General features: G+C 47.6%; 1 protein-coding gene, 2 non-coding genes and 1 pseudogene across 13 annotated transcripts; 1 reads left to right on the top strand and 3 right to left on the bottom strand.

The window, feature by feature from the left end:
* Positions 1–43,182: 43,182 nt before the first annotated feature.
* Positions 43,183–212,645, bottom strand: LOC119967347 (nuclear receptor coactivator 7-like). 11 transcript variants are annotated; one of them, XM_038799749.1, is made up of 17 exons: positions 175,581–175,723; positions 162,457–162,508; positions 161,515–161,721; positions 140,395–140,666; positions 118,585–118,658; positions 118,005–118,112; positions 117,801–117,905; positions 116,249–116,413; positions 111,543–111,727; positions 110,218–110,993; positions 107,944–108,112; positions 63,870–64,017; positions 48,290–48,415; positions 48,050–48,202; positions 47,812–47,907; positions 46,947–47,020; positions 43,183–44,912 (listed from the first exon to the last, which is right to left on the bottom strand). In XM_038799749.1, exons 4-17 carry the CDS (start codon positions 140,510–140,512, stop codon positions 44,777–44,779), a joined length of 2,433 nt encoding a protein of 810 aa, XP_038655677.1. In that variant the 5' UTR covers positions 140,513–140,666; positions 161,515–161,721; positions 162,457–162,508; positions 175,581–175,723; the 3' UTR covers positions 43,183–44,776. The 11 variants fall into 11 exon arrangements, with proteins under 11 accessions (XP_038655677.1, XP_038655672.1, XP_038655674.1 ...); XM_038799744.1 differs by lacking the exons at positions 161,515–161,721; positions 162,457–162,508 and adding an exon at positions 212,565–212,645; XM_038799746.1 differs by lacking the exons at positions 161,515–161,721; positions 162,457–162,508 and adding an exon at positions 212,565–212,645 and having other exon boundaries at positions 110,218–110,960.
* Positions 60,789–63,759, bottom strand: LOC119966890 (annotated as a pseudogene).
* On the bottom strand, positions 154,736–154,807 carry trnae-cuc. Its single transcript has one exon. It is a non-coding gene; the product is annotated as a tRNA-Glu (tRNA).
* On the top strand, positions 210,769–210,842 carry trnan-guu. Its single transcript has one exon. It is a non-coding gene; the product is annotated as a tRNA-Asn (tRNA).
* Positions 212,646–272,444: the final 59,799 nt, after the last annotated feature.

Here is a 272,444-nt window from a genome sequence, read left to right as displayed (position 1 = left end):
TGAAAGAGAACGTGCCTGTCACTGGTCAGCCCAAGTAGCAATCATAGAACATGGAACAGTACAGCACAGAACAGGCCCTTCGGCCTTCAGTGTTGTGCAGACAGACAATCGGTCAACTCAAGTTGTGGGTCCATTATCTGGACTGTTCTAGTGGCATTTTGTAATTTGACCCAGTGAGAGTTTCCAGGATCATTGTTGTCTTGCTTGTGCTGCACAACCTAACACAACTGAGGGCTGAGGCCTTTCAGCCAGAGGGCTTGGAGGAGATTCACTCCTGACCAGGAAGATGTGGAGAAGGGGACGGCCAGCAGGAAAGTGGGATGAGCTGCCTGCACCAGAGGCAAGAGCCTTGGAGAGACGTGTTCGGGAGGCTTGTGGCAACCTCATTCACAGCTGTTTCCAGCAGGCATGAGGTCGCTGAGCTGCCTGCTGAGTTAGACCACCAGGCCATGTCGCCATATCACCCCTGCACGTCATCCAGCTCCGTACTTAACACTGTTGAGCCTCTAAAGTGCATTGCCGCATCCATGGGGATGGCAAGACTGCATCTTCCCCCTACAAATAGGCAGATGGTTCACACTGCCATTGAGAAGACATCAGTCATTGAATGAAGAATGTAGGAATAAATGCCCCAACATAATTAATGATACATACAGACCAATTCATAACATTTAAAATTTAAACACTCGTACTATCCTGGTGTGTCTAGGTGCTTTTTAAAAATACATTTGCAGGTGCTCTGACAAGGTGCACCCTGGAGCTGAGGTGATGCCAGGCTGCAGATCGCAATGCCCCATAGTTTGAGACGAACATGGCGGCTAACTCCTCAGGGTGCCGTGGCAGGCCCCAACATGCTGAGGGTCTACTGTACATGTGTCACTGCCTCCTCTGTGGTCACAGCTACTGGAGATGGTCAGGTCACTGGCAGAGGGACTGAGGAGCACCTGTTAACCCTCAGAGCGCTTTGAGAGGAGCCCCAGATGTGGCAGGCTGCTGCTCCGCCCCTGCTGCAATGGGACTTCCCTGTCTACTAGAAATGGAAGGGCACCTAGAGAGCTGTCCAGCTGTCTCGTTGCCCTCTTGGTCCCCTCTGGCCAACTGCTGTACAGAACTCATGTTCGAAGTGATGGTTTGCCAGTCTACACACATAGTCAATAGCCATCGACTGGTCTCCCAACTTTTCCATGAACAAAACCATGTGCTCACAAACCTGAGACAGAGAAGAACCTGTGCTCTGGATGGACTCCTCTGTCTTTCGTGCACGGCTGTGCATAGTCTCTGGCAGCTCTGCCAGTTGTCTGTTGCTGCATTTTGAACAGGTTAGACTGATTATTTATTTTTTCTATACATTCAAAGTAGCCAATTAATTTATTCCAATTAAGGGCTAATTTAGCGTGCCCAATCCGCCTAGCCAGCATATCTTTGGGTTGTGGGGGTGAAACCCACGCAAACACAGGAAGAATTTACAAACTTCACACAAATGGTGACCCAGAGCCAGGATCGAACCTGGGACCTAGGCGCCATGAGGCAGCTGTGCTAACCACTGCGCCACCATGCCCCCGGTTAGACTGATTGTTGATAGGGGAGTCATGAAGGACAGGCAGACTTACGGTAATAGGGATGAGAAGTCGCGCATCAGGTGGCCCTTCTCCCACAAACCTGAAAAATAGGCTCTTTTTGCCCAAAAGAGCCCGCTGACACCATAAAAAACATCCACACATCACTACCAACAACACGACGAGGGAGAAAATGCCTCGAGTCTAGAGGACGTGTGGAAACCAGAAGAAGCCTGGACAAGCAAACGACTGAGCCGGCCGACGCACAAGGCGGTGAAACACAGGCCTCGCCAGAGCAAGAGGGACCGGCCCCCTGCACAAGGAGCCCCCCCCCCCCTCCCCACATCAGGGAATGGGTGGAAGATGTCTCTCTCTCAGGAGAATTGAGAGAACATCGAGAAGAGACAAAATCAGACATCCAAGCTGCGGTTAAGAATGCGGTTGCCGAAGCTCTGGCGACCATGCAGGTGGCCCTAGAACAGGCGGAGAGGCGACTGGAAGCCCCGGAGAATACAACCACGAATTGAAAAAAGCTGCAACAAACCGGATTATCGCCCTGGAGAAAGAGATGGCAAGGCTGGGAGCGACGCAGGGGAATTTGAAGGGGAAAATCGAAGTCCAGGAGATGCTGGTGACCTAAGATTCGTGGGCCTTCTGGGTGGGGGGGGGGGGGGGGGGGGGGGGGGGGGAGGAACACAACGGACTATGCGGCTCAAATGCTGCGCAACCTGGTGGGAAGGGATAGCTTCCCCAACCCACCTGAAATCCGAACAGGCGCCGGAATGTGGCGACTAGGGGCTTTTCACAGTAACTTCATTTGAAGCCTACTCGTGACAATAAGCGATTTTCAATTTCAATCAAAAGAACACAGCAGTCGCTTCGCCCAAAGCCAGGATACAGCTGAGGGAAATAATCTCCACAATGCACCGGTACCAGGACCGGGAACGAAACCTGCGCTGGGTGAGGCAAACTAAGAACTGTAACTATGAAAGCCACTGGATTTGGATATATCAGGACATTGGAGCTGACTTGGCCAAGCGTTCAGCCAAATTTTAAAAGGTGATGGCCGTGCTGTACAAAAACGTGTAAAATTTGGGATGCTGTACCCAGCCAAGCTGTGGGAACTAGAGAAGCAGCAGCAGGGACAGCGGTGAAGAGACTCATATTGTCTATTATTTACTTTCTAAATTGCCAACTGTGAACCACCATGTTGATCACTTTAAGCGGGATTGTACTGCCTTGTTCTGGGTACGAGAGAGAAAAAAGAGGAAGGTAGGAACGAGTGCAGCAAAGTGCAGAAGAGGGTGAGGCGGATGGCGGACAAGAAACGTAGGGAACGGGTGATGGGAGACCGCGCAACAAGCTCCGGGAGGGGGGTGCACCAGAATTGTGGCGTAGATAGCACTGGGAAGATAATAATAATAACTTTATTATTGTCACAAGTAGGCTTACATTTACACTGCAGGGAAGTTACTGTGAAAATCCCTAGTCACCACATTCCGGTGCATCTTTGGGTACACGGAGGGAGAATTCAGAATGTCCAATTCACCTTTCAAAATTTATGGGAGGAAACCGGAGCACCCGGAGGAAACCCACGCAGACATGGGGAAAACATGCAGACTTTACACAGACAGTGACCCAAGCCGGGAATCAAACCTGGGACCCTGGCGCTATGAAGCATCAATGGTAACAGCTGTACGACCATGCCGCAGAGACAGGCTGTGGCGCATCTCCCGCAATGGTGGGAAGCGCCTGGCAAAGGCGGGGTGGGGGGGGGGGAGGGGGGTAGTAGACCTCGGTAACAGGGGGCCGACTAGGAGAAGAAGTGAGAAGGGGGAGAAGACAACACCACAAACAACTATTTGGGAGGGTCCCTGAACAACGGGAAATCTCAAAGTGCAGGAGCTCACCCACATGGCATACACACAGTTGGCAGCCATGTTGGGTGCCCCCTGGACAAAGGGAAACCCCAGAGTGCAGAGACCCGACATTATGGGGAGAACAGTGCTGCAGTCATTTTGGACAGCCCCCCCAAACAAAGGGAAACCCTGGAGTGCAGGGGCAGGTCGACCAGGAAAGTATGGTTGATCCCTCAAGAGCAAGGGAGGGGGTAAGAAACCTCCCCCCCCAATCAGGTCAAATCCCAAAACAGGAAAGATCTCCAACATGGCGAAAGAACTCCACATTCATGGAGCAGATGGAGGCTGTGGACCCATGGCAGTTCACCCACCCAGGAGAGAAGTTCTCCTTCTCCCAAGTACACAAGGTATTTTCACAGATCAACTTCTTTATATTGGGGAAATCAAGGCTTCCAGGGCTAACAAGAGCAGAATATTCTGCAATTGTAATCTCCGACCACGTTCCACACTATATGGATGTGAGGTTGGAGAAGGGCCGTGCCCAACGCCCTCCATGGAGATTAGACATGGCCCTCCTGGCCAACAAGGCCTACTGTGAGAAAATATCACTGACCATAGACGAGTATACTACTAACAACCAGAATGGGGAGGTCTCACGCTCCATGTTCTGGGAGGCGCTGAAGGCTGTGATCAGGGGAGAAATTATCGTATACAAAGCACGGATAGGGAAGAGAGGGTGATTGGCAACAGCTAGTCGACCCCATACTAGATACTCCGAGGGCCCGACCGTAGAACACCTGGCAGAGAGTAAAAAGCTACAGATGGACTTTGATCTGCTCTCCACAATGAAAGCAGTACACCAACTCCGCAAGGCACAGGGGACCCCGTACGAGCACGGAGACAAGCCAGGCAGCCACGAGGGAAATAGCCCAGATTAGGGACAGCAGAAGGAACTTAGTAGTGGAGCCGGAAAAGGCTTTCGAGACCTTCTACCAGTGGCGGTACACCTCCGGGTCCTCAGCAGGGATCTTGAGGATGAAGCAGTTCCTCGATGGGCTGGACATGCCAGTTGTGGGGGAGGATAGGAGACGGGTACTGGAAGAAGTCACAGAGAACTGGGAGAAGTCACAAAGAATATTAGCTCCATGCAGGTGGGGAAGGTTCCGGGACCGGATGGATTCCCAGCGGACTTCTACAAAAGGTGTGTGACGGCATTAGCCCACAACCTACAGGAGATGTTCAGAGACTCACTGGCGAGGGGCACCCTGCCACCTACGCTGGCACAAACTTCAATCTCGCTGATACCCCAGAAAGACAAAGACCCAACAAAATGGGGTTCCTGTAGACCCATCTCGCTGGCCAAGATCGTGCCAATAGGCTGGAGGAATGTGTGTGGTGAATTATAAATACTAATAATCCACACTGTATTGTACAACATGTGTTGAGCCTGTACCTCGTATTAGATCACGTGTAGTTGCGCGGCTCTACCCATAGGGGGAGATGAGGAGCTTGTACTGGGCTCCACCCTTGGCTCCGCCCATGGCTCCACCCATGGCTCCTCCCCCTAACCAGAAGTATAAAGGTTGATGCCGAGAGCCTGCCTGCCAGTTCATCTGGAGTTCATCTCATCACAGGCAGGCTCTGTTGTAAGACGATTAAAACCACTGTTCACTTCTAACCACGTGTCGCATAAATTGATGGTCTCATCAATTTAATCGTCTTAAGAAACAGTAAGGAACGACTATGGAATCAGCCCTCAAGCCTAATCGACTGGAACTCGACCCGCAGGATGCAGAGGCAAAATAAATCTTTTCACACTGGCTCCGATATTTTAAGGCCTACCTGGCTGAAGCAAGCACCACGGAAACTACGGAGGAGCAGAAACTCAGCCTACTGCACGCAAGGGTGAGCCATCGTATATCTACTCAGCTTAATTGTACCGGCTCATATACAGAGGCCCTGGCCCTACTCAACAGAATGTACGTGAGGCCCGTCAATGAGGTCTACGTTTTTACTACTCGCCGCCAGTGCCCCACAGAATCGCTAGAAGAATTTCTAAGAGACTTACAAGCCTTGTCCCGGGACTGTAATTACCAGGCTGTAAATGCTGCAGAACATAGGGAACTTGCTGTCCGCGATGTCTTTGTTGCAAAACTCAGATCCAATTACGTGCGCCAGCGACTGCTTGAGAAGGGGGCCCAAAATTTAGAAGACACTGTTGAACTCGCTACTACTATGGAGGTCTCTTTTCGCAGCCTCACCTCGTTCCCTGTGGACTCCGCGACCCCGTCATGGGCCCCCGACCAGCGACTGCCCAAAGCCTGTGCCGCGCGGCCACCCAGCCACTATGCTGCCCCAGCCTGCCACTTTTGTGGCCAGCCCCAGCACCCACGGCAGCACTGCCCGGCCCGCAACACGACCTGCAGCAGCTGCGGTCGTAAAGGACACTTTGCCAGAGTGTGTCTGGCGAAGAAAGCCCCAGCCTCTAACCCTCCCGCAGCTCAGAGCACTCGTTCCCTGAATTTGCAGGCCCCTTACCGCTGCGGCCTATACCGCGACTCCGTCCCCCCACCCACCATGTGCGACCCATGGGGGCCGCCATCTTGGCGGACCACCACCACGCGGCCGACCACGTGCGACTCATGGGGGCCGCCATCTTGGACGCATCTTCCTCGCCGCCCGCCACGTGCGATCCACGGGGACGGCCATCTTGGGCTCCATCCTCTCCAAACTCAAAAACTCTGACCGACGACTGCGACCTCAGCGGGCATTCACCACGGGGCCACCCCAGCACAGCTGACCGAGCCGCCGACTACCCGCAACTCGGCACAATCACGTTGGACCAGTCACGTCCGAAACACCTCCACAGCTCAATGATAACCGTTCAAGTCAACGGGTACAGTACACCGTGCCTCTTCGACTCCGGGAGCACCAAGAGCTTCACACACCCAGATCTGGTAAGATGCTGTTCGCTCCCTGTTTTTCCTGCACGGCAAACTATCTCCCTCGCTTCGGGCTCCCACTCTGTTCACCTCCAAAGGCGCACCGTCACGACCCTGACGATCCAAGGCGCTAGTTACTCTAATTTTCAACTATACGTCCTGCCCGAACTCTGCGCCCCACTCTTACTGGGACTCGATTTCCAGTGCAACCTCAAGAGTCTCACCCTCAGCTTCGGCGGACCCCTACCCCCACTCACCATCTGCAGCCTAGCCACGCTGCGAATCTCACCCCCCTCCACTCTTTGCTAACCTCACTCCGGACGGCAAACCCGTAGCCACTCGCAGCAGGCGGTACAGCCTGCAGGACAGGGTGTTTATCAGAACCGAGGTCTGGAGGCTCCTACGTGAGGGGATCATAGAGGTCAGTAACAGCCCCTGGAGAGCTCAGGTGGTGGTCGTCAAGACCAGGGAAAAATTCTGCATCGTCGTAGATTACAGTCAGACCATTAATCAGTTTACGCTCCTCGACGCGTACCCCCCTCCCCAGGATTGCAGACATGGTGAATCAGATCGCCCAGTATCGGATTTTCTCCATGGTGGATCTGAAGTCTACATACCACCAGCTCCCAATCTGCCCGGAGGACCGCCACTACACGGCGTTCGAGGCCGATGGCCGCCTCTTCCATTTCCTCCGGGTCCCCTTTGGCATCACGAACGGGGTCTCGGTGTTCCAACGAGCAATGGACCGAATGGTGGACCAGTACGGACTGCGGGCCACGTTTCCGTACTTGGATAACGTCACCATCTGCGGCTATGACCAGCAGGACCACGATGCCAACCTCCATCAATTTCTCCAGACGGCCCAGAAACTCAACCTCACTTACAACAAGGAGAAATGCGTTTTCCGCACAACCAGGCTGGCCATACTCGGCTATGTCATGGAAAACGGAGTCCTGGGCCCCGACCCGGACCGTATGCTTACTCCTTCTCCCTCATTGTCCCAGGGCCCTCAAACGGTGCCTGGGATTCTTTTCATATTATGCCCAGTGGGTCCCTCAATATGCGGACAAAGCCCGCCCACTATTTAAGGCCACACTTTTTCCTCTGTCAGCTGAGGCTCGCCAGGCCTTCAACTGCATCAAGGAGGACATCGCCAAAGTGGCTATGCGGGCGGTGGATGAATCCGTCCCCAAGAGGTCGCTCTTGCAGCCACATTAAATCAGGCAGGGAGACCAGTCGCATTTTTCTCACGAACCCTCTCCGCTTCAGAACTTCGCCACTCCTCGGTCGAAAAGGAAGCACAAGCCATTGTGGAGGCTATACGTCACTGGAGACACTACCTCGCAGGTAGAAGGTTCACCCTCATCACCGACCAAAGATCGGTTGTGTGATGATCGGTATATACCTTTAATACCTTGTGTGATGATCGGAATACCTTGCACCTTTAAGAGGCTTGTGATGATCGGAATACATTGCCCCTTTAAGAGGCTTGGAACCCTGGGGGACTCGCCTCTGGCTACGCCCCCTGGGAAACAGTATTTAAGATGAGACTCCATTTTGCGAGCACACTTCTCATGGAGGCTGCCATTGTTCACTGTTTATTAAAGCCTTTGATTACTGACCTCGCTTTTGCGTCGTAATTGAGAGTGCCTCAATTTAATAAACAGAACACATCAAGATGGACAGCGCTCTAAAACCGGAGAAACTCAACCTGGACGGCAGGTCGCTGGAAACGCCGGAAATTTTAAAACATTGGCTCCGGTGCTTCGAGGACTATCTGGACTCCTCACCGTCTGATGTCGACAGCGCTCGCAAGCTGCGCCTACTACATGGCCGGGTGAGCCACCGACTCTCCGCCATGATCGAAACCGCTACGACCTATGAGGCGGCGATCGAAATATTGAAGAAACGCTTCATAAAACCTACTAGCGAGGCACACGCCAGACATTTGCTTTCAACCTGCAGCCAGCGTTCCGGGGAAACGCTGGACGAGTTCGTGGAAAGACTCACCGCGCTCGCGAAGAACTGCGACCACAAAGCAGTGACGGCTAAAGAACACGGGAACTTACATATCTGCGACGCCCTTGTGTCTGGCATCAGGTCCTCGTACATCCGGCAGCGGCTCCTAGAAGACGGGGCGAAGGATCTCCAAGGCACGGTAACGCTCGCCTCTTCTCTTGAAACGGCCCACCGTAACCTCCGTACGTACTCCGCGGACCTTACGAACCCCTCTCGATCCCCTCCAGACTCGGCCACGCTACAGGCCTGTGCCACGCGACGATCCGCTCACTCCGGGGGCTCCCCATGCTATTTCTGTGGGCAAGGCCAGCACCCACGCCAGCGTTGCTCGGCCCGATCCGCGATCTGCAACAACTGCGGGAAGAAAGGGCACTTCGCGAAAGTCTGCCTGGCTGGGCCCAAAGGCCACAAACGAAACCCTCATCTGGCCCAGAAATCAAACTCCCGGCCTCACAGACCCCGCAACGCGGCCGCGCTGAGGCCGGACACGCCCACTTCTGATGCGTCATCGACCACGTGCGAGTCATGGGAGCGGCCATCTTGGCGGTGGCCATCTTCAAAACCCGACACGTGTGACCGGCGGCGGCGGCCATCTTGTGACTCCGGGCGGCCATTTTGTGAGTTCGACTCTGACGGCCCACATCTAGGAGCGATCACACTAGATCAATCGCATCCGAAAAACCTGCAAAACTCGATGATGCGGGTGCGAATCAACGGCCACGATACTCCCTGCCTATTCGACTCCGGGAGCACGGAGAGCTTTATCCACCCAGACACGGTAAGGCGCTGCTCCCTGCGCATCCACCCCGCCTCCCAAACTATCGCCCTCGCCTCAGGGTCCCATTTGGTTCAAATCACGGGGTATTGTGTCGCTGACCTTGCAATTCAAGGCGCGAAATACTCCCGTTTTAAACTTTACATCTTTCCTCAACTCTGCTGCTCGGCCTCGACTTTCAGTGCAGCCACCGGAGCCTGACACTGCAGTTCGGCGGACCCCTGACCCCACTCACAGTATGCAGCCTGGCGACACTCAAAGTTGCGCCACCCCGCCTCTTCGCGAACCTCACTCCCGACTGTAAGCCCATCGCTACCAAGAGTCGCCGGTACAGTACCCAAGACTTGACTTTTATCAAGTCAGAGGTTCAGCGGCTACTAAAAGAGGGGGTCATAGAGGCCAGCAACAGCCCTTGGAAGGCCCAAGTATTGGTAGTCCGCTCCGGGGAAAAGCAACGAATGGTAGTGGATTATAGCCAGACAATAAACCGCTTCACACAACTCGATGCTTACCCACTTCCTCGCATAGCTGAAATGGTGACTCAATTCACCCAGTATCGGGTATTGTCCACGGTTGACCTCAAATCGGCCTACCATCAACTCCCTATTCGCTCAGAGGACCACCCCTACATGGCTTTTGAAGCAGCCGGTCGGCTGTTTCACTTCCTCAGGGTACCCTTTGGTGTTACAAACGGAGTCTCCGTTTTCCAGAGGGCGATGGATCAAATGGTGGACCAGTACGGCTTACGGGCGACCTTCCCGTACTTGCACAATGTCACCATCTGCGGCCATGACCAGCAGGACCATGACGCAAACCTGAGGAAGTTCCTCCAAACTGCCCGGGCCCTCAACCTCACCTACAACAAAGAGAAATGCGTGTTCCACACAACCCGGCTCGCCATCCTCGGCTACGTCGTGGAGAACGGGGTTCTAGGCCCGGACCCCGACCGCATGCGTCCCCTTAAGGAACACCCCCTCCCCCGTAGCCTCAAGGCACTCAAACGGTGCTTGGGGCTTTTCTCCTATTACGCCCATTAGGTCCCCAGATATGCGGACAAAGCCCGGCCACTCATTAAGACCACGGTTTTTCCCTTGACGGATGAGGCCCAGTCGGCTTTCAACCGTATCAAGGCCGGCATCATCAAGGCCGCCATGCACGCGATGGACGAAGCCATTCCCTTCCAAATAGAAAGCGATGCATCAGGCGTCGCCCTGGCTGCTACCCTCAACCAAGCGGGCAGACCGGCAGACCGGTAGCGTTGATGGTCTCATCAATGTGTACCAGAGGTGGATGCAGAAGACCAGGTGGGCTTTGTCAAGGGTAGACAGCTAACTTTGAAAATCAGATGCCTGCTGGATATAATCACAACCCCATCCGGGGAGAGAACATCTGAGTTGATCTTCTCCCATGACGCAAAAAAGGCCTTCAACAGAGTCGAATGGAAGTAGCTCATAGAGGTACTGGAGCGGTTTGGGTTTGGAATAGGGTTTACCGCCTGGGCAAAACTCTTGAACGACGCTCCTACGGCAAGCTATCAGACAAATACTACCAGCTCTAAGTATTTCCAGCTGCGCAGAGGCACAAGTCAGGGATGCCTGTTGTCCCCGCTGCTGTTTGCCCTAGCATTCGAACCACTGGCAATCGTGCTTAGGGCGACAAAGAATTAGAAGGGTATCTGGAGAGGAAGCAAAGAGCACAGAGTCTCACTCTATGCAAATTACCTGCTCTTCTACATCTCGGACCCGCGAAGCAGCATGGAAGGAATCATGGCGCTCTTGAAAGTGTTTGGAGTCTTCTCGGGCTACAAACTTAACCTAAGCAAAAGCGAGGTCTTCCGGTGAACCTGCAAGGGGGAGGGGCATAGCTGGAGGGGCTGCCTTTTAAACAAGCCCAACATAAATTCCATTACCTGGGGATCCAAATCGCTCATGACTGGATTGGACAAGTGGAACCTGACCAGCCTGATAGAGGAAGTAAAAAAGGACCTGCAGAGATAGGTAGCAGGGAGGCCTGGCTATAAATGATGGAGAAACTACTAAGTTTCTCTAAGTAATGATGGAAACTACTAAGGAGGGCTAACACCCAACTTGATGAGACAAGAGAAGTGAGAGGAGGACGTGGGGTTTGAAATAGGGTGCGGACTCTGGAGTAAAGCTCTGCACAGGGTCAACTCCACCTCCACATACGCAAGGGTAAGCCTAATGCAACTAAAAGCGGTACACAGAGCCCACTTAACCAGAACCCAAATGAGCAGGTTCTCCCTGGAGGTGGAGAGCAAATGTGAACGTGTCAAGGTGGCCTGGCCAACCACGGCCACATGTTCTGCTCTTGCCCCACACTCACTGGGTTTTGGACAGCCTTCTTTGAGGCAATGTCCAAGATGGTGGGGATAAGGGTGGAGTCGTGCCCAAAAGTGGCGGTCTTCAGGGTATCAGATCAGCCAGATCTCTTCATGGGAAGGACGGCGGATGCCCTTTCCTTTGCCTCCCTAATTGCCAGCTGTAGAATCCTGCTCAGCTGGCCGTCAGCAGCACCACCCAAAGCTGCAGATTGGCTGTCCGACATCAGAATTTCTCCAAATGGAGAAAATTAAGTTTGCCATCCGGGGGTCAGAAGACGGCTTCCACAGAACATGGGACCCATTCACCCAACTGTTCCAGGACCTGCTTGTAGTCAACAGCCAATAAGCCAAAGTACAGGAGAGGGTAGCCATGACACAGCAAGGAGTGGGAGGTGGGTGGGAGGGGTGGAGACATGGAACCTAACCATGCCCAACAATCAAAAAGCATGAGACACAGCATCACACTACGTAACTGGAGAAGGGTATAAGAACAGACGAGGGAAGAAGGCACGCTAGACGGCGGGGGGTGTGGAGGGGGGGCGAGAAGGAAAGTGGGAAGGGATACAGGGGAACCAGTCAGAATCGAAAAAGTACTGGAGAATGAACAACAGAAAATCGTAACCACTATTGTAAATAATGCAAGACAAATGCTGTAAATTATAGAAACAGACCGATGTGTAAATATTTTACTTTATCTTTTCTCTCCTAATATATGTTGATGCTTATCCTTGTTTAGTACACTACAAAAATCTCAATAAAAACATTTATTTAAAAAAATGAAGGACAGGCAGAAAAATGGAGTTAGAGCTATAGTCAGATCAGCTATAATTATTTGAATGGTAGAGCAGGTTTGAGAGGCCGAATGCTCTATTATTTCTTACATTATGTTTCATATGTAGTTCCATATGGCTAACACCAGAGGGCCATCACCAACCTGAAGCTTGGCATGGACCTTGCCTCCAACAACCTTCTCCATTGTCACAACCTTGGTGAGCTACTCCTGTGCATCTGGGAGGTGCTCCCCAGCTTGAATCAAGTTGCAAACTCATACCCAACTATTCTTAGGGCAATGGTGGAGGCTGCCCAGGGATGATGTGACAATCCATCCTCTGCGGGTTCAATGCCCTCTTCTTCAGAGGTAAACAGCAGTTTCCCTGTCGAGGATTCAGCCCACCCTTCCAGAATGTGGAACCTGCATGGAGAACACAATCAGGTCAAAGGCCTTCTCATTTCCACCTCCCACCAATGCCTGACATCTGCTTCCTTTCTGCCCAGTGGTGGACACTAAGCTCAAGACCTCCTCACTTTCTTTAAACATCACTCGATTTCTCCATCATTTATAGCCAGGCCTCCCCGCTACCTGTCCAGGTCAAGAGTCTCCTCCTCAGTAGGTGTCCAGATGTCCAGCACATCACCCTGGTTTCTGGGCACTTATCTTCTATGGACAGATGGGGAGAATGATCCACACAATTATCAACTGGACCCCCTACTGCTGGAGTTCCAGGAAGTTGCCTGACAGCGTCCTGCAGATCTAGTGTTGGAAATACAGGTCGATGAGGTATAACCTTTAGACGGTCTCGGCGATTGCGTCGAAACAGTGTTCCATCGTCGGACTTTACAACGTAGGATCATGGCGATATTTGGCGGAGAACCGTCGCCATGTTAGACCTACCCCTAGCCAGGTTTCGCAACCTCACCGTATCGTTGATTGCCAACGGATGCAGTACTTTTGCCTGCTGGTCATAGTGCTGCTTTTGCACTTGACGATGGTGACGCATCTTGTCCAGGACTGGCGAGTGATCGGGATTGGTGAATTGTAATGCCGGTAATGTTGTCCGCACATCTCTATTAAAGAGCATTTGAGCTGGTGATAGTCCAGAGCTCAAAGGCGACGAACGGTATGACAGGAGGGCTAAGTGTATGTCGGACTTTGAGTCCACAGCCTTGCTGATTAGTTGTTTGATAATGTGGACACCTTTCTCCACCCTGCCATTCGATTGCGGAAAGTGTGGACTCGACATCACATGCTTAAAATTGTACTGCTTGGCGAAGTCCATCCATTCTCAGCTGGCAAAGCAAGGACCATTGTCGGACATGACCGTCCGTGGGATGCCATGCCTGGAGAAGGTTTCTTCGCAGGCCTTGATGACTGACGCCGCTGTGAGATCCGGAAGTTTCAGTACTTCCGGAAAGTTGGAGTAGTAGTCGACGAGCAGAACATAGTTTCGGCCCATGGCGTGGAACAAGTCTATGCCAACTTTGTTCCAGGGTGACGTGGCCATCTCATGGTGCTGCAGTGGCTCCTTGCATTGTGCCGGTCGATGCCTTTGACACGTGTCACAGGTGACCACCATGTTCGTTATGTCCTCGTTTATCCCTGGCCAGTAAACGGATTGTCGTGCTCTCCTTTTGCACTTTTCGACACCAAGGTGCCCCTCGTGAATCCTGCGGAGCATGTCCGCCCGGAGCGCCAGTGGGATGACGATTCTGTCATTCCGCAGTATTATGCCATCCACCACAGACAGTTCAGTCCTGACGTTTTGGAACTGTGGGCACCGCCCTTTTGGCCAGCCATGCTGAAGGTTGTGCATGCATTGTTGGAGGGTGGCATCTTCCCGTGTCGCCTGCCGAATTTGCTGCAGCCTCTCGTCCATTGATGGGAGTGTCTCCCTGCACCACTGTGCATGAGCTTCCACATCGTTGATGGAAGCCGGCGGCGGATTGTCAGCGTCAATGGCTCGGGAGAATGTGTCAGCTATCACTAGGTCCTTACCAGGGGTATAGACCAGCGTGAAGTCGTACCTCCGCAACTTCATCATCATGCGTTGTAGAAGCGGCGTCATATCATTTAGATCTTTGTCGATGATGTTGACCAGCGGTCTGTGATCAGTTTCCACGAGAAACGTGGGGAGACCGTACACATAGTGGTGGAATTTGGTCATGCCTGTGATCAACCCCAGGCACTCCTTCTCAATCTGTGCGTACCTGCACTCTGTGGCGGTCATCGCTGGTGAAGCGTAAGCCACTGGGACCCAGTCCGACTGGTCATTCTGTTGCAGTAGCACCGCACCAATTCCATGTTGACTGGCATCGGTGGAGATCTTTGTAGGTTTTGCCGGGTCAAAAAATTCAGCGTTGGAGCTGCCATCAATTGGTGTCTCAGATCATCCCATTCATCTTGGCGATGTTGGGTCCAGGCAAATTCCGTGTCCTTCCTTATCACTTGCCTTAACGCCGTTGTCCTTGCTGCCAGGTTCGGTATGAACTTGCCTAGGAAGTTGATGAACCCCAGGAACCTGAGCACCGCTTTCTTGTCACGTGGCCACTGCATGCTCTGAATTGCTGTGATCTTCTCAGTGTGCGGCTTCACCCCGTGCTCTGATATTGTGTCGCCCAGGAAGGTCAGAGAGGACCGTGCAAAGGTGCACTTGGCCCAGTTGAGCTTCAGCCCAAAGTGGTGGATTCTTTGGAAGACTTCCTTAAACCTCGCAATGTGGTCTTCCTCTTACGTTGACCATATTATGATGTCATCAACATAGACACGGACGCCTTCAGTGCCTTCTATCATCTGCTCCATTATTCTGTGAAATATTTCGGATGCAGATATAATGCCGAAGGGCATCCGATTATAACAGTACCTCCCAAACGGCGTGTTGAAGGTGCACAGCAGGCGGCTGGAATCATCGAGCTGCATTTGCCAGAAGCCCTGTGAGGCATCACGTTTGGTAAATATGCGTGCTTGTGCCATTTTGCTCGTTATCTCCTCTCGCTTGGGGATAGGGTAATGTTCCCTGCAAATGTTCTTGTTCAAATCCTTGGGATCTAAACAGATTCTGAGTTCACCAGACAGCTTCTCAACACACACCAACAAGCTGACCCAGTCAGTCGGATGTGTGACTTGTGATATAATGCCTTGAGATTGGAGGCGTTGGAGTTCAGCTTTAACTTTTCCCACAATGGAGCCGGCACCCTCCTTGGGGCATGAACGACCGGTATGGCATCCTTTTTGAGCAGGATTTTGTATTTGTAGGGTAGCGTACCCATGCCCGAGAAGACATCGGGATACTCGCTGAGTAGCAGCTGCATGTTATCGGCCAGTCATGATGAGTCAGCCGTGTGCATGAAGATCCTTTGAATTAGCCGCAAATCCTTGCAGGCTTGAGCACCTAGCAGTGAGATTCTTTTGTCGTCCACAATTTCAAATCGTAGTCCTGCTGTGACTGTCTTGTTGGCTACTTGTTGGTGGCAGGACCCCTTTGAGGTGATCTGGTTTCCATTGTAATCAGTCAACTTGCATGCGGCAGGTAGCATTTTGTGCGTCCCTGGGATGGATGCGAGATCTTTGCTCGTCAAGTTTGCAGACGCGCCCGTATCCAGCTTGAAAGTGATGGGGAAGTTGTTGACTTGCATCGTGGCACTCCATTCGCTTGTGGACTCGATGGCATGCACGTGTCGAGGCTTCGTGGTCAGCTCCTGTGGTTCCGCTGTGGCGTTGATGATTCCAACGCCATACGTGTTCTCCCAGGAGTGGAACTCTTCGTGGTCGGAGAAATTTTCTTCGGGTGCCGGAGTGTCCATTACATCAACTGTGCGTACCTTAAAGTTTCCATGCCTTTGCATTGTAGAGTAATATTTGGCAGAGGACTGACATTGGGAGGCAAAATGGTTCATTTTGGAGCATTTGCTGCACCTTTTTCCTTGTGCAGGACATTGCCCTTTTAAATGGGTGGAGCCACAGCGATGACACGGCATGACGTCCGTGACGTCACACGTTTGTGACGTTCGCGCATGCGCCACGCGTCTTTCAGTCTGGGGCCAGTATTGCGTGAAGTGCGCATGCGCGTACCGGGTACTTCCGGGGTCACGTCGGTCGGGATTGTGCGCATGCGCAGATGCGCCATTATGGGCGCCAACGACCGGAAAAGAAGGCCTGTGAGGAGAGGCCACCATGCTTACATCTGCCTCGTGGTGAGGTTTCTCCATGTTCTGTTTGTCAAACAGCTCCAGTAACTACTGCTTTTTCTGCTCGTGTTGTAAGCATTTTGCGACAGTGCTTTTTAGTGTTAAGTCATTTTGCAGCAGTAATGATTCCCTTAGATTTCCATCGGCAAGACCATAGATTAATTGATCTCTGATGATTGAATCTGTTAGATCAGCATAATTGCAGCCTTGTGCTAGCAAGTGCAGATCTGTTACAAAATTGGAGATAGTCTCCCCGTTTTTTGGGAATCTGTTACGCAGGTTGAATCTTTCAATGATTTCATTGGATTGTGATTTACAGTGGTCATCACATTTTCCTACTATCACTTGATACTTAGTTTTATCTTCAGTATCACCATACGTAAAAGTGTTATAAATGTGTATCGCCTGCTGGCCTGCCATTGCGAGTAAAAGTCCAATTTTTCTGTTATCGGTGGCTGCATTTAAGTCCATAGCTGCCATGTATACCTGAAGCTGCTGTTTAAACACTTTCCAGTTACTATTTAAATTACCGGTAGTTCTCAGCATCCCTGGAAGTAGCGTGTGCTCCATCGCTTCAGTAGGTTGTCTGGAATCGAAAGGCTGCAAAGTCCTCCACAGTCGGGCGGCCGGCCTGTTGCTTTTGCTGGTTGCGTTGGTTCTTTCTGGTTAATAACTTGATCTATCTAGTGCTGTTCAAAGAAGCCACTCCTGTAACATGTTATGTTTCGTGAAAGAATGCTAGAAGTCGTTCAGCAGTTGAAGGAAGGTTTATTGTGCTACACAATAAATGACTGCTTTAGCTTTTTACTTACAGAACTGTACTTGTAAAGATAATGCTTCTCTATGCTCTGCAACTAGGCCTGACCACACTAACAGCCCTGAGCTTTAGTTCCGTCCCTGTCCTCCTCGCCGTCTCTCCACCAAGTGAGGGGGAGGGCCTTCGGCGTCACTCTTATATGTCCCCGTGCTGCCCCTGGTGGTGCTTCCCCTGGTGGTGCTTCCATTTCCCATCAACCCCTTATGTACATACTTAAGCGAGGATCACTACAGTGGGAAGGGGGTCTCTTCTTGCCATCAGTAGTGTGGTGAATGAGATTCACACGGTATTATAAGTTACCAATGTCACTCTGTTCCCATTGTATATACGTACCGATATTGTAAGTGCAGTTGCACTACCTGACCACCAGGGGGAGTAGCTCTGGGAGTACTCGAGAGTTTGTACTGGGCTCCCCCCTTGGCTCCACCCAGAATTCCTCCCCCTGGAGCTGCTGTATAAAGATCCGTGCCACAGAGCCAGCCAGCCAGTTCATCGAAAGTTCAACGGCGAACAGGCTGGCTCTGTTGTAAATATATTAAAACCGCTATTCTAATCCTACAAGCACGTGTCCGTAGAATTGATGGTTCCATTAAGTAGAGAACAGCACTTTGCAGCATGGAGAAGAACTTGTAGGATGCCATTGTAGGCCTGTCTTTTTCCTGCACTGTGACATTCTCCTGCCAACAGGCTCCAGTTTCATTCCATGGACTGAGTACTGCAAACACAGGAAATGAATGTTGTTAGGCTATGAGGTGAAAGTTATTGATCTGGGAGATGAAGATTGTTGTTCTGGGAGGTGAAGGTTGTCAATCTGGGGGATTAATGCTGTTGGTCTGAGAGCTGAAGACTGTTGGCCTGGAAGTTTAATATTGTCGGTCTGGTGATGAATTTTGTTGGTCTGGGAGGGGAACGTTGTTGGTCTAGGGGCTGGTTTAGCACAGTGGGCTAAACAGCTGGCTTGTAAAGCAGAACAAGGCAACAGCGCGGTTTCAATTCCCGTACAAAGCCTTCCCGAACAGGCACCGGAATGTGGCAACTAGGGGCTTTTCACAATAACTTCACTGAAGCCTAGTTGCAACAATAAGCAATTTTCATTTCATTTCAGATGAAGATTGTTGGTCTGGGAAATGAAGATTGTTGGGCTGGGTGGTGAAGATTATTGGGCTGGATGGTGAAGATTGTTGGTCTGGGTGGTGAAGATTGTTGGTCTGGGAGGGGAATGTTGTCGGTCTGGGGGGTGAGTGTTGTCGGTCTGGGAGGTGACGGTTGTTGGTCCGGGGGGTGAATGTTGTTGGTCCGGGGGTTGAATGTTGTTGGTCTGGGGGGTGAATGTTGTTGGTCTGGGGGGTGAATGTTGTTGGTCTGGGGGGTGAATGTTGTTGGTCTGGGGGGTGAATGTTGTTGGTCTGGGGGGTGAATGTTGTTGGTCTGGGAGGTGAATGTTCTCGGTCTGGGGATAAATGTTGTTGGTCTGGGGATAAATGTTGTTGGTCTGGGAGGTGAATGTTCTCGGTCTGGGAGGTGAGTGTTGTTGGTCTGGGAGGGGAATGTTGTTGGTCCGGGAGGGGAATGTTGTTGGTCTGGGGGTGAATGTTGTTGGTCTGGGGGGTGAATGTTTTTGGTCTGGGAGGTGAATGTTCTCGGTCTGGGAGGTGAATGTTGTTGGTCTGGGAGGGGAATGTTGTTGGTCCGGGAGGGGAATGTTGTTGGTCTGGGGATGAATGTTGTTGGTCTGGGAGGTGAATGTTGTTGGTCTGGGAGGGGAATGTTGTTGGTCTGGGGATGAATGTTGTTGGTCTGGGAGGTGAGTGTTGTTGGTCTGGGGGGTGAGTGTTGTTGGTCTGGGAGGTGAGTGTTGTTGGTCTGGGGGGTGAGTGTTGTTGGTCTGGGGATGAATGTTGTTGGTCTGGGGGTGAATGTTCTCGGTCTGGGAGGTGAGTGTTGTTGGTCTGGGGGGTGAGTGTTGTTGGTCCGGGAGGGGAATGTTGTTGGTCTGGGGGTGAATGTTCTCGGTCTGGGAGGTGAGTGTTGTTGGTCTGGGAGGTGAATGTTGTTGGTCTGGGGGGGTGAGTGTTGTTGGTCTGGGAGGGAAATGTTGTTGGTCTGGGAGGGGAATGTTGTTGGTCTGGGAGGTGAATGTTCTCAGTCTGGGAGGTGAGTATTGTTGGTCTGGGAGGTGAATGTTCTCGGTCTGGGAGGTGAGTGTTGTTGGTCTGGGAGGGGAATGTTGTTGGTCTGGGGGGTGAGTGTTGTTGGTCTGGGGGGTGAGTGTTGTTGGTCTGGGAGGTGAATGTTCCCGGTTGGGAGGTGAATGTTGGTCTCTCTGTTGTAATATGCTTTTAAGGGATAGCAATTACTTGAAGGGAAGTGTATCAAGTGATCCTCAGTTCCACTTCAGCCTGGAGCAGGACAGAGACACATTCCTCTGATGGCCTGAAGCTTTCCAGCCATGTACCTCCGCTCACATGGTTCTTAATAACCGAACCCCTTGCACAATCCCTTATGAGTGATTGGTGTCTTTATATCATTTATTGAACACATGACATGCTGTGCAGCAGTGTATCCTTCTAAATGACGTACTGGCAGAAAGCCTGGCAGCAAGATTAAGTACAGGTACAACCTGGTGAACAGTTTCAGATCACGCTATATGGAATTAGACAACATTCAAAGGTTTTGTCAGACCGCAATGAAGCCGCAGTGGGGGAGCGTGTGGAACCGCAAGATGGTGACTGCACAGAAAAACTTTGAAGACACAATGCAGATCTAGTGTTCCAATAAAATACTGGTCCGCAGACAGATCCCTTATGGGAGGAGGAAAACATGTAAAGAGGACCAGCATCAGGTTAGGTCAGTTGGGAAAGGTGAGTGATCAGGGTGTGGTCAAGAAAATAAACAAATCTCATAAAGTTCAGGACAGAGAAGGTTCCAGTTTTAACAGGCTGGGCTTCGGGAAAAGTGTGTGAAAGCGGCTACAGCAACTTCCAATCCAGTTACTGGAGAAGGAAGGTCAAAAGGGTATTGTCAAAAAGTCCATTGGTGACCTCATTTCCAAATTCAAAACGTTGACACAGCATACAGAGCTTTCTTGATTCAAGTGTATCTGAACCCAAAAAGAAAGCTAGAAAAATTCACTGAGGAATTGGAAATGTAGATCTACACAAGCTGAATACATCAGGATTAACAGCAGAAAAGCTAAAGGATCCCCAAAAGATCTGGGGCGGGATTCTCAGTCCCACCACACCCGCTTTCTGGAGCGGTGCATCCCTGCCGGTAGTGGGATCCTCCTTCCCGGCAGCCGGCCAATGGGGTTTCCCAATGTGGGCACCTCTATGTTGTCGGGAAATCCGCGGACGTGAGTGCGGTGCCAGCGAAGCGGAGGATCCCGCTGAAGGAGAATCCAGCCCATGGACTACATTGGAAAACTGGTTCAGAATTTAAGTTAAACTTCTGTATTAATCGACTGGTGTACATGATACTTTGACAACCGCCTACTGAATCTGTAGACCACTTCATTAACAGAAGCAGAGAACAGGGTATTTGCTGTGATTTTTCAGTTGCAGAGCCAGGAGACAGAATTGTTCAGTTGGTGATTACACCCACTCATTTATTGATATAATTATTTGCATGAAATAATTCCAGAAAGAAGGTTAAGTGTCCATGGTGTACAGTCTGTTTGGTAAGTGGGACAACCAACCAGCATCCCTTCAGAATGGTGATTGACAAAACAGCAAATTATGATGTGCACGACAGGGCAATGAATACATTTTTCACACCATCAATCTCATGGAAACTGTACATGCCATCACACCGTCGGAAGCATTTTCCAAGATTCAAATTATCTGCGTTAGAAAGTTGGTAACTATTTGTTACTGGTCAAGATTGACACAGCAGAAACCCCTGTGAATTTTTTAATTAATGTATTCACAGACATGGAGTGTCATGGTGAAACCTCCCACTGTAAACTGTTCAGTGTACAACAGTTCACCAATTCTGTGTGTAGGACTACAAGTACAAACAATCCTGGGTGTCAGATGTTCTATATCATGGAGACTAAAGGCCCGGACTAAAGATCTACCAGCATGTCCTGACCTCAAACGAGTGATCATCAGTGGAGTTAGTCGGACATCGCAAAGCTGATCAACCTCCATTGACGACCTAGCATCAGAACATCTACACTGTTTCTAAAATTTTGCAGGTTCAAGGGAGCTGCACATTATACTTGCAGGAGAGTGCAAATCTGTCAATTGACCGGATACATTTTCTGCAACAGTTGCAAGAAGAAATGATGAAAAATTCCACACAAGAGAAACTGTGGAAAGCCAACATTGAATGAGATGGCCTGCTTCAGTTCAGCATGTCTGCAATCACAAGACAATTTTGGCCTTACTGGCAAGAGCTATTGTATACCTAACAACAACAATTTATATTTATATATACCTTTAATGTAATAAAATGCCCCAACCCACTTCACACGAGCATTATTAAATAATGTATGGCACATAAACACATCAGAAAATATTAGGTCAGGTAGGGCGCTCTTTCCAAGGGCCGGTGCAGACTCGATGGGCCAAATGGCCTCCCTCTGCACTGTCGGGGTTCTATGAGAGGGATTCTATAAAAGGAGGAAAGTGAGGTAGAGCGGTGGGGTGGTAGAGGGAGGCTTGGTGCCTGGGCAACTGATGGCATGGTCACAAATTTAAAAAAAAATCAGGGATGCTCAAGAAATCGGAATTAGAGGAAAGCAGACATCTCAGTGAGTTGTGGGGCTGGGGAGATTGCAGACATAGTGAGGTCAGGAATGAATGTGAAAACATGGATGAGAATTTTAAAATCACAATTTTGCCTAACTGGGTAGATCAGCAAGCACGGGGATTATAAGTGAATAAGATCTGGTGCGCAATAAGACCTGATGCGCATTAAGACATGGGCAGCAGAGTTTTGACTGCTACAAAGTCAATAAAAAGGAAAGGATCCAAGCGGACCACCCAGCATCGATCAAGGCAGTGGAAACAACAACCACAAAGTCCGCCATACTAACATCTGGGGGCTTGTGCCAAAATTGGATGAAGTGCCAAGCAACAATCATACCTCTGCATGTTCTCCTAGTGTCTGCGTGGGTTTGCTCCGGATGCTCCGGTTTCCTCCCACAGTCCAAAGATGTGCGGGTTTGGTGGATTGGCTATGCTAAATTGCCCTTAGTGTCTAAAAAAGGTTAAGTGGGGGTTACTGAGTTACGGGGATAGGGTAGATACGTGGGTTTGAGTAGGGTGCTCTTTTTAAGGGCCGATGCAGACTCGATGGGCCGAATAGCCTCCTTCTGCACTGTAAATTCTATGATTCTTACAGACAACATCCCAGATACCACTATCATCATCCCCTCAGCAGGACAGACCCAGCAGAGGTGGCGGCACATCGGCATACAGTCAGGAGGGAGTTGCCCTGCGAGTTCTAAACATCGGCTTTGGACCCTGTGAAGTCTCATGGCTTCAGGTCAAACATGGGCAAGGAAACCTCCTGCTGATTACCACGTACCCTCAGCTGTCAGCTGATGAATGAGTACCCCTCCATGTTGAACACCACTTGGAGGAAGCACTGGGGGTGGCAAGAGCACAGAATAGGCTCTGGGTGGGGGACTTCAATGTCTATCACCAAGAATGACTCGGTAGCACCCTACTGACCGGGCTGGCTGAGACCTTTAAAATAATAAAAATAATATTTATTGTCACAAGTAGGCTGACATTAACACTGCAATGAAGTTACTGTGAAAAGCCCTAAAGGATATAACTGGGTCTGCGAAAGCTGATGAGGGAACCAACAAGAGGGAAAAACAAACCAATCACCAATCTTCCTGCCGCAAATGCATCTGGCTATGATATTATCAGTAGGAATCACCACCGTCAGTCCTTGAGGAGACAAGTTCAGTCTTCACATTGAGGATACCCTCCATCGTACTAAATGGGATAGACTTCAAACAGATCTAACAAGTCAAGACTGCATCTCTATGAGGGACTGTGGGCCATCAGCAGCTGCAGAATTGTCCCAGCCAGTCAGTAACTTCATAGCCTGGCATATCCCCCGGGAAAGCATGTCAGGAGCAACACCAGGCACGCTGAAAAATGAGGTGTCAACCTGGTGAAGCTATAACACAGGACTACTTGCATACCAAACAACATAAGACGTAATAGACAGAGTTAAGCGATCCCACAACCAACTAATCAGTTCTAACCTCTCCAGTGCTGCCACATCCAGCCGTGAATGGTGGTGGACAATTGAAAACAATTCACTGGAGGCGGAGGTGCTCAGAATTACAGATGTCAGCCTTCAGCCAATTCGATTCACTCCACGTGATATCAAGAAACGGTTCATCGCACTTGATACTGCAAAGGCTATGGGTCCTGACAATATTCCGACAATAGTACTGACGACTTGAGCTCCAGAAATTGCTGTGCCCCTAGCCAAACTGTTCCAGTGCAACAACAACACAGGTATCTACCCAGCAATGTGGAAAATTTCCCATGTTTGTCCGGTACACTAAAAGCAGGACAAATCCAACTCTCCATCATCAGCAAAGTGATGGAGGGAGTCATCAACAGTGCTATCAAGCAGCACTTACTCAGCAATAACCTGTTCATGGATGCTCAGTTTGAGTTCCGCCAGGGTCACTCAGCTGCTGACCTCATTACAGCCTTGGTTCAAACATTGGCAAAAGAGATGAACTCCTGAGGTAAGGTGAGAGTGACTGCCCTTGACATCAAGGCATTTGACCAAGTATGGCATCAAGGAGCCCCGGAAAAAACGGTGTCAATGGGAATCAGGGGGAAATCAAGAGTGGATGGTTGGAGTCATACACAGTGCAAAGGAAGATCATAGAAACCCTACACATAAGGAGGCCATTTGGCCCATCGGGTCTGCACCAACCCTCTGAAAGAGCACCCTACCTAGGCCCAATCCCCTACCCAGTCCTGTACTCCCACTTAACCTTTAGATACTAAGGGGTAATTTAGCATGGCCAATCCATCTAACCACACATCTTTGGACTGGGAGGAAACCGGAGCATCCGGAGGAAATCCATACAGACACAGGGTTACGGGGATAGGGTGGAGGCGTGGGCTTGAGTAGGATGCTCTTTACAAGGGCTGGTGAAGACTTGATGAGCCAAATGTCCTCCTTCTGCACTGTAAATTCTATGATCTAATGCGCAAACTCCACATAGACAATCGCTCGAGGTCTGATTTGAACTTGGGCCCCTAGTGCTGTGAGACAGTAGTGTTAACCACTGTGCCACTGTGCCGCCCCTTATGGGTTACAGTTGTTGAAGGTCAGTCATCTCAGTCCTGGCACATCATTGCCGGAGTTCCTTCGGATGGCGTCCTAGGCCCAATCTTTAGCTGCTTCATCAATGGCCTTCCTTCCAACATGAGGTCAGATATGGGGATGTTCGCTGATGATTGCACTCTATTTGCAACTCCTCAGATATTGAAGCAGTCTACATGCAAATGCAGAAAGAACTGGACAATATCCAGGCTTGGACTGAAAAGTAGCAAGTAACATTTGCCCCAGACAGGTCCCAGGCAATAACCATCTGCAATAAGGGAGAATCAAACAATCCACTCTTGACATTCAATGGCATTACTATCACTGAATCCCCCACATCCTGGGGTTTATCATTGACCAGAAACTGAACTGGACTAGCCATATAAATACTGTGGCCAGAAGAACAAGTCAGAGGCTAGGAATCCTGCGATGAGTAACTCACCTCCTGACTCCCCAAATCCTGTCCACCACCTACAAGGCACAAGTCAGGAGTGTGATGGAATACTCCCCACTTGCCTGGATGAGTGCAGCCACAACATCCTGACTTGGAAATATCGCCATTCCTTCACTGTCGCTGGGTCAAAATCTTTGAACTCTCTTCCCAACAGCATAGTGGGTGTATCTACACCACATGGACTTCAGTGGTTCAGAAAGGCAGCTCACCACCACCTTCTCAAGGGCAATTAGGGATGGGCAACAAATGTTGACCTAGCCAACGAAACCCACATCCATAAAAAGAAAGTTGGTTCATCCCACAGCTGGTTACATTTTAACACTAATATAAAGGTAATACAGATTAAAAAGAAACAAAGTAAGATCTTACAGCACAACATAAATAGGCAAAATATAAAAATGCCTTACAACAGGAGGTCAGAAGCTCATCTCGGTGTCAAATAGGACACCAAGGTTGCGAACAGACTGGCTTATCTCAGACTGCTGTCAGGCAGAGGAATGGAATCAGTAGCCAGGGAACGGAGTTCATCGTGAGGATCAAAAACAATGCTTTCAACCCTAATGTTTAATTGGAGGAACTTTCAGTTCATCCAGTGCTGGCTGTCAGGTAAGCACTCTGCCAATTTAACAACAGTGATTGGGTCGAGAGAGGTAGTGATGATGTAAAGCTGGGTTTTGTCAGCATATATGTAAAAACTAATACTGTGCTTTTGGATGCTGTCACCAAGGGACAGCATGGACATGAGAAATAAAAAGGGGGCGGGGGGTGGGGGGGGGGGGGGGGGGAGTATAGATCCTTGGAGAATAGCAGAGGTAATAGTGCAGAACTTGGAAGAGAAGCCATTGCAAGTGATTATCTATGATTAGATAGCTCAGAATGGAGCCGAGTGACAGCAGTTCCATGGAATTCCAGAAAATCCGGGAACAAATAACACGTTCAAGCTCTTTGGAGGGAAACGGGATATTAGATCAATAAACACTAATAATACCCTACAATTAAAACAATATTAAAAGTTAGATACGTAGCTAATAGATAAACAATTATAACAATCTTATGATTTTAATATTATCAATGCAAAATTATTGAATAGATGAATTATTCCATATCGGTGCATTAATTTTTTTTACACCTCTTTATTTTGAGCAACAATGCCCAATTCATCAAACACAATTCATAGCATTCCAATACCTTAATGCTGTAGTTCCCAACCTGCAATGGTCCGCAAGAGTATTGCAGGTGGTCTGCGCAAAAAACAATTATGTGTACCTCATATGTATCATAACCGATGTTGCATTATTATTCACAATGTCATTTGCTTTACAAATATACCTGTGTACAATAATGTATTTGTGCACATCATAAACTATTAGAAATAGTTGCGTTCTTAATACCCATTGATATATAAGTTTGACTCCCATCAGTCATAGGCTGTATAAAAAATGTTTAAAAAGGTTTGCATATGTCGTGGTTCTCCATAGCTTTTATTGATGATTAATTGTCTGCATAAAGGAAAAGGTTGGGAATGGCTGCCTTAATGTTCACATTGTGCCTGTGCTAGTTGTAACTAACCCTATATAGTGCATTCCTGTTCTTGATGTGTTCATATTATTTTCCACTAGGTGTCCCACTTAAACATGAATCTGTTCATCTCTGTTGTTTGCTCTCTCACAATTGTAGTGGTGCTGGGGAAGAAGGGTGGTGGTATTTCCCACATTTGGGAGATTAACTTAGTTACTGATATTTATTTTTATTAATTTACAAAATGTGGATGTCACTGGAAAGGCCAGCATTTATTGCCCACATTAAGGGCAATTAGGGATGGGCAATAAAGTCACGGCTCGCCTGAAACACTGGACAGGACTGCTCTGAGTGCTGTCCTACAGGGGTCAACTATTGGTCATAAACAGTTAGATAAATAGCTGATCACCTCCATCTTGTGGTACCAGCTGTTCACTTTGACCCCTCCCTCAGAGTCTGTCACAAAATTTCAGAAGATGCTCATCGACATCTTCCCGGGAGAAAAGTCTGTACTAAGTCACAGCTGAGGTTCTGAATCTCTTGCTTTATTGGTCAGGTGCTGCTGTATGTCTACACCTAGATAGGGACCTTCCACCTTCAGACCTTCACTTGATCCCTTTATTTTGATCCCCCTCCAAGATGGCAAACTATTTCTTTCACCAGATGCATAGCCGGAATTACGTGTAGCTCCTGTTTATAGCCCTGAGGGATCTGTGTAAATCCTTACAGGCATTGCCCGTGCCCATCTTTTACCAGGACCCGATCAAAGTCTGGAGTGTGGTCGCTTCATGTCGCAGTTCTACCCTGTCAGGAGTAGTGGCTGTCATCAGGGAACCACTGCTCAGGAATCCACACCTTCATTGCTATAACTTGAGGTGGCTGGCGAATAGAAGGGCTGTGGTTGCTAGGTTGACAAGAATCGGGGATATGCTGGGTGGCAGAGGAGTGGGATAGATTACCCCTTTTGAACTTGCACATCAGGCACATCAATGGATATCCAGCTCACGACCAATGCCATCCCAAGCCTCAAAATCATGGTGCTTTGGGCAGCACGATGGTTAGCATTGCTGCCTCACGGCGCCGAGGTCCCAGGTTCGATCCCGGCTCTGGGTCACTGTACATGTGCAGTTTGCATTCTCCCCGTGTCCGTGTGGGTTTCACCCCCACAACCCAAAGATGTGCAGGGTAGGTGGATTGGCCATGTTAAATTGCCCCTTAATTGGAAAAAAATGAATTGGGTACTCTAAATTTATTTTTTTTAAATCGTGGTGCTTGGCCCTGATGTACGAGGTCTTGAGGATGGCCTGCCGTCTGAGTACCCCTGCTTGGATGAAATTCCACCTCGCCCCAAGCCCTGAATCCTTCCTCGGGTGCCAGTGCTCCACAATCTGAGTCGTCTCACAGAATTGCCTTCCATGTCCTTTAGCACAATGCGGAGGGGTTTCCTGTTTAGGCTGCTCTCCACCTTTCATCTTGCCATCGCAAACCGTGCAGACATGCCTTTTCGACGATCAGCAGTGGAGGTCCTTGGTGGAGGGCTCTCTATGCGGCAGTCCTCCCCCTTACCATTGGGGACTTGGAGGAGAGGGTGTTACATGTAGCCATCCCATATAATCACAGGTGCGTTGGTTCGTGGACTCCCAAGATGCATGTCTTTTGCTCCTTTGTGGGACCACCACTATGTAAGTTATCCTAGGCAGCACTCATTTTTTAGTTTTCTGAAAATGTTGTTACTTTTTTTTTTGGTTGGACTTCAGCCCCATGTTCATAATCTTTGGGCACTTCAGGCAGGGAGGGAGGAGGACCTCCTTGTGGGCCTGCTACCGGGCTTAGCCAAGCTGACTATTAATAGGTCCAGGCAGCAGGGAATGGAAGGCATCATCTATCCGACTATGCCCCTCAACTGCAGTTGGGTATCAGATCAAAGGATGAAAATTTTAAGTCAAGGCATTACTGAACTGGGAGACAATGTAAATCAGTCAGTAGAGGGGGGGATTAGTGAAAGACATTTTGTGCTAGTTAGGATACTGGCAGCAGCATTTTGGATCAGCATAAAGTTATGAAGATTGTACGATGGGAGTCTTGACTAGGAGTGCATTTGGTCAAGTGCAGAGGTAACCATCGTCGATTGCCTACTAAAGAATCAACTAACAATGACATTTCCCTGCATAATAATAATAATCTTTATTGTCACAAGTAGACTTACATTAACACAGCAGTGAAGTTACTGTAAAAATCCCCTAGTCGCCGCATTCCGATGCCTGTTCGGGTACATAGAGGAATTCAAAATGCCCAAATCATCTAACAAGCATGTATTTCGGGAGTTGTGGGAGGAAACTGGAGGAAACCCACACAGACACGGGGAAAATGTGCAGACTCCGTACAGACAGTGAGCCAAGCCAGGAATCGAACCTGGGACCCTGGCGTTGTGAAGCAACAGTGCTAACCACTGTGCTACCATGCCGCCCTAAGGTATTACTTGACAAAACCACTGGGGTCGACAGGATTTCTCAGGCCAGACATCGCTGGAATTTTCCAAGGCCAACAGTTTTGGCAACAGAGGCTGTTGGGAAAATTTAGAACACAACAGTTTGCAAAGCTCCCCGACTTGTTCCTGCCTCTGATTTCGCAAGAACAGGTAACGAGGGGAATCGAGTACCCACCCATGGGACATGAGAAGGCAGTTAAGGCCTCAACTAGGGGGAGGGAGGCTGGTTTTCCAATGGAATTCAGAAATGCATCAAAGATGACTTCACAGCAGCTATAACAATCGAGGCCTTTTAATAATTTGCCATCTGTAATTTTCGCAGCTCACATTTCGTCAAGCAGGTGGTTTTGACCATTAAGTGCCACTCTGAGTGAAGTATCCTGGTAGGTGAATTTTTAAAACAATTTGGGAGAAGTATTCCTATTAATGAATTGTTGAACAACGTATCAGTCACCTGGTCTACGCAGAGATGGTCTACAGGTTGACGATGTTGCTAATATCCCCTAATATTCACTGGAAGGATCACAAAGCAACTATTTGCATGGCAATTATCACCTTGACCACTCAATTTCTAAGCTCCGTCAAAACCACAAATAAGTGCAATTGGGAATAACGGATGTGTGATATGATTGGAGCAGGGACCAAAAACTAGTTTTAAAAAATCTGACTTTCCAGTGATCAGACTTAAAGTATCATACAAGATTTCAGTTTTTAAAACTTTTGCTGAAACAAACTAAAAGCAAGTGTCTAAACACTATTCAGTAGGAAACCTATGCTCTAAACTTCAGAAAAGAAATTCCCCATTTAACTTGTAATGTAACCGAAATTGCCAGCCAGCTATATGTTACTCCACATTGTCCCTTAAATGGACACTTTATTCTCCCGGAACTAGTCCAGGTATTTTCAGCTCCCAAGGGCATGCTTCCTTTCTTTTCCTTTCCTAGCCAGGTGACTTCTAATCCCAGAACCAGCTTTCACAGAAAGTTACACTGGAGATTCTGTCCCTCTGGCCCAAGCAAGGAAACTCCTCCCAAGCTTGGTCTTTTAAATCTGAGTGTAAGCTCCGGGCACATTCTGTGTGGTGAACAACGGAGTCAGCATTTTCTTTGCTTCAGGTGCAGGTTTCCTGCCTCTCAGATGGATACAGACTGACATGTATCTGAGAGGTTTTTTTTATTTTTAAAATTTGTTATTTAAAACAAATTTGTAACATTTACAGAAAAAAGGCAATAAGCAAAGAACCTTAACATGGTAAAAACAAACAGTGGGGAAAAAACAAACATAATTAGGCACTTCCCCTGTCAGCTCTGTTTGCACAGCCCACATATGGTCATCTAAACTAAAGTGGTTACCACTGTGGCGCTAACAATTGCTCTCAAAGACTCGATTCGGTACAAGAGAGGCTTTATTACAGTGAGATGCAATTCCTTCGGCTGCAGCTGTAGAATGGCATCTCAGGGAAACTTATGAATATTTGGGCAGCACGGTAGCATGGTGGTTAGCATAAATGCTTCACAGCTCCAGGGTCCCAGGTTCGATTCCCGGCTGGGTCACTATCTGTGCGGAGTCTGCACGTCCTCCCCGTGTGTGCCTGGGTTTCCTCCGGGTGCTCCGGTTTCCTCCCACAGTCCAAAGATGTGCGGGTTAGGTGGATTGGCCATGCTAAATTGCCCGTAGTGTCCTAAAAAAGTAAGGTTAAGGGGGGGTTGTTGGGTTACGGGTATAGGGTGGATACGTGGGTTTGAGTAGGGTGATCATTGCTCGGCACAACATCGAGGGCTGAAGGGCCTGTTCTGTGCTGTACTGTTCTATGTTCTATTTATACTGCTCCCTGTGGGCGGAGCTAGCCAGCAGGGGCTTACCGGAAAACCTGTAATACAGGTACTATCATACATCCCCTAAAGCAAGCACACACATATATAAACAGTGGTAGATCACCACATTCACCCCCTGTAAAAAATGAGTCCGGCGGGGGTGACGTGAAACTATAATACATAAACGTGATCTATTTACAGAGTGGGGGGGGGAACCAAGTGTCCATCGGGCAACCCGGTGCCCATCACAGGTTGAATTGGACTGGCGGTCGGACGTTCCGTTGTGAGCGATGCAGCAGTGGTGGCGACGTCTGCACAGGCGGTGTCGGCGTTGACGGCGTAGGTGTTGGCGGTGTTGGTGCTGGCCAATGGCGGGATGACTCTGGGAGCGAGCCGAAATCTTCCATGTCCTCTAGTGTGGGCAGGGGAACGAGGGATGGACCTGGTGGGGCTGAAGTCGGGGGCGCTGGGGAAAAGGAGGGTGGCGCGTGGGTAGGGAGGAGTGTGGGCAGGGGATCGGCACCCAAGGGAGCCAGGTCCCTGAGCGAGACTGTATCCTGGCAGCCGTCGGGGAACTCCACGTAGGCATATTGGGGGTTCGCATGGAGCAGGCGTACCTTGTCCACCAGAGGGTCTGCCTTGTGGAGCCTGACATGCCTACGAAATAGGACCGGCCCTGGAGCTGCGAGCCAAATCGGGAGCGACATCCCGGATATAGACTTCCTAGGGAAGGCAAAAACACGTTCATGGGGTGTGTTGTTAGTTGCGGTGCACAGCAGTGACCGAATGGAATGGAGCGCGTCAGGGAGGACCTGCTGCCAGCGAGCAGCTGGGAGGCTCCTGGACCGTAGGGCCAGCTGGACGGCCCTCCATACCGTCCCGTTCTCCCTCTCTACCTGCCCATTTCCCCGGGGGTTGTAGCTGGTTGTCCTGCTGGATGCGATACCCCTGCTGAGCAGGAATTGACGCAGCTCATCACTCATGAACGAGGATCCCCTGTCACTGTGGATATAGTCGGGGAAACCGAACACAGCGAATATGGAATCAAGGGCCTTGATGACGGTGGCAGACGTCATATCCGGGCATGGGATGGCGAAGGGGAACCTAGAGAATTCATCGACCACACTAAGGATGTAGGTGTTGCGGTCGGTGGAGGGGAGGGGCCCTTTGAAATACACACTGAGGCGTTCAAAGGGGCGGGACGCTTTCACCAGGCGCGTACGGTCTGGCCGGTAGAAGTGCGGCTTACACTCCGCACAAACCTGGCAGTCCCTGGTGACTGCCTGTACTTCCTGGACGGAGTAGGGCAGATTGCGGGCTTTGACCAGATGGCACAACCGAGTGATCCCCGGATGGCAAAGGCTCTCGTGCAAGGCACGGAGCTGGTTCACTTGTGCGCTGGCACATGTACCTCGGGAGAGGGCGTCTGGGGGCTCGTTGAGCTTGCCGGGGTGATATAAGATCTCTTAATTATGGGTGGAGAGCTCGATTCTCCACCGCAAGATTTTGTCGTTTTTGATCTTGCCCCGCTGCGTGTTGTTAAACATGAAGGCTACCGACCGTTGGTCAGTGAGGAGAGTGAATCTCCTGCCGGCCAAGTAATGCCTCCAGTGTCGCACCGCTTCAACGATTGCCTGGGCCTCCTTTTCAACAGAGGAATGTCAGATTTCGGAGGCATGGAGGGTGCGGGAAAAGAATGCCACGGGTCTGCCAGCCTGATTTAGAGAGCGGCAAGGGCGACATCTGAAGCGTCGTTCTCTACTTGGAAGGGCAGTGTCTCGTCTACTGCGTGCATCCCGGCCTTGGCTATGTCCGAGCGAATACGAACGAAGGCCTGTTGTGCTTCGGCCGTTAGGGGAAATTGTGTGGACTGGATCAGTGGGCGGGCCTTGTCCGCATATTCTGGGACCCACTGGGCGTAGTAAGAAAAGAACCCCAGGCATCGTTTGAGAGCCTTGGGGCAGTGGGGGAGGGGAAGCTCAATGAGGGGGCGCATGCAGTCGGGATCGGGCCCCAGTAGTCCGTTTTGGACCACATAGCCGAGGATGGCTATGCGGCCTGTGCTGAACACACACTTCTCCTTGTTATAAGTGAGGTTGAGGAGAGATGCGGTGTGGAGAAATTTAGCAAGGTTGGCGTCATGGTCTTGCTGGTCGTGGTCGCAGATGGTGACATTGTCTAAGTACGGAAACATGGCCCGCAGTCCGTACCGGTCAACCATCCGGTCCATTTCGCGCTGAAATACCGAGACCCCGTTAGTGACGCCGAAATTGATACAGTTGACCGTCCGCCTCGAAGGCAGTGTAGGGACGGTCCGATTTACGGATGGGGAGCTGGTGGTAGGCGGATTTCAGGTCAATCGTTGAGAAGACCCGGTACTGTGCAATCTGATTGACCATATCAGATATGCGAGGGAGGGGGTACGCGTCGAGCTGTGTGTACCGGTTGATGGTCTGGCTGTAGTCCACGACCATCCTGTGTTTCTCCCCAGTTTTAACCACCACCACTTGGGCTCTCCAGGGACTGTTGCTCTCCTCGATAATACCTTCCTGAAGCAGCCGCTGGACTTTGGACCTGATGAAGGTCTTGTCCTGGGTCTGCTCCTGGTGGCGACGGGCTTCCAATCTGCAGTCAGATTGGCAAAGAGGGAGGGAGGGTCAACCTTGAGGGTCGAGAGGCCGCAAACGGTGAGTGGGGGTAGGGGTCCGCCGAATTTGAGGGTGAGGCTCTGGAGGTTACATTGGAAGTCCAGGCTCAGTAAAAGTGTCGCACAGAGGTTGGTGAGAACGTACAGGCAGAAACGGTTGAATTCAACACCCTGTACGGTGAGTTTGACCAGACAGAAGCCCCGGATCGGGACAGAGTGGGATCTGGATGCCAGGGAGATCTGCTGATTGGCGGGATGGACCGCGAGGGAGCAGCACCTTACCATGTCCGGATGGATGAAACTGGCCGTGCTCCCGGAGTCGATGAGACAGGAGGTCGCGTGGTCGTTGATAAACACCGTCGTAGAAGCGGTGGCCAGGTTGCGAGGACGGGATTGGTCGAGTGTCATGGAGGCGAGTAGCGGGCGATCGACCGAAGAATCCGACGAGTCCGATGAGTAGCGGCAGCGACCCGGGTCCCATGGTCCAGTTCCTAGGGGAGGACAAAATGGCAGCATCTGGAGTACCTGTGGAGAAGAAGATTGTGGCGCCCATGCAGCACACGTTGCGGGGGCAGGACAAGATGGCGGCGACCATGGAACGCACATGGAGTCGGAGGATGAAAGTGGCGGCGCCCATGGTGCGTACATGGCGGGGGGTGGTGAAAGATGGCGGCGGCCACTGATCACACGTGGAGTCAGGGAAGGAAGATGGCAGCGCCCACTGATCGCACGTGGCCCCGTGGACAGCGGACGGCAGGGCCCATTGCGCGATCGGCTGAGGCGAGGGGGGGAGTTCAGGCGTGATAGTGGCAACTGCGCTGGACTGACACACTGCTGCAAAGTGGCCTTTCTTGCCACAGGATTTGCAGGTCGTGGTGCGGGCCGGGCAGTGCTGGCGGGGGTGCTTCTGCTGACCGCAGAAGTAGCAGCGGGGACCCCCAGGGTGCGCGGTGCGGCGAGCTGCGCAGGCATCGGTTGCGGGGTCCACGAGGGGTAGGATGGGTGGGCCGCGCGGCTGGCGGGGTAGGATTGCACATCACGGGAAGCGGCCGTCATTGAGAGCGCTAAGGTCCTTGTTGCCGCAAGATCGAGAGCGGCCCCTTCCAGCAGTCGTTGCCGGATGGGGTCCGATGCAATACCCGTTACAAATGCATCCCGCATGAGTAGATTGGAATGTTCCATGGCCGAGATGGCCTGGCAGTCGCAGTCCCGTACTAGAGGGATAAGGGCCCGCCAGAAGTCCTCAATCGACTCACCCGGTTGCTGAACGCAAGTGGCAAGTACATTTCTCGCAAACAGAGTGTTTGTCGCCTGAGCGTAATTCTCTTTGAGAAGTTCGATGGCCCGGGCGTAGGTAGGCGCGCCCTGAATCAGCGGAAACACGCTGGAGCTCAACCTTGAGTACAGGAGTTGTAGGTGTAGGGTCCGATGGTGTAGGGTCCACTGAGGTGATGTAGGCCTCGAAAACAGCCAGCCAGTGGTTAAAGTCTTTCCTGGTGTGTGGCGACTGCGGATCCAGCTGCAGGCAATCAGGCTTAATTCTGATGTCCATGATATTGGAAAATCTCACTGTAATAAATTACGGCGCTAACAATTGCATATAAAGACTCGATTCGGTACAAGAGAGGCTTTATTACAGTGAGATGCTATTCCTTTGGCTGCAGCTGTAGAATGGCATCTCAGGGAAACTTATGAATGTTTATACTGCTCCCTGTGGGCGGAGCTAGCCGGCAGGGGCTTACTGGAAAACCTGTAATACAGGTACTGTCATACATCCCATAATGCAAGCACACACATATATAAACAGTGGTAGATCACCACAATCACCACCACCCCCAGGACATTGCTGCTGCTGGTATCCTAGACTTTCCCCTCCGGGGTATCCCTGGTCCCCACCATTGGCCCACTTGTGCCTCCCCTACCCTATCTCACAGCAGCCCCCCACCCTCCCAGACTTTCCCAGCCCCAAAAGCCTGAACCCCCAGATCAGCCATCTGCTTGGCCCTCGCTCGCCCCTCCTCCTACGATCCCTAGTGCCTCCTGAACTACGCTAGCCTCACTGACCCCTACCCTTGGCGCCTGTCTGACTATCACCCGACCACTTGGGCCCTCCCCCCACACAGAAAAGACCCATTAACCTGATTGCATTCCTTAGTGAGTAAACAGCTACTCTCTAAAGGACATTTACATAGCCCTTAACCAGCCCAGAGCCAGTCCCCCAGAACAGAGGCATCACTGTCCCGCCGAAAGATACTGACTGCAGGGCCCCTCTTGCAGGGCCCCTCTCCTCCCCCCCCCCCCCCCCCCCCCCCCCCCCATGCAAACTCCCGAAATAATGCGCCCTCCAACTGTCCCTCCAGGCCATATTCTCTGCCAAGTCGAGGTACCTTCTTGAATGGAGCAGTACAGTACAGATTAAATTAACAAACCGCCACCACATTACATCTCTGTAAGCCAAAAGTCCTTTAGTTCAAGTCCAGTTTCTTCTCTTTAATAAAAGTCCAAACCTGATCTGGCGACTCAAAGTAGTAATGCTGCTCTCCGAACATTACCCAAAGCTTCGCAGGAAACTGCATTCCAAACCTCACCTCCTTTTTAAAGAGGACCGCCTTTACCTCGATGAACCCCGCACGTCTCTTGGCCAGCTCTGCTCCCATGTCCTGGTATATGCGCATCTCACAGTTCTCCCACCTGCTGCTCCATTCCATCTTGGCCCACCGCAGCACAAATTCCTTGTCTGAAAGCCGGTGGAAACGAACCACCAGGGCCCTCGTTCGGTTGCCCGCCTCGGGCTTCCTTGTGGGGGCTCTATGCGCCCCATCCAACTCTAGGGGTCGACGGAAGGCCCCAGGCCCCATCAATGCCTCCAGCATACTTGACGCATATGCTCCTGCGTCCGATCCCTCACTGCCTTTGGGAAGTTCAATGATCCTTGGGTTCTGTCTTCTGGCTCTGTTTCCCAGCTCCTCAAGCTGCTCCTGTATCCTCTTTTGGCGGGTGTTCAGTTCCTCCACCTCGTGCTCCAGCACCGTTATCGTGTCTTCCTGGCTGGAAAGCTTCGACTCAACCTCCTTGATTGCCTTCTCCTGGACCTCCTGTGTCCCGAAAAATCTGGTCGAAAAAGGTCCGTTAGCCCATCACAGGCAGGAGCAATCGGATCTGCGACCTACTTCATCCTTGCCACCACCGGAAGTTCGTATCTGATTTTTAAGGATGTCTTAGTGAGTTTACAAGTCAATACCACAATGGTATTGACTTTTCCTACTCAAAGTGCTTCTCAACCGTGATGTGGGCCCTGTAGCCAGGTAGAAATGCTGCTTAGCTATCTTCTAGACTACCAACTCTTAAGTATTTAGGTTCCCGTACCAGCCTCCCCGGACAGGCGCCGGAATGTGGCGACTAGGGGCTTTTCACAGTAACTTCATTGAAGCCTACTCGTGACAATAAGCGATTTTCATTTCATTTTATTCCAAGATACATAAGAACATAAGAACTAGGAGCAGGAGTAGGCCATCTGGCCCCTCGAGCCTGTTCCACTATTCAATGAGATCATGGGTGATCTCATGGCTGTTACATTGAAGTATAACTGTTCAGAAATTCTGACGGTCATAACACCGCTCTGTTACACGTGGAGACTAACAATCTACCCACTAAGTCAATCTGGACTTTAACCTTTAGTAACCAAATCACCCAGGCTTGCTGTTCGGCAGAATTCAGAGCAAGTCACATGAGCCTCTTCATTATACAATTATACTTTAAAGAGACAGTCCAAAAACATAACAGTCCAAAAAATTAGATCAGTTGGGCCTGATCTCCTCTGACAATGTGCATTATATTACATGACTATGAGGAAAGATAAGGAGGGTAAGACTAAGTGAATAGCTCTACCAATGTGCCAGCATGGACACCTAGGGCTAAATGACCTCCTGCTGTATTGAATCATTCTACGAACAAAGGCATGAGAGGATTTCATCAGCAGCCTAGATTTTCACCTGTAATATAGTTAAGAACTGTGGATGATTTTCAGTTGTTGATGACCTAAATTCTAATATTCCCTCCCTAAATATCTCTTTACCTTTATAAGATGCTCCTTAATATACTCAAAACAGAGAACGTTGGAAATATTTATTGATGTGTTGGGTAAGCTGTGTCTATGTGGACTGCGTTTGATGCAGTGTAGAGAGAGACAGGCTTCCAACACTTGAAGAAATGCAACACGATTTTATTGAACAACTATAATACATGCTTAACTGTGGGTTGACACTATGCTGAGTTGACTGGAGACCTGAGGCTAACCTGACCAGACTATCTTACTACCACATGGTGTTTGTTCTAGTTGCTGCTCACGAGCTCTGGCTGTCTCAGAGGCTGGATCCTGAGAGCGGGAAAACTGGTGCCCTCTGGCTTTATAGTGGTCGTGTCCGGTCTGATGATTGGCTGCTGTGTTCTGTGTGCTCACTGGTCATCCTGTGTGTCAACCACTGCCTGTCTGCACACCATCATATACCTGGATGTATATTATGACATTTATCAGATGTAATAGCAGCAGATAAATTGCCCTATATTGTGCCCTGTTCATTCATCATTCTTGTGAAAATTAAAGCACTCAATGGCTTAAAATCTTAGTCTCGGCACAGGCAGCACGGTAGCATTGTGGATAGCACAATTGCTTCACAGCTCCAGGGTCCCAGGTTCGATTCCGGCTTGGGTCACTGTCTGTGCGGAGTCTGCACATCCTCCCAGTGTGTGCGTGGGTTTCCTCCGGGTGCTCCGGTTTCCTCCCACAGTCCAAAGATGTGCAGGTTAGGTGGATTGGCCATGCTAAATTGCCCTTAGTGTCCAAAATTGCCCTTAGTGTTGGGTGGGGTTACTAGGTTATGGGGATAGGGTGGAGGTGTTGACCTTGGCTAGGGTGCTCTTTCCAGGAGCCGGTGCAGACTCGATGGGCCGAATGGCCTCCTTCTGCACTGTAAATTCTATGATGATAAAGAACTTTGAACATTTTACTATGTTAGAGGCCACATTAAATGCAATTTGTTACTTACTCTTCAAGTTTTAAGTTCTTTCAGCATGATAAAATTATTAAGGGTGATCTGCAAACTGTGGGCGCAATTTAATGGAAATGAAAGAGTCCTGTGTCGGGCGTGTTTAGCTGGGTTTTTCCCAGTGCTGGCAGTGTAGAGACCGACCCCAACTATTAAATGGGATTCTGCTTCATTTCTGGGCCTCAGCTCGGAACACCCCACCGAATAAAAAACCCGCTAAACAAAGAAAAGATCAAGCGAGAGATCCAGCATCTAAACAAATACACCTCCATCCCCCAACAGTGCAAATGTAAACTTTAACTCACTCAGCTCTGCAACTGGCCCCAAATCAATACAGAAGGCATTACAAATAGCGTCCACAACTTGAAAAACGAGAAACTTTTAAAAAACATGAACGTTGCAGCAAAGTTCAAAAGTTCTCAGTCCGCCACCAGTCCTTTCCTTTTCGCGAAGTCCAGCGCTTCCTCAGGCGACTCAAAATAAAAATGTTGCTCCTCGTACGTGACCCACTCGGGATCCAGCATAGACATTTTGAAGTTAGACTAACTGCTCACTTGAATACGCAAATCTGGACCCCCAACCTCAACGGGCAGGATCCAGATTGCAATGCCTTGATAGCTCTCGTCTTATGAGGCGTGACAAAGCCGATCAATCATTTTGTGAGGTTTACTGGCCTCACTGCGTCCCGAGCCAGTCGCGACGAGGCCGATAGATCGGGCCCAATGTTTTAAAATAGAGCTGGGTCAGTTCTAAGAATGTGATAGTACAAGAGTGTTTGTTTTAAAATTAAAGTTGTCACAGAAAATGAGTAATGTATTTATTTGATGCAGAGAATAACGTGCAACTCAGTTTTATATTGTGCCCTGTTTAGTCATCATTCTTGTGAAAATTAAAGCACTCAATGGTTTAAAGTCTTAGCCTCAGCCTTGTAAAATGCACATTGGCTCTCCTTCTGGTGCTCCAGTTTCCTCCCACAGTGAAAAGATGTGTAGGTTAGGTGGACTGGCCATGATCAATGCTTGGGGTTATGGGGGCAGTGGGCCAGGTAGAGTGCTCTTTCAGAGGGTTGGTGCAAAACCTATTTTTTATATGAATTTAGAATATCCAATTAATTTTTTCCAATTCTGGGCCAATCCACCAACCCTGCACATCTTTGGGTTGTGGGGGCGAAACCCACCAAACACGGGGAGAATGTGCAAACTCCACACGGGTAGTGACCCAGAGCTGGTATTGAACCTGGGACCATGGCGCCGAGAAGTGCTAACCACTGCGCTACGATGCTGCCCACAGGGGTTGGCCCAAATGGCCTCCTTCTGCACAGTACAGATTCTACTTTTTTGTACAGGATAATCAAATGGCTCTATGGGATTCATTAAAGTCACTGATTTTCAGTTACGAGTTCTGTGTTCTTTAATCCCTGGGTCTTGTGGCTGGTTGCCCAGATATTAAGACAGGATGATGTAATCTCCGATTTTATCAGACCTGAAATTTGTATTCAGGAGAGCTTCGAGGCTGAAGTAGAGAAAATACAAATTTTGAGTTATATTACTTATTGAAAACTACCTACCAGGTACAATATTGGAAGGACAAAAACAAATGTAGGGCAGAATGCTGTTTAGGAGACTTTCTCGCCAGAGTAGAAGCACTCCTGGTCTGCACTGCTTGCTAGCATTGCCCAGGAAGGAGTGATTCTCTCTCCCTTGCCATGCAACTTTATGAATGGCGGGGAACCTGAGGGATTCCATTGGAATCCAGTTATAGAGCCGACATTTAAAGCGGGCAGCCCAATATCGAGGTCTGGCTGCGGGTGCCCCACCCCCACAGTACAAATCCTGCCTTCCCACCGCCCCCTTCAAAAAGCAAACCCTGCCTCCCCACCATCCTCCTCCCCCCGCTGACAAATAGGGGCATCCGCCCCCCAATGTCATGGGAATTACGGGTCAGGCCCCCACAGCACGCACACATGAGGGTAACCAGACCCCCTTCACCATACCCCCCCCCCCCCTCCCCAAGACATCCTTGTCCGGAAGCTAAACAGCAGTCGAGGCAGAAACAGTATACAATCACTGCTTTTTCACTTACAAGTCCCTGATACCTGCTGCCTCAGAATAGAAGTGTTGAAAGCAGCAGCTGTTACAGGTGTCCTAGGCTTCATAGAAAGCCAAAACACATCACAGGGCTTTAAACCCCCTCAGATCTGTTGATCTGCAAAGCATCTATTCACTTTCAAAATTAAATAACTTTTAGTAGGCTGCAATTGACAAGGTAATAGCTTGCGGACAGCCAGGTGTCTGGATTGTTTATTTCCACTTACCTTCATGCTTGAATGCTTCCCAAGTACCCTGCTTTAAAGCTAGCTGCAATGTTTATGAACATCAAGGAGTTAAGTGCTTAAACGTTCCCTTTTTCTCAGCAAAAAGCACTTATTTTGATGTGGTCAGGAGCTGTCAACCATAGCTAGATGTATGCAAGTGTGAAGCCTACCCCAAATAGAGCCACTAAAGGACAGCGTTTCAGCTCAATCTTAAGAATCACCAACATGACTATACAGACCCAGAAACCCACAAGCTTGGGACAAAACCAGAATATGTGCACATGACAGTGCTCCCACCTGTCCTCCACCCCTGCAAAGAAACGACTCATTCTGGACTTGGTCAGGTGTGCCCTAAAAACTATCTTAAATTGGATCAAACCAAGCTCGAAGATGTGGAGTTCATCCTGCATAGGATCTCACTCAACACCTTGGTTGACCAATATGGGCCCCAACTCTTCCTCCCACTGATATCAAATCCTCCACCAAAATCCGTCCATAAATACCAAGTGCCCTCTTTGTCCCAACCTGCAAGCGAAAGAACCCTCTCTATTAAATATGCTGGCAGCACCACGGAACGTGGGGAACATGTATTTTGCAAAGTGGCGAGCTTGGAAGAATCTGAACCAGAGAGCTCAAACTTTACTGTCAGTTACTCTGGACTGGCAAACAGCTCCTCCAGAAATATATTGCCCCCTCTCTAGCCCCTTTCCTTTTCTTCCCACCCCATGAACATGGCATCTGATCTCGCCGGCTCGAACAAATGGTTAGCACAGATTGGAGCAAGCTCTGACACTGACCCCAATTTAAAATGTTGCTGAAACTGTCTCCATATCTTCAATGTGGAAACATGGATTTGATGAATATTTTGATGAGAATGGGAGCGAGGCTGTCACTAATGTCCTCAACTAGACCCCCTACATGACATCCACTCTATTTTTACCCATGTAACTCTGAGATCACCACACCAAATTAACACCTTCTTTACATTAGCTGCCCAGTAATAAAATATCAGGTTCAGCAATGCCTGGCCCCCGACTGTCTATCCCTTTGAAGTACTGCCTTACAGATCCTTGAGATCTTGCCCGCCCATATAAAGGATGATATCAACCTCTCAACCCTCCCCAAAACAATTTAGAAAAGAAAATCGGAAGACACAAACAGAAATAAAAATTGTGACAAAATGTTCATCGTGATCGACTGAACCCTTCCTTCCAAGGACAGGGGAAGGTTATCCCACTTATTTAGTCCGATAGGTAGAGTCAAGACCAACCTTTTGCAGGTTTGACTTGACGCTACCTACCAGACTAGTATAATACAGTTTACAAAGCCGGACCCAATCTCAAGCTACATAGACCGCCCCCCCCCCAACCCCAGATATCTAAAGCTGGAGCCATGTTAACACCCCCAGGTTGGCTCCCCTCCCCGGAAACACTCACTCTTTCCAAGTTGAACTTATATCCTGAAAAGGAGCCAAAGCACATAAATTATTCCATTATATCACCCATCGATTACCGGGTCGATTGCATAAAGTAAAAATTCATCAGCACACGGGGACACCCTTCCCCTGATTATCCCTCTCCACTTATTCAAAGCCCTCAAAAGTGATGACCAAAGGCTCTATCGCCAATACAAACAAGAGAGCACCAATTGAAAGTATTCTGAGCTCATGGTATTGGTCCAGACACTAGCCGAGGGAGCTTGGTACAACAGGCGTATCCAAGACATAAACTTGGGCCCCAACCCAAACCTCTCCAAAACTGCAAAAAGATACTACCATTCTACCCTATCAGATGCCTTTTTGGCATCTAACAAGATGATTATCTCTCGAACCATCCCCTCAGATTGAGAAAGAACCATATTTAACAATTGCCGCACATTGGACAATCCCAACTGATCTTCTCCAATCACCTGAAGACATGGTTCCAACCTCAGAACTAGTACCTTAGCCAATATCTTGACGTCCATGTTAGGTAATAAATTGGGTAGTACAACCCACACTCCATGGGGTCCTTATCATTCTACAATAGAAGGGAAATCGATGCCTGCATCAGCGTCACAGGGAGGAAGGCCCGTGTTATAGTCTTCAAACATCCCTACCAATAACAGAACTAACTATCCAACAAACCTCTTGTAAAATTCCACCGGGAACCCATCTGGTCCCGGGACCTTACCTATTTGCATCCGCTCTATCGCTGTTAAGACCTCTTCTGGACCTAGCAGCTAAGATAGCACTTTTTAAATCAATGTCTGAGCTTATACCAATAAATAGACATGATCAGCTTATTTCCTCTGAATATTAAACATCCGTTCTCTGATGCTCTTTTAAGTACATAGATTTATTGGATTTACTGCAACAATGTTACAGTATATATGTTCTTAATGACATTCACAGGTACAGAATTCAGATACAATTGTGATTGCTTGGATAACACTATGTATATAGTGCATTAAATACAATATGATTTGTAAGCTATTGTTTAACATATCAAATGCTAAACCTGAAAAAAAAATAAACTGGTGAAACATTTAGTGCTGTTCAGATATTCTTAACGAGCACCGCAACAGCCAAATATGCAAAAATATTGTTGAAAACTTGTGACTTTAAATAGTATTGAAATGCTCTTTCGATCTTATTTCTGGATTTGTGATCAGAAGTAGAAACGGCACCTTCTGGAAACAGCATTATTTTTCTAACAATGTGTCAATATCTAATCCAGAAGGGAAAAAAAATCAAACTTACACAACATGTATTTTAAGTATTTAAAGCTTGAAAAGCTTTATGTTGTTTCTTTAAAATTTGTTCAAACACTTAACATCAGAAGAATCCAGAAATAATCAAAAACATATTTTTTGCACTGTATTTTGTTACACAAAATGCCCTTTAATTGACAAAAATGAAGGGAGGATGATGTATGTGTAGACTTGATTCCTCATAATTCAATCTGTATATGGTGCCAAAAAATGCTTCTATCATTTTTTTCAAAGTGCTATGATATTCCTCGTGTGAGCTTAACAGTTCCCTTTCTACCCTTAAGACACCGGAATGTTCAAATGAATGCAAAAATACATACACAAGAAACAAGTATTTTACATAATCGTTTTGCTAACTATAAACAAAGATTTGAAACATGGCGTTCAGTGCCTGCACTGATACAAAACCAACCCTAAATACAGGGTATAAAACATTTAATGTAACCAAAAACAAATATAAGAGTTACATTAAATTACTGTACTATAATATATAAATGATCCTGGCATAATTGAAACTTTTTTCTCCCAGGATTGTCACTTTTTCAACAAATTTACTTCCACTTACTGGAAAACAAACGAGCATTTCTAGAGAATATTAAACATTCCAGAGGACTTTAAGCAATGTACTAAAACAATTAAAAAGACCAGGCTAACATACTAGTATTGAATAATATGTCTTCAACATGCATTATGTGGTCATAAAATGCTTTTATATTTAATGTCCCCTTAAATTGAAAAGCACCGCCTTGCACCATGGCTTTGACCATACTAGCACTTTATAGCCAGCCACTCTGGCCAGCACACAGCCCTTGAAAGGAACTACAACTGCCATGACAAAGCTTTTGCTCTTCCTTTGCACCAAAAAACTGTCAAAAAGATTTTGTCAACTTAACTGGCTTCCTTTATCAAGTGGTGCGATGCAGATGTAAGGGTCCCAAGCAAGTTGATAGAATGCAAAGCAATCATCGACTTACTGGAAAGCTGCGGCCTATGATCTTTGTAGTTCAGCTTTAAAATTGTAGCTTATGCATTCAGAAACATGCTCCTTTAGATTATGCTGTGAGCACTGAACACAATATAAGGCAGCTAGCAGTGGAATCGTGTCATCCAATGGAGTGAACAGCAGAATTAAGGTGGGACTGGTAAAATATCAGGTAAATTTATGCAAAAGTCCACACTTCCAGATCTTGCACAATGAAGTCTTCTTTTTTTGACAGTGTTTCATTGTTAAATGTGCTACATGGTTTGCTTCGTCCATGATATAAATCTGCATCAAGCCATAAGCCAAAATGGCCACTGAAATACAAAATGAGATGTTAGAAAACCAAGATCATAAAATTTGTCAGCAATAAATTCACTACCTATTGTGTGTGTTTATTCAAAGTTGGTTTTGCGGTCAGCAGCAAGACAACATTGCTTACTTCTGATTTCAAAGAAAGCTACTCGCACATATAAAGTGATGTCTGTGCAATGACAATTTAAATCAGTCTCCAAGTTAAGGGGATCTCCAGATGTACAGCAGCCTTTATGTTTGCAAGTAAGGCAAGCAGCAAATCATGCGGACGTATCCTCACTGACTGCAAACCATGGAGTTAAAACCACTGAATCCCTTACCATTCAATTAAAATTTTTAGTCAGCGAAATAAAGATTAATTAAGATAGAGGGTAAAATATTACAAGCAACACTTTAAATAGAAATTTTAAACTGTGAATTCATCATAATAATTAATTTGCCATGGCACAAATACAAAATTAGCTTTTTGGGGCCAGTGAGGAGCTTAGCAGTAATTATGAACTTAGTACACATTAAGTATCCAATTCACATTCTCCCAGGGGCTGTTTAGCACAGGGTAAATCGCTAGCTTTGAAAGCAGACCAAGGCAGGCCAGCAGCATGATTCAATTCCTGTAACAGCCTCCCTGAACAGGTGCCGGAATGTGGTGACTAGGTGCTTTTCACAGTAACTTCATTTGAAGCCGACTTGTGACAATAAGCGATTTTCATTTTCAGTGTTTGTGTGGGTCTCACCCCCACAACCCAAAAGGTGTGCAGGGTAGGTGGATTAGCCACGTTAAAATTGCCCCTTAATTAAGAAAGAAAAGAATTGTGTACTCTAAATTAATTTTTTTAAAGTATCCAGTTCCACCTTATTCAACAAAGTGCAACATTTTCCAAGGATTCTCAGTAAAAGGAACGGTGTATAAGAGTGGAAGCTTTTGTCAATGTACAGGTTGCTTGGGATATGTAGCTTGGGAAAACATCAAGAATCATTGACAGCAACGTCTGGATTTCTGTGTTATTCTGAATCTTTGTGGGCTTTCAAAGTTGTCAGTTTCAGCAGATTAATGGTGGCAAACACTGACAGCTTCGCCATCATTAGCAGTGTAAATCCTGGGCCATTTATAAACCTAATAGACGACCTCTGAGACCCAGAAGGTGCTTCCTCTCATTTCTGGGGCCCAGACACAAATGTAAGGAGACACCAATAGAAATATTTCCTCTTTTCAAAGTTCAAGTCAAGTTATTCTCAATGTCGTTCAAGTTCTCAATGTTAGATGCAAGTCTACAGTCAAAAAAGATTTTCGGGGGGGAAGGGAGGGAAGGGGGAGGAACCATAGACCGATCCAGAGGGCAACAAAATGTCCATAGAGTCAGTTAAACGAAGGACAAACTAAACCTCTCTGTATAATAAAGGAACTTAGCGCGGGCGAGAAAAATGTGATGTGTATATATACACAACTGTCTATAAATGAGAAATGCCAATAAATAGATTAAAAAACAGATTTTCTACCTATTGAACCATTTTGGCAAAATGTGCAGGGCTTTTTGGGTCTTTGTGTGCCTTATTCACACTACATTTGAACATGGGAGAAATTCAGTTCCAAAATCAAACGTCTTTAGAAAGTAGAAAGCTATTCCACTACAAAATGCAAAAATCTCCCGATTCTATCACCCGTAGAAATCCTTATAAAATGTCAGCAACACTTTCTCCCCTTTAAGAGTCTCCTTACAAATGATCTTCCCAACAAATTGAAATACTGCACTTATATAATCCTCCAACATATCATGCAGCTAAGCAAAGTCGCGTAAATAAGTTAATATAATGAACTAGTTGGGGCTCTTTAGAACTCCATTAAGCCTACATACTTTGCAAGTACAGATGTTTTAATGTTGTTCCATCACATGGTGTGATTCTTTTTGGTTAAACCATCAAATTCAATATTGTGTTTGCATTATTCAATATAAATGCATTCTACATTAAGTTTCAGGCTGATATAAAATTAAAAGCAAATCATAAGCTGTAGTTCATCAAATGTGGTTGATACATACCTGCCTCCACCTAGTTCTAAAGAGTCTCTGTCTCCTTTAATGAAGTACGAGTTTTCTCCACTCCACCTGAATATCTATTGAATTAAAATATATTAAATTGTTATTAATGTTACAAAATATAACATTACATATAAAATAAGGCTGTGTGTTTCCATAACACAGAAATTTACTTGCATCAATTATACATTAATTAAAATTGTTCGCTGTCTCATGGCACAGAGGACCCAGCCCCAGGGCACTGTCCATGTGGAATTTGCACATTCTCCCAGTGTCTGCGTGGGTCTCACCCCCACAACCCAAAACAATGTGCAGGTTGGTGAATTGGCCATGCTTAATTGGGAAAGAAAAGAATTGGGTACTCTTTAAAAAAAAAAAAACATTTTTTAAATTAAAATTGTTCAAATATTTCCAAAATGTGGACCTATTGCATAAGGTTTGGCGGAAATATGTTGAACTGGGGAATTTTTGTAAAAAGTGTTTGTTCTCGAAATGTAGATGACACTGACAAGACTGCATTTATAGTCCACCCTTAGCTACCCAGCTAAATGTTGTTCTGTTCTTGCATAATACATGCTATACGGTATTAGCATTGTAAGAATCCAATAAACCAAACAAAATGTACAGTTCAACTGACATACTTGAAATGAATAATCCTAACAAGGCACTAACACCAACAAACTTTGATCCAGAAATTTTGAGATACATAGATGGCATTTAACACTGCTTGATGTAAATCTATTCAGTAAATCATTTACTAACTCTAAAACTTAAAAAGTGCAAGTGGATGATTTTTAAAAAATGATTTTACCAGCCAACTTCTCCCAACTACTCAAACTTCCTAAAAACCTCACATGTAAGAACTTGCCTTGAACTGTGGATTGAATGTGTAGAGAAAGGTTTCTCCTGTACCAAAGCAATGGTCACTTAATCGAAATGGATGTGATGCCAATGCTCCAAATGTCTGCAAGGAGAACAAAGATTTTAGGTTTACAAACGTATTTATTCCAATACTAAATTCTTAGACTTGTCAAATTCTGATTTCTTCCGCCAATTACGGTTACATACTTATTTTATTAACTAGCTTAAATAGCAATTTTATTTACCTGATTATCCATGTCTTTGACAACAAGAAGAACAGGAGTATCAACAACAGCCAAACTGCGGTAAAGGGTTCTTAAGCTTGTTCCGTGAACTGCTGTACTGTACATAAGTCGCCAAGCATAGCCCTGTGTTCTTGCAGGAAGGTGTTGTGTTAGCTATGGGGAAAGTAATTAATGAGTGGATTTCTCTTCTCTAAAACACAAAACATTGCAGCCACTAGAATGTGTTTCAGAGATTTTTACCTTTTCAATATGGAAACCCTCCAGCAGTACACTAGGATCTGTAAGAACAGGTTGTAGATCTTCTGCCTCTTCTTCATAAAAACTACCAACGCTTTGCCGTCGTTTTGCCTCTTCAACGGTGATGATCTATAAAATAATATGATTACAAAAGTTGATTTTGCAAAGCTCCTTCCCCTCCCAAACAACCTCAAAGAAAAACAGGTTTTCTGTTCTGGCTGTTGTCCAAAAACTCTGTTGCAGCCTGCTTTGAATTGATGTTGGGTAATATGTTTTAGGCTTGACATGATGTGCCCTTATCATTGAACAGCTTGCTACACAGCCTCTTCAAGCTCAGAGGGAACAGCAGTTGGATAACAGGGTCTAAAAAGCCAGCATTAATCACCACTCTCAGACAAGAAGGGAAGAAAATTGGAGAACATTTATTTAATAAACTATCGTAGACCTCTAAGAAGATTTATACATTTTTCAGATAGTTTCTAGGATTGAAATTATGCAATTATGCCAAAATGTACTTCTTCCTCAAAACTCGCAAATAATTGCTAAACTCAAATGCTTGCAAGTAAAATTACAGCAGGGTTTTGAAGTATATGAAAATATGTTTCAAATCTCTTCATTTGTTTTTATTCCATCAAAGTAAATACAAATGATTCAATGCTGAAAACAAAATTTTACATGCTTCAATTTCTTTTTGTAAAAAAACATGAAAAAGCATAACCTTCCTAATTTGCCCCCTTTAGGTGAATGCTGGAGGGACAATTACAGAAACCTTGGCAAATAAAAAAAAACTTTTAATTATACATTAAGATAATAAAGTGATTCAAATTAGAATTTTTGTAAGGAGGGTAATGGTGCTTTAAATAAAGGATTAAATAGTTCATTTTATTAAACTTTCCCTGCGTATTAATGTTTATTTCATCCTCATTTTAAGCCCATTAATAAAATACTGCAAGAACTGCTCAGAGAGAACAGTTAGAATCTATTGAGCATACAATTATTGAACAATTTTAAACATATATGTAACAGCTGGAAAACAAAAACTATTGTTTAAAATTTTAATTTAAAAAAAAAGAAAGATTTTGGTCATTTTAAAATGAGTAATTTCTCAGTAAATCTTGCACCTAAAACTATTTTGCTTTAAAAAAAAGATCCTAAACTGATATATGCTAAAGAAAAATGTACAACTGACCTGCACAAAGGATCCATCATCTCCCTTTGCTTTGAATACAATTCTAATATTATTTGGTATTCTGGGGCTCCTCATCTTTGCAACTGGATTTCCAGAAAACTCTGGCTGATCACTTGGAAATAACAATGCTTTAACTTCCCTCAACTGCTTTGGGGCGTTTGCTTCTACATTCCATTATACTTGATTGGCTGTTGCTGCAGGATAGACTACTTTCCATTCAACATAGTAACTTTCGTTTCGCTTAGAAACCAAACATGCTCGAGCAGAAAGCAAAACTGGAAACTTGCCAAAAATCCCCGCCTGAACACCCATTATAAAGTATTAAGTAAACTGGAGTGCACTGCCATGCTTTTATTTTACTATAAAACGGTAAGACACACACCTCAAGTTTGATCATTTATATTAAACTTTATATTCAGTAAATTAATAAAATGAGAATATAAAATAATTATATTGAAACAAATATGCCCCATCAGTTTGATTTTACATTTTCCAAATCCATCTTCTATGCCCATCTATCAAAATCAATTTACAATTTGAATAATAAACCAACACGAGCCAAATAAAGCCAATCATTTTGACAAAACCAATGTTGTATTTAAATCGGAACTTGTTTAATAGTGGCTAAGACTATTACAACATTTGGCGGTGTTGGTTTCGGAGAAAAATGGCACTTTATGTTGCTTCCAATCGCAGAATAGTTAAGATTGTGACACTAGTCAACATTCAATGCTGATTTAATGCTCCATCTGCCAGTTTTATCTTGCCACTCTCGGTAACACCTTCTGTTAAACTCATACCAGTAGGGCATAATCTACCAGCACTATTCAAAGGCATCAACATCTAATTTGAATGTTAGTTTCTTATTGCTTTCTACTGGCACTTGTTCAGTTTGCTTTCATAAAAGTTGGTGAAGTTTGCTTGACTTTCAGAGCGAGTGTTCTGCCCTATAATTAATAGTTATATGAAGAGTCTACTTTGGGTACCCTTGTAGTACATCCAAAATAATTGTTATTGACCAATTTGTTTCAATATGTAAATAGTCCATTTAGGGAAGGATCTGGTACTGGAGAAGGAGCCCGGCCAGGTGATCAAAGTTTCAGTACGGGGGCATTTTAGGAAAAGTGACCATAATTCAGTAAGTTTTAAAGTACTCAGGGATAAGGATTCGAGTAGATCTCGCGTGAAGGTGCTAATTACATCAATTAGACAATAACTGAGAATTTAGATTGGGGACGACTGAGGATAAATCAAGTGAAATCATCTTCTATGCCCATCTATCAAAATCAATTTGAATAATAAACCAAAACGAGCCAAGTAAAGCCATTAATTTTAACCAAACCAATGTTGTAATTAAATCTGAACTTGTTTAATCTGAACTTGTTTAATAGTGGTTACAACATTTGGCAGTGTTGGTTTAAGAGAAAAATGGCACCTAATGTTGCTTCCAATCACAGAATAGTTAAGATTGGGACATCGGTCACACGGCATTTGATTAGAATTCAGGTTAGCACTGCTGTCTCATGGCGCCGAGGTCCCAGGATCGATCCGGCTCTGGGTCACTGTCTGTGTGGAGTTTGCACATTCTCCCAGTGTTTGCGTGGGTTTCGCCCCCACAACCTAAAGATGTGCAGGGTAGGTGAATTGGCCATGCTAAAGTTGCCCCTTAATTGGAAATAATGGAGTGGGTACTCTAAATTTTTTTAAAAATTCAGGACAGACTGTTCCTGTGAAGATGAATGATAAGTATGGCAAGTTTTGGAAACCTTGGATAACGAAGTGTATTGTGAGCCTAGTCAAAAGAAAAAGGAAACATTCTTACGGTCTAGAAGGATGAGAACAGACAAAATTCCTTGAAGAATATAAAGAAAGTAGGGACAGGGAGTTAGAAGGACTAAAGGGAGGGCAGCACGGTGGCGCAGTGGGTTAGCCCTGCAGCCTCACGGCACTGAGGTCCCAGGTTCGATCCCAGCTCTAGGTCACTGTACGTGTGGAGTTTGCACATTCTCCCCGTGTTTGCATGGGTTTCGCCCCCACAACCCAAAGATGTGCAGGCTAGGTAGATTGGCCACACTAAATTGCCCCTTAATTGGAAAAAATGAATTGGATACACTAAATTTTTTAAAAAGGGCTAAAGAGGGTCATGAAAAGTCCTTGGCAAACAGGATCAAGGAGAATCTCAAGGCACTTTATATGTATACAAAGGGCAAGAGGGTAGCCAGGGAAAGGGTTGGCCCACTCAAGGGCAGAGGAGAGAATCTTATGCGTGGAGCCAGAAGAAATGGGCCAGATACTGGATGAGTACTTTGCAGCAAAGAGAAGGACTTGATGGATAATGAACTAGGGAAGGGTGTAGATATTCTGGGTCATATAGATAACAAAAAGGTGGTGGTGTTGGGCATCTTAAAAAGCATTATGTGGATAACTCTCCAGGGCCTAATGGGATCTACTCCAAAATGCTGAGGGAGGCAAGGGAGGAAATTGCTGAGCCCATAACAGAAATGAGTCTCATTGGCTGCAGGTGAGGTCCCAGAGGACTGGAGAATAGCCAATGGAAGGGATACTCCAGGAAATTATAGGCCGGTGAGCCTTGCATCAATGGTAGGGAAATTATTGGAAAAGATTCTTAGGGACACGATTGACTCACATTTGAAAACAAATGGACTTACTAGCGATAAGGGGAGGTTGTGTCTCACTACCTTGATTGAGTTTTTTGAGGAAGTGACGAAGATGATTGATGAAAGAGGGGGAGTGGATGTTATCTACATGGATTTCAGTAAAGGCTTTGATAAGATCGCTCATGGCAGACTTGTATAAAAGGTGAAGGGACACAGGATCAGAGGTGAGCTGGCAACATGGATACCGAATCTACTCGGTCATAGAAGACAGAGAGCAGCAGTGGAAGGTTGCTTTCTGAATGGAAGGCTGTGACTAGTGGTATTCCGCTGGGACCTTTGTGGCAGAACCCTTGGGAGTATTGACAGGCAGGGAGATCTGGCCAAACAGGCCCACAGATTACTGAAAATGGCAACACAGGTGGATAAGGTAGTCAAGAAGGCATAGGGCATACTTGCCTTCATCGGTTGGGGCACGGAGTTTAAAAACTTGCAAGTCATGCTACAGCTGTACAGAACTTTAGTTAGGCTACATTTGGAATATTGTGTACAATATTGGTCACCACAATACCAGAAGGATGTGGATGCTTCGGAGAAGGTATAGAAGAGGTTTATCAGGATGTTGCCTGGTCTGGTAATTAACTATGTTGGATAAACTCAGATTGCTTTTACTGGAACAGCAGAGTATGAGAGATGATCTGATATAGGCTTATAAAATTATGAATGGCATGGACACAGTCAGACTTTTTCCCAGGGTGGAAAAGTCACTTACATGGGGACATAGGTTTACGGTGCAAGGGGGAAAGTTTAGAGGAGATGTGCAAGGCAAGTTTGTTTCCCCCACAGAGGGTGGCGAGTATCTGGAATGCACTGCCGGGGGAGGTGATGGAAGCAGATACGATAGCAGCATTTAAGTGGCATCTTGACAAACACATGAATAGGATGGGAATAGAGGGATATGGACCACAAAGTGCAGACAGTTTTAGTTTGGACAGGCATCATGACCAGTGCAGGGCTTGTTCTTGTGCTGTACTGTTCTTGGCTCTTCATGTGGTGATAACTTTGAGGAAAAAAAAATGCACAATGGTGGTTAAGCCAGATCGTCTCAGCTTGAATGATTTAACTAAGAATGATGCACAGCACTTTATGCCAAGTATTCCTTTTTTAAAAATCCTCACGATTTTGCAAATGTACGACAGCAACCATAAGCAAATTTAGTTCTCTAGAAAGTAAATTCTTACTACTGAGTTAAAACAGAACTGGAAAGTAGCCAGTTTCTGCACATCATTTCCTTGCATATTTCAAAAATTGAAACATGTATCATTTAAGCTACTCCTACAGCTTTCAACTTTGAAGTCCCATGTCTGAAATCCTGCCATAAAGGAAGAAACTATGTTTGAGGACTTTCTACATCCTCTTGATTCCCTAAAGTACTTCACGGCCAGCTTGGTTTAGTAACCATTATGCAAGCATTGAAGCCAATTTGCAGACACAAATAAATTAAATGATCAATTAGTATTATGTTTGTGGCATTGATTACTGGGTAAATTTTGATCAGGGCACCAAAAAAACTCCCTGGTGTTCCACCAATGATGAAATTGAATACTTTTCATCCTGTAAAAAGGTAAATCCAACAATATGCAACTAACACTAATTTTAAAAAAAAGTCCCCTGCTAGTTTTCACTAAACAAAACTAATTTGAGACATTTAGAAATATCCTTGGCATTTACAGTCTAACTGCAGGAAACAAAAGCAGAAAAATGCTGACTGGTTTGTGGCTGTGATGGAACCTGTCATTGAAGCTAAGCGATCACTCCAATAAATTACAAGAGAAATCTGAACAAGAAGTTTCTGAATGCATTAAGCCACTCGAATTAAGTCCAACAAACGATAAAATGCACCAATGACTACTGGTTACAAATTTGCCAGAATATCCATTATGTCCTTTGACACAAGGACATGTCAGGGGTATGAATGAAGGGATAAAAAAGGCAACAGGTGCATCAGGGAACAACTCCACTGAACAAAGGCAGAGGAGTCATTATTGACTGCAGTTGGAGTGATTGGTGAAACACTATCTCGAGTTGAGAGAACACGGACACCAAGAAAGCTCTAGACACTATAGAAAGCCTAATTTATATGGCAGAACTTGACAGCAAATGATGGAGGAGCTCAGCAAAAACATCGACTCTCTTGCCATGGGCAAAGCTCTAGGTGCTAAAGTTATATCACTTGAACTTATCAATTGCGGGTAACCAGCAATCTGCAAACACATCACCAAATCTGCTGGAGGGAGGGGGCAGAGCCCCAGGATGTGTGTGATGTAGATTGTGACCCTGTAAATGAATAAGGGCAACCACAGCAATTGCAATAGCTATTAAGGCATCTCCTGCTAAACATCATTGGGGGAAGCTTTTTCCCGCATTGCCCTCATCAGCAAATCCTGGCATAATGAATCTACACAAAATCTCATTTGAATTTCGGAATTTAAAGATTTACAACTGACATGATCTTCTCAGTTCGGCAGCTGCAGACAAATGGTGAGAAGAAAGGAGACCATTATATTTTGGCTTCATTGATCACACCAAGGCATTTGACCATGTCAGCAAAGGCGGTCCAATGAGAAAATTGGCTGCTCACCAAAATTGCTCAATGTGACCTCCTCTTCCCATGACAACATGGCAACATAGAAAAAAAAATAGGAGGAGGTCATTCAGCCCTTCAAGCCCGCTCCACCATTCATTGTGATCATGGCTGATCATTCATCCAACTCAATAGCCTAATCCTACTTTCCCCCATATCCTTTGATCTCCTTTGCTGTAAGTGCTATATCTAACTGTTTCTTGACACCATACAATGTTTTGGACTCAACTACTTCCTTTTGTAATGAATTCCCCGGGCTCACTGCTCTCTGGGCGAAGACATTTCTCCTCATCTCTGTCCTAAATGGTCCACCCCGTATCCTGTCATGTGAGAGTACCTTTAAGAAATGGATGTTTATCAGTGATGTCAGATTGTGGGTGGAGCTAGGCTGTGCCAGCTTTTTACTTTCGTTTTAGGCTGTTTGCTGCAGGGTGTTTTACTTTCGTTTTCAATGTTGGAGCTGAAGCCAGACAGAGCAGGTGTACTGTTGATCTCTCTGCCATGAAAAGACTATATCTTGATCATTTGGTGAATTCATAATTATAAATGTTCTCAATAGTGAATGTAAACCGAATGTGCTTCTGTTAAAAGGTGCTTCTTTTGTCTTCTGGATGTTGTTTGGGAAGTTATTAAGGATTAATTAGTGTTGTATACTTTGGGGGTTGTATTTGAATTGATGGTTGTTAAGATGTTCACTGTATGTTTTAAAAAGGTTAACTTGAGTTCATAGAATGTACCATAACTGTAGAGTGGGCCGTGTGCTCACCATACCACAATCTATTACAATTTGTGGGTCAGGTGAACCCTATGATACACTTTGGGGTTCTCTAAACCCTGGCCCATAACAATCATCAGACTGTGACCTCCGATTCTGGATACACCCACCATTGGGAACATCCTTCTTGCATCTATCCTGTTCAGTCCTATTATAATTTTATAGATCTCTATGAGATCCCTTCTCAGTCCTCTGAACTCCAGCGAATACAATCCTAACCAATTCAATCTCTCCTCGTATGTCAGTCCTGCCATCCCAGGAGTCAGTCTGGTAATCCTTCGCTGCACTCCCTCTTTGGCTACAACATCTTTCCTCAGATAAGAATACCAAAACTGCACACAATATTCCAGGTGTGGCATCACCTAGGCCCTGGATAATTGCAGAAAGACACCCCTGCTCCCGTACTCGAATCCTCTCGCAATGAAGGCCAGCATACCATTTGCTTTCTTTACCATCTGCTGCATCTGCATGGTTACCTTCAGTGACTGGTGTACGGGCACCAAGGTCTCATTGTACGTTCCCATCTCCTAATTTATAGCCATTCAGATCACAGTCTGCCTTCTTTTATGTTACCAAAGTGGATAACCTCGCATTTATCCAGATTACTCTGCATCTGCCATTCCTTTGTTCATTCACTCAATTTGTCCAAATCACACTGAAGGATCTCTGCATCCTCCTCACAGCTCACACTCTCATCCAACTTGGTGTCATCTGCAATTCTGGAGATATGGTATTTTGTTCCCTCATCTAAATCATTAATATATAGCTGGGGTCATCTAAATGATTAATATATAGCTAGTGCAGATCCCTGTGGTACTGCCTGCCAATTTGAAAAAGACCTGTTAATTCCTACTCTTTGTTTCCTGTCTGCCCACCAGTTTTCTATCCATCTCAATACACTACCTGGAATCCCATGTGCTTTAATTTTACACGCTAATCTTTTATGCGTGACTGTCAAAAACCTTCTAAAGTCCAAATACACCACATCCACTGGCTCCCCTTCACCAATTCTACTAGTTACATGCTCGAAGAATTCCAGTAGATTTGTCAAGCATGATTTCCCCTTCATAAATCCATGCTGACTCTGTTCCATCCTGCCACTGTTTTCTAAGTACTCTGCTATAAAATCTTTGATAATGGGTTCTGGATATGATACGGAAACCTCAGACCATTTGAGATTCGCAGTGGATCAAACATGGTTCTTTGCAACAAATGCAGCACAGGCTGCAATGCAGAAGAGGGCTCTTGAGCCACAACAGGTGAAACACAGCGTTGACCAGTATGGTGCACACCATGGTTTCACAAGATAGAAGGCTGCCAATTCCATGCAAGACGTTTACCACTGTTATGAATACAGGAATTTCAGATGTATTGTATTACATGTATTTGGTGCAGTAAGAGTTAAAAGCCTGGGTTCGTTTTCATATGACTGCTGCAGTAGTGCTTTTAAAAATCCTGGTTTGCAAGACAGTTATGCTTTTTGGAAGCCAGATGTGCAATTAAAGCATCATAAAAGTTTGAGCTAATGGATTTTTCTTTGTATTAAGAGGGTTCCCTGCGGAGTAGTTAATTAGAGACATTGTGTTCAGTTCAGTGAGATTATTGACTTAATGGGAGGATCCAAGCAGTCAGATGTTAAGTGTTTTCAGATAGTTTGTGTGTGGAAGGGGTGCAGAGAAGGTTTTCTGAAGAAATACAGCCAGAGATTCTGCATTGTTCTGACAGGGTGTCAGGTCTCTTTCTTTAAAGCAGGCGCAAAAGATCTCTCTTTCTCAAAGGAGAGTATTCCAGACATCTGTACAGCAAGTATTCCTGAGTGCTAACTATATTTAAAAGTGGATTGGGATCGGAGATGGTTTTGTTGTTTAAGTGAAAATAAAGATAGCAGTGAAGGGTTATTGTGTCACTGTATTGATTATCATTGTTTAAGGAATAATTGTAAGCTATTTTCGGGTGTGATGTTAAATATATTTTAATACTGTGTTAGTAATTTTTAAGAGTACCCAATTCATTTTTTCCAGTTAAGGGGCAATTTAGTGTGACCAATCCACCTATCCTGCACATCTTTGGGTTGTGGAGGCGAAACCCACGCAGACACGGGGAGAGTGTGAAAACGCCACACGAACAATGACCCAGGGGCAGGATCAGCAGTGCTAACCACTGCACCATCGTGCTAGCCTTACTGTGTTAGCAGTAAAGTTTGTTTCAATATATCATATCCTTAATATGTGTGAAATCACTTCTGGAGCAAGGTCTCCTTTCCTCAAAGTCTTACAAAATTAAATAATATATTGGGCTTTCTGTCCAGTATCCTAGCCATTGTTAAGGTCTGATCCAGGATTGTAATACCACACATCAGTGGTATGGAACAGAATAACCTAATTTCCACTGGAAATAGCGGGCGTGATTTAATGGAAATAAAACAAGAACCACCCCACTATTAAATGGGGCCTCAGCAAGGAACGCTCCACTGAGGCTGCACTTAGTACCATTCTCTGCTCGCTAGTGCAGCCGAGCGCTATTTAAAAAATAAAAGATTTCCATACTGCAAAACAAAAATCCAAAGCAACATTAGGTCAGTGTTGTCAAACCAGACACAAAATGTGTGATGAAATGTGTGATGTGTGTTGCTTCAGTGGTAAATCAATATCTTGCAACTCATTTGGAGAATTTTTCTTAAAGACTAGACATTAAAGAATAAAATACAAGGCAGAAGTGCAAGAAAATAAATCAGGAACAAGGTGATAAATCGAAGAGCGTCTCTTGTTCTTTAATTATCATATCTAACTGCATTTATCGTTAATGTTTTTAGATCTGTTTTCTGACAGGGTGGCACAAGCACTACTGCCTCACAGCATCAGGGACCCAGGTTCGATTCTGGCCTTGGATGACTGTGCAGAGTTTGCATATTCCCCTCGTGCCTGCGTGGGTTTTCTTCCACAGTCCAACGATGTGCAAGTTAGTTGGATTGGCCATGTTAAATTGTCCTTAGTGTCCAGGGATGTACAGATTAGGTGGATTGGTCATGATCAATGCGTGGGGTTACAGGGATCGAGCAGGGGAGTGTGCCTCGACAGAGTGTTCTTTCAGAGGATTGGGTGCAGACTTGATGGGCAGAATGGCCTCCTTCTCCACTGTAGGGATTTTATGGATTCTGGGGAATTAACACCAAAATTGTTTGTACTATGTGCAAAAACATAGTTCAAGAGCAAAAAGTGTTAGCTAGGTTCAGCAGTAGCAACTTCATCTTGGGAGACAGATAGTCTTGGGTTCAAATTCCACTATTAAACTTGACCAGATAATCTAGGCCAATTGAGAAAATTCTTCATACACAGAACATACATAGAAAATAGAAGCAGGAGGACATTTGGCCCTTCGAGCCTGCTCCCGCATTCATGACCATCAAGTTCAATACTCTGATACCGCCTCCCCTCCCCCCCCCCCCCCCCCCACCATATCCATTGATCCCTTTAGCCCAAAGAGCAATATCTAATTCATAGAACATAGAACAGTACAGCACAGAACAGGCCCTTCGGCCCTCAATGTTGTGCCGAGCCATGATCACCCTACTCAAACCCACGTATCCACCCTATACCCGTAACCCAACAACCCCCCCTTAACCTTACTTTTATTAGGACACTACGGGCAATTTAGCATGGCCAATCCACCTAACCCGCACATCTTTGGACTGTGGGAGGAAACCGGAGCACCCGGAGGAAACCCACGCACACAGGGGGAGGACGTGCAGACTCCACACAGACAGTGACCCAGCCGGGAATCGAACCTGGGACCCTGGAGCTGTGAAGCATTTATGCTAACCACCATGCTATCCTGCTGCCCCTAATTCCTTCTCAAAATTTTCCAACACTTGGATTGGATTGGGTTGGATTTGTTTATTGTCACGTGTACCGAGGTACAGTGAAAAGTATTTTTCTGCAAGCAGCTCAACAGATCATTCAGTACATGGGAAGAAAAGGGAATTAAACAAAATTCAAGAAAATACATAATAGGGCAACACAAGATATACAATGTAACTACATAAGCATTGGCATCGGATGAAGCATACAGGGAGTAGTGTTAATGAGGTCAGTCAGTAAGAGGATCATTTAGGAGTCTGGTGACAGTGGGAAAGAAGCTGTTTTTGAGTCTGTTCGTGCGTGTTCTCATACCGATCTCCTGCCCGATGGAAGAAGTTGGAAAAGTGAGTAAGCTGGGTGGGGGGGATCCTTGATTATGCTGCCCGCTTTCCCCAGGCAGCGGGAGGTGTAGATGGAGTCCATGGATGGGAGGCAGGTTTGTGTGATGGACTGGGCGGTATTCACGACTCTCTGAAATTCCTGGCGGTTCTGGGCCGAGCAGTTGCCATACCAGGCTGTGATGCAGCCCGATAGGATGCTTTCTATGGTGCATCTGTAAAAGTTGGTAAGGGTTAATGTGGACATGCTGAATTTCCTTAGTTTCCTGAGGAAGTATAGGCGCTGTTATGCTTTCTTGGTGATAGCATCGACGTGAGTGGACCAGGACAGATTTTTGGTGATGTGCACCCCTAGGAATTTGAAACTGCTAACCATCTCCACCTTGGCCCCGTTGATGCTGACAGGGGTGTACTTTGTTGCCTGAAGTCAACGACCAGCTCTTTAGTTTTGCTGGCATTGAGGGAGAGATTAATGTCGCTACACCACTCCACCAGGTTCTCTATCTCCCTCCTGTATTCTGACTCGTCGTTATTCGAGATCCGGCCCACTATGGTCGTATCGTCAGCAAACTTGTAGATGGAGTTGGAACCAAGTTTTGCCACGCAGTCGTGTGTGTACAGGGAGTAGAGTAGGGGGCTAAGTACGCAGCCTTGCGGGGCACCGGTATTGAGGACTATCGTGGAGGAGGTGTTGGTGTTCATTCTTACTGCCTGTGGTCTGTTGGTCAGAAAATCGAGGATCCAGTTGCAGAGTGGGGAGCCAAGTCCTAGGTTTTGGAGCTTTGATATGAGCTTGGCTGGGATTATGATGTTGAAGGCGGAGCTGTAGTCAATAAATAGGAGTCTGATGTAGGAGTCCTTGTTTTCGAGATGCTCTAGGGATGAGTGTAGGGCCAAGTGTCAAGGTATTCCGGGAGTATGGAGGTGATGCGCTTCATGATCAGCCTCTCGAACTACTTCATTACAACTGACGTCAGGGCCACCGGGCGGTAGTCATTGAGGCATGTTGCCTGGTTCTTCTTTGGTACCGGTATGATGGTGGTCTTCTTGAAGCAGGTGGGGACCTCGGAGTGGAGTAGGGACAGGTTAAAGATGTCTGTGAATACCTCGGTCAGCTGGTCTCAACTACTTTCTGTGATAGTGAATTCCACATAGTGAAGAAGTACGATCTTTAAGATGGGTTAATAATCCTGTCCTATTCAGCTAGTGTAAAACATGTCATGGCACCATTTGATGAGTAGCAAGGAAGTTCTTTCAATGTCTTGTTAAGCATTCGTTTCCCCCCAGAGATTAATTTTAATAACATCTATACAGATTGGACTAGAACCAACATGATTTGCCAAATAAAGCAATGTAATTTACATCAAGTTTAAAGTGGTCATTGCCATTGATTGTGATAGGCTTCTTCTATTAATGGCTCCCAAAGTTTCCACTTGGTCATTTTTAATGCCACAGAAATTTCAGTCTCAGCCTGTGAAATGACTTCCTCCATCTGTCCACAGTTGATTTTGTCTTTTATGTTTTGAACATCACGTTCCGATTTTACCTAGTTAAACCTTTCATTGAAGGTCTGCTCGGTGTACTTCCTATAGGCTGCATCCTGAGGGATGGATTGCAAGACAGTAAGAATTTGGAACACAAAATTCTCAACGTCTCATGAGGATTCTGGGCCACAGCAAGGCCCAATAAGCCAGTTGTGTTCCTCAGGATTCCAGTCAGCTTAATTGCAAGTCACAAGCTTCTGATGATTTGCATCACTCCTTCAACTTTTTGAAAGCAGGATAATTAAATTAACCTTCTCATCAATTTCATGAAGTTTCAGCATTTGTACATTAATTTTCCATTAAACTTAAAGAAGGTTAAGTCTACTAATTCACAGCATAAGTACCCTTTTAACAGTGTGATTATTGTTAATAACTACCAGTATGACTGACAATCAGACTTTCTTGACCAGAAAGTGAACAATTTAAAAGAATTATGGCATCTCATTCTGTCTGGATTTTTTTTTTGATAATCATAATAATATTTATTATTGTCACAAGTAGGCTTACATTAACACTGCAATGAAGTTACTGTGAAAGTCCCCTCGTCACCACACTCAGGCGCCTGAGGGAGAATTCTGAATGTCCAATTCACCTAACAGCACATCTTTGGGGACTTGTGGGAAACCGAAGCACCCGGAGGAACTCCACGCAGACACGGGGAGAACGTGCAGACTCCGCACGCTCCTTGATAAGATTGGACAAAGAGTCACCCAGATTCAAAGTGTTAGCTCCCGTCTCTCGCCACAGATGCGGTCAGACCTGCTGAGATTGTCCAGTATTTCCTGTTTTTGTTTCTTTCTTTCCATTTATCTTTTTGTACCTGATTTGGCATTGAATTCACCCATTATAACTCACTCTCCTTCTTTGTTGTCTCTTTTCTCTCCTCAATCCTTAAATCTAATTGGTTATAGAGATACATTGCTGATCCCACTGCTCATTAGGTTCCCAGGATGCCCTGTTAACACCATCAGCAATTTGAGATAGCACAGTTGCTAACATTTTATGGACATTTAGCTATTATAGAACATTTAGCTTTTATAGAACACTGCTACAGACAATTTTCCATGTTCTGTTTACAAATACAAGTGCTTTCTTCATTAAAAAGAGGGAGATAGTGTTGGGAGAGAAACTTGCAATTTGTTCCACCGGAGCCATAGTGCCACAACCGCAACTGCACTGACGGCTGATATAACAAATTGGGGATATTAACATAATTTGCTATAGTAACAGTCAATAGAAAAATGTAGTAAAACTTTGTGATAACAGTCTAGGGCTTGGATTTTTTTTGTTTTGACATTCTGTTCCTTCCCTTGACCACCCTCTAAGCTCTGCTTACCCATAGTCAAACCCAAATTCCTTACCCTACCCTAACTCAAGCCTTTAATAACTTCCTCTACTTTAATTGCTAATCTATTTAATTCTATTATGTTTCATTTAGCTCTCAAGTGATATTTATCAGATTTATCTCGACAACAGCTGAATTATGTTTCTGCCAAACCACTCTCTCCAGTTTCAGCTCAAAATTGAACCACAACTCCTGTCAAAACTACTGCTGCTTTCAAATCCATGAACATAATTCTCTGTGATTAATACTGTAAAATGATCAGTAATTAAGTGAAGACATTTCACTAGTTTGATATTATCTGCATTATTGTACTGGGTATAATATCTACTACGAAATCTTCTGCTTTATTAGAGATGTGTGATTCTTAGATATAACGATGAATGTTGGTTAGAAGTTTCAAAAAATAAATCAGCACAGCTGTTGGTGCTACTTAAAAAATACACCATTTTACAATCTGCAGGTCATGCCAGGTGTATGTGAATATTCATTTGAAATTCTACATCCCGTAGTGGAGAAGCTGATAGCTAGATGGCCAAGAGAATGAAAACCTGCATTTGCATCGGTAACATGATCTTGATATCTTTCTCAGATATCTGGAATTATTGTATTTCTGCTAGGGACGTAACTTCTTAAATATGACATTTTCAGTAGCACAACTCATTAAAAACAGCTCTACCACCTAACAGCAAGAAGCTTTAGAGGATTCCAAAATACACAGATTTTCATATAAACCGTCAAAGGTCCAGGATTAGGATGCTGTTAATAAACCTGTGCTTCATTTCTCAATATTAGTTAAGAGATGGCAATGATGGACTCAACATGGTCACTGCTAAAATCTGCACAAAATGAAAAATCACTACTTTTTCCTTATCTGTGACTTGTCCAACTAGGTCAATTAAGTTACACCTCTTTCAGTAATTTTCTGACTGTTTATCAAAAGCCAGTTTCAGCAGCCCACGTTCAACTGCTTAAGGAAATTTCTATTCATTCTCTGCTTTCTGTTCTTACTATCTCAACCACAATAAGTTGCAAATGGAAGCTTGTTTGGGAGAGGGCAACCACAAAAGCTTTACATGCAAGTTCGCAGCTTTAGAAACCTACAGAGTGGAAATTTATTTGATATTGTTTCAATGTACATCCCAGAAGTAGTTACCAGTGCACAGCATAGCTCAGATTTCAAGTGGTAAGGATTCTGTTTAAAATTATGAATTAAAGAGAAAAACTTTCAAGGATTAAGATCTAGAAATCTGAAATACAATTACCCAATAGAACCCACCTCCCAACTTTTAGGAATTGGGTCGCTGAAGAAATTGTCAATCACTTCCAGCTCATCCTTCTCCACCACCACAAATCCCTGGTCCTTGGCATCTTTCCCATAAATATCTGGTGAGCACTGAACAAAGAATGCATACAGATGATCTACCCTGGATCAGAGAAGGAAAAGGGAAATGCTGTTAACATAGGTTACAGTAGCAATCTAGAGTTTGGGTTTACATGCCATTTAATTATCTGCTATTTCAGTGAAGCCTTTTAAAAAAAAATACAATTTGTGAGAAACTGAACATTTGCATGAACTTAATCCTTTTAATAGAAAACAATAGAATTACAGTAATTATGAGCCCAACAACTGCAACATTAACTATATGCACAGGAGAGTTTAATTTTATACTGTAAAGCAGACAGGAGGCTCAGGGCTCCCAAGAACATGAAAGATCAGGCAATAATTTACGTAGATATAATACAATTAATGGGCAGCATTCCATTTTAAAACTGAGAAATAATATCTGGCATAGGTGTAGTGAAAATAGTCAAAATAGTGAAAAATACAATCTGGAAACAAAATTAAGCTTTTAAAACCAAATTAAAATTCTGACCCCCATGCACAATTAGTCACACTAAATATGATTGCCCACATCCCTTTTATTTTTCCCTCCAACCTAAGCTTCCAAAAGCTCACTACATTTCCCTGCATTTCTATACCCGACATCCCTCCGAGATCTCTCTGTCACTAATGTATAGAACTCAAGAGTCCACTTTCTTCGAACACATGACAGTCCGTTCATGCACATTTAATAAAAGTTACCTTTAAAAGTCAACATTCTGATATCAAAGGAAATAGAGCACAGGCAAGTCAGAGGTGACAATGAAACAGGGAACAGAAATCTAATGCATTTTCCATCCATCTCACTCAAATATTATTTCTCAGGTACAGTGTGCCAACCATTTAGATGTAGTAGTTTCCAGCTTTTTGCATAGGGGGATATGGTCTTCTTTAGCCAAATTGCCGTATATTGTCAGTTCAGTGTAAAACAGGAAACAAAATCAAATTGGCCAGTTTATTAGAAGTCTTGGCACTTTCTAAACTAATCACCAAGCCATTTTGGTGTTACGAGAAATGAGAATCTTCCATCTACTTTCTCACAAAAGTAAAAGCTCTGAGAAGGGGAGTTCCCCACAAGGTTGCAAATCAATTCAGTGCAGAAAAAAAATCCGATTTTGGCAGTTCCACTTCATGACTATTCATCTAAGACCAGCAATATGATGAATTTCATTTACATAAAATGATTCAATTTCAGAGCCAATCTTCAACAAATTAAAAATAAAAGCATTCAAAATATAAAGCCGAGTGCTTTAAGTTTCACTTGCCGAACTCCCAATTTATCTATGTAATTTTGCAGGGAGGATAAAAATATTACTTACTCTCTAACACTGTAACCAAGGCCCATTTTAAAGTTGCAGCAAAGTTATGTAGAGCAATGGAAAGTATCTGCTGTTTTGGTGCAGCTGTATGGAGTTCAAGTTCTGCACTAAGCTACAGCTGAGTTCAGAATTTACTTTAATGAAAGCTAAACCATTTAGTTAATGCTTGAATCATTGCCAGTACAATCATCTGGGAAGTACGTGGACCCTAAAAGTTGCTTATTAATCACAGCAGACTGCCAATGTTCTGAACATCGCATAACCTTGACAAAAGTGAATTGGTCTGATTTCGATTACGTATTTTGGCAAAGTATATGCTTGTACACTAGTCTGACATGACAATTGCCCACAATATAATTAAGGCAAATCTTTTCAAGTTTTTAATAATAATAATCTTTTTATTGTCACAAGTATGAAGTTACTGTGAAAAGCCCCTAGTCGCCACATTACAGCGCCTGTTCGGGTAAACTGGTACGCGAATTGGAACCTGCACTACTGGTCTTGTTCTGCATTACAAACCAGCTGTATAGCCCACTGAGCTAAACCAACCAGCTATTCAACTCAATTTAACATTATACATTTTGAAGAAAAATACACTTTTTTTTATTAAAAATGTATTTTATTACAAACATGTATCAAAACAGGTTACAGCGAATAAATACCCCAGGAAACATGCTTCCCAACAATCAACTATACAGTCTGTACAGATTTTCCCCTTTTCCACCCCCCCCCCCTCCCCCCCCAGCGACGAACAGCCCCTCAAACACGGTCACAAACATCCCCCAATTTTCCTCAAATCCCCCTGAAGAGCCCCTTAACTCGAATTTTAACTTCTCTAATCGCAGGTTACCCAACCAAGCCACTACCCCCGGTGGCGATGCTGACCGCCGCTCCAGTACAATTCGCTGCTGTGCAATCAGAGAGGCGAAGACCACGACATTGGCTTTCCTCGTCGCCATGAGCTCCGGCTTCTCTGAAGCCCCAAATATCACCACCAACGGGTCCGGATCCACCTCCTCCTCCACTATCCTACCTAAGACCACGAACCCACCCTGAATCTTCCCAATTTTTTGCAACCCCAAAGCATGTGCGCATGATTCGCTGGCCCCCGCCCATACCTCTCACACTCATGTGCTAACCCCTGAAAGAACCCACTCATTCTGGCCCAAGTCAGATGCACCCTGTGCACCCCCTTAAACTGTATCAGGCTCATCCTTGCACAAGAGGAGGTTCCGTTTAGCCTACGCAGTTTCATAACAGTGAACATAATGTTTACCCTATGCAGATTCATAACGGGGAACAAAGAAATGGCTGAGATACTAAATTCTTACCTTGCTTCTGTTTTCACAAAGGAAGACATGAATAATGTACCGGAAGTTCTGAGAAACAAGTTTTAGTAAGGAGCCAAAGGAAATCAGTCTTAGTAGAGAAACGGTTTGGGATTGAATGGGATTGAAGGCGGAAAAACTCCAAGGCCTGATAATCGTCATCCCAGAGTTCTTAAGGAAGTGGTTCCACAAATAATAGGTCCACTGGTGGTCATTTTCCAAATTTCTTTGGACTCTGAAAAGTTTCCTACCAATTGGGGGGTAGCTAATGTAAGCCTGCTATTCAAAAAGAGAGAAGACAACTATAAACCAGTGAGCCTAACGTTGGTAGTGGGGAAGTTGCTAGAATTCATTATAAAAGATTACATAGCACAGCATTTGAAAAGCAGTGGTGTAATCAGACAAAGTAAGCAAAATTTACAAAATGGAAATCATGCTTGACAAATCTACTGGAATTTTTTAATGATGCGACTAATAGAATTGACCAGGGAGAACCCTGGATGTGGTTTATTTAGACTTTCAGAAGGCTTTCGAAAAGGTTTCATATCGTAGATTACTATGTAAAGTTCAAGTGCATGGGATTGTGGGTAGTGTCATGAGATGGATAGAAAGCTGGTTAGCAGATAGGACGCAAAAGTTGGAATAAATGGGTCTTTTTCTAATTACCAGGCAGTGATTAGTGGGATACCGCAGGAATCTATGCTAGGACTTCAACTGTTCACAGTATATATTAATGGACAAGGGAACTAAATGTTTCATCTCCAAAATTGCATGTGATACAAAGTTGGGTAGGGAGGGTGAACTGTAAGAAGGATGCAGAGATGCTTCAGCGTGATTTGGACAGGCTGAGTGAGTGGGCTCATGCATGGCAGATGCACTGCAATGTGGATAAATGTGAGGTTATCCACTTCGGTAGCAAAAAATAAGAAGGCAGATTATTATTTGAATGGGTGTAAACTGAGAGAGGTAAATACTCAGTGAGATCTTGGTGTTCTCGTGCATCAGTCGCTGAAAGTAAGCATGCAGATACAGCAGGCAGTAAAGAAGGCAAATGGTATGTTGGCCTTTATAGCGAGACGTTTTGAGTATAGAATAGAGATGTTTTACTACAAATGCATAGGACATTGGTGAGGTCATATCTGGTGCATTGTGCAGTTTTGGTGTCCTTATCTGAGGAAGGATGTTCTTTCTAGGGAAGGAGTGCAGCAAAGATTTACCAGGCTGTATCCTGGGATGACGGGACTGTCATATGAGGAGATATTAAATCAGTTGGAAATATATTCATTGGAGTTTAGAAGAGCGAGGGGAGATCTCCGAGAAACTTCTAAAATTCCAACAGGATCAGAAAGAATGTTCTCGATCGTGGGGGAGTCCAGAGCTAGGGGTCATATTTTGAGATAATGAGTAAACCTTTTAGAACTGAAGTGAGGAGAAATTTCTTCATCCAGAAAGTGGTGAATCTGTGGAATTCACTACCACAGAAAGTAGTTGAGGCCAAAGCATTGTGTGATTTCAAGAAGGAATTAGATATAGCTCTCGGGGCTAAAGGGATCAAGGGATATGGGGGGGGGGGGGGGGGGGGGGGTGGCTCACGAGATCAGCCATGATCATAATGAATGGCAGAGCAGGCTCAATGGGCCAAATGGCCTCCTCCTGCTTCTATTTTCTATGTATGTTTCTCCTTATTGTTTTGTAATTATATGATGGTTGTCTGCTCTGTCCTGGGGCTGGGAGTTGATTGCGTTGTGGGTGTCAGTGTGATTCCCACATAATTCTGGGGGCCTCGAGGTTTTTTATTCCTCTTATTTCTGTTCTAAAGCCAAGAGTATGATGCAATACTGCGTTGTTGACTGTATCCTGCTTGGTGCAGACAGATCTCGTATTCATGTGAGGAACACATGGGGATTTTCCCCCCGGCTCATCCAGTTTTATTTGTTCTTATGTTGGCAATGGCTTTTGTTATGTGCTGTACCTATGACTTTTTTCTCTTTCTTTTTGTTTTGCAACTACTGTAAAAAAAACTCGAAAACTTCAATAAAGATTTTTTTAAATCCATGTATAATTGGGAATATGGTGGCATTCTGTAAAGAAGGCTGCATTCATGATAATTTATCTGGGGGAAATTTAATAGAGACAGCTTGACTGTGGGAGCTGAGAGATAAACAGATAAAGATGTGTGGTTCAAGCATTTGTAGTGAGACACTATGGTGAGGTTGGACATACAAGTAAATAGGTTGCATTTAAAATCTGCAATAAGCCAAGTAGGAATTTGACTTTTCAGCTATTGAATTTCAAACGGGAAGTTCCAAAGTCACATGGAATCTTTACAGCTTACAAAGGTATATTAAATTTTATTGATCAAAAGTGTATGCAAAATAAGAAAACGTGAAAGATTTTTATATTTGGATAAGTTGAGTTCAAAGAGGGTTCAAGGACAACTGAATCAGAGATGACAGAGAAAAGATATTTAAGGGAAGAGGTTTAGCGGAGTTGCGTGGTTGTGTGAATGAGATACATTGAGACCAGGGACAGGATTCTCCGACCCCCCCCGCCGGGTTGGAGAATCGCCGGGGGCCGGGGCAATCCCGCCCCCACCGTGTCCTGAATTCTCCACCACCGGAGATTCGGCGGGGGCGGGGATCGCGCCGCACCGGTCTTCCCCCTCCCCTCGGCGATTCTCCGGCCCGCGATGGGCCAAAGACCTGCCGCTGTCAAGCCTCTCCCGCCGGCGGGAATCAAAACACCTACCTGACCGGCGGGATTGGGGGCTCGGGCGGGCGCTGGGGTCCTGGGGGGAGCGCGGGGCGATCTGACCCCGGGGGGTGCCCCCATGGTGGCCTGGCACGCGATCGGGGCCCACCGATCAGCGGGCGGGCCTGTGCTTGTGGGCAGTCTTTTTCTTCCACCTTCGCCATGGTCTTCACCATGGCGGAGGCGGAAGAGACCCCCTCCCCTGCGCATGCACCGGGATGACGTCAGCAGCCGCTGACGCTCCAGCTCATGCGCGGACATACGCTGCCGTGGGCCAAAGGCCGTTCACGCCAGCCGGTGGAGCGCCAACCACTCCGGTGCGGGCCTAGCCCCTCAATGTGAGGGCTTGGCCCCTAAAGGTGTGGAGACTTCCGCACCTTTGGGGCGGCCCAAGGCCGGAGAGGTTCACGCCACTCCAACACGCCGGGACCCCCCGCCCCGCCGGGTAGGGGAGAATCCCAGCCCAGATCTGTGATGTGAGGAGGCATAAAGTTGTGAATTTGAATCAGCCATCCAGTCAAGCCAGAAAGGTCTTTGGTTTGAGAAATTAGTCAGCTTCTGAAACTTTATTTCGGATTTCCACAAGAGTGAAAATGGTTGAGAAGTTGTGGGCATACCTCTATTCAAGCAAGAGCAGTTATTGACTTGGGTTATATTACTAAATTTTTATAGTTAAAAACTGTTGAGTTGCCAAGAAGGTAGTTCTGACCAAGTGGGTTTTTGGGGGGTTGCTTTCTAAGAAAGTTTTGATTGCGTAACGCCAATGTTAAGTGCTGATGTTTTATTTCTTGTTAATAAATATTTTAATTTTTATAAATCCTTAAAAGGTATTACTGGAGGTTTATGTTTTTGGGATTAGTAGCTTTCCCACTTTTCGAAATGCAAATAAAAGAGTTATGATCAGTGTGACAGGTTTCCCTTGGGGACCTGGCTTTCTCAGCAAATAATACCTGGGGCGAAATTCTCCGACTCCCAGCAGGGTCGGAGAATCGCCTGGGGCCGCCGAAAATCCCGCACCCGCCGTGGCAGAGATTGGCGGGAATCTCGCCACTCCAGATGGGCCGAAGTCCCGCCGCTGGGAGGCCTCTCCCGCCGCCGAGGTTTGAACCATCTCTGGAACGGCGGGATCAGCGGCGCGAGCGGGCCCCGGGGGGGGCGGGGGGCGATCGAACCCCGGGGGGTGCCCCCACGGTGGCCTTGGCCGCGATCGGGGCCCCCCGCTCAGACTCCGGGCCAGGGCCCTGGGTGCACTATTTTCCTCCGCGGCCGCCACGGCGAAGGCCGTGGCGGAAGCGGCAGTGAACCCCACATCGCGCATGCGCCGACCGGCGAAAGCCTTTCGGCCAGCCCTGCTGCCGGGGCGCCGGTGTTTTGCGCCAGTCTTCTGGTGCAAACCGCTCCAGCGCGGGGTTGGCCCCCAAAGGTGGGGAGAATACCCCTGAGTGGTTGGCGCTACTCCCCTACGCCGGCACCCTCCGTCATGCCGGGTAGGGGAGAATGCCGCCCCTGTAGTGGGAACAAAATGCAATTTCTAATTCAGCACACTGGAAAAAAATGTGTACATTTACACCTCCTGTTCACCAGCATTGAAGTTGTGGTTTAAATTTGAGATAGTCATCAACGCTCCAACTCTATATTTCTCTCACACACACTTTAGGTGCCCGAATTGCCCATCATGCTAAATATTGTTGTGGACTCATGAAGGTTGAGAGCAGAGATGTGCACTGTCAATGAACTACCTGCCTGTAGTTAGTCAGTATTTTGTCATGGAGAATAAAGTTTATGATAACTGGGATAATATACGTTGAAAACATGAAGCCTTGAATGACAGACGCCTATTTTACCTATCGAGACTTCTCCATCCATCGTCCATGTATGATAACACAAGATACCGCACACAACTCAGCTGAGCCTTACTGTAAGACAATAGTGCTCTTTCACTTCATGAAGTCAACGTTTACTGTACAGGCTAGACAGTTAGTTGGATTTCACAAGTAAGCATGAGCAGACATTGAAGATTTGTGTCCCAGAACTTCCCACGCACCTGGCTTTGTTATTCCAGTAGCTACAACACTGGCATCTAGCTGGCAATGTGGAAAATTGCCCATTTATGACTCGTTAACGAGAAACAGGATAAATCCGATGGGGTCATTTAGGTCTCTCATTACTCCCGTCTAATCTTGATTATTAGTAAAGAGATGGAAGGCATCATCAACAGTGTGTCAAGCGGCACCTACTCAGCAATAACCTGCTCATTGATGCTCAGTTTGGATTCCGCCAGGATCACTCAGCTCCTGACATCATTGCAACCTTGGTTCAAACATGATCAAAAGATCTGAATTCCAGTGGGGAGGTGAGTGACTGCCCTTGACCAAGCATGGCATCAAAGAGCCCGAGCAAAATGGAATCAATGGGAATCAGGGGAAAATCCTCCGGTTGGAGTCATACCTGGCAAAAAGGAAGATGGTTGTGGTGGTTGGAGGGCAATCATCTCAGTTCTCAGACTGCACGAGTTCCTCAAGGTAGTGTCCCAAGCCCAACTATCTTCAGCTAAATTTGAATAAGATTTGTTACGTGTACCGAGGTATAGGGCAAAGTATTGTTCTGCGTACAGTCCTGACATTATTCCATGCATGAAAAAACATAGGACATACGTAAATGCACAATGTTAATACATAGACACAGACATCGGAGTGAAGCATACTGAGTGCAGTACTACTCAGTAGAGAAGATGTGTGAAAATATCAGTTCAGTCACTCAGGAGTCTGGTAACAGCGGGGAAGAAACTGATTTTGAATGTGTTAGTGCATGTTCACAGACTCTTGTATCTCCTGCTCGATGGAAGAGGCTGGAAGAGAGAATAACCCGGGTAGGAAGGGTCTTTGATTATGCTGCCCCCTTTTCCAAGGCAACAGGACGTGCAGCAAAGTCAAATAGATGGGAGGCGATTTTGCGTGATGGACTGGACTGTGTTCACCACTCTCTGTAGTTTAATACGGTCTTGGGCCGAGCAGTTGCCATGCCAGGCTGTGATGCAGCCAGATAGGATGCTTTCTATGGTGCATCTGTAAAAGTTTGTTAGAGTTAATGTGGACATGCTGAATTTCCTTAGTTTCCTGAGAAGGTTATAGGCGTTGTTGTCCTTTCTTGGTGGTAGCGTCGACATGGGTAGGCCAGGACTGATTCTTGGTGATGTGCACACCGAGGAATTTGAAACAATCAACCATCTCCACCTCGGCACCACTGATGCAGATAGGGGTGTGTACGATATTTCGCTTCCTTAAGTCAATGACCAGCTCCTTAGTTTTGCCAACGTTGAGGGAGAGATCGTTGTCATTGCACCATGCTACTTGGTTCTCTATCTCCCTCCTGTATTCTGACTCATCGTTGTTCGAGATCCGACCCACTATGGTCATGTCATCAGCAAACTTGTAGATGGAGTTGGGACTCAAATTTTGCCACACAGTTGTGTGTGTATAGGGACTATAGTAGGGGGCAAAGTACGCGGCCTGGCGGACCCTGGTATTGAGGTCTAGCGTGGAGGAGGTGTTGTTGTTCATCCTTACAGATTGTGGTCTATGGGCCAGGAAGACGAGATCCAATTTCAGAGGGAGGAGCCAAGTCTTCGGTATTGGAGTTTTGATATGAGTTTGGCTGAGATTATGGAGTTGAAGGCGGAGCTCTAGTCAATGAATAGGAGTCTAACGTAGGAGTCAATGTTGTCAAGATACTCCAGGGATGAGTGTAGGGCCAGGGAGATGGTGTCTGTTCTGGACTGGTTGTGGCCGTATGCGAATTGCAGTGGATCAAGGTATTCTGGGAGTATGTAGTTGATGTGTCTCATGACCAACCCCTCAAAGCAATTCATAGATAGATGTCAAAGCCACCGAACAGTAGTCATTGAGGCACGTTGCCAGGTTCTTCTTTGGTACCAGTACGTTGGTGGTCTTCTTGAAGCAGGTGGGAACCTTGGAATGGGGTGCGAAGAGGTTGAAAATGCCGCTACACACCCGTCAGTTGGTCCACACATGACCTGAGTATATGACTAGGGACTCCGATATGACCCGTTGCTTTCTGAGGGTACACTTTCAAGTAGGCCGATCTGACTTCGGAAGCTGTGACAGTAGGCATGGGTGTGTCCAAAGCTGCTGGGGCAGTTGACAATGTTTTGTTGGTTTCCTGCTCGAAACAAGCGTAGAATTCATTGAGTTTATCGGAGAGGGGTGCACTGTTGCCGGAGATTCTATTCGGCTTTGCTTTGTAGTCTGTTTTGCTATTTAAGTCTTGCCACAACTAACGAAAGTCTGCAACATTAGTCTGTCACTTTAGCTGAGTCTGGTATTGTCTCTTGGCATCCCTGATGGCTTTGCGAAGGTCGTACTTGGATTTCTTGCATAAGTTAGGGCCGCCTGTTTTGGAATGCCTCAGACCTGGCCTTCAGTAGGGAGTGAATCTCCCGATTAAACCATGGTTTCCAGTGGGGAACGTACATTCTACCTTCCTTGGCACACACTCTTCTACACACTTGCTGATGAAGTCTGTGACGGTGATGGCATACTCGTTTAGGTTGGACTAGTCCACTGACTCCAAGAAGTAGCATAGAAGCTCTTCTGATGCCTCGGACCAGTATTCTACGATCCTCTCAACCCAGTCCTCCAGCTTAGGTTTCTGCTTGTGTGCTGGGAGAAGAAGCACTGTCTTATGGTCTGATTTTCCAAGTGCGGCCGGGGGATGGATCGGTAGGTGCCCTTGATGTTTGTGTAGCAGTGGGTCAGGGATGTTGGTGCCCCTGGTGGACAGGAAATGTGTTGGTGGAATTCTGGCAGTACACTCTTGGGATTGGCCTAGTTGAAGCTGTTTCATCAATGATCTTCCTTCCATCATAAAGTCAGAAATGTGGATGTTCAATGATGATCGTCAATGTTCAGCGCCTTTAGCGGCTCCTCTGATTCTGAAGAATCAAGTGCCCCATGAATGCCCCAAAGAAGCAAGTCTTGGAGAATATCCAGGCTTGTGTTGAAAAGTGGCAAGTAACATTCATGCTATCCAAGTGCCAGGCAATGACCATCTCCAACAAGAGAGATCTAACCATTGCCTCTTCAACAGCATTACCATTGCTGAACCCCGCTATTGACATCCTGGGCGTTTCCAGTGATCTGAAACTGGACTAGCCATATAAATACTGTGGCTACAAGAGCAAGTCAGAGGTGAGGAACCCTGCTGCAAGTAACTTGCCTCCTGACTCTCCAAAGCCTGTTCCACCACATACAAGGCACAAGTCAGGAGTTTGATGGAAAACTTCCCACTTGCCTGGATGAGTGCAGCTCCAGCATCACTTACGAAGCTCAACATCATCCAGGACAAAACATCCCGCTTGATTGGTACCACTTCTATAAACAGTCAAACCCTCGACCACTGAGAAACAGTAGCAGCAGTGTGTACCATCTACAGGATGCACTGCAGGAACTCTCCAAGGGACCTCAGGCAGCCCCTTCCAAACCTGCGACCATTACCATCTAGGACAGAAGGTATCTGGGAACACCATCACCTGGAGGTTCCCCTCTAAGTCACTCAACATCCTGGCTTGGAAATATATCGCCGATCCGTCATTGTCGCTGGGTCAAATCTTGGAATGCCCTCCCTGACAGAATTGTGGGTATATCTACACCTCAGGACTGCAGTGGTTCAAGAAGGCAGCTCACGTCCACCTTCTCAACGGCAACTAGGGGTGGGGAAATAAATGCTGGTCTCAGCGATGCCCTCATCCTGTGAACAAATTTTTTAAAAATATCAGATATTGTGGGAAGCGCAATACTCTCAGAGATCTGCTTAGCTGGAAATATGCCCCAATGGCCACTGTTGAAAAAAAGAGATGGAGGCACAGCAGCTTCTTCACAGTTTACTACTATACATTTTTCAGGGGAATTAATTTAGAGCAAAGGATAAGAGGGAAAGGAATTTCTCAAATACCTTCAGGATTGCTGTTGCAGAGCGAACGGCAGACAGGGCGGTTGGGTCTCCCAAATGTTTTGTATTATTACTGGGCAACGAATACTGAGAAGGTGATGGGCTGGGTTAGAGGGAGGGGGGACTCTCAGTGGGTTAGATTGGAGGAGAGTCTATGCAGGGGGTCGGGGTTAAGAGTGTTGGCAACAGCACAGCTCCCCATGGCCCTGTGTAAATATTCAGGGAGCCTGGTGGTACTGGCGACACTGAAGATCGGGCAGTTGCACCAGCACTTTAGGTTGGGGCGGGGTCAAGGGAAATGCCGATTCGAGGGAATCATAGATTCGAGCCAGGAATGTGGGATGGGAATTTTTGGAGATGGGAGGAGAGGGGAGTTAAGGTATTAAAGGATTTGTTTCTGGCAGGCCGGTTTACAAAGTTGGAGGAGCTGGGGGAAAAATATGAATTGGGGCAGGGGGAGATGTTTAGGTATATACAGGTCCGAAATTTTGCCAGGAAGGAGGTACTGAGCTTTCCGATGCCGCCGGCTCCCATACTGTTGGAAGAGATGTGGACGACAGGGGGAATGGAGAAGGGGGTGGTGTCAGCGATTTATGGGGTGATTCTGGGGGAAGATAAGGTATCGCTCAAGAGGATTATGGTGAAGTGGGAGGAAGAGTTGGGGGAGAATATTGAAGAGGGGTCATGGTGTGAGGTGCTCCGGAGGATGAATGCGTCAACTTTGTGCGCGAGGCTGGGGCTGATACAGTTGAAGGTGGTGTTTGGGGCGCACCTCACAAGGGCGAGGATGAGCTGACTTTTTGAGGGGGTGTAGGATGTTTGTGAACGGTGTGGGGGGGAGCCCACTAATCACGTTCATATGGTTTGGTGCATGTGAGACCCGAACCGGGTCCCCCTAGAAGCCATATTCGGGATGTCTGATCGGCCGGGGTTGGAAGCGGATACGCAGGCAGATGTCTTGACCTTCACCTCACTCATCGGCCGAAGGTTTGAGTTGAGGGGGACGATGGAAGGGTTCTACAACTCATGGGCCTTGTTCAACATGCATTTTCATGAATTGGATGACACTGAACATGGGACGGGGGTTTGGAATGTATAAGTTATCGATGATTCGTTTTCATTGGTGTTGTGTATTGGGAGCTGTTTGAGGATGGGTGTGATAAGGGATTGTTGGCTGGGGGATTGCCATTGTATTTGTTATTGTTCATTATCTGTTGTTGTAAAATGTGATGAAAATGTGAAAAGGAGAATAAAAATATATTTTTAAAAACCTTCAGGATAATTTTGTTGACCAGTATGTCTTGGTTCAACTAGAAATGAGGCATTTCTGGGTCTGGTGCTGGTGAATGAGACAGGCCAAGTGAATCAAGCATCAGTGCAAATCTCGGGGGGGGGGGGGGGGGGGGGGGGGAAAGAGTGTTATAAATCAACAGCATTTGGCGACGTTCCAGTTCATTAATGCTTAACTAATCACAGAATCCCTACAGTGCAGAAGGAGGCCATTCGGCCCATCGAATCTAGACAGACCAATTCTGCTCATTTAAGAGTGTCCACCCCGTAATCCCATAACCTAACCTGCACATCCCTGGACACTAAGGGGCAATTTAGCATGGCCAATCCACCTAACTCGCACATCTTTGGACTGTGGGATGAAACCGGAGCACCGAGAGGAAACCCATGCAGACATAAGTAAGAATGTACAAACCCCACACAGTCACCCAAGGTCGGAAATGTACCCGGATCCCTGGCGCTGTGAGGCAGCAGTGCCAACCACTGTGCCACCCCTCAAATTTTTTTTGATGAGGTAAAGAACATTGATGAGTGGAATGCAATGGATGCTGTCTTTTATGACCACGGAGATCTGTACTGGTTTGAAATAGATGTCCAGTGCCTAGCTTCACTGAGTAACTGATCTTCCACATGGTAAGAATGTTATGGCATTTACTTAGGAAAGGGATGATGGCAAAAGGAGAAATGGGAATGAAAACGCCAGTCAAAATGCTTATAATTTAGGCACCAACCCCTCCCCAAAGCCAGTACTTCACAGGCTTGTCTTTCAGTGGCGAGTGTGTCCATGTATTGGCGAAGGTGGAGCAGCTTTTGTTGGGCTTTAGTAACTGAACTTCAGAGGCTCCAAAATCCAGGAGGTCAGAAGTAACTTAGCAGTCAAACAAGGAATTTCAGCAGGCTGCCTCTCCTTCTGCTAAAACCGCACAGTATTCACCATAAAAGCAGAAGGAGGTGCAATAAAAATGATTATAAATCACTATGGCTTGGACAAAAGTGTTTGACAAAATGATTTTTTAAAATAACACTGAGCACCACTTTCATAAGTTCCCCATTATTGCACCCCTAATGCCAGGGGCTGCAGAGTGGTTAGCACAGTTGCTCCACAGTTCCAGGTTCCATTCCCGGCTTAGGCAAGTGTTTGTGCATAGTCTGCATGTTCTCCCAGTATCTGTGTGGGTTTCCTCCGGGTGCTCCGGTTTCCTCCCACAGTCCAAAGATGTGTAGGTTAGGTGGATTGGCCATGCTAAATTACCCTTAGTGTCCAAAAAAGTTAAATGGGGTTACTGGGTTACGGGGATAGGGTGGAGGTGTGGGCTTGAGTGGGGTTCTCTTTCCAAAGGCCGGTGCAGACTCGATGGGCCAAATCGCCTCCTTCAGCACTGTAAATTCTATGATTCTATGAACTCACCCTTTCACTTGCATCATGCTTAAAGCTGGCACAAGACCCGACCCACTGGATGTGTAATGGGTTCACTCCTGAAGAGCGGCTTTGTGCAAAGAGAGGTTCTGGTAGTGGCGGGAGTGGGTCTGATGGTTTCCCTTTATTTTGTGCAAGCCACCACTAGCTGAACCTTTCTAGTTAATAGGGCATCCCAAGCAACAGTGTACATGGCTGGTCTGGCAACAGGAGCCCTATTATTTTATGACTATCCTCAATGTTCTCAGAGGAAGACAAATTGCAGACCCTTGGTCATCCACCTCCAATCCGTCTCGACTGTGCAACGTAGTGCTGAAAACAGCACTCCACCATGATTCCGGACATCCTGGCCAGTGAGCACTGAACAGCACAGCCTATCTCGACATCTGAGAACCACCTTCAACATCATCAAAGATTTACTCAGTTACACAAATGGCGGTCAAATTGCACTCATATAGTATACTCGATCCCTGTGGGGAATGTTGTGTTATGTACTCTGGGATAACATAGGCTGCAACTCGATGCAGCTTTGACCAAAAGATACTCGAGACTTTGAAGTAAGTTCAATGTGATTTATTGAACTATTAGCACAGTTCTCTATGATTTTGACTCTCCTGCTAATCTTGCTATCATAGAATTTACAGTACAGGAGGCCATTCGGCCCATCGAGTCTGCACTGCTCTTGGAGAGAGCACCCTACCCAAGGTCAACACCTCCACCCTATCCCCATAACCCAGTAACCCCACCCAACACTAAGGGAAGGGCAATTTTGGACACTAAGGGCAATTTATCATGGCCAATCCACCTAACCTGCACATCTTTGGACTGTGGGAGGAAACCGGAGCACCCGGAGAAAACCCACGCACACACGGGGAGGATGTGCAGACTCCACACAGACAGTTACCCAAGCCGGAATCGAACCTGGGACCCTGTGCTATCCACAATGCTACCGTGCTGCCCATATAACTCAGTCTAACTAACCAGTCTGCGCTAAGCCACGTGGGGGGTGTGATACTTCTGATTTGCCCCTGTTCTACTCTCTAAGTGTCGCCTGTGGAAAGAGATAGAGCATGTGTGCCCTGTCCTTATATATGGGTTGTGTAATGCCCCCTTGTGGTAGTGTCACCTCTGGGTGTCTTGACTGCCCATTGGTCGTGTCCTATTCTATGTGTTCATTAGCTGTATGTCTGCAGGTCATGATGTCTCTGGTGCTCCCTCCAGTGTTTACTTAGTTGTAGTGTATTTACATTAACCCCTTGTGTATTTACAGTGATGCACATCACTACAGGGAACTCACAGGTAGACACTTGAGGCAAATTTGAAGGGGATACACATCCCCCTCATGCTATTTTCTGGCACAAAGAGAATTGAAATCTTGGACTGCCATACTATAAAGGTATTTATGCTGAGGGAATCTGGCATGGACCTGCACAAGCTTTTTCTTGTGTTTGCACAATGATGAATGAAATCCCTTAAGGTTGACAATGATAAGAAATATGAGCGGTAGGACATTTGACCCATTGAGCTTGCTCCACCATGGCTATCTGATTCTGGTCTCAACTCCACTTTCCTGCATGTCCCCCATACCTCTCAAGTCCCTTGTTTATCAAACATCTGACCAACTCAGCCTTGAATGTATTCAATGACTCAGCCTCCACTGCTCTCTGTGGAAGAGAATTCAGAGAAGAAATTTGTTATCATCTTAAATAGGAGACCGCTTATTTTTAAACCATGTCTCCTAGATCTCAATTCCTTCACGAAATGAAACACCTTCCCAGCATCTACCCTTTCAAGTCCCTCAGAATTTAATACGCTTTAATAAGGTATTCTAAATTCCAATTAGTCTCGACCTAACCTGCTCAACCTTTCCTCATAAGCCAACCTCTTCACCCAGGAATCAGGCTGGTGAAATGTCCATGAACTGCTTCCAATGAAAGTGTATCCCTTAAGTGAGGAGAACAAAACCATACACAGTATTCTGGTGTAGCAAGGCTTCTCTATTTTTATGCACCACTCTCCTCTTGCATTAAAAGCCAATATATAATTTCCCTTTTTAGTTATTTACTGTAGTACCAGCATGCTAAGTTGTGATTCATGTGCAGGACACCCAGGCCTGTGTATGTCACTAATACTTAGCCTTGCACTAATTAAATAATATTCTGCCTTTCTATTCGTCCTGCCAAAATGACGAACATCACATTTACCCACATTATACTCCATCTGCCAATGTTTTGCCCACTCACTTAACCCATCTATATCTCTTTGAAGACTCTGTATCCACCTCAACTTATTTTCCTACTTATCTTATCACATTTGGCTACAATACAGTTTGCCCCTTTATCAAAGTCAATATTTTTTTTATTTAAAAAAAAATATTTTTATTCTCCTTTTTCACATTTTCTTCCAAATTTACACCCACCAACAGACAATAAGCCATAACAAATACAATGTCAATCCCCTTATCGACAACAACAATCCCATCCTCCCACTAAACCCCCAAACAACAGCCTGCATGTTAACATAAACAAAAAGGAATCAGGAATCATCCATAGCCACCATTAACATATACAGCACCCCCCTCCCTCCCACACCCCCTCTAATGTTAGATGTAATCCAATTCTTGAAAGTGCATAATGAATAACGGCCAGGAATTGTAGAACCTCTCCATCCTTCCCCTCAATTCAAACTTATTCTTCTCCAGAGTTTTCAAACAGGTCCTCCCACCGCCACCCCAGGGCACAGGGTGGAGAGATTGATCTCCATCCCAATAGGATCCGCCTTCGGGCGATCAACGAGGCAACATCTGCCTCCACACCTGTTTCCAACCCCGGATGGTCCGATACCCCGAATATGGCCTCCCAAGGGCCAGGGTCCAGTTTCATGTGCACCATTTTATATATTACCCTAAAAACTTCCTTCCAGTAATCCTCCCCCCCCGCAACGTTCACACACATCTTCTACCCCTCAAAGAGCCGGCTCACCTTCGCCCTTGTGAGGTGCGCTCTAGACAGCACCTTCAGTTGTATCAGCCTAACCTCACGCACAAAGTGGAGGCATTCACTCTCCAGAGCACCTCACACCAGAACCCGTGTTGTCATCTCTGGTTTGCTGCCAGTGCCACTGGCCAGCGAGGTGAGGAACAGGGAGAGAGTGCACGTGGCTACAGGGATGGTGTAGGAGGGAGGGTTTCAGTTACTTAGATAATTGGAGCACATTCTGGGGAAGGTGGGACCTGTACAAACTGGACAGGTTACATCTGAACCAGAGGGGCGCCAATATCCTGGGAGGGAAATTTGCTGCAGCTCTTCGGGAGTGGGGGGGGTTAAACTAATTTGGCAGAGGGATGGAAAACTGATTTGTAGTCCAGGAGATAGCGTTGCTGGAGTTCAGGAAGTTGAGGGCAGTGCAGTACTGAGGAAGGTACCAAGGTCACAAAAGTGGACCTGCAGGCATGAAGGTGGTTTGATGTGTGTCTACTTCAATGCGAGGAGCATCAGGAATAAGGTTGGTAGGGTAGCACGGTGGCCTAGTGGTTAGCACAGCTGCCTCACGGCGCTGAGGTCCGAGGTTCGATCCCGGCTCTGGGTCACTGTCCGTGTGGAGTTTGCACATTCTCCCCGTGTCTGCGTGAGTTTCGCCCCCACAACCCAAAAAATGTGCAGAGTAGGTGGATTGGCCACACTAAATTGCCCCTTAATTGGAAAAAAAAAAAATTGGGTAATCTAGGAATAAGGTTGGTGAGCTTGAAGCATGGATTGGTACCTGGGACTACGATGTTGTGGCCATTACGGCGACGTGGATAGAAAAGGGGCAGGAATGGTTATTGGAGGCTCCGGGGTTTAGATGTTTCACTAAGATTAGGGAAGGTGGTACAAGAGGTGGAGGAGTAGCATTGTTAATCAAGGATAGTATAATGGCTGCAGAAAGGCAGTTTGAGGAGGATCTGTCTACTGAGGTAGTGCGGGCTGAAGTTAGAAATAGGAAAGGAGCGATCACTTTGTTAGGAGTTTTCTATAGGCCCCCAAACAGTAACAGAGATGTGGAGGAAAAGATTGCAATGCAGATTTTGGATAGGTGCTGTAGTCACAGGGTAGTTGTCATGGGTGACTTTAACTTTCCAAATATTGATTGGAACCACTATAATTCAAATAGTTTGGATGGGGTTGTTTTTATCCAGTGTGTGTGCAGGAGGGTTTCCTCACACAACATGTGGATAGACTGACAAGAGGCGGGGCCACATTGTATTTGGTACTGGGTAATGAACTGGGCCAAGAGTTAGATTTAGTTGTGGGAGAGCACTTTGGAGATAGTGACCACAATTTTGTGACTTTCACTATAGCAATGGAGAGGGATAGGAACATACAGCAGGGCAAGGTTTATAACTGGGGGAAGGGTAATTACAATGCAATTAGGCAAGAATTGGGGAGCATAAGATGGAAACAGGAACTGTCAGGGATAGGCACAAATGAGATGTGGAGCTTGTTGAAGGAGCAAATATTGCGTGTCCTTGATATACATGTCCCTGTCAGGCAAGGAGGAAATGGTCGAGTGAGGGAACCATGGTTTACAAAAGAGGTTGAATGTCTTGTCAAGAGGAAGAAGGGGGCTAATGTAAGGACGAGAAAACAAGGTTCAGTTAGGGCACTTGAGTGATGCAAGATAGCTAGGAAGGAGCTCAAGAAAAGGGGTTAGGAGAGCAAGGAGGCGGCATGAAAAGTCCTTGGCGGGTAGGATCAAGGAAAACCCCAAGGCTTTTTACACTTATGTGAGGAATAAAAGAATGATCAAGGTGAAGTTAGGGCCGGTCAAGGACAGTAGTGGGAACGTGTGCATGGAGTCTGAAGATATAGGATATAGGAGAGGCCCTAAATGAATACTTTTCTTGAGTGTTCACAAAGGAGATGGGCCACATTGTTGAGGAGGATAGTGCGATACAGGCTGGTAGGCTGGAGGAGGTAGATATTCGGAAGGAAGATGCGTTAGAAATTCTGAGAAGACTGAGGATAGATAAGTCCCCTGGCCTGATGGGATATATCCTAGAATTCTTTGGGAGGCGAGGGATGAGATTGCAGAGCCTTTGGCTTCGATCTTTAGGTCCTCACTGTCTACAGGAATAGTGCCAGAAGACTGGAGAGAGGTGAATGTTGTCCCCTTGTTCAAGAAAGGGAATAGGTCCAACCCTGGGAATTATAGGCCGGTTAGTCTCACTTCGGTCATAGGTAAATTATTGGAAAGGGTCCTGAGGGATAGGATTTATGATCATTTGGAAAGATACAGCTTAATCCAGGATAGTCAGCACGGATTTGTGAGGGGTAAATCTTGCCTCACAAGTTTGATTGTATTCTTTCAGGAGGTAACCAAGTACATAGATGAAGGTAGAGCAGTTGATGTCATATACATGGATTTTAGTATGGCGTTTGATAAGGTGCCCCATGGTCGGCTCATGCAGAAAGTAAGGAGGCATGGCACAGAGGGAAATTTGGCCGATTGGATCAGTAACTGGCTATCACATAGAAGACAGTGTGGTGGTGGGAGATGGTAAATTTTCATCCTGGAGCCCAGTCACCAGCGGTGTACCACAGGGATCAATGCTGGGTCCTCTGCTATTTGCGATTTTTATCAATGATTTGGATGATGGAGTTGAAGGTTGGGTTAGTAAATTTGCTGATGACACCAAGATTGGTGCAGTAGTGGGTAACGTGGAGGGCTGTTGTAGGCAGCAAAGAGACATTGATAGGATGCAGAGCTGGGCTGAAAAGTGGCAGATGGAGTTTAACCCTGATAAGTTCATTTTGGTCGGACAAATCTGAATGCGGATTACAGGGTCAACGGCAGGGTTCTGAAGAATGTGGAGGAGCAGAGAGCTCTCAGGAGTTCATGTCCATAGATCTCTGAAAGTTACCACCCAAGTGGATAGAGCTGTGAAGCATAGTGTGTGAGCATTTATTAACAGGGGGATTGAGTTTAAGAGCCGTGAGGGTATGCTGCAACTGTACAAGACCTTGGTTAGAACACATTTGGAGTATTGTGTGCAGTTCTGGTACCTCATTTTAGGAAGGATGTGGAAGCATTGGAAAGGGTTCAAAGGAGATTTGCCAGGATGCTGCCTGGATTGGTGGGTAGGTCTTATGAGGATAGGTTGAGGGAGCTAAGGCGTTTCTCATTGGAGCGAAGGAGGTTGAGAGGTGACTTAATTGAGGTGTAGAAGATGATGAGAGGGATAGACAGAGTGGACGTTCAACCACTTTTTCCTCAGGTGCATGTAGCTGTTACAAGGGGGCATAATTATAAGGTTCATGGTGGGAGATATAGGAGGGATGTCAGAGGTAGGTTCTTTACTTAGAGAGTGGTTGGGGCTTGGAACGCACTCCCAGCTGTGGTAGTGGAGTCGGACACTTTAGGAACTTTCAAGCGGTTATTGGATAGGTATATGGAGTGCACTAGAATGACTGGGAGTAGGTTGATTTGATCTTAGTTTCAGACTAGTTCGGCACAACATCGTGGGCTGAAGGGCCTGTACTGTGCTGTACAGTTCTATGTAACCCCTCCTCCATACCCTCTCCCAACTCTTCGTCCCACTTTGCTTTGATCCCTTCCAGCAGTGCTTTCTCCTATTCCAAAATAGCCTCATAAACCACCGACACTACCCCCTTCTCCAGCCACCCTGTTGTCAGCATCTCCTCCAGCAATGCGGAGGCCGGCTCCACCGGGAAGCTCTGTATCTCCTTCCTGGCAAAGTCTCAAACCTGCATGTATCTAAACATTTCCCTCTGCCCCAGCCCATAATTTGATTCCAGTTCCTTCAATCCTGCAAACCGACCCCAAAGAAACAAATCTTTTAGTGTCTTAATTCCCTTGTCTTTCCATCTCTGAAAATTTCCATCCCACTTCCCTGGCTCAAATTTGTGGCTCCCCTGAATCAGCATTTCCCTTGACCCTGCCCCTAACCCGAAGTGCTGGCGAAACTGTCTCCAAATTCTCAACGAAGCTATTACTACTGGACTCCCTGAGTATTTCCCCGGGGCCATCAGGAGCGGCGCTGTTGCCGAGACACCACAAAATAATGACTCTTGTCTAGATTTAATTTGTACCCTGAGAAAGGTCCAAACACACGAAGCAGCTCCAATATTCTCTCTATTGACACACTCGGTTCCGACATGCATAACAACAAGTCATCGGCATATAAGGACACCCTATGCTCTACCAAACCCCCCCCCCCCCCTCAAAGTGATATGGGCCTGTACGACCCACACTCCGTCGGATCTTTATCTTTTTTAAGCAACAGGGAAATCGATGCCTGCCCCAAAGTTTGTGGTAACACCCCCTTCCTTATCGCCCCCTCAAACATCCCCACCATCAGGGGTGCCAGCTTATCCTTGAATTTTTAAAATAATATTCCATGGAAACCCATCCGGCCCTGCCACCTTCCCCGACTGTATCTTCCCAATCGCATCTTTTATCTCCTGCTCCACTATCGCTCCTTCTAATGTAGCCCTGTCCCTCCATCCTTAACCTCGGGTACTCCAGCCCATCTCGAAATTCCTCCATCTCCCGGTCTCCCCCAGGTGGCTCTGACCTTACAACTTCACATAGAATTCCTTAAAGACATTGTTGATCTGATTCGGAGCCATCACCAACTTCCTTGCCCTGTCTAGCACCTGAACAATTTCCCTTGCCACGGCCTCCCTCCGAAGCTGACCCGTTAACATACCTTCTCGCCATGTTCGTAAACTGCACCCCTTGCTCACCTCAATTGCATACTGCCTTCCTGGTAGATAGTCGGTCAAAGCTTGCATGTAGTTCCTTCCTCTTTTCCAACTTCATTGGGTCCCCATCTTCTGCATAACTCTTATCTACCTCCAGCATCTCATTTATTACCCTCTGACAGTCCAACCTCTCCTCTTTGTCCACCCTCGCTTTAAACAAGATCACCTCACCCTTCACCACCGCCTGTAGAGCCTCCCAGACAACCGCCTTCAACACCTCCCCCGTACAGTTGAAATCTACATATTCCTCAGTTACCTTTTCTACCCCCCGATCTGCAACCACATTCTCCATTTTGCTGACCATTACCGCTATCCTCAAGCCCTTTCGTCAAATCCAGAGTGAAACACCAGGTTAACCCAGCCCTTTTTAAGTCTCACCTGGTCCTCCACCCTCAAGTGAATCTCCTGCAGCATTGCTACATCAGCCTTCAAGCTTTTAAAATGCGCAAGCACCCATGACCTCTTGACTGGGCCCCCAACCCCCTCATGTTCCACATAACCATCCTAACTGGGGGTCTCTCACCCCACTCCCCACTTCTTATCCACTATCACCATACCACCGGGCCCTGCCCCATGAGCCTGACCCACTCTATCCATTGTTAACATCGAACACCCTCCCCCCCCCTCCACTGCCTCTCGTGAAAACCTCACCTGGTATCGATCCCCCCCCATTATTACTTTCCTAATAATGGATTCTAGCATTTTCCTCATGCTACACTAACTGGCTTCTAGTTTCCCGCTTTGTCTCCCTCCTTTCTGGAAGTTACATTTATGTTTTCCGATCCACTGTATCTTACCAGAATCTTTGGAATTTTGGTGATACATTTCTGCAACCACCTCCTTTCAGACTCCAGTTCCAGCGGACATGTCAGCCTCAAGTCCCATTAATTATTTCTACAACTTATTCCCTAGAGTTTCTTCCATCCTTTTGTCTCTTGATGTTCTACTATTCTTGGGATGCTTTAAATGTCTTCTACTGTGAAGACAAATGTAAAATACTTGTTCCAAGTTTCTGCCATTTCCTTGTTTGCTATTATGAATTTTCATCCTCAAAGGAACCAATGACTACTTTAGCTACTGCCTTCTGTTCTCATAACAACCTTTATTAGGGTCACAAGTAGACCTACATTAACACTGCATATTCGGCTCTGAGTTAAGGACATTTGCTGTTTGAAAATGGCACCTCAGTTGAAGGTTGGCATGTACTTCAGCACATTTTGAAAGAGGCAACTATAATCTTAGAACACTGCATTAGAATAAATGGTAATTGAGGCTTCTCCTACATTGGCCGATTTAGTACAGTAATTGGATTTTATTTTTGGCACAGCTTCCGGGTTTGAAATGTTTATGGTACTAGAATTCATATTTTTTAGCCACTACCCACCCTGCCAAACTACATCCCCATTCCCCCAGTCTTTTTCTCCATTGTGCTGAAAAGCAAGTCAAACATTACATCATTTTTACATAGAGAATAATCAGGCCATTTTGCCCAACAGTACACATTGTCTAATTTCCTAATTCCCTCTGTTCCATACCTTTACCCTTCTCTATCAAATTAACTATCTAACATGTACAAGATAGAGGGCAGGTTTCTCCATCCAACCACACCAGATTTCTGTTGCGGCACGCCATCGGGACTCTCCGTTTCGCTGGCTGGGCAATGGGGTATCCCATTGAGGTGCAGTCCAACGCCGTCGGAAAACCTCCAGGCTGCCGGCAAAATGGAGAATCCCGACGGCGGAGAATTCAGCCCATGGTCTCTACTTCAACCATTAATACTGGTAGTCTAGTCCACATCTTCATAAAGATATGAGTGAAAAATAAATCTAATGCCCTCTGCCTTACATTTCATTCTGAGCCATTCAATCACTGCAAATAGTCTGTCTCTATCTCATCCATTAACAGATATTGAACCTGAGTATTTGCTCGGGTCACTGCACTACAGATCAGGTTAGTTTGACCTATGTACTTACTTCCAGTCAGGCTTATAAATCGGTCAGAAAATTTATAAGAGTTTGTCAGCAGAACTGAGTTGGTTTAGTGAACTAACATATCACATTAATTGTGCAATTTGTTTTACAAAATCGAACTGGATTGTCTACTAACTGGAGGCTGCTGAAAACCCCAATAAATTCTTACCACCAAAACTCCCAAAAGGAATGTGTAATGCTGGAGACACACTACTGGTTTACAACACCTGGTTAAATTTTAAAAAGCACTCATATAAAAATGAAGTTTTGCAGTATCCAGCTCAACTAATCCATCTGCGAAATAATTTATATTTACCTTGAAATGAAATTGACGAATTTTTAAAGAGGCAGGATATACACCTGCCTTTTGATTTGCATTTTGCATACTATTTTTTCAAAATTACTACCAAATGTATCTCTGCATGCACAAACCATGTGTCAATTAAAACTTATTGCACTTGAAATAAAGGACTCATTTAGTTATCTGGAACATAGACAAATCCAATTCTCAAAAATATTCTTGGGCCTCTATGTTCTTCCACCCCGTCTAAGTGTCACCCTGAGGCCGATCAGCATTTTTTGAGAGGAGTGAAGATGGCTAGAGCAGGTACCAAATATTGCTGAATTAGAGGGTTGAAAGAAAAGTGGGAGCAAGAAATAGCAAGAAAGACAAAATACTTTACAACTCTATTAAATCCTTTATGGAGCACCTTTGGCTTGCCTTACAGAAACCAGAACAAGGGGAGCACGGTAGCACACGTGGCTAGCATTGTGGCTTCACAACGCAGGGTCCCAGGTTCGATTCCCTGCTGGGTCACTGTCTGTGCGGAGTCTGCACGTTCTCCCCACGTCTGCCTGGGTTTCCTCCGGGTGCTCCGGTTTCCTCCCACAGTCCAAAGACGTGCAGGTTAGGTGGATTGGCCATGCTAAATTGTCTTTAAATGTCCAAAAAAAGGTGAGGAGGGGTTATTGGGTTATGGGGATCGGGTGGAAGTGAGGGCTTAAGTGGGCCAGTGTAGACTCGATGGGCCGAATGGCCTCCTTCTGCACTGTATGTTCTTGTTCTAAGTGTCCAACTGACAAAGACATTCAGGGCTATAAGTAAAAGTGCTAGGGGCGACGCAGTAGTTAGCACTGCTGCCTCACGCTGCCGAAGACCCGTGTTCGAACCCAGACCAACATCACTGTCTGTGTGGAGTTTGCACATTCTCCCCGTGCCTGCGTGTGTCTCGCCCCCACAACCCAAAGATGTGCAGGCTAGGTGGATTGGCCACAATAAATTGCCCCTTAATTGGAAAAAAAGAATTGGATATTTAAAAAAATTTTTTAGAGTACCCAATTATTTCTTCCAATTAAGGGGTAATTTAAAGTGGCCAATCTACCTATCCTGCACATCTTTGGGTTGTGGGGGCAAAACCCACGCAGACACGGGGAGAATGTGCAAACTCCACACGGACAGTGACCCAGAGCCGGGATCGAATCTGGGACCTCGGCGCCGTGAGGCAGCAATGCTAACCACTGTGCCACCATGCTGCCCCAAGAATTGGATATTCTAAATTTATTTTTAAAAATAAGTAAAAAGTGTTCATTCCTCCTCATATCCTCCAACCACATCCCCATGTGGGGAGGGAGACACTCACAGACAAGTGCAAGTGGTATGTCAACAAAGTGAAATCCTGATGTACCTCTTCTAAGTATGTTTTTTTTATTCGTTCATGGGATGTGAACGTCGCAGGCTGTGCCAGCCCTAATTGCCCTTGAGGGGCAGTTAAGAGAAAACCGTATTGCTGTGGGTCTGGAGTCACATGTAGGCCAGACCAGGTAAGGGTAGCAGATTTCCTTCCCTAAAGGACATTAGTGAGCCAGATGGTTTTTTTTAAATGACAATCAACAATGGTTTCATGGTTGGCTTCATGGTCATCATTAGACATTTAATTCCAGATTTTAATTTTAATTCAAATTTCACCATCTGCAGTGGCGAGATTTGAACCTAGGTCCCTGAGCATTGAGCATTACTCTGGGTCTGGGACCTCAGAGAGAACCCTAGCGTAGACCCTCTGAAGGCAAACTTTATTTTCTCGAGGCTGAGAAACCCAGCCATGTCGTTAACCCAAGTCGAGGGCTTCGAGTCCCTCCATATTAATAAAATCCGTCTCTGGGCTACTATGGAGGGAAGGCCGAGATATCGGCCTCCTTCGCCCCCTGAACTCCCGGCTCTTCTGACACTCCAAAGATCGCTATCTCTGGACTCGGCACCACCTGTGTGTTAAGCATTTTGGACATTGCCCTCATGAGCCCTTGCCAGAACACTCTAAGCTCCGGGCGTGCCCAGAACATGTGGACATGGTTTGCAGGGCTGCCCTTGCACCGCATACAACTGTCTTCTACCCCAAAAAACTTGCTCATTCTCGCTGCCATTATGTGTGCCCGGTGGACCACCTTAAATTGAATTAGACTGAGCCTCGCACTTGATGAGGAGGAATTAACTCTGCCCAGGACCTCTGCCCACAGACGCGCTTCCAACTCCTCACATAGCTCCTCCTCCCACTTGCCCTTGAGTTCCGCCACCGGGGTTTCCTCTGCCTCCTGTAGTTCCTGGTAGATATCTGACACCCTCCCCTCCCCCACCCAGGTGCCGGAGACCGCCCTGTCCTGTATCCTCAGTGGCGGCAGCGTTGGAAAGGCCACTCCCTGTTTTTTCAGGAAGGCTCGTACTTGCAGATATATAAAGGAGTTTCCTGGCGGCAGAATAAATTTGTCCTCTAGCACCTTCAAACTGGGAAAACTTCAGTCTATGAACAGATCTCCCATCCTTCTGATGCCTGCCCTCTGCCAGCTCTGGAACCCACCATCCATTCTACCTGGGACAAACCTGTGGTTGTTGCATATCGGGGTCCAGACCGACGCTCCCTCCACCTTCTTGCATCTCCTCCACTGTCCCCAGATCCATAGTGTCGCCACCATCACCGGACTTATGGAGTAACGGGTCGGTGAGAACAGCAAAGTAACCGTTATCAAAGCTCCCAGACTAGTACCTTTACATTACTCCGCCTCCAGCTGCTGCCACGCCCCCCCCCCCCCCCCCCCCCAACCCCACTGCACTCCAACAGCGATCTCCTTACTCGCGGGGTCTTATTCGCCCACACAAAGCCTGTAATGATCTTACTCACCCGCTTAAAAAAGGCCTTAGGGATGAAGATGGGGAGGCACTAAAAGACAAAAAAAAAATCTGGGAGGGACAGTCATCTTTACGGTCTGCACCCTCCCTGCCAGTGACAGCGGGAGCATGTCCCACCTTTTAAAGTCCCCTTCCATTTGCTCAACCAACCGGGTCAAGTTGAGCCTGTGCAGGGCATCCCATTTCCTGGCCACCTGTATACCCAGGTAACGAAAACTTTTCTCTACCATCCTGAGCGGCAGTTCTTTCAGTCTCTCCTCCTGCCCCTTGGCATGGATCACAAACAACAGGGACATAGCTTTAAATTGAGGGGAGATAGATATAGGACAGATGTCAGAGGTAGGTTCTTTACTCAGAGAGTAGTAAGGGCGTGGAATGCCCTGCCTGCAACAGTAGTGGACTCGCCAACACTAAACGCATTCAAATGGTCATTGGATAGGCATATGGACGATAAGGGAATAGTGTAGAGGGACTTTAGAGGGGTTTCACAGGACGGCGCAACATCGTGGGCCGAAGGGCCTGTACTGCGCTGTAATGTTCTATGTTCTAACTCGCTCTTTCCTATGTTCAGTTTGTACCCTGAAAAACTACCAAAATCCCTCAGGATCCACAGAACCTCCCCTATCCCCTCCACAGGGTCCGAAATGTACAGGAGCAAATCATCCACGTATAGCGAGACCCGATGTTGCACCACCACCACCTCCCCCCCGCCCGAACCAGTCCCCGCCAGGTCCTCGAGGCTCTCAGCGCCACAGCTAGTGACTTTATAGCTAGGGCAAATAGTAACGGGGAGAGGGGACACCCCTGCCTCGTTCCCCGGTGAAGCTCGAAGTACCCCGACCTCAGCCGGTTTGTAGATACACTTGCTATAGGCGCCTGGTACAGCAATTTCACTCAGCCAATAAAGCCCTCACCAAACCCAAACCTCCCCAGCATTTCCCACAGGCACTCCCACTCCACCCGGTCAAAGGCTTTCTCTGCGTCCATCGCTGTTACCACCTCCGCCTCCCCTCCTTCTGAGGGCATCATAATAATATTCAAAAGTCACCAGTCAGTGGTATTGAGTTGTCTGCCTTTAACAAACCCAGTCTGGTCTTCCTCTATCACCCCTGGGATGCAATCCTCAATTCTTGTGGCCAGAATCTTCACTAGCAATTTAGCATCCACGTTTAGAAGCAAAATCGGCATTTATGACCCGCAAGGTTCCGGGTCCTTCCTTCGTTTAAGAATGAGTGAGATCAAAGCCTGTGACATTTTTGGCGGGAGGGTTCCTTTCTCTCTAGCCTCATTGAAGATCCTCATCAGGAGTGGACTCAATATTTCCAAAAATCTCTTACAGAATTCTACTTGGTAACCGTCCGGCCCCGGGGCTTTATCCGATTGCATGCCGTCTATACCCTTGACAATCTCCTCCAATTCAATCGGGGCCCCCAGCCCCTCCACCAGGTCCTCTGTCACCTTTGGAAACCTCAACTTCTCCAAACATTGGCTCATCCCTTCCGCTCCTGTCGGGGGCTCCGACTCGTATAGCTTACTATAGAACTCCTTAAAGACTCCGTTCACCCCCCCGGATCCAAGACCGTGTTACCCTCCTTATTCTTTACTCCCCCGATTTCCCTGGCCGCCTCTCCCTTTTGCAGTTGGTGTGCCAGCATTCTACTCGCTTTCTCCCCATACTCATAGACTGCCCTCCTTGCCTTCCTCAGCTGTGCTACCCGCTTTCCCTGTGGTCAGCAGTTCAAACTCCGCCTGCAGACTCCGGCGCTCCCTCAGTAGCCACTCCTCGAGCGCCTCCGCATATCTCCTGTCCACTCGGAGTATCTCCTCCACCAGTCTCTCCCTCTCCGCTCTTTCTCTCTTTCCCCTACGGGATCGAATTGAGATGAGTTCCCCTCTGACAACTGCCTTCAGAGCCTCCCAGACCGTTGCCGCTGCTACCTCACCCGTATCGTTTGTTTCCAGGTAATCCTGGATGTTCCTGCTAATCAACCCGCAAACGGCTTCGTCCGCCAGCAGCCCCACATCCAGTCTCCAGAGTGGGCGCTGCCCTCTCTCCTCACTAAGCCGCAGGTCCACCCAGTGCGGGGCATGGTCAGAGACTGTGATTGCTGAGTATTCTGTCCCCGCCACCTTTGGGATTAACGCATTGCGCAAGACAGAGGTTTACGCGGGAATAAATCTTATGAGCGTGGGAGAAAAAAAAGAGAACTCCTTCACTCTCGGCCGCACGAACCTCCAGGGATCCACCCCCCCCCCCCCCATCTGCTCCATAAAACCCTTCAGTTCCTTAGCCACTGCCGGTCGCTCCCCTGTCCTGGACTTCAACCGGTCCAGCTCGGGGTCAGTGACTGTGTTAAAGTCTCCCCCCATGATCAGGTTGTGTGACTCTAAGTCCGGGATTTTGCCTAGCATGCGTCTCATAAATTCCACATCATCCTAATTCGGGGCAGAGACGTTCACAAACACCACCTGGACCCCCTCCCACTTACCATTATATACCTGTCCCCCTTATCTGCCACAATTCTCCCAGCCTCGAATGCCACACCCTTACAGATCAGAATTGCTGCCCCCCTGGTCTTTGAATGCAGCCCTGAATGGAACACCTGGCCCTTTCTCAACCTTGTGTGATCTGCGAGCTTTAAATGCGTCTCCTGAAGCATTGCTACGTCTGCCTTTAACCCCTTTAGATGCGTGAACACGCGCGCTCTTTTGACCGGCCCATTCAAACCCCTCATATTCCATGTGATCAGCCTGGACAGGGGTCTCCCCCCCCCCCCCCCCCCCCCCCCCCCCCCCCCCCCCCCCCCAAAATCGCCCTTTCTTGGCCAACCTCGAGCCCGCGCCCTTCGCTTCCTCGAGCGCCCCCACAGGAAGCTGCTGCCCCCAACCCTCAATTAGTACCCTGAAATTGATACCTCCTCTGTCAGCAAAGCAGCATTCAACCCCCACCAACAGCCCCACGACCGAAAACCCCCCGCCAAGCAGCAGCTGGGCACTTGCTCACCTCCCACTTTGCTGCAGAGTCAGCTGATCCATGCTGTCCCTGGCAGCTCCCGCCCCTGGCGCCGATCGGACTGTCGCCTCATTGTCCGGACCCCTCTCCCCACATGAATAAACTAATTAAACTACCTCTCCAGCCCCAGTGAGTAAATAGTAATATGAAACGTAAAATAAGCAGAAGTCACTAACATTGCTCCGTGAGGAGACACTTGTTGAACCAAGGCTCCAACTTCCCGAAAAATCGCACTGTGTACAGGGCCCCCTCCCCCCTCCGTATCTCAACTTTGCTGAAAACACTGCACCCTCCAACACCACCACAGCCCTTACACGCACCCAACATTGTATACAATCTTATATTAGAAACAGTACCGTGTTTCCCAGCCCCACCGCCGCATTCCGCCTAGGCTTAACTGTCCTTTAATTCGAGTCCAGCTTTTCTTGTTTGACGAATGACCACATCTCATCCGGCGTCTCAAAATAGTGATGCCATTCCTTGTACGTGACCCATAGCCTCGCTGGGTGTAGCATCCCAAATTTCACGCACTTGCTGAAGAGGGTCGCCTTCACCTGGTTGAATCCAGCACGCCTCTTGGCCAGCTCCGCACCCAGGTCCTGGTAGATGCGTCTCATGCTGTTCTCCCACCTGCTGCTCCATTCTTTTTTTGTCCACCGCAAGACAAGTTCCTTGTCCGAGAAGCGATGAAATCTCACCACCATGGCCCTCGGTGGTTCATTCGCCTTGGGCTTCCTTGCGAGGGCTCTGTGGCTCCGTCCAGCTCCAGGGGTCGAGGGAATACCCCCGTCCCTATCAGCATCTCCAGCATCTTGGACACAAATGCTCCCGCATCCGACCCTCCACACCTTTGGGGAGGCCCACAATTCTCAAGTTCTGTCTCCTGGACCTGTTTTCTGGTCCTCCCACCTCTCCTGCCACTTCTTGTGGAGGTCATCCTGCGTCTCCACCTTAAGGGCCAATACAACCAACTCGTCCTGATGGTCGGATAGCTTTTTCTCCATCTTATTAATCGCTTTCCCTTGTGTCGCCTGAGTTGTGATCATTTGGCCTATTGATGCCTTCATCAGGGCCAGCATCTCCTTTTTAAGGTCAGCAAAGCAGCCCCTAAGGAACTCCTGTTGCTCCTGTGCCCATGCACCTGGTCTGTACCGGCCCCCATGCCGTGCCTTGACGCCCACTCCACATGCTTCTGTCTGTTGGGACTTAAACACTTCACCCGGCCACTCCTAGTCCAGCCATCCATACAACAGAGTGAATCCTTTTGGCAGTGTTCGCTTCACCAATCTGCCCCAAAAAGTACCTGAAAACTCCTGAAAAAGGTACGAGAGTCCGTTCCAGACGGGAGCTGCCAAATGCGTGACGTACTCCTTCATGGCCGCCACCGGAAGTCTCGTTACCGCTTCTTCAATGGCCTTGGCGAGATCTTTTCACAGTTGTTCCCTCTGCTGCTGGAAATCAGCTTTAATAAAGGTCCTCAAGTCCTCAAATCAGCTTGAAGCCTTTAAGCTTGCCCTTCCCCCGCCTGCATGCTGGAAGAGGCAAGCATGCAGCTCCAGCCAAATCTTTCACTGTTTCTGCCGGGTCTGGTAACCAAGAGACATACCATTCCTGGGGGAAAATACTCCTCCAACATTCACCTACATCTTTTCATCAAAATTCCACCCCATATTGATTAAAAAACAGCTCTTTTCTGTAACCTTGTGCAGGAGCTGCCTTGTGTGTGATCACTTACTCCATAGTCCACACCGGAAGTCCCTCCATAGTCCACACCGCAAGTCCCTCCATGGTCCACACCAGAAGTCCATAAGCAGGGAATGCTTGACCAAACATACAGGCCATCTCAGAAGTCCAACAAACTGTTCACTAGAATTGCGAGGTGCCATCCCATTGAAGTGGTAGTGGCACACTGGAACACAAACAGAGGCAGGTCTTCATGAATAACCTCAGCCGGTACAGTATTTGAACCCGCGTTGTTGGCCTTGCTCTGCATCATAAATCAGTTGTCCAGCCAACGGAGCTAAATCCGTCCCCAGCTTAGCAATATTCCACCTCCCACCACTGCGACACTGCCAGTTGCGCCTCAGTTAGCCAACCCAGACTATTGCCACCCATTCTGAGGTGGTGCAGTCCCAAGATGGGCCCTCAAAACGCAGAGTCTCCCTCAAAGAAAATCAGCAGCTCCCGGCCAGGCATATTGCAGTGACTGCAGCAGCACTATGTAGGAACACTAGGCCAGGTAAACGTACTCACAAGACATGCATCAAGGGGATAGGCAACGGTGACCATTAAAATATTGCTGGATAGTCGTTGAGTCAAGGTTGTTGCTGTTGGCTTTTGTTGATTGGTGTTGGTCAAGGAATCTTTGTCATGAGAATATGAAATGAACATACTGTAAGGGAATGCTGAATCCATTCTGAGGGTGGGGAAGTCCTTTTAACCAATCGTGTGATGGATATGATGTCCTTCATTCTTCTCCTTCAAGTTGGACTCCAGATTCCAGGTGGTTGTGGCTGGATCTTCCTAACTGCGAAGTTGTGAAGGACACAGCCCACCACCACTCAAGATACATACTGCGGAGGCCCCAATAGGTCTAAGCAGCGAGATCCCTGCTCAAGACCGACAGCTTGCTACATGTCGCTCCATGTCTTTCTTTGAAGGCCCTGTAACCATGGTGAGATGGCTGAAGAGATTTGCCCTCATCACTGAACATTCATCTTGGCCTCTGTCTAGGAAGGGTGGAGATGGTGGGAATTTCTGCCTGTTGCAGGATAAAAGCATAATTGGAGCTATTAGGATAACAGGTGATTTCTCGAAGTTGCATACAAACTGCACATTAATTCAGTGGAAGCCCTGGCCTTTCACTCCCCGTTGACGTGGTGGTGGGTGGAGGGGTACACAGAACCATTCATGTGGAGCCCTGTATCATCAAGAAGCCTGTTATCCTGTGAACTCATATGCTCTTCCAGTCTGGTCTCTTCTCCTCAGATAGAAAAGAATGAAGTCTCCTCCCCTCCTGCAGAATCCTGATCACCTTTATGATGTTTCTGTTGACAGCAAACAGTGATATGCTGCTGATTTTGCCAGCTTCCACCTGGAGTGATCAATTGCATCGAAAGTAAAAGATGATGGTGATCTTCACTGCCACTAGAAGATTTGTTCCTTACCTTGGTCTGAGAGTCTAGATTTCATGAAGGAGGTCACCCAACCCTGTCTCTACCTCCTTTCAGGAAACCTCCTCCTGAGGCATCATTCCTGGATCATTGCAGTGTAGGACTAGTGCTCCCAGAAAATCCTTTCCGGGTAGGGCCTCCTTATCCTGCCACTCACGGAGGTTCCAGTCTCTGAAAGTTATGCTCATGTTGCAGAGTGAGTTGCACTGCATCTACTGGCTCCATTTTTAAAAAAAAATAATTTTTATTCAAATTTTTCAACAACAAATTTTCTCCCAACAGTTAAAGTAAACAAGGTGCAAAACGAAACAGAAACAGAAAAAGAAATCCCCCCAATACAAAGTAATAAATTAATAACTAATAACAATACAAGAAAGAAAATAGTAAACACACCGTCGCAAAAACAAACCCCCTTAACAAACCCCGAACTCCACCCCATCCCCGGGTTGCTGCTGAGACTGACCACCCTCTACCCCTCTGCCAGGAAATCGAGAAAAGGCTGCCACCGCCGGAAGAACCATTGTACCGACCCCCTCAGGGCAAACTTAACCTTTTCCAGCCTGTTGAACCCGGCCATGTCATTGATCCAGGCCTTCGGGCTCGGGGGCTTCGAGTTCCTCCACTGTAAGAGAATCCTACGCCGGGCTGCTAGAGACGCAAAGGCCAGGGTACCGGCCTCTCTCGCCTCCTGCACTCCCGGCTCCCAAGCTACCCCAAAGATCACAAGCCCCGGGCCCGGCTCCACCCTGAAACCGACCACCCTGGACAAAGTCCCCACCACCCCCTCCCAAAACCCCTCCAACGCCGGACATGCCCAAAACATGTGGGTGTGGTTCGCCGGACCTCCCGAACACCTCCTGCACATGTCCTCCCCCCCAAAGAACCGGCTCATCCTGGCCCCAGTCATGTGCGCCCTATGCAACACCTTCAGCTGAATTAAGCTGAGCCGTGCGCAAGAAGAGGACGCGTTCACCCTCCCCAGGGCGTCCGCCCACGTCCCATCGTCAATCTCCTCCCCTAGCTCCTCCTCCCACTTCGCTTTCAGCTCCTCCACCGAGGCCTCCTCCTCTTCCTGCATCATCTGATAAATCGCCGAGATCCTCCCCTCACCGACCCACGTCCCCGAGAGCACCCTATCCTGCACCCCACTAGGCGGCAGCAGAGGGAACTCCGCCACCTGTCGCTTAACAAACACCCTAATCTGCATATACCTGAAAGCATTCCCAGGGGGGAGGCCCCACTTTCCCTCCAGCTCCTCTAAAGTCGCAAACTTACCATCAAGGAAAAGGTCCCCCATCTGCCTGATGCCTGCCCTATGCCAACTCAAAAACCCACCATCCATTCTCCCTGGTGCAAATCGGTGATTGCCCCGTATCGGGGCACACACTGAGGCCTTCACTTCCCCTGTGCCGCCTCCACTGCCCCCAAATTTTGAGGGACGCCACCACTACCGGACTCGTGGAATATCTTGCCGGGGGGAGTGGAAGCGAGGCCGTCACCAATGCCTCCAGACTCTCACCCACACAGGACGCCACCTCCAACCTCTTCCATGCAGCACCCTCCCCCTCCATCACCCACCTGCGAATCATTGCCACATTCGCAGCCCAGTAATACCCACACAGGTTGGGCAGCGCCAAACCGCCTGCCTCCCTTCTTCGCTCCAGGAATACCCTCCTCACTCTCGGGGTCTTCCGCGCCCACACGAACCCCAGAATCCTCTTATTCACTCTCTTGAAAAAAGCCTTCGGAATCAATATGGGGAGGCACTGGAAAAGAAACAAAAACCTCGGGAGCACCGTCACCTTAACCGACTGGACCCTGCCCACCAAAGAGAGTGGCAGCGCGTCCCACCTCCTGAACTCCTCCTCCATCTGTTCCACCAGCCTCGAAAAGTTTAGCCTGTGCAGGGCCCCCCAGCTCCTAGCTATCTGGACCCCAAGATATCTAAAGCTCCTCTCCGACCTCTTCAACTGGAGCTCTCCTATCTCCCTCTCCTTGTCCCCCAGCTGCAGCACAAACAGCTCACTTTTCCCCACGTTGAGCTTGTAGCCCGAAAAGTCCCCAAACTCCCCAAGTATCTTCAACACCTCTGGCATCCCCCCCGCCGGATCCGCGATGTACAACAAGTAAATCATCTGCGTACAACGACAACCAGTGCTCCTCCCCTCCCCCCCCTCCCCCCCCCTCTCCCCCCCCCCCTCCCCGCACAATCCCCCTCCAGTTCTTCGAATCCCTCAGCGCCATGGCCAAGGGCTTGATCGCTAACGCGAAGAGCAGGGGAGACAAGGGGCACCCCTGCCTCGTCCCCTGGGAAAGCCGAAAGTCCTCCTCCCATTCGTCACCACACTCGCCACCGGGGACCTGTACAGCAGCCTCACCCAGCTAATGAATCCTTCACCAAACCCAAACATCCTCAGCACTTCCCACAGGTAGCTCCACTCCACCCTGTCAAAAGCTTTCTCCGCATCCATCGATGCTACTATCTCCGCATCCATCGATGCTACTATTTCCGCCTCCCCAGCCGCCGACACCATCATCATAACATTAAGAAGCCGCCGTACATTGACATTCAGCTGCCTCCCCTTCACAAACCCCGTTTGGTCCTCATGGATAACCATCGGGACTACATCTTCCACCCTTCTGGACAGTACCTTCGCCAACAACTTTGCATCCACGTTGAGGAGCGAAATCGGCCTGTAAGACCCACACTGGAGGGGGTCCTTATCCCGCTTCAGGATCAGTGAAATTATTGCTCTAGACATCGTCGGGGGGCAGAGCCCCCCCTTCCCTCACCTCATTCAGGGTCCTCACAAGCAGCGGGCCCAGCAGATCTGAAAACTTCTTGTAAAACTCCACCGGGTCCTGGTGCTTTCCCTGTCTGCATACTCCCCAGCGCCTCCATCAGCTCCTCCAACTCGATTGGGGCCCCCAGTCCCTCCACCCGCTCATCCTCTACTCTTGGGAACTCCAGCTATCCAGAAAGCGGTCCATCCTGCCCACCTCCCTAGGGGGCACCGCCCGATACAGCCCCTCGTAAAAGGATCTGAACACCCCATTATTGTCCCTGCCACCCCACACCAAGTTCCCTCCCGCATCAGTGACACCCCCTATCTCTCTCGCTGCCTCCCGCTTCCGGAGCTGGTGGGCCAGCATCCGACTTGCCTTCTCCCCATACTCATATACTGCTCCCTGTGCCCTCCTCCACTGCGCCTCCGCCTTCCGGGTGGTCAGTATATCAAACTCCGCTTGGAGACTGCGACGCTTCCTCAAAAGCCCCTACTCCGGGACATCCGCATACCTCCTGTCCACCCTGACCATTTCTTCCACCAGCCTCTCCCTCTCAACCCTCTCCCCCCTCTCCCTGTGCGCCCGAATGGATATCAGCTCCCCTCTAACCACTGCCTTCAGCGCTTCCCAAACCACCCCAACTTGCACCTCCCCGTTCTCGTTGGCTTCCAAATACCCCTCTATACCCCCTACGGACCCGCCCACATACTTCCTCCTCTGCCAGAAGCCCCACATCTAACCTCCACAGCGGGCGCTGATCCTTCCCCTCCCCCAGCTCCAGGTCCACCGAATGCGGAGCATGGTCAGATATGGCTATCGCCGAATACTCCGCCCCCACCACTCTCGGGATTAGCGCCCTGCTGAGAACAAAAAAGTCAATCCGGGAATAAGCCTTGTGGACATGGGAGAAAAAGGAGAACTCCCTACCCCCCGGCTTCAAAAACCTCCAAGGGTCTACCCCTCCCATCGGATCCATGACCCCCTCAGCACCGAGGCCGCCGCCGGCCTCTTACCCGTCCTAGACTTCGAACGATCCAGAACCGGATCCAACACCGTATTAAAGTCCCCTCCCAAGATCAAACCCCCCCCCCGTCTCCAGGTCCGGGACCCGTCTCAACATTCGCCGCATCGTCCCAGTTGGGGGCGTACACATTGACCAGAACCACCCGCTCCCCCTGAAGTCTACCACTCACCATTACGTATCTACCTGCACTGTCCGCCACCACATTCGACGCAACAAACAACAAGCTCTTGCCAACTAAGATCGCCACCCCTCGATTCTTCACATCTAGCCCCGAGTGAAACACCTTCCCCACCCAGCCTCTTCTCAGCCTCACCTGATCCACCACCTTAAGGTGCGACTCCTGGAGCATAGCTATGTCCACTCCCAGCCCCTTCAGGTGTGCCAAGACCTGGGACCGCTTCACCGGTCCATTCAGGCCCCTCACGTTCCATGTGACCAGCCGAACCTGGGGGGTCTTCCACCTCCCTCTGCGCCGGTCAGCCATAGCTCTCCCCCGGCTCACTCCGTGCCCAGAGAACCCCCCAGGCCCGTTCCCCACGGTGGCAGACCACCCCCCCCGCCTCCCCCTTCACCAGCCGTTTCACTACGGCCCCTGCCACCCCCCCCCCCCCCCCCCCCCCCCCCGATGCAACACAAGCACCAATGCCCCCTCCCAGTGCCGGCCCAGCCCCCTCCAGCGCGGGAAGAAAGCCCGCGCTTCCATCCCAAACCACCCCCCCCCCCCCCCCCCCCCCCCCCCCCGACCCGACATGCGGGGAAAAAGACGGGCACCTGACCCAGCGGGACCACGAACAGCTCCCCAACCCTCCACCAGTGAAAAAACTAAAAAGCACCCCAATAAATAAATAGCAGCCCCAAAAAGCGAAAAAGCAGAATAGCGAAAAGGCAACATTAAACACAGCCAATAAAAACGAATGGATACCAAGGAGGACAGAGCCTCCGGACTATGTACATCATTCCCCAGCCCCCCAGTCCTCAGTTCGAGTCCAACTTCTCTGCCTGGACAAAGGCTCAAGCCTCCTCCGGAGAGTCGAAGTATTGCTGGCGGTCCTTGTAAGTGACCCAGAGGTGAGCCGGTTGTAAAAGGCCAAACTTCACCCACTTCCTGTGAAGCACTGCCTTCGCCCGATTGAAACAAGCCCTTCTCTTTGCCACCTCCGCGCTCCAGTCCTGATAGATCCTGATCTCTGCATTCTCCCACTTGCTGCTCCTTTCCTTCTTCGCCCATCTCAGCACACACTCACGGTCAACGAAGCGGTGAAAACGGACCAGCACCGCCCTAGGTTGCTCGTTCGGCCTGGGCTTCCTCAACAGCACTCGGTGGGCCCCCTCCAGCTCCAAGGGTCCTTGGAACGACCCCGCACCCATTAACGAATTCAGCATCACAACCACGTAGGCCCCCAAATCCGAACCTTCCATCCCTCCGGGAGGCCCAAAATCCGCAGGTTCTTCCGACGGGAGCGGTTCTCCATCTCCTCCATCCTTGCCAGCCATTTCTCGTGAAGCACCTCGTGCGACTCCACCTTCACTGCCAGGCCCAGGAGTTCGTCCTCGCTCTCCGAGGCCTTTTGCTGTAGCTCCCGGATCTCCGCACCCTGAGCCGGCATGAGCTTGTCCAGCGAGGCCTTAAAACGGCTCCAGAATCTCAGCTTTCAGCTCTCTGAAGCAGCGATGGAGCAGCTCCTGCTGCTCCTGCGCCCACTGCTGCCACGCTGCCGGTTCCCCGCCCACCGCCATCTTGTTTTTTCTGCCTCGCACCTTTCTCTGCTCCAAAGCCGATTTTTTGACCACCCCGCTCCTGGTCCAGTCCATCCACCGGCAGATGAGCACAGTGGATGTGTTCCCACCAGGGGAAAAGTCCAACCAGCACCACTGCGGGCCCTTAAAAGAGCCCGAAAGTCCAAAAATAGCAGGAGCTACCGAACGTGCGGCTTAGCTCCACACCGCCGCAACTGGACATAAACCATGTACTGGCCCCATACCTATACAAGGCAATGTTGCCTTCTGTCTGTCTGGAGTCAGCACAAACCATCAAATTCCTCAAGCAACTCACGACAGTTCTTCCACCAACGTTGCCTGAGCACAATTAAGCCAAAAGCACATTAGTTACAACTTGTGTGGCCCTTTATAGACTCTAGGAGAGGGACCATCTTTCTTCCTGAGGCTTGTTCTCCCAGAAGTGAATAAGTAAACCATTGCCTGCACATTCATTGCCAATTATGGTATCCTGGGACATCATCAGCCTATTGAACTCAATGACTTTGGCCACACACAGGGGATGCAACTCTGTGTCACTCTAGGTGATTTACCACGTGGAAAGCAGCCAGCGGTGCCTCCTGCTCTACAGATATTCAGAAAGGCCTGCATAAAGCAGCACTTTGTGAATGAATTGTGAATCCTGGGAGTTTGAAGTATCAGAACATGATTACTGGACCCATCCCCACAAATTGATAAATTTTTATTTTTAGTTCAAATATGATAATTAACTGATATACTAAACTTTATTAGCAACATGCAGAATCATAATTCTCTACTGAATATGAATTGGACTGTTATGAAAATTGGTATGACATGGGTATGCAAGACAATGCATGCACTATTCCCGTACCAAGATATGAATGCAGTGCATGCAAACAAGAAAATTGTTAATCAAAACCAAGTTGCGTGTTGAGAAATAATTCAGATATTTGGATAGCACTGACTACTGCCTCTTTCATAATTTTAAACATACAAAAAGCCAGTACACGAAGTGCCCAATGATTCTCATCTGCAAAATGCCTATTCAATGTGGAGAAATCTGAACGCTTGTAATACTGTAGTCAATGTTTTACACAGAAAATCAATCAAATGTCAAACGGTTTATGTACTTAGACTACTTATTTTTACTCTTGTCCAAAGGTTGGTTTGGATTGTCAGAATAGCATACAGGTAGAGGTCAGCTTCATGAACAGATTGCACACTGCTGAATTCCACAAGAAAATTGTATATCTTTAGAATGGTGCTGAACTAATAAATGTTGAATCTGAAAGGCACCTCCAAGCCTTTGACAAGGCGCCACACAAAAGGTTGCTGCATAAGATAAAGATGCATGGCATTAAGGGTAAAGTAGTAGCATGGATAGAGGATTGGTTAATTAATAGAAAGCAAAGAGTGGGGATTAATGGGTGTTTTTCTGGTTGGCAATCAGTAGCTAGTGGTGTCCCTCAGGGATCCGTGTTGGGCCCACAATTGTTCACAATATACATAGATGATTTGGAGTTGGGGACCAAGGGCAATGTGTCCAAGTTTGCAGATGACACTAAGATGAGTGGTAAAGCGAAAAGTGCAGAGGATACTGGAAGTCTGCAGAGGGTAGGTTTGGATAGGTTAAGTGAATGGGCTAGGGTCTGGCAGATGGAATACAATGTTGACAAATGTGAGGTTATCCATTTTGGTAGGAATAACAGCAAACGGGATTATTATTTAAACGATAAAATATTAAAGCATGCCGCTGTGCAGAGAGACTTGGGTGTGCTAGTGCATGAATCACAGAAGGTTGGTTTACAGGTGCAACAGGTGATTAAGAAGGCAAATGGAATTTTGTCCTTCATTGCTAGAGGGATGGAGTTTAAGACTAGGGAGGTTATGTTGCAATTGTATAAGGTGTTAGTGAGGCCACACCTGGAGTATTGTGTTCAGTTTTGGTCTCCTTACTTGAGAAAGGACGTACTGGCACTGGAGGGTGTGCAGAGGAGATTCACTAGGTTAATCCCAGAGCTGAAGGGGTTGGATTATGAGGAGAGGTTGAGTAGACTGGGACTGTACTCGTTGGAATTTAGAAGGATGAGGGGGGATCTTATAGAAACATTTAAAATTATGAAGGGAATAGATAGGATAGATGCGGGCAGGTTGTTTCCACTGGCGGGTGAAAGCAGAACTAGGGGACATAGCCTCAAAATAAGGGGAAGTAGATTTAGGACTGAGTTTAGGAGGAACTCCTTCACCCAAAGGGTTGTGAATCTATGGAATTCCTTGCCCATGTGAAGCAGTTGAGGCTCCTTCATTACATGTTTTTAAGGTAAAGATAGATAGTTTTTTGAAGAATAAAGGGATTAAGGGTGTTCGGGCCGGAAAGTGGAGCTGAGTCCACAAAAGATCAGCCATGATCTCACTGAATGGCGGAGCAGGCTCGAGGGGCCAGATGGCATACTCCTGCTCCTAGTTCTTATGTTCTTATAAGCCTTCATAGCCGCGACATTAAACACGTTCAACCAATGCACAGCAGCAATCAACAAAGCCTAAATAACGCTCAACTACATAGCCAAAGCAGTTGAGTATAAATTAATTAAACTTGTGAAACAAGCTGTATAGTTTTCTGGTCAGAGTGTTTTCTGAGTACTGCACAGAGTTATTATTCAGAAATTCAAGTGCCACAAGACTAATATCTAATGCCAAAAGTCTGAGTTATAAGAAATGACTTAAGAAAGTTCAGTTTTTTGGTCTGGAAAGGAGGTGCTCAAAAAATTATCTTATAAAGAACATTCAATGGTGTGGGGAAGAATCTGGAATTTAAATTCCGCTGGGATGGGTTCAAATTAATACAAAGGAGGAAGAATATCACAAAATAATTCTTCACACACAAAAATGATCAATATATGATGGACTGCAGTTTTCAAGGCGAAAACCCTGGGATCATTTAAGAGACAATTGGAACCTGTAATTGGACATCTTTGGGCTTTTCTGGATGGTTCCACCAAGACCTTCCAATGGCCACCATCATCCATCTACAATTTTCTGTCCTGATGACTTTAATATCTAAATAACTACCGTATATACTCGCGTATCATGCGACTTTTGAAGACCTAAATTGTAACCTAAATTTGGGGGGTCGCATGATACGCGAGATACAAAATTCGCGGGTGTTTTACTTGCCATTTTTTCTGTCCCGTAAGTGAATGAATTACTTCCTCCTCCAGATTGGAGTGTGCCTTTCCACTGTCCAGTTGTGAATGTGTCAGATCCCCATCCAGAGTTGAGTGTGTCATTCCCCTGTCCAGTTGTGGCTGGATCAGTACCGAAACAGCTTTGATTGTGTTTTTCTTGTCTCCAGAAAGCGAATGGTCAATTCACATTCCAGATTTGAGTGTTTTCCTCTGTCCAGTTGTGAATGGGTCAGTTCCCTGTCGAGATATCAGTGTGTCTTTCCCCTCTCCTGTTGTGAGGGAGTATTTCCCCTCTCCATTAGTGAATGGGTTAGTTCACTCTTCCAGATTTGAGTGTCTCTGACCCCTGCTCAATTATGAATAGGTTCTGTCTGTATCCAGATTTGAGTGTACCTTGCGCCTGTTCACTTGTGGAAAGGTCAATTTGCTGCCCAGATTGGTGTGTGACTTTCCCCTGTCCAGATTTGAATGCGTCTTTCACCTGTCCAGAAAGTGAATGAGTTACTTCCTTCTCCAGATTAGAGTGTGCCGTGCCATTGTACAGATATGAATGGGTCAGTTCCCTATTCCAGATTTTATTGTGCCGTTCCCCTGTCCACATATGAATGATTAGGACCCAACCCATTTTGAGGGAACCTTTTCCCTGTCCAGCTATGAGTGGGTCAGTTTCCTCTCTAGATTTGAGTGTGTCCTTCACAGAATTCACGGGTGTTTTACTTGCCGTTTTTTCTGATGGGAAGATGTTCAGCCACTTGACGTTTCCATTCATAAAAGCATGAATGGAAACGTCAAGTGACTGAACATCTTCCCATCAGAATGCTGTGGTCAAAATCTGAAGAGTAGTATTCACAGAATTTGCGGGTGTTTTACTTGCTGTTTTTTCTGATGGGAAGATGTTCAGCCACTTGACGTTTCCATTCATAAAAACATGAATGGAAACATCAAGTGGCTGAACATCTTCCCATCAGAATGCTGTGGTCAAAATCTGAAGAGTAGTATTCACAGAATTCACGGGTGTTTTACTTGCCGTTTTTTCTGATGGGATGATGTTCAGCCACTTGACGTTTCCATTCATGTTTTTATGAATGGAAACGTCAAGTGGCTGAACATCTTCCCATCAGAATGCTGTGGTCAAAATCTGAAGAGTAGTATTCACAGAATTTGCGGGTGTTTTACTTGCTGTTTTTTCTGATGGGAAGATGTTCAGCCACTTGACGTTTCCATTCATAAAAACATGAATGGAAACATCAAGTGGCTGAACATCTTCCCATCAGAATGCTGTGGTCAAAATCTGAAGAGTAGTATTCACAGAATTCACGGGTGTTTTACTTGCCGTTTTTTCTGATGGGATGATGTTCAGCCACTTGACGTTTCCATTCATGTTTTTATGAATGGAAACGTCAAGTGGCTGAACATCTTCCCATCAGAATGCTGTGGTCAAAATCTGAAGAGTAGTATTCACAGAATTCGCGGGTGTTTTACTTGCCATTTTTATGAATGGAAACGTCAAGTGGCAGAACGACGCTAGTAAAGCCAGCTGGAAAGCTATTCGATTCGCGAACAGCTTTCACAACAGAATCCACAGACAATGATACCATTTGGAAGTTTTAGTTTGGGCATTAATTTCCAAAAAAGTGACTCGCATGATACACGAGATATAGCATAAAACCATGTTTTGGGGATGAAAATTTAGGGGTCGCATGATACGCGAGATCGCATGATACGCGAGTATATACGGTAAATTATTTCTAGCCTTCTCTTCCTAAATCCCTTTGCAGCCCCCCACATTTTGCTCCTCCCTTAAGACCCCACCGAAACCCAACTCTGTATCCTTTAGCTCAGCATCAATTTTACTGTTTACACTCTCATGAAATACTTTACACTTTGCCCTACATTCAAGGTGCTGTTGTCCCTAATCCCTACATAATGAATGAAAATACACAAACAATTTCGAAATGTTGCAAACATTTGTTTTATTAAACTAAGACTAAGTATTTGTTTCTTAGAAAATGGGCAGCTACTGAACCTTTGACTTATATAATATCTAAACATTCAAGGACTCACCTTTCTTGTGGAATAGCAAACCAATACTCAGGCTGTTTCCCCCTCTTCACATATTGATGCATAGTAGTCACGCTATGTGACACAAATGACTTTCGCATAGGTTTCCCAACCTTAATGCAGAGGAACATGGGTGGTTTCTTACTCTTCTCCTCTTTTGATGGAAGCATATCTGGAAATAATATTTTTTAAATGTGCAAATGGAAGATCTTATTTCTTTTTATATAATTGTAATTAAAATCGGCTATTGAAATGAGAATCGGCAAATCAGATAACTCTGGCTTCTAATCACCATTTCCCTCTTTTCACTAGATTCCCCAAACTAATCCCACTGCCCCATTCTCTGCTATCTACTTATTCTTAAAATACAGTGAACTCTGCCTCAGCTTCTTCTTGCAACAAAGCTCCAACCTCTATGCAAATATAAATAAACATTTAGTGGCAACTTCACCATAGAGACCCCAGCCAAATAGTCTTTCCATGTTCACCTCCTCAATGCATTCTGATAATTATGATGGGTGTTGAATATACCCTTAGCTCCAGTAGTTATTGATACAATATGTCAAGTCTTTCCTCAGAAGTATACTTTCTTACTCTTGGTAAATCTAAGCTGTATTCTTTCTGAGGTTTCCTTGTCCTTTGTATAGGATAAGGCCGAAAACGACCGCATCCTAACCATTGCCTTGTGCAAATTTGCTTTTGTTCTTGTACTGTACTCCCCAATTATAAAACCCAAAACACTGTTGACTTTCTTTGTGTGATTATAGCATTTACAGCAGCATCATTTCAACCCATCACTGCATCACCTTTTTAAATGTCTTTTTAAAAATATTTTCCAACTTCCTTTTTAAAAGATGGTGATGGATCGGTTTTCATAAATATTTCTGGTTGGACATTATATGTTCCAACAACATACTGTGCAAAAGTTTCTCTTAACCTTCATTTAGTGTTCATAAATTTATATTCCTCTTTACCAATGTACCGACCAACAGGAATAATCTTCCCAATTTACTTTACCAAAACGCTTCATAAATTGTATACTTAAGAGTGCGATTTAAGGCCCACAAATTAGAGCCCCGTTTTGGGCACATACAACGAGCTCTTTCTTGGCATGGGAAGTGGCAAGAACGACTCCGCTATCAAACTGGGCTCTTTTGGCCTTGGCGAGGCATGTCCCGCCAAGGCCGCACTAACCTCAGCTCATCACTGCAGGAAGAGATCGGGACGTCATTTTTAAATGCCACCCCGATCTCTCAACCCCTATCGGACACCACACCGTGGCCTCTGACCAGCCCCACTGCCCCAACTTACCTCTTAGGAGGTCTTCGAGCACCTACCCAACTCTCCCACCTCTTACAGGCAGGGTACCCCCAGGCCCAATCCCTGCCACGGGCAACATGGCACGCAGGCACTGCCAGCCTGAGACCCAGACAGTGGCCCTGCCAGTGCTACGCAGCCATCCTACTGGGTGCCCAGGTGACAGTGCCAAAGTGCCAGATTGGCAGTGTCAAGGTGCCCAGGTGTCAGCAGCAGTGCCAGGGTACCACCTTGCCCATAATCTGACTACTTAGAGGCCTCTGATGGCCTGGGAGACCCCACAGATGTTGCTATGTCTGATCCACATTTGTGTGGACGAGTGTTAAACAGCGCTATGGAGAGGTCACCCAGACGCGGGCGTTCGTTCCCGGGCCTCGGGTAATTGGGTACAGATATATTTAAATTAACTTAATGGCACACTTAAATAAATTAAACAGGATCTTGCACTCTAGGCGAGATCCAGATTGTGTTGTCTTGCAAGAATGAGATCTCGCAGGGCGTTCTGAATGTTGCAAATCTCACCTAGTTGGCCGTGACAAAGCCATTCGATCGTGCCCTTAATCCCTTCTAAACCTTTATATAACTGCATTCACTTTCAAAGAATGATGCTTTTGTACCTCCTAGTGTCTCAGTTCCTCCACACCCTTGCGCACATTCCATGTTTTGTATTTTCCCATACTTTCTCGCCCCTCCCAAAATGCGTCTTGCTCTTACCCATTTTACCGAACTAAGAATCTTCAACAATTGGCCCCCAGAAACAGTGAAAGAAACATAATCCAATTAGTAGCTTTTAAAAGAGAAGCAACAAATATTTAAAGGAAAATTTTAGTAGCATGTAAGGAAAAGCCAGGATTGGAATCAAGTGTAACGCTCTTCAGATAGGTGCAAGTATGATAGGTAAGCTGCTGTAAAATTTTGAGATTTTGTAATTGCATGAAAAGTGAAATATTTGCTGTTTACCTTCGATTGGTCCTTTAAGTTTGTTGAAGAAAGCTTGTACTTCTGACTGACAACCAGTTTCAAAATTATCTTTTTCAATTATTTTTTTCAGAGAAGATTTTGCCGTTTCATTGTTTTGACCAACACTAGATGAATAAATCTGCATTGAGGGAACTTTGTTCTCTTTACTCAAGTCATTATCCAGGTGGGCGCCTTTGCTTTTAGCAGTTGAAATGTTACTGTTACAGGTAATGTCACTGTTCACAGAATTACCCTCATCTAAAGGAAGACCCACCATTCTCGATGGACTTTCGAAAGAATGAATGCACATTTTTGACAACTGTCCAGTCAAAGTTTTTTGAAGCATGGTTTGTTGGTCAGTGCAATCTCTAATTTTCACAAGTATGTCATGTTTCTTACTTTCCACTGGATCAGATATATCGGTTGGTTTCTCTTTAGTTGAATAATTTTGGTAACATTCATTGCTTTGCAGATCAGACTCCATTGTCCTGGATTTTGCCTGCATATTTTCAACAGCACATCTGTAAATAACTTTAGAAGAAGCTGCAGCACTTTCCTCTTTAACTGGGGATGACGCAAGTTCTGTAAAAACTTCATCAGGTGCATCATCCATACTTCTTTGGACTGGACAACAGTTCTCCAAAGAATCATGCTTCCTCAACTGGTGATTTTTACTCATGCCCTTGAAACGATTAAATGGATTTAGGTCCTTCTCAGCAGACAAATCATCCCAATCTCCAGGCCTATACAGAGGAGAGAGATCCTTTGGTATATCACTGTCAGGATAAATGATGTATGCAAATGGGATGTTAAACCAAAAATTAACAAATGAACACAAAAATGTCAAACGAAAGTTAAAATTTTTCAAAGAAAACAAAAGTAATCAGGAAAATAATTTAAATTTATTCACACATACAATGATGTACAAGAGATTACAAGGTGAGTCATATCAATTATGTTAATCTACAAATCCCAGAACTTTTAGCATGATTTAAATGATTGAAACTGTAGCAACATGCAAAGCAAATTCTGAACTGTTTTATTTTGTACTATAAAGCCTACAAAGTAAATACTGCAGATGCAATGAATAGATGCTTTTCTCAATTTTATTATTTTTTAAAGAATGTAATTATCCTTTTAGATCCAAAACTTCTTGTTTCAGCCAGTGTCTTTTTCACTTTCTATCAGCTAGTCTTCTATGTGCTACTTTTACCAATTATACTGCAATTTTACTATTAAGGGCATGTAATCGTTCACATAAAAAGCAGTGATTTTCCAAAGCAGAAATAATTTTTAAACAAATTTGCTATTAAAAAATTACTTACGAAGGAAGTGCATCTTTAATCTTCATGTGTGAGATATCAGGGTATAAGGCAATGGATATGACTTCTTCCATGGGACAAATTAGCCCATACTCCTCACAACCATTCTCTATGACAAGGGAATCGGACTTGTGCGGGTCAAACATTATATTGTTTGGAGTGACAATCATAACCCCTCCTACTACACCCTGAAAATGATAAAACAACAGGAAATTGTACAATGTACAGAATACAAAATGAAATTAAAATAGCAGCTACAGATCCAGTTATGCTCTCTACTACAACTTATTACACACTGTACTGATTGGAAGACATCTCAATTTTAATGTCCCTAAATTCCAAAGTTGATGAGAAAGAAAATTTTGCATTTATATAGCATCTGTCCTCTGAATATTTCAAGTACTTGGAACAAAAATAAATACATTGACCCAAATCTTCCGGTCTCCAGATTGTCCAGAGACTGGACTTACAAATAAAGATGCACATCAGTTCCCTGTGGAAGTCCTGATATGTGGACTTCTGTGGGAATTACCCAGGAAGTTTCAACTGTCACCTCATCCACATTCATCCTGGTTCTCTAAATTTACCATTCAGCAGTTAGTGCTGTAATAAAGGAGAGCGTCTTGTCTTTCCCTTACTATACACCACTTCAACGGGGTTCCTTGAGGCTGCTGGGCCGTACATTTCTATGGAAACCAGGCTTGAAGGGTCCCAGTAGAACGTGCAGCAGCACAGAAATGGGGGAACACAGTGGCAATCCGACGATCAATGCTACTTCTCAGAAGACCAGGGCCGTTGTATTGCAAGGACCGTTTTGTAAACAGTGCAATATCCTACAAACAGCAAAGGCATGAATGACCAGCTTTTGATTTTTGTGGTCATGACAAGAGAACAAAATGCTGGTCTAGACATAAAGAAGAATGATTTCTTCAAATAGTATCACTGCTTCATTCAATATTCACTGGGCAGGCAATAAAGGGCCATCTCAAGCAAAACATAGTGCGGGAGAACATTCCGTTTCAGAGAATAAATGTTGATGCCAACGCAGAATTTGTGGACTTTCACGACAGCAAAACTGGTGCCACACCTGGACCAATTCCGCTACTGTGGAGGGGCTAGCACCAGTGACATGTGGAACACAATTGATTCCAATGAGAAATGGTGTGGGATTCGCCGGGTCATGATTGAAGGCTGACAAGCTGCATCCGCATATACACATTACAATCCCCACACACACTTGTCCCAGCCAAAAAGATGGCACTGGTTGTGTTGGAGGGCGCTCATTCAGGGTCGGCTGTAGCCAGAGGGCACCTAGAGGGACATCTATAGGCCAGTGGTCCTAGGTTCACAGTGGGCTGACAAGCTGCATCCGCATGTACACATTATAATCCCCACACACACTTGTCCCAGCCAAAAAGACGGCACTGGTTGTGTTGGAGGGCGCTCATTCAGGGTCGGGGGTGCCCTAGGGGGACATCTATACGACCAGTGGTCCTAGTTCACAGTGGGCTGGCATAGCCGCCTTGCCAGCTGCAGCAATGGTGTGCCATGCCCGTCCACCCCAGCCCCACAGCCCAGCTCCTGGCCAACCCCCCCCCCCCCCCCCCCCCCCAACCTGGCCCCCGCAGAAGCCCCCCGGCCAGCGGCACAACTGTCAGCAAACTATGGCGATGTGAGGCCCCAGAGAATACTGGGTTGGGCCCGCTTATGATATGCAAATGGTGTTTAATGTACGTTCGTTCTAGACCGCACTGACGCCGCTGTCAAGTTGGAGAATCGCGATTTGGCGTCAAACGGGCACCTGCCCAGCTAGCCAGGGAGAACGAGCTAAGGTATCTACAACTCAAAAACTTCTTACGAATGGAGACAGGGATGTACCCACAACCGCCACAACAGGAATTACTGGACGAGCTACTGGATGCAGGCATACTAGATATAGGAAACTGTAGCGACATGTATGACCTACTGGTAGAAAGGGCCGACACCGTACTGGACGCAACAAGAAAGAAATGGGAGGACCACCTGGGGATTGAAATAGGGTGGGGACTCTGGAGCGAAGCACTGCATAGGGTCAACTTCATCTCCATGTGTGCAAGGCTCAGCCTGATAGAGCCCACTTAACAAGTACCCGTATGAGTAGGTTCTTCCTGGAGGTGGAGGATAGATGTGAATGGTGCCAAGAAGGCCCGGCCAAACAAGCCCACATGTTCCGGTCTTGCCCCAGATTTGCGGGATACTAGACAGCCTTCTTCGAGGCAATGTCCAAAGTGGTGGGGATGAGGATGGAGCCACGCCCAAAAGTGGCGGTCTTCGGGGTTTCAGACCAGCCAGAAATGATAGCCGGAAGGAGGGCACGGGAAACGATAACAAACTTGGCAGTTACAGGAACAGAGAACAAGGAGAATACAGGCGAAAGACGGGAAGAACGGCTGAAGCAGAGGTGAGCGCGAGACGACAACGGCAGTGAGATCCGTCCGGGAGAAGCAAGTGACAACACCAACACCAGACCCATTTGAGTATTGCCCTCTGTAATTGTTTCTCCGGCACCCAAATATATATCTACCTCCCCAGTCTCCTCCACTCCCCCCCCCCCCCCCCCCCCCCCCACCCAACAGTTGCTACTTATGTATTGCAAATAATTTTGCCAGTTGTACAGAGTTGCTGCTGTTGAGCTGGTGCATAATACCCTACCAGTTATTTTAGTTTATTTTTTATTACTACTTTTTTTTGGAATGTTTGTGTGTGCCCTTCTCTTCTACATATATATATATATATATATATATATCTTATTCTGTGTACATAACGGTAAATATACTTTGCTCAAAAACCCAATAAAAAACATGGAAAAAAATGGGCACCCGCCGTGATTTTGGCATCGGAACTTATTCTCCGCCCAATCGCGGATGGAGAATCCCAGCCATGGTGTTTCCCCCTACCGAAAAAATTTCCATACGTCTGCACTGCACTGTCGATATAATTATGAGCTGAAGCCTGAAAGACGGGAAAAACTGAGCCAAAATTACACTGTTCAATGGGGTAATCATAGGTGCAATATCTTGAGCGGCATGGTAGCATACTGGTTAGCATTTGTTGCTTCACAGCGCTAGGGACCCGGTTTTGATTCCTGGCTTGGGTCACTGTCTGTGTGGAGTCTGCACGTCCTTCCCACGTCTGCATGGGTTTCCTCTGGGCGCTCCGGTTTCCTCCCACATGTCCTGAAAGAGGAGCTTGTTACATGAATTGGACATTCTAAATTCTCCCTCAGTGTACCCGAACAGGCAGTGATTTTCGCAGTCACTTAATTGCAGTGTTAATGTAAGCCTATTTACATAGAATTTACAGTGCAGAAGGAGGCCATTTGGCCCATCGAGTCTGCACCGGCTCTTGGAAAGAGCATCCTACCCAAGGTCAACACCTCCACCATATCCCCATAACCCAGTAACCCCACCCAACACTAAGGGCAATTTTGGACACTAAGGGCAATTTATCATGGCCAATCCACCTAACCTGCACATCTTTGGACTGTGGGAGGAAACCAGAGTACCCGGAGGAAACCCACGCACACACGGGGAGGATATGCAGACTCCGCACAGACGGTGACCCAAGCCGGAATCGAACCTGGGACCCTGGAGCTGTGAAGCGATTGTGCTATCCACAATGCTACCGTGCTGCCCACTAATGTGTGACACTAATAAAAATTATTATAAACATTCAGCCTTCAATAGTGATATGTGGAACCAGGTATAATTCAGAGACAGGGGGGATGAAGATAAAGCTAAAGACTCACAGTTAGAGAATATAATTCAGCTAAGGTGGAGCAAGGTCCTAGATGGTTCTGGGACCGAGGTAGCCAATAAAGATAGACAAGGATGATGGGTGTTCATTTAATTCCCCGTCTGTAGTTCATATTCTCTTAACCAAAATGCATTTTTCTTTTTTTGTCATGTTCAGCCTCGTATCCACACAAGAGCGATGCATGACCATATCTTAAGCTGATACTTTGAATGAAGTATATATCTAACTCTGATTATAGAAACAAATTGATTTTCTCTGCAAAACATTGACTAAAAATTAACGGAACTAGAAATTCCTTTTTCCACTCCCATCTCAAGTGAAAGGGCAGTTTTTATACCTTGAAAACAAAAAAGGATTCTTGTTCTGGGATTCTCTTTTTTTGTACTTTTCAAATTTAAAAAGGAATTTATACCATTGCTAGGAAATCTTGTCACAATTTTCTGTACTAAATTCACAGATGTGCAGAACATGTGAAAATGTTTGGGAAAGGCAAGGAAAAAGTTGAAATGATCTTAGAGATATGGTGCTTTCTTGGTGGAAACAGTATATTACACCAGTTGTCAACAGTAGGGCAGTTACTACACTTGGACTTCAGGTATTCAAGCTACATGGTTAGATTCTCAGTTCGCCCCAAAAACAAAGATAACAATAATCCTTATTAGTGTCACCAGTAGGCTTACATGAAGTTACTATGAAAATCCCCTAGTTGCCACACTCCAGCACCTGTTCGGGTACACAGAGGGAGAATTCACAATGTCCAATTCTCCTATTGGAATCCAATTGACTCTGCACAGACAGTGACCCAAGCAGAAATCGAACCTGGGACCTGGCGCTGTGAAATAACAGTGCTACCGTGCTGCCCAGACTTAAGAGTGACAAAGATTCAAATGTATCAAGCTAATCACTCTGGTTACCTCGCCATCTGTTATGTATCTGCAGTTCATTTTCAAAAACTTTTCAGTAAGTGGTTCATCATCTTCTGAACCTGATGACGTTATTCTCACAATAGATTGTGAATGCACTGGTGAGGACAGGAAATTCCTTGCAGTTACTTTTCTTGCAAGATCAGCATCCTGTAACGGTTAGATCAATATATTAAGTTTACAACATACTAACATGCGTTTAGGAGCAGAAATAGGCCGTTCGGCCATTCAAACCTACTCTGCCATTTTTTCCTAGCTTCGTGGCCTTCAGAAATATCACAAACTCTGGAATATTCAAGTCCCAGTCTTTGTCAGCTTAGAATCATAGAATTTACAGTGCAGGAGGCATTTTGGCACATCTACACCAGCCCTTGGAAAGAGCACCCTACTTAAGCACACACCTCCACCCTATCCCCATAACCAAGTAACCCCACCTAACCTTTGTATGGCCAATCCACCTAGCCTGCACATCTTTGGATTATGGAAGGAAACCGGAGCGTCCAGAGGAAGCCCACGCAGACATGGGGAGAAAGTGAAAACTCCACATAGTCACCCGAGGCTGGAATTGAAATGGCTTGTGGCCTTGAATCTATAATGGGTATCAAAACAACTTTATTTCTATTTGTGGTGTCAATTCATCTGTTTTGTTACGAATGCTATCTGCATTCAGATAGCAGCCTTATAGATCATAGAATTTACAGTGCAGGAGGCCATTCGACCCATCGAGTCTGCACCGGCCCTTGGAAAGAGCACTCTATTTAAGACCACACCTCCACCTTATCCCTTTAACCCAGTAAACCCACCGAAACATTTTTGGACACTAAGGGCAATTTAGCATGGCCAATCCATTTAACCTGCACATCTTTGGACTGTGGGAGGAAACCGGAGCACCGGGAGGAAACCCACGCAGACACGGGGAGAACGTGCAGACTCTACCCAGATAGTGACCCAAGCCAGGAATCGAAGCAGAGACCCCAGAGCTATGAAGCAACAGTGCTACCCACTGTGCTATGGCACTGCCCTAAGTTCTGCCTTTTTCCTAATTTTGCAACTTCAAGCCTTATTTGTTGGTGCACCATTAGGTTTGTATACTCCATCCCTTCCTGTCATGCTCTTATCACCATTTCCCTATTGCTACTGTCCTCTCTTGCCATGTCTTCTGTATTTTATTTAAAACATCTTCCAAACTCGATCTCTTTGCTCACCATTATTTAGTTGAAAGCTCTCTCTACCACCCGAGTTATATGACTCACCAAAACACTCACCAGCATGGTTCAGGTGAACACAGTCCCATCGGATAGCTCCCACTTTCCCCATGACTACTGCCAGTGCCCCACGAATCGGCACGCATTTCCCCCACACCAATCTTTGAGCTGCGCATTTTACCTCAATGAAGGTACTTTAAGAACAGAGAACTACATTTCAACAGTTCACCTGATGCTTTTTAAAATATTTAAATTTCAAAATCCTCTGGTCTAACAGGATGTACAAATAATTTATTATTTCTAGAACAAAAAGATTAATTAACAACTTGAATACTTACTGGAAGTTTATCATATTCGGCATCAGATGATGGTGGAGTTAGAGGGCTACGGTCTGAGGAATTGGCTGCACCAGATGAAGAATGCGTATCTGGTACGAATAAAATCTGAAAGGTGCATAGAACACATTAAACTTAAGCAACCTCCAAAAATATGTCAAACATTAAATTATTTCAGAAGTTTTTACAAAGTTACAAAAGCCATACCTGACCAGGAACAATAACACGACTGAAAAGCCTGTTAATCTGCACAAGTTCATTTGGAGTAACATCATATTTCAATGCGATGGTATTAAGTGTATCTTGAGACTCAGCCTACAAAATATTATTAAAATTTGAACTGCATCTCTTATACTATATTTGCCAACTTATGCAAGAATATCTCTTTCTCATTGCCTCTTACATATTTCTTGACAATTATCGTACAATTTTGCTTGCCATACCCAACTTTTCAGCCAAATTTACCATAAGAGAATTAGGCCATTCGGCCCATCGAGTATGCTTTGCCATTCGATCATGGTTTAGATATTTCTCATCTTCATTCTCCTGCCTTCTCCCCATAACCCTGATTCGCTTATTAGTCAGGAAACTCCCTTATTAATCAAGGACACCTGATTTGTGCTTGGAGGTGCTGTTACCTATTGGGCTACAGACCAAGAGCTGGAAGGTGGAATTAGACAGAATAGTTCTTTCTTAGAACATGAGAATTAGGAGCAAGAGTAGGCAATTTACCTAAATAACCATTAAAGTAATTATACATCTTATAAATCAGTAATTGCATTTTTACCATGTATTCAGTGGTTCCCTTTGGCTTCTTGGAAACTATTTTCCTTTCCTTCTCATTGTTTATCTGACTGTCACCTTTAAAAAAGGTAGAAAATATCAAACAAAACTCATCTTTTAAACATCAATTAAATATTACTAATTATATATTAACACTCAACAATTGTTCAAAAAAAGTTGAGAAATTATCCACAACGGCTTTCAAAACACGGTACCCTACAGCTCAAGATCTTTTAAAAATACATTTAACGTTGCTTTCTTGGAAAATACATTTAACGTTGCTTTCTTCGAAAATACATTTAACGTTGCTTTCTTGGAACCAACTGCTATTTATCTGGATTTTATACCCAAGTTTATAAATCCAAAGGATAAATTGAAAACCCATCCAATGTGTATATAAATGAAATAAATTATACATGAGCAAGATTTACAGCCAATATGTTCATTTTGTAGCCATCTGGGATGGTCACTTACAAAAGAAACATGGACGTTCGCAAAGCCTAAAGGGGAATGTGGACAATATAAGATTCAGGCAGGCACAGAGCCTGAATGTATATTTGTGAGCAAAGAATCCAGACAGCATCGAAACCCCTAACCAATTAGCACTTTGATGGCTCATCTCCGTAAGACAAACTATTGATACTCAGGTAACCGATACAAGTCCAGACATTTCGGCGCCATTCCCTTTAGGCAGGAAGCATAAACAACAGGGTCAATGACCGCTTAGGACATGCCCAGCCATCAAGGCACCTGCCCCTTTATTGGCTCAGATCGAAGACAGTGATCGAGAACTGCCCAATTAATTGGGTCCAAACCGAAGGACCATCCAAAAGAGCGCAAAACTCCCCAAGGATAAAGAGAGACACTGCCATGTGTTCGACCTCTTTTGGACCTGGCGCTCCGGCAACATCCATCTCCAATCGTGGCACCACCAGAAGCAAGTTCAAGTTCAACACTCGCTACCAGACGAATGGGCCCAGCTGAACAGCAGTTACTTCTCCAGACCCAGTAGAACCAGATTCAAACAAAGGCCACTGTTCCTCTGACCTAAGCCGGGTGTCTGAAGTTAAGTACAGGTTGTCATAGTTGTTGGGTGTAGTTTAACTAGTAGTGTTTATGTTGCATGTTAATCTTGTGTGTAAATAAAGTACCATTGATCTTGAACTAATTGGTGTTTGGCTCTTTGATCGATACCCGATTGAACCTTGTGGCAGTATCATTTGATACCTGGTGACTCTGAAAGCAATATAGTATTGATATCGAAAGGAAGAAGGGCAACCTTATCGACTGCCATATTTATAGCAGGTAAAAAAGGCAACGATTTCAATGCCAGTATCAAATTAAGATTACATGTATGATTACCAAGTTATAATCACTTAGTATCTATTTTAAAAAAAAACTAAATTTAGAGCAACCCAATTATTTTTCCAATTAAGGGGCAATTTTGTGTGGCCAAACCACCTACCCTACATATCTTTGGGTTGTGGGGGTGAAACCCATGAAGGCGTGGGGGAGATCCATTATATTTATATGCTACTTTCATATATTAAAATTCTTCCATGTAATACACTTCTTGAAAATGTAACGATTACTTTGTGCAATAAGTTAACCATATGGTATTTCTGACACAAAATTTGTAATCCATTACTGCTATTTGATATAGTTTGCTACGGAGATGAAAAATTAAGAAGCAAATTGGTAAAGAGAAAGCTAATTGCAGCGCTATTGGGTTTCAGTAGATCATTGTTTCCCATGGCAGGTTGATGGAAAACGTGAAGTATGGGGTTCAGGGTGTACTAGCTAGATGGATAAAGAACTGGCTGGGCAACAGGAGACAGAGAGTAGTGTGGAAGGGAGTGTCTCAAAATGGAGAAGGGTGACTAGTGGTGTTCCACAGGGATCCGTGCTCGGACCACTGTTGTTTGTGATATACATAAACGATCTGGACGAATGTATAAGTGGTCTGATGAGCAAGTTTGCAGATGATACTAAGATTGGTGGAGTTGCAGATAGCGAGGCGGACTGTCAGAGAATACAGCAAAATATAGATAGATTGGAGAGTTGGGCAGAGAAATGGCAGATGGAGTTCAATCCAGGCAAATGCGAGGTGATGCATTTTGGAAGATCTAATTCAAGAGCGGACTATACGGTCAATGGAAGAGTCCTGGGAAAAATTGATGTACAGAGAGATCTGGGAATTCAGGTCCATTGTACCCTGAAGGTGGCAACGAAGGTTGATAGAGTGGTCAAGAAGGCATACAGCATGCTTGCCTTCATTGGACGGGGTATTGAGTACAAGAGTCAGCAGGTCATGTTACAGTTGTATCGGACTTTGGTTAGGCCACATTTGGAATACTGCGTGCAGTTCTGGTCGCCACATTACCAGAAGGATGTGGATGCTTTAGAGAGGGTGCAGAGGAGGTTCACCAGGATGTTGCCTGGTATGGAGGGTGCTAGCTATGAAGAAAGGTTGAGTTGATTAGGATTGTTTTCATTGGAAAGACGGAGGTTGAGGGGAGACCTGATTGAGGTTTACAAAATTATGAGAGGTATGGACAGGGTGGATAGCAACAAGCTTTTTCCAAGAGTGGGGGTGTCAATTACAAGGGGTCACGATTTCAAGGTGAGAGGGGGAAAGTTTAAGGGAGATGTGCGTGGAAAGTTTTTTAAGCAGAGGGTGGTGGGTGCCTGGAATGCTTTGCCAGCAGAGGTGGTAGAGGCGGGCACGATAGCATCATTTAAGATGCATCTGGGCAGATATATGAATGGGAGGGGAACAGAGGGAAGTAGATCCTTGGAAAATAGGCAACAGGTTTAGATAAAGGATCTGGATAGGCGCAGGCTCGGAGGGCCGAAGGGCCTGTTCCTGTGCTGTAATTTTCTTTGTTCTTTGTTCATTGTAGCAGACAATTCAAAACACAGAATTTGAGAGAGTGGAAGCAAGTAAGGTTCTCCATGAATAGGTCAGTTTGGCAGTTCAGAACAAATTCTGGTGTTGATGCCAGTCTCATCCATAGCAGAGCTTGTGTCATTATGTATGGTATATAGTTGGATAGGACAGAGAGCTAACGACAGGAAGAGCAAGGGATTGCAGATCGGACAAATTCTTTATGGCTGTTTCAGTCTTACCAGTGTAAGTCAGACTGTTTAAAGCGGTAGGAGAAGGGACTCGCTGGGGATTCTGTGCCATCATAACTGTCAGGACCAGTGTGAGGGGATTCGTCGACCTGTGCCTTGTCGGTGTTAACCATGTCCAGGTACGAAGGATGGAATACGACTGACAGTGAGTGCGAAGCCCAGTATTCGCAAATCCTCTTGCTCCATAATATTTCCACATTCTCCCTCCCTCTCCAGATATCCTACATCCTCAGAATTGCAACTCAAGAGTTGAAAGGGAAGCAAGAGATCCTATATAACAGGCTGACCTGGGAAGACAGAGATTGCACGACAGAAACTTGTCAAGGCTGGTTTAATAACACCTTCCAAACAAATGATTTTTACCACCTAGAAAGAAAAGGGCAGCATACCCTTGGGAAGTCAGCAAACTGCATGTTTCCCTCCAAGACACACACCTTCCTGACTTGGAATTATGTCATCATTCCTCGACTGTTGCGGTGTCGAAATCCTGGAACTCCTTCCCTATCAGCAGTGTAGGTGTACCTTCACCACATGAACTGCTGAGGTTAAAGAAAGTGGCTAACAACCATCTTATCAAGGGCAATTGGGGATGGGCAACAAAGCTGACCTTGCCAGCAATGCTCACATTCTATGAAAGATTAAACAAACTCCAGCTCTGATCCTCCTAGCGAATAAGCTACATCAGCTTCCAACCCATCCTACCCCAAGAGTCTGTAAACTGCTAACCACCCCTGGTTACCACTCCCACAACTCCTGTTACCACCACGATGCAGTGTCTCCCCATGCCACTTGCCAGGTATTGAGCTGCAACTAACTGCCATTTTTTCAAAATGCTTAATGTGTTTAAATTGCAGTTGTCGACATTTTTGGTGTCGGCGCATTAGAGCTTAAAAAAAACGTAAAAGCACACTCCCAGCTTTTGCAAAATATTCCTCAAGTGGAAGGGACATGGATCAAAGCTACCCGTCTCCATTCTCCTGCATCCCCTCCAGCTACCCAGCAATACTAGTAAAACCCAACCCACCTACTCCCAAAAAGAACAATGCCAGATTCTGGATGTTTAACAGCAGAACTAGATCAGACACCTATGCTCTTAGAAACAGATGATTCTTTCCAAAGCTCTCAAATACAGCAGTCCCCGTATTCAGAATTACCATACACCAGGATCACCCTCCCAACACAGCTATTCCACTAATCAAGACTCCTAATGAACAAGTAAACACCTTCTCATATTCACCAGTATTTCTCCAAACTCTGCCTATAACCTGCCAACAGCCAAAGTCCATCATTCACCATATTTTAGCCATTCACCAACACTTACAGAATCTTAACACATCAGGTCCAGCAGTGCTGAAATCCAGTATTCACAAATTCTCTTGCTCCATTATATTTCCACATTCTATCTACCTCTCCAGGTATCCTCCATCCTCAGAACTGCCATTCCTACAGTGGCGTCTAACCAATGTCCACCTCAACTCAGCAGTATTATATGCCAAACTACCAACAACCTGGGCTATCTTCACGTAGTTCACATTAAGAGATAGGCAAACATATGAAAATAAAAGCCATTGTTTTACAATCTCATGAAAATAGGCAATCATATAATTATGTCAAAAATATAAACACTCCCATTATATTTTGTAATAAAAATCTGCTGCTCTTATTCTGTGTAAATTAATTAATCCCATACATTATAAGACATAATTTCCAACTCATATGAGCAGTGATAGAAAAAATTCCGTACATATCTAGAACAAGCTTTCCTAATTGTATTTGCCAGAAATTCAGTTTGTGTAAACTACAGAGATGTGAACATGCAAGTTTACACTCGTGTATCCAAGTCCTTTTCCATCAAAACATATTAGTCAGTGTAAAATAAGCCTGTCTCTGCACCATAAATATATCAGAAAGTAATTTTCAAAGTAGTGAACAACAGATGCACAACAAATTACTTAAGACTTCTGAAGAATAATTTACAGTGAGAATGTATTCAGTCTCTCCTTATACCTCCAACTTACCCAGAAAGAAGTCCAGGAAAGGTAGAGTCAGAAAGGTAAGTGATGTGTATAAATCTGAAACAAATTAATGACATTCTGAAAAGAATGCTCCAAGAGTGATACTTTATCTGGAGGAAGCAAGTGGATTTAACGGAAAAGTTATTGAATGCACCAGTAAGTCCTGCCAAGCAGAGACTGGTGATGGTGGATGGGAACTAGTTGGGCCATTGGTTGATGAAGTGGTTCAGCGTCCACAAGCTGTCTTGATGAAAGATGTGGAGTAGATCCAGGGAAAAGGAAACGGTTGGGGCCAGAATTGGACTTCCTTAAAAGTGTCAGAGATTAAAAGTCACAAATGCAGGTGGCTAGAGATAGAAATCAGGTAGGATTGGAGGAGCAGTGGGGAAGAGACAATGCTGTGGTGAAATAAGAGCAGTCTGAAATGATTGGTCTACAGCATGCAATTTGCTAAGATCCTGCCTCCCCACCCCCCTTCCAGTAGCCACCACACAACACTTTTAAAATTAAAATCAAATAAATGTCACAAAGTACAAACAAAAGCTGTGGTGCACTCAAATGTCCATAGCCAGGCACCTTCAGGGTGAGATACGAGTTAAAAGGAGAGGGGAATGAAAAACAATACAACAGAGGAAAACCTCAGTTCAAAAATTAATGGTTTGCAAAGTTCTCAGACATTTGATGTGCATTTGCTCTCATTTGCAAAATTCTTACCATGATCAGTTGACATGAGAGTCAAGATAACAATATTTATAATTTCTATAAACAATACTTGCAGCTGATTTATCCCCACAACTTCGGTGAGCTGCTTATTTTTTTTTAGAAAATATTTTATTGAACCATTTGTAATTTTTAGTTTAACAAATTAACATTCTAAACAACCTAGCGGCCCGATGCACGCAACCACATCACAATAACAAACCTAACTACCCTCCCGCCCTCACTCCTAACTACCCGTATATTAGATTCACTGTCCTTATTTTACACTGTCATGCCTCCCATTTTCTCCCCCCTTTTCCCTTCCCCCCTCTCTGCTGACCTTCTGTTTTCCTTAAAGAAGTGGTTGAACGGCTGCCACCTCCAAGCAAACCCCCGAGTTGAACTTCTCAAGGCGAACTTAATATTTTCCAGCCTGAAAAACCCTGCTATGTTGCTAACCCACACTGCTGACTTTGGGGGTTCCAAGTCCTTCCATCCTAGCAAAATCCGTCTCTGGGCAACCAGGGAGAAGGACAGAACATCGGCCTCCCACCCCCCCAGGGCCCCCGAATCTCTCACTACCCCAAATATTGCCATTTCTGGATTCGGAGTCCCCCTCCATTTCAGGACTTCTGACATTGGGGGCGCGATTCTCCGCTGCCCACGACGGGTCGGAGAATAGCGGGAGGGCCTTCCCAACATTTTTCCCGCCCTCCCGCAATTCTCCCCCCCCCCCCCCCCGCTATTCTCTCCCCCCCCCCCCCCCCCCCCCCACGGCCGCCCCACGACACGAATCGCTGCTCGCCGTTTCTTACGGCGAACAGCGATTCTCCCCAGGCCGATGGACCGAGTTCCCAGGCCTTTACGGCAGTTTTCACGAACGCAATCACAACTGCTCTCACCGTTCGTGAAAACGGCCGCAAAGTGACGTCCCGGACAACCATGGCACCGATTGGCACGGCCGCACCACGGCCGGCATGGGCCTGCGATCGGTGGGCACCGATCGCGGGCAGCGGGTCCGATACCCGCGCACTATTTGTTCCTCCGCCGCCCCGCAGGATCAGTCCGCGGGACGGCTGAGGGGCATGACAGCCTGCGCATGCGCCGGTTTGACGCGTCTGTGTGATGACGTCATCCGCGCATGCGCGAGTTGGAGCCGTCCAAACCGCGCATGCGCGGCTGACGTCATCATGCGTGTCAGCCGCCGTGACGCTTGGCGCGCGGACTTAGCGATGGTCGCTAAGCCCGCGATGCCGTGCTTCACGGGGCCACGCTGCTAGCCCCGCCCAGGGGGGAGAATCGGGTCCCGGGAGGGGGCGGGGAGGTTGCCGTGAAACACGGCCAGTTTCACGGCAGCCTTTACGACTCGCCACATTTGCGGAGAATCGCGCCCGACGTCCGCAAATCCCTGGCAGAATCCCCTCAACTTCGGACACACCCAGAACATATGCACATGATTCGCCAGGCTTCCACCACAGCGTCCACACCTATCCTCCACTTCATCGAAAAACCTACCCATCCGGGCTACCGTCATGTGGGCCCTATGAACCACCTTGAACTGGATCAGGCTAAGACTTGGACACGACGAGAATGAATTGACTCTCTTCAAGGCCTTTTCCCATAGTCCGACCTCCAGCTCCTCTCCCAACTCTTCCTCCCACTTCCCTCCACGAGTCCCAATCCCTCACACCCCACTTCTCCCAGCCCCAACTCTTGCCGTGTGTTCACCATACCCTCCGAGGCTGAATGTGCTGTTCTTAGCAAAGGACGCAGCTTTGTACCCTTATGTCCCCACCTCAATTAATTCCAGGCTCGACATGATGTTGAACTCTTCTTTTGTCGCCTTCGTCTCCGTGCCCACTTCTTTGGGCAAGAATCCTCCCCCCATTCCACTGATCCTTTCATGTGCCTCCAACATTCTTTATCCAAGTGGACCCACCCGCCGGGACAATTACCTGCACCTTGATCTTTTAATTGAGAACTGTCGACGGGACATAGCTCTTTTCTCTCCCTACAGATGCTGACAGACCTGCTGAGATTTTCCAGCATTTTCTCTTTTGTTTCTTCCTCCCACTTCCTCTTTACCTACCCAATTGGGACCCCTTCCCCTCCATCAATTCCTTGTATATCTCCGAGACCCACCCCTCCCCAATCCCCATTTTAGACATTACCTTATCTTGTAGTCCCCTTAGGAGAGGCGAGGAAAGTTTTCTCTCTTAAATGTCTCAGGGGCTGGTTTGGCTCACTGAGTTAAATCGCTGGCTTTGAAAGCAGACCAAGCAGGCCAGCAGCACGGTTCGATTCCCGTACCAGCCTCCCCGGACAGGCGCCGGAATGTGGCGACTAGGGGCTTTTCACAATAACTTCATTGAAGCCTACTTGTGACAATAAGCGATTTTCATTTCATTTCATTTTCAAATTGTATTCCTCAAGTAACTTTTGTCATAGCTGCAAGTCAAAATCCTCCACATTTCAATAGGATCATGCATAAAAAATTCCCATGGAAACATGCTTAATATCTACCTCAGAGAACTGTATTGATAAAAATAACGGCGAGTGCTTCCAATTCATTGCCAAACCAGTTTGATTAATACTAAACAAACATTGCAGAATTCTGATGTAATTTGGATTCAAAGTTGAATGTCATTGCACAGCAGCCAACCCATGGCTCTGAAATAGATGAGCGCATATATGCTTTGCTCAATGTTTGCTCCTCCAGGAGCACAGCGATCTCCTGCGTTGTGGTAAGCACCCATGACATGTCCGACAATGTCGATAAACAAGCAGCACTGACTATAAATTCAGAGAACAATACAAGTAGAAGACAGTATTTTGAGTTCATTTTTCTTACTGTTTCTGCCACAGAAACATGCAGACATTATTGATTTTAGGGTTGCAGTACTTGTGGGAGTTCCTCATTATCACCAAAGCAAAAATCCATCCTGGATCCTAACTAGGAACAGAGTATTTAAGCTTCTTGTTCCACAGCTCAACTAAACAAAGAATCCTCTGAAAAATATACCTAAAGATGAATGCAAAGCTGTACTATATGGTTATGTTTCTATAAAAAACTACATTTAAAAAGGCCTTGAAATGAAATGAAATTAAATTAAATGAAAAATCGCTTATTGTCACGAGTAGGCTTCAAATGAAGTTACTGTGTTCGGGGAGGTTGTTACAGCAATCAAACCATGCTGCTGGCCTGCTTGGTCTGCTTTCAAAGCCAGCGATTTAGCCCAGTGTGCTAAACAGCTCCTGTGGTTGTATCCGATTTACACACAGCAGTTAAAACTGGGGATACTTTGAGGTAGGTTTCCAACTTTCATATTTTGAATTCAATTCTATCGGAATGGGTGATTGGTCTCCTGCTGGCAACTTGGGAGAAACGGCCCTTTCACGTGCCGTTCGTGCATTTGCAGTACCCTGGCTATTGTGGCTTGCAAGACGTGTTATGTGAACATTGCTGGTCCTTTTTAAGTTCATTTGTGGTGGGTTTTTCAGGGGGTTTCCCGCTGGCTGTGCTGGCGGGTTCCCCACTGCTATACAATAACACTCCGTCACTTTTTTGGGCCATGGGGTGTTTCTCATGTTTAGCCCACACGTAGAATTTGTTTCAGCGCTAGGGAGCTGAACTCAGAGATCTGACCGCCATTTTGAAAGGGTGTCCTGATTTTTAAGTGAGCTTATGGGTCCCCCACCCATGGGAAATGTCATCCTGACACACATGGACACTACCCCCCAAAGGTGAAACACCACACTATGGAGTCCCTGCCCCCCCCCCCCCCCCCCCAACCAAACCTCCTGGTGGCCCCTACTTACCTGCCCTGCACTCCACTCTCTTTAAACCACCCCTCCGTCCGCCTTTCATGGACATGTCCCCCCCCTCGGCCCCTGACCCTTGGCCCTAGCACCCAGGCAGTGCTCCTGTTAGCTTCACAGTGTCACCAGTGCACCTTCCGGGGGTGAGCCGGGGCCATCCAGATCTGACACTGAACACCCAGGAGTCAGGGGTGAGCTGGCAAGGTGGATACAGAACTGGCTAGGTCATAGAGGCAGAGAGTAGCAATGGAAGGGTGCTTTTCTAATTGAAGTGCTGTGACTAGTGGTGTTCTGCAGGGATCAGTGCTGGGACCTTTGCTGTTCGTAGTATATATAAATGATTTGGAGGAAAATGTAACTGGTCGGATTAGTAAGTTTGCAGACGATACAAAGGTTGGTGGAATTACAGATAGTGATGAGGACTGCCAGAGGATACAGCAGGATTTAGATCGTTTGGAGACTTGGGCGGAGAGATGGCAGATGGAGTTTAATCCGGACAAATGTGAGGTAATGCATTTTGGATCGTCTAATGAAGGTAGGGAATATACAGTGAATGGTAGAACCTTCAAGAGTATTGAAAGTGAGAGAGATCAAGGTGTACAGGTCCACAGGTCACTGAAAGGGGCAACATAGGTGGAGAAGGTAGTCAAGAAGGAATACAGCATGCTTGCCTTCATTGGCCGGGGCATTGAGTATAAGAATTGGCAAGTCATATTGCAGCTGTATAGAACCTTAGTTAGGCCACACTTGGAGTATAGTGTTCAATTCTGGTCGCTACACTACCAGAAGGATGTGGAGGCTTTAGAGAGGGTGCAGAAGAGATTTACCAGGATGTTGCCTGGTATGGAGGGCATTAGCTATGAGGAGCGGTTGAATAAACTCGGGCTGTTCTCACTGGAACGACGGAGGTTGAGGGGGGACATGATAGAGATCTACAAAATTATGAGGGGCATAGACAGAGTGGATAGACAGAGGCTTTTCCCCAGGGTAGAAGGATCAATTACTAAGGGGCATAGGTTTAAGGTGCGAGGAGCGTTTAAGGTGCGAGGAGCAAGGTTTAGAGGAGATGTACGAGGCAAGTTTTTTTTACACAGAGGGTAGTGGGTGCCTGGAACTCGCTGCCGGAGGAGGTGATGGAAGCAGGGACATTAGTGACATTTAAGGGGCATCTTGGCAAATACATGAATAGGATAGGAATAGAGGGATATGGACCCAGGAAGTGTAGAAGATTGTAGTTTAGTCGGGCAGCATGGTCGGCACGGGCTTGGAGGGCTGAAGGGCCTGTTCCTGTGCTGCACTGTTCTTTGTTCTTTGTCTCCGATGGCCTGGGAGAGCCCCCCTCCCGGGTGCCGTTCCACCTGGTCCACGTTTTTGTGGGCCAGTACTGATTGGTGCATGGCTGCAGCCTCCTGGAGAGGCAGGTGAATTGAGGGAAGCCGGTGTATCCCAGGTTAAGTAGGCTTCAAGTAGGTTTACTTCCATGAATGCCATTTGATCCCGCCCCTTTTGAACAGAATTCCGATTGCGACGCCTCGTAGTACTTGGGTGAACGCTGTGAGGTGCGTAGGCTGCCGGGAGGCCTGTGGGAGGGCTCTCCTGGGATTCTCCAGCCATGTTGTGCTCTGACACGAGTACAATGCAGCCAGAGAATCGTGTCCTTGGTATTCGGCCTGTCCAATTACATTATATGACACTTAACTAAAATAGAGATCAGTTGCCAAATACAGGTCCATTTCCCCAATGCATGCAGTGCACTTCCACACTATACAATCTAACAATTGCACACAGGTTTGTATCGTTCCCTCATTTGTTAAATATTACTAATATCTGCATCCAAGTCATTAAACTAAACAAGTAAAAAAGAACAATCCTAACTGAACATGTGGGATACTAGTGGTGACAGGTCTCCAAAAGCATTCAAATCCAATAAGGGATTCCATGAATCCTTAATCCACCACAGATTACTTCTAATTTCCACAAGACTTTATTCTGTAGCTTTGAGGTACTTTATCAGAAAATTCCTAATGGTTGAGTTAACAATGTCTATTGCCGAGGGTGGGGAGGACCCTGCTACACAGGCCGGGGGGGGGACTTGCTTCATTATCATTGGGCGGCAAACGTGGACAAGGTGCGGCGGTGGTGTGAAGGAGAAGGGGTAGAGTGGGTTAGGATGGAGGAGGAATCTTGTAAGGAGTCTAGTTTGAGGGCTATGGTGATGGCAGCATTGCCAATGGCTCCGAGTAGGTATTCAGGGAGCCCAGTGGTGCAGTCCACGGTGAAGATATGGAATCAGCTGAGGAGGCATTTTAGGATGGAAGGGATGTTGGTGCTAACACGCTGTGCGAGAATCATGAGTTTGAGTCGGGGGAGATGGATAGTGTATACAGGAGGTGGAGGGAAGTGGGATTGGTCAAGGTGAGGGATTTGTATGTGCAGGAAGGACTCGCTAGTCTGGAAGAGCTCAGGGAGAGGGTAGAGCTGCCGAGGGTAAGTGAGTTCAGGTATCTGCAGGTTAGGGACTTTGCGCAAAAGGTTTGGAGGGGGTTTCTTAGGTTCCCAGGAAACACCCTGTTGGAACAACTGCTGCTTCCAAATGTGGAAGGGGAGGGAAGAATTGGGGATATATACACAAGTGGCTGGGGGAGCAGGGAGGTGAGCGGGCGGTGAAGATCAGGGAGAAATAGGAAGCGGAGTTGGGATGGGAGATCAATTGGGGAGTGAGGCACTGCGAAGGGTAAACGGGACCTCCTCTTGAGCAAGGATGAGCCTGATACAGTTTAAGGTGGTGCACAGGGTGCATATGACTTGGCCGAGAATGAGTGAGTTCTTTCAGGGGTTAGCACATGAGTGTGAGAGGTGTGGGCGGGGACCAGCGAATCATGCGCACATGTTTTGGGGTTCCAAAAAATTGGGAAAATTCTGGGAGGTCTTAGCCAGCGTAGTGGAGGAAGAGGTGGGCCCCGACCCTTTGGTGGCAATATTTGGTGTCGGAGCTCATGGAGAGGAGGAAGGTCGATATTGTGGCCTTTCCCGCTCTGATTATGCTGGAGTGGCAGTCGGCATCGCCACCAAGGGGTAGCAACACGGTTGGTTGACCTGTACGACTTCCTGCGGTTTGAGAAGGTAAAGTATAAGTCATTATAAAATGTTTTTTATTGAGTTTTCATATTTTATATCCAACAAATTACAAATTATTAGAGAGAAAAAAAAACACGCAAAAATTAACATGTATATTTACAGGTAAGCATCTTCATAATAACTGTGGCCGCCCCCTTTAGCCGGCATACATATTTTACATTCCCCAATATGGCCGAGGCACATGTTTATAGGCATTTATTTACAGTTTGGTTTTGGGCCTTAGCTAGCCATCAAACCCCCATAATGAACCCGTAGCCCCCCCCCCCCCCCCCCCCCCCCCCCCCGGCTACCTTCCCCCGATTCACGTCCATTTTCCCCTGATTCTTGGACACCCGACTATTCTTCCTCTTGTACGTTGGCCACAAACAGGTCCCGGAACAATTGCATGAATGGCTCTCACGTTCTGTGGAAGCCGTCGTCTGACCCTCGGATGGCGAATTTGATTTTCTCTATTTGGAGAGATTCCGAGAGGTCGGACAGCCAGTCTGCAGCTCTGGGCGGTGCTGCTGACCGCCAGCCAAACAGGATTCTACGGCGGGCGATCAGGGAGGCAAAGGCAAGGGCGTCCGCCCTCCTCCCCAGGAATAGATCTGGCTGGTCTGAAACCCCGAAGACCGCCACTATCGGGCATGGCTCCACCCTCACCCCCACCACTTTGGACATAGCCTCGAAGAAGGCTGTCCAGTACTCTACAAGTCTGGGGCAAGACCAGAATATGTGGGCGTGGTTGGCCGGGCCTCTTTCGCACCGTTCACATCTGTCCTCCACCTCCGGGAAGAACTTACTCATACGGTTTCTTGTTAAGTGGGCTATATGTACCACTTTTAGTTGCGTCAGGCTGAGCCTTGCGCACGTGGAGGTGGAGTTAACCCTATGCAGTGCTTCACTCCAGAGTCCCCACCCTATCTCAATCCCCAGGTCGTCCTCCCATTTCATTCTTGTTGCGTCCAGTACGGTGTCGTCCCTTTCTACCAGTCGGTCATGCATGTCGCTACAGTTCCCTTTCTCTAGGATACTTGCGTCCAGTAGGTCTTCCAGTAGTGTCTGTCGTGGCGGTTGTGGGTACGTTCTTGTCTCCTTTCGTGGGCAGTTTTTGAGCTGCAGGTACCGTAGCTCGTTCCCCCCCCCCGCTAGCCGAAATTTCTCTGTCAGTTCGTCCAGTGTTGCAATCCTGTCGTCCGTGTATAGGTCCCTGTCAGTGTCCCCCCCGTCCTGCCTCCACCTTTTGAAGGTGGCGTCAGTCAGTGCTGGTGTGAACCTATGGTTGTTGCAGATGGGAGCCTTGTCCGACATTTTGGTCAGGCCAAATTGCTACCGCAGTTGGTTCCAGGATTGGAGGGTGGCTGTCACCACTGGGCTGCTGGAGTGTTTTTTGGGTGGGGATGGGAGTGCTGCCGTGGCTAGGGCCCGGAGGGAGGTCCCCATTCAGGAGGCCTCCTCCGCACGCACCCACTCGGCTTCTGGCTCCTGGATCCATCCCCTTACCCGCTCGGCTGTTGCCGCCTAGTGGTAGAATTGAAGATTCGGGAGGACTAGCCCCACCCTGGATTTAGTTCTTGCTTTTGCTCATGTTGAGTTTGTAGCCCGAGAAGGCTCCAAACTCTTTCAGGAGCGTGATGATTCCTTCCAAACTGCTTTGTGGGTCCGAGATGTAGAGGAGCAGATCATCTGCATAGAGTGAGACTCTGTGCTCTCTGCCTCCCCTTCAGATCCCTCTCCAATTTTTTGCTGCCCTGAGCGTGATTGCTAGCGGTTCAATTGCTAGTGCGAACAGCAGCGGGGACAGTGGGCATCCTTGTCTGGTGCCCCTGTGCAGCTGGAAGTATTGGGAGTTGGTATTGTTGGTCCGTACACTTGCCATGGGAGCGTTGTATAGGAACTTTACCCAAGCGGTGAACCCTGTTCCAAGCCCGAACCGCTCCAGTACCTCTATGAGGTATTTCCATTCGACTCTGTCGAAGGCCTTTTCTGCGTCCAGGGAGACGATCACCTCTTGTATTCTCTCCCCGGAAGGGGTCATTATCATGTTCAGCAGGCGCCTGATGTTCGAGGTAAGCTGTCTACCTTTGACGAAGCCCGTCTGGTCGTCTGTGACCACCTCAGGTACACAGTCTTCTAGCCTTTTGGCTAGGATTTTGGCGTCTGCGTTCAGCAGAGATATGGGTCTGTATGACCCACATTCCGTTGGGTCTTTGTCTTTCTTAGGTACCAGCGAGATTGAGGCCTGTGCTAACGTGGGTGGCAGTGTGCCTCTAGCTAGCGAGTCTGTGAACATCTCCCGCAGGTGTGGGGCCAGCGCTGTCGCGAATTTTTTGTAGAAGTCCGCCGGGAATCCGTCCGGTCCCGGCGCCTTCCCCGTCTGCATGGAGCTAATGCTGTCCATGATCTCTCCCAGTGCTAGTGGTGCTTCCAGGTCCCGTTTTCTGCCCTCTCCCACGACTGGTATGTCCAGTCCATCAAGGAACCGGTTCATCTCAGCCTTCCCCGTTGGGGGCTCTGAGGTGTACAGTTCCTGGTAGAAGGCCTTGAAGGTTTTGTTAATCCTCTCTGGTTCGGTTTCCAACGTGCCTCTGGTACCCCTGATTTGCGCAATTTCTCTGGTGGCTGCCTGCTTTCTCAGCTGGTGTGCCAACAGGCGGCTGGCTTTGTCTCCGTGTTCGTACAGGGTCCCGCGTGCCTGGCGGAGTTGGTGCACTGCTTTCCTGGTGGAGAGCAGGTCAAAGTTCCTTTGTAGTTCTTTTCCCTCCGCCAGGAGCTCTACGGTCGGGGCCGCGGAGTATTTACGGTCTACCTCCAGTATTGAGTCGACCAGCTTCTGCTTAGCCACCCTTTCCTGCCTATCTCTTTGCACTTTGAAGGCAATGATTTCCCCTCTTAGTACGGCCTTAAGCGCTTCCCAGAATGTGGAGGATGAGACCTCCCCGTTTTGGTTGTTCTCCATGTACTCCGCTATGGCTTATCCTTTCGCTGAAGGCCTTGTCAGCTAGTAAGGCACCGTCCAACCTCCATGTGGGGTGCTGGGCCCTTCCCGTCTCCAGCCGCACGTCCATGTAGTGTGGAGCGTGGTCTGATATCACAATTGCGGAGTATTCCACTTTGTCTATCCCTGGAAGCACCGTTTTCCCCACCACAAAGAAGTCAATTCTGGTGTACACGTTGTGTACTGGGGAGAAGAAGGAGAATTCTTTCTCCCCCGGGTGGGCGAATCTCCAGGGGTCCACTGCTCCCATCTGCTCCATAAAGTGACTGAGTTCCCTTGCCATGCTTGAGGTTTTCCCCGTTTTGGGGTTTGATCTGTCCGTCTTTGGATCCTGTACACAGTTGAAGCCCCCCCCCCCCATGATTAATCGATGCGTCGCTATGTCCGGGATTTCTGCCATGGTCTTTTTGATGAAACTCGTGTCGTCCCAGTTGGGCGCGTACACGTTGACTAGAACTACCGGCGCCCCATCCAGGGCCCCGCTGACCATTGTCCTCTTGCCGATCAGGATCGCCACCCCCCTGGCCCATGTCCCATAGCAGGAATGGTAGGTTTGTCCCACCCAGCCCTTTCTTACCCGCAGTTGGTCCTGCTCCCTCAGGTGCGTCTCTTGGAGGAAGACTATGTTGGCCCTCATGTTTCTGAGGTGGGTGAGGACTCTAGATCTCTTCACTGGGCCACTGGCTTTGCCTCGCCCCTCCCCACCCCCCCCCCCCCCCCCCCCCCCCCCCCGTCTGCATGTCGTTGCCCCTTGCCAGGGGTCCCTACCCCCCTGGTGTTTTTCCAGCCCGTGCTCCTCGACGAACCTATTCGCCTCAGCAGGGGCTGTAAAGAAATATTCCTTGTTTTGGTATGTGACCCAGAGTTTCGCTGGGTACAGCATACCAAAATGCACTTTGCTCCTGTAGAGAGCTGCTTTCGCTCTGTTGAACTCAGCCCGTCTCTTAGTTATGTCTGCTCCAAGATCCTCATAGATTCGGATGGCGTGCCCTTCCCATTTGCAGGCTCTATTTTCCTTAGCCCAGCGCAGGATTGTCTCCCTATCCCGGTACCGGTGCAGTTTGGCTATGACTGCTCTCGGTTGTTCCCCTGCCTTGGGCTTCGGGCGCAGCGACCGATGTGCTCTGTCCATTTCCGGTGGGGTGGGGAAAGTGTTCCTCCCCACTAAGTTGCCCAGCATCGCAGCCACGTATGCTGTGGGGTTTCTACCCTCGGTCCCCTCTGGCAGGCCCACTATCCTAACATTTTGCCTTCTCGAGCTGTTTTCCTGGTCATCTACCCTGCCCTTCAGGCTCCTGTGTTGCGCCCAGTCTCGCCACTTCCCTCTCCAGGGCCGTGACCCGGTCGCTCATGTCGGTCGCTGCTTTCTCCAGTTTTTTAATGGTTGCCTCATGGGCTTCCAGTTTCTCCCCTTGGGCTTCCAGTTTCTCCCCTTGGGCATCCACTTTCTCCTCCAATCTGGTCAGAGCCTGCTGCACCCCTGACATGGCCCTGGTCACTGCTGCCTGTACTGCGGCCTCTGCGTCTGCTTTCCCCTCTGCCTTGATTGCCTGCAGCTGCTCCCTCAGCACCTCGGTAAAGGCTGCCTTCCAATTCCAGCCCCCCTCTAGCCCCAGGGGAGAGGGCACCTGTCTGTCCAGCTCTTTTTGATGCGGCGATACATCCGTCCTGCCGCTTCGTGTGCTGATTCGCTCGCCTGAGCTGGCTTGCCCTTTGTCTCGTCTGCTTCTGGTGCCCCCTCTCCCTTGGCTCCCTTTTGGCGTTTTTTTCTCCCTCTTCCCTTTCATCTTTTCTTCTCCCCTTGTTTTTCTTATCCCCCCTTTTCTGCACCCTATTTTAATTTTATTTATTTATTTATTTATTATATTTTTTATTTATTTTTTGTCTCTTCCTTTTTTCCCCCTCTCCTCCCTTCTTTCCTTTACCATTTTATTTATTTATTTATTAATTATTTTCTCCCCCCCGCTTTTATGCAACTCCTCTCAGGTGGGCTTACTTTTGATGGGAGTGAGTGTGAAAAGAGAGAAAATTGTACATATACCCCTCCCCCCTCTTTCTTTAAGTTTTCTTTTGGTTTTTAAAAAAATAAAAGTCCTTTTTTTTCTTCTCCCCCTTCCTTTCTCCTCACTCACCCAGGAGAGAGAGAGAGAGGCTTTTTCCCAGTCCCTTTGTCCTTGCCTCGTGGTGGTCGCTGCCGGTTTTTGGGGGGGGGGGGGTTGGGCCGGTCCCCGCTGCTCGGTCACTGCTGCCGCACTTCGCACCCCGCGTCCTCCCGGTGGGGGTTGTTAGGTTGCTGGTCGCTGCCGCCGGCTGGGCCCCCCTTCGGTCCCGGCCGCTGCCGCACCGCTCCTGCGTTGGGGGGGGGGGGGGGGACCTGCCGCTGCCGCACCGCTCCGCTCCTGGCCTGCGTTGGGGGGGGGGGGGGGGGGGGGTGGACCTGCCACCACCGCACCGCTCCTGCTGCCGCCGCCGAGAATCCTCCGCCGACAGGTTTGTTTGGGGGGGGGGGGCGTCCCTTTCCTTCCCTTCCCTGCTCTTTGCCGCTACGGAGAGAAAGGCCCCGACTTCGTTACCTTGCGGGAGCCCCTCTCCGTGCGACCGCTCCGCTTGCCGACCGGAAGTGCTCTCGGTAAAGTATAAGTTAATGGGCTCAGCAGGGAAGTTTGAGAAAATATGGGGGATGTTTGTGACAGTGTTTGAGGAGCTGTTCGTCGCGCCGGGGGGGTGAAAAAAGGGGAAAATCTGTACAGACTGCATAGTTGATTGTTGGGAAGTATGTTTCCCAGGGTGTTTATTGGGTGTAACCTGCTTTGATACATGTTTGTAATAAAAATACATTTAAAGAAAAAACAATGTCTATCGGAGTGCTTCTATCAAATAACTTAGCATTGATCAACTCTGTAAGATTTCAACTTTTCCAGAAACTGTTCCGCATGTCTCTGATGATGCCTTGCTCCAAGTGATTATACCTGTATTATGATCTTCTGATACTGTCAAGCATTTGGCCTATTACTGAAGTGAAACTAACAGGCCTGAAATTACCTGGCTCTGCCTATCCCAGTGCATACTAAGTTAAACGTCTGTCCAGACTTGTCCCCAACCTCGATGCAAACACTCAACTCGCTAGATTTTCCCCTCAACCCTCCTTGCCCTCTCCAAATTAATTTCCTCCACAAGATCGACATCTTGGCCCCATGATCCATTTCCCTGCAAACCCCTGATCACCCAAATTTCCTCCCTCGCTCCCATTTTAACAGATATTGTAAATAATTACCAACAATCAAGAACAACTTGTATTTATACAGCCCCTTAAATTTAGTGAAATGCCCCAAGGCACGTCAAAGGAGCATTGCCAATTAAGATTTTCTACCAAGCTATGAGGAAATATTAGGGTCAATTGATCAAAGAGATTGATTTTACATAGTATCTGAGAGGAGGAAAGAGAGGGGAAAAGGTAGAAAGGTTTGGGAACTCCACATCACAAGGCTTTGGCAGCTGACAGCATGACCGCGGTGAAGTGATTAAAATTGAGAATGGTCAAGTAGCCAGAATGGAGGTTAAAGGGCTGTAAGACATTACAGAAATAGGGAGGTACAACACCAGGAAAGGATTCAAAAGCACAGAAGAGAATTTTAATAGAGGCATTGTTTAACCTGGAGTCAACGTAGGTAGACGAGCACATGGTTCATGGGCGAATGAGAGTTGTTTAGAGTTAGGAAATGGACAGAGTTTGACGACCTGAGGTTTAGGAAGAGCAGGTGTGGAAGGCCAGCGAGCATTGGTAAAAAGGCATGGATGAGGGTTTCAACAGATGAGCTGAGGCAGGGACAGAGTGAGGCAACATAACACAAAATATGCTTATTTTCACTTCTGTTAAGAATGAATATATGGCCGAAAGCTCATCTGGGGATCAAATATGATAAAGTGTAATTTGTTGATAAGAGCCATGCCACCATAAGTGGCAAGTAATGGAAAGTATAGCCAGACAAGAGACTTCACTTAGGGGGAAGGTGCTATCATCCTTCAACCAGGTTTAAGACCATGATAGTAATGCTATCATCCCAATGCAATCATGGATGGCAAGGACTTTGTTCACAAGTGAACAGACATACTGCTGGGTAATTGGAGAAGGGCTTTGATAGCTGATCGCTAGCAGATGCCACAGGACCAGCACTGAGAAGGGCAAGCTGAACAGATAGGGGATTGGTAAGATTAGCCTCCATCCCTATTAGATATTCTGCATGAGAAGGCTGTAGGGAGAGTAGAATGAGACAGCTGGGGTTGCTGCTCGAAACGGGGCAATGGCAAATTCCTCAATGGCCCTTTGGAGGATTATATAGGGAAGCTGAAGATCTATCTCAGACAGAGTCAAGTCGGGAGAGTTGAAAAATGGAGGACCATTGATTACGAAACATGAATGGAAATAGAGAAAACTAAAGTTACAAAGTTCTGGAGCATATAGCAATATCTTGGTAGTATACAGGGAATTGTTGCCTCTCCTCAAGTACTGTCCTCTGACTTAACTATTGTCACCATCTTCTACCTCGGATATCGTTAAATTCTGACCCATTATAACCTCTCTTATCTCTCCCAACGGCCATTAATATATGCTGTTGACTGGGTCTGTGACCGCCTCTCCCACAGGTCTTGGCCTGAATTTTCCCCAAACCAGGTTTCTATCCATCTAACAGCATCAAAAAGAGCCTAAACAAATGGCTGAACAACAGTGTTTATGACCATAGTGCATTATTGCCTCGATCTTCTCTGCAGTTTTCTCAGTTCATCTCACAAATGTTCCTTCAATGCAACTATTTCACTTTTCCGTTAGTGAGATTGCCCTTTCTTGGTTTCACTCTTGCAATTCTACTGACTGGCCCCTTCCTCATTATCTGTTAATAGTGAACAACATCATCCAAAGCAAGAGTGCCAACTTCCATAATGCTGACAACACCCAACTCTATCTCTCCATAACTACAATTGGATGAATCGCATCACTCCACAAGGTATTCAGTCCCCAACAGAAACTCTAACCTCAATGTGAGTTTCCTGTCCCTCCCCAAGAGCTGTCTCAGGCTGAACCAGATTGCTCACAAACAGAATTTCAAACTGAACTTCTGCCCTATCATCCCCATCACAAAACAATGGCAACTCCCACCTCTGCTATCTCAGTCCACCTGTCACTGCACTCTTAAAAAAACATCAAAAGAAACCCTAAAAACTAAAATGGTGAAACAACTCTCCTTCATCCCATTTCTTGGCAATTAGTCATTTATGTAATTTATATATGTACTGAAGAGATATATAATAATTTTAAATCTCAGTGCGATGTTTACAGGATGTAGATAAGCATCAGTGTATGGACCATCACATCAGTTAGTGCTTTCACAGTAGACTTTGAAGATAGTGATGGTTGTGTGCTGGAACCAACCTGTAATGCTATTTCTATTAGTTGATCACTTAAAATTTTGAACTAGTAAAATGTCAATCAGTTGTTACCATTGAGAGAGAAGTACACAGAAACATGGGGCCTCACGGTAGCATGGTGGTTAGCATCAATGCTTCACAGCTCCAGGGTCCCAGGTTCGATTCCCGGCTGGGTCACTGTCTGTGTGGAGTCTGCACGTCCTCCCCGTGTGCGCGTGGGTTTCCTCCGGGTGCTCCGGTTTCCTCCCACAGTCCAAAGATGTGCGGGTTAGGTGGATTGGCCATGCTAAATTGCCCGTAGTGTAAAGTTAATGGGGGGATTGTTGGGTTACGGGTATACGGGTTACGTGGGTTTAAGTGGGGTGATCATTGTTCGGCACAACATCGAGGGCCGAAGGGCCTGTTCTGTGCTGTACTGTTCTATGTTCTATGTTCTATGTTCTATCTACTTGCAAACCTTTGTACCTCTGTATATCAAGCTCACAAAAATGGTAACTTTATAATACCACCATGAGTGGTTTTCCACCATGCAACTTCAATTTAGATAAATAGAGAGATTTTGGCTGTCAAATATGAGCCAAGATCCTCTTCAGTTACTTACCAGATAGGTAAAAACTCTTTAGCTCTGCACGTCGGATTTCTTTCCTTTCAGCAGTTTTCCTTTTATTGTTTTCTGCAGTATTGTCCCCTGTTCTCAAATAGCTTTTTGAATTATCCATAACCTTTTCATGGTCAACCAAATGTAGTGAAGTTACATTGAAGTTTTCTTTGGAAACATCTTGACCAGCTTGTATTTTGTGCAATGGTTTATCAGCCTTGCAACCCGAAGGTTCCTCTTCCTTCTGTTTCAGTTGCTTTGTTTTTCTCTTCAGCCTTAAAATAAAAGACTTTTATGAAGATTTGTTTTAAAATTTTAATGAATATTTGTTAAAATGTTACGTGGAAATTGGACATTCAGAAATTATACCAATTATGAAAGCTACGAGTTTGATTACTCATAGTATGTGACGGCCAGAATGGATTCTAAATTTTAAAAATAGGCATAGCGTGAATATGCTTTCATATACTTGTTTAACAAAAATCTATCAATCTCAGGTTTGAAACTGGCCTACACAATATCTTTTTAGGTTCTAGATTTCACCTGACATTTGCTGACATCACCCCCAAAATGGCCTTAGCTATAATTTTCAGTTTATACCTCCTTATTCTGAACTCAGCATGGCAGAGGAAATAATTTCCCTCTACCTACCCTATCAAATCCTTTAACAAACTTAAACACCTCAATTATATTATCCCTTAATTTTTTATACTTGAAGGGATGCAAGTCCAGTCCATGCACCTCATCCTCAGAATTTAATCTTTTTAGTTGCAATATCATTCCAGTGAACCTGTGCTTCACTCCCTCTGGGACTAATATATCCTTCCTAAGGTTCAGTACCAGAACAGTACACAAGGCTCCAGATTTGGTCTAACCAGAGCTTTACACAACTGTAGCATAACTACCAATGCTTTGCATTCCAGCCCTCTTGAAATCCAACATTTTATTAATCAATTTCATTACTTTTGTACTCATCCACTCATTTGGGATTCTGTAATGGACCTCTAAATCTCCCTGGTCTTCCACAGTTCTTAGCTCTTCACCATTTAGAAAATAGTATGACCAATGTTTCTTCAGTGCAAAGGGAATGACATTGCACTTCCCCCAATTGAACAGCCGTCAAAATAGCTTCACCCACTACTGACCTCATTGTAACTATTTGCTCCCATCTATACTATTTGCTGTGTCACCTTAACTTGGTGTTATCAGTAAAATTAGGCATTCAACTCTATTCCTCCATACAAGTCATTAATAAATAAGGAAAAGTTGAGGGCCCACTACAGTTTCCAAGAGACACCACTAGTCACATTCTTCCAAATGGAGTATTCTTCTCTTTGTCCAACCATTTAGTCAGGACACTGGGAGAATTCAACTACTTTTTTTCAAACTGTGCACAGAATCTTTTACACGATAGTGGGGTCAAGTTTAGAGATGTACGAGGCAGGTTTTGTTACACAGATGGTGGTCAGTACCTGGAGCGCGTTGCCAGGGGAAGTTGTGGAAGCAGATACATTAACGGCGTTCAAAAGGCATCTCGACAAACACATGGATAGATTGGGCATAGAGGGATAAGGCACTAGGAAGTACTGAGGGTTTTGGCCAAGAGTGGTATCATGACCGATACAGACTTGGAAGGCCAAAGGGCCTGTTCCTGTGCTGTATTGTTCTTTGATAGAATACAATTTAATATCTAATTTGAAAGACATCATCTCCAACAATATAGTATTCCCAATCAAAAAGTATCAACCCAGATTTTGTGCACATGTCCTCAGGTAGGAGCTCAAACCCACAGGCTTCTGACTCAGGAGACTTGTGGCAAACAAACATCAAGTTGCAGCATTATTCAGTTCCACTCTTACAAATATACTCAGTGCAGTTTTCTTTCTCAAATTTTACATGAGGCATATAGAAGTCATTATTCAAGATCTATTCCAGAGTTTTCACCCATGCTCCAATACTAAACATTCCTCCAGTAAGCAACACAAATGATTAACATTAAAAACATTAAAATAATTCGCACCTATTCACACTTGATTAAGACATGTCCTCCATTTCATACTTGACACACAAGAGAAATGTCCAGTTTTTCAGTTTCAAATTGGAGATTTTAGTTTAGACATACACCAAGAAACTCGACATTACAGTGCCTCTTCCTTTACAGCAAAGACAAAAGCAATCCTGCAATGTCTGGCAAATTCATACTGCCCCTTAATGCTTCAGCCTCCTGTGCGTAATGAGAGTGACCGCACATTTTAAATTATTGTTGTTGGCTGTGATATATGGAAGAGTTAGTCTACTATAGGATGAGTTTCAATGAAGTGAATCTGGAATCTCCTACTGCACATACTGGCGACAGTTAACAATTCAGTTTTCCAAACTGAGGTGACTTAAAATTGGCATGTCTAAAAACCTACAGGCCCAATTCCAGAATTTTTATTTTACTCTTGCTCTCAGCAATGCCAAACTTGAGTAAAGTGAAAATTAATGAAAACCACTCGTCTCTAAATAGTCCCCCAGAGGAAACAATTTGGCTGTTAACAGGACGCATACGTTTACAGAAACCTTCAACTGCGAGCAGTGCTTCTCTCCTGATCTACTTCAAGTATCTTCAACACTTTTGGTTCAAACCCAAACACAAGAATATCCCTTCTGCCTCCACCATTCGCTCTTATCCCATCCCCTCCACCTCACCTACAACAAAAAGAAGCAAACAAAAAACAGAAGAGGCGATGAGAGGGGGAAACTAAAATAAAAATGTTTTCTGGTTAGTAGTCTCCCGATTAAGGTCATAAAGGAATTTCCATGCAGCAAGTGGTTAGGATCTGGAATGCACTACCTTGCCTGGTACAATTGAGGCTTTCAATGGGAATTGCATTGTTATCTGAAAAGGAAAACTTTGGACAGGGCAACAGGACATCTGAAAGGCAGCAATCATTTGAAAAGCATGGCACATTCAGGATATTTGACAAAGAGTGCCAGCTGATTTATTGGGAATAGACTGTACATTTAATTATTTTAATGAAACAATTTAGTGTGGCTTTAAAAAAAAGTATTTGTCTGAAATAGTAAAGCATAAATGTATCATAGAATGGCTGCAGCATAGGAAGTCATCTGGCCTGTGCAGGCCCTCTGAAGGAGCACTTCACCATGTGCTACTCCTCTGCCATTTCCCCATAGCCCTGCAAAGTTTTGCTTCTTAGATAATGAGCCATTTCCTATTTGAAAGCCTCAACTGAACCTGCTTCTACCACACTCTCAGATCGTTCATTCCAGATCCTAACCGCTCGATACATGAAAATAATTTTTCCTCATGACTCCAATGCTTCTTTACCAATTATATTAAATCTGAGTCCTATGGTTCTCGATCCTTCCACCAACGGGAGGTTTTTCCCAAACCCCTCATAGTTTGGAATACCTCTATCAAATCTCCGCTCAACCTTCTCTTCCTCAAGGAGAACACTTGCAACATCTCCGATCTATCCACATAACTGAAGTTGCTCATTCCTCGAACTATTCCTATTATATTTTCTAATTCTCTCTAATACCTTCACTTCCTTCTTAAAGTGTGGTGGAGAGAATACTCCAGTTGAGGTTAACCAGCGTTTTATACAGTTTTAACAGAAACCTTTTGCTTCTATTGATAAATCCCAGGATGCCGTATGCTTTAACTACTCTCTCAACCTGCCTTCCACCTTAAGTAATTGTCTATATATATATATATATATATATATGCAAGTCCTTCTGCTATGCAGCCCCATTATAAACTTGTGCCCTTCATTTTACATTTTGTTCTCTGATACACTATGACGGAAGGTCGGAAGTGAAGGAGTTGCAATCCAAAGTAGAAAGTTGCTCTGGATTTTTAAAATTATATACCACACTAGAATAGGTGCTGAGAGCTCAGAAGATAGTAATGACACCAAGTCTGGTTTCTTTTTCAATCACCGGTTTTTTGGCAGTGTCGTGATCAGAAGACGAGAAGAAAACATTTATAATATATGCCAGCTCATCCTGGGTACTACACTTTTTAAAAATTGACAAATGGCTGGGCTGATACAATGGCCACCGTTGACCACATTATGGTAGTTTTGGAACAGTTAAAAAAGAAAACAGTGGCTAACACATTAAACCCCTGGAATGTAACGTTCCTTGCATTGTGTAAACATTCCAAACAAACTAACACAAAGGATAGTAGACGAGGCACCTGCACCAGCTAACTTATGGACAGTGACTCCTGATCAACAGCATTATGTTAATGGTTCTACAGTTACCTGCTCAAAACACTATGGGCGCGATTCTCCGACCGTGTTGTGCTCTGGCTTGAGCACAACGCTGCCAGTGAATGCCAGGAGAGGCTTGCAGCAAGCCTCCCAATAGGCCCAACACCTCGTGAGATTCTCCGGAGACCCATGAGACGTTGGGAGTCTGAACCCCACACCAAATGGCGGAACCGAATGACGTTCGTGGAAGTAGGTCATAAACCTACTTAAGACCTACCTACGCGGGATCCACTGGCGTCTCTCGGCTCTCCGGGATCCCTGGGAGGCTGCAGCTGGGTGCCGGTCAGTGCTGGTCCACACAAACGTGGACCAGGTGGAATGGCACCTGGGGGTCTCCCGGGCCATCGGAGACCCCAGGATGGTCAGGGTAAGTGCAGGATGGCTCCCTGCCCCTCCCCCTGGAACATGGCACCTTGGCACTCCCCAGCTGGCACCTTGGCACTGCCACCCTGACACTGCCAAGGTACCCAGATGGCACTGCCAAGCCAGAAAGAGCACAGTGCCAGGGTGGCAATGCAAGGGGGCCCAGGTATCTGCCAAGGGTCATGCCCAAGAAATGAGGGTGGAGGGACGGTTTGAAGAGAGTGCAGGAAGGTAATTAGGGGCCTCCGGGAGGTTTGGGGATGGGGGGGGGGGTTGGTGGGTTGGAGTCCTAGAAGGGAGGGGTTGCTGTAAGGAGGGTAGGGGGGACCGGTTTAACCTTAGAAGGAAACAGGACTCCAAGATAGCAGTCTACCATTTACCAACTAACAGATTGCAACAGAAAGAGTTTCCCAGGCCTAAATTGCATGCCCCTCTCCTCCCCCTCCCCACAAATCTACAATATGTATCAGTGGAACATCAATACGTATAGCAGTAATTCATCCCTACATGTCTTCCCCATTGTGAACAACAGTGCTTCTGGAAAAGTGGATAACAATTTCAGCCTGTTAACCTCTGAAGGAGTACATCACTGGACTTTTTTACTTCTGGCCAATGTTTCAAAAGGATTCATGCCCAGCTTGCTTGTACACCCTTGTAACCAACAGCAGAACTGACCTGAACCCTTATGTAGATGGTTCATCACCAGCCAACAGGAAGCATATGACAGGTCAGATATGAATCATTCAGCTGCTTTCTTTCAAATGGACAGCCAAGATGCTACTCTAATTTTGCTCAAATGGTCCTGTCTCAGCGCCTTAGTGTCAAAGAACTACAGGTTTAAAACCATTAACACATTTGGTTGGTGAACAGTTACCCACCATTTAATTAGTTTGAATCATAGAATAGAATCTCTATAGTGCAGAAGGATGCGATTCAGCCCATTGAGTCTGCAACAACCCTTCGTAAATGCACCCCATCTAGACCCAATCCCCCACCCTATCCCGATACCCCCAACCAACCTTTGGATACTTGGGAGCAATTTAGCATGGGCAATCTACCTATCCTGTACGTCTTTGGACTGGAGGAAACCGAAGTACCCGGAGGAAACCCAAGCAGACATGGGGAGAAAGTGCAAACTCCACACAGTCACCCGAGGTCAGAATTGAACCCAGGATTGAACGCCACTGTTTCTAACTCCTATTCAGATTTATTGCATGGTGGCCCAATTCTGGTTTATTTCTGGATATTTTAACATTTGAAATTACGTGGTGAGGTTTCACATTTCAGCACATGCTCACAAGAGGGGTCACAATATGCCAAGTGACAAGATCAGTAAGAGTCAGAAACCTAGTATAGTAACAGAATTAGCTGCAATTAAAGGACAAACGTCAAGTAAATGAGAAAAAAGGGATGAGTAGTTCAAATGAAAATACATTTGTTGGCTGTGCTGCAATCTTAACAAGATTGTGTGACTAACGTAGCTTAAACTGATGAAAAGTGTTGGGTTATTTTGTGTTGCCTTAGTATAATGGATACAAAAAAGGGCTTGACATACCAAATTTTTTTAATTTTCAGGAAATAGCAAAATTTCCAATGAGATTATTCAAAAATTAAATGTATATGTTTCTCTAACATTAAAACATTGGTTCAAAATAGTCTGCTAATTCCAAAATAAAACAGGGCTAAACAGTATTTATTTGTCTAAACAGATGTTGAGTATGAATTTTAGTGTCCGGTGCGATGTTAGGTACGTAGGCTATCCATCCAAACAAAAGGCTGATCAAAACAAACAACATGTTCCTCCGACAACAGTGCTGACTGTACTCAAATAGCATATTCTTGCAAAACCCAAAACTTCTACTGTTAGATATACTTTCACAATTAGGCAGAACTTGTCAAACAATTGTGAATGTGCGAAAAGCTGCACTAACAACCAATTTAAGATACATGGGCAAGCTCTGGCTAATTTACAGTTGAAAGAAATGATATTCACCTGCAAACAAAAGGAATATGTTCAAGCTTTGTATTATTTCTGAATTACCCCCCAGAAGCATGGGAGCCTTTTGTTTCCCATTGCTTTCTCCTTGGCAACTCCTTGGCCAGAGCCAAGTTGTCAACCAATCTGCACACCTTTCTCCTATAGTATAAATTGTGCTCATTTGAAAATTGGCATTCTTGTATTTGTTTTGTTGAGTGCAAGATGAAAAGCTTCCGCAAAATATCTCTTTTTAGGATTAAACAGAAGTTTGTGACACATGGCAGATATGTAAGCTTTTACACAGATACAGTTGGCACCACTTATACTGTCCTTAATAATCAGGTGATGCATTTAATTTGGCATTAACATATGCGTCAGTTAGGAAAGTGCTGCATAAATCATATTAAGTATTTGACTGATGGTGAGGAGGCTACTCCGAGTCAGATCCTTCATGCAAGCCCAAAAGGGGGCTGGGAAAGAGAGAGGTGAGATGGCTTCACACCTGCTTGTGGTATGTGCATTTGCAAATAAGATCTGGCGAGAGTGCAATGGTATTTGTCAGGTTTCATCCCAAGCAGCTCTGTGATGCAGGACTGTGCTCTACGGGATGTTCCCGGACACACACACCGAGACAAATATCAACTGCTGCTGGAGGATCATGAACATGGTGAACGACACCCTTTGGCCTGGCCAAAGCTTGTTCATCTTCCAGTGCAAAGAATTGCCCTTGACCAAGCGTTGCAGACATTCCAAGGTCCATGACTACGTGCTGAGGGGCGCACTCAATCTTGGAGCAGCCGCCACCAAGACACAACAAAGAAAGGCCACTGTGTAAGGTCTTTCCGCAAATGTAGGGGCTGGTAACAGCGTAAAATCCCTCGGACTGTGGGCTTAATCACAACTATGTAACTGATACATGATTGATGTATATAGTTTGAACAGAATTGTACACTCTGGAATTAAAGAGTGCATCTTGACTTCTGGAGAATATTAATTTCATTGCACTTTACTGTTATGACAATTTAAAATGTTTTTGTAATATATCTTTCAGATTTTTATGAATTTCTTTTTTAAGTTTTCTGTTTGTTTTGGGCAGTTGAAGCAGTTGCTTCCTCTTGTTAAAGTACAATGATCTATGATTAGGTCCTTTCAGGCAACTTCACCATCACAGAGAGCAAACAAAACTTCTTCAATTGCTGCTTGCATTTACCTGCAACAGTTATGAAACCAACTGGATCGCTGTATGCTCCAGCCTTGAACTTCAGTATAATATTCCTGTGTCCCCACTGTTACCAAGAGCAAACTTTCGCCAATGAGCAATCAATGTTACCTATTAATTAGCTACTTTAAAAAGAGGCTTGACAGTTATTTAAGTTATCATCAAGATGTAATTATAAACTCATTGCAGGTGACTGGACGGTTGAGTAAGCAGTTAGTAAGGCATACAGTATCCTAGGCTTTATTAATAGGGGCAAAAAGTACAAAAACAAGGTGGTCATGTTAAATACACTAGTTCAGGCTGAGCTGGAGTACTGCATCAAGTTCTGGGCGGCACATTTTAGGATTGCAAGTAAGATTCACACAAATGGCTCCAGCAATGAGGAAGTTCAGTTACAGAGCTAGATAACCCGAACTGAGGCTGAGAGGAGATTTGAGAGCTAATCAAAATCATGAGGGTAAATAAACTGCTTCCACTGTTGGAAGGATTAAAAGAATGAGGGCACAGATTTGAAATAACACAAGGAAAAACATCTTCATACAGCAAGTTGTTAGGATCTGGAATGCACTGTGTGAGAGTGTGGTGAAAGCAGGTTCAATCAAGGCACTGAAAAGGGGATTGGATTGTTATCTGAAAAGGAAGAAGATGCAGAGTTATGGGAAGAAGGCGGAGGAAATGGCACTAGATTTTCATTTCATTTCATTTTCATTTCATTTCATTTTCAGGTGAATGGCTAAGAGAGCTGGTACAGACATGACGGGCTGACTTGTCTCTTAACTTCGCTGTAACAATTGTGATTCTGTATACATTGATGCACAGTCACATTCTTAGTTCAATGCCTTACTGCAATGGCAAGTCCAAGATAGCACTGTCCTGCATCACATTGCTCACTTTGAATTTTCACCTTGAATCAGTGACCCCAGTTCTCGATTCATCCACCCATGGAACAGTTACTCCCCATCTACTCTGTCCAGGCCATTCAAGATTTTGAGTGCCTTTATCAAACCTCCTCAATCTTCTCGGGTTGTTACAGCTCAATCAATGAATGTGTTCCCACAATGCTGTTAAGTAGGGAGTTAAATAGATTATGGCCCAACAAAACCTAAAGACGGTATTTGGCTTGAAGGTGGTGTTCTCATGCATCTGTTATGTTTTTAAATAGTGTAGATTGTGCATTTGAAGCCTTGGCAGATTGCTTGACAGCGCATCGTGCAGCCAGGGTATATCAGAGGAGGCAGATATTCTGAGGGGGTATTGATTAAGCAGAATGCTTTATCCTGGATGGTGTTGAGTTTCTAAAGCATTGTTGCAGCAGAACCTATCAGACAAGTGACAATTATTCCTTCACTTTCGATTAGAATCATAGAATTTACAGTGCAGAAGGAGGCCATTCAGCCCATCGGCTCTGCACCGGCCCTTGGAAAGAGCACCCCACTCAAGTACACACCTCCTCCATCCCATCCCCTTAACTCAGAATCCCAATTAAACTTTTTGGACATCAAGGGCAATTTAGTATAGCCAGTCTACCTAACCCGCACATCTTTGGACTGTGGGAGGAAACCGGAGCACCCGGAGGAAACCCACGCACACACGAGGAGAACGTGCAGACTCCACACAGGCAGTGACCCAAACTGGGAATCGAACCAGTGACTCTGGAGCGGTGAAGCAACTGTGCTAACCATTATGCTACCATGCTGCCCCCTGGTGCTGGTCCCTTAGTGCTGGGCACTGGTGAGGAAGCAGATTTGAGAGTGAGTCAGCAAGTTGGCTACTCGCCACAGAATACAAAACCTCTGGCCTTCTCGTATCAGCAGCTGATTCTTTGGATGACCTTATTGCACTTTTAGGTCAATGGTGATCCCCATGGTGTTGATAATGGGAACCTGGCAACGCCGTAGAATGTCATGAGGAGGTGGCTAGATTCACTCTTGGACACAGCCATCATCAGTTACTTATGTAGCATTGAGGGTTACTTGGCACTTATTAGCCCAAGATTGAATATTGTCCAGGTATTGCTGCATGAAGCATAGAACCGTAGAATTCCTACAGCGCCGAAGGAGGCCATTCAGCTCATCGAGACTGCACCAATCCTCTGAAAGGGCACTCTACCTAAGCCCACCCCGCACACTGTACGCCTCCTCCCCAAACCCGTTACCTCACATAACCTACACATCCTTGGACGCTATGGGCCAATCGATCTACCCTGCATATGGTTGGACTGTGGGAGGAAACCAGAGTGTCTGGAGGAAACGCACACAGACACGGAGAGAAAATGAAAATTCCAGTCACCCAAGGCCAGAATTAAACCTGGGCCCCTGCCGCTGATGCAGCACTGCTAACCAGTGTCACTATGCTGCCCTACCTTCTTACCTTAGGAACTACAAACTGAGAAGAACGCTGTGCAAGCTGTTAACTAACAGCCCCACTTCTGCCTTTATGATGGTGTGCCATTAAAGAAGTAGCTGAAGGCAGTTGAGCATAGAACGCTATAATATGAAACTCCTGCAGTAATGTTCAGAGACTGAAATAACTGGCTCTAACAATCACAAAATGCAAACACCATGCCAGATCCTTCGGAGTGGAAATCAGATTATATCCCTATTTGGGCCAAGGCTCACATGAAATCTGGGGCTGAATGATCCTGGTAGAACACAAAATGAGAATTAGTGAACACTTGGGCTGGGATTCTCCCTTCCGGGGACTAAGTCCCCACGCCAGCAGGAAAACCGGCAGCAACGACTCCGACGTCAACAGGCCCCCAAGGTGAGGAATTCTCACCTGTCTCGGGGACTACGTGGACACCGGAGGGGTTCGCGACGCTCCAGCTGGCGCCGAAGGGACGTCCTAAGTTCACGCACGCGCCAAAAGGCCAGCGTGATCCTGCGCATGCGCGGAACCGCCTGCATGGTTCCGCGCACGCGCAGACCGGCCGGCATATTTTGCCTCTTCTCCGCGCCGGCCATGGTGAAGCCCTACAGGGGCCGCCGCGGAAGGAAGCAGTGCCCCCACGGCACACGCCCACCCGCAGATCGAAGGGCCCCGATCGCGGGCCAGGCCACCGTTTGTTTTAATGTACAATATCCCTATTTTGCGTGAAATCGTTCTTGAAGCAAGGTCTCCTTTCCTCACAGTCTTACAAAATTAATATAAAATATTGGGAGTTTCTGTCCAGTATACTGTTGGGGTCTGGTCTTGGGCCATAATAGGTAGCAATATTGATTTACGCCTATCGCTTTCCTGATGTTTGGGAACAGACTAACTGGTGGTACAATAACCACCAGGTTGGATTTATGCTGTTTTCTTTGTGGACAAGACACACCTGAGCAAATACAGTCAGGTATAGGCCATGTTGCCAATGTACTGAAATTGTTTAGCTAAGGACATGGCTCATTCTATAGCTTAGGTCTGCATGGTCATGCCACAGGGACATCATTGGAGTGTGTAGCCTTTCTATGGTTTTGGCTGATATGTTTCTCATCCATATTCTCCTGCCTTCTGTCCATAACCCCTCATCACCTTATTAATCAAGAACCTATCTATTTTTGTCTTAAAGACACTCAGTGATTTGGCCTCTACAATCTTCTGCCGCAACAATGAGTTCCACAGATTCAGCACCCTCTGGCAGAAGAAATTAATAAGATCACCTCTCATCCTTCCAAACTCCAATGAGTACTGACCCAGAGTCCTCAATCATTCCTTATATGACAAGCTCTTCATTCCAGGGATCATTCTTGTGAACCTCCTCTGGACCCTTTCCAAGGCCTGCACACCTTCTTTAGATACGGGGCCCAGAACTGCTCACAATGCTCCAAATTGGGTCTGACCAGAGCTTTTAAAGCCTCAACAGTACATCCTTGCTCTTGTATTCTCGCCCTCTCGACATGAATGCTAAAATTACATTTGCCTTCCGAACTGCCGTCTGAACCTGCATGTTGACCTTAAGAGAATTTTTTTTATTCTTTATTAAATATTAATAATCTTTATTGTCACAAGTAGGCTTACATTAACACTGCAATGAAGAAGTTACTGTGTAAAGCACTTAGTCGCCACATTCCAGCACCTGTTCGGGTACAGAGAGGGAAAATTCAGATGTCCAAATTACCCAAAAGCACGTCTTTCGGGACTTGTGGAAGGAAACCAGAGCATCCGGAGAAGCACCCGGAGGAAACCCACACAGACACAGGCAGTGACCCCCAAGCCAGGAATCGAACCTGGGACCCTGATGCTGTGAAGAGAAGCAGCAGTGCTAACCACTGTGCTACCGTGCCGCTAAGAATGTGGGCGTCGAAGGCTGGGCCAGCATTTATTGCCCATCCCTGAGGGCACTTAAGAGCAACCACATTGCTGTGGGTCTGGAGTCACATGTAGGCCAGGCCAGGTAAGGATGGCAGATTTCCTTCCCTGAAGGACATTAGCGAACCAGATGGGTTTTTAACGACAATCGATAATGGTTTCATGATCGGCATAATACTTTTAATTTCAGATTTTTATTGATCTTTACCAGCCTAACTCTGCATATGGGCCAGGAAAACAGACAATTCGGAAACCATTTACATATTTCAACACTCGGTGACATATTGAGTGCATGTATAGAAGCTAGCAACAGACAGTTTTTTTGCGGGTTGGCCATTTGTATTGTGAACTAAACAATGCCCTTTATGTGGCTTGATGTCAGAAAAACGGTGGGATAGTGCCTCAATGGTGTGAATCAGATAAAAACATTCCTGGAAAGACTACAATGCAACTAGAAGACTTGGGAGAAAAAGTTATTTTATTCTCAAAAGGAACTCTTTATTCCCATGTGAAGAAAACTTGCAATTTTCACAAAGTCTTCTCAAAGTACTGCTTGCTGCCTTTTCAAGGCTACTTTACTTAGCTTCACAACGGGGCTGATTTTTACGAATTCACTTGCAAAGCTGAAAAAAAAATGTATCATTCAACGCAACACAATATGATGGAAGCCCTCCATCAGACAGAAAACCATAGTGAGAGGAGCGCAAACCTGCCCATGCGTGTTCTCTCCCTCGCTCCTGTACCCAAGCCAAGTTGGAAGGTTGACATAAATAAAAACTGGAAATAATGGAAATACTCAGCATGTTAGGCAGCATCTGTCAAAAGCCCGTGGCTTGAAATGTTAACTCTGCTCACTCGTCACATCTGCTGCTTGAATTGAAGATTTCCAACATTTTCTGTTTTTATTTCAGATTTAGAGCATCCGCAGTATTCTGCTTTCCGATTAGAAGGTTAACAGTCCAGCCAAAAACTAAAACAAAGTCATAACATGGAAGTAGATGAGTCACCAAGGATTTAATTGATCCTTGAACAAGCTTTTATTCAGGATTATTTGAGCAGTCAGCATTGTTGGAATTACATTAGCCTTTTCGAAATTAATTCCGGTTTTTTGAATTGCACGGGTTAGCACATATGATAATTTGATACACAGCATAATCAAATTTGTTACTTGAAACATCTTTTCCCAAAAGGTAGGGGAATCTAAAACCAGAGGGCATAGGTTTAAGGTGAGAGGGGAGAGATACAAAAGAGTCCAGAGGGGCAATTTGTTCACGCAGAGGGCGGTGAGTGTCTGGAACGGGCTGTCAGAGGCAATAGTAGAGGCGGGTACGGTTTTGACTTTTAAAAAGCATTCAGACAGTTATATGGGAAAGCTGAGTATAGAGTTCTATGGGCCATATGCGGGCAATTGCCTCCTTGGTGCCAAGGTCCAGGGTAATATTGACCGGCTGAAGAAGACGTTGAACTGTTACAGGTCATGGGCACAGTCTCAAAATAAAGGGTAGGCAATTTAGGACTGAGATGAGGACAAATTTCACTCAGAGGGCGGTCAATCTTTGGAATTCTCTGACTCAAGAGGGCTGTGAAGGTTCAGTCGTTGAGTGTGTTCAAGACCGAGATCAAAACATTTCTACATATAAAAACATTAATGCAAATGGGGATAGTGCAGGAAAATGGTGTTGTATTAGGTCAACCATGATCTTATTCAATGGTGAAGGGAGCTCCAATTTCTCATGCTCTTATGTTTAATGACCTTTCATCAGAACAATGCTTTTCAAAAGAAGTAGGCAAGCAGCTGAAGGGGGAAAAAAAATGCAGAGCTACAGTGAAAAGGGCCAAATCGGACTGGTCAACTTGCTCTTGCAGAGAGTCAGCTTGGATATAGAACATAGAACAGTACAGCACAGAACAGGCCCTTCAGCCCTCAATGTTGTGCCGAACAATGATCACCCTACTTAACCCGTAGACCCATAACCCAACAATCTCCCCATTAACCTTGCACTACGGGCAATTTAGCACGGCCAATCCACCTAACCCGCACATCTTTGGACTGTGGGAGGAAACCGGAGCACCCGGAGGAAACCCACGCACACACGGGGAGGACGTGCAGACTCCACACAGACAGTGACCCAGCCGGGAATCGAACCTGGGACCCTGGAGCTGTGAAGCATTGATGCTAACCACCATGCTACCGTGAGGCCCCAAATGTAATTCCCTGACCGGGAATCGAACCCGGGCCGCGGCGGTGAGAGCGCCGAATCCTAACCACTAGACCACCAGGGAACTTGGGAATATGACAGGCTGGATGACCCCCTTCTGCACTGTAGACACTCTATAATGATATTCCTACTCTGTAGAACAACAGCATAAAGGAATAACAGATCATGACATGATGGGATATGCCCAGACTGCGAGTAAACACAAAGGGTGCTATTCCCCAGTCTCGTTGTGCTCTCGCTCAAGCGTAACTGTGAATAACAGAAGGGGCCAAAAACGAGATCCGCATCAGACACCAAACGGTTGGCGATGCAACCGGCCCACTCCCATCGGCGAAATCAGGATCTTGACTTAACGTGTCGAGAAACCAATTATCACCACTTAAGCCCTATTTCCATTAATGAGAGCGACCCCATATCCACTGGCCTCCCATAATTCAGCGGCCTTCCCAGCATGTGCTCACGCTGGTGCCGATTAGTACTCCTTTTGAAAAACGTGAACCTGGCGAAAGGGCTTCTGCAGGGTTCAGAGGAGGCGAGTAGCCATCTTTACTCACAAAGAGCCCAGGGGTACTGGGCTTGCCACCCCAGTGTATTTAGAAATTCTTCCGTGGAAACGCACTAAAAACTTAGATAATAAAATCTGCTAAGTTTTTATTTTATTACAAAAGTTTACATATCACAGCAGAATCTCATTTGTATTTAGATGTACCCCTTTTCTTTTCATCAACGATCTGTATTGACTTTTGCCCTAGCAACATCCCTGAAAGAACTTGGGCAATTGAATGTGACCCGTGAATGTAATAAAATTTTAAAAAATTTTTAAACTTAGCAGGTTTTATTATGTAATTTTTAGTGCGTTTTTACGGAAGAATTTCGAAATGCACTAGGGTGGCAAGCCCAGTACCCCTGGGCTCTTTGTCTGTGAGTAAAGATGGCTACTTTACTTTGGGCAAGGTGAGACAATCAAGGTGAGACAATCAAAGCTGCCAATCAAACGAGAAATTGAAAACCGTTTCAATTAATTGTTCCACACAGCTAAATATATTGTTGAGTTTTTAGATAGCATCTTACTATAGAAATTTTAAAGCCAAACCTTGTAAAACTTTTACATGCAGTAATAGCAATGTAATTGTATTCAGTAAATATTGCCTTTCAAAATTTATAAAGCAACCATAGCTGAACCACTGAATTACAAATTAGGTAATTACCAAACAGCATTAGTTGGAAAAATAACTGGATTTACAAACATCTCAAACAGGGAAAGAACTAGGTCTACTGAAGTTATGTATGTTGGTAAATATTATTACAGTACAACTCTCAACTTTGCAACCTGCGCTTTTCATTTGTGCTCACTTGTGGTTACTGTTTCTACACAGATTGGTTAACTAATGTGTTAAGTCTACTATGAATACTATAATAAAAATGTCATGTCAATTTATAGTATCACAGTGTACATCAGACATCTAACTCGTTCCCTTAATTCCAATTGTAAACACCAGGAGGCGAGTCCCAGAACAGCAGAATTCTTTTTCAGCTGTGGTTGCCTTACCATTCCTTGTTTTCAGTGTGGCTGCTACTAAATTGATCCAAATTATTTAGGTGTAAATTCAGAAACATTTATACATTGTGGCAACTAAGAATTAGTACGGAGTCAAAGCATTTTGTAAGCATTTCAGCAAATCATTTATTTAAAAACTGAAATAGATCATTGAAAAAGAAAAGAAAAATGAGTTAATAATTACCATTTTTGCACAGCTGGAGGATGGGCCAGTGACTTGCACAACACAAAGCCAACAGCAATGATTGCTGAACAGTTGATGTGATTGTGACATAGGTGATTTTACATCACCCTGGCTTCCTGTCCAGATATGTAACAACATAATCTTCCCAATGCTTAGTTTTTCCACCAATTTTCTGCAAACTTATCAGTGCAGTTTTAGTGAGAGGCTGCAGAGTGAGACATATGGGGACGACATGTGAAGCAGCCCGAAAAGTCAAAACAAAATTTAAACTAAAGCTTTTTCATCCGCAAGTAGCATGTACAATATTGGGAATACGGCAGTTTTTAAAAAACAAATCAACCAGACTGATGCTTTGAGAAGCGTTCCAGTGACAGTTGAGGATACAACACATGCATTCACATTATTCGCTCAATCAGGTCTCTATATTCACATGGAAAGTTTCTATCCTACATCGCTGAAATAAAGCCAGATTCTGGTGGCAAAAATAAAATCCAATGACACTTAAAGCACTTGAACAAGAAGATATCATGGGACTATCCTGCAACTCCCTCTCCCATGACATACGGCAAGTAGTAATCCTTAAATCATTCAACAAATGTTCTAAATTATAAATATATAACAAGAGCACATAGATGAACAATAATCAGCATATCTCATTCACTTACTTTACTCCCCTTTATGCTTTAGCACTGCTAGATGAGAGGCATTGGTAGCAGAAACTGTGTATAAACCCACTCATAGAATCATAGAATTTACAGTGCAGAAGGAGGCCATTCGGCCCATCGAGTCTGCACCTTGGAAAGAGCACCCTACCCAACACCTCCACCATGTCCCCTCAACCCTGTAACCCCACCTAACCTTTTTTGGACACTAAGGGCAATTTAGCATAGCCAATTCACCCGGGCTGCACATTTTTGGATTGTGGGAGGAAACCGGAGCACCCGGAAGAATCCCCTGCAGACACAGGGAGAACGTGCAGACTCCGCACAGGCAGTGACCCAAGCCGGAAATCGAACCTGCGAGTCTGGAACTGTGAAGCAATAGTGCTAACCACTATGCTACCATGCCGCCCCTCCTCTGACATCATAATTATGTCTACGATTCCAAGATGAAATGAAATGAAAATCGCTTATTGTCACGAGTAGGCTTCAAATGAAGTTACTGTGAAAAGACCCTAGTCGCCACATTCCGGCGCCTGTTCGGGGAGGCTGTTACGAGATGAGGATAATGATTTCAAGTAAAGTTATCTTCTCATTACCTTATGAGGCAACTCAATAAAAATCACACACAAGTCACCTTATTTGCTTACAGTTTATATTGCTCATGCATGCTCCACAATCAATTCCCTCCAACCACTCCTACTGTAGATTTGCCCTCTATTTCCTGCAGCCCATAGCAGTGAAACACAAATCCGTACCCTACCCAAACATACCTCTTCGGGGTTCCTCAAGCCACCCCTCGCACCACCTCTTCTGGGCACACCCCAGGCACAATCCGTGGCACAGGCAACCTAGTAACTGGATATCTTGGCACTACCAGCCTGGCAGTGCCACCCAGGCACCAGCGAGGGTGAGATCCAGATCACAACGTCTCACAAGATGTTAGATCTTGCAAACATTGCAAATCTCGCACGGCCTTGTAGCATCACGAGGCCGCTTGATTGCACCCGTGATGTTGTTATGAGAGGAGCAGGAAAGTTTAAATTTTATTTTAGGATGACAAGCAAGGGAGACAGAAATCAATGTGACTTCTTACTACTGGTTTCTATCCCCTGGTGAAATGCATGTGCATAGGCAGTATTAATTTTGACTGCAATGCTCTGCCCCCAAATGAATATCTTGCAAAAACTCACTGCCTAATCTTACATTAAGAACGGCTAGTTGGATAAGCGACAAGTGGCGAGTGAAATTCACTGACTGTGGAACTGTATCTAACACAATGTATTCTTGAGAAAAGAGAACAAAATTTGGTCGGAGGAGAAACTGTGGATAGGCACTGCTTGGATAATTTGTTGAACGGTGCACAGAAAAATATTCTCCTGTCAGCTGATGGAGCGAGGAAGGGTACAAAATCACAACATTGCCAATTGTCTCATGAGATCCACATAAAATGGGTGTCAAATATCTGGATATGCCCATCCCATGGATTGCTCTGCTAAAACTAGAGGCTATGACAATGATATGTGCGGCGATTCTTTTTGCTGAGCCCTTGGTGGCTTCCTGATCTGAAGGAAATCCTTATTTTCTGGTACAAAAAGACAGACTCAGTCTCTGTATTGGTCATTTGGATTATAATTTTCCTGCTGAGATGCACCCGTAATGAGCAGGTGTTGCCATTCTAATTGGATTCTTGATTAAGGCCCTGGGGACTGAGCAAAACAAGTCAGGCTCAGCATCAGTATCTCAATTAATATGAAGATGAATACAAAGAAACTAGTGAAGGGAAGGTAGACTGAAGAAACAAGATAGTAATGATAAGGAAATTAAACATTGGAGGAATATGTGCTTGGGAGATGATGTGTCTAGAAGAAGGGGATGGAAAAGAAGACAGAAGAAATTATGGGCTAGTTAGAATATGAAAATCAGTTTGGAGGGGAAGAGCTTGACAGTGTTAAGATGCTGGAATCAAGAGCAAGTTGTATGGTAACGTAAACATGATCTTATTGATGGCACAAAAGCAAAACCGAGGGTGTTTTTCGAATATGATGTAAAAGGATAGCAGAGTATTAGCTAGAAGCAATGAGGTACAATCCGTAAGCAGCAAAAGCATGCTGTAGCATTGAAACCACTTTAGACATTACACATGCCCTGCATACCAAATTTGGTACCTTCAGCAGATGGTGAAATGGATCCCAAGTGGGGGAAACAACAATTTGGAAATCCAAAGCTGATATGATGTCAACTCCCTCAAATTATTCTCCGAACAGGATTTTGTTTAGCAGGAAACCCAGGTCATTTATGCATATCAAGCAGAAGTGTAGAATTATTTTCATTGCAACTGATCTCCAGTTAGTCTGTTACCATACATCATTGTTTGGCATTTTCCTCCATCCTCTTGCTATAAATTTCCACTTCTCCCATAGGCAAACCGACACCCTGTTATAAGAATTATAGATGCCCTTTAATAACAACTGTCCATTCTTCACATGCTAAGTCAGAGTAGAGTATCGGCCAACTACCTAACTCAAAAAGGTACAATGCTAATAGTCATTTGGTAGTACAGAACTTGAATATTGCTGAAATAAAAAAGAGAAATGTTGAATGAAGCTTGCAAGATGTCTTGCACTCATTAAGACATCTTGCAAGAATACCAATAAGGGGAAAAAAACAATTTATACTTTATGAGAAGAAAGTGCTGATTGGTTGGCAAGCAGATTCTGATCAGTAGAGACATTGCCATGGAAAATGCACCAGATACTGACAGTTACCTGCCAAGCATTGTTAAAATTCAAACCAGGTAACTTGCCCTGGATTAGTCAAGACATTTGAAAGACTGGCGGAACGCATAAAATAGCATGTCCCAGCTTCTGGTCGCAACTGGCAAGGTACAGACAGTACCCAGCTAGCCTGTGCATTCCAAACTGAAAGTGTCCAACATTAGATGTGATTCTGTGAACAAAATTTGCTTAATAATCTTCAGTGTACCAAGAATGACACTAACAACCAATTTAAGATGGTCAGTCGGGCTTGAAGTGTGGTGCATTGAGTGTACTAGAAACTACATATATTAATACATAGGGCTCTATTCTTTGCTGACAGAAAGAACATGTACACACGTGTCTATTTCAGCTAAACAAAATAAGTGAGAGCCATTCGCTGACTCATTCACCAGGGCAATGCCTTGACCAATCAGGGACAAACTGCCTTGTTTAAATTTTAACAATGCTTGGCAGTTAATGGACAGTCATCTCATAGAATCCCTAAAATGCAAAGGAGGCCATTCGGCCCGTTGAGTCTGCACCTACCCTTCGAAAGACCACTCTATCTAGGCCCAAATCCCCGCCTTATTCCTGCAGCCTGACCCCAAGGAGAAATTTAGCATAGCCAATCCACCTAACCTGCATATCATTGGATGAGGGGACGAAACCAGATCCGGCACCCAGAGAAAACCCACGCAGACACGGGGAGAATGTGCAAACTCCACACAGACAGTCACCCGAGGTCAGAATTGAAACCGGGTCCCTGGCGCTATGAGGCAGCAGTGTTAATCACTGTGCCACTGCCGCCTTATCCATGGCAACACCTCTACCAGAGTCTACTTGCCAACCAATTAGCGCTTTATTCTCATAGTATAAATTGTTGCTTTCTCCTTCTGTCAGTATTCTTACGACGTGTCATGATCAGTGCAAGACAAAAAGCTTTGACACATCTCATTTTCAGCAATGCTCAGATACAATACAGTTGAATTCAACTATGCCCTTACCAAACAACTTTCACACAGATAAGCTACTGAAATCACTGGCTGAAAGCTACTGGACATTACTGGCTGAAAGGGCAGTGGAAGTATTCTGCAGAGTTCATGGGAAAGCTCCTTCAAAGAGCTGGTACATGCATAATGGGCCAAATGGTGACCCTCTGCGCCAGATCCTTCTTTGATTGTACAAAATGTCAGAAGAACCTTCATGGTGCTACTTGTATACTTCTGAAAGTAATATTATGTTCAAGCAAATAGTAATTAATGGATATGTGGTTTGAATTTCCACACTGGGGAAATGGTGCACTTTTTACCCCAAATCTATATTCAAGGTGGCCTTTCAAGAGGCAATGTTACCAATGATGCAGTCATACATGACAGACCAGGCAAAATGGTCCAACATTAGGAGAGGAGATTGTGGCAATGTCACTGGACAAGTAATTCAAAGGCCCAGGCTAATGCTCTGGGTACATGGGTTCAAATCTCACCATGGCAGCTGATGAAACGGAAATGTAATAAATAAACATGGAATTGAAAGCTAGTCTCAGCAATAAACCTTGAAAACTGTAATTAATTGTTGCAAAACCTAATGCTCTTGAGGGAAGGAAATCCTTACCTGCTCTGGCCTATATGCGAGTCCAGACATACAGCAATGTGGTTGACTCTTAATTTCCCTCTGAAATAGCCGAGAAAGCCACTCAATTCAATACCAACAAATGCTGGCCTTGCCAGCGACGCTCACATCCCACGAACGAACAAAGAGGAGGAAAATGAAATGCTCTTGATCCCACCTCAGTGAATCACATATAAATAAGGGTCTTTCCTGTCATAAATAGATAATGTTGATTTTTGAGATACAATCAGCAGGACATTTAGACAGCTGTCTTGGCAGAGACATAGCAACCTCCCTGGCACAGGCTTCCCTTCCCCAACCAGCCGCTTCAATATATTAATAATAATAATAATGCAAAAGTAAGCCTGAGAAGAACATTGATTTCAGTCACTTAAATTCACACAGCATAGAAGATTTCAAAAACCAATAGCAGTAAGGTACATTACATGGCCACCAAAATGTAAACCTTTATTTCTCAAAATACTTTCCATCAACTATTTCCCTGTTCCTGATGTGGAAATTACATTACGCATGTGCAAATATCTCAACTAAAAGTTCCAGATTTTCAAGGCTTTCTACAACAGATTTTCTACAATAGATTGACTTTTGTAGCATTTGCAAATCACAAACTATATCTTTAATTCTAATGACGTGAATAGCTTTGCGTTTTATATTGTTAATCAGAAATGGCAGACAATGTACTATTCTAACACAGTTGAAATGTTTTTGTTAGTAAAAGATCTACAGCAAAAGCTCAATTTTTATCATAAGGCAGCAACAGCACAACTTCGATGTTAATTTTTATCCAGGATTTGCGCAAAAACAAAGTTTAGTGATTACAATCCACAAACAATAGTGGTTGGAAAATTAAACAATTTCAAAAGATCATGGAGAATGAAGTATGTGATTATTTATAACAACGAAAAGTGAAAGAAAATAGACAACCTGAAGATTGAAGAAATGTGAAAATAAACACACTAATGGCGCAGTCTTTGACCTGAAGATGAAAAGATAAGAGAAAACAAATCTCAGTCACAACTATTAATTTTAATATCAAGTGCAAACAGTGCAACAGCGGGATGAATTACATGGCAGCTCATAAAAGACAGACATGTTAAAATATTTAATAAAGTGAACAGAAAGCAAAAATGTAAAGAAACATCAGATCAGTCTGATAAGGTAAAGAAACACATGGTAATATCTCCACCCATTAGCCAATATAATTAGCTCAATAAAGCTGAGCATATAGTACCAATTTTGAATTTATGCTCTAAAACATATAATATCTGTATATCTATATTTTCATCCGCTGTATTAGACCAGAAATTCCTCTTCTCGATAGATCTAAATACATTTCAAAATACTGTGTATTCATATTTTTAAAACACCACACTGCAGAAATTGCATAAGCAAACTGCAAAAGAAAAAATTAACTCCACTGACAACTGATCAGGTAGGTTCAGTTCAAGATACAGCACCTTTTTTTTTTAATTGAGAAAGCATCAAACCTCCCAGTGTCACAGGTCAGAAACAGTGAAAATATTACTAGACACAGCAAATGCACAAGAGCCAGAGGGTCAGTTCCTCTATGCAAATTCTTGATTTCTTTGGACAGATCAGGGTTTGCATAAGACATGTTTGAGATTAACTAGTAGTGCAACAGCCAAATGAACATTATTGACAATTTCAGACATGGTTTATTTCAGTAAAATGCATCATAAAAGTCTCCAACACACAAAATTTGTCATAGCTCACTGACCTGTAAAACTCATTGCTTAGCAATTTTATTCAGCATAGTCAGTGGTGATCAGGAGATTTCCAAATCCCAAGTCAACTGGTTTATTTAGCCTAGTAAAAAAAAGTCTCAGGCAATTCACAGGAGTGTTATCAAACAAAAGTTGACACCGGTCACAGTAGGGGATATGAGATCAGTTGAATTGACCTAAGTTTAGTCAAAGAGGTAGATGGTAAATGAGGAAAGTAGACATGATGTGGAGATGCCGGTGTTGGACTGGGGTGAGCACAGTAAGAAGTCTTACAACACCAGGTTAAAGTCCAAAAGGTTTGTTTCGAATCACTAGCTTTTGGAGCACTGCCCCTTCCTCAGGTGAGTTCCAGAAACACACATATATATATATATATAGACCAAGTCAAAGATGCAAGACGGTACTTTGAATGCGAGGCTTTGCAGGTAATTAAGTCTTTACAAGTCCAGATGGAGCTGGAGGAAAGTAGAGGCACAGAGATCAAGAAATGAATTCAAGAGATCAGGACCTTGGGAGTTGACAGCAAGGTCGACAATAGTGGAGCATTAAAACAGAGATGGTAATGAGGCTAGAATTGGAGAAATAGATATACCTCAGAGAGTTGCAAGGCTAGAGGAATTTCAGAAATGGGAGGCACATAGAGGTGAGTAGAGGATTTGAAAAATTGATAATTTTAACTGTGATTATTTACTTGGGAGTAGTATTAGCTTGGTGGTAATGATATATAATTTGTATGGGGAGTCGGAGGGGGGGGGGGGGGGGGGGAGAGAAGAGAAGAGAGAAGAAAGAATACAACTGAACTGATTTTATAAGAACATAAGTAATAGGAGCAAGAGTATAGCCCTTTAAGCCTGCTCGGCCATTCAATAAGATCACAGCTGATCTTCTATTTTAACTTCATGGTCCCATACTACTACTTCCCTTAGTACCCAAAAATCTACCAACCTCTATTTTGAGCATTCTTAGCAACTGAGTTCTTTGGGGTAGAAAATTTTAAAGATTCACAACTCTTTGAGTGAAGAAATTTCTCATCTCAGTTCTAACTAACTGACTCTAATTCTGAGACTTTGACTCTGTGTTCTAGAATCCCTAGCCAGGGAAAACATTTTTTCAGCATCTAGCCGGTCGAGCCCCTTAAGAATTTTATATTTTTGAATTTGATCACTTCTAATTCTTTTAAACTACAGGGAATTATAGGACAAATATAGTTAGTCTCTCCTTGTGGGAGATTATCCTCCAAGCTTTGTACCAGTTTGCCCCCATTTCTAATTCATTTGCAACTCAATTCAAAAAATAATCTAAGCATCAAACTCGTGAAAATGCCACATCACAAACAACAATCCTTCAATTGCTTCAATTTCTGGTGTATTTTTCAACACCCTTCCCACACACATGCTACTTCATCCCTATTTATTGCCACTGAATCTTTATTTGAGGCTGTGTGTTTTAAAAGTATGAATGTTTCAAAAAATTCAGTTTCTCCCCTCATAATCTTGGTAGTTGTTGCTTTGATGCTTCAAGCAATGAATTAAGTAATCAAACTATCCCACTGATTCTCGGGTGCTTAACCACAGATTCATAATATTTTTTAAAAACTTGTTCCAAGTGACACCTACTGCACAGCTCACAAGATGGACTTTGAATTTTCAATGGATCAGACAGGCAAGTAGTCTACTGGATCCTCAAAATTCTCCAACTGGAACAATTCAAATGAACTAATCTCTTGCATTAAACATAAAACTAGTATAGTATTATGATGCTAAAAATGGACATCCATTCGCCTTATTTTTTCCATTATTCAATTCTTCTACTCATCCCATTCTAATCAATTAATAATTGATTATCAACATATAATTTCCTCTTCTGATTGTTCAATTTTAGGCTTTTTTTCTCGAGCTACCAACATAAAACAATAAATACTCTATTGTTGAGCTCTGTTGTCAATGCAAATAGCTATCAGCCAAACTCACCAACAATATTCCTATGTAGATTGAAATATCTCTGCTGTTAAAAATTAATACACACAAATAACAGGCATATTTACTAAATGCTATTAAATGTTTTATTAAATATTATTAAATGATTAATAAATATTTCATGGGCAGTTATTTCCTATTCAGTAAAACTGTAATGCGGCAAAACTTCCTGTTAGACCGATGCATTTGGAGACAATGGAGACCAGAGGGCCTCCCTTTTCCACAGTTCTAATTTATCATTGTACATAAACTCCTCTGTGGCCCTAAACTATCTCACAAACCTATCAATCACTCATTAACTCCACCTCCCACCATCCCCCTGCCACCCTTTTTTTAAACCTCAAACCAACTAGAGCCTACACTTAATTTCCCTCCACAAGTCCAGTTAGTTGTTTTCCTTCAGTGGGAAAGACAAATCACTGACAACCCATAATTCATTTTTATCAAGATTTGGTAACTTTTCACAATCCCTGCTTTCATGCCTCAGTGGCATGATTTCCATACCCTTATCATAAAAGGCTTGTGTTATGGGCCAGGGTTTAGAGAACCCCAAAGTGTATTATGGAGTTCACCTGACCCACAACTTTTAATAGATTATGGTATGGGGAGCACACGGCCCACTCTACAGGTGTGGCAAGCAGAAATAGAAAAGTATTTTTTAAAGCAAAACAATGTTTATTCTATTAACTCGAGTTAACCTTTTTAAAACATACAGTGAACATCTTAGCAACCATTCATTCAAATACGACTCCCGAAGAATGCAACACAAAGTAATCCGTAAGGTGTCCTTTTAACATCCAGAAGACTTTTTTAAAAACATTTAAACAGAAGCACATCAGGTTAAAGTCACTGCTGCGAGCAGTTCTTAGTTTTAAATCACCAAAGGATCGATTTACATTCTTTAGATTACAGAGAGAGACTTTAATACACTTTCTGGCTGTGAATGCAGCTATCCAGCTCTGAAAACGAAACTAAAACACACCCTGCAGTTGAGTATTTCTCATGTCCCCAGTTTCTACCCCTCACAGGCTGAAATTGATGTTGAAAACCAAGCTTTGATATATGAACTAATTCATAATCATCTGCCATTTCTGCTGCTAATCTCGCAGTTTTAACCCTCTGCTCTTCCACATGAGTTCTCACTACATCAGGAATTGAACTTTTAAACTCCTCCAAAAGTATAATTTCTCTGAGAGCTTCATATGTTTGGTCTATTTTCAAAGCCCTTATCCACCTATCAAAAGTACTCTTTTTGAGCCTTTCAAACTTCATGTATGTTTGACCAAATCCTTTCCTTAAATTTCTAAATCTTTTTCTGTAGGTTTCAGGCACTAGTTCATATGCACCTAAAATGGATTTTTTTCACCTCCTCATATGTCTCAGATATCTCCTCCGGTAGTGATGTAAACACTTCACTAGCCCTACCTATCAGCTTTGTTTGAATCAGTAATATCCACATGTCCTGTGGCCATTTCATTTGTTTAGCTACCTTCTCAAACAAAATGAAAAAGGCTTCTACCTCCTTCTCGTCAAACCATGGCAATGCTTAGATGTATTTAAATAGATCCCCACCAAGCCTTCGACTATGACACTCTTTCTCACTATCCTCATCACTATCATCCAACTGTACGTTTCCTTTACGCCTGCCAATTTTAACTGACCGTCAAATTTCATGGCCATTCTCTGAAGTTCAAATTCTCTCTCTTTATCTTTTAACCTGATCTGTATCTCCCTTTCTCTTTCTTTTTGTTCTGCTAGGGCTATTCTTTCTGATTTTCTTCTCTCTTTTTCCTCTCTTTCTTTTTCCTCTCTCTCCCTTTCGTATTCAAGCTGTTTTAATTCTTTCTAGTGTTCCATTTGTTTAATTTGTAACTGAATGTTTGCCATTTCCAATGTGTCTGTATCTCAGACAACTTTAAATGCTTAACCACCGCCAGAATGACCTAATCTTTTCGCATTTTGTCAGGTAATGCTAACTGCAATGTTTTTGCCAAATCTAACAGTCTGCTTTTAGTCTCTGAAAGAACCTTTGTCCACAACACACTCCCGACTTCAACTAAAATACCACACCTGATGCTCACCCCTCACTGTCTTTAAGTTCACTAAGCCAATCCAATAAATAGACTTTTATCCCCCTCGAGCCTCCAATTTGTTATGGGCCAGGATTTAGGGAACCCCAAAGTGTATTATAGAGTTCACCTGACCCACAACTTTTAATAGATTGTGGTATGGGGAGCACACAGCCCACTCTACAGGTGTGGTACAGCAGAAATGGAAACATATTTTTTAAAGCAAAACGATGTTTATTCTATTAACTCAAGTTAACCTTTTTAAAACATACAGTGAACATCTTAGCAACCATTAATTCAAATATAACCCCAAAGAATACAACACAAAGTAACCCGTAAGCTGTCCTTTTAACATCTAGAAGACTTAAAAATAACCTTTAAACAAAAGCACATCAGGTTAAAGTCACTACTGCGAGCAGTTTTTAGTTTTAAATCACCAAAGGATCGATTTACATTCTTTAGATTACAGAGACAGACTCTCATACACCTTCTGGCTGTGACTGCAGCTATCCAGCTTTGAAAACGAAACTAAAACACACACTGCAGCAAACAGCCTAAAATGAAAGTAAAAAGCTGACAGGCAGCCCAGCTCCACCGACTCTCTGACATCACTGATAAACACTCATTTCTTAAAGGTGCATTTCTTAAGCACCCATTTCTTAAAGGTACTCTCACATGACACTTGGAAGATTCTGTACATTAAAAAAATACTAAATGCATTCAGGTTGTTGGTCTTCCAAATAAAATTTTTCCTCTGCTTTGTAATTACAAAAATCAAGGACGTGATGCTTTTGATTAAACAACAGTATTGTTCTCAGTTCAATTACATGATGGATGCTAAGAGCCACATAAAAGATTCACCAGAATAATAGCAAAAATGAGAAGTTATCGAAAAAAAAAACTGGTGCTTTATATTGCTGGAATGCTTATACCTGCCAGCGCCATTCACAACCCAAGAACAATTATTTTTAAAGGTAGATCTCAGAGGTTACAAAATTATGAATAAGAAAGATTGTTTCAAAGATTGTTTGTGAATCAGTAAAAAGGGGACACAAATTCAAGGCTACTAGATGACTGAAGAGAGAAATTAGAAAAATGTTTTTGCAGAGAATTATTAAAAGAAAAACTTTACAATTCAACCAAATGCTTATTTCGGCAGAAACTGGGGCGGTATGTGGCACAGTGGTCAGCATTGCTGCTTACGACGCTGAGGACCCGGGTTCGAATCCCGGCCCTGGGTCACTATCCGTGTGGAGTTTACACATTGGCATAAGATTGAGGGCCGAAGGGCCTGTTCTGTGCTGTTCTATTCTCCCCGTGACTGCGTGGGTTTCATCCCCACAACCCAAAGATGTGCAGGTTAGGTGGATTGGCCACGCTGAATTGCCCCTTAATTGCAAAAAAAGAGAAATAACTGGGTACTCTAAATTTTTATTTTTTTTAAATTTAGGCAGAAACTGCAACATATTTTTAAAAGGAACTGGATTAGTGTTTAAGGTACATTGAAACTGTGGTTACATTGATAGGTTCTAGTGATGTACAGCCAACTGCGCTGCATTTTTTTTATTTTCAATTTATTTACCTCAAAAGAATTTAAAAGATTCAAGATACATAACCTGTTGGCATTAAATATTAATCTTCTGCCCTTCGTTCACTAAAGGTCTTCGAATGCTTCAGCATTTTGCCAACAACTAACTCTTAAGCTTAACTGGTCAAATTTTTTGGTTAATGTTTAACTTTTGTGAATAACAGGACAATATGCACTACCCTCCAATCCACACTTGCAATGTTTGTTTTGCATGTCGAGTGACCTCAAGATTCTAAAGGTACAATGCGGATTTGGATTACAATGGGTTGCATTTAACATTACCGTACAACCTTGTATTGAACTCTTAGCAATTCTAATGTTATCCACTTGTCCACTCAAAACAGAAACTTATGCTTCTATTCTTGCAAAAACACTGTCCCATCTTCAACCTTCCTTTCCTCTCTGAAGCCCTCCCAAATCCATGCACACCTTCCCCAGTAACTCCGAAAGCGAATCTCTCTAATTAGGTTTACACATCATCACAGTACAAAAACACTCTTCAAAATCACAAATGACACCTTATCTGACTGTGACCTTGATAAATCATTCCTCCTTATGAGAGTTCGGCTCAAGTTAGAATCAGAGCTTGATGGGAAATGGCATGTCAAGTTAGAATCAGAGCTTGATGGGAAATGGAATGTCAGGTTTGTGTAATATGTGGATGTGCCTTGTGAGATGAATTGCTTCTGTGTTCGGCTTGCTATGGCCTTATCGCGATAAGGCTGTGACTGTGGGAACGTCTGTGGGAACAAGTCGCAGCTGGAGAATGGGTTACTCCTTCCTTGATAAAGAATTGCTATGCTACGCAACTAATGAGCTAACTGTGTGACTAATGAAAGAAAGAAATAATTGTATGAAGGAGGGGTTTGAGGGGTTTTGTATAAGTACATAATTAACTGTAACTAAAGAAAATTGCCTTCACTTGCTGTAACTCACAGTTACACTTGTGCCACAGCCCCGCGGTAAATAAAAGATTCTTTGAAGTTATCTGGTGTTCGACTGATACTTGCATCCGGACTGAAGTTTAACATTCTCATTTATCCTTAGTGACAGTTGTCATGGCCAGTACACCATACTCCTCCAAGTTCATTCCTCTTAGTGTGCAACTGATTCCATTCTTATTAAATAGTAGCTGAGAATTACCCAACGGTTTCTCTGCCCATTCCTGCGACATTTCCTTTTGAATCCCCTTCAAAATCGATCCTTGGACTCCTTCTCATCTACATCATCCAAAAATACAACATCACGGTTCACAGGTACACTGCCAAAACTCAGCTTTACTCAAATCCTCCCACTTGCCTCCAATTTATCACACTACTCAACCAACATCCTGTACTGGATGAGTAAAAATGTACTGCTACTAAATATTGGAAAGATTGATGGCATTATTTTAATTCCCAAATCCCACTTCCTAACACTCTTTTGAGGCTAAAACAGATTGCTCAGAACTTTGATGTTCCTCTAAACCGATATGAGCTTCCAACTACATGTCTGCTCCATCATCAAACTGCTTATTTCCACCTCAGTAATAGAACCCAAATCTACCCATCTCCTACTGAAACCCTCATTCATAGTTGTATTACTTCTAGAAGTAACTGTTTCAATGCACACCTGACCAGACTCCAAACTTTCAAATCGTGGACGTAAAAGAGCTCATCCAAAATACTGCTACCCTTATCCTATCCCACAAGCCCCATTCAGCCATTATTCCTGTGCTCGCTGACCTACATTGGTTCCATGCTTTGATATGACTTAAATTCAAAACCCTTATCCTTTCTTTAAAGATGGAGGTCTTGGGATGCAGTGGGTAGTGTCCCTACCACTGAGTCTGAAGCTCTGGGTTCAAGTCCCACTTTAAGACCATGAAGAACGTGTTCACAATGCGGCCAAACAGATTGATTGACAATCTGCAAGTTCTTCCAATATGCCAATGGCTGGCAGTTAAAGGTCCTGATCAGCTATTTTGATGTGAAGCAGCAGCCCTCAAGCTATAGGCTCTAAGCTTCAGGTTAGCGGCCTGTTCCAGATAAAATAATCGATGGAAACAAACATAAGCTTGTGCTTGGCACGCCTCATCAATCTCTAGACACAGGAAGTCTAATTATTTCTTTCAAATTCCTCCAATCCCTCATCCCATCCCCCCCACCCCCCCCCCCCCCCTCCTCCCTCCCCGGTGCTAACATCCTCCATCTTGACAACCCACTGAGTTCTTGTGCATTCTCCCAATTCAGACTCTTGGGTCTGCTCAATTTTAATCCCTCCACCATTGGCAGTCCTGCGATCAGTTGCCAAGGATCTCAGATGTAAAATTCCTTCCCTAAACCTCTCTTTCCTCTTAAGACCTACAGCTTTGAGCAGGCTCTTGGTCATCTGTCCAAAGACTTTCCTGAATGGTTCTGTCAAATATTGTTTGATGGTGTTCCTACAGAGAACCTTGAACATATTTAACTTAAAGGCACTATATATAATAGATTATTGATAGACAGTAGAGAAGTTATTGTTTGCCCTTCTCAATCAACCAAAGAAACATTGAAGGGACATGAGCTAAAGCAAATGGGTATTCCTCTCAAGCAAGCCTTGACCACCGAGCCACCCACTTCACCTTGCATGAGAACTAATCTATGTAATTATTGACATGCATCTCCCATTGACGAGAAATCAATGCAAGGCTCAATGCAACCCTCTCCTCCCAGGGACCAATCTACTGAACCTTCATTATATCACCTCCAATGCAAGTATTTCCTGCCTCAAATATACAGACCAAAACTGCAGCTAGTACTTCAATGTAGCCTCACCAAAGCCCTGTTTGAACACCTTCAATCACTAATTTATTATTTTATCCATCAAACTCCTGGGCCAGAAATCGTCTCGACTCATCAAAATTAGCCCTCCGCACGTTGAATTATATTCACATTTGATTTTTCCTAATCCTTTTCCACTGATAATCTATAGTTACTAATGGTGATCACTGATTGCCAAAATTTCTCCCACTTGGGGGGGCACAGTAGCACAGTGGTTAGCACAGTTGCTTCACAGCTCCAGGGTCCCAGGTTCAATTCCCGGCTTGGGTCACTGTCTGTGCGGAGTTTGCACTTTCTCCCCGTGTCTGCGTGGGTTTCCTTCGGGTGCTCCAGTTTCCTCCGACACTCCAAAGATGTGCATGTATGTATAAACATACTTCACTTGCCCCATTCATTCCCCAGAACTAGATTCTGCACTGCTTCCTTCCTCATTATGTATGAAACATATTAATGAAGAAAGTTCTCGTGCACATATCTCAGGAATTCCATCCCTTCTTTACCCTCAACAATTATTTCCCTAGCTTGGTATCTTTCTGCAATTTGACTGAAAATTTGCTCCTTTCTCTCCTTCCCACTGACAAATAGTATAAACATACCAGCATAATAGTTCCCCTAATTTGTTCCTTAATTCTAACCAAATAGAATATTTGAAGATATGATGTAATAACTTCATCAAAATTCCATACAGTATGTGTTGGCCTTTGCTTCCCTGATAGCCCGGCGATGAATATTATTGGCGTGGAGGTACTCAAAGCCCCCGAAGACTGAGTGGTGGCTTGCGGACATGTTGAGTTTCCTGGGGATGGAAAAAATTAAGTTTGCCTTGAGGGGATCTGTGCAGGGGTTCACCCGGAGGTGGCAACCATTTATTGACTTCTTTGCGGGAGAGTGAGCGTCAGCAGGGGGGTGGGTGGGGGGGAGGAGGGGGGGGGGTAGAGTAGAGTAGGAGGGAAAATATGGCGGGTAGTACCGGTGGGAGGGGAGCGGGCTTGTGCAATATGTTACGATGGAAGTATTGAAAGTACGTGGATGTTTGCACATTTTTGCCTTTTTTGCTTTCTTTCTGATGATGTCTGTAACTGTTTATAAAGCCAAAAACTACCTCAATAAAATTTTTGTTAAAAATTTTTTTTTTAATTCCATACAGTAAATCCTAGATACAAATTAAGAGTACACCACCCCCCCCCCCCCCCCCCCCAGTCTGTTCTACCATTCAATAAGGTAACAGCTGATCTCATCTCACTTAAGGTTCTTGTTGTGTTCTTATAATTGGGATTTTAAATTAAACAAATTTAAGTGAATCAGCGAATCAATGTTAAAGCAAAGTTAGGGTCCTTCAGACATTTCTTGACCGGAAAGACCAACGTACGAGTTGAAATACCATACATATCCAATAATGTGCATACCTATCTGAATTAACTTTCAAAATAAAATAAATCACTAAATATAAATGAAATATTGCACAAATTCAAATTTGATAATACTCATCTGTCCCTCTTCTTCTTTGGCAGTCCGTTAGGTTTGGCAATGTCTAGCTTCCACTCCATTTAGAAGGGTTCTGAGAAGTCTGTAGACTGTGCCACATGTGGGACAGGTGTTCCTTGGAGGGTCAGGTAGATGAGTTGTTTTGAGGTTTTTGCACCCGCTCCACCATCTTGATTTTACCTCTGCATGAACCCCAAATCTGAGTTCAGTGACTTCCTGAATGATTTTCTGTCATTTTTGTGAACCATGGGTTGGTGGAGATGGTTAACCTCTTCAGATATGCCATAAAATAAATTTAGTGGAGATGAGAGCTAGGGGACACACCTTAAAAATAATGGACCCCATTTAAGATGGAGACTCGAAGATTTTTTTTCTCTCAAGAGTTGTGAATCTTTGGAACTCTCTTCGCCAGAGAATGGTGGAGTCAGGGTCAATGAATATTTTACGGCAGATGTATTTTGACTAACAAGGGAGTCTAAAGGTTATCTGGGTAGACAGACTGTGTTGAGGTCACAATCAGATCAGCCATGATTTTGTTGAATGGCAGAGTAGCCTCTCGGGCCTGAATGGCCTGCATGGCCTGTATGGTTGCATGTGGCTTTGGGAGATAAATGCCTTGATGATCGGCACACCAATTTGCAACCTTCAGCAAATGGCTCTCTCAGCAGCTTAAAATGGTCTCTGACTCACCAGTTGGAAAAGGGCCAGACTTGGGGATCCAAAGTTAATCAGAAGATTGCAGAGTTGGGCTCTTGGATGGCAAGTACTACAGCTTGTATTTTTCACCCAAACAAGCAACAAGACAAGGAAACCAATTTTATATGTGTTCTGGAGCAATTGCCACCCTCTCACAAACTGGAATAATGGCTTCTCTGCCTTGCCCGATGTAAAGCTCCACAGTAGACACTAAAGTAAAAGCAAAACATTGATGCTAGAGTATTGGACTCAAGACAGTAACTTTGTTTCTCTCTCCACAGATGCTGCCAGACGTGCTGAGATTTCCCAACACTGTTTTTAGCTACAGCAGAGACCATCGCAAATTAAATCAGCTTCCTGTCAAGAAATGGGTCTTTTCTGCACAGGAATGAGCAGCACAGGCTTCAACTTCTGTCTTGAAAAAAAAACTTTTTGGTTTGGATATTCTTAATTGAGAACTTTGATTCAGAGCATTGGGGGGGGGGGGGGGTGCAGAGGAAGGGAACAATTCCCTGAAGTGCAGGTGAATGCCTTCAGTCACACTCACTTTAGAATTTTAGAATGGGCAAGTCCAAAACACCATGAACAAATCTATTTCTTTGTCTGATACTCCACTCAATAAGAAAGTGGCCGGGCCCCAGATTCCCAAACTCTCCTCAGGTATTATCTCCATTATCGCCCCTCTCACCCTTGGTCCAGTTATCCCACTGCTTTCTAACATGTTTGACGCAATACTAAACAACCAGTTGTGTGCTACAACACAAGATAGTAACTAATATTTATGGAACTCCCAGAAATATAATAGTTTTATTTCCTCAAGGATTATTTTATGCATGGTACTGTAGATATTTAGTTTCCTAAATTTCTCCAAATATATGCTGTACTGATGTATGTAGTTGTATATCAATATTAAAAATTGCTTAATAGTGGACAAGGGTCCAGAATTTAAGTGATGATAAAAATGGGAAAATTAAAGGGCTCTCAGCAAAGCTGCTTATACAGACAGGTAGGCAAAACATTTACATACAGTAGGTAATGTGGGAAAACCTTTCAAAGATTGGGGGATAAGGCACTAACTATTATGAATCAGATACATTGCACGGAATTTTCCCATAATGCGTTTAATGCTAGAATTACTTTATTTCAAAATTGGAAAATCATGCAATCCAACAGTCATTCCTCGCCTTTAGCACAGGGGTGACCTCAAAAATTAGAAACTAAACATAATCCCCCCCCCCACCACAATAGAAATGATGACAAACCTGTCACTGCATCTCAGTAAAGCCAAACTCCTTACTCATTCCGTATAAAACGTACAGAACTTTTTAACAAACAATTTTTAATTAGGTATTTTTCGCATAACAAGCAACCACAGTACAAAAAACAATAGAGTACAAAGAACAGGAATCAAAAAAAAATAGCCGCCGACATCCGTCCCTCCAAGGCCCGCCTATTTAACCCCCTACTTAAAACATACAGTATTTATTACCTTTCATACCTGCTTGAGATACTGGTCAAAAAGCTCATCCCAAATGCATTTTTCACCTCAAAGCAAGGACACGCGAACACATAAGCACACGATAATTTTTTTCAGAATGTTTTATTTCTGGTTTAAATCCTTTGCAATAAACCCAAGTACGGTATATAAAAATTTCCAGTATACAACAGAGAAATCTGAAATGTTTTACCTGGCAAAATAACCTGGTCTTCTCTCTTTTTTCAATTCTTTAGTCTCCATGGTAGAATATTTAAAAATAGATTATTTTTTCCTTTGTGTTCAGTAAATTGCTTTTGATTCCAGTTTCTTGTCATCCGAATATAGGAATGGTGCCTGTAATGACATAATCATATGACTCAAAGACTGCCTTGTAAACAGAATGATACCTGGTACTTATTGTTTACCTATAAATGAACCTATCTCAAGAACTCCAGTCAAATGCTTTCATGTTATCGAAAATCTTCTAATGCCACGGTCAATATTTTTTTTAACTGATTGGGTGGGCATAAAGCAATTTCACATTGCACTAATTGACTCAACTTTGACTTTGTCAAAGTCACTTTACTTCGGTTCCCAATGACACAAGACCAACAAAAGCAGGCAGTTGCTGTATTTAAATTATGTATAGAGGGAGTGTAAGCTCCCATGATGTCAGGAACCAGGTCATTGAGATCCCACTAGCTCTCATGAAAAAAGTAGAATGCAGGATCCAAACATCCTTGCAGAACTAATGGTCTTAATTGTAAAACAGTCCATCAGTCTGAATTAAGGCGTGTGAGAGAGAGTGAGAGTGAGACTGTGAGCGAGAGTGAGTGCATGTGTGTGAGAGAAAAAGAGTCATCAAATAGCAGTTTCTAACTTCAGACACAAACAAAAAGCATAAAATTGTTGATGGTTAATTATAGTGGGCTGACACAAAGATTTCAAGGGGGAATGGCAACTTGGCTGAGAATACCGAAATGTCTGATACTTGTTGGGGTAGATCATGAAATAACTATAACAAACTGATGTTTCACCAGCTGTGTGAAAGTGATAGCTATAATTGAAAGAGTTGAAAAATTATATTAGGTTATTAAATAGAATTAATCTTGCTATGTTATAGTTTTCTTCTGCTGGCTCAAAATTGAGAATGAACCAGAGATTTGCAGCGTAGTTAGTTCTGAGCTCAACACTGAAATTCTTCAACTATGTTTTCACACGAAACTGCCTCCCATCCATTACTCTGTCACACCACCTTGGGAAAACGGGCAGCATAATCAAAGACCCCTCTCAACCAGATTATTCTCTACTCCAATCTCTTCCATCGGGCAGAAGGTACAAGAGTCTGAGAACATGCACCAACAGATTCAAAAAGAGCTTCTTCCCCGCTGTTACCAGACCCCTGAATGACCCTCTTATGAACTGAACTGCTCTCTCCGTGTATCTTTGCTACTGTTGTCAGCACTATACTCCGAATGCTTCACCCGATGTCACCATCCAGTCTGGGAATTATACTGCCGTCTATATATTTACATTGTGTATTTATCATATGTCTTATGTTTTTCATGTATGGAACGATCTGTCTAGACTGCACGCAGAACAATACTTTTCACTGTACCTCGGTACATGTGACAATAAATCTAATTCTAAATCTAATCTAATTCACTGTAGCTATAAAATTGGAACAAGGCTGATAATTTTACCAATTTTACAATGACACACATTTAAATGGCAACTAACGTTTTTAATTGTCCATGGGGATAGGAGCGTCACTGGCTAGGTCCATTTTTTAAAAATAAAATTAGAGTACCCAATTCATTTTTTCCAATTAAGGGGCAATTTAGTGTGGCCAATCCACCTAGCTTGCACATCTTTTGGATTGTGGGGGTGAAACCCATGCAAACATGGGGAGAATGTGCAAACTCCATGCTGACAGTGACCCAGAGCCGGGATCAAACCTGGGACCTCAGTGCCGTGAGGCTGCAGGGCTAACCCACTGCGCCACCGTGCTGCCCCTTCTCGGTCAATATTTATTGCTCAACTCGAATTACTCCTAAGAAGATGGTGAGCCTTCTTGAACAGCTGTAGGTACACCCACAATGCTGTTAAGGGGACGTTCCAGTGTTGACCCAGAGATAGTGAACAAACTGCAATATAATTCCCAGTCAGGATAGAAAAAGTAGGGAAAGGAACTTGCAGGTGATGTTCAGATGCCTCTATGCAGAATTTTTCAAAATGCAGGTCGCGGCTCACCAGTGGGTTGCGGGCGGTTATCCAGAGGGTCGCGGAATCATCAGTCTCAGCGTTCCCAATTGCGGGAAAAGCGCCTAATGGCCGCTACCGGCATTTTTATTGATAATTGCAGCTGCTGCCACCTTTGAAAAATGAGGCTTCTTCCAACCAAAACCAGCAGCAGTGAGCAGGTCACACGCCCTGCATGGACACTTGCCCTGTTTGTAGGTGCTTTTGCCCAATAACAGAACTGAAACGCAAGGCTAGAGGAATGCGACTCCTCCAGAGACACAAACTGGCAGCGTATCTACTGTCCAGGATCTCACAACTGAATCTGTTTGAATGCTGCTCAGGATAACCCAGGGCAGGACAGAGCAGTGTTAATTTAGTTCTGTAGAGCTACAGGGCCTCTGGTTAACAGCCAACAAAGAAGAAACTTAACTCCAGAATAAAGCAGTATACAGAAAATTTCTTGAGGTATGGTTTTGTCAGTTGGGTCAATGCACATAAGGATGCAAAGCCCGTGTGTTATATGCAGGGACATATTAGCAAATGAGAGGAGAAATTTCATTTTGAAACAGAGTGGCGGGTGAAAAATTCCTTTTGAGGTTGAGACTCCAGAGTCAGTTATTAACTTACAAGCTGACTCCAAATGAAAAGACTACGCTGCTGTACCTGACCTATATGTGCAAGGCTGGATTTGCCATTCTCACAAACATGAAGATGGCACAAAGGAAATGGCTAAATTCTGCACCTGATATGCGCATTGCCCTCTCCTCCTGTGAAACTGATTGGAGTGAGACTGTGAGGACCAAGCAGGCTCCCCATTCTCCTTAAAAGGTAACCAAACGTGTCATGAAGGTCAGTTGGCGTGGGTCACGAAGGTCATCTAGCACTGATCCCGAAGGTCGGCCAGTTGCCAAAAGTGGGTCCCGGGAAAAAAAAAGTGTTTAAAAACACTGTTCTATTGCCCTTGTTCTTCCAGGTGATAGCAGTCATGGATCTGGGAGGTGTTGGTAAAGGAACCTTGGCAAGTTGCTGCAGTGCATCTTGTAGACAGTACACAACGTACATTAATCAACAACCTTCCTTCCATCAAAAGGTCAGAATGGGGATGTTCATTAATGATTGCATTGTGTTCAATATGATTTAGGGTCATAAATGTTAACAGCATGGAAACAGGCCCTTCGGCCCCGCCTGTCCATGCCGCCCAGTTTCTATCACAAGCTCGTCCCACTTGCCTGGATTTGGCCCATATCCCTCTGTACCCACCCTGTAACTGCCCAACTGCTTTTTAAATACAAAATTGTACCTACCTCTACCACTGCCTCTGGCAGCCCATTCCAAATGCTCACTGCCCTCTGTGTGAAGGAATTTCCCCTCTGGTCTCTTTTGTATCTCTCCTCTCACCTTAAACCTATACCCTCTAGTTCTAGACCTTTGGGAAAAGATGTCGACTGTCTACCTTATGCGCCTCATTATTTTATAGACCTCTATAAGATCACCCCTAAACCTCCTATGCTACAGAGAAAAAAGTCCCAGCCTATCCAGCCTCTCCTGAAAACTCAGATCATCAAGACCTGGTAGCATCCTCGTAAATCTCTTCTGCACTCTTTCTAGTTTAATAATATCCTTCCTGTAATAGGATGACCAGAACTGAATACAGTATTCCATGTGTGGTCTTACCAATATCTTGTACAACTTCAACAAGACGTCCCAACTCCGGTATTCAATATTCTGACCAATAAAACCTAGCCTGCTGAATGCCTTCTTCACCACCCTGTCCACCTGCGACTCCACTTTCAAGGAGCTACAAACCTGTACCCCATGACCTCTTTGTATTGTAACTCTCCCCAACTCCCTACCATTAACTGAGTAGGTCCTGTCCTGATTTACTATTGCTCAAACACTGAAGCAGTCCATTCCCACATTCAGGAAGACTCGGGGAACAAATCAAGCTTGGACTGGACTTCCGGTGGCGGCATGTAAGGAGTAGCCCCACACGAGGTGTCGGAAGCCTGTCGAGACTTTTCCGTCAAGATGATGATGGAAGCCCACTGCCGTGACTCGGGTCACTTCGTTGACTATAGAGAGATGCTTACAGGCATCCTGGCAGTGGAATTTAGAATACAGCGGCCGGCAGTCTTCAAGAATATCAACAATTCAATAGTGGTGACCTTAGCTCCAATTCAATCGGCACTGGCAAGACGGATGAACTGGTAAAAGTGTTACAGGATGGAGGCGGCTCTCTCGAAGCAGTGTGATTGGATTGTCTCTTTGGAGACTGAGATGTTTGGAATGATGGGGTAGGGTGGATCGTCATCCCCTCCGCAGCTGGATCACGCCTACCAGTCACTCCGGCAGAAGCTCTGTTCAGGCAAGCTACCATGGGCAATCATCGTACAGTTCCATAGTTAGCTGGAGAAGGAACAATTCCTGGAGGTGTCCGAAGGATCACCGAGACTACAAATGGGAGGGCCACCCCATCAGGCTCTATCAAGATGTGGGAATGGAGCTGACTAAAAGGCGAGCAGCATTTAACAAGGCCAAGGCTGCCCTATATAAAAGTGGAGTGCGGTTTGGGGTAGTATACCCTGCTCACCTCAGAGCAACTTATGACTGGATAGACTATTATTTTGATGCGCTGGAGGAGGTTGATGCTTTTGTTGGGAAGCATGGGCTGGGGGCGAGTTAACTTATTTGTACGGGGTCTTGGTGTTATTGGGAAGGCCATGTGGTTATATGGCCTTGTTGGGGTTTCTTGTACCAGTTGTTTTTTATGTTCTTGTGTGGGATGGGTGTGCTTTTTTTTCCCTGGCTATTAAATTTGGAGGTGGGCAGGGGGCGGCGGGATCTTATGGCTTTTAAATTGCCTTTATTCCAGACGGAGGCTGCCCTGCTAGCTGAAGAAGTTAGTTAACGGGAGTGAAGTGGTGGGGGTAGCTCATTATTTTAGGGTAGGTTTAGATAATGAGCTTACAGTTTTTGTTTTGTTCAAGGTTAAAGGTAATTGAGGTAGAAGTTTAGGATTTTTGCTCGCCTTTTGGCTGCTTGTGTATTTGGGTGTGGTGATGTCTGTGGGTTCGTCAGGGAGGGCTGCGATCTCCTTACTCGCGGGGTCTTATTCGCCCACACAAAGTCCGTAATGATCCTACTCACCTGCTTAAAAAATGCCTTAGGGATGAAGATGGGGAGGCACTGAAAAACAAACAAAAATCTGGGGAGGACAGTCATTTTCATGGTCTGCACCCTCCCTGCCAGTGACAGCGGGAGCATGTCCCACCTTTTAAAGTCCCCTTCCATTTGCTCCACCAACCGGGTCAGGTTGAGCCCGTGCAGGGCATCCCATTTCCTGGCCACCTGCATACCTAGGTGACAAAAACTTTTCTCTACCATCCTGAGCAGCAGCTCTTTCAGTCTCTCCTCCTGCCCCTTGGCCTGGATCACAAACAACTCGCTCTTTCCCATGTTCAGTTTGTACCCTGAAAAACTACCAAAATCCCTCAGGATCCGCAGAACCTCCCCCATCCCCGCCACAGGGTCCGAAATGTACAGCAGCAAATCACCCGCGTATAGCGGGACCCGATGTCCCCCCCACCCCCCGAACCAGTCCCCGCCAGTTCCTCGAGGCTCTCAGCGCCATAGCTCGTGGTTCTATAGCTAGGGCAAATAGTAACGGGGAGAGAGGACACCCCTGCCTCATTCCCCGGTGGAGCTCAAAGTACCCAGACCTCAGCCGGTTTGTACATACACTTGCTACAGGCGCCTGGTACAGCAATTTCACCCAGCCAATAAAGCCCTCACCAAACCCGAACCTGTCCAGCGTTTCCCACAGGTACTCCTACTCCACCCGGTCAAAGGCTTTCTCTGCGTCCATCGCTGTTACCACCTCCGCCTCCCCTCCCTCTGAGGGCATGATAATAATATTCAAAAGTCTCCGGTCATTGGGATAGACTTGTCTACCTTTAACAAACTCAGTCTGGTCTTCCTCTATCACCCCTGGGACGCAATCCTCAATTCTTGTGGCCAGAATCTTAGCTAGCAATTTGGCATCCACGTTGAAAAGCGAAATCAGCCTGTATGACCCGCAATGTTCCAGGTCCTTCCCTCGTTTAAGAATGAGTGAGATCAAGGCCTGTGACATTGTTTGGGGGGGGGGGGGGGGGGGGGGGGGGGGGGGGGGAGAGAAGGGTTCCTTTCTCTCTAATCTAATTGAAGGTCCTAATCAGGAGTGGGCTCAATATTTCCGAAAATTTCTTATAGAATTCTACCTGGTAACCGTCCGGCCCCGGGGCTTTACCCGAGTGCATGCCCTCTATACCCTTGACAATCTCTTCCAATTCAATCGGGGCCCCCAGCCCCTCCACCAGGTCCTCTTCCACGTTTGGAAACCTCAACTGGTCCAAACATTGCCTCATTCCTTCCGCTCCCATCGGGGGCTCCGACTCGTATAGAATACATAGAACACGACAGCGCAGTACGGGCCCTTCGGCCCTCGATGTTGCGCCGACCTAGCTTACTATAGAACTCCTTAAAGACTCCGTTCACCCCCCCGGATCCAAGACCGTGTTACCCTCCTTATTCTTTACTCCCCCGATTTCCCTGGCCGCATCTCCCTTTCGCAGTTGGTGTGCCTGCATTCTACTCGCTTTCTCCCCGTACCCACAGACTGCCCCATTGCCTTCCTCAGCTGTGCTACCGCTTTCCCTGTGGTCAGCAGTTCAAACTCCGTCTGCAGACTCCGCCGCTCCCTGAGTAGCCCCACCTCTGCGTATCTCCTGTCCACTCGAAGTATCTCCTCAACCAGTCTCTCCCTCTCCGCTCTTTCTCTCTTTTTCCTATGGGATTGAATTGAGAAGAGTTCCCCTCTGACAACTGCCTTCAGAGCCACCCAGACCATTGCCGCTGATACCTCATCTTATGAACATGGGAGAAAAAAAAGAGAACTCCTTCTCTCTCGGCCGCGCAAACCTCCAGGGATTCCCCCCCCCCCATATTTTGGCCGGTGCTCCCCCATGATCAGGTTGTGTGACTATAAGTCCGGGATTTTGCCTAGCATGCGTCTCATAAAGTCCACATCATCCCAATTCAGAGCGTAGACGTTCACAAACACCACCCGGACCCCCTCCCACTTTCCACTCACCATTATATACCTGCCCCCTGCCCCCCCCCCCCCCCCCCCTTATCTGCCACAATTCTCCCAGCCTCGAATGCCACAGCCTTACGGATCAGAATTGCTGCCCCCCCGGTCTTCGAATCCAGCCCTGAATGGAACACCTGGCCTACCCATCCCTTTCTCAATCGCGTGTGATCTGCAAGCTTTAAATGTGTCTCCTGAAGCATTGCTATGTCTGCCTTTAACCCCTTTAGGTGCGTGAACAGGCACGCTCTTTTGACCGGCCCATTCAAACCCCTCATTCCATGTGATCAGCCTGGACCGGGGGGGGGGGGGGGGGGGGGGTTTACCAGACTAGCCATCGCCCTTTTTTGGCCAACATCGAGCCCGCGCCCTTTGCTTCCTCGTGCGTCCCCACAGGGAGCCACCGCCCACAACCCTCAATTGGTACGCCAAAATTGATACCTCTGTCAGCATCCCCCCTCTCCTCCCCCCCCCCCCAACATCTCCACAACCCAAAAACCCCCGCCAAGCACCAGCTGAGCACTTGCTCACCCCTCACTACGCTCCAGAGAGTCAGCTGACCCATGCTGACACTGGCAGCTCCCGCCCCTAGCGCCGATCGGACTGTCGCCTCATTGTCCGGACCCCTCTCCCCACATGAATAAACCAGCCCCAGTGAGTAAATAGTAATACGAAGCGATAAATAAACAGAAGACACTAACATTGCTCCGTGAGGAGACACTTGTTGAACCAAGGCTCCAACTTCCCGAAAAATCGCACTAAGTACAGGGCCCCTTCCCCCCTCCGTATCTCAACTTTGCCAAAAACACTGCACCCTCCAGCACCACCACAGCCCTTACACGCACCCAACATTGTATACAATCTTATATTAGAAACGGTACCGTGTTTCCCAGCCCCACCGCCGCATTCCACCAAAGCTTAACTGTCCTTTAATTCGAGTCCAGCTCTTCTTGTTTGACGTATGACCACGCCTTGTCCGGCGTCTCAAAATAGTGATGCCATTCCTTGTACGTGACCCATAGCCTTGCTGGGTGTAGCATCCCAAATTTCACGCCCTTGCTGAAGAGGGTCGCCTTCACCCGGTTGAATCCAGCACACCTCTTGGCCAGCTCCGCATCCAGGTCCTGGTAGATGCGTATCACGCTGTTCTCCCACCTGCTGCTCCGTTCTTTTTTTGCCCACCGTGAGACAAGTTCCTTGTCCGAGAAGCGATGAAATCTCACCACCATGACCCTCGGCGGTTCATTTGCCTTGGGCTGCCTTGCGAGGGCTCTGTGCGCCCCGTCCAGCTCCATGGGGTCAAGGGAATACCGCCATCCCTATCAGCGTCTCCAGCATCTTGGACACAAATGCTCCCGCATCCGACCCCTCCACACCACCGGAGAGTCCCACAATTCTCAAGTTCTGTCTCCTGGATCTGTTTTCTGGTCCTCCAGCCTCTCCTGCCACTTCTTGTGGAGGTCATCCTGCGTCTCCACCTTAAGGGCCAATACAACCAACTTGTCCTCATGGTTGGATAGCTTTTTCTCCATCTCCTTAATCGCTTTCCCTTGTGTCGCCTGAGTTGCGATCATTTGGTCTATTGATGCCTTCATCAGGGCCAGCATCTCCTTTTTAAGATCAGCAAAGCAGCCACTAAGGAACTCCTGTTGCTCCTGTGCCCACTGTGCCCATTCACCCTGGTCTATACTGGCCGCCATGCCGTGCCTCAGCGCCCGCTCCACATGCTTCTGTCTGCTGGGACGTAAACGCTTCACCCGGCCACTCCTGGTCCAGCTATCCATACAACAGAGAGGGAATCCTTTTGGCAGTGTTCACTTCACCAATCTGCCCTAAAAGGTCCGTGAATACTTCTGAAAAAGGTCAGAGAGTTTGTTCCAGACGGGAGCTGCCAAATGCGTGACCTACTCCTCCATGGCCGCCACCGGAAGTCTCGTCAACGCTTCTTCAATGGCGTTGGCGAGACCTTTTCACAGTTGTTCCCTCTGCTGCTGGAATTCAGCTTTAATAAAGGCCCTCAAGTCAGCTTGAAGCCTTTAAGCTTGCCCTTCCCCCGCCTGCATGCTGGGTGAGGCTTTTGTCTTTGCTGCAGCTCCAGCCAAATCTTTCACTGTTTCTGCCAGGTCTGGTAACCAAGAGACATACCATTCCTGGGGGAAAGTACTCCTCCAACATTCACCTACATCTTTTCATCAAAATTACACCCCGTATTGATTAAAAAAAGAGCTCTTTTCTGTAACTTTGGACAGGAGCTGCCTTGTGTGTGACCACTCACTCCATAGTCCACACCGGAAGTCAGATTCCTCCATTATCAACATCTTAAGGGGCATCATTGACAGAAACTGAACTGAGCCAGCCATATAAATACTGTGGCGATAAGCAGATCAGAGGCTAGGAATTCTAGAATGTTAAGGTGGTGGATGGGGTGCCATTCAAGTGGGCTCAATGTGTATCTAAGAACAAAGAGAATATGATACCTATGTAAAAGCTCAGGACGGGAACAAAACAGCTGGTGTATAGGTATTACTGTTGAATCCATGGTTTTGGGGTCTCCCAAAAGCTCAGCCTTGCCCATGAGGTGTTGGAGTTCGCCCTGTGCAGTGCGTTGCTCCAGTGTCCTCCTCCATCTCTGTGCCTAGCACTTCCACCCATTTTGCCCGTGTCTTGTCCGGTGGTGACCTTACTTCTTCCAGTAGTCGTCCGTACACGTCAATGCAGTTGCCATCTCTAGTTCATCAGCGGTGAGGAGTCAGTCCAGTAGGGAGGGTCCTGGTAGCTGGGAAAATGCTGCTGTCTCCTTACAGAGGAAGTTTCTTAGCTGCATGTATCGCAACACATTCCCTTTTGGGAGCTGAAGTTTGTCCTCTCTTTACCGCCTCCATCAGACTTGACAGGTTCCATTTGTGGATCTGTGTCCACTCGTGGGCTATTTGGATCTCCAAGCATCGGAATTTGGTTTGTGTCAACTGGAAGGGCAAGTTTCCCAGCTCTGATTTCCCCCCTTGTGGGTTCATGGGCAATATCTCGCTCTTGCTCAGGTTAAGTCTGCAACCTGAGAAGGCTCCAAACTACTCTAGGAGTTTCATTATTCCTCGGATTTCCTCCGGGTGCTCCGGTTTCCTCCCACAGAACAAAGATGATTAGCCATGATAAATTGCCCCTTAGTGTCCAAACTAAAGGTTGGGTAGAGTTACTGGGTTACAGGGACGGGACTGGGGTGTGGGCCCTGGTGAGGTGCTCTTTCCAAGGGCCAGTGCAGACCCGATTCTATGACCCTCCCATGCTGCCTAGGGGGTTTAATATGTAGAGGAGCAGATAATCTGCATAGAGTGAGATTCTATGCTTCCTGTCTCCACTCTGGATGCCTGTCACTCCTTCGCTTATCGGAGGGCGATGGCCAGTGGCTCAACTGCCAGGGCAAACAGTAACGGCATCCTTGCCTCATGTCTCTGTGCCGCCGTGAATTTTGTTTTGTAAAAGTCCACCAGGAATCCATCTGTATCCAGTTCCCAATCCGTCCGCATGGAGTTAATGCTCTCCGTGACTTCCCAACGTTCTCGCGATGTTTCCAGTCCCTGCTTCCGTTCCTACCCCACAACTGGCATGACCACACCATCGAAAAACGATCTCATCTTTGAGTCCCCCTCCGGGGGCTCGGAGGTATACAGTTCTCGATTGTAGGTCGCGGAGGTCTCACTGATCTAGTCTGGCTCCGTGACTGGTCTGCCGTTCTTATCTTCCACCTGCGCTGTTTCCCTTGCGGCTGCCTACTTCCTCAGCTGGTGAGCCAGCAGGCAGCTGGCCTTGTCTCCATGCTCATAAAAGGTCCCCCGTGACTGGCGGATTCGTGTTCTGCTTTCCCAGTGGAGGGGTCAAATTCCACTTGTAATTTTTTCCTTTCTGACCCTGCATGCCCTATTTGTTATTATTTCCCCCTTATCACTGCCTTCAGTGCCTCCCAGAACACAAGAGGGTGAGACCTCCCCATTCTGATTGCAGGTTACATATCCATCAATGGCCTGTGATATTCTTTCACAGAATGATTTGTCGGCAAGGAGGGCTGTGTCCAGCCTCCATGGGGGACCCTGACCCCGGCCCGTCTCCAACCTCACATCCATATGATGCGGAGCGTGGTCGGAGATTACTATTGGGGAGTTTTCCGCTCTTACTAGCCCTGGAAGCTCCAATTTACCCCTACAAAAAAATTGATATGGGAATTTACCTTGTTGACTTAGGAGGAGGAGAACTCCTTCTCCCTCAGGTGTGAGAGCCTCTATAGGTCCACCTCTCCCCCACCCCCATCCATGGAGGCTTTTTTAGATCCCTTGCCATAGCCGACTGCTTCCGCAATTTGGGGCTGGATTTGTCTGTCCATAGGTCCTGTATGCAGTTAGTCTCTCCTACCCCACCCCTAGGTCTTGGATTGTTGCCATGGTATTTTGACAAAATCTGCTCCGTTCCGTGTTAGGGGCATACAAGCACCACCGGTGCCCTTCCCAGGTCTCCACTACATACATAAATAACACCAATACAGACCATTACATACCGTTCCCCTGGGTCTGTCACCATAGATGCTGCCATAAAGGTCCGCACAGTAAGAAGTCTTACAACACCAGGTTAAAGTCCAACAGGTTTGTTTCAAACACGAGCTTTCGGAGCACGGCTCCTTCTTCAGGTGAATGGAAAGGCTTGTTCCAGAAATGTTTATATAGACACATGATGTGGAGATGCCGGCGTTGGACTGGGGTGAGCACAGTAAGAAGTCTTACAACACCAGGTTAAAGTCCAACAGGTTTGTTTCAAACACGAGCTTTCGGAGCACGGCTGAAGAAGGAGCCATGCTCCGAAAGCTCGTGTTTGAAACAAACCTGTTGGACTTTAACCTGGTGTTGTAAGACTTCTTACTATATAGACACAGTCAGAGATGCCCCGGAATGCGAGCACCTGCAGGCAATCAAATCATCAAAGATGCAGAGAGAGAGGTAACTCCAGGTTAAAGAGGTGTGAATTGTCCCAAGCCAGTTCAGTCGGTAGGCCTCTGCAAGTCCAGGCTTGTTGGTGGGGGCCGAATGTAATGCGACATGAATCCCAGATCCCGGTTGAGTCCGCATTCATGCGTGCGGAACTTAGCTATAAGTTTTTGCTCAGCAATTTTGCGTTGTCGCGTCTCCTGAAGGCCTCCTTGTAGAATGCTGACCCGGAGATCAGAGGCTGAATGTCCTTGACTGCTGAAGTGTTCCCCAACTGGAAGGGAACTGTCCTGCCTGTTGATAGTCGCACGATGCCCGTTTATTCGTTGTCGCAGTGTCTGCATGGTCTCGCCAATGTACCACGCTTCGGGACATCCTTTCCTGCAGCGTATGAGGTAGAGTACATTGGTCGAGTCGCACGAGTATGCGCCGCGTACCTGGTGGGTGGTGTTTCCACGTGTAATGGTGGTGTCCATGTCGATGATCTGGCATGTCTTGCAGAGATTACCCTGGCAGGGTTTTGTGGTGTTGTGGTTGCTGTTCTGAAGGCTGGGTAATTTGCTGCAAACAATGGTTTGTTTGAGGTTGCGCGGTTGTTTGAAGGCCAGTAGTGGGGGTGTGGGGATGACCTTGGCAAGACCTGGCCACCCACCAGGTACGCGGCGCATACTCGTGCGACTCGACCAATGTAGTCTACCTCATACGCTGCAGGAAAGGATGTCCCGAAGCGTGGTACATTGGCGAGACCATGCAGACACTGCGACAACGAATAAACGGGCATCGTGCGACTATCAACAGGCAGGACTGTTCCCTTCCAGTTGGGGAACACTTCAGCAGTCAAGGACATTCAGCCTCTGATCTCCGGGTCAGCATTCTACAAGGAGGCCTTCAGGAGACGCGACAACGCAAAATTGCTGAGCAAAAACTTATAGCTAAGTTCCGCACGCATGAATGCGGACTCAACCGGGATCTGGGATTCATGTCACATTACATTCGGCCCCCACCAACAAGCCTGGACTTGCAGAGGCCTACCGACTGAACTGGCTTGGGACAATTCACACCTCTTTAACCTGGAGTTACCTCTCTCTCTGCATCTTTGATGATTTGATTGCCTGCAGGTGCTCGCATTCCGGGGCATCTCTGACTGTGTCTATATAAACATTTCTGGAACAAGCCTTTCCATTCACCTGAAGAAGGAGCCGTGCTCCGAAAGCTCGTGTTTGAAACAAACCTGTTGGACTTTAACCTGGTGTTGTAAGACTTCTTACTGTGCTCACCCCAGTCCAACGCCGGCATCTCCACATCATGGCCATAAAGGTCAACCTCTTATTAAACAGTATGGCCACCCCCCTAGCCATTACCCCAAGACAGCCTGGTAAGTCTGTCCCATCCAGCCTACTCTTGCCCTCAGGCAGTCCTTCTCCCTCATGTACGTCTCTTGGAGGAAGACGTCGGCCCTCAGGCATTTCAGATAGGCGAAGACTCAGGATCTTTTCACCTGGCCTTTGAGTCCCCTGACGTTCCAGGTAACTATGCTGATGGGGAATTTTGTTTCCCCCCCCCCCCCCCCCCCCCCCCCCCCATCCGCCTCTCTGCTGCGGGGTCAGCCATACTCACCTTGCTCCTACACTCCAGGGATTCCCTTTGTTTGAGGGCCACCCAAGAAAGCCGTTGCCTTCTTTGTTACTGCCACCTTCCTGTGCAATCTGTTGAAACCAGCATTTTACCCTCCCACCTCACCCTGCTCTCTCTTTCCCCCCCCCCCTCCCCACCCAGCCATTCCCCAACCCCCCACCCCCCTGGACCCACCCACCCTGGTGTCAAGCTTCTTGAGTGTTGTTGGAGCTGCACTCATTCAGGCAAGTGTGGTGCATCATACTCTTAGTTTGTGCCTTATTGTGGACAGGCTCCAAGGAGTCAGGGGGTGAGATAGTCACCTTAGAATTCCCAGCCTCTGACTAGCTCTTGTCGCTACAGTATTTAAATAGCTGACCCAGTTCCATTTCTGGTCCTAGGTTATTGATAGTGGTGAATATTGATCTCCATTTCAACTTAGTAAATTCTGAATTGTGCATTATTTCTAAAGCCAACTGTGCAAATTTGAACTTTGAACCAGATAATCATTTCACCAATGGCAAACACTCAAAACAATAGCTAACCTGCAGCTCTAATGGCTAAGCCAGCATGTTTGTCTGTAGCAGACAACAAATCACTTTGCCCCATGATCTTTGAAACAATTATCCAGGCTCAGTGGTTAGAATACATATATTCCCAGTTAATTTACTCAAGGATTAAAATTAGGCTTTGGAATTCAGACCTGGACTGCTCTAGTCTACCAACTTAATCTGAAGAACAGGATTGGACCTACTTTAATTCTATTTGCAAGTTAATGTAGCAATATGCACAGCAGAGCAAAACAAAAATAAATCTAATTTCTTCACAATGAACATCACAAAATGAAAATTTGTTTGGATCCTTTGACGAAGCTCAAATCCAAACCAAAATCATGAGCTAGTTATTTTATCAAATGTTCTTGGAATATTTAGCATTATTAGTTTTACTTCATGCCAATGGAGATAATCATTCCATTCATAACAGAGGCTGACATGTCAAATGATTTGTTCTACATACTGGAGCAGACAAATACGGAGGAAGACATTAACAATATTGCAGAATGGGCAAATAATTGCCGAATATAGTTCAACATGGACAACTGTCTGGTAATACAATTTGGCAGGAAGAATACAGACAGAGTACATTTGGCGAGGTGGGGAAGAAGAACAAAGGGAGTTCAAAGTACTCAACTGCAACAATCACTAAAAGGGGCCCAACAAATTAGTGAAGGCCTTAAAAAGCAAACCAAGCATTAGGTTTTATTTCTAAAGTAGCAAGGTTTATGTTAAACTTATATTAAACTTTGATTAGACCACACTTAAACACACCATGCAGTTCAGGTCACCATACCTTCAAAAAGGGTCTTGAGATGATGCAGAAAAGATGCACATAGATTATACCAGAAATAAATGGGTATAAAAATCAGGAAAGGATAAACAAGCAGAGTCACTCTTTCGAAGAAGGATGACCTAACTTTAGATCTTTAAATTTATGGAAGATTTTGACAGAGTGGGTACAGAGAGAATGGGTTATTTCTTATGAAATGGCATGATATTGTCAACTATGACGAATGCAGGATAGGATTTTAGATATATTGGATTATAAACATTTGGCAATTTAAAGGTTAAAAGTCTGGGTTATAGCGTGTTTGACTGCAGTAGTCATGTTTTTAAGATAATTGGGTGGCACGGTGGTGCAATGGTTAGCACTGTTGCCTACGGCGCGGAGGATCGGGTTCGATACCGGCCCCGAGTCACTGTTCGTGTGGAGTTTGCACATTCACCCAGTGTCTGCGTGAGTTTCACCCCCACAACCCAAAGATGTGCATGGTAGGTTGATTGGCCACACTAAATTGCCCCTTAATTGGAAAATAATAATTTGGTACTCAATTTTTTAAAATGTTTTAAAAATAATCTTGTTTTGCAAGACCAGAAAGCTTTTAGGAGCCAGAGGTGAAATTGACCAGAGCAAAAAGCCTTGGTTAGTGCAGTGTTGTTTAACTATGGGGTGACACTGGGAAGATCATGGGCACGATTCTCCGGAAAGATTTCAAAGTGTTGTAGTGAACGGGAATTGCCACGAGCTTCCCGGCACTCGGTCCAGTGAGGCCAGCAACGCCATTCAACGTAATTGGTCCACTTAACATGGCCCCACGTGCTTCTTGCCACAAAAGAAGGCTCGCCAGACGATTCCCCGGCACCATGCTCACCAGACCACCCCTTAACAAGGTTAAGCTGCACGTGCTCAGCCAATCCCAGCCAGCTCGCAACAATGGCGCTGAGAAGACCAGTCCAAGGTTCGGGACGGGAACCTAGGGAAGCTCCTACATGCAGTGGAGACCAGAAGGGATGTCCTGGTCCAAAGTTCCCGGAGTGTTAGCCACATGGCAGCCAGTGCTGCCTGGGACGAGGTAGCGCAGCTATGAAAGTCGGGAGCGTGACTAGGAGGACTGGCCTCCAGTGCCAAAAAAAGGTCCTTGACCTACACCGGGCAGCAGTCACCCCACCCTCCTGCGACCTGTCCACCCCCACAGGAGCATCCACGCCACAACTAGCCATGCGACCCCCAACCCTGTCTCCACACCTGTCCCTCTTCAAACCACGCCAACCATTGTGAACCACACGTGTGGCTAATGATGCCCGCTCTGTCTCCCCTCAGGGAAAACACTCCCGCCATCGTCAGGAGGGCCCAGACTGGTGGAGGTGTGCCAGACCTAAGAACCCTCACCACCTTCGAGGAGCAAGCCCTGGAGGTGACTGATGTGGTGGCTGAGGACAGAGCGGTCACCCACAAGGAGGCTGGCAGACGCCGCAGGGGAGAGGAACCACTGGGCTCCACCCGGAGGACCTGTCACACGTTAGATGCTATTGCTCAACTGACTGACCCATCCCTCCCACTGACCACATGTCCATTCTTCCGCAGGTCCTCCATCTGACAGAGCCAGCCCCCTCCCCAGCCTCCCAGGAGACCACTTCAGAGGAGAGCTCCGAGGATGCCACCGTAATAGTCGCAGCACTGTTGTCATCCCCACCCTCCAACAGTGTAGACACACACACCTCAGTGGGAAATATTAGTGGACAGGCTTCGGGTTACAATCTGATGTGCACCACACTGCTGCTGATGTACATCAGGTGGAGGCAGGAACCCCCAGGCCAGACATCAGTCGAAGGGCTGCTGGATCCCTGGACAGCTAGGTCCAAGCCTGATGCTGAGCCTGTGGAACAGTTACTCGCAGCTGATGGAGACAATAGGAAGCAGTCAGGATATTCAGAGGGACATGTCAGTGTCACTCCAGCAGATCCATAGCAGCTTGGAGGAGTCCCAGAGGTCACAGGCACAGGAGATGCCGCCGGCAATGCGTGGCACCAAGACCAACATTGCTAGGATGGCGATCCAGTAGAGAGCCTGATGCACCATTAGTGAAGGCATCCAAGGCGATGACGGCCATGGCTGAGGTCCTTGGCAGAGTGTCTGCCTTGCTGGGGGATGTCACCCAATACCAGGCTGATCTTGATGAGGTTCTGCAGGGTAGATGAGCGTGGCCAAGGCGCTGTGGAGCTTGTCCCAGTCACTGAGAAGCATCGCTGAGAGCATTGGCACAATGGTGCAGACCGTGGGGGCCAGGGCTCAAACCAGCTACCCCTCCATACCAAGGTGAACCCAGAGCCCTATTGGCACTGACCGGGAGGAGGGTTCACTGTGCCAACCAGGACCTGTCCATGGAGTGGCAACGATGGCCACCAGCTCCCTCTGATGTGGCCACATCTCAGTCAGCTAACGGGACAGGGCGGCATGGCCCACCCCCGCTGAGGACAGGAGCAGGAAGCCCAGCGCCCCTGAGCTCTTTACCTGTGAGCAAAGATGACTACTCACCTCCTCGGCTCCCCACAACAGCCCTTCCGCCATGTTCACGTTTTTCAAAAGGTGTACAAATCGGCACCAACATGACCACCTTTCTTGAGCGTAACGAGGCCAGAGAATCATGCCCAATGTGTTTTCAGCCTGGGGACATGCTGTCATTGCTGGGTGGAACCAAGGTATACTGATATTCTGAGAAAGCTTTGGAACTGAGTTCCGATGTGGCTAACCCTTAAGACCACAAGTATGGTATTTTGCTCTCACAGTAGGATAGTTAAAAAACGATTAATAGCACTGAAAAACGATTGATAGTATTGAAAGCAGTTTTTTTTTTAAAATTCATTTACGGGGTGTGGGCGCATTGGTTCGGCCAGCATTTATTGCCATCCCTAGTTGACCTTCAGCAGGTGTTGGTGAGTAGCCTTCTTGAACCGCTACAGTCCTCAAGGTCTAGATACACCCAATGTGCTGTTAGGGAGGGAATTCCAGAATGTTGCCCCAGCGACAGTGAAGGAAAGGCGATATATTTCCCAAGTCGGAGTTGTGAGAAACGTGGAGGGGAACCTCCAGGTAGTGGGTTCCCAGGTATATGTTGCTCTTGTTGTTCTAGATGGTAGTGGTCATGGGTTTGGAGGGTTCTGTCTAAGGAATTTTGGTGAATTCCTGCAGTGCATCGTGTAGATGGTACACACAGCTGCCATTGTTCGTCTATGGTGGAGGGTTTGAATGTTTGTGGAAGGAGGAGCAATCAAGCCAGCTGCTTTGTCCTGGATGGTGTCGAGCTTCTTGAGTGTTGTTTGAACAGCACTTATCCTGGCAAATGGAGAGTATTTTGTAACTCTCCTGACATGTGCCTTGTAGATGGTGGACAAGCTTTGGGGGAGTCCAGGAAGTGAGTTTCTCGATGTAGGATTCCTAGCCTTTGACCTGCCCTGGTAGCCACAGTATTAGTATGGCTAGTTCAGTTTCTGATCAATGTTAACTCCCAGGATGCTGACTGCAGTGCAGACTTGTCTGAGGACAAGGGGAAGCTGAAACAAACCAGTTGAAACATCGTTTTGAAGGCATCCAGCCAGTCTGCAGAGGTTTTAATAAATCTGTTCTAGAAAGCAAGTATTGCTCTGTGCCACTGGATATAGGAAGGATTGAGAGTTAGATGTGTCTTTCCTTTTTTTGTTGTTTAATTAGGAATAGAGGACTTCCGGTTGCGGCTATGCAGAGCTAAGTCGCACGTTCGGCAGCTCCTGCTTAGAACGGACTTTTGGGCTATTTTCAGGTCCCCCAAAAGCAATTTTACGACTATTCCCGGTGTGGGAAGAAGTTTGCAGCATTCCCCCGACAGTGTATGGCTTGGACCAGGACCGGGTCAACTAAAAAAGTGGTGGTGAAACCAAAGAAAGTGCGAGGGAAGAAAAGCAAGATGGCGGCAGGTGGAGACCAAGCAGCGTGGATGCAGTGGGCGGAGGAGCAACAGGAGGCTCTCCAGCGCTGCTTCAGGGAGCTTAAAACACACCTGCTGGAGCCGATGAAGGCTTCCATTGATAAGTTGCTGGAGACCCAGGCGGCGGCGATCCGCGAGGTCCGACAGAAGGTCTCGGAGCACGAAGACGAGATCTTGGGCCTAGCGGTAAAGGTGGAGGCACACAAGGCGCTCCACAAGAAACGGCAGGAGCGGTTCGAGGAGACGGATAATCGGTCGAGGCGGAAGAATCGGCGGATCCTGGGCCTCCCGGAGGGGCTGGAGGGGTCGGACGTGGGGGCCTATGTGGTCACCATGTTAAACTCGCTGATGGGAGCGGGGTCCTTTCTGGGGCCCCTGGAGCTCGAAGGGGCCCATAGAGTGCTTGCGAGGTGGCCCAAGGCTAACGAGCCGCCGCGGGCGGTGCTGGTGCGGTTTCACCGATTCGCAGATCGGGAGTGTGTCCTAAGAGAGAGCGGAGCAGCAGGTTGGAGAACGCGGAGGTTCGAATTTATCAGGACTGGAGTGCGGAGGTGGCAAAGATGCGGGCCGGATACAACCAGACAAAGGCAGTGCTGCACAGGAAGGGGGTGAAGTTCGGCATGTTGCAGCCGGCGCGTCTGCGCATCATTATTTCGAGTCCCCGGAGGCGTGGGCCTTTGTTCAGGCCGAGAAGTTGGACACAAACTGAGGGTCGGGGTGGAGGCCGTGCATTGGGATGGTCGGGGATTGCTGAGGTTGTGTTACACTTCGAGTGGGGGTTCTTTTTGTTCGTTCTCTGTTCTTGTTTTTCGCGATTTAAGGTAGATGGTTGGGGGGAGTTGGGCACTGATTTAGTTAGCTACGTCGGGTGGGTTCGTGAAGGGAGGCAAATAAATGGAGTGGGGGGTGGAGGGTTGGTAGGGGGGACGGGGCCGCCGCGGGGGAGGGCAAGGCCCGAGATGGGGTGAGAGGACTGGGCCTGTGAATAGGAGCTGCACCAGAGGAGGCGGGGCCGGGCAGGTGGAAAGCGCGGGCTTTTTTCCCGGGCTGAAGGCTGGAAGGGGAGGGGCCAGAGCGGGGAAGCACGGGCTTTTTCCCCCGCTGGGGATGAAGGGGGAGGCGGGGACCCTGTGGGTGGGCAACGGAGGGGATGGGGACGTCCCACAAGGGGAGGAGTCGAAGGAGGGGCGGAAGCGGCCGGGATCAGCAGGAGTCGGCTGACTTACGGGAGTGCAATGGGGGTAACAATGCAGCTAGGAGGGGTCCTAGCTGGGTGGGGGGGAACCAGGTTGCTGCGGGTATGGTCAAGGGGGAGATGGAGCGAGTAGAGGGGGTCGGGACGGGAGTCGTGGGGTGTGGGCGAGTGGCTGGCCGCGGTGGCTAGTCGGCAGTGGAGGGGGGCGGGCAGCCCCCTGATCCGGCTAATAATCTGGAACGTAAGGGGACTGAACGGGCCGATTAAGCGGGCCCGGGTGTTTGCGCACCTGAAGGGGCTGAAGGCGGATGTGGTCATGCTCCAGGAGACACATCTGAAGGTGGCGGACCAGGTAAGATTGAGGAAGGGGTAGGTAGGCCAGGTGTTCCATTCAGGGCTAGATGCAAAAAATCGGGGGGGGGAGGGTGGCGATTTTGGTGGGAAAGAGGGTTTCGTTCGAGGCATCGAGCATTGTGGCAGATAATGGCGGCAGGTACGTAATGTTAAGTGGTAAATTGCAAGGGGAGAGGGTGGCACTGGTTAATGTTTACGCCCTGAACTGGGATGATGCGGGTTTTATGCGGCGCATGCTAGGCCGAATCCCGGACCTGGAAGTGGGGGGCCTAATAATGGGGGGAGACGTCAACACGGTGTTGGATCCGACACTGGATCGCTCCAGGTCCAGGATGGGCAGGAGGCCGGCGGCGGCTAGAGTACTGAGGGGATTTATAGACCAGATGGGAGGGGTAGATCCTTGGAGATTTGCAAGGCCGAGGACTAGGGAATTCTGATCCTTCTCACATGTTCATAAGGCCTATTCCCAGATCGATTTCTTCGTTATGAGTCGGGCGCTGATCACAAGGGTAGGGGATACCGAGTACTCGGCGATAGCCATTTCAGATCATGCCCCGCATTGGGTAGACTTGGAGCTGGGGGAGGAGAGAGACCAGCACCCGCTGTGGCGCTTGGATGTGGGACTGTTGGCAGATGAGGAGGTGAGCGAGCGGGTTCGCGGCAGCATAGAGAGATACCTGGAGGCTAACGACAATGGGGAGGTTCGAGTGGGGACAGTCTGGGAGGCGCTGAAGGCGGTGGTCAGGGGAGAGCTAATCTCCATTAGGGCCCATAAGGAGGAGAGAGCAGAGGGAGAGGGAGAGGCTGGTGGGGGAGATGGTGCGGGTGGACAGGAGGTACGCGGAGGAGCCGGAGGAGGGACTGTTGAGGGAGAGGCGTAGCCTCCAGGCCAAATTCAACCTGTTGACCACCAGGAAGGCGGAGGCGCAGTGGAGGTAGGCCCAGGGGGCCATCTAGGAGTATGGGGAAAAGGCAGGCCGGATGCTGGCGCATCAGCTTCGGAAGCGGGACGCAGCTAGGGAGATGGGGGAGTTAAGGACAGGAGGGGGAGTGTGGCGCGAAGTGGGGTTGACATCTTCAAGGACTTTTAGGAGGAACTGTATCGGTCCGAGCCCCCACTAGAGGGAGGGAGGAATGGGCCGCTTTCTGGACCAACTGAGGTTCCCGAAGGTGGAGGAGGGACTGGTGGTAGGTTTGGGGGCTCCGATTGGGCTGGAGGAGCTGACCAAAGGTTAGGGGGGGGGAAGGCACCAGGGCCGGATGGTTTCTCGGCAAAATTTTACAAAAAGTATGTGGATTTGCTGGGCCCATTGTTGGTTAGGACCTTCAATGAGGCAAGGGAGGGGGGGGGGCGGTTTTACCCCCGACGATGTCCAGGGCACTTATTTCCTTGATCCTGAAGCGGGACAAGGACCCCCTGCAGTGTGGGTCTTACAGGCTGACTTCGCTGTTAAATGTGGATGCTAAGGTGCTGGCGAAGGTCTTAGCCTCGAGAATTGAGGATTGTGTACCGCAGGTCATTCACAAAGACCAGACGGGGTTCGTGAAGGGGAGGCAACTGAATGCGAATGTGCGGAGGCTCCTGACATCATGATGATGCCGGCAAGTGAGGGGGAGGCGGAGATAGTGGCGGCGATAGATGCTGAGAAGGCCTTTGATCGGGTAGAGTGGGGGTATTTGTGGGAGGTGCTGAAGAGGTTCGGGTTTGGGGAGGGGTTCATCAGGTGGGTCGGGTTGTTGTATGAGGCCCCGGTGGCGAGTGTGGCCACGAACAAGTGGAGGTCTGAGTACTTTTGGCTGTATCGAGGGACAAGGCAGGGGTGTCCCCTGTCACCCCTGCTCTTCGCACTGGCAATTGAACCCCTGGCTGTGGCACTGAGGGAGTCGAGGAACTGGAAGGGGCTGGTGCGGGCCGGGGAGGAGCATAGGGTATCGCTCTAGGCGGACGACCTGCTACTTTATGTCGCGGACCCGGTGGGGGGGATGCCGGAGGTAATGTGGATCCTCAGTGAGTTTGGGGAATTTTCAGGGTATAAGCTCAACATGGGGAAGAGCGAGCTGTTCGTGGTTCACCCAGGAGACCAGGAGAGGGGGATTGGTGAGCTCCCACTAAAAAGGGCGGAGAGGAGCTTTAGATATTTGGGGGTTAAGGTGGACAGGAGCTGGGGGGCCCTGCATAGACATAATTTAACGAGGCTGGTGGAGCAGATGGAGGAGGAGTTCAAGAGGTGGGATGCGCTACCGCTGTCTTTGGCGGGTAGGGTGCAGTCAGTGAAGATGACGATGTTCCCGAGGTTTTTGTTTCTGTTCTAGTGCCTCCCCATTCTTATCCCAAAGGCCTTTTTTAGACAGGTCAATAGGAGCATAACGGGGTTTGTATGGGCACGTGGGACTCCGAGGGTGAGAAGAGTATTCCTGGAGCGGAGCAGGGATTGGGGGGGGGCTGGCGCTGCCCAATCTCTGTGGCTAATACTGGGCCGCTAATGTGGCGATGGTGCGCAAGTGGGTGCTGGAGGGGGAGGGGGCAGCACGGAAGAGGCTGGAAACGGCATCTTGTGAGGGTACGAGTCTGGAGGCACTGGCAACGGCGCCGCTGCCGCTCCCTCAAATGAGGTATAACACGAGCCCGGTGGTGGCGGCTACCCTCAAAATCTGGGGGCAGTGGAGGCGGCACAGGGGGGAGTTGAGGGCCTCGGTGTGGACCCCGATATGGGGAAACCATCGGTTTGTCCCGGGGAGGATAGATGGAGGGTTTGCGTGGTGGCACAAGGCAGGGATAAGGAGGTTGGGGGACCCATTCGTGGATGGGAAGTTCGCGAGCCTGGGGGAGCTGGAGGAGAGGTACGGGTTCCCCCCGGGAAACGCCTTTAGGTATCTACAGGTAAGGGCGTTTGTTAAGCGGCAAGCGGTGGGATTTCCGCTGCTGCCGCCACGCACGGTACAGGACAGGGTGCTCTCGGGGGTGTGGGTTGGAGAGTGGAAGATTTCGGCAATATACCAGGTGATGCAGGAGGAGGAGGCCTCGGTGGAGGAGCTGAAAGGTAAGTGGGAGGAGGAGCTAGGGGAGGTGATCGAGCAGATGCCCTAGGCAGAGTCAACTCTTGCTCTTCATGTGCAAGGCTCAGCCTCATACAGTTTAAGGTGTTGCATAGGGCACACATGACCGGGACAAGGATGAGCCAGTTTTTTGGGGGTGAGGACAGATGTGTTAGGTGCTCAGGGAGCCCAGCAAACCACACCCATATGTTTCTGGGCATGCCCAGCGCTGGAGGAATTTTGGAAGGGCGTAGCGAGAACGGTGTCGAGGGTGGTAGGGTCCAGGGTCAAACCGGGCTGGGGGTTCGCAATATTTGGGGTTGCAGAGGAGCCGGGAGTGCAGGAGGCGAAAGAGGCCGGTATTCTGGCCTTTGCATCCCTGGTAGCCCGGCGGAGGATTCTTCTTCAGTGGAGGGATGCGAGTCCCCCAAGCGTGGAGACCTGGATCAATGACATGGCAGGGTTTATCAAATTGGAAAGGGTGAAATTTGCTTTGAGGGGGTCAGTACAGGGGTTTTTCAAGTGGTGGCAACCGTTCCTCGACTTCCTGGCAGAACGGTAGACAACGATCAGTGGCCCTTTATATTTTTGTTGTTGATATTTTGTGAAAACTTTAATAAAAATTATTTTTTTTTAAATTAGGAATAGAGATAGTAATCAAGGGTATTGTATTTATATGTTGAATAATATAGTTTTTAAGGAATAATTATAAGCGATTTCCAGGTGTGATGTTAAAGAGTTTAACATTGTGGTAATAAAGTTGTTTATAAATACCAAATCCCAATTTCTTTATGCAATCACTCCTGGAGCAAAATAATCTTTCCGCAGTCTAACAAAATAAACTAAAATATTGGGGTTTCGGTCCAGTATCCGAGCCACTGTTGGGGTCTGGTCTGGGATCGTAATTAAGTTTTGGGCTCATCCGGATCTTCAATATAATTCCTTGTTTGGCTTGGAGTTATTAAAGACAGTGAGTGTGTGTGGAATGGTTGCTTTGTTTCAGATTTTGGAAATTCAATCGGGAGTGACTAAAGATGGCTCTTTCAGTTGCAAACGTTTTCCTGGGTGTGGGAGCTACTCATTGTACTTGGACATGTGAAGTGGCAGTGTTCATGGCTTAAGAAAAGTACTGGGAAGACAGACTCGGTAAAGCAGGATAAGCCAGTTGAATTTATTAAAGTGGGAAGAAAAACCATTGTCCCAGTGGAAGAGGTGCAACAGTGTACACTGTACAGCCTGTTCAGAGGTTGATGGATAAGCAGGTGCCACAATTTTTTAAGGATTTAATTTGTGACGGTACGGTTTACTCATGTGTACAAGGTAATAAGGGATACAGGAGCAAGTCAATCATAATTGGTGAGAGATGAGGAATTATGTAATTTGGAATTAGTATTGCCTGAAAAGGTGGTAATTAGTGGAATTAGTGGTCAGAGGAGTAGTGTGCCACTACGTACAGTAAGGTTAGAGAGTCCGGTAAGAAGTAATGATGGTAGGAGTAAAATAAAAGTTACCCTTTTCAGGGATACAATTTATCCTGATGATTTGGCTGGATCACAGGTGGGAGTGCAGCCTACTGTGGTTGAAAGCCAGTGGAAAGTCAAACAACTGATGTGTTGCAAGAAGCATATCCTGGAGTGTTTCCTGATTGTGTGGTGACAAGATCACAAAGCCACAGGTTGAGACAGGAGGAAGAGAATTTGAGGAGTACCGATATGGAGGTTCAGTTGTCAGAAACCATGTTTGACTAGATGATTGGTAAAGAACAAGAGCAGGTGGTGGATGAAGCGAGCATCTTTAGTTCAAATTGAAGTGAGTATCTTTTTTTTAAAATAATTTTTATTCAAGTTTTTCAATAACAAATTTTCTCCCCACAAGTTAAAACAAACAAGGCGTGTTTCCACACCAACTCAAGAAAAGAACTCACCCCCCAAAATAAATAACAAAAAACCAACAGCAATACAAGAAAGAAAATAACATAGCAAACCCACCGCCGCAAAAACAAACCCCCTAACCATCCCCAAACCCACCCCCCCCCCCCCAAGTTGCTGCTGAGACCGACCACTCTCTACCCCTTCGCCAGGAAGTCGAAAAAGGGCTGCCACCGCCGAAAGAACCCCTGTACCAACCCCCTCAGGGCAAACTTCATCCTCTCCAACTTGATGAACCCAGCCATGTCGTTGATCCAGGCCTCCGAACTCGGGGGGCCGCGTATCCCTCCACTGTAACAGAATCCTGCGCCGGGCTACTAGAGGCGCAAAGGCCAGAATGCCGGCCTCTCTCGCCTCCTGCACTCCCGGCTCCGAAGCTACCCCAAAGATCGCGACCCCCAGCCCGGCTTGACCCTAGACCCGACCACTTCCGACAAAGTCCCCGCCACCCCCTTCCAAAACCTCTCCAAGGCCGGACAAGCCCAGAACATATGGGTGTGATTCGCCGGGCCTCCCGAACACCTCGCGCACCTGTCTTCCCCTCCGAAGAACCGGCTCATCCTTGCCCCTGTCATGTGAGCCCTATGCAGCACCTTCAGCTGAATTAGGCTGAGCCGTGCGCAAGAGGAGGAAGAATTCACTCTCTCCAAGGCGTCCGACCACGTTCCATCTTCAATCTCTTCCCCTAGCTCTTCCTCCCACTTCGTTTTGAGCTCTTCTACTGAGGCCTCCTCCTCCTCCTGCATCAACTGGTAAATAGCCGAGATCTTTCCTTCACCGACCCATGTCCCCGAAAGCACCCTATCTTACACCCCCCTTGGCGGCAGCCGCGGAAACTCCGCCACCTGCCTCTCAACAAATGGCCTGACCTGCATATACCCAAAAGCGTTCCCAGGGGGGAGGTTCCACTTCCCCACCACCTCCTCCAGAGTCGCGAACTTCCCATCCAGGAAGAGGTCCCCAAACTGTCTGATGCCTGTCCTGTGCCAACTCCCAAATCCCCCACCCGTTCTCCTCAGCGCAAAACGGTGATTGCCCCGTATCGGGGCCCAAACTGAGGCCTTCACTTCCCCCCTATGCCGCCTCCACTGTCCCCAGATTTTAAGGGGCGCAACCACCACCGGACTCGTAGAATACTTTGCCGGGGGGAGTGGAAGTGGGGCTGTCACCAAAGCCTCCAGACGCGTACCCGCACAGGACGCCACCTCCAATCTCTTCCATGCGTCACCCTCCCCTTCCTTCACCCACCTGCAAATCATCGCCACGTTCGCCGCCCAATAATATCCACACAGATTGGGCAGCGCCAGGCCCCCTACCTCCCTTCTTCGCTCCAAAAATACCCTCCTTACTCTCGGGGCCTTCCGCGCCCACACAAACCCCAGAATCGACTTATTCACCCTTCTGAAAAAAGCCTTTGGGATCAATATGGGGAGGCACTGGAAAAGAAACAAAAACCTCGGGAGCACCGTCATCTTAATCGACTGGACCCTGCCCGCCAACGAAAGCGATAGCGCGTCCCACCTCCTAAACTCCTCCTCCATCTGCCCCACCAGCCTCGAAACGTTAAGCCTATGCATGGCCCCCCAGGTCGTAGCCACTTGGACCCCAAGATACGTAAAGCTCCTCTCAGCCCTCTTCAACGGGAGTTCACCTATCTCCCTCTCCTGATCCCCTGGGTGCAGGGCAAACAGCTCACTTTACCCCACATTGAGCTTATAGCCCGAATAGTCCCCAAACTCCTCAGTATCTTCAGCACCTCTGGCACCCCCTCAGCCGGATCCGCGACATACAGCAGCAGATCATCTGCGTACAGTGACAACCGGTGCTCCTCTCCCCCCCCCCCCCCCCCCCCCCCGCACAATCCCCCTCCAACTCTTCGAGTCCCTCAGCGCCATGGCCAGGGGCTCAATCGCTAACGCAAAGAGCAGGGGAGACAAGGGGCACCCCTGCCTTGTCCCCCTGGAAAGCCGAAAGTCCGCAGACCTCCTCCCATTTGTCACCACACTCGCCACCGGGGAGCTGTACAGCAACCTCACCGAGCTGATGAACCCCTCACCAAACCCAAACCTCCGCAACACCTCCCACAGGTAACTCCACTCCACCCTATCAAAAGCTTTCTCCGCATCCATGGACGCCACTATTTCTGACTCCCCAGGAGTCCTCATCATGACATTAAGGAGCCTCCGCACGTTGGTATTCAGTTGTCTCCCCTTTACAAACCCCGTTTGATCCTCATGAATCACCGTCGGGACCACATCCTCCACCCTCCTGGACAGCACCTTTGCCAACAACTTGACATCTACATTAAGGAGTGAGATCGGCCTGTAAGACCCAGACTGAAGGGGGTCCTTGTCCCGCTTTAGGAGCAAAGAGATAATTGCCCTGGACATTGTTGGGGGCAGAGCCCCCCCCTCACTAGCCTCATTCAGGGTCCTCACAAGCAGAGGGCCCAGCAAATCTGAAAATTTCTTGTAAAATTCCACCGGGAACCCGTAAGGCCCCGGCGCTCTCCCTGTCTGCATACTTCCCAACGCCTCCACCAGCTCCTCCAACTCGATTGGGGCCCCCAAACCCTCCACCTGCTTGTCCCCTACTCTTGGGAACTCCAGCCTATCCAAAAAGCGGTCCATCCCACCTGCTTCCCTGGGGGGGCACCGCCCGGTACAGCCCCTCGTAAAAGGATCTGAACACCCCATTGATGTCCTTTCCACCCCGCACCATGTTCCCTCCTGCATCTGTGACTCCCCCTATCTCTCTCGCTGCCTCCCGCATCCGGAGCTGGTGAGCCAACATCCGACTTGCCTTCTCCCCGTACTCATATATCACCCCCTGCGCCCTCCTCCACTGCGCCTCCGCGTGGTTAAAATGTCTAATTCCGCTTGGAGATTGCGCCGCTTCCTCAAAAGCCCCTCCTCCGGGGTGTCTGCATACCTCCTATCCACCCTTACCATTTCCTCCATCAGCCTCTCCCTCTCGGCACTCTCCCCGTGCGCCCGAATGGATATCAGCTCCCCTCTGACTACTGCCTTCAGCGCTTCCCAAACCACCCCAACTTGCACCTCCCCGTTATCATTGGTTTCTAGATACCCCTCTCTGCCCCTACGGATCCGCCCGCACACTTCCTCCTCTGCCAAAAGCCCCACATCCAGCCTCCACAGCGGGTACTGATCCTTCCCCTCCCCCAGCTCCAGATCCACTAAATGTTGGACATGAACAGAAATGGCCATCGCTGAATACTCCGCCCCCACTACTCTCTGGATTAGCGCCCGGCTAAGCACAAAAATATCAATCCGGGAGTACGCCTTATGAACATGGGAGAAAAAGGAGAACTCCCTGCCCCCCCGGTTCCAAAAACCTCCACCCCCCCCCCCCCCCATCTGATCCATGAACCCCCTCAGCACCGAGGCCGCTGCCGGCCTCCTGCCTGTCCTCGACTTCGAGCGATCCAGAGCCGGATCCAGCACCGTGTTAAAGTCCCCACCCAGGATCAATCCCCCTGTCTCCAGGTCTGGGATCAGGCCCAGCATTCGCCGCATGAAGCCCGTATCGTCCCAGTTGGGAGCATAAACATTAACCAAGACCACCCGCTCCCCTTGAAGTCTCCCACTCACCATCACATATCTACCTGCACTATCCGCCACCACTTTGGACGCAACGAACGACAGGCTCTTACCGACCAAAATTGCCACCCCACGGTTCTTCGCATCAAGCCCCAAGTGAAACATCTGTCCCACCAAATTTTTCTTAGCCTCACCTGATCCGTAACCCTGAGGTGCGTCTCCTGGAGCATAGCCACATCCGCTCCCAACCCCCTCAAGTGAGCCAAGACCCGGGATCGCTTCACCGGACCATTCAGCCCCCTCACGTTCCATGTGACCAGCCGAACCCGGGGGGCCATCCCCCTCCCCCTACGCCGATCAGCCATAGCTCTTCCTCAACCCGCCACGCGCCCAGAAAACCCCCCAAGCCCGCTCCCCACGGCGGCAGACCCCCCTCCCAACCCTCCCTTCACTATCCATTCCCTCACAGTCCCTGCAGCAACAACCCGGTACCCCCCCCTTCTTCCTCCCACCCAACCCTCCCCTTCTTCCTCCCCCCCAACCCCCCCTTCTTCCTCCCCCCCAACCCCCCTTCTTCCTCCCACCCAACCCTCCCCTTCTTCCTCCCCCCCAACCCTCCCCTTCTTCCTCCCCCCCAACCCCCCCTTCTTCCTCCCACCCAACCCTCCCCTTCTTCCTCCCCCACAACCCCCCCCTTCTTCCTCCCCCACAACCCCCCCCTTCTTCCTCCCACCCAACCCCCCCAACCCCCCCCTCTTCCTCCCCCCCAACCCCCCCCTTCTTCCTCCCCCCCAACCCCCCTTCTTCCTCCCCCCCAACCCCCCCCCTTCTTCCTCCCCCCAACCCAAGCAAGGGCCCCCCCTAGCTGTGTTACCCCTAACATTGTGCTTCCGTGAGTCAGCTGACCCCGGCTACTCCCGCCATAACCACGACCCCCCCCCCGACGCAACACAGCCACCAATCCCTCCCTACCAGCGCCGGCCCCGCCCCCAATTCCTTCGGCGCGGGAAGAAAGCCCGCGCTTCCAACCCGAGCTCCGCCCCTCAACCAAACACGCAGGAAAAAGACGGACACATGACCCATCGGGACCCCAAACTACTCCCCAACCCACCAGTGGACAAAACAAAAAAAACCACCACAGTAAATAAACAACAGCCCAGAAAACAACCCCGAAAAAAACAAAATAGCGAAAACGAACAGGCAACATCAATCAGCAAACACAGCCAATATAAATGACAGGATACCCAGGAGGGCAAAGCCTCCAAACAAAGTACATTTTTCCCCAGCCCCCCAGTCCTCAGTTTGAGTCCAGGTTCTCTGCCTGGACAAAATCCCAGGCCTCCTCCGGAGAGTCAAAATAGAGCTTGCGGTCCTTGTAAGTGACCCAGAGGCGAGCCGGCTGTAGAAGGCCAAACTTCACCCCCTTCGCTCGATTGAAGCCAGCCCTTCTCTTCGCCACTTCCGCGCTCCAGTCCTGATAAATCCTAACGTCCGTGTTCTCCCACCTGCTGCTCCTCTCCTTCTTCGCCCATCTCAACACGTACTCCCGGTCGACCAAGCGGTGAAAACGGACCAGTACCGCCCTGGGCGGCTCGTTCGGCCTCGGCTTCCGCTGCAGCACTCGATGGGCGCCCTCCAGCTCCAGGGGACCACGAAACGATCCTACACCCATCAGCGAGTTCAACATTAGGACCACACAGGCCCCCAAATCCGAGCCTTCCAGCCCCTCCGAGAGGCCCAAAATCCGCAGATTCTTCCGGTGGGAGCGGTTCTCCATCTCCTCCATCCTCGCCAGCCATTTCTTGTGCAGTGCCTCGTGCGACTCCACTTTCACTGCTAGGTCCAAAAGCTCATCCACGGCCTGGGCCATCTGAGTCGCCACCAGCTTGTCCAGCGAGGCCTTAAACAGCTCCAAGATCTCAGCTTTAAGCTCCTTGAAGGAGCGCTGAAGCAGCTCCTGCTGCTTCCGCACACACTGCTGCCACGCTGCTGCTGCTGCTTCCTCGCCCACCGCCATCTTGCCTTTTCTGCCTTCCTCTGCTGTAGAGCCGACTTTTGGACCGCTCCACTGCGAGTCCAGTCCATCCACCAGTCGCTGGGCACACTGGCTGTGTTTCCCCCCCCCCAGGGAAAAGTTTTAAAAAGCGCCGTTGCGGGCTCTTAAAAGAGCCCGAAAGTCCAAAAAAGCGGTAGCTGCCGAACGTGTGGCTTAGCTCCGCATCACCGCCACCGGAAGTCCTGAAGTGAGTATCTTTAGTTCACATTGTGTACCTTGTGTTGCCCTATTAGGTATTTGATTTTTATTTTATTTTCATGTACTTAATAATGTTTGAGCAGCTCACAGAAACATACTTTTCACTGTACCTCGGTACACGTGACAATAAACAAATACAATCCAAGCAAATTGGTTGAATTATAACAGAAAAATTTAAAGATAAAGTAGTTGTATCAGAAAGCATATATGGAAAGAAAATCTGAATGTATACCAGAGTGTTATTACGTTAGAAGTAATGTATTAATGAGAAAATAGAGATCTTTACATATTCAAGCAGATGAGAAATGGGCAGATGTTCATCAAATAGTATTACTGGTGTGTTATAGAAAGGAGGTTTCGCGGGTCGCACATGGGGTTCCAGTTGCGTAAGGAAAACGCAAGGAAAAATACATAAATATTTCAATTTTCCTGGACTGCACGAGAATGTAGATGAATTTTGCTGTACATATCACAGGTAATTAAACCAACATCTTTAATACCCATTCCAGCATTTAAGGAACCTTTTACTATGGTCCTAATTGATTGTGTGGGACCACTGCCAAAAACAAAAAGTGGGAATCAGTTTCTGTTGACCAGAATGGATGGTCTACCAGATTTCCAATGGCAATTCCACTAAGAAACATTACATTACATAGATTTTCAATTACATAGAACATACAGTGCAGGAGGCCATTCGGCCCATCGAGTCTGCACCGCCCCACTTAAGCCCTCACATCCACCCTACCCCCGTAACCCAATAACCCCTCCTAACCTCTTTTGGTCACTAAGAGCAATTTATCATGGCCAAGCCACCTAACCTGCACATCTTTGAACTGTGGGAGGAAACCGGAGCACCCGGAGGAAACCCATGCAGACACGGGGGGAGGGGGGGGGGGGGACGTGCAGACCCTGACCCAGCAGGGAATTGAACCTGGGACCCTGGTGCTGTGAAGCCACAGTGCTAATCACTTGTGCTACCGTGCTGCTACCGTACATCCAAGAAGGTTGTAGAGGAGCTAACCAAATGTTTTAATAGATATGAACTATCAAATGATATTCAATCAGATCAGGGATTTAATTTTATGTCAAAGTTATTCAAAGACGTTATGGATATCTTTGGAATAAAGCAATTTAACTCAATGGCGTATCATCCAGAATCACAAGGGACATTAGAAAAATGGCATCAAACTCCAAAGACCATGTTGGGGGGGCCTATAGTCAGGATTGTCCAGAGGATTGGGATAAAGGAATTCCATTTATTCTATTCGGGATGCACCTAATGAATCAACTAAATTCAGTCCATTTGAATTGATTTTTGGTCATAAGATAAGAGGACCACTTAAATTGATCAGAGAAATTGCTGAGTCAGTATTCGGAGACTACATTGTTGGGCTAGGTGTCAAACTTTAGGGAGAGATTAACTAGGGCTGGTGAATTGGCCAAGAAACATTTAAAATTGTCACAACATGTGATGAAAAAAGAGGCAGATAAGAGATAAAAAAATTGCAGTTTTGTTACGGAGGAGAAAGTGCTAGTATTGTTACCAATGGTAGGTCAACCATTAAAATCAAGATTTGGGGGGCTGGATCAAATTGAAAGGAAATTGCGTGAGGTGAATTATTTGATAATAATGCCACAGAACGAAAACTCAGTATGTCATGTTAATATGCTCAAAAGGCATTTTGATAGAGAAGGAACAAAGGAGGTGTTAAGCATTTTAACTCAGGAAGGAGATAATTTCAGATGATTCTGAATTTGACGTTCCTCAAATGAAATTGGATAGTGAGGAAGTATTAAGAAATTGGCAGAAGAGGGCAGCACGGTGGCACAGTGGTTAGCACTGCTGCCTCACAGCACTGAGCTCCCAGGTTCGATCCCAGCCCTGGGTCACTGTCCATGTGGAGTTTGCACATTCTCCCCATGTTTGCATGGGTTTCGCCCCCTCAATCCAAAGATGTGCAAGGTAGGTGGAATGGCCATGTAAATTGCCCCTTAATTGGAAAAAATAAATTTTAAGAAGAAGAAAAAAGAAATTAGGGTAAATTATTCAGTTGCCTTCCAGAGGAAAATCAAAATGACCGAAGAGTTATTACAGTCACATAGTGAACATGTGGAAATAAATTGGGAAGTACGAAAGAAATTATGTATGATGTAAAGGTAGGAAATGCTATTCCCATTAAACAACATCCATCTAGGCTCAATCCACTAAAGTTAGCACAGGTACAAAAGGAGATTGACAGCATGCTTAAGGATATCATCAAAGAAGGATATCATTAAAGTGAGTTGCAGCAACTGGAACTCACCAATTGTCATGGTGCCAAAACCAGATCAAACACGATTGTGTATGGACTATAGAAAGATCAGCACAATTAAGAAGTCAGATTCATACCCTAGTCCTCACTTCAAAGACTGTGGAAAAGGTGGCACAAGCAAATTTTATTACCAAACTTGACTTTTTTTAAATAAATTTAGTGGACCCAATTCATTTCTTTCCAATTAAGGGGCAATTTAGCGTGTTTACCCTGCACATCTTTGGGTTGTGGGGGCGAAACCCACGCAAACACGGGGAGAATGTGCAAACTCCACACGGACAGTGACCCTGAGTTGCGATCGAGCCTGGGACCTTGGTGCCGTGAGGCAACAGGGCTAACCCACTGCACCGCCGTGCTGCCCCAAACTTGACTTACTTAAATGCTATTGACAAGTACCGTTATCAGACAGGGTGAAGGATGTTTCTGCTTTTGTATTGCCAAATGGTCAGTATCAATTTAAAGTCATACCATTTGGAATGAACAATGTGTCAGCAACATTCCAAAGAATAACCAACAAGTTCATTCATAGACTAAACAATTGTGCAGTGTACAGTGATGATTTGGTGTTGTCAAACATGGAAGGGGCATTTGGAGCAATTGAAAGAATTATTCGATTGACTACAGGAAGCTTGGGGAGAGGTGGAGTTAAGCTATTCAGACATTGAGAAAGTTTTGGAGTTCAGATATTTTGTACTCACAGTAGGATAGGTTTTTAAAAATAATAGTATTTAAAGCAGTGCAGGCTTATCCGAGGTCAGGTGGGGAGCTGAAACAAACCAGTTGAAACAGCTTTTTGAAGACATCCAGCCAGAGTCTGCAGAAGTTTGAACAGGAGCCAAATCTGTTCTGGAAAGCAAATTACTTTGTGCCATTGGGTTATAGGATAGCATGTTTTTTCCCCTTTTTTGTTTAATTGGGAATAGAGATAGCGATTAAGGATATTGTATTTACTATATAGAGTAATTTTGTTCAAGGGGTAATTGTAAGCTATTTTCAGGTTTGATGTTAAATAGTTTAATACTGTGGTTTTAAAATGTCAAACCTTTCTTTGCTCCAGGAGTGATTGCACAAAGTATTCTTTCCGCACAGTCTTGCAAAATAAACTAAAGTATTGGGGTTTCAGTCCAGTATCCTAGCCACTGTTGGGATCTGGACTGGAATCGTAGTAAAACTTGAAGACCACATCAGTGACAGCAACATTTCACATACTTAAACCAGAGTAGGTGTCAGCTCCTTTTTGAAACCCTGAACCCGGTGCCATTAGCTTCTGTGGAATCAATATTTGGAGAACTATTTTATTTGTTTCGGCCTTATCTTGATTTCCCCCAAATTTAAGTATTTGAGCTGAAATTATAGAGTGTCTTCAACAGATCAATGGCAGTATTCATCTGCCAGAATAAAATTTTCATACTCAATCTACAGCAACCTCCTTGGTCCATGCTTAGATGAAGTTTGGACTTTCAACTAATTCATAGGAATGATTGCTTATTGCTTAAGATTAAGGCGTCTCTGTGGCGCAATCGGTTAGCGCGTTCGGCTGTTAACCGAAAAGTTGGTGGTTCGATCCCACCATGAGACGAGTTGTTGTTCCAAACGAGGATTATGTGTTTTTAGGGCCTCACGGTAGCATGGTGGTTAGCATCAATGCTTCACAGCTCCAGGGTCCCAGGTTCGATTCCCGGCTGGGTCACTGTCTGTGTGGAGTCTGCACGTCCTCCCCGTGTGTGCGTGGGTTTCCTCCGGGTGCTCCGGTTTCCTCCCACAGTCCAAAGATGTGCGGGTTAGGTGGATTGGCCATGCTAAATTGCCCGTAGTGTAAGGTTAATGGGGGGATTGTTGGGTTACGGGTATACGGGTTACGTGGGTTTAAGTAGGGTGATCATTGCTCGGCACAACATCGAGGGCCGAAGGGCCTGTTCTGTGCTGTACTGTTCTATGTTCTATGTTCTATCATTCAGTCATGTAACCAAGCATTACACTTCACATTCCTTTCAATTTTCAAATAAAGTGTTGTATAGATGCGGACCAAGCATTGTCTTGACAAGCTATTTGGAACTGGGTGTTTTCATATCATGGGAATTAATCAACAGCAAAGCTGTGCAAACATCACCTCCAGCTCAATATATAATTGCCTTAACCACTGGCAAGGAGAACACAGCACAGCTATGGGGGGCTGATAATTTCCACTCAAATAAACTTCTTGGGAGTAAAGGTTAGTTGGTGATACACCGCAGGTGAAAATCAAATTCAACTCACCATTTGTCATTTATCTGAAGTAGTTTAAATTTTATGTAATAAAATTAACAAGGTGGTTTAAGAGGTTTATGAAATACTATTGTGATTATCTTGCTGTATCACTACATCCAATGAATATGCGTGGAAATTGATCAGGATAATGGTAAATATCCAAATAAAACACTCCAGATTATAAAATAATGAAGGCAGACTTTAGAAAATAATTAACTTAGTTTAGCATTCTTCACTTTAGATCAACATGTAATGCTGATCATCAGTGATCATCACTTACTGCAATTTTGAAAAAAACTGAGCATAGGTTATGCAAACAATTTCAACAGTGTTACATCAGTACGAACCTATTCCAGCCGTTTAAGACATACATAAACGGAGAATACTTTATAAGAGAACAAAAAGCACCTGTTGCGTTGTATTTTCTTTAAGTTGAATCATTAGCCCTGCCTCTTTTTTATTTAGTGGTTTGACAAAACGCTATGCGGGCACAATGCTGAGCCAGCTACAAATTGACACGGTGATCTTGAATCGCACTATTCCCCAATATTAAAAAAAGCATCCTTGAAACTAAAATGCTTCCAAAAAAAACAGTGCTAAATAATAACACGTTATAAGCCATTTTAGAGGCTGCATGTCAGAATCCTTTACATTGCATGAAACCCCTGTTTAACATATCAGAAAAATACATCCCTTTCATTTAATTAAAGCCATTCACCATACTGGGCTTCAGTGGAACTGATGGAGCTGCTAAAACTTCAAGGGAGTAATAAAACGTGTGGCGTGTCCCCCGCCACCCCAATATTGATTTGCAGCTTTAAATACTGCCGCTCAGGGGAGTTTCCAGACGGCCCAGCTCAGGCAGGGAGACGGCTCTGGACCGGGCCCGACCGCACACCGCCACCTCCCCGATCGGTTACCAAGTCAGAGTCGCCGGGCCCCTCCTCTCCCGGGGAGGGGAAGCTGGCCCGCCGGCAGCAGATCAGGTTCAGCAGCTTATCAGCCCCAGCCTGACTCCCTCCTCCTGTCAGCCCCCACGCCGAACACACGGTACCTCCTCTCCTGTGGCTATGCTGCTGCTACCGCTGCTCACTCGCGCTGTCTCTGTCGCCCCACCCACACATACCCCCCCCGGACCGTTACTGCGCTCCCCCCCCCCGGCGTCGGCGTTCCCACGCCCTCACGTCACAATGCAATGGAACCAAGGTTCCAGCCCCGCGCCAGTCAACAACTTGCATCTACATAGCGCCGGGATCATTTCGTGCAGGAGCGTTAGACAGCAGAATTTGAGACTGCCTGCGCTAAGGAGCCATCAGGACGATTGACTAAAATCTTGGTCAATTGAGTAGATTTTAAAGAGTCTTTTAAAGGGGGGGGGGGGGGGGGTGGATTCCAGGGCTCATAGCCTTGGCAGATGATGGAGTGATTAAAATCAGGGACGTTTAAAAGGCCTGAAGTATCGGGGCTCTGGAGAAAACAGCAATAGGAGCAAGAGTAGGCCATTCAGCCCTTCGAGCCATTCAATATCATCCTGGCTGATTATCCAACTCAGTAACCTATTCCTGCTTCCCTCCTCTCTACCACCGCCCCCAGCCTATCCCCCATCCTCCCACCCCATCCCCCTCATCCCACCCATCCCCCCCCCCCCAGCCACCACCACCCCCCCCCTCCCCCACCACCCCCAAGAAAAGGCCGCGTATAACTGCCTAGAGCGGGAGAAGATCGGCGGGGACCACCAGACCTATGACCCCCTCACCGTGGCCAAGAAGAGGCCCCGGACGTTGCCGGCGGCCTGGAGGAACGGGAAGTCGCTGAGGTGGAATGTGGCCATGAGCGAGGATGTGAGACCCCGCTGAGTTGCAATTTCCCCATGACACGTGTGTCATCCCCATCCTCACCCCACAACACCCTCACCCCACACCACCCTCGCCCTCCACCACCCTCACCCCACACCACCCTCACCCTCCTCCACCACCCACCTCCACAGCCACACCACCCGCACCCCCCACACCACCCTCACCCCATAACACCAAAAAAAACCCCATCCCCACCCTCCTCACACACCCCCGGCCCGCGATCTAATCATACATGTTGTCTTGTGTCTTGCAGGACCTGCCGGAGATGGGGCGGGTCCATCTGTCGCCCCCTACCCCCAGCCAGTGCCGGAGCCGGAGCCTCCCAGTCAGCCGAGGACTGACGAGGAAAGGAGCTCAGACACCAGCCCTCAAACCCAGACTCTGGAGACTTCGGAGCTTGGGTCGCAGAATGACAGCGATTTCCCGTCACAGCTCTTTCCAGCACCCTCCACCATCCCAGAGACATTCACCTTGGTTGAACACTTTAGTGAAGATGCTCCTGGGACACTATCTGGCACGCACCACACAGTTGATCCGGTTCAGCAGGTGGTGGTAGGAGCACCCGAGGGGGGGGGTGACGGTTGGAGAGCAGGTCGACCCCAGTAACGAGCTGCCATCCAGATGGGTCCTGGGTCCAGTCCCAACTGCAGTAGAGATGCAGTCACAGAGCCAGGGACTACATGAGGGGTTGTCGGCGAGCATCCAGTACCTGCAGGTGCAGTTGAAGCAGTCCAACTGAGTGCAGGAGAAGGAGTTGGTGCCGACCATGCGTACCACCCAGGCCAACACCGCACGGTGGCATCCGCGGTGTCGGCATTGGGGTCACGGTTTCGGCCATAGATCAGCATGTCCAAGGCCTGGCGCATTCTGTGTTGGCGCTGACTGAGGCCCAGGACAGGGCTGCCCACTCACAGGCAGCCATATGCCAGAGCCACTTGGACATTGGAGTGGCGCTCCTCAGCGTGGCCCAGTCACGGCTATGGCTGAGAACATTGGCGGTATTGCCCAGACGCTGACCGGCGTAGCGCAGACACAGAAGGAGGTAACCCAGTCCCAGAGGGAGATGGCGCAGTCACTCGCTGATGTGGCGCAGTCCTTGACGGAGATGGTCCACTGCCTGTGCTCCATGGCCACGAGCATGCAGACCCTGGTCGAGACCAGAGCGGGCCTCCAGGACTGGTACCGGCAGGTGGCGGGGAGCCACCAGGCATCCCGAGGGAGGGGGAGGTGATGGGGCCCGTGCCGGTGACTCCCGCAGGGGCAGTGCCGGAACACCGCGACACCTCGGACCTCCCCCCACACCACAACCCTCCTGGCCCTGGTGCATCTGGCGGGCAGTGGGCAGAACAGGGCAGCACCACGCCACCTGGATCACCTGAGCAGCAGCCGGGTCGCCCCAGAAAATGGCAGCCAACGGGAATAGGAGAGCAGGAGTCACAGCAGGCCGCCTCCATTCCTGCTGCACCATCTTGGGAACAACCTAGAAAGTTAGACACCAGTTGAGTTGGCACATGGGAGCTGACAGAAGTTTAGTGATAGGTGCTCGAACACAGACTGTATATATTTGTTCACAATAAACACCTGTTACCACTGTTGCAAACTGTCCTGGTGCTCTCTCTGATGGCTGTGAGGGGTGGACTGGCCGGAGAGGTGGGGTTGCAGGAAACCAGACTAATTTTACCCTCTCCATCCCTAGTTTGCCTTTGTCCTCACCAAGGGGTGCATCTGGCTTAGTTACAGTTCTGTGATTACATAATACTTATAATGTGTGTTTAGTGACTACTAGACAAATGCACTGTGGTAAATGTGGGGCGGCACGGTAGTGCAGTGGTTAGCGCTGCTGCCTCATGGTACCGAGGATCAGGTTCGATCCCGGCCCCAGATCACTGTCTAAGTGGAGTTTGCTCATTCTCCCCATGTCTGTGTGGGTCTCACCCTCACAAACCCAAAGATGTGCAGGTCGATAGATTGGCCATGCTAAATTGCCCCTTAATTGGAAAAAAAAGAATTGGGTACTCTAAATTTATAAAATAAAAAGTAAATGATAGTGGAATGAAACTTAAAATTAACAGTTTAGGTATCAGGACCTCTGATTAAAACAATCTCAATTTTATTTCACATGTATGGACTTTAACAATTTTGCAACCCTGTCCAAATGCTCTTCACTCATCAGCAACTTTATAACACTTGGAAAAGAATTAAAGTCTTTTTTTTTAACCTAAGGCAATTCAGGAGAGGAAATAATTTTTCTCTGACTCATAAAGGCAATGAAGAAGGAGTTCCAGAAGACAACAGTAACCATGACGTACATCAACAAATATCACACCTACCTATGTATGCAGAAATCTAACTCTGGCCTGCAAAACTTACTCCCCACTGTCCAGGTTCCTCTGTTTAATTCATTCTATCATTCTCAGTCTTGCCCTTTGCAGTGTAATTAACTGCCCAGCAAATGTCTGTCACCTTAAAACATTATGTTTTTTGGGATAATTTAGAATAAATCATTTTGAACATAACGCTCAAATAAAAATAAGTAGTCACTCACTGAAAAAAGGTGCACAATTTGCCACTTCAATCAAGTGCTGGTTTATTTTTCCCTAAATATCTGAGTCATAGTTCACCTCGTTTGTACAAAATATTTATTGATTTTAGCACTTGAAATGAATTTTGAAAATATAAAGCGTTGTTTTATTATGGAGGGCACATGATTGCAGAAATGTTGTTAAGGAACTGATGTACCATGACACTGTCATTTGGCATTTAATATGGCTTTCTGTATCATCAAAACTTACTGAACAACAGAACATTTTGTTCACTCCTTCTACTAGTTCTAATATGCATAGTTAAATAACTCATGACTTGTCATGGCACAGCAGGTTTTTAAACAGAACCACAGCAATCATATGTCTTCATAACAAAACAATGTTCTCAATTTTCAACAGTAACTTTAAGTGCTAAAATCAATAAATGTTTGGTATAAACACGATACACTGTGACTCAATTATTTAGGGAAAAATAAACTAGCATTGAGTTGTAAATTGTACGCCTTTTTTCACTTGGTAATTTATTTTGTTGGTTTGAGCACTACGTTTGGAATAATTTATTTAACATTTGAGCAACCTTACCACATTGTTTAAAAATAATACTTATTAATTAAAATAATATATGCACAAAAAAGAGAGATCTAAGATTTAAACTGAGTGGCAGAAGCAAACTGGACAGCCCAGGAAGCCAGGGAGAGGCAAACCTGAGATTATTCAGGGGTGGGGCAGCAGACAAAGGGAGAGTTGTACGAAGCAAGTATCTGAGAATAGGCCTCAATCAGAGAGTTCATTAAAAAAGGGGGCTGTATTCTGCGATCGCTGACGGCAAAATCTCAGTTTACGCCCGAATCAGGAGTGGCGCCGTTTTTGCGATGCTCTGACCCCTCAAAAACGGCGTACTCAGGGAGTATGGCGCACAGCGTGTGGACGGCCTCAGGACATCACCTGAGGGCCTCCCCCGATGCTCCGCCCCCGATGGGCCGAGTCCCCGTGGGACACGTGTGCTCACGCCGTTCAAGGACCTCACGTGGCGGCTGCAGACTGGGTCCAGTCGGGGGGGGGGAGCCGTTCTGCTGGCAGGGGAGGGCTTCAGTGGGGGGCTGGTGGTGGGTGGTCCGGGGGTGGCTTGGCTGATTACAGGGGGTCAGTTTATAGCAGGCCGGGTCCGCTCGGCCGCCGCCATGTTGCACGGCATGGACACTGACCCGGCCATTCTGTCGTCGTATCCGCAGGTAAAACCGGAGGCTTCACGCTGTGCGGCTGCTGGCCCCCCACCGGCTCCGACTTTCTGGTCAAAAGACCAGACGTATCCTACAGACGTGGCCGTAGGATCGGAGAATCCAGCCCAGGGTGTGAGCATCAGGGAGAGAAGTAAAAACACCTAAAGTCATTTCAGCACAGAGGAGGAGCTGGTCGGTGAGTAGTTGGTGTGTTATTTCTCTCCAGATCAGTCAAGTCTTAAATTTATTTCTGATAAATTTAGATAGTGATCTAATAAATAGAGCCATGACATAGCACCTCAATGTCGCATAATGGGTTAATAATTATGGTAATGATGTGTTTCGTGATGTAACAATAACATCCACAATCATGTGCTTGAGACTCTTATACTTCTTAGCTTATCATTTATATTGTGTAAATAAAGTAGTTTTGAAGAAACCTACCTGAGTCAGACATGAGGAGAGGGAAATCTTCTCAGTATAAATTAGGCCATAAGATAAACCACAAAACATGGTGGCAACACTGGTGACACCAATCTAACAATTGGTGCCATCAACAGAACACCCACAGGGAGAAATTGGAAGAATTATTCAAAAGGAAGAGACTTACCTTGGTGAGAGGCACACAGAATTGGTAACGGTGTCAACACCAGTCACTGTTCCTTCCGCAGCCCTTCGAAAACCTCTGAGGTCCACAGAGGGGCCAGCATTGTGAGTTGTGGAAAAAAACTCCCTGAGATATCGAGCAGCATGAGGTATGCATTCCAAAAAGCAGAAGCACCATATAACCATAGAATTCCTACAGTGCAAAAGGAGGCCATTTGGCCCATCGTGTCTGTGCTGACCATCTGAAAGGGCACCCTACCTAGGCCAAATCCCTCACCTTATCCTCGTAACCACATAGCCCCACCTAACCGACACTAAGGGGCAATTTAATACGGCCAATTCACCTAATCTGCACTTCTTTGACTGTAGGAGGACACCAGAGCACCCGGTCAAGATGCCTCTTAAACGTCGCTATCATATCTGCTTCCGCCACCTTCCCTGACAGTGTGTTCCATGCACTCACCACCCTCTGGGTAAAAAAAACTTGCCTCGCACATCTCTAAACTTTCCTCTTTGTACCTTAAACCTATGTCCTCTAGTAATTGACTTTTCTACCCTGGGAAAAAACATTTGACTATCCACTCTATCCATGCCGCTCATAATTTTTGTAAACTTCTATCAGGTTGCCTCTCAACCTTTGTTAATCCAATCTCTCTTCATAGCTAATACCCTCCAGACAAGATAAACATCTTCTGTACCCCCTTTGCAAAGCATCCACATCCTTCTGGTAGTATGGTGACCAGAATTGTGCACAATATTCCAAATGTGGCCGAACTAAGGCTCTATACAGCTGTAGCATGACTTGCCCATTTTTATACTCCATGCCCCATGAAGGCAAGCATGCCGTATGCCTTCTTGACTACCTTATCGACCTGCGTTGCCACTTTCAGTGATCTGTGGACCTGTACGCCAAGATTTCTCTGCCTGTCAATCTTCACAAGGATTTTGCCATTTACTGTATACTTCCCACCTCTATTAGACCTTCCAAAATACATGACCTCATATTTGTCTGGATTAAACAGGGGAATCTGCGCATCGGTCCCATCCAGCTGTTTTCGACCTTTGCTGAGCCTGAAAATCCTGTAATTTGTCTTTCCCAATTTATTTTGTTCTTGCCATGTTTTTCTAAAGAGAGTGTTCCATTCTTGAGAAAATTAATAATTTTCAAATTATTTTCTCAGCCTTTTGACCAGCAGGTTATAGAACCCTTTGGAGAAACAAAAACTATAACCTGATTAGAAACTTTAATTTGGGGAATTGGCCTTCAATTTTCTCAAGATTTAATTTTAATTTTGAGCTTAATGAGCTATTTTCCCTGAAGAAACTTCAGGTATATGCCATGACTTTATAAAGAAAACTTATTAATAAGCTAGAAAATTGATTTAGAATTTCAACATATATGTAAGGTTTTATGTTTGAATGAGAATTGCTCTACCAAAAACACTTTCTGAATTGGAAACATATGCCTGCCTTCGACTAATGTTATAATGAAAGTGAATGGCTCGAGCTTGTTGGGAACATTTGAAGTGTTTTGATGAAACTGTTGTATTGCAGCATAACGTTATCTTGAAGTCAATTCTGCTTCATAGGCAACCTCATAAGCATGAGAGATAGGGAAGATACAAGGTAATGTGTTACCATGAGAAAGTGAAAGACAAGCTCTCTTTCCTTTGAGTTCTGCCTGGCTTTAAAATACATTCTTAACATTTTTAAAATAAACTCTTAACATTTTAAAAATAATTTCTTAACATTTTTAAAATACATTCTTAAAATTTTTTGATTGATTTTTAACATAGAACCACATCTCTTAGGTGGTGGCTTGTCAACAATAGGTTTCTACAAATGCAACTCACGGTTGATTGACATTTGTTTCCTCTCAGGACCTTCAATGTACAGTAGTATACAGACGATCAAATTACCTCCAGCAGATGTGGGCTCGGTCTTGTTGCTATGGCGATTTCTGCTCTGCTGTGTGGTCTTTATTGGGTTGCATTTGTTTGCACCACAAGTGGGCTGTGCTAGATTTCTGATTGGTTCCCTTGGAGGACAAGGCACACCCAACAATTGTCATTGTCAGGCAGGTTCTAAAACTCAGGGTGCTAACATGACTGCTTTCAAAGATAGTTCTCTGTTTGGGCCCTGCATGATTTTGAACATTGCTGGCAAATCTCCTCCCAACCTTCAATTCGCTAAGAAGAACAATGGCTTCTTCATTCTACCCACGTAACTGAGCCCCTCCTTCCCTAGCGCTATACATGGGAATAGCAGTCTGGCAAATAACAAATAAATATAAGAATGCATGTTGGTAGGAACACAGAGTTTTTTTTACTGGGAACATGTTATGTTTCTCTAATGTCTCCATGTAACTGAAGTATTCTTGGCAGCATTCACTAAATTTCCTGTGCACCCTGTCTATGACCTTGACATCCAAGTGTGGTGCCCAGATTTGACAAAAGTTCTCCAGTTAAATCTAACTAGTGTTTGTTAAGATTTACATAATGCCTTGCTTTTGTACCAGTAGGTTTGAAGGCAGGGGCACACATAAAATCCAGCAGGTGACCTTCCTGCCGCCTAACCACATGCTTCTGACTTGTTTGAAATTTTACAGGTCTCAGGTGGTAGGTGCAGCATTGGGCAGCCCATCCACCTTTGAGCCCCCACTGGCATTTTACCCATTGTGGCGGTAGGCCCATGCCATTTGGGAACCCCAGCAGCTTTGACTGCCTGGGCTGGTGTCAAGTAAGAAGACGTTCCCTGGGCCCATGGGAGGTACCCACCTCCAAAGTACCCACTGCTTCTAATAACAAAACCACATTGTGAATCTTTCAGCATCCTTCTCTGCTTGCCACCAGAGACTTTCTCACGTACATCCACAGGTCTCTCTGTTCGTGCATTCCTTTTACGATTCGACCATTTAGTTTATATCACCTCTCCTCATTTCTCTTAATTCTCCCCCGCCCCACCCACATACCCCAGAGTTCCTAACCTCCTCCCAACATTCATCAATACCCCTTCCCACCAAAGCTCTTGAATTTATCTAGGCAAAGGAAACAACAGAAAGGAAATGCGATGTAGCTCACAGGAGTCTAGAGGAAATGTGAATGGCCGGATCCTGAATTGTGTTTGTCCTTTGTAGTAGTTGAAAACGGACATGATAACAATGAGAACTCCATGAGTAAGTTTCAGCTATGATGTGTTCAAATATGACGAATCAGTCCAATTTAAAATCTTATGTGTAAGGTTACGGTAATAAGGCAGGGGAGTGGGACTAGGTAGACTGCTCTTTCAGAGAGCCAGTCCAGACTTGATGGGCCAAATGGCTTCTTGTGCACTGTAAAGATTCTGTGATTCTGTGAATTTAAACATGAAAAGATCTGTTGCATTTGTGCACCCATCTATTGTTGGTGTGGAAGAGGATCTTGCAGCACTGGATTTGTGACCTCACGCTTCCTGTTGGCCAGTGAACCTTAGGAGCTGGTGCCTTTGCTAATGAGACTGTGCCTAATAGGGCGATCCTGTTCAAAGCTCTCCCATGGCTCAGGGTTAATGTTAATACTCTTCGGTGCGCCCTTCAGAATGTCCCTGAAGTGCTTTTTCTAGCCTCCATGTGAACATTTCCCTTCAATTAGCTTGTCGCAGAAGAGATTTTTTGGCTAGTGCGCAGCACACAATCATATCCTGCCATGTCTAATATCTCTTCAGCAATGTGTCAGTCAAGGAGAGAATCTCTTGATTTAGTTTCTAATCTTGAGTAGTCTTCGCAAGCATGTCCCATGAAAGTAAAATTATCAGCCAGTTAGCCTGACTTAAGTCATTGGTAAGATTTTAGAGTCCATTCTTAAAGATGAGACCGCGGAGTACTTGGAAGTGCATGATAAAATAGGACTGAATCAGCATGGCTTTGTCAAAGGGAGGTTGTGGTACTAGGTATTAGGGGTATTACGGTACCTAGGTTGGAGGTACACAATGCTGTAAGACCATTGGTGTTGGAGGTACCTGATACTGTAAGACCATTGGTGAAGCTTGCCTGCTGGTTCCGCCCAGTAAGGCGGAGTATAAGTTCGGCGCAACATCGTGGGCCGAAGGGCCTGTTCTGTGCTGTATTTCTCTATCTATCTATAAGAGTCTGTGTCTCCCTAGCTGCTGCATTCTGTACCTGCGCTGCTGGGGGAAACATCTAGTCCATTAAAGCCTTCAATTGTACTCCAATCTCGCTTCGAGAGTTATTGATCGTGCATCAATTTATTGGACTAGATTTAAAGAATGGAGCTCAGCATCAAGCCGGAGTGTCTGCAACTTAGCCCCCACGCGGCAAACACAGCGGCGACCTTCAAACACTGGCTGGCGTGCTTCAACGGCGACCTCAGGACAGCGACAGCTACACACACGGAGGATCAGAAACTGCAAGTTCTCCACTCAAGGGTGAGCCCAGAAATCTACACGCTCATCGAGGATGCGGACAATTTCGAGGCCGCGATGGCCCTGTTGTAAGGACACTACATCCGCCCAGTAAACCAGGTTTAGGCCCGACATCTGCTAGTGACCAGACAACAAATCCCGGGGGAATCGCGAGACGAATTCTACCACGCACTTCTGGTACTAGGTAAGAACTGTGACTGTCCGCAAGTTTCAGCCAACGACAACACCGAAGTTTTAATCCGAGACGCATTCTTTGCAGGTATGCTGTCCTCCCAAATCCGTCAGCGGCTGCTAGAAAAAAAGACTCAAGGAGGCACGGGCCCTTGCTGGCTCCATGCATGTGGCCTCCCGCAACACCCAAGCATACGGCCCCGACCGCGCAGCAGCCCCTTGGGCAGCGTGGAACCCACCCGCGGCCGACCCCGATGCATCCCCCATCCCCCCACAAGCTTGTGCCGTGCGGCTGCCAGGCAATCCCGGGGGGCCCAGCTGTTATTTTTGCGGGCAAGCCAAGCACCCCCGGCAACGCTGCCCGGCCCACTCCGCCATTTGCAAAGGCTGTGGCAAAAAGGGGCATTTTGTAGCGGTATGCCAGGCCCGTGCGGTCATCGCTCTCTCCAGGGGCGAACAGGGACCACCGCCACAACTCCCATCACAGGCCACGTGCGACCCGTGGGTACTGCCATCTTCGATCCCGCGCGCCACGTGTGGACCCCGGGCGCCGCCATCTTGTTCCCCAGGGACCACGTGCGATACATGGGTGTAGCCATCTTGCCCACCCCCCAGCCATGTGCGACCCGTGGGCGCTGTCATCTTGGCTCGAGTCTCAGGACCCCGATTCGGATGACCGCACACCGCCCGAGGAAACTCAGCTTCTGCCACGACTCGCCTCGGTGACTCTGGACCAGTCTCGGCCCCAAACTCTTTCAACCCCCACGAATACTGTGCTCATCAACGGGCACAAGACATCCTGCCTGATCGACTCCGGGAGCACAGAGAGCTTCATACACCCTAACACGGTAAGGCGCTGCTCCCTCCCAATACACCCAGTTAATCAAAGAATTTCCCTGGCTTCCGGGTCTCACTCTGTAGAGATAAAGGGGTACTGCATAGCTATCCTCACAGTCCAGGGAAGAGAATTTAAGAAATTCCAACTTTACGTCCTCCCTCACCTCTGCGCTGCCACGCTCCTGGGATTGGACTTCCAATGCAACCTTCAGAGCTTAACCTTTAAATTCAGCGGCCCGATACCCCCCTCACTGTCTGCAGCCTCGCGACCCTCAAGGTCGACCCGCCTTCCCTGTTTGCAAACCTCACCCCTGATTGCAAACCCGTCGCCACCAGGAGCAGATGGTACAGTGCCCAGGACCGGACCTTCATTAGGTCGGAAGTCAAGCGGTTACTGAAGGAAGGAATTATCGAGGCTAGGAATAGCCCCTGGAGATCTCAAGTAGTGGTTGTAAAGACCGGGGAGAAGCACAGGATGGTCATCGATTATAGTCAGACCATCAACAGGTATATGCAGCTCGACGCGTACCCTCTCCCCCGCATATCTGATTTGGCTAATCAGATTGCACAATACAAGGGGCGCGATTCTCCGACCCCACGCCAGGTGGGAGAATCACGGGAGTGCCAGGCGAATCACGCTACGCCGCCCTGGCACCCGCACGCGATTCTCCCACCCCCCCCACCCCCCAAAACGGCGTGTCGCGTTTTGCGACAGGCCGCTCGGAGAATCGCCGCTCCAGTCGAGCGCCGATTCTCCGGCCCGTATGGGCCGAGCGGCCTGCCTAATACAACCGATTCACGCCGGCGCCAACCACACCTGGTCGCTGCCGGCATGAACAGTGCGCGACCGCTGCGTGTGGGGCCTGTGGGGTGCGGAGGGAGAATCAAGCACCAGGGGGTGCTCAGGAGGGGTCTGGCCCACGATCGGTGCCCACACTCTGGTATTCACTCCGGCGTCGGCACTTTGTCTCCCTTTGGGAGAATCGCGGCCAAGGTCTTTTCCACGGTGGACCTCAAATCCGCCTACCATCAGCTCCCCATTCGCCCGGACGACCGCAATTACACTGCATTCGAAGCAGATGGGTGGCTCTACCACTTCCTAAGGGTTCCCTTCAGTGTCACAAATGGGGTCTCGGTCTTCCAATGTGAGATGGACCGAATGGTTAACCGGTACGGTTTGCGGGCCATGTTTCCGTGCCTCGACAACGTCACCATCTGCGGCCACGACCAGCAGCAGCACAACAACAACCTCCGACAATTTCTCCATACTGCCAATCTCCTTAACCTGACCTATAATAAGGAGAAGTGCGTAGTTAGCACCAACCGTCTAGCCAACTTCGGCTATGTAGTGCACGATAGAGTCATAGGCCCCGACCCCGAACGCATGCGCCCGCTCATGGAGTTTCCCCTCCCACATTGCTCCAAGTCCTTGAAATGCTGCCTGGAGTTTTTTTCATATTATGCCCAGTGGGTCCCCAATTATGCGGACAAGGCCCGCCCACTAATCCAAGCCACGGTTTTCCCCCTGTCGGCAGAGGCTCGCCAGGCCTTCAGTCGCATAATAGCAGGCATTGCAAAGGCCACGATGCACGCAATCGATGAACCCCTTCCCTTCCGGGTCGAGAGCGTCGCGTCCGATGTAGCTCTGGTGGCCACCCTCAACCAAGCGGGCAGGCCCGTGGCCTTCTCACGCACTCTCCATGCTTCAGAAGTCCGTCATTCCTCCGTTGAAAAGGAGGCCCAGGCCATAGTAGAAGTTGTGCGGCATTGGAGGCATTACCTGGCCGGCAGGAGATTCACGCTCCTCACTGACCAACCGTTGGTAGCTTTCATGTTCGATAATGCACAGCGGGGCAAGATAAAGAACGATAAGATCTTACAGTGGAGGGGAAGCTAAACGAGCCTCTTGATGCCCTATCCCGCAACACATGTGCCAACGCACAAGTGGACCGACTCCGCACCCTCCACGAGGACCTCTGCCACCCGGGGGTCACTCGATTCTTCCATTTTATCAAAACCCGCAACTTGCCCTACTCCATCGAGGAGGTCAGGACCGTCACCAGGAACTGCCAAATCTGCGCAGAGTGCAAGCCGCACTTCTCGAGGCCAGAGGAAGTGCGCCTGGTGAAGGCTTCCCGCCCCTTTAAACGCCTCAGTATGGACCTCAAAGGGCCTCTCCCCTCCACCAACCGCAATACGTACTTCCTGAACGTGATTGACGAATACTCCCGGTTCCCATTTGCCATCCCCTGTCCCGACATGACCGCGGCCACCGTCATAAAAGCCCTCCACAGTATCTTTACCCTGTTCGGTTTCCCCGCCCACACGCACAGCGATAGGGGGTCCTCCTTTATGAGCGACGAACTGCTTCAATTCCTGCTCAGCAAGGGCATTGCCTCGAGCAGGACGACCAGTTATTTTATTTTTTTTTAGAAATTTAGAGTACCCAATTAATTTTTTCAATTAAGGGGCAATTTAGAGTGACCAATCCACCTATCCTGCACATATTTGGGTTTTGGGGGTGAAACCTACGCAAACACTGGGAGAATATACAAACTCCACACGGACAGTGACCCGGGGCCAGGATTCAAACCTGGGACCTCGGCGCCGTGAGGCAGCAGTGCTAACCACTGCGCCACCATGCTGTCCTGGATAACCAGTTATAACCCCCGGGGAAACGGGCAGGTGGAGAGAGAGAATGGAACGGTCTGGAAAACTGTCCTACTGGCCCTACGGTCCAGGAATCTCCCAGTCTCCCGCTGGCAGGAGATCCTCACCGATGCACTCCACTCCATCCGGTCACTGCTGTGTACCACGACCAACGAAACACCTCGTGAATGTCTCCTTGTCTTCCCTAGGAAGTCCTCCTCCGGGACCTCGCTGCCAACCTGGCTGGCAGCTCCTCGACCCATTCTGCTCCGCAAACACGTGCCGGCGCACAAATCGGACCTGTTGGTCGAGTGGGCTCACCTCCTTCACGCTAATCCTCAGTAAGCCTACCCCGAAGGCCGGCAGGATACGGTCTCCCTGCGGGACCTGGCGCCCGCTGAATCCCCACCCACACCCCCCTCACCAACCCCACCCTCCTTCCCACTGGCGCACCCCACAGCGGCCCCCTTCCCAGGTGGATCGGTCCTTCCACTGGTCCCACCCAGGGGTGATGAAGCTACTGAAGAAGCCGGGATCACGCTCCCGGAGTCACGGATGCCCGGGCCGGCGCCTGCATCGCTGCCGAAACTACGACGATTACAGAGGACGACCAGGGCTCCCGATCGACTAATTGTTTCATTGTGAAATGTACTTGTAAATTAATACTGCAAATAGTTGTGTGACATGTGATAAGGCAAGACACTGTACCACCAACGGGTACCGCCATACCTCCACCACTGTATAACGCGAGACCACCATCCCCGCCGGACTCTTTTTTTAAACAGGGGGTCAATGTGGTAGTCGGCACTAGGGGTATTACTGTACCTAGGTTGGAGGTACACAATGCTGTAAGACCATTGGTGTTGGAGGTACCTGATACTGTAAGACCATTGGTGAAACCTGCCTGCTGGTTCCGCCCAGTAAGGCGGAGTGTAAGAGTCTGTGTCTCCCTAGCTGCTGCATTCTGTACCTGCGCTGCTGGGGGAAACATCTAGTCCATTAAAGCCTTCAATTGTACTCCAATCTCGCTTCGAGAGTTATTTATTTTTTTTAAATAATTTTTATTGAAATTTTTCGATACAAACATTTACCCCTATTACATTCTAAATTATAACACTACAAGTCCCCCCTGGAAAAACCTCCCCACGCCCTCCCCCGCGCGCACCCCCCCCCCCCCCCCTCCCCCCCCCCCCCCCCGCGCTATCAGTCTAGCAACCAAACCGTTTTTCCCTTTCTGCCGATGGCCTCGGGCAGTCATTGCCCGCGACCCCCCGCTGACGTGCTCCCTTCATTGCCATCCCCCCCCCCCCCCTCCCTTCCCCCCCCCCCCCCCTTTTCTCCCCGGGTTGCTGCTGTTTCGGCCTCCAGTTCCTATCTCTGATCCAGAAAGTCAAGGAAGGGCTGCCACCGCCGGAAGAACCCCTGTACCGACCCTCTCAGGGCGAATTTGATTCTTTCCAATTGGATGAAGCTTGCCATGTCGTTTAACCAGGTGTTAACACTTGGTGGCCTTGTGTCCCTCCACTGAATCAAGATCCTTCTCCGAGCTACCAAGGACGCAAAGGCCAATATTCCGGCCTCCCTTGCCTCCTGTACTCCTGGCTCCACCCCAACCCCAAAAATCGCTAGCCCCCACCCTGGTTTGACCCTGGTTCCCACCACTCTCGATACCGTCCCCGCCACCCCCTCCCAGAACTCTTCCAGTGCCGGACACATCCAGAACATATGTACATGGTTCGCAGGGCTTCCCGAACACCTAACACACCTGTCCTCCCCCCCGAAGAACCGACTCATCCTAGTCCCCGTCATATGGGCTCTGTGCAGCACCTTAAATTGGATGAGGCCCAACCTTGCGCACGACGACGACGAATTGACCCTCTCTAGGGCATCCGCCCATGTCCCATCTTCTATCTGCTCTCCCAGCTCCGCTTCCCACTTGTCTTTCAGCTCCTCTATCGGTACCTCCTCCACCTCCTGCATTATTTTGTAGATGTCCGAGACCTTCCCTTCTCTGACCCAGGCCCCTGACAGCACCCTATCACTCGCCCCTCCATCGGGAAGCAAGGGGAATCCTTCCACCTGTCGTCTGGCAAATGCCTTCACCTGCAGGTATCTAAACGTGTTCCCCGGGGGGAGCTCAAATTTCTCCTCCAGCTCTCCCAGGCTCGCAAACCTCCCCTCTATGAACATGTCCCTCAGTTGCCTGATGCCCGCCCTGTGCCAGCTCTGGAATCCCCCGCCAGTGTTCCCCGGGACAAATCTGTGGTTCCCTCTCAGTGGCGCCACCATCAGACCCCCCACTTCCCCCCTGTGTCGCCTCCACTGCCCCCAGATTTTAAGGGTGGCCGCCACTACCGGACTCGTGGTATACCTTGTGGGGGGGAGCGGCCATGGTGCCGTTACTAGCGCCCCCAGGCTTGTATTGCCGCAGGACGCCCTCTCCATACGTTTCCAAGCTGCCCCCTCCCCCTCCATCACCCACTTGCGCACCATCGATGCGTTCGCCGCCCAGTAGTATCCGGAAAGATTGGGTAGCGCTAATCCTCCACTGTCCCTACTCCGTTCCAAGAAAATCCTTCTCACTCTAGGGGTGCCATGCGCCCACACATAGCCCATAATGCTGCTAGTTACCTTCTTGAAGAAGGCCCTGGGGAGGAAGATGGGCAAGCACTGGAACAGAAACAAGAACCTCGGGAGGACCGTCATTTTGACTGACTGCACCCTCCCTGCTAGCGACAGCGGTACCATGTCCCACCTCTTGAACTCCTCCTCCATCTGCTCCACCAGCCTTGAAAAGTTCAGCTTGTGGAGGGTCCCCCAGTTCCTTGCCACCTGCACCCCCAAGTACCTGAAGCTCTTTACTGCTCTCCTAAAGGGGAGCCGCCCAATTCCCTCCCCCTGATCTCCCGGGTGTATCACAAAGACCTCACTTTTACCCACATTTAATTTATATCCCGAAAAGTCCCCAAACTCCGCTAGTATTTCCATTACCTCCGGCATTCCCCCTTCCGGATCCGCCACATACAACAACAAATCATCCGCATAGAGTGATACCCAATGCTCCTCCCCTCCCCTTGTCAGTCCTCTCCAACCCCCTGAACCCCTCAGTGCCATCGCCAACGGTTCGATCGCTAATGCAAATAGTAAGGGGGATAGGGGGCATCCCTGCCTGGTACCTCGATGGAGCCCAAAATACTCCGACCTCCTCCCGTTTGTAACCACACTCGCCATCGGGGCCGAATACAGCAGCTTCACCCACTTGATAAATCCCTCCCCAAACCCAAACCGTTCCAGCGTCTCCCACAGGTATTCCCACTCCACCCTATCGAATGCCTTCTCCGCATCCAGTGCTACCACTATCTCAGCCTCCCCCTCCACTGCTGGCATCATAATTACATTCAACAGCCTCCGGACATTAGTATTAAGTTGTCGTCCCTTTACGAAACCCGTCTGGTCCTCATGGATTACCCCTGGCACACAATCCTCTATTCTGGTTGCCAGGACCTTTGCCAACAGTTTGGCATCTACATTCAAGAGGGAGATAGGCCTATAGGACCCGCACTGTACAGGGTCTTTGTCCCGCTTCAGGATCAAGGAGATCAGGGCCTGTGACATTGTCGGGGGCAGAGCCCCCCCCTCTCGCGCCTCATTGAAGGCTCGCACCAGCACTGGACCCACCAAGTCCACATACTTCTTATAAAATTCCACCGGGAACCCATCCGGCCCCGGCGCCTTCCCCGCCTGCATCTGGCCTATCCCTTTAACTAGTTCCTGCAGCTCTATCGGCGCCCCCAGCCCCTCCACCCGTTCCTCCTGGACCTTTGGGAACCTCAATCTATCGAGGAAGTTCTCCATTCCCCCCCTCCTCCTGGGCGGCTCAGACCGGTACAATTCCTTGTAGAAATCCCTGAAGACCCCGTTCACCTCTTGCCCCTTCTGCACTACGTTCCCTCCCTTCTCTCTCACTCCCCCAATCTCTCTGGCTGCATCTCGCTTGCGCAGCTGGTGTGCTAGCATCCTGCTCGCCTTTTCCCCGTACTCATAGACCGCACCCTGTGCCCTTCTCCATTGCGCCTCCGCCTTCCTAGTGGTCAGTAGGTCAAACTGGGCCTGTAAACTGCGCCGCTCCCTCAACAGCCCCTCCTCTGGTGTCTCCGCATATCTCCTGTCCACTTCTATAAGTTCCCCCACCAGTCTCTCCCTCTCCTGCCTCTCCTTCCTTTCTCTGTGTGCCCTTATGGAGATCAGCTCTCCTCTGATCACTGCTTTCAGGGCCTCCCAGACTACCCCCACCTTCACCTCGCCCGTGTCGTTCGTGCCCAGATATCTCTCAATGCCCTTCCGGACCCTTCCGCACACCTCATCGTCCGCCAGCAGCCCCACATCCAGGCGCCACAGCGGGCGCTGGTCCCGTGCTTCCCCCAGTTCTACCTCTACCCAGTGTGGTGCATGGTCCGAAATCGCAATGGCCGAGTACTCCGTGTCCTGCACTCTCGAAATCAGCCCCCTGCTCAGTACAAAAAAGTCTATTCTGGAGTACACCCTGTGGACGTGGGAGAAAAAAGAATACTCCCTCGCCCTTGGCCTGCCAAATCTCCAAGGGTCTACCCCCCCCCCATCTGCTCCATGAACCCCCTTAGCACCTCCGCCGCTGCCGGCCTCCTATTCGTCCTGGAACTCGATCTGTCCAGCCCAGGGTCGAGCACTGTGTTGAAGTCCCCCCCCATGATCAGGCCTCCTGCCTCCAGACCCGGAATGAGGCCCAACAGGCGCCTCATAAAACCCGCGTCATCCCAATTCGGGGCATATACATTTACCAGCACCACATTCTCTCCCTGCAGCCTACCCTTCACCATCACGTACCTACCCTCCTTATCTGCTACCACCTGCGCCGCCACGAACGACACCCTCTTTCCCACCAAAATCGCCACCCCCCCGGTTCTTTGCGTCCAAGCCTGAGTGGAACACCTGTCCCACCCACCCCCTTCTCAGGCGCACCTGGTCTACTACTCTCAAGTGAGTCTCCTGCAACATTGCCACATCCGCCTGCAGTCCCTTTAGGTGTGAAAAAACCCTTGATCTCTTGACCGGTCCGTTCAGCCCCCTCACATTCCAAGTAATCAACCGGGTCGCGGAGCGACCCGTCCCTTTCCCCTGTCTATTAGCCATGTTCTGTCCCCTGTTCGCCCCGGGTCGACCCTCCCCTTCTGACCCGTTCCCCATGGCGATGGCCCCCCCCTCTCTCCTCCCGTTCTTCCCTTCCCGTCCTCAGCCTTTCCAGCAGCAACCCGGTATCCCCCCCTAACCCCCCTCCCCCCCCCCCCCCCCCCCCCCCCCCGGCTAGGACCCCTCCTAGCCGCGGTGTACCCACCATCGTACTCCCGAGAGTCAGCTGGTTTTCGCTGACCCGGCTGCCCCTGCCACACTCCGACTCCTCCCGATGTGGGGGGGGAGGGGCCTCCCCCCCCCTTGCCATCCCTCTCTGACCCCGCTTCAGCGCGGGAAAAGCCGCCATTGCTGGCCCCACCCCACTCTTCTCTCCTCCCCCTTCCCTCGTCCCGCGCGCGGGAAACAGGGGAGAGCCCGCGCTTTCGCCCGGCCACACCCTACCCCGCCATCTTCAATTCCACCCCCGTCCCCATCCACACCGATAACAAAGCCCCCTTAAAACGAGAGGAAGAAAAAAGAGAAAAAGAAAACACGCATAACCCACTTGCTCCCCCCCCCCGTCCCGCCTCCCCAACTTAACAATATAACAATATAAATAACAAATCGCAAACAAATACATAAATACATAACTATGCCTGCATAACTAAATAACTAAATAACTACCCAATAATAACGTACTTAACCAACAGTAACCATAACCCTTAGAGAACAGATCAAAAAACAGTAAAAAAGCCCCCCCTACAACAACAATAATTAAGGGAAGTTGACAACGGGAAGAGACACACAAAAAGGAACAAAGAAACCCCCCATAACACAAGTTTCAAAGAAACCAAACGATCCATCAACTTTAACCAAGTTCCGACCTGGCCTAAGAAAGACATGGGCCACTTGATCAGTCAAGGGTACTCGGGCGGCCTCGACCGCCGGCGTTCCCAAGTTCTAGTTCAGGTCCAGCTTTTCCTCCCGAACAAAAGTCCATGCCTCCTCTGGGGTCTCAAAGTAATGGTGCTGGTCCTTGTAGGTGACCCACAAGCGCGCTGGCTGCAGCATTCCAAACTTGATCCTTTTTGCGTGCAGCACCGCCTTCGTTCGGTTAAACCGGGCCCGCCGCTTTGCCACCTCCGCACTCCAGTCCTGATATATCCGCACCGTCGAATTCTCCCATTTGCTGCTTTTCTCCCTCTTGGCCCACCTCAGCACTTTCTCCCGATCGCAGAGACGCTGGAACCGCACCAGCACCGCCCTCGGGGGCTCGTTTGCCCTAGGCCGCCTAGCCATGACCCGATATGCTTCTTCCAGCTCCAGGGGCGATGGACCGGCCCCCTCTCCCATCAGGGAGCTCAACATCTCCGCTACATATTTCGGGAGATCAGGCCCCTCCAGGCCTTCTGCTAGGCCCAGGATCCTCAAGTTCTTCCGCCTCATTCGCGTGTCCAGCTCCTCAAAGCGGCTCTGCCATTTCAGGTGGAGTGCCTCGTGCACCTCCACCTTTCCCACGAGGACCGTGGCTTCCTCCTCCCTCACTGCCATCTCCTGCTGCAGCTCTCTTATCGACGCCTCTTGGGTCGCCTGGGCCCCCATCAGCCTTGTGGTCGTCGCGTTCATGGACTCTAAAAGTTCCACTTTCAGCTCCGTAAAACACCGGAGGAGAGCGGCCTGCTGCTCCTCCGCCCATTTTCTCCAATCTTCTAGTGCGCCACCGGCCGCCATTTTGGTCCTCTTCCCCCGCTTTTTTTGGGGAGCTGCTGCCGCTTTTTTTGTCGCCCCTCTCCGCGTACCGACCATAAAGTTGGTCTCACTCTCCTCAGGGAGCCTTCCCCCACCGGGAATCGTCTTTACAGTACCGTCGGGGCCCTCCAATCGGCCCTTAAACACCTTTGTCGCAGGAGCTGCCAAATGTGCGACTTAGCTGGTCATAGCCGCAACCGGAAGCTCCGCTTCGAGAGTTATTGATCGTGCATCAGAGGTCATGTCTGACAAATCTGTTAGAGTTTTTTGAGAAAGTAACAAGGAAGTTAGACAAAGGAGAACCAGTGGATGTGATTTATTTAGATTTCCAGAAGGCCTTTGACAAGGTGCTGCATAGGAGACTGTTAAATAAGTTAAGAGCCCATGGTGTTAAGGGTAAAATCCTGGCAAGGATACAGGATTGGCTGACTGGCAGAAGGCAGAGAGTGGGGATAAAGGGGTCTTTTTCAGGATGTCAGCTGGTGACTAGTGGTGTGCCTCAGGGGTCTGTGCTGCGACAACAACTTTTCACAATATATATTAAAAATCTGGAAGAAGGAACTGACGGCACGGTTGCTAAATTTGCAGATGATACAAAGATCTGTAGAGGGGCAGGTAGTATTGAGAAAGCAGGCAAGCTGCAGAAGGACTTGGACAGGCTAGGAGTGTGGGCAAAAAATTGGCAGATGGAATATAATATGGAAAAGTGTGAGGTTTTGCACTTTGGAAGGAGAAATGGAGGCATAGACTATTTTCTAAATTGGATTGGATTGGATTGGATTGAATTTGTTTATTGTCACGTGTACCGAGGTACAATGAAAAGTATTTTTCTGCAAGCAGCTCAACAGATCATTCAGTACATGGAAGAAAAGGGAATTAAACACAATTCAAGAAAATACAAGAAAATACATAAGAGGGCAACACGAGATATACAATGTAATGACATAAGCACTGGCATCGGATGATCCGGCCCACTATGGTCGTATCATCAGCAAACTTGTAAATGGAGTTGGAACCAAGTTTTGCCACGCAGTCGTGTGTGTACAGGGAGTAGAGTAGGGGGCTAAGTACGCAGCCTTGCAGGGCACCGGTATTGAGGACTATTGTGGAGGAGGTGTTGGTGTTCATTCTTACTGATTGTGGTCTGTTGGTCAGAAAATCGAGGATCCAGTTGCAGAGTGGGGAGCCAAGTCCTAGGTTTTGGAGCTTTGATATGAGCTTGGCTGGGATTATGGTGTTGAAGGCGGAGCTGTAGTCAACAAATAGGAGTCTGATGTAGGAGTCCTTGTTTTCGAGATGCTCTAGGGATGAGTGTAGGGCCAAGTGTCAAGGCATTCCGGGAGTATGGAGGTGATGCGCTTCATGATCAGCCTCTTGAAGCACTTCATTACAACTGACGTCAGGGCCACCGGGCGGTAGTCATTCAGGCACATTGCCTGGTTCTTCTTTGGTACCGGTATGATGGTGGTCTTCTTGAAGCAGGTGGGGACCTCGGAGTGGAGTAGAAATCAGAAGCACAAAGGGACTTGGGAGTCCTTGTTCACGATTCTCTTAAGGTTAACGTGCAGGTTCAGTCGGCAGTTAGGAAGGCGAATGCAAAGTTAGCATTCATGTCGAGACGGCTAGAATACAAGACCAGGGATGTACTTCTGAGGCTATAGAAGGCTCTGGTCAGACCCATTTGTAGTATTGTGAGCAGTTTTGGGCCCGTATCTAAGGAAGGATGTGCTGGCCTTGGAAAGGATACAGAGGAGGTTCACAAGAATGATCCCTGGAATGAAGAGCTCGTCATATGGGGAACGGTTGAGGACTCTGAGACTGTACTCGTTGGGGTTTAGAAGGATGATGGGGGATCTTATTGAAAATTACAGGATACTGCGAGGCCTGGCTAGAGTGGACGTGGAGAGGATGTTTCCACTCGTAGGAAAAACTGGAACCAGAGGATACAATCTCAGACTGAAGGGACGATCCTTTAAAACAGAAGAGGAGAAATTTCTTAAGCCAGAGGGTGGTGAATCTGTGGAACTGTTTGCCGTATAAGGCTGCGGAGGCCAAATCACTGAGTGTCTTTAAGACAGAGATAGATAGGCTTTTGATCAATAAGGGGATCAGGGTTATGGGGAGAAGGCTGGAGAATGGGGATGAGAAAAATATCAGCCTTGATTGAATGGCGGAGCAGACTCGATGGGCCGAGTGGCCTAATTCAGCTCCTATGTCTTCTGGTCTTAAGTAGTGTAGTGAGTTTATGTGCCGGGAGTCAACTGACCACATCTCACAAGTATCCACAGTAAAGGAAGCACTTTATACCTTCATTTTTGTTGAGAGACTAATTGCTCTTCACCCCCAGACAGTTTTTTATAGCTTGCCAAAGGCAATACTTGTCTTAGCTATTCTGACAATGACTCAACTGTCAATGTGAGCTTCTCTGGAGAGGGTACTGCTGAGGTAGATAAATATGTCAACTGCTTCAAGCTTTTGGCCACTGAGGGAAATTGTTGGTTTCATATCCTGCTTGGACAGGTGAGCACATAATATCAGCCTTTTTGATTCTGATGGTGAAACCAAACACAGAAGCCTTCAGAAAATATGGCACAAAACGTCATGCTCAACAAGGGAGAAGCCAACACGCAGCCCTGTTTCACTTCATTTGTGACTGAAGAAGTGTCAAAAGACTCTCCACCATCCAGAACATGAGCAAGCACACTGTCACAGAATTGCGGTACCATAGTGATGAACTTTTCTGAAAAGCCAGATTTTGCCATCATCTATCGTCTGCCCTATGGCTGACTCTGTCAAAGCCTCTAGTCCAATCAAGAAATATTGAGTACTGATGGAACCATCGATTCACTAGACACGTGCTTTAAGATATGAACAGTGGTTTTAATCTACTTACAACAGAGCCAGCCTGTTCCGCGTTGAACTCTCGATGAACTGAACGACTGGCTCTGAGCATTTGTATTTATTCAGCAGTCCAGGGGGAGGAGTCGTGGGCGGAGCCAAGGGTGGAGCCCTGTACAAACTCCTAAGCATTCCCAGCGCTACTCTCCCTAGTGGTCGGGCAACGCAACTGCGCTTACAAATGCATGGTCTCATGTATATGCAATACAGTGTGAATTACGGAGTTACATTCACCACAAGTACAAATTGAAATTTTGCTCTTGCCATTTCTTCTGGAACTGATGTGCAGCAAACATCACGCCAATCATACCCGAACCATCTCTGAAGTCACAGTAACTTTCTAGTAGAAGGTCCTGTTTGAGATGAATGCCAAGCTGTTTCGAAAGATTCTTGCAAGCATTTCACAGCAACACACAGCAGGGAGGTTCTTTGATGGTTGCCCCAATTGCAACGATTTTGCTTCCTTTTGTAAAGGTGAACAGTTAGTTAATAAATTACAAATCCTAAGGAGTGGCTTCCTTAGGTTTCAAAATTATCTGGTGAGTTGGTCAGTGAATATTGTGCCTCCTGTCTTACAAATTTCATCTGGTATTGCTTCAGACTCTGGTGCCTTGCAGCTTGACAAGAGACTGACTGCTTCCATGATCTGAGCTCCTGTTTGAATGAAGAGAATACACAAGAAATAAGAGGGGAAAGAAGAAAAGAAACATGAAACAAAATGGGGGCAACAGTCATAATTTAAAAGTATTAAACTCAATATTGAGCCCAGAAGGCTGTAAAATGCCCAGTTGAATGACAATGATGTTCCTCGAGCTTGAATTAAGTTTCATGACAACGATTGTAATATGTCAAAGACGGAAAGGTCAGAGTGGGAGCAAGGAAGAGAGTGAGAGAATTAAGATGACAGGCAACTGGAAGCTTACGGTCATGCATGTGAATTGAATGAACGTGTTCCACACAGTAGTCATCCAGTCTCCAACACAGAGGAGTCTCTAAGACCATAAGACATAGGAGCAGGGGGACTTTCGGTGATGGCGGGCTGGAGTCAGCCGCACATTGGAGGGCTCCCGCTTGGGAACGGCATTTTCGGGGTCTAACAGAGGCGGCAAAAGCAGGGAGAAGGCACAGTAAAGGAAGATGTTGAGAACAAGTAAAAAAACGGCCGTGAAAAAGCAGCTGAAAGTCCGTTGGGGAGTGGAAAGGTCACCGCTGGGACGGCAAGAAAAATGGAGGCTGGGGCACCAGGGGAGGCTGCATTGCCCACGGCTGAAGAAATGACTATGGTGATGGCCGCGGAACTCGAAAGGCAGTTCACAAAACACATGGAGGCGATGAGGAAGGAGATGGGGGCGGTATTGTTAGTGCTGGTGGAGGAGGCGATGGCCCGGGTGAGGGCGGCGATATTGAACGCAGTGGCGGAGGTATAGGAGTAAGGCGGGGCGCTGAAGGAAGTGGAACAGACATTGTTACAGCACAGCGATCAACGTACCTCGATGGGGAAGGAGATGCGGAAGGTGATACAGATCAATGAGGGTCTGCGAGCTAAAATGGACGACTTGGAAAACAGATCCAGGCGACAGAATCTGAGAATTGTGGGTCTTCCCGAAGGAGTTTCCTCCCACAGTCCAAAGACGTGCAGGTTAGGTGGATTGGCCATGATAAATTGCCCTTAGTGACTAAAACAAGAAGGTTAGGAGGGGTTATTGGGTTACAGGGATAGGGTGGAAGTGAGGGCTTAAGTGGGTCGGTGCAGACTCGATGGGTTGAATGGCCTCCTTCTGCACTGTATGTTCTATGTAAAATCTTACCAATGACTGAAGTCAGGCTAACCGGCCTATAATTTCCCATCTTCTGCCTCCCTCCCTTTTTAAACAGTGGTGTTACATTAGCCACTTTCCAGTCCTCTGGGAACCTTGCTGCATCCAGTGATGCCTTGTTTTTTTAGAAAACATTTTATCAAAGCATTTTAAATTTTCACAATTTAACATGTTGACATTTCTAAAACAACCACGCGGGTCGATGCACAAAATACCCCCTAAAAGAACAACAAACAATAAACCACGTACCCCACTTCTCCTGCCCTGTCCCCAATTACCCGTACACTAAGCTCCTTGTCCTTATTTAACATTACCCTGCCTCCTGTTTACCTTCCCCCCCCACCTCCCCACCTTTTCCCTTTCTCCCCTTACTGCTGATTTTCAATTTTTGTTAAAGAAATCGATGAATGGCTGCCAACTCCGGGCGAATCCCTTAGAGCGAATTTGATTTTCTCCATTCTTCGAGGGCTCCGATTCCCTCCATCTCAGCAAGATCCATCTCCGGGCCACCAGGGAGGAGAAGGCCAGAATATCGGCCTCCCTCCCCCCCCCCCCCCCTTGCCTCCGGATCCGCCAACACGCCAAATATTGACAATTCTGGACTCGGACTTCCAGGACTTCTGACATCACATCTGCAAATCCCTGCCAGAATTCCCTCAGTTTCGGACATGCCCAAAACATGGTTGGCTGGGCTACCCCCACACCGTCCACATCTGTCCTCCACCTCCTCGAAAACTTACTCATCTGGGCGATCGTTATGTGGGCCATGTGGACTACCTTGAACTGAATCAAGCTAAGTCTAGCACAGGATGAGGATGCATTTACCCTTTTTAAGGCTTTTTCTCCCACAGTTCAGTTTCCAGCTCCCCTCCTAGCTCCTCTTCCCAGTTCCTTTTCACCTCTCTAATAGGGGCCCCTTCCCACTCTAACAATTTCCTGTAATTCTCCAAAACCTTCCCACCTCCAACCCCTGTTCTTGGCAGCAGTTTGTCCTGTAGTCCCCTCGAGGAGGCAAGGAAAGCTTGGCACCTACCTCCGTACAAAGTTCTACACTTGAAGGTACCAAAACCCGTTCCCACTCGTCAAACTCCTCTAATGTCTCAAAGGTCGGAAAGCCCTCCTGGATGAATAGATCCCCAAACCTCTCAATCCCTGCATGCTACCATGCCTTAAAGCCCCCATCCAGCATCCCCCCCCCCCCCCCCCCCCCCCCCTCCCCCGGACAAACCGATGATTGTGCCTCCAATGATTCCTGAAAGATCACGACCAATGCCTCCACAATTTCCTCAGTTATCTATTTTAGGACCCTGGGGTGTAGTCCATCCGGCTTTGGTGACTTATCCACTTTCAGCCCTTTTAGTTTCCCCCCGTACTTTCCCCTTAGTGATGGCCATTGCACTCACCTCTGCCCCCTGATTGTCGCGGAGCTCTGGCATCCCACTGGTGTCTTCCACCGTGAAGACTGATGCAAAGTAACAATTCAGTTTGTCTGCCATTTGTTTGTTTCCTATTATTGCGTGTCCAGCCACGTTTTCCAGTGGACCAATGTCTATTTTTGCCTCTCTCTTACCTTTTATATATTGAAAGAAACTCTTCCTATCTTCTTTTATATTACTAGCTAACTTGCACTTATATTTCATCTTCTCTCCCCTTATTGCTTTTTTAGTTATCCACTGCTCGCTTTTAAATGATTCCCAATCCTCTGGCTTCCCACTAACCCTAGCCACTTTGCATGCTTTTTCTTTTGCTTTTATGCTGTCCTTGACTTCCCTCGTCAACTATGGATGCCTTGTCCTGCTCTTAACATGTTTCCTCCTTCTTGGGATGAATTTCTGCTGTGTCTCCCAAATAACCCCCCAAAACCCCTGCCATTGCTATTCCACTGTCTTCTCTGCTCGTCTCCTTTTCCAATCAACTCTGGCCAGCTCCTCCCTCATGTCTTTGTAGTTATCCTTATTTAATTGTAATACCATTACATCTGACTCCAGCTTCTCCCTCTCAAACTGCAGGGTAAATTCTATCATATTGTGGTCACTGCTCCCAAAGGGTCCCTTCACCTTAAGATCCCTAATTAAGTTGGCCTCATACACATCACCAAATCCAGAATTGCTTGTTCCCTTGTGGGATCTACTACAAGCTGCTCCAAAAAAACATTTCTTAAACATTCAACAAATTCCTTTTCTTGGGATCCACTACCAACCTGATTTTTCCAGTTCACGTGCATATTGAAGTTGCCCATGATTATTGTAATATTGCCTTTTTTACATGCCTTTTCTGTCTCCTGATTTATTTTCTACCCCACATCCTGACTACTGCTAGGGTGCCTGTACAGAACTCCCATCAGGGTTTTTTTACCTTTGCAATTCTTCAACTCCACCCACAGAGATTCTATGCCTTCTGATCCCATATCGCTCCTTGCTATCGATTTAACTTCATTCTTTTTTTTTTAAAATCATTTTTATTGAGAAATTTTGATTTTATACAACATTGACGCACCTTAGTAAAATACCGAAAATAACAATAATATTAACAATCATATACATTCGCCCCATCCCCATGAACAACCCAGCATTTTAACAACAACGCATATTAACACACTATAAAGTTACAGAATAAACACTACAATAATGCACCCCCCCCCCCCCCCGGGTTGCTGCTGCTATTGACCCAGTTACCTATCTCTGAGCCAGGAAGTCCAAAAAAGGCTGCCATCGTTTATAGAACCCTTGTATTGATCCTCTCAGGACCTTTTCCAATTTTATAAATCCCGCCATGTCACTGATCCAGGTCTCCACACTTGGGGGCCTTGCATCCTTCCATTGTAACAGAATCCTTCGACGGGCTACTAGGGACGCAAAGGCCAGGACACCGGCCTCTTTCGCCTCCTGCACTCCCGGCTCTACCGCAACTCCAAAAATCGCGAGTCCCCACCCTGGTTTGACCCTGGATCCAACCACCCTCGACACCGTCCCCGCCACCCCCTTCCAGAATTCTTCCAGTGCTGGGCATGCCCAGAACATATGGGCGTGTTCGCAGGACTCCCCGAACATCTGGTGCACCTGTCCTCACCCCCGAAGAACCTACTCATCCTAGTCCCGGACATGTGGGCCCGGTGCAGCACCTTAAATTGGATGAGACTAAGCCTCGCACATGAGGAGGAAGAGTTGACTCTGTCCAAGGCATCCGCCCAAGTCCCGTCCTCTATCTGCTCCCCGAGTTCCTCCTCCCATTTAGCCTTCAGCTCCTCCACTGACGACTCCTCCACCTCCTGCATTACCTTATAGATGTCAGACACCTTCCCCTCTCCTACCCACACCCCCGAAAGCACTCTGTCCATCGCCCCCTGCGAGGGCAGCAAAGGGAATCCCTCTACCTGTCGCCTAGCAAACGCCTTTACCTGCAGGTATCTGAACATGTTCCCCTGGGGAAGGCCAAATTTATCTTCCAGTTCCCCCAGGCCCGCAAACCTCCCGCCAATAAACAGGTCCCTCAATTTGCTGATGCCCGCCCTTTGCCACCCCCTGAATCCCCCATCCGTGTTCCCCGGGATGAACCGATGGTTGCCACCCAGTGGAGCCTCCATCGAGGCCCCTGTTTCCCCCCGATGCCGTCTCCATTGTTCCCAGATTCTTAGGGTCGCCGCCACCACCGGGCTCGTGGTAAACCTCTTAGGGGAGAGCGGCAACGGTGCCGTTACCATGGCACCCAGGCTCGTACCTCTACATGACGCCATCTCCATTCTTTTCCACACCGCCCCTCCCCCCTCCATCACCCATTTACGCACCATTGACACATTGGCTGCCCAATAGTACCCCAGAAGGTTGGGCAGTGCCAGCCCACCTCCATCCCTTCCTCGCTCCAGGAACACCCTCCTCACTCTCGGAGTCCCATGTGCCCACACAAAACTCAGAATACTGCTAGTCACTCTCCTAAAGAAGGCCCTGGGGATAAATATGGGCAGGCACTGAAAAAGGAACAAGAACCTCGGAAGCACTGTCATTTTGACGGACTGCACCCTCCCCGCCAACGACAATGGCAGCATGTCCCACCTCCTCCATCTGATCTACCAGCCTGGTAAAGTTATGCTTGTGGAGAGTCCCCCAGTCCCTGGCCACTTGCACCCCCAAGTACCTAAAGCTCTCCCCTGCCCGCCTAAGCGGGAGCCTACCAATTCCTTCCTCCTGGTCTCCAGGGTGCACCACAAACACCTCGCTCTTGCCTAAGTTTAATTTATAACCTGAGAAGGTCCCAAACTCGGCTAGTAACTCCATCACTCCCGGCATCCCTCCCACTGGGTCTGCCACATACAGTAACAGGTCGTCGGCATACAACGACACCCTATGTTCCTCTCCACCTCGCACCAAGCCTCTCCACCTCTCTGAATCTCTCAATGCCATCGCCAGCGGCTCGATTGCCAGTGCAAACAACAAGGGGGACAAGGGGCAACCCTGCCTGGTCCCTCGGTAAAGCCGGAAGTACTCCGACCTCCTCCTATTCGTAGCCACGCACGCCATCGGGGCCTCATATAACAGCCTTACCCATCTAATGAACCCTTCACCAAATCCAAACCTCCCCAACACCTCCCATAGGTACCCCCACTCCACTCTATCGAAGGCCTTCTCCGCATCCAGTGCCACCACTATCTCTGCCTCCCCCTCAATCGCCGGCATCATAATGACATTCAGCAATCTCCGCACATTCGTGTTCAGCTACCTTCCCTTCACAAAACCTGTCTGGTCCTCGTGCACAACCCCTGGCACACAGTCCTCTATCCTGGTGGCCAGGATTTTTGCCAGCACCTTAGCGTCCACGTTGAGGAGAGATATGGGCCTGTATGAACCACACTGCTGGGGGTCCTTGTCCTTCTTTAAAATTAACGAGATCAGCGCCCGTGACATCGTCGGGGGCAAAGTCCCCCCCTCCCACGCTTCATTGAGTGTTCGCACCAGCAAGGGGCCCACTAGATCCACAAACATTTTATAAAATTCCACCGGGAACCCATCCGGCCCCGGTGCCTTCCCTGACTGCATCTGCCCGATCCCCTTAACTAGCTCCTCCAGCTCAATCGGCGCACCCAACCCCTCCACCTTCTCCTCCTGCACCTTCGGGAAAGAAAGCCCGTCAAGGAACCTCTCCATTCCCCTCCTCTCCCCCGTTGGCTCCGACCGGTACAGTTCCCCGTAAAAATCCTTGAAGACCTCATTCACCTCTACCCCCTTCCGCACCACATTCCCACTCTTATCTCTCACTCCAGCAATCTCCTTAGCCGCATCCCGCTTACGCAGCTGATGAGCCAGCATCCTACTCGCCTTTTCACCATGTTCGTACACTGCCCCTTGTGCCTTCCTCCACTGTGCCTCCGCCTTTCTAGTGGTCAGCAAATCAAATTTAGCCTGCAGGCTGCGCCTCTCCCCCAACAGTCCCTCCTCTGGTGCCTCTGCATACCTCCTGTCCACCTCCAGCATCTTTCCCACCAGTCTATCCCTCTCACTCCTCTCGCTCCTCTCCCTGTGTGCCCGGATGGATATCAGCTCCCCACGAATTATTGCCTTCAGGGCTTCCCAGACCATCCCCACCTGAACCTCCCCCGTATCATTCACCTCAAGGTACCCCTCAATACTTGCCCGGACCCTCCTACACACCTCCTCCTCCGCCAACAACCCCACATCCAACCGCCACAACGGACGTTGGTCTCGCACCTCTCCCATCTCCAACTCTATCCAATGCGGAGCGTGGTCGGAGATTGCAATGGCCGAATACTCGGCCTCCTCCACTCTCGGAATCAGTCCCCTACTCACCACGAAGAAATCTATCCGAGAGTAGACCCTATGTACGTGGGAGAAGAAAGAGTACTCGCGTGCCCTCGGCCTTACAAACCTCCATGGATCCACCCCACCCATCTGGTCCATAAACCCTCTCAGTACCTTGGCCGCCGCCGGCCTCCTACCCGTCCTAGAGCTGGACCGATCCAGTGAAGGATCCAACACCGTATTAAATGATCAGACCTCCCGCCTCCAGATCCGGGATCCGTCCCAACATACGCCTCATAAAGCCCGCATCTTCCCAATTTGGGGCATACACACTAGCCAGTACCACCTTCTCTCCTTGTAGCCTGCCCCTAACCATCACATACCTACCCCCCTTATCCGCCACCACCTCCGATGCCTCAAACAACACATTTTTCCCCACCAGAATCGCCACTCCCCGGTTCCTCACATCCAACCCCGAGTGGAAAACCTGCCCCACCCATCCCTTCCTCAGGCGGACCTGGTCCGCCACCCTCAGGTGGGTCTCCTGAAGCATTGCCACATCCGCCTTTAGCCCCTTCAGGTGAGCCAGTACCCTCGACCGCTTCACCGGCCCATTCAACCCTCTCACATTCCAGGTGACCAACCGGATCAGAGGGCGTCCCGCCCCCCTCCCCCGTCGGCTAGCCATAGCCCGTTGACTGCCCGCCCCAGGCCAGCACCCCCTGCTCGACCCCGTCCCCATAGCGACAACCCCTCACCTCTGTCCCCCCAGCCCCCACCAGCTCCTTCTTGACCCTACCAGCAGCAACCCGGTATTCCCCTTTCCCCCCCTCCCTTCCCCCCCAGGCTAGGAACCCTCCCAGCCGCGAACCATCCTCCATTGTACTTCCGTGGGTCAGCTAACTTCTGCTGACCCCGGAAACTCCCGCCAATAGCCCGACCCCTCCCGAAGTGGGATCATCCCCCAATCTATCCCTCCTCCTGGCACCGCTCCAGCGCGGGGAAGAACCAGTTAAGGCCCCGCCTCCCCGTCACCATCTCCACCCCCCAGCCCCGCAGCACGGGAAACCAGAGGAAAGCCCACGCTTTTGCACTGCCCCACCACACCCTTCTGACGCAGCTCCCAAATATCAGCCCCACTCCATACCCCCACTCCGGCATAGAATACAACATACCCCCCCGACCCTCCCCTCAAGATACACAGCCCAGACAATGTCCCACAGCACAAAAACAAAAACATAGCAGAACAACCCCTCCGTAAATAACCATATCAAAATTGCAAAAGTACTAAAACAAGAAGAAAACAACAGAAGAAAAAGAGAACACAGCAACAGCAGAATCCAGCACTAATATCTTACAGCCGACCTCGCAACCCCCAACCCCTAGTTCAAGTCCAGTTTCTCCATCCGCACGAAGGCCCACGCCTCCTCCGGGGAATCGAAATAATAATGCCGGTCCGAATAAGTTACCCACAGGCGCGCGGGCGGCAACATTCCGAACTTTATCTTTTTTCTATAAAGCACGTCTTTCGTCCGATTAAATCCGGACCGCCGCTTAGCCACCTCCGCACTCCAGTCCTGGTAGATCCGCATTACCCCATTCTCCCAATTGCTGCTCTTCACCTTCTTGGCCCAGCGCAGCACGCACTACTGATCACTGAACCGGTGGAACCTCACCAGCACCGCACGCGGGGGTTCATCTTCCTTGGGCCTCCTGGCCAGCACCCTGTGCGCTCCCTCCAGCTCCAAGGGCAGATGGAGAGATCCGGCCCCCCACTAGCGAATTCAGCATTACAGCCACATAGGCTGTCAGGTCCGATCCCTCCAGCCCCTCTGCAAGGCCCAAGATCCGCAGGTTTTTCCGCCTCATGCGGTGATCCAGCTCCTCAAAGCGTTCCTGCCACTTCTTGTGGAGTGCTTCGTGCTCCACCTTACTCACGAGGACCACGGCCTCCTCCTCTCGTTCAATGGCCTGCGTCTGCAACTTCTTGATGGCAGCACCCTGGGTGGACTGAATCTCTGACAGCCTTCTGTTCGTTTCCTGCAGAGAGCTCAGTACTTCATCCTTGAATTCTTTAAAGCAGCGCAGGAGATCAGTTTGTTGTTCCTGGGCCCAGAGTCTCCATTCCTCTGGACCTCTGTCGGCGGCCATCTTGGATCCCTTCCCCCGTTTTTTCTGAGGAGCTGCTGCTATTTTTTCCCCCTTTCCACTCCGAGTTCGAGTCATGGACTGCAGGGAAAGTCGTTCAGCACACCTTCCCCCACCGGGAGACGTCGAAAAATTTCCGTTTTGGGCTCTCAAAAGAGCCGAAAAATCTCTTTAAAACGGGAGCTCCCAGATGTGTGGCTTACTGATCCATCACAGCCACCGGAAGCCTCGATTTAACTTAATTCCTTACTAACAATGCAACCCCGCCCCCTTTGCCCATCTGCCTGTCCTTTCGCTAGGACACATATCCTTAGATATTTAGATACCAGCCCTGATCCCCTTGCAGCTACATCTCTGTGATGCCCACAACATCTTACCAGCCAATTTCAATGTGTGCAACAAGCTCATTTTCCTTGTTTTGTATACAGCACCCATTAAGGTACAATACCCTCAGTTCTGCATTGACCACCTCCCTTCTCACACTTGTCACCTTTTTTGCTCTGTCTGAGGGTGATGTTCTATTATTCTTGTTCTCTATCTCCCCTTCAGTTATGACACCTTCTAAGCTGATGCTCTGGTTCCCAATAGATCCCCAAATCTCTCAATCCCTGCGCGCTGCCATATTAGTTTAAATTCTCACAAGTGACATTAGCAAACTGCCCAGCCAGGATATTAGTGCTCCTCGAGTTTAGATGCAATCCGTCCTTCTTGTACAGGTCGCACCTGCCCCGGAAGAGATCCCAATGCTCCAGAAACAGAGCTAGTTGTGGTGCCACAGTTCTGGCTGCTGTTGTTTTCCACTGACAGGCTATCTCCCCCCCCCCCCCCACAACAGTATCCAAAAAAGGTATACCTGTTAGAGTGGGGGTCAGCCATAGAGGATTCCTGCACTGCCTGTCTGTCCTTTCTAGTGGTCACCCATCTCTCTGCCTGCACCCTGGGTGTGACCACATCTCTATAACTCCTATCTATGACGCTTTCCACCACCTGCATGCTCCTAAGTGCATCCAACTGCTGCTCCAACCGAACCATGCGATCTGTGAGGAGCAATCATTGGTTACACTTGCTGCAGATATAGTCAACCAGAACGCTGGAAGCATCACAGATCTGCCACATCTCACAGTTGGAGCACTGCACCCCGCTGAGTGACATTTAAACAGTAGTTAATTAATTTAAAATAAATACTTGAATTATTGTTGGATTGAGTTACAATTAACTCTACGGCCCTGACACCAGATTTTTACTGTAAAATTAAATGCTAAATACAAATCTCTGCTCTCTGGTTTAGTAACTCCTATCTAGTTAAACAATTAGATTTGCTTTGCAGTGTTATTATTTTTTCAAATTTAACAGATTCCCAACCAGCCAATCTGGTCACAGCTTTACTGTGATGTCACTTCAGTCTCTCATCTCTCTTTCTCCCCCCCCCCCCCCCCCCCCCGAAAAGGTATTAAAATCACTTGCCTATCCAGGATGCTCTCTGGATCCCGCCCTGCAGATTAACAGTTCGAGGCCATAAGAAAGAAAACAGAATGGTTGGGAAAAAGTACCTCCTCCCACTGTGCACCAAATTACCTTACTGCACCAAATTACCAAGTTTCAACCTCAGTCCACATTGTGAGAAATGAATACAATATATTAAATTGAAAGAAATACAAATAAATTGCTGTTTAACTTGGAAGGACTGTTTGGAGCCTTAGATCATGAGAAGGGGAGAGGTAAAAGGGCAGGTTTTGTGTCTCCTGTGCTTCAGTGAAAATGTATTGTAGGAAAGGAAGAGATTGATCGGAGTCACTGAAGGTTGGGCCAGCGTGTCACAAAGGGAATGCTGAAAGGGGAGGGGAAGATATATTTGGCAGTGACATCATGCTGGAGGAGGTGGAAATGGCAGGGAATGATCTGTTAATAGAAGGCTGGTGGGATGGAAGATGAAGACCGGGGGCACACTAGCCTGATTCTGGGAGGAAGGAGAAGTGGTGAGAGCAAAAGTATATGAAATACAATGGACATGGAAAGGAGCCTGCCAACCACGGTGGAAGGGTAGGAGGCCTCAGTTGAGGAATAAGGAAGACATGTCAGAAGTGCCAGTATGGAAAATTGCACCATCTAACCAGCTGCAATAGAGATGGAGAAATTGGGGAATGGAATAGAGTCCCTACAGGAATCAAGGTAGTGGTCGGAGTCAGCAGGCACACGGTGAATATATTATAGCCTATCCCCAAAAATGGAGCAGAGAAGTCAAAGAAGGGAAGTGTTGGAGTAGCTGAGAGAAGGGCAAAAATAGGAAGCAAAGTATATACTTTTCAGTCAGGGTGAGAGCAGAAAATAGCACCCGTAGTCATCAAAGTTGTCATGTGAGAGTGCCTTTAAGAAATGAATGTTTAAACAATATACCTTTAAGAAATGCTGTGATGTCAGAGTATGGGTGGAGCTGGGCTTTAGATCAGCCGTTTTGAAGTCTTTTAGTTTCAGTTTGAGAGAGCAGCTGAAAAGTGCCTGGCTGGTTTGCTGAGAGCTGCAGGAAGGAAAAGAGCTGGTCTGGTGATTTCTGCAAATCCAAAGACTATAAATATATTGAATGTAACCTGTTGTGCTCCTACTTTTGAAGGGTTGAAGTCTTTTGGATGTTTAAAAGAACAGCGTGCAGGATTGGGTAGTGTTGTATTATTTTCGGGGTTATCTTTGAAGTAAGGGGTGTTAAGAGATCCAATGTTTATTTTAAAAGGTTAAGTTGAGTTCATGGAATAAACATTGTTTTGTTTTAAAAACCACGTGTCCATAATTGTAATGCCACACTTAGGGAACAAGCTGTGTGCTTCAAAAGCAGCAATCCATTAAAGAGTGGGGGGGGGGGGGGGGGGGGGGTTGGTTGGACTCCATGATACATTTTGGGGTTCTGAAAACACCTCTCCCATAACAATGTACAGAAAAAGAGACGAGGAAAGGGATCTAAGTAGAATTGAAACAAAACAATTTCCACACATCCCACAAAAAGGCATGCACAGCTAAGACCCATGCGGATGAGTGGAGTTGAAAACTTGTTCAGTGTGAGATCAAGTTCAAATCGGTGGAGGAAAGTGATGGTGAATAGGGACCATTGGGCCTCTTTTCAAGCAAGAAATGAAGAGCTCTCAGACTGTCCTGGTGGGGGATGGGGTTTTAGAGAGATTGATTGTCCATGGTGAACAGGAAATGGTGAGAGCCAGGAAACTGGAAATTGTCAACGACGGATGGCATTGGAAGAATTGTGGAAATAGATGGGAAGAGACTGGAAAAAAGAGAAGAAAATGGAGTTGCGAGGGGAAGAAATCAGCTCACTGGCAGGAATAGGCTGAATAAGTCACTGAGAAGGAAGTAGAAGTGGGTTATTTGGGGTTAGGCGATTCGAGGTTGTAGGCCATTGAGGAAAGTTCTCCAGACGTGATAAGGTCAGGGACAGTCCTGGAAACAATTGCTTGGTTTTCTGGAAGGGTCATTCTCTGTGTGAGGTAGGAGGAACTGTTAGAGAGTTGGTGTTTCACCTCTGCTAGATAGATGTCAGTTCACCAGAAAACAGGACCACCTTTACCAGCATGTTTGATCACAATGTTAGGGCCTCAGAGAACAGTGCACAGCCAGAGGGAGACATGTTGGAATGAGTGAGGGAACATAGAAATTGAGATGGCCAATGAAAAGATCAAAAGTGGGTAAGAGGGAGGGGTCCAGGTGGAGGGAAATTAATTTAGATGGATCAAAAGGCCCACTGAACTTGGGGAAGACTGCTGGAAACCAAATGGCAGAGGTGATAGCAATGGGAGAAGAACTCAGCGTCATGCTGAGCGTGAAATTCACTGAAGTGGGGGGGTGGAAGGGGAACAATCTGGGGCCTTTGCTAAGGACAGACTATTCATGGTCAGAGAGGGAAAAAACTGGAGGATATTGTGAATACAAGTCAAGGGTGAGATTAGAACAATGGTTGGAGTCAGGGGTAAATGACAGGAAAGGAGAACCCAGAGGAATGCTGTTACTCATGACTTGTTAAAGCCTGAAAGTACTTTGTCGTCTTTGAAACTCTGGGCGTTATTTACAGGCCTCGACACACCCAACTTGTTGTCGGGATGAGACCATGATTTGTGACGCTCAAAACACCTCGTGAGGCCACACGATCTGGACCTCACCCTCACTGGGCGTGACCCAGATCGGCATATGTAAATGACCCATTTGGGCTTATTTAAATATGCATTTGCGGGATACTCCCGGTGCCAGGACCTGACAGCTGCACGTGGGAGACTTCACCAGGGCACTGTTCCACAAATGTGCAAGTCGGAATGGCACCTGGGGGGGAGGGCTCCCTGGCCATTACAGACCCTCGGGTGGTCGGGTCAGGGCAGGGTGGCACCCCGGCACTCCCTCTGGCACCTGGGTACCTTGGCCCTGTCAGGTTGACAGCTGGCTCGCCAACAGGAAATTACTCCTGCGGCCTCAACAGACAGAAACTCCCCGAGGCCAAAGAAAATGGCAAAGTGCTGTTAAATAGTGCCCCACTAGGAAAGGTCATGCTTGACCGACAGGGGAGTGGGGTAAAAGCCCCCCCCCAACCAGACTGGTTACATGGAATGTTCGTGGACTGGACGGGCCGGTTAAGAGAGCTTGTGTGTTCGCACACCTGAGACAGTTAAAAGTGGACGTGGCTATGTTACAGGAGACACACTTGAAGCTGGGAGACCAAATTAGATTAAAGAAGGGAGGGTCGGGCAAGTGTTTCACTCAGGACTGGTCTTTAAAACAAGGGGGGTGGCTACCCTGATTAATAAAAGGGTGACATTTGAGGTGGGAAGGATAGAGGTGGACCCGGGAGCCAGATTTATTATGATTAGTGGGAAGCTAGAGGGAATGGAAGTTGTGCTGGTGAATATAAATGCCCCAAACTGGGATGATGTCGCGTTTATCAGGAAGGTGCTGGGAAGATCCCAGACCTTGACTCGCACCGGCTGAATATAGGGGTGAATTTAATACGGCCTGGACCTGAGGTTGGACCGGTCGAGTGCTAGGTCGGAGAAGTTATCAGCAATGGCAAAGGAACTGGGTGGGGGGTTCATGGAGCGCATGGGAGGGTTGGATCCATGGAGATTTGAGAGACCAAAAAGCAGGGAATATTCATTCTACTCCCATGTACACAAGACGTACTCCAGGATAGATTTCTTTGTGCGAGATAAAACACTGTTAGCAGGGATTGAGGACACTCAGCAATTGTGGTCTCAGATCATGCACCACACTGGATAGTCCTACGCGCAGACACGGGAATGACCCAGCACCCACATTGGAGACTAGATACAGGGCTGTTAGCAGATGAGGGGCGGAATTCTCCGACCCCCCGCAGGGTTGGGGAATCGCCCAGGGCCGGCGTAAATCCCGCCCCCGCCATGGCCGGAATTCTCCGCCACCCGGGAATCGGCGGGAGCGGGAATTGCGCCCCACCAATCGGCGGGCCCCCCCCGGCAATTCTCCGGACCACGATGGGCCGAAGTCCCGCCGCTGTCAGGCCTCTCCTGCCGACGTGGTTTAAACCACCTCTGTGCCGGCGGGAGCAAGTGGCGCAAGTGGGCCCCCGGGGTCCTGGGGGCCCACTTGCAGGGCGATCGGACCCCACGGGGTGCCCCTACGGTGGCCTGGCTCGTGATCGGGGCTCACCGATCGACGGGCAGGCCTGTGCTGTGGGGGCATTCTTTTTCTACCGCCGCCGCCATGGCCTCCACCATGGCGGAGGCAGAAGAGACCCCCTCCACTGCGCATGCGCCGGTGGTGACGTCAGCGGCCGCTAACGCTCCGGCGCATGCATGGACTCACGCCAACCGGCGAAGTCCTTTTGGCCAGCCCCGACGCCGGGCAGCGTGGTGCCAAAGGCAGTCAGCGGAGTGGGAGCCACTCCGGCGCGGGCCTAGCCCCTAAAAGTGCGGAGTATTCCGCACCTTTTGGGGAGGCCCATGCTGGAGCGGTTGGCCACTCCGCTACGCCGGGACCACCCGCCCCGCTGGGTAGGGGAGAATTTTGCTCGAGATCTGTGAGCAAGTGAGAGAGGCCATGCGGGGTACATAGGTGAGATTGCAGCGGGATGGTCTGGGAGGCACTGAAAGCGGTCATTAGAGGGGAATGTATTTCGATTCGAGCCCACAGGGATAAAACTGAGCGGTCGGAGCTGGACAGGTTGGTAGGAGAAATCCTACAGGTGGACAGGAGATATTCAGAGTCTCCAAATGAGGACCTCCTGGAGCGTCAAAGACTTCAAACGGAGTTTGGGCTCCTTACCACAGGCGAAGGGTCAGCTCAGGAGGAAAAAGGGGCAATATATGAACATGGGGAGAAAGCTAACAGGATGCTGGTGCATCAGCTGAGGAAACAGGATGTGGCAAGGGAAATAGGAAAATAAACGATTTGAGGGGGAAGACGGTGACGGACTCAGGGGCGGTGAATGAAGTGTTGCGGGAATTATATAGCCAGATATACGAGTCGGAACCCCAGTTGGGGAGGAGGGCATGAATCAATTCCTGGGGAGACTAGAGTTCCTGAAGGTAGATGAGGAGCTGGTGGAGGCCCTGGGGGGCTGATTGTGCTTGGGGAGGTGATATATGGACTGGGGTAAAGCCCCGGGATCTGATGGATTCCCAGTGGAATTTTATAAGAAGTTCTCTGGGTTACTGGGGCTGTGCCTGGTTAAGGCTTTTAACGAGTCCAAAGAGCTGGGAGTACTCCCCTCAAAGTTATCACAGGCATCAATTTATCTCATCCTGAAACGTGACAAGGATCCGGAGAGCTGTGGATCGTACAGGCCAATCTCCCTCTTGAATGTAGATGCCAAATTATTGGCAAAGATCCTGGCCACTCGAATAGAGGATTGTGTCCCGGAGATAATTGGGGAGGCTCAGACGGGATTTGTAAAGGGCAGTCACCTGACATCCAACTAATAGCTATGTGCTATTTGACGGCTTCTTAATGTAATTATGATGCCAGCGAATGGGCGCGAGGCTGAGATGGTAGTTGTCATGGATGCGGAGAAGGCTTTCGACCGAGTGGAGCGTAAGTATCTATGGGATATTTTAAGCAGGTTTGGGTTTGGGCAGGGATTTATGGAGTGGGTCCGGCTATTGTACCAGGCCCCAGTGGCAAATGTAAGAACTAACATTGGTCAGAAGATTGGTCAGAATACTTTAATCTTTGTTGGGGGATAAGGCAAGGATGCCCGCTCTCCCCATTACTGTTTGCCATGACCATAGAACTCTTAGTAATGGCTCTGAGAGCAGCGAATACCTGGAGGGGTATAGTGAGGGGGTGGTGGTGGGGGCGGGGGGGGGGGGGGGGGTGGAACACAGGGTCTCTCTCTATGCGGACGATTTGCTGCTTTATATCACGGACCCGGTGGGGGGGTGACCAAAATCATGGAGGTATTCGGAGAATTTGGGCGATTTTCTGGCTATAAGTTAAGTATGGGAAAGAGCGAGATGTTCGTGATTCAGGCACGGGGGCAGGGAAGGAGGCTGAAGGAGCTACCATTTAAAGTGGTTGGGAAGAGTTTTAGGTATCTGGGGATTCAAGTGGCCAAGGATTGGGGGCAGCTTCACAAGTTAAATTGGGGCAAAGCAGTGGATCAAATGAGAAGGGATTTTAGTAGATGGAACATGCTCCCACTGACGCTGGCGGGGAGGGTTCAGAAGGTGAAGATGACGGTTTTTCCGAGACTGCTTTTCTTTTTTCAGTGTCTCACGATTTTTTTTCCCAAAGGCTTTCTTCAAAAATATGAATGTGGCGATATTGAGGTTTATATGGGCGGGTAAAACCCCAAAAGTAAAGAGGCCACTCCTGGAACGGGCCCGCGGGGAAGGGGGATTGGCTCTCCCGAGCTTTATTAACTATTACTGGGCTGCCAACATATCGATGGTCAGGAAGTGGGTAGTGGGAGAGGGGTCGGTCTGGGAGCGGATGGAGGCAGCATCCTGCAAAGGTACGAGTCTGGAGGCTTTACTGACGGCGCCCCTGCCGTTCTCGTCGGCTCGGTACTCCACAAGTCCTGTGGTGGTGGCAGACCTGAAGGTGTGTGGGCAATAGAGGCAGTGTATGAGACTGGAGGGGGGTGTCAGTGTGGTCACCGATCTGTGACAGTCACCGGTTTGTCCCGGGAGGGCTGGATGGGGGCTTTAAGGAATGTCAGCGGGCAGGGATTGAGAGGTTTGGGGATCTATTCATCCAGGAGGGCTTTCCGACCTTGTAGCCATTAGAGAAGGAGTTTGATTTGCCGGGTGGGAACAGGTTTCGGTATCTTCAAGTGCGGAACTTTATACGGAGATGGGTCCAAAGCTTTCCTCGCCTCCCACTGAGGGGGATAAAGTGCTGTCAAAAACAGGGTTTGGAGGTGGGAAGGTTTCGGACATATACAGGGAATTGTTAGAGTGGGAAGGGGCCCCAATCAGAGAGGTGAAGAGGAAGTGGGAAGAGGAGCTAGAACAAAGAACAAAGAAAATTACAGCACAGGAACAGGCCCTTCGGCCATCCCAGCCTGCGCTGATCCAGATCCTTTATCTAAACCTGTCTCCTATTTTCCAAGGTCTACTTCTCTCTGTTCCCCACCCGTTCATATACCTGTCTAGATGCCTCTTAAATGATGCTATCGTGCCCGCCTCTACCACCTCCGCTGGTAAAGCGTTCCAGGCACCCACCATCCTCTGCGTAAAAAACTTTCCACGCACATCTCCCTTAAACTTTCCCCCTCTCACCTTGAAATCGTGACCCCTTGTAACTGACACCCCCACTCTTGGAAAAAGCTTGTTGCTATCCACCCTGTCCATACCTCTCATAATTTTGTATACCTCAATCAGGTCCCCCCTCAACCTCCGTCTTTCCAACGAAAACAATCCTAATCTACTCAACCTTTCTTCATAACTAGCACCCTCCATAGCAGGCAACATCCTGGTGAACCTCCTCTGCACCCTCTCTAAAGCATCCACATCCTTCTGGTAATGTGGCGACCAGAACTGCACGCAGTATTCCAAATGTGGCTTAACCAAAGTCCTATACAACTGTAACATGACCTGCCTACTCTTGTACTCAATACCCCGTCCGATGAAGGCAAGCATGCTGTATGCCTTCTTGACCACTCTATCAACCTGCGTTGTCACCTTCAGGGTATAATGGACCTGAGCTCCCAGATCTCTCTGCACATCAATTTTCCCCAGGACCCTTCCATTGACCGTATAGTCCGCTCTTGAATTTGATCTTCCAAAATGCATCACCTCGCATTTGCCTGGATTGAACTCCATCTGCCATTTCTCTGCCCAACTCTACAATCTATCTATATTTTGTTGTATTCTCTGACAGTCCTCCTCGCTATCTGCAACTCCACCAATCTTAGTATCATCTGCAAACTTGCTAATCAGACCACCTATACCTTCCTCCAGGTCATTTATGTAGATCACAAACAACAGTGGTCCGAGCATGGATCCCTGTGGAACACCACTAGTCACCCTTCTCCATTTTGAAACACTCCCTTCCACCACTACTCTCTGTCTCCTGTTGCCCAGCCAGTTCTTTATTCATCTAGCTAGTACACCCTGAACCCCATACGACTTCACTTTTGCCATCAACCTGCCATGGGAAACCTTATCAAACGCCTTACTAAAGTCCATGTATATGACATCTACAGCCCTTCCCTCATCAATTAACTTTGTCAATTCCTCAAATAATTCTATTAGGTTTGTAAGACATGACGTTCCTTGCACAAAACCATGCTGTCTATCACTGTTAAGTCTATTTTCTTCCAGATGTGAATAGATCCTATCCCTCAGTATCTTCTCCAACAGTTTGCCTACCACTGACGTCAAGCTCACAGGTCTGTAATTCCCTGGATTTTCCCTGCTACCCTTCTTAAACAAAGGGACAACATTATCAATTCTCCAGTCCTCCGGGACCTCACCCGTGCTCAAGGATGCTGCAAAGATATCTGTTAAGGCCCCAGCTATTTCGACCCTCGCTTCCCTCATTAACCTGGGATAGATCCCATCCGGTCCTGGGGACTTGTCCACCTTAATGTCTTTTAGAATACCCCAAACTTCCCCCTTCCGTATGACAACTTGACCTAGAGTATTTAAACATCCATCCCTAGCCTCAACATCCGTCTTGTCCCTCTCCTTTGTGAATACCGATGCAAAATACTCATTAAGAATCTCACCCATTTCCTCCGAGTCCACGCATAAATTCCCTCTCTTGTCTTTGAGTGGGCTAATCCTTTCCCTAGTTACCCGCTTGCTCCTTACATACGAATAAAAGGCTTTGGGATTTTCCTTAACCCTGTTAGCCAAAGATATTTCATTACCCCTTTTAGCCCTTTTTATTGTGCGTTCCCGATATTCCTTCAAAGCTTCATCAGTTTTGAGTCGCCTCGATCTTACACATGCTTCCTTTTTCATCTTAGCTAGTCTCACAATTTCACCCGTCATCCATGGTTCCCTAATCTTGCCATTTCTATCTCTCATTTTCACAGGAACATGTCTGTCCTGCACTCTAATCAACCTTTCCTTAAAAGACTCACACATTTCAAATGTGGATTTACCTTTAAACAGCTGCTCCCAATCCACATTCCCTAGCTCCTGCTGAATTTTGTTATACTCTGCCTTTCCCCAATTTAGTTCTCTTCCTTTCGGACCACTCTTGTCCTTGTCCATGAGTATTCTAAAACTTACGGAATTGTGATCGCTATTCCCAAAGTAATCACCGACTGAAACATCAACCACATGGCTGGGATCATTCCCCAATACCAGGTCCAGTATGGCCCCTTCACGAGTTGGACTATTTACATACTGCTCTAAAAAACTCTCCTGGATGCTCCTTACAAACTCTGCTCCATCTACGCCTCCAACACTACACGAATCCCATTCGATGTTGGGGAAGTTAAAATCTCCCATCACAACCACCCTATTGCTCCTACATTTTTCTATAATCTGTCTGCATATTTGTACCTCTACTTCATGCTCGCTTTTGGGAGGCCTGTAGTAAAGTCCCAATAATGTTACTGCACCCTTCCTATTTCTTAGCTCCACCCATATTGCCTCAGTGCTCAAATCCTCTATCGTGCCCTCCTTAATCACAGCTGTGATATAATCTCTGACGAGTAATGCAACTCCTCCACCCCTTCTACTTCCCTCTCTATCCCTCCTGAAGCATCTATACTCTGGAATATTCAGTTGCCAGTCCTGCCCTTCCCTCAACCAAGTCTCAGTAATACCAATAACATCATATTCCCAGGTACTGATCCAAGCCCTAAATTCATCTGCTTTACCTGCTACACTTCTCGCATTAAAACAAATGCACGACAGACCACCTGTCCCTTTGCGTTCATCATCTCTTCCCTGTCGACTCTGCCCCTTAGTCACATGGTGTTTATTATCTTGTACCTTACCGGCTTTAGTTGCTGCTTCTTTACTGACCTATAACTTCTTAATCTGGTTCCCATCCCTCTGCCACATTAGTTTAAAACCTCCCCAACAGTGTTAGCAAAAGCACCCCCTAGGACATTGGTTCCAGTCCTGCCCAGGTGTAGACCATCCGGTTTGTAATGGTCCCACCGCCCCCAGAACCGGTTCCAATGTCCTAAAAATCTGAACCCCCTCCCTCCTGCACCATCTCTCAAGCCACGTATTCATACTGGCTATTTTTGAATTTCTACTCTGACTGTCCCGTGGCACTGGTAGCAATTCTGAGATTACTACCTTTGAGGTCCTACTTTTTAACTTATCTCCTAACTCCCTAAATTCTGAATGTAGGACCTCATCCTTTTTTTTACCTGTATCGTTGGTGCCTATATGCACCACGACAACTGGCTGTTCACCCTCCCCCTTTAGTATGTCCTGCAGCCGATCGGACACATCCCTGACCCGAGCACCCGGGAGGCAACATACCATTCGGGAGTCTCATTTCGACCACAGAAACGCCTGTCTACTCCCCTTACAATTGAATCCCCTATGACTATAACCCTGCCAGTCTTTTTCCCGCCCTTCTGTGCAGCAGAGCCAGCCACGGTGCCATGAGCCTGGCTACTACTGCCTTCCGCTGGTGAGTCATCTCCCCCAACAGTATCCAAAACAGTATACCTGTTTTGGAGGGAGATGACCGCAGGGGCCACCTGCACTGCCTTCCTGCTCTTTCTCTGCCTTTTGGTCACCCATTCCCTGTCTCCCTCACCAATCCTAATCTGCGGTGTGACCAACTCACTGAACGTGCTATCCATGACCTCCTCAGCATCGCGGATGCTCCAAAGTGAGTCCACCCGCAGCTCCAGAGCCGTCATGCGGTCTAACAGGTGCTGCAGCTGGACACATTTCGCGCACATGAAGGAGTCAGGGGCATCGGCCGTGTCCCTAAACTCCCACATTGAGCACGAGGAGCATAACACGGGTCTGGGATCTCCTGCCATTTTTACCCTTTACCTTAACTGACTACAAACTATACTATCAAATAGTTAATAAGTGAAAGGAACAAAGATTTTACTTACCAATCACAATACTTACCAACACACGAAGAGTTGAATTTCTCCCAGCTGCTGCTAATTGGAGTACTTTCCTTACCAGCCAATCAGATCTCTGCTTTGCTATGATGTCGCTCTTCCAGGTAAGTTTTTAAAGTTTTAAAGAGGTAAACTTACCTTCGAAGTCTCGGCCCTGTCTCTCCGCGGTCTTTAATGAAGTCTCGCCCCTGTCTCTCCGCGGTCTTTAATGAAGTCTCGCCCCTGTCTCTCCGCTCTTTAATGAAGTCTCGCCCCTGTCTCTCCGCTCTTTAATGAAGTCTCGCCCCTGTATCTCTGCACTTTAATGAAGTCTCGCCCCTGTCTCTCCGCTCTTTAATGAAGTCTCGCCCCTGTCTCTCCGCTCTTTAATGAAGTCTCGGCCCTGTCTCTCCGCGCTCTTTAATGAAGTCTCGCCCCTGCATCTCCGCTCTTTAATGAAGTCTTGCCCCTGTCTCTCCGCTCTTTAATGAAGTCTCACCCCTGTCTCTCTGCTCTTTAATGAAGTCTCGCCCCTGTCTCTCCGCTCTCTTTAATGAAGTCTCGCCCCTGTCTCTCTGCTCTTTAATGAAGTCTCGCCCCGTCTCTCCGCTCTCTTTAATGAAGTCTCGCCCCTGTCTCTCCGCTCTTTAATGAAGCCTCGCCCCTGTCTCTCCGCTCTCTTTAATGAAGCCTCGCCCCTGTCTCTCTGCTCTCTTTAATGAAGTCTCGCCTCTGTCTCTCCGCTCTCTTTAATGAAGTCTCACCCCTGTCTCTCTGCTCTTTAATGAAGCCTCGCCCCTGTCTCTCTGCTCTCTTTAATGAAGTCTCGCCCCTGTCTCTCTGCTCTTTAATGAAGTCTCGCCCCTGTCTCTCCGCTCTCTTTAATGAAGCCTCGCCCCTGTCTCTCTGCTCTCTTTAATGAAGTCTCGCCCCTGTCTCTCTGCTCTTTAATGAAGTCTCGCCCCTGTCTCTCCGCTCTCTTTAATGAAGCCTCGCCCCTGTCTCTCTGCTCTCTTTAATGAAGTCTCGCCCCTGTCTCTCCGCTCTCTTTAATGAAGTCTCGCCCCTGTCTCTCTGCTCTTTAATGAAGTCTCGCCCCTGTCTCTCCGCTCTCCTTAATGAAGTCTCGCCCCTGTCTCTCCGCTCTCCTTAATGAAGTCTCGCCCCTGTCTCTCTGCTCTTTAATGAAGTCTCGCCCCTGTCTCTCCGCTCTCTTTAATGAAGTCTCGCCCCTGTCTCTCTGCTCTTTAAGAAGGGGAGCTGGAAACTGAACTGTGGGAAAAAGCCTTGAAAAGGGTAAATGCATCCTCGTTCTGTGCTATAACTAGCTTGATTCAGTTCAAGGTAGTCCACAGGGCCCACATAATGGTAGCCCGGATGAGTAGGTTCTTCGAGGAGGTGGAAGATAGATGTGGGCGGTGTGGGGTTAGCCCGGCCAACCATGTTCATATGTTTTGGGCGTGTCCGAAACTGAGGTAATTCTGGCAGGGATTTGCAGATGTTATGTTGGAAGTCCTGGAAGGTAGGGTAACTCCGAGTCCAGAATTAGCAATATTTGGGATGTCGGAGGATCCGGGGGCAAAGGGGGTGGAGAGAGGCTGATATCCTGGCCTTCTCCTCCCTGGTGGCCCGGAGACGGATCTTGCTGAGATGGAGGGACCCGGAGCTCCCAAAATCAGGAGTCTGGGTCAACGATATGGTAGAGTTTCTCAGTCTGGAGAAAATCAAGTTTGCTTTGAGAGGATCAATACAGGGATTCGCCTGGAGCTGGCAACCGTTCGTTGATTTCTTTAACAAAAACTGAACGTCAGCAGTAAGGGTAAAAGGGGGGGGGGGGAGGAAAATAGGAGGCATGGTAATGTTAAATAACGACAGGGAATTTAGTATACGGGTAAATGGGATAGGGCGAGAGAAGTGGGGTACGTGGTTTATTGTGTGTGGTTATCTTAGGGGGTATTTTGTGTGTCGACCCGCGCGGTTGGTTTAGAAATTGTCAATATGTTAAATTGTGAAAATTACAAATGCTTCAATAAAATATTTTTAAAATAATGCCCCAAACCATACATCGATTTTTCCGGTGAAATTGGGCTCGATTGTTCTCTGTCTGAAGAGCTGTGGTCAGTTCCTTTATCCCAGAGAAATGGTTGTTTGTAACACTGTTGACTCAGCTATAAGTTCAGGAGCAGCTGTTTTTGTTCCATTTGAAAGGTCAATATGTTTTTCCTCTTTTCAATTCTGTACAGTCAAGAACATATTCCTTTTTTCCTTCTTTCAGAGTAGTTCAATAAACTTGGCACTGATTTTTTTCATCAGCATTCTTAACATATCCTGCATAAATCTGAAAGCCCTGCTGCACAGACTTCATTCTTTTTGTTTTAGATCAGAAGGCATCTTATTCACTTGCGGTTGGATTTACCACAATTATACACAACTTTGCCAAAAATATCCTCAAACTTCTGAAACATGTCCTTTCATTGTTTCCTTTGAGAATCTGACTCTAAGCATTATCAGTTTAAATTTGCTGTTGCCATTTGGTCAAATTTAGAGGAAACTACGTCCCCCTATTTCAACTTTCAGCTCAATTTCCTTTGAAAAACCTATTTTAGAATATCGATTGCTTTTCTTCCACTGCCTGACTGGTCTTTCTAACACATATCCTTCAGATATAATTACAAAAACTGGTTCTGTTTTGCATTGGCAATTTAGATCCAGCTTAAGGCAGTAGCAACCGTTGCATTACAATTAAACCATTATGGCTGAATTTTCACTTTTGTCAAATCTAGCTCCAATTAATACCATATTGACCCTCTCTAATGAAGCTTTCCATATTAAGCACAAGGGGGCGGGATTCTCCATTTCAAAGACTGAATCATTAGTGCTCGACGACCACGTAAGCAGCACCAGTGCCCAAGCAATTCAGAATCCATTAATGGGCTAGCACCGGCGCCACATGGGACTAGAGCAAATCTAATGAAAAACAGTGTCCGATTCGCCGGGGTCAGGGTTGGCATTCGGGAGGCTGACAATCTACAGTCGCAAAGCAGCACTCCACACATACTCATTCCAGCCAACAAGATGGCAGCCCGAAGAGCGCACCACGGTTTGCAGATGCGGAGCTCAAGATCCTGCTGGATGCCGTGGAGAAGAGCTGGAGCATCCTGTACCCAGGAGTGGGAAGGAGGCTGCCACCCACTGCCATACACCGGGTCTGAGCACAGGTGGCAGAGCCCATGAGCACCGTGGACCCCATCGCCAGGTGTGGCCAGCAGTGCTGGGAAAAGCTGAATGGCCTCCTCAGAGTGGCCAGGGTGAGTAGTCAGCACCATGCCCCTGGCACCAACCCCCATCCCACACAAGTCTAACCCCATTTCTCCCCCCCCCCCCCACCGATGTGACCATCAATTCACAAGACATGTGATTGGAAGTGAACAGTGGTTTTAATAATCTTACAACAGAGCCTGCCTGCGACGAGATGAACTGGCAGCAGTCTCACGACTGCAGAGCTTTATACTTCCGGTTAGTGGGAGGAGCCATAGGCGGAGCCAAGGGTGGAGCCCAGTACAAACTCCTCATCTCCCCCTATGGGCAGAGCCGCGCAACGGCTCATATACAGAGTCCACAAGGACACAATACATATAATAGAACACAGTGTGAATTACTAGGTTTATAATTCACCACATTCAACCCCTGTAAAAAAAAATCAAGTCCGGCGGGGGTGATGGGTCTACAAACTGAGCCGGTCCGGCGGCCGAGTCGGCCTTTGGGATCGGCGAAGCCCCGGGGTTTCAGCCTCTTCGGGTGGCTGGGTGGTGACGGTCGGTGAGGGTACGATAGTGGACTCCAGGGATGATTCGGTCCGAGCTTCGTACCCGACTGGTTCGATGGGCAACGGGGAGCGCAGGAAACCTATTGGCGCGGGGGCGCGGAGCATGGGCCGTGAACCTGTAGGTGCGGGGGCGCAGGGCGCGGAGGGTTGTGTGGGGTGTAGTGTGAGGGGTACCTCGGCGGCCGTGGTGATGGAGTTGGATCCTGCAGGCGCCAGGTCCCGGAGGGAAACAGTGTTCTGACGGCCGTCAGGGTATTCGATGAAAGCGTATTGGGGGTTGGAGTGGAGTAGGAGCACTCTTTCTACGAGTGGGTCAGTTTTGTGTGCCCGGACGTGCTTCCGGAGGAGAACCGGGCCCGGTGTCTTCAACCATGCTGGAAGCGAAACCCCCGTGGTAGTGCCCCTAGAAAAAACAAATAACTGTTCGTGAGGGGTTTGGTTGGTGGCTGTGCATAGGAGGGACCTAATAGCATGGAGCGCGTCGGGGAGGACCTCCTGCCAGTGGGAGGTCGGGAGATTCCTAGACCTGAGGGTCAGTAGGGCGGTCTTCCAGACCGTTGCATTCTCCCTCTCCACCTGCCCGTTCCCCCTGGGGTTGTAGCTGGTAGTCTTGCTCGAGGCGATGCCCTTGTCGAGCAGGTACTGATGCAGCTCATCGCTCATAAAGGACAAACCCCTGTCGCTGTGTACGTAGCTGGGGAACCCGAACAGGGTGAAGATACTGTGCAGAGCTCTGATGACTGTGTGGGAGGTCATATCGGGGCACGGGATAGCAAAGGGGAAGCGGGAGAAATCGTCAATGACGTTCAGGAAGTACACATTCCGATTGGTCAAGGTGAGTGGCCCTTTGAAATCGATGCTCAGGCATTCAAAGGACCGGGATACCTTTACCCTGTCTGGTCTATAGAAGACCCTCGGGTGGCAAAGGTCATTGTGGATAGCTTTCAGGCGGTCGTCTTGCGCGCTGGCGCACGTGCCGCGGGACAGGGCATCTGGGGGCTCGTTGAGCTTCCCCGGCCGATACATAATATTGTACTTGTAGGTGGAGAGTTCGATCCTCCACCGCAGGATTTTATCATTTTTAATTTTGCCCCTTTGTGAGTTGTCAAACATGAAGGCAACCGATCTTTGGTCGGTGATGAGGGTGAACCTCCTACCTGGGAGGTAGTGCCTCCAGTGTCGTATAGCTTCCACGATGGCTTGTGCTTCCTTTTTGACTGAGGAGTGTCGAAGTTCCGAAGGAGAGGGTTCGGGAGAAAAAGGCGACTGTTCTCCCTGCCTGATTTAGAGTGGCAGCGAGAGCGACCTCTGAGGCGCCGCTCTCCACCTGGAAGGGGACGGATTCATCCACCGCCCGCATGGCCGCTTTGGCGATGTCCTCCTTGATGCAGGTGAAGGCCTCACCTGACAGAGGAAAGAGTGTGGCCTTAAATAGTGGGTGGGCTTTGTCCGCATTCTGAGGGACCACTGGGCATAATACGAGAAGAATCCCAGGCACCTTTTGAGGGTCCTGGGACAATGAGGGAGAGGGAATTGTAAGAGGTCGGGGCCCAGGACTCCGTTTATCATGACATAGCCGTGGTATGCAGACTTCAGATCCACCGTGGAGAAAATGCGGTACTGGGCGATCTGATTCACCATGTCTGCAATCCTGGGGAGGGGGTACGCATCAAGGAGCGTGAACCGATTAATGGTTTGCCGATAGTCCACTACCATTCGGAATTTTTCCCCGGCCTTGACGACCATTACCTGAGCTCTCCAGGGGCTGTTACTAGTCTCTATGACCCCCTCACATAAGAGCCTATGGACCTCGGTTCTGATAAACACCCTGTTCTGCAGGCTGTACCGCCTGCTGCGAGTGGCTACGGGTTTGCAGTCCGGAGTGAGGTTAGCAAAGAGTGGAGGTGGGTCGATTTTTAGCGTCGCTAGACTGCAGATAGTGAGTGGAGGTAGGGGCCCGCCGAAGCTGAGTGTGAGGCTTTTGAGGTTGCACTGGAAGTCGAGTCCCAGTAAGAGTGGGGCTCAGAGTTCGGGGAGTACGTATAGCTGGAAGTTTGAGTAGCTGGCGCCCTGAATCATTAGGGTCACGACGGTGCGCCCTTGGAGGTGAACAGAGTGTGAGCCCGAAGCGAGGGAGATCGTTTGCCATGCAGGGAAAATAGGGAGCGAACAGTGTCTTACCAGATCTGGGTGTACGAAGCTCTCGATGCTCCCGGAGTCGAAGAGGCACGGTGTACTGTACCCGTTGATTTTAACGGTCATCATCGAGTTGCGAAGGTGTTTTGGACACGACTGGTCCAACATGACCGCACAGAGTTGCGGATAGTCGGCGGCTCGATCAGCTGTGCTGGAGTGGCCCCGTGATGACTGTTCGCTGAGGTCGTAGTCTTCGAGGTGAGTTTCAGAGGTTGAAGAGGATGGATCCCAAGATGGCCGCCCCCGTGGATCGCACGTGGCGGGCGGCGAGGAAGATGGCGTCCAAGATGGCGGACCCCATGAGTCGCACGTGGCCGGCCGCGTGGAGGAGGATTGCCAAGATGGCGGCCCCCATGAGTCGCACGTGTCAGGTGGGGGCGGAGTCGGCATACAGGCTGCAGCAGTTCGGGGCCTGCGGGCCTGCGAGTTTGGGATGCGAGTGCTCTGGGCTGCGGGAGAGTTTGGAGTGGGGGTTTTCTTCGCCAGGCAGACCCGGACATAGTGTCCTTTGCGACCGCAGCTGCTGCAGGTCGCATTGCGGGCCGGGCAGTGCTGCCGTGGGTGTTGGGACTGCCCACAAAAATGGCACACTGGAGCTGCGTAGTGGGTGGGTGCCCGCACGGTGCAGGCCTGGGGCAGCCGCTGGTCGGGGGCCCATGATGGGGTCGCTTGGTCCGCGGGGAACGAGGTGAGGCTGCGGAACGAGACCTCCATTTTTGTAGCTAACTCTACAGTGTCCTCCAAGTTCTGGGCCCCTTTTTCAAGCAACCGCTGGCGCACATAGTTGGACCTAAGCCCTGCCACGTACACATCTCGGACAGGGAGCTCCATATGTTGGGTGGCTGATGCAGCTTGGTAATTACAGTCTCGAGCTAAAGCTTTTAAATCGCGCAGGCATTTTTCCAGCGACTACGCGGGGCGCTGGCGGCGGGTCGTAAAAATGTGGCGTGCGTAGACCTCATTGATGGGCCTCGCGTACATTCGATCGAGCATGGCCAGGGCCTCCGTATACGAGGAAGTACTGTTAAGTTGAGTAGAGATACGGTGGCTCACCCTTGCGTGTAGTAGGCTGAGTTTCTGCTCCTCAGTAGTTTCTGATGTGCTTGATTCAGCCAGGTAGGCCTTGAAACATCTGAGCCAGTGTAGAAAGCTATCTTTCGCCTCTGCAGCCTGCGGGTCGAGTTCTAGTCGGTCAGGTTTGACGGCTGATTCCATAGTAGTTTTCTTCAAGTTTCCTAAGATTATTAAATTGATGTGACCATCAATTCACAAGACACGTGATTGGAAGTGAACAGTAGTTTTAATAATCTTACAACAAAGCCTGCCTGTGACGAGATGAACTGGCAGCAGTCTCACAACTGCAGAGCTTTATACTTCCGGTTAGTGGGAGGAGCCATGGGCGGAGCCAAGGGTGGATCCCAATACAAACTCCTCATCTCCCCTATGGGCAGAGCTGTGCAACGGCTCATATACAGAGCCCACAAGGACATAATACATATAATAGAACACAGTGTGAATTACTCGGTTTATAATTCACCACACTCCCCCAGAGGGCAACCAAACCCCACATGCTGGCAGTCTGCTCGCACCCCACCCTGCAGCATATGGCAGCATCCTATAGCCCAGGCCAGGCACCCTGCTCGCAAAGGTCACCAGCTGCCCACCCACAGTGCTGCATGTGTCCGACTGCCAAACACTGCACTTTCTATCTCCCCCATGCCCCCTCCCCAGGATAAGGTGGTGCACAACCGCAGGGTGAGAGAGAGAAGACTGGAGGTGGCCAGTCAGACCTGCAGCCCCTCACCATCGTGGAATGGTTGGAACTGGACCTGGTCGATGGGCCCAGAGAGAGGGCAGTCACCAAGGCGGAGGTTGGTATCAGAGAACCAAGTGAACTCCCACTGAGATGTGGTGTCCTTACGGCACAAGTAACACCACCCCAACACCACCCTACCTCCCCACACCGCCGCTTCACTCCCACAGGCCAACCATGCATTGTGTATTGTGTCTTGAAGGCAAGCCCTTCTGGTGTTCCCCGCTCCTGGCTACAACCCAGGACATGTCGAGCGACAAGGCGGCACCGGACAGCGAAGAAAGGCCCCCAAATGCCAGCCCGTGATACTCCAGGGAACCAGTGCAGGGATGACACTGGCTTTCCATCACACTGTATCAAACACATTCGACCATCTCTCTGACACTCACCTCGAGTGGGCATAATAATGAAGAGAATCCTGGGGCACTATCTGTTGCGCACCACACAAGTGCAGCGGTACATCAGGTGGAGGTGGGAACTACCAAGGGGGCAGATGGTCAGAGGGCATCCAGATCCCGGAGATTAGCTGCAGTCCAGTTGTGTCTCAGGCTCCTGTCCAATTACCTGCAGGGTCTGGAGGCCGTGCCAACCTTGCGTGCCACCCAGGACAACGCCGAACAGGTGGCGTCCACAGTGGAGCCCTTGGGAACGAAAGTATCGGCCATGCATCAGGATGTCCAAGGCCTGGGCGTACTCTGTACAGGCAGTGGCCAAGGCACGTGACAGGGCGGCCCTGTCACAGGCAGCTATTACCAGAGTCACCTGGTCAGCAGCGATTCAGAGCTTGGCCCAGTCATAACGGGTCATGACTTCGAACGTTGACCGCATTTCCCAGGCGCTGGCTTACCTGAGCCAGTCACAAAGCGACGTAGCACAGGCCCAGAGGGAGATAGCCCTGTGCTCCATGGCCATGAGCATTGAGACCCTGGCCGAGATGACAGCGGGACTCCCGGACTGGCAGCGCCAGGTGCGGGAGAGCCCTCAGGCCTCGCTCTGACCCAAGGAGATGCCCGGGGCACCCCAAGGGAGGAGGAGGTGATTGGGCTGGTGCCGGTGACGCCAGCAGGGCAGGTCCTGGAACTCCACTGCTCCTTAGACTCCACCCCCTTTCCCTGGCGCATCCAATTGGCAGCAAGTAGAACAGTGTGGCACCATGCCACCTGGGACACCCAAGAGACTGCCGGGCTGGCCAACACCCAGTCACTCCAGAGGACAGCCAACAAGGTCACAAGGTGGGAATCGCAGCAGGCCGTGTCCTCCCCTGATGTACTAACTGGGGATCCACCTAGACAGAGCATGAGGGCCAGTAAGACTAGAAAGTTAGACATTAGTTAAGTTGGCAGTAGGGAAGCTCACAGGATAGATGTTGGGCGAGGGCACAAAGCTGTAAAAACATGTTCACCTGTTCACAACAAACACCTGTTCACAAATGTACCAACCTGACTTCCGGTGGCGGCTATGGAGGAGTAAGTCGCACATTTGGTGGCTCCCGCTCTGGTCGGACATTTGGACCTTTCCCCCCCCCCCAAACTTTTTTTCGGTTTTAAACTGTAAATTCGAAGTCTGAGGAAATTGGGAACTGTTTCCACGTATCGGTGTATGGAGAAAAGAACCAGAAGTGCAGGAAAAGGCAGAAATAGGAAGATTGGCAAGAGCTGTGCTGAAGCTGCAGCAGGAAACAGCATGGCCGAGGACTTGACCCCTGGTGTGACGGCCCAGCGATCAGCGGGGCAGTTGATGCAGGTCATCCAGGACGGCTTTGCCAAGCAGCAACTGGACTGCCTGGACCCGATTAAAGAGTCGATTGACCTGCTGGAGCACAGATTGGATGCCCAGGATCGGGGCGATCCAGAAGGTTGAGAAGGCGCTGACTGAGCAGGAGGAGCATCAAACAGCGGTGGAGCTGGAGGTGGGGATGCTGAGGGACCAGCAGAAAAGGCATCTGGAGAAGGTGGAGGACCTAGAGAATAGGTCCCGCCGGCAGAACTTAAGAACTGTCGGGCTCCCCGAGGGGTCTGAGGCAGCTGATGCTGGGGCATACATAGCGGGTATGTTCGAGAAGCTGCTGGGGGAGGGGACATTCTCCCGAACCTTGGAGGTGGACAGGGCATACAGAGCGCTTGGGCCATAGCCACGAACAGGGGACCCTCCAAGTGCAATGGTGGTGAGATTCCACAGGTTCCTGGACAAGGACTGTATTCTTCAGTGGGCCAGGCGAACACGGAGCTGTAAGTGGGACAACAGTATCCTGCGGGTTTACCAGGACCTGAGTGTGGAGGTGGCCAGAAATTAAGTCTATCTTCTTCAAGAAACAGGTGAAGTTTGGGCTGCTGTATCCGACTCGTCTCTGGGTCACATATGAAGCCCAGCATCATTATTTTTAGTCGCCCAAAGACGCGCTGGACTTCGCAAAAAGAAAAGGACTGGTGGTGGGCTGAGAACTTTTGAACTTTGGTGCAACTGGTTGGCTTATATTGGTTTTTTCTTTTTTTCTCTTCTGTTTTTGAGTTCTGTTTAAGAGGGGGGGGAATGTTTTCCGTTTTCGGGTTTACTTTCTGGTGGATGTTGGCAATGTCTTTTTCGTTGATGTGCACTTTTGTGGGATGGAGACGTGCTTGTTTGGGTTTTGGTGTTTTGCTTTCGGTTGGGTGATTGTGTGGGTATCGTTAGATGAGGGAATCTGTTTGTATGAGCGGGGGGGGAGGGCAGTGAGGTGCCACCAAGCTAGCTGGGTGAGCTAGCTCACGGATTCGCAGTGGGGGTGTGCATATGTTTAGTTTATTGTATGGGTTACGTTTCAGGGTGGTGTTGCTCCGGGGGGGGGGGGGGGGGGGGTGGGGGGGGGGGGGGGGGGTGGGGGGGGGGGGGGGGGTTGCTCTGCTGACGAGGGAGGGACTTTGGTTGAGGGACAGAGAGGAGGTTGGTGGGGGGGTGGGGGGCGGACGGGGGGCGGGCCAGAGTTGGCGCGGCGCATGGGCTTGAGGCGGGCCCAAGAAAGGGGATGGCTGATCAGCGGGCGGGGGGGGGGGGGGGGCACTTTGCCCCCCAACTAGGCTGATCACCTGGAATGTTTGAGGGTTAAATGGGCCGATTAAGAGGGCACGGGTGTTTGCCCACCTGAGGAGACTGAAGGCGGACGTGGTAATGTTGCAGGAGATGCACCTTAGAGTAGTGGACCAGGTTAGATTGAGGAAAGGCTGGGTCAGTCAGGTCTTTCACTCGGGGCTGGACACAAAGACCAGAGGGGTTGCGATCTTGATTAATATGCAGGTGATATTTGAGGTGGGTAGAATAGTTTCGGATGTGGGAGGTTGATATATTATGGTTAGTGGTAAGCTGGAGGGGTGAAAGTAGTGCTGGTTAATGTATATGCGCCAAATTGGGATGACGTGGAATTTATAAAGAGGATGTTGGGGAAGATACCGGACCTAGACTCGTACAAGCTAATCATGGGAGGGGACTTTAATACAGTTATTGATCCCGGCCTGGATCGGTCATGCTCAAAAACGGGCAGGGTGCCAGAAATGGCAAAGGAACTGAAAGGGTTCATGGAGCAGATTGGGGGGGGGGGGGGGGGGGGGGGGGGGGGTGCTGGTGGATTCATGGAGATTTAGGCAGCCAAGGGTGAAGGAGTTCTCCTTCTACTCCCACGTGCATAAGATTTACTCTCGGATCGATTTCTTTGATTTGGGTAGGGCTTTGCTGGCAGGGGTGGTGGACACGGGGTACTCTGCGATCACAATCTCGGACCATGCTCCACACTGGTTGACCTGCAGGTTAGTAAAGATAGCAATCAGCGCCCGCAATGGAGGTTAGATCTAGGGCTGTTGGCGGCCGAAGGGGTGTGCGAGAGGCTGAGGAAATGCATCCAGAATTACCTACAGGTAAATGATACGGGGGAGGTCTCAGCAGCGGTGGTCTGGGAAGGGCTGAAGGCAGTGATGAGAGGGGAGCTGATCCGGGCTCACAGGGACAGGACGGACAGGGCAGAGACGGACCGACTGGTAAAAGAGATTCTGCAAGTCGACAGGAGGTACGCGAAGACTCCAGACATAGGGCTTTTAAGGGAACGGCGGAGGCTACAGGCAGAGTTTGACTTGTTAACCACAGGGAGGGCAGTGGAACAGCTCAGAAAGGCGAGGGGGCGATATACGAGCATGGTGAGAAGGCCAGCAGGATGCTCGCACAGCAGCTCAGAAAGAGGGAGGCAGCTAGAGAAATAGGGAAAGTTATTGACTGTAATGGGAACTTGGTTGGGGACTCGGCAGGGGTGAGTGAGGCGTTTATGGATTTCTACAGCAGGCTGTACAGGTCAAAACCCCCTGCGGGGCCGTAGGGGATGAGGCACTTCCTGGAGGGGCTGACTTTCCCGAAGGTGGGCAGGGAGCTGGTAGAGGGTCTGGGCGCCCCGATCGGGAGGGCTTGAAGGCCATGCAGTCGGGTAAGGCCCAGGACCGGACGGGTACCCAGCGGAGTTCTATAAACGTTCTCCGGGATATTGGGACCGGTGCTGATGAAGGTGTTTAACGAGGCAAGGGAAAGTGGGGTTCTGCCCCAGACGATGTCACAGGCCACGATTTCGCTTATCCTGAAACGGGACAAGAACCTGGAGCTATGTGGGTCCTACAGGCCGATATCCCTGTTGAATGTAGACTCCAAACGTTTGCCCAAGATTTTGTCCTCCAGGATTGTGTACCGAAAGTTATTGTGGAGCATCAGACGGGGTTCGTTAAGGGCAGGCAGCTGGTGGCCAATGTAAGAAGGTTGTTAGGAAAGTAGAGAGGTGGAGGTAGTGGTCGCAATGGATGCAGAAAAAGCTTTTGACCAGGTTGAGTGGGATTATTTATGGGAGGTTCTGGATTTGGGAGGGGCTTTATTGACTGGGTCAGGTTGCTGTACCAGGCTCCTGTGGCAAGTGTGCGGACGAACAGGACGACTTCGGACTATTTTAAACTGCACCGGGGGACGAGACGGGGATGCCCCTCTCCCCACTGCTGTTTGCGCTGGCTATAGATCTGCTGGCAATTGCTCTGAGAGCTTCAAGGGGTTTGAAGGGGCTGGTCCGGGGTGGGGGGGGGGGGGGGGGGGGGGGGGTGAGCACAGAGTCTTGCTTTATGCGGATGACCTGCTCCTGTACGTTTCAGATCCAATTGAGATTATGGAAGAAATTATAGGAATTTTTGGGGAATTTGGCCGGTTCTCGGGGTATAAGCTGAATATGGGGAAGAGCGAGATGTTTGTGGTCCAGGCGAGGGGTCAGGAGAGGTGACTGGGGGAACTGCTGTTTAGAGTGGTATGGGACAGTTTCAGATACCTAGGAATCCAAGTACCGTGGGATTGGGACCGGCTACATAAATTGAACTTGGCCCGGTTGGTAGATCAGATGAAGGATGATTCCCGGAGATGGGATGCGCTCCCGCTGTCTCTAGCTGGTAGAGTCCAAACGGTGAAAATGACGGTCCTCCCGAGATTCCTATTTGTATTCCAATGTCTCGCCATCTTTACTCCACGTTCCTTTTTTAAGCGGGTCAATAAAGTTATAGGAGGTTTCGTATGGGGGGGGCAAGTCCCCGTGAGTGAGGAGGGTAATGCTTGAGCGGAGTCGGGGAGAGGACGAGCTGGCAATGCCAAGCTTTAGCAATTATTACTGGGCGGCTAACATCGCGATGATTAGGAAGTGGCTGGTGGGGGGGTCGGCATGGGTGCGTATGGAGGCGGATTCATGCTGGGGCGAGAGATAGAGGAGGGCCTTTGGCTGATGCGTTGAGTAGAGTCAACGCGACCGCAACTTGTGCCAGGCTCAGCCTGATTCAATTCAAGGTCGCTCATGGGGCCCACATGACAGTGGCCCGGATGAGCAGATGCTTCGGGTGGAAGGGAGGTGTGCAAAATGTGCGGGAGGACCTGTGAACCATGTCCACATGTTCTGGGCATGTCCAAAGCTTTGGAGATTTTGGCAGGGGTTTGCTGATGTCATGTCCAAGGTATTAAAAACAAGGGTGGCATTGAGTCCAGAGGTGGCGATTTTCGGGGTGTCGCAAGATCCAGGAATCCAGGAGGAGAAAGAAGCAGATGTTCTGGCCTTTGCTTCCCTGGTAGCCTGGAGACGGATACTATTAGCTTGGAGGGACTCAAAGCCCCCGAAGTTGGAGACCTGGCTATCAGACATGGCTGGCTTTCTCTGTCTGTAGAAAATCAAGTTCGCCTTGAGAAGGTCACTGTTAGGGTTCGCGCGGAGGTGGCAACCATTCATCAACTTCTTCGCGGAAAATTTATTGTCAGTGGCGGGGGGCTAGGCTAGCATAGATTAGGGGCTTAATTAATGGTAAGACCTGTGGGGCGGGAGGTGGTATTTGCACTATGTTTATATTCTCATGTACATGAAAATGAAAATCACTTATTGTCACGAGTAGGCTTCAATGAAGTTACTGTGAAAAGCCCCTAGTCGCCACATTCCGGCGCCTGTCCGGGGAGGCTGGTACAGAAATTGAACCGTGCTGCTGGCCTGCCTTGGTCTGCTTTAAAAGCCAGCGATTTAGCTCAGTGAGCTAAACCAGCCCCTAAGAAAGTTGCTTATTGTCACGAGTAGGCTTTAATGAAGTTACTGTGAAAAGCCCCTACATATTGCAGTATTGCATATTTATATTGCTGCTGTTACAATGCCAAAAGAGTATCTCAATAAAATGTTTATTAAAATAAAAACAAATGTACCAACTTCCCTCAGTGCTCTGTCAGAAGGGTGTGAGTGACAAGCTGGGCTGTGCTGACTGCGAATGGGGGCGC

The sequence above is a fragment of the Scyliorhinus canicula genome, chromosome 6 (assembly GCF_902713615.1).
Source record: "Scyliorhinus canicula chromosome 6, sScyCan1.1, whole genome shotgun sequence".
In the NCBI taxonomy this organism is placed as follows: domain Eukaryota; kingdom Metazoa; phylum Chordata; class Chondrichthyes; order Carcharhiniformes; family Scyliorhinidae; genus Scyliorhinus; species Scyliorhinus canicula.
The sequence above is the reverse complement of the archived record's forward strand: the minus strand, read 5'-3'. Positions and strand labels throughout refer to the sequence as shown.

What these genes read in the sequence shown, in the direction of transcription:
- LOC119967347 (XM_038799744.1), bottom strand. Translation starts at nt 175,630, where the DNA reads ATGGAGACTAAAGAATTGAAAAAAGAGAGAAGACCAGGTTATTTTGCC. An exon ending in GTGTTATTGTTCCTGGTCAG is followed by an intron (nt 117,906 to 118,004) that starts GTATGGCTTTTG and finishes TGCACCTTTCAG; the next exon opens with ATTTTATTCGTACCAGATAC. An exon ending in CAATTCCTAAAAGTTGGGAG is followed by an intron (nt 48,416 to 63,869) that starts GTGGGTTCTATT and finishes ATTATTTTATAG; the next exon opens with ATCATCACCGTTGAAGAGGC.